Here is a 277,000-nt window from a genome sequence, read left to right on the forward strand (position 1 = left end):
CTAGAGCTGGGAGGGATGATGGGAGAGAGAGAGGACCTAGTTCCCCACTCTGAACTTACAGATGGGGGTCAGGAGACCAGGACAGCTGGGTGGGGCTCTGGCTGCAGGCAGCTTGGGAACTCAAAACTGGAGTCAAATGGATATACTGATGGCGTGGAGTGCAGAGCTGGGAGGCTGCCCAGGATCTAGCCCCAGCGCCGTCACCAGGGCTGAGCCCCACCTGGTTGGTGCATAGTCTTTTCCAGAGTGCAGAGAACTTTCACTGTTGGAATGCTAACAGTACGTGACAGGCACACTTAACTGTGCCCAGCTATATAGAGCAGCTCATTAATTTTTGTGGCCTGACTCAAGGTAGGCATTATTATCATTACCTCCATTTTACAGATGAGGAAACTGAAGTTCAGGGAAGGGAATGCTTGGCCAAGGCCAGATGGCTGGTCAGCGATTGAGCCAGCTAGGGTCCATCTTAGGTGTGTCAAGCCCACTTCCTCTGCTCTCCTCCTTCAGCCTCTCAAGAGGAAACACTCAGTGATTACACAGAGGCTTCCAGCACATCTCACATTCAGCTGCGGACAGAGCATTCCCCGTTCTATGGCGCAGTACCTTGGCAGCACACACTGCCACATCACCTCCTCTGCCCACGCCCGCTGTCCCCCAGACAGCCCCATCCCTCCCTCCCTGCCTTGGAAGCCCTATTCTGTCTTTTTTAAACTGCCTGCTATGTCTTTGCTGGGAAATGTCTTGAGCAAGACAATCACTCTGTGGGCCCATTTCCTCTATCATGGGAGCGAATATGTGCCTGGGAAGAAGTTGGCAAGATTTAGCTAGAGGCCGAGAGTGAGGAGCCTGTCTGCTTTGGTCATAAAGGTGTCCATAAATGCAAACGGGTCCGTAGTAAGTGATTCTACCAAGTGGGTGCACAGTGGGCCTGGTGCATGGTAAATGCTCAACGGATGGAACTTCTAAAAAATGTCTAGGGTTTGAGGTTTTACGTGCTCCAGTCCATTTTTCTTAATGCTGTAGGTGGGCCAGGAGCAAAAGACCTCTTGTAACAACCTCCTTGAGTTTCAGAAGGGACAGCCTACACGGAAGAAGCAATTTTCAAGAGTGTGTTTTCTTACCAGTTCCTTGTATGTGACTATCCTCTTTTGTCCCTCCCAGGGACCCAACAACCCCTGGAAGGGAAGAGGGGTTCCTGGTGGTCTTGGCCTGGGCTTTTTAGTCTGAGTATTTGAATCATGGAAATGGAGTCCCTTGTTGGGTGTTAGTGAAGGTGACATTGTGAGTTATCTTCTAGAATTTCCTCTTGGAATGACTCCGAAGATAAGAGACAGGGAATGTGTTTTTGAGTCTTTGTCCTCCACTTCCTTGCTGTGTGATGCTGGGCAGGTCTCCGTTCCTCTCTGGGCCTCTGCACAGTTGCAAAGTTGAGGTAGGAGTGGATGATTCTGAGGACTTTGCCATTTTGAATGAGAACTGAGGTATTTCCCTCATGCTCCTTAATCTCAGAAGCAGACATCTCTTGGTAAAAGCCACTGGGCATTTGTCCAGAGAAAAGCATGACTGGTGGGCTGATGCTTGTGATTGTCACTGTCCCACTTGGCGGGTGAGGGAGGCAGGTGTGTTGTGAGTGAAGCTTGCCTCACACCTGACCTTTGGTCCACTCCAGGTCCCATCTTGGTATCAAGACCCAAACTTCTGTTTTCTCAAATAAAGCGAGCACCCTTCTCAGTATCCACACCTCTGCCTGCTTCTTTTGTTCACCTTCTGTGGTCCCATCGGGAGGGGACCCCAGTCTGGGGGGGTGGCAGACCTGCCTGCTCACAGTAGGGGAAGCCCCAGCTCAGGACCTGCCTCAGGAAGATGCAGCAATGTTCTTAAGACCAGTTCTAAAGGGACAGACAGCTGCCACCACACCCTAGAACCTGTGCCAGGCCCCCTGGGCCTCCCTACTCTGCAGCCTCCACGTGCCTCCTCCTCTTCCCTGCTCCCCACCTAGTCCCCCCCCCCACTCCCAGCCCACATGCCTCTGAGGCTCCCACTCGCTCCCTCTTCCCTTCCCTAGCTCCATCTTCCCCATCTCCCTTCTCTCCCCCTGCTCCTCAGTGACCCTTCCTTTGGCCATAGAGTCACCCACACATTTGAGGGAATTAGAGCCCCCCTTTCCAAGAGACCTTCTGCACCCCCTTGGTGTTCTTGGATACTCGCTGACACTCATGGTTGGAAGGTAACTCTCTGGGAGGGAATCACTGCCTGACCCAGATAGGCCTCCCTAGGAGCCCACCAGGGCCTGCAGCCCCTCCTACCATCTAGGGCAGCTTCTTGCAGAGACCCAGCCTTAAGGGAGGCCTGCCAGGGGCTGCCCACATGGGCCTGCCTGCCTCAAGGTGATGGGCACCACGCCTCAGGGCAGACTGTGGCAGGGGTGCTGCAGGGCCCCCAGGCTGTCCAGGGTGGGCGGGGTGCTGTGTTTGGTCTCAGCCCAATTACAGAGGGCCTCAGATCAAGAGGATGTCCTGGAGGCCTGGCAGCTCCTCCCAAAGCAGCTCCCGCTGAGGCTGGGAAGGATGAATGTGCATGCGTGTGTTTGCTCAGCATGTGTGAGAAGGTCCGGTGTTCCTGCAAGTGTGTGTGTGTAGAGTGGAATATTTTTTTTCAATTCACCTTGGTGTGTTCCCTGAGGCAAATCAAATCTGTATGACCACTCTGGGCCTCACTTTACCCTTCTGTAAAATAATATTAAATAATTTTTATAACCAGGGCCCTTTTGAGACAACTGCTGTGCATGGTAACTAGGGTGCAGTATTATTAATGGGGAAACACATTCTGCCTTTAACCTTCAGGAGCTCCCACTTGCCTGGAAAATCCAGATGACCTCTCAGGCTCCTTCCCAGTGGGAGATTCTAGGAAGCTAACTTCAAACTTACCTGCTGGAAACCTCAAGCTCCCTGAAGGGATGAGGGGACCCAGGATAGGAAGAGGACTGTCAAAACCCAGCTCAAGAGGGCAATTCTCAGAGAAGTGGAGCGGGAAGGGCAGACTCCTGCCCTGTGCCAACTTGATCACCCTTCAAGGTCAGCTGCCTCCAGGAAGACTTCTCTGATTGCTCCAGCTGCACCCTTGGATATCTGCTTGAATCTTCCACTATTGCTGTCAGGAATCCGACCCTCGCCCCCTGACCAAGACCTGCTCTTTCTCAAGGTGCTGCTGAGAGCACTTTGGAACCCTGCAGCTGCCAAGGGGGAAAGGGAAAGGGAAAGATCAGTGGAAAGGAAAATTAGGGTTTTTTATTTCTTCAATAACATTTTTGGGGTTTCTTGGTCCCATATTAAATTAATATGTATTCATTATAGAAACTAAGAAACCTGATAAGCATGGCGGGGTGGGGGGGGGGAAGAAAAATTCACCTATATTTCCTATTTTGTTAACATTTGGGGGTATTTCTTTACCCCAGAGTCCCATAGATGATTCTAGAGCCCTCTGATATAGGGCATACACTGTGCATCTTTCTGCAGGATCATGAAACTTCATTGGCTGCTCCAGGGGTCCAGGACCCCAAAATTCAAGTGACTCTACACAAGGGGGTTCCATATGAACCATGTAGTCACAGGCAAACAGACCCACACCTACCATAGGTCACACCCCCACACACCTGAGTCTGTGCGCACAAACATTCCCACACACTCCACACCTTGGGTACATTCTGCCCTCCCGCACAGACTGGCTATTGGCCCCTAAATGGATACAGCTCACATACGCATACACATGTGTGTTCATACTATGGGCACACACGTGCACTTTATAAACACTACTCACGCTGGGCACGTGTTCGTTTATACTCCTATGCTGGTACACGGAACATGGGCAGACAGCTTGGCCTAAAGAAATTCAGGATAGGCTTACGGGGACAGCTACTTCCACGGACGTTGCTGCCACCTATTGGCCACATCTTGTACGAGTGCCCTTGTTTCATTCCTATTCTCTCCGTTCCACCCTTTAGAGTTCATCTACGTACCACGCTCCCGCCTCACTGAAGCTGGTCACTAAAACCGGTTCTTGAAAGAGGGACATGAATGAGTGAGGCAAGGTGTCAAGGAGATAACCACTCACTGATAACCACCTACTATGTGTCAGGCACGTGAAAAATCCTAATAAACATTTCAACTGAATGAATTAAAAACTCTTTAAAGTGAGTCTTTTGTTACTTAAGAGGCTGAATCTCACTATGTTGCTCAGGTTGACCGGAATTTCTAGGCTCAAGGGATCCTCCTGCCTCAGCCTCTGGAGTCACTGGGACTACCAGTGTACCTGGTAATCTAAATTGAGCTCTTTTAAAACATTTATTATTTTTTAAATTGTTTGCTGTGTTGGTGATTGAACCTATTCTGTGTCAGAGCTACATCCTCTGCCTTCTTAAAAAACTTGAGAGAGCACAAGGTGAGGTGGCACATGCTTGTAATCCCAGCAGTTCAGAGGCTGATGCAGGATTCTGAGTTCAAAGTCAACCTCAGCAACTTAGCAAGGCCCTAAGCAACTCAATGAGATCCTGTCTCTAAATAAAATATAAAAAAGAGCTGGGGGGCTGGGGATGTAGTTTAGTGGTAGAGCGCTTGCCTTGCACATGTGAGGCATTGGATTTGATCCTTAGTACCAAATAAAAATAAATAAATAAAATAAAGGTATTGTGTCCATCTACAACTAAAAAGAATATTTTAAAAAAGCAGGGCTTGGGATGTAGTTCAGTGGCTGAGTGCCCCTGGGTTCAACTCCCAGTACCAAAAGAAAAAAAAAAAATTGAGACAGGTTCTCATTAAGTTGCCCAGCCTGTTCTTAAACTTGTGATTCTTCTATCTCAGCTTCCTGAGTTGCTGGGATTTCAAATGTGCACCATTGTGCCAGCTTAAAGTACATATTTTTAACAAATAAGGAGATGGAGTCTCAGAGAGGGGATGTGATGTCCAATGTTACACAACATCTTCTTCTGATAGGATAGTGCTCTGAAGAGAAAGAGAAGGAAGAAGCAGCCAAGCTAAGAATTTTTTTATTAAAAAAATTTTTTTTTCAGTATGGGGGATTGAAGCCAGGGGCACTTTACCACTGAGCTACATCTCCAGCCTGTTGTATTTTTAAGAATTTTTAGACAGGGTCTAACAAAGTTGCTTGGACCTCACTAAGTTGCTGAGGCTAGACTTTAACTTGGCCATCCTCCTGCCTCAGCCTCCTGAGTTGCTGGGATTACATACAGGCTTGTACCACTATATTCTGCTTCAAACTAAGAATTATTACAAAGACCTGCAGGAAGCCGAGCCTGATTCCCATTCCAGGAGATCAGGAGGCACACCCAGAGGTAGGTGAGGTCCGCCTAGAGGGACGACTTCCTGAGAAGGTCCCCCTATCCTGAGTTTCTGCCTCCGGTTCATTAATTCAACTACACTTATTGTTACAGCATGCCAGTGTGTGTGCTCAGACTGAAGATAAGCAGTGAACAAAACAGATGAAAGTCCAATTCCTGCGCTCATTTCAGTGTGGGGGCTCCAGATAAGCCCGTTTCTTGTCGTCCTACTCCCAAAGGCTTTGGGACACCTTCGAGCTTCTCTTTACCACTCGGCTTTGCTGACTGGATGGAGAAGTCAAGTGAGCAAGCAGGGAGGGTGGGTCAGGGGTGGGAAGGGATGTTTCAGCCCCGGTCATCCAGCATGAAGTCTGAGCTTGACCTGGAGTCAAGCAGACCTGCATCTGATGCAGCCTTAGCTTTGTGACCTTGGCCTTAGCTCTGGTCCTCGCCGGGCCTCAGTTTTCTCGGCCATTAAAGCAAAGAGCTGGCGATAGAGCGGTGGTTCCGATGTAGAGTTCCCTAGAAGGGCTGGGTGAAACCAAGCAGGGAGTAGGAAGGGGGAGGCCAAGCACAGACCACCCCCGCCCCCAAGGCCCAGGGCTTCTCTCAGAGCAGCCATGCTTTCCTGTTTCCCACACAGGTTTCTGTGGTTGAGTCTGACAAACACTTGGGCTAGATGAAACCTAAGTGCTTTTTTTTGTTGTTGTTGTTAGGGGTGGGACTGGGGATTGAACTCAGGAGTGCTTGACCACTGAGCCACATCCCCAACCTATTTTGTATTTTATTTAGAGACAGGGTCTTACAGTCTCACTATTGCTGAGGCTGGCTTTGAACTTGCCATCTTCCTGCCTCAGCCTCCTGACTGGGATTATCAGTGTGCACCCAGCAAAATCTAAGTTCTTTTTAGCTCTAAAACTATCAAGTCTCAGTCTGTGTCTTATGCGACCACCAGATGGTGAGTTGGCAAAAGACTGGGCCTGGGTCTGGGTCTAGCACGGGCCTGGCTGCCAGAGGAGGGCTGAGGATGTGTCCATCTGCCCTGACCACACTCTAGGGGTTCAGCAATGACTCTGCATTGACCAAAGGGTGGCTTGCACACCAGGGAGGCAAGGGGAGGTGGCCGATGTCTTTTGGGGGCTTAAGAAGTTGACTCTTCAAACCGAAAGCAAAGGAGGCTTTGGCGAGTTGGAACTGAGGATCCCTGCACAGTCCTAGTGGAGCGGGCTGGCTCTTAGGATGTGGCCACACAGAAGAGGGAGCCTGGATTCCTTTCCAGCTTGGAAACTGGGAGAAAGGCCTTTCTTGGCATGTGGTTGGGACACCTGACCCCAGATCCTGATCTTGCTTCAGAATCCCCACATCTCCTGTGGGGGCTTCACACCTGACTCCAGCATGCCTAGTAGGAAGGACTCTGGCCTTGTGTTTACAAGGTTATGTGTTTCTGCACAGTGTGGAAAAGTAAAATGTTTGTACCCAATTAACGAATTGTCCCAGCCGTGCAGGTTTTCATGGGGAAAAGACTATATATTTATCTAGAAATAGACTATACCTATCTATATATAAAAAATTATATCTAAGCCAGGTACCGTGGCTCATACCTGTAATTCCAGCAGCTCGGGAGGCTAAGGCAGGAGGATCTCAAGTTCAAAACCAGCCTCAGCAACTTAGCGAGGACCTAAGCAACTCAGTGAGACCCTGTCTCTAAATAAAATAAAATAAAATAAAAAAAAGACTGTGGATGTTGCTCAGTGGTTAAAAGTTCCTGGGTTCAAACCCTGGTACCAAAAAACCAAAAAGTTATATGTATTTATATATCTATCCACAGATAGATACATAAACATATTATATTATATATTATATAATTATGTAATTATAATATTTTATATATATATATCCTCCGCCGGACCAGGGCTTTGCACATGCTAGGCAAACACTCTGCCACTGAATGTTGCCAAACTACTCAGGCACTGAGACAAGGATGAGGGGCTTGCTGGGGCTCTCACAGTATGTTGTATGAGCTGGGGTGACAATCTAGGATGGGTCCACTTGAAAACCCACCTTTCACCACAATCCTTGCTGGAAGCTGACGCCTGGGTGCTCAAAGCCTCCCCTTTTCCTGGGCTGAGACCTGGTATGCGCCCTTCCGCTGCCACAAGGTGGCAGTAGACACCATCTTTCTCCTCCCCTTGAATTGGCGCTGGAATCTCAGCTGGCTCCAAGTCCTCATATTGGCTCCCTCTGCCCTCCCTGCAAATGGGCAGCGCCTCCTTCAAGTCCTAGTTTTGCTGTTTATTGGCTGTGACAGTGAGCGGGTCACTTTGCCGCACTCATTTGAATTTTCACGGTCTCATTTTACTCATCCATGAATACGTACATCGCATGGGAAGAGAACGGTGAGGCACCTATGTAACTTCATTGTCATTCACAGCCATTGCCGTTTCAACAGGGCTATCCGGAGATGGCACCTCCCCTGGGAAGAGGTTCTTCTGGCAGAGTTGGCCTCAGCCCTACACTGAGCAGAGCCCTTACATGCTCCACGGTGGGCACCCTCTGCATCTAAGCATGGGACCCCCATAGACTGGGGTACTGGGTTCAGCTTTTTCTCTCTCTTTACCTCTGCAAAAGACTCTGCAGCTTCCTTCCCTCTGTAATGCCATGTTGGAGAACAGGCTTCAAATGGCTCCTCCTGGGAAGGAGTCCCAGACCCTGCTCCATTGCCTGCCACCAATTCTTCCTCTCCTCCCCACCCTACCCATGACTGTCGTAACCCAATGCCAAAGTATGTCTGGCTCCGCCTTAAGGATTCCCTGACCACCCCCAAATCTGTCCCTCTGTGTCTTCACTTGGCATTGGAGGCCTTATACAATTTGGTCTCATGATTTACTCTGTGCTTCAAATATACCAGACCATTTTCTGTTCCCAGAGCACATCTTCACCACCCTACCTCTAAGCCTGGGCAAGCTCTTCTTCCTGGAATGCCCCTCCCATTTCCATGTAGGAAATTCATCCTTCAAGATCGGGCTGGAAGCTTACCTCCTCTAGTCAGGGCGTCAGGCTGCCCTCTCTGGGCTTTGGGTGCCCACCATGTGTCACAGCAGGAAGTGTCTGTTATCTATGGAGAGCAACTCGGTTTATGAATGGTTTCCCCTTGGTAACCTGGGGTTGGGAAAGGCAGGCAGGACTAGAGCCATTACCTCATTTGGCTGATGAGGAGATGGGCTAGGAGGAGCTGATCCACCCTGAAAATGACGGAGGCAAGAGCCAAGCCTGCAGCTGTTTCTAGCCACATCTGCCTGAGCTTCCTCTACCTCTCCATTATGCCTTGTGGCCTGGTTGAGACCCTCCTTCCGCCTTGGACTGAGCAGGGTATTGGTCAATCTTTATGCTTATTTATTCTTTTGAGGCAGGGTCTATCCTCCTGCCTCAGCCTGGGACTACAGGTATTTGTTTTGTCAGAGTTTAATAATGTGTTCAATAAAGTGCTGTTGAAGAAACAGATGCTCCCACATATACACACACCACACTCCCCCACCCACGCTGTCTGTCCCTTGGCCTCCTTATCACCCACTCAGGCCCAGTTGACTGTGATGGCAGTACCCAGGCTCTGCAGGATAAGAGTCGGCTGGGGCCCAGACTTTCTCAGAGGAGGAGGGGGAGACACAAACAGCTTCCTTCCCCCACCCCCAAGCTTATCAGTCCCCTGCAGGCCCCATCAAACTGGGTGGCTGGCCTCTGAAGGCAAGCTTCCTCTTGCCTGCCACCTCTACATTCTCTGTTACTTAGAACTGTGTGACCTTGTGCTCTTACTTCAGCTCTTGGAGCCTCAGGCCCTATTTAGAAGATTTTTTTTGACTGGAAGGATTCAATGAGAAAAAATGAGAGGATGCACTTAAAATAATAGCCATGACTCAATGTGAGCTGCCTCTTCAGGAGGTCACCTCTCCAAGGGAGCATCTGGGGAGCAGATCGCTCTGCAGGGTCTGGGAGGGAGGTGGAGGCTAAGAATTCCCTGGCAGAGGCAGGAGGGCAGGCGGCAAGTCTCCATTTGCCCACACTACTACATCAGTCACCTTGACAGGAAACACAGGTGCCTGGGCAGAGAGGCCCCAGGGGCTGGGCAGAGGGGGGGAAACCTGTTCATAGGACCCTCTGTACAGAGACTCACACATGAGCACACCCTTACACACATGAATACACAGAGACGGGAGACACAAGATCACACATTCCTTGCTGTCCTTAGGATGCACAAACTCAGAAACATCACACACACACACACACACACACACACACACACACACACACAGAGGCACACACACTTATCAGGCTGGGGCAGGCACTGGCACTGCTGAGTCACCCGCAGGCAGCCCAGCCCTGCGGAGCCACGTGCCTGCTCCCAACAGGCAAGGGGTGGGGCCTGCAGCAGCACTTTAGAATAACCCTGTCTACACTGTTGCTTGGTGTTCCCTGCTACTGGGCCCTTTGGTTGAGTCAGGCAGGTGGTTGTAGAGGAGCCCCTGTTTGCAGAGGCCAAATCAAAGCGTTCCCAACCTGCTCTCTCCTGGGAGCATGAATACATGTGGGAGTAATTAAAAAATAATACTGGATCCATTATTGAATATTTGCATATGTTTTTACATACTCATTTAATCATCACAACAGTTCCATAGAAAGTTGGTACCAATATTAATTCCATTTTACCCCAAAAGGGAAATGTCTTTCCCAAATGCACAAAGCTGGTGCAAAGCCCAGGCTCCACTGCCTCCAAATGCCTAGCTATTAAGGCAGCTGTGTACAAAGGCATGTGAAAGGTTTGTCAGTATGATTTGGAGCCCGGATGTGTATTTACTAGGGTTCACATGGTCAGGAATTGAAAGGGTTTCAAGTAGCTAGATTTCTGGTCAAAGGATACAAAGTTTCTCTGATGCATTAGAGTGGCCTCCTCTTTGAGAAAACATGTCCCAGCTCTAGGGACTCGATCTTGCCCTTCTCTGCTCCTGGAAAGCAGGGACCAGGGCCCTGAAGTCTAAAACAGGATCTGACTCAGATCAGGACTCAGCAAAGGGAGTGGGAGAATGAAAATCAATTTATGACTTTTAATTCATTTAAGTTATAACAATAACACCAGCAATCATAACAGTTAATCATAAAAGCTAACACTTCCTGGAGGCTAACCCTAGCACTGTTTCTAGCGCTTTGTACACAGATTTTTTCATTTAATTCTGGCAAAAGACCTTGGGGAAAATGCTTTTATTAACACCATTTTACAGAAGAGCAACTGGGTTCGAAGAGTTAGTAGCTTGACCAAATTAATGCAGCTAGTAGGTGGCAGTATCAGGGATTGGGATGCAAGAAACCACTTGCCTGCAGTGGGCCTCAGTTTTCCCCATTTACCCAAGAAGGAATTAACTCTCCATGACTCTTCAGCACAGAGTAGTCTATGATTTTGTGACTATGTGAATCCTCCACATGGAACGGGGAATATGTTCATTTTTTGTGGGCAGAAATCCTGAAGATTTGACCTTAACCTGACAAAGAGCTTTTGAAGTCTCAGAATGATTTTAAAATGAAAGTCCACCCTGTGAGGTGGTGAGCTTCCTGACATTGGCCTTATGGGAGCAAACAGATCTGAAATGAGGTGGAGGACAGGGTTGACCAGTCACCACATAAGCCCGTGATAGCACTGGTGGGATGGAGCATTAGGAGGCAGAAAGTCACCAAGGATAGTAGCAAGATGGGCCTAAGAGAAACCAGAACTTCCATTTACTGAACAACTCCCTGTGCCAAATCTGTGCTTGGCATATATTACTAATTCTAGGGAAAACACCGTAAGATTTATAGCTGAGGAAACTCAGATTCAGAGAAGTGACTTGCCCAAGGTCGAATAGGACAAAGTGGGATAGGTGATCCAGGTGAGTCTCGTCAAGGTCACTTTCCTAGATCTTCTATGACCAACCCCGGTTCCAACCTAGTACCCTTAGGGACAGCACCACGTGGCAAATTGCCTCATACTTTTGCCACATGACGTCAGAGACCACACCAGCCAATCCAGGAACTCCTTGCCCTCCCCTCCCCTGACCCTTTAGGTTTCTCAGAAGCTGCCCTGGAAGGGGCGGGGTTAGGCTCTCTGGCCAGGCCGCACCTGCAGCCCCCGCCCCTTCCCGGTTGCGACGCTCACCCTCCTCTGCCAGGTCCTGCCCGCCGCCCCACAGATTGGCAGTTGCCTGCACCAATTAGAGGACCTCCCGGGGCAGGGGCGGGGCCTCACGTCAGAGTTGCCCTGTCAGTGCAGGTGGAGGCCCCCGGCGGGGCAAAGTGGCAGAAACCTCTTAAAGGGCGAGAGCAGCGGGGAGTGAGAACGCGGCCCGGCCCGGCCCGGCCCGGTCCCCGCGCGGTCCAACACAGGTGAGCCTGGACACCTGGGGGGCAACCCCTGGACCCTGGGAGGGGCAGGGAGAGGGACAGATGAACCCACCCCCAAAGGGCCGAGCCGTCCCGGGAGGGGCAGAGACCAGGATCCAAGGGTCCGGGGAGGGGCTAGAGGTCCGGTGTTCCAGGGTCCGAACTTGGGGTCCAAGGGGCCTGGGAGTTGGGGTGCACAAGGGGCTCGGGTCCGGAACTACACTCCTGCTGCTGGCGGTCCGGGTCCCAGGTTCGGTCTCCGCAGCCGGTCCCTGCGGAGCCGCGCAGCCCACGGCCGCCCCGCCGCCCCGCGTGCTCCTGCCGGGCCGCCGCAGCTCGGGCCGGGGCGGGCGGGCGGCGCCGCGGGAGGGGGCGCCGCGCCCTGAGCCCCGCGCCCCGCGCCCCGCCGGCCTTACGTAACTGGCTGAGTTTCCGGACCCAGGGACCCGAGAGCTGCGGCGCCGGCTCTGTCGCCGGGATGGCCCTGCGGTCGTCGCCTCGCCGCTCGCACTCCCTGCCCGGCGAGGTCTAGAGCACTTCCCCTGCCTCGGGTCTCCCGGGTCCTGCTCGCTCCCATCCCTCGGTTCCCCGCGTCTCGTCGCTCACCTCTCTGTGGCCCAGTCTCTCCCGGTGTCCTCTGTCTTTCCCCAAGAGCTGTCTCGCCCTCACCTACACTTTCCCGCAGGCCCCACCTCTTTGGGGTAGGAAGGGACCCCTTCAGTCCAGCAAGTTGGAGGCGGGGACTTGTCCAGACAGACCCCAAGCCGAACTTGTCCGGAAGCGGGAGGGGGACTGTCCCGGTGGGGTCGGGTAAGGTTATTCCAGGGCCCATAGCTTCCCCTGGGAGGGAGTGGCTACGTGTGACCCCCTCAAGTTCCTGCTCTGGGGCGGACGGCAGCCTCTGGGGTCCTTTTCTTCAGGAGGAGGCTTGGAAAGAGTCTGGCTGGGGTTTAGGGCATTTGGGAGTCCCTACAGCTCCTGAAGTTGGGGAGAGACCAAGGAGGGGCCAGATCACTGGCACAGAGCCCCCGCCCCCTGCCTTCAGTAAGCTCCCCACCTCCACCCCAGTCACAGACCTGGAGGTCAGTGCTGGAAGGAGCCTGGGGTGGGGAGGGGACTGATGGTAGGAGGCCAGAGAGACTTTTGCATTGGTGGTGGGGCGAGGGAGGTGCAGATAGAAGTGATAGACCATCAGGTTGGGGGCGGGGAGTCACTCCCTGCCTTTAAAGCCCTCCGGAGAGTCAGAGACAGACACCTCCGAAATAACTCCTGTACCCTGCAGCCTGTGGTACCTGCTGCTACCAGATGCATATAAATAAGGTGTTATAAAGCAGTTGTGAAGTGGGAATTATTAACTCCGACTAGGCATGGGGGAGGGGAGAATGCAGTAGGGGGTGGAAGGTCTGGAAAGAAAGGGAACTAGAAACTAAAGAGCCATGAGGGAGGGAGGAAGACATCAGTGTCCTGTAGGCTTTGCATGCTGCAGAACTGGGTTTGAATCCTGGCCCTGCTACATCCTTGCTGTGTGACCTTGCATGAGTCACTGCACCTCTCTGAGCCCCAGGTTCCTCCGTAGTCAGTAATCTGGACCTTATGGCCATTAGCAGGATCAAATGAGGAACTAAATATGCAGCTGGTCTGAGAGCAGGCCAGTCGGGCTGCTTTCAGAAGAGAATGGAGTGGGGAAGCCCTGAGATTTCCCCCATGTATACAGGGAAATCAGGCGGGGCCTGACAGGTCCCAGCAACATGGAGTGTCTGGGTGTGTGGGTAGCACTGGTGAAGCAAGGAGATTCCACACCCTGTTTTTTCCTGAGTGTCCCATCCCTTCACCACCTAGACCAGGCTGGCCTCTCTCTGTGCGCCCCAGGTGCCAATAGAAACTCTCAGGGATCCCAGGCTGCCCCACCCCCTAGGCCAGTGGGGGTGGAGCCCTGGCAGCAGAGGGCCAGCACCCTCTCTGCAGAGTGGATCCTGGCCAGGAGTCTGGCTGGCTGTGCTGGGCAGGAACATCCCAGCCTGACTGGGAAGATGCTGACACTGTGCAGGCCCTGTGGAGGCCCAGAACTTTATGGCCAGGAGCCAGGCCCAGGAGATGGGACCTGGGCTACAGGGTGAGGCAGAGGCTGGGGTGATGCAAGGAGAACATCCTGGAAGGGACCTTGCACAGAGGTTCGGAACTAGAGCACTTCACTTTGTCTTAAGCCTCTCCAGAGGCTTCAGAGACTAGTGTGTGCCATATTCAGGGCTGCCAGCCACTGAGCTGAAGAGGACGCTCACGGAGGGCTCACCGTGGAGGTCATGGTAGCCTGAGATGTGTCGGGTGATCTGTAGATTAGGTCTATATGACGGTCCCCTCCCCGGGTTGGAGGGTTGGGGGTGGGTGTTCAGAATTTTCCCAGGGCCAAAGATTCTGATATTTAGTAAAGGGAGCAGAATTCTATTCCTTTATAGTCTGCAGGTCTTCCTGGGTCTCAGTTTCCCTTCCTGTAACATGGGGAGAGAATGGCCTGGAGTCTATGTATGGGTCTTCTGACACAGATTACTGTAGCCTCAGGACCTGGTTTGGATCTTAGTCTACCACCTGCCCCTATCCCACGTGAGGGGGTAGGATGGAGCAAGATTGGAGTTGAGTGTGATAAGCCCACAAATCCTATTCTTGACCTGTGATCATAATCAAAACCACTGCCTCTTAAGCACTTACTGTGCGCGGCATTCTGTTCTGAGCCTTTACTGTACAGCATCAACTCATTTAACCCTTACAACCTCATAAGGGAAGAGCCATCAAGCCCGATGCACAGGAGTTTCACAGGAGTTCATGAGGTGAGTTGATTTGATCTGTCACACAGCTGGGATATGAACGTAGGTCCAACTCCCAGGCCCAGAGTTGGCTAGGCCGGGGAGCCCCCACCTCACAGGTACTGAGGCCCTCACACTGCTTAGCCTTTCCTAAGCTAACTGCCTCCCCGATGCTGGAGTAAGCTCTGAGCTCTAGGGCGTTCAGGCTGGGGAGTGGGAACAGGATGTGCCACTTGCTTTGGGTGCCCACTGGACCCAGCCCAGGGGAAGTAGGATAGAGGGCACAACCTGCAGGTCAAGGTCCCCTGGAATTTTCCCCAGAGGGCCAACCCCACCCAACTACTGTTCAGGTGCACAAGCTGAGCTGTGAAGGGCATCCTTGGTATGTGGCTGACTTGGGCCTCAGTTTCCCCATCTGTAAAGCTTGGATTTAAGTGATAGTCCTTGATCCCCAGGTTAGTGGCTGAGGTAATGAGGTAGAGGAAGGGTCAGGGTGGCAATGACTGAGCCTGTGGGGGACGAGTTTGGGTCAGGAACGACTTGGATCCTGGGCTGGCTGCTTGACAACTATTTCAGATGAAGGGACTGAAGTCAGAGGGAGTCAAACCTCTGTGGGGCTAGTTCTGCAGAGACCCAAGGGAAACATCGCGGGAGAATACCAAGAACAAATTCCAGGCAGATGTGAGCTGGAATCCTGGCTTGACCACTTACGTGAACTTGGAAATGATACCCACAAGGGCACACAGAGAGGAGTCCCTTGGCCTCACTGTCCTCATCTCTAAAATGGGAATAGCAATAATTGAAACTCTGTCACACCTTGGTTACTGTAAAGGTCAAAAAATGAGGCATTAGTAGAATCAGGGGAGAGAGTGGTTTCCAGTTTCTTAGTACAAAATGGTAATTCTGGGTGTGTGTGAGGGGGAGGGGACATTTCCAAAAGACCCTCTGCTGAGACGCTTACGAGGGGATGTGCTGGAGAACATCCTAGGAGCAGCACGTCTGCACTGAGCAGTTACCTTGTGCTCAGGCTTCGACTCTCATTGTCTCATTTGGTCCTTGGAGCAACCTTGTCGGGTAGGTGGTGGCCTCACCCGTGCCTGCAGCCCCCTGCGGTAATGACACTTAGGAACAGCTTACTGTGTGCCAAGCGTTGTTCACACTGTTTTTTATATGTGAATTCATGAGGTCTTCACACCAACGCTTTGAGGCGAATACTAATCCGTCCCCATTTTACAGATGAGACAATGAGGTGTGGTGAAGTTAAAAAGTAGGCCCAATGTCACAAATGGTAGAGTCACAAATGACAGCTCAGACTTGATCCTGGGTTCTTAAGTCTCCTTGAGGTGCTCATCACAGTTGTAATTTGGTAATTATTTATGGGATTGCCCTCTCCTTGCACTGTAGGCCCACAAGGGCAGGGATGGTGTCTGTCTCCTCCAAAATGAAACCCTGACTTGGCATACAGCAGGTGCTCAGTGAATGTCTGTCCACAGGGATTCTGCTGCCCCTGGTGGGTGGGCCGGGCTCTGGGAGGCCTGGTGAGCTCAGGGTGGATTATCAGATTATTGCTGACTGGAGGGTGTCTACCCCGGCAGAGCCCAGAGGCAGGGGGCGGGCAGGGGTCCCTCCCTGCTCAGGCCCTAGCTGAAGAGGGGCCCCACAGAGCTTGTCTGTTGCTCAGGCTGTGTTTCTCACTGCTGTCTTTTGCCTCCATGTGCCGCTGTGGCGATGGCCCCACGTCCTGTCTCCGACTGGCTGCGTGACCCCAATGGCTGCTTCTGGGTGAGTACTGGTTCCATTCTGATGTGTGTCCTGTGGCTCTGAGACCACTGGGAGGTGGAATTGCAGCTCAGGGCTAGGGTGGAATGCTCAGAGAAGGCGCGCTGTGAAGTTAGGATCCTACCACGAGCAGGGCTGGGATTTCTCCAGCTGCTTGACATACTGGGCAGTGATTTGGGGGTCATGTGATCCACTTAAAGGTCTTTAGGGTACGGTGGCCTGAAAAAGAATCTTTATACTGCCACTTACCAGTGGTAGCTCTTTGCTTCTCAGTTTTATGTCTGTAAAATGAGAACACTAATATCTACCAGCCCTGCAAGGACATAGGGTTTTTGCTCATCTGTTTCACTGCTGTGTCGTGGCATCAATTCTTTTGAATGAATGAAGATGTTTGTTGAGCATCTACTATGCATTGGTCAATGTGCTTTGTGTTGGATTAGATGGTTGAACTGAGCGTGGGACCAAGTACCACACAGGTATCAACCAGAAGGGTGAGGGACCTAGGCAACTGGACCTGCTGGGGAAGGAGTGGCAGAGCCTTCAGCTTTCGTGAGAAGAGCTGGGCAGCTGGGAGAGTCTGGGGGAAGGAGGCAGGGGGCGGAGGGATTCTGCCTCCTGGTACGACACTTTCCTAGCTGTGTGATCTTGAGTGAGCCACAGACTTCTCTGTGCCTTAGAGAGCACATCCGTGACATATATATCACAGCATTTTTACTGCATGGGTGTAGGAAGGAGCCAATGAGAAGTGCCCAGCACAGGGCCCCACTGCCCCTTAGGCTGGGGATCAAACTCAGGGTCTTTTGTATGCTAGGCAAGAGCTCTACCACTGACACATCCCCAGCCCTCCCACATATAACTGATGGTTTCCTCTAGTCTTGGGTTTATTTTGGGAGGGACTAAACTAGTAAAGTATCCAATTTTTTTTGTCTCTTTTCTCCCACTTTAACTTCCCACCTAGCTGGTACTGGAGTCCAGGAGTCAGGTCCTGAACGTCCCGCAGGCTGACCAGGGCCTAGGACACAGGCTGGGCTGTGTCTGGTAGGGATGTGGCTGAGTGGAGGTTCCAGCTGTGACTTAGTGCAGTCATCTACCTGCTCTGCCTAGGTTGCCTCACTGTATTAGTAAAGGCCACTTCCCTGGGAGAGTTGTTTACTTAGAACCAATGCAGATTGGCATAATTATCCATATTAGTATTTGGCTTCAGCTGAGGAGGGTGCGGGGACCTGCTGGAGAATTACATCTGCCTGGGCATTTAAAAAAAAATTTTTTTTTCTTTTTTTTGTGATGCTGGGGATTGAACTCATGGCCTTGCACATGCAAGGCAAGCATTCTACCAACTGAGCTATCTCCCCAGCCCTAACTCTTTTTTCTTTTTTCTTTTTTTTTTTTTTTTTAATTTTTTTTTTTAGTTGTGGATGGACCTTTATTTTGTTTATTTATATGTGGTGCTGAGAATCGAACCCACTGCTCACAATGCCAGTGGCTCACACATGCCAGGCAAGTGCTCTACCACTGAGCCACATCCCTAGCCCTTTCTTTATTTTTTATTTTGAGGCAGGGTCTCACTAAGTTGCTGAGGCTGGCCTGTAACTTGTGATCCTCCTACCTCAGCCTCCCAAGTATAATCGTCTGCTTTTACGTGTGCCCACTTTGTGCCAAGCACTGTGCTGGCATGGGGTCTGGAGATGATTCTGTGTAGTCCTTATTGCTCCTTCCCACTGGGGAGTTGAGAGTCTAGTTGGAAAGAAAGACAGGAACCACCAACTCTACCTTTGATTGATGCACTAAAGTGAGAACGGGTGTTCTCAGGCCGGGACCAGGAGAAAGGCCATTCCTATTGGCAGGAACCGTGTATGCCAAGGTCCAGAGCTGGGGCCTGCTCTTGGGGGAATGCAGCGGGAGAGACAGGCTCAGGAGGGTTAAGGGAACTTGACCCATGGGCCATGAGGGGCCATTAGATATTAAGCAGGGGAGGGCAGGGGCAGAGCTGCTATCCAGGTGAGGAATCGTGTGACTGTGCCGTGGAGCCCTGGGCAGGTGTGAGACCTGGTTAGGAGGCAGAGCCAGGGTGAGTGGAAGTGGACCACAGCGGGGCAGGCGGGACAGCACCACGATGAGGATGGGGTCCTGGGCCCAGGGTAACTGACCCCTGGAGCTGGGGGAGAAGGAGCCAGAGCTGGGCTAAAGGGGAAGAGCCACTCCTTCGCTCCTCGTCACCTTCCTCTTCAATGGCCCCCGGCAGCATCTATGTCTGAGCTGGACACTGGGGCCCAGGGCTCCCATTCCTATCTTGGGGGATCCCTGTGGTGACCCGGTGGGTCTGGCAGGGATGGGAACTCTGTGGGATGCCTGTGTGGTGCAGAGAAGCCCTGGGTTCCAAGCCTATCACCTGGGCCACTGAATGTCCGTGCCCCTCAGACGTCCCTCCCGCCCTCTCCCGCTCCTTTCCTTGTCTTGAGAGTGAGGATAAGAAAACCTGTTTTGCCTGACTCAAAGATTCAGTGATAATACACAGTTAGACAATAAACATTGGTTGTGCACTGACCTGGGCTGGGTTCCGGGGACACAAAGGTGACTCAGACAGGACTCCTGCTCCCCGGGTGTGGGCAGTGAGCCCAGGGGAGCAGGCCTTGACTCCCTGTGGTCATTAGGGTGGTGGGGGGAGCTAAGCTGGCACTTACTTGAAGGATACACAGGAGCTCTCAAGGCGAGAATGGAAAGAATAACCTTTCAGGGATGAGCAGCATGGCCAGGGGGAGAAGCTGAGGCCGGAGTAGACAGGGAGAGGCAGGCAGTGATGGGAGGTGAGACTGACCCAGGAAGCTGGGGATGGCCACTGGCTCCCCTCTCCTTCCTGCACCTCCATAGCTGCCTGCTCTGCTCCTGGAGGCTGCCAGGGCCCCTCACCCTGCTCCCCCATCTCCTTGCCCTTGCCCTTCTCAGCCCCACTGCAGCAGACCCAATGGCTCCCTCTCTCAGGAGTCAGCAACCTGGCTTCCCTGCCAGCCCTGCCACTGGCAAGTCATGCAGCCTCCAGTCCCTTGCTCACTCTCTCTGCACCTCAGTTTCCCCCTCAGTAAAATGGGAACAGCAGGCCTTGCTCACAGGGAAGGGCAGAGGCTCCCGTGTGGGAATCCTTGTAAATCCCTTGGCCTAGTGTCTACGTGTAGTGTGCACCCGTAAACAGGAGTCAGATTAAATCATGGGTCTCCTTGGCCCCTCCCACTGCTTCCCCTGCCTCTCCTGGCAGCCGACTGTGGTCAACAAAGGAAGGAAAAGATTAAGAAACAAGCCCAAGTCTCCAGAGGGGTCCTGGTCCACTGCCCATCTGGCTCCCCTTCTGCCCCTTGGCCTCCTTGGCCTCCATCCTGAGGCTGGGAACCCTCCCACCGCCTAACCTACAGGACCCTCCCCAGCTGGAGGCCAAAGCCAACAGCAGCCCGGAAACAGGGACAAATATTTGTAAAATATGTAGCTTTATATTTTTCTTTCCCTGGAAGTTCATAACTTGACTTTTTCTTTTCTTTCTTTCTTTCTTTTTTTTTTTTTTCCTGGTGCTGGGGAGAAGACTAGGTGTGATATCCCAGGATTCTAGAGGTTCCGTGGTCAGGGCCACACAGGGTCCCTGAGCTTCCTGGAGCCTATGACAGATACTGGCTACCAAGTCCCTTTCACACAGATGCAGGAAACTCAAATCAGAGCGGGTGGCTGATGGTTCAGGTCATTCAGTTGGAACCCAGTTCTTTGGACCCCTTTTGCTCTGTCCCATGAATGGGGTGGTGCGGGGACGTTGGCTTTCACTGAACCTGTCTGAGCCTCAGTTTCTTTGCTGTGGAATGGGGCTGACTTTGCTGTGAGGGTCAGCAGTCACGTAGGAAAAGCAGCTAGTGAGTCCTCAAGGGTAGGTAGCTACTGTCATTGCTTCTTTAACTGCTGCTTCTTAAGAAATTTCTGCCCTACTCTTTTCCAGTCTAGGAACACGAAGTGTTTTTTTCTTTCTTTTTTTTTTTAATTGAACAAAAGACACCCGATAAACCAGTTTTAAAACCAGAGGCTCAGCATTTTTACCTTTATCAGTTGGCTGGGACACTGTCCTTACCCAGGGCAGTTTCCCTTCTGAAAAGTCTCCTCTGATGCCACTGTAAGCCCTTTGAAAAGAAGAGTAGGAGAGGCCCTCACTCTCCAGGCCTGGCCTGAGGGGCAGCAGGGACAGGGAGCTCCTGGGAACTGCCCTCCAGGACTAGCACAACTCGAAGACTTCTGCGGCGGCCAGGACCCCAGCATGCAGGAGAGTGGAAGGGAACGCTGGCCCTCCCAGCTCTTCCCCCAGGAGACTCAGACAGGTCACCTGCCCCCCAGAGCCTCTGTCTTCTGACTTATAAAAGGAGGCGGAGGATGGATGTCAGAGGTTTCTACTGATACTTTAGGATTAAAAATAGGGACCTGGGAACTGAGAGGTCTCTGATTTCCCAGCTTCACCAGCTGTGGGACCCCCAGCAGCTCTCTACTCTAGGGGCTAAATTAGATAATTTGTAAAGAGTGCTCAGCCCTCAGCTGACACACTGGAATTTCAGAGACAGTTCGCTGAGAAGGCAGGGCACATCCACTAGGTTGCATTTGTTCACTCATTCACCCAATTAATATTTAGAATTTCTATAGACAGGGCAAAGACAAAAGGAGCCGGGAGGGGGTCGGAAGCTGGCGTCAGACAGACCTGCCCATTCCAGTTGTGTGATGTGGTCATTTACTTCTCTGTGTCTCACTCCCTCATGTGCAAATGTGAGAACAGCGAGCAAAACCAAACCTCCAGAATTGTCCTAAGCTTTAGGGAGTCTCAGTACACAGTGGGTGATTCGTCTGTGGCTGATTCTCCCCCAGCTCTGGAGTGGGGGAGATGATCTCAGGCAAGTCATTAAACACAGCAAATGTACACCCCAGGGCCTTTGCACTTGCTGGGGTTTTGTTCTGGAACACTCTATTTTCTACAAAGACTTTCTTGGCTTGTCTCATCCCCTTAATTTTGTTGTTTAAATGTCACCTTCTTAGTAAGGCCCTTTTCTGACCATCCTATTTAAAATTGTTAACACCCTTCCTTCCCCACACCCTGGCACTCCCTAACTGCCCTTCGGGCTTCTTTCTCTCCATAGCACTTATCAGTCTTTGATATACTGTATTTTATCAATTATTTATCAACCGTCTGCCCCTCCCATGGGAATGTAAGGTCTGTGGTGATGGTGGTGATTTTCATCTGTCTTATTCAGTGTTATGTCCATTGTGCCTAGAACAGTGTGTGTGGTAAGTAGCAGGTGTTTAATAAATGTTTGTGAAGCGAATTAGCGAATAAATGAAGCCTCTTCCCCTCTCTGGGTTTAGCATTGTGCTGAGCACCTAGTAGATTCTCAATAAATAATTGTATGAGAGTGTATGAATTGTAAGGAGAAAGTGAGTGGTCATCATCTCTTCCGTTTGCCAGATAATGCTTTGGCTGGGTCAACTCTGAGGCCCTTTTGCTTCTGCTGTTTTCTGCCAGGGCATCAGTTTCAGTTGGAGTGCCCAAATCTTTTGTTCCTGAGCCTGAGCTATGCAGAATTTCTAGTTGGGGCTGTTTGGCTGTTGGGCCCACAATGGTGATTATGTCATTATTGGTAATTAGCAGTTAGACCCAGATTATTGAGCTTTTTGTTTTTCAGCAGAAATCACAGCAGAGAGCTGTGCTAGTGGGTGGGTGGGTTGGGGGACGGTGGCCTGGAGCAGCTTCCCCTGGCTCTCCCGCCTTCCCAGTTCTGAGCTTGTAACTTGGAGACCAAGACTGTGATGCTCAGAGCTCGGGGCACTGCTGTCCCTACCTGCTATCTTTCTAGGACAATATCCTGCAAAGTTCCTTCCTCCACTTTCTGCCCTCTTTGCCTGGCCTGGTGTAGGGGGGATTCCACATGCCCTCAGGGGAGCTAGGTGTAGGGCTTCCAAATGTTTGTGGGACAGGGATGTTTTCTGATGCTTAGGAGTTAGTTATTATAAATGGAGGGAAAAACACTGGGTTTAAGACTAGGAACCTGGATTTTAGTCCTTGCTTTGGTGCTGACTTATGAGGTAACTTACTTATGCATATCAGTCCCTCTTGCTGGGCCTCAGCTCTATCATCTGTCAAACAGAGACAAGGATGCCTCACTGGGAGACAGGATGGCAGAGTAGGTAAGGACTTGAGTTCTGGAGTCAGATGTACCTGACTTCCCAACTATACTCCTTCCTAACTGTGTGACATTGGATAGATTACTATACTTCTCTGATTTCAGTTCTCAAAGCTAGAAAACGGGCTTAAAATACTAGCACCTACTCTATAGTGTCATGAGATTTAAGAAGAGAATAGGGTGAGGTATCTAGGCACGTAGCCAGTGCCTTGCACATCTTTGCTGGTATTACTATAGTGAACATCATGCGAACGAAGACAATCTGTAAACTGTACAAAGATCAGTAGCAGCAGGGCCTGGCAGATGTGGGTTTGAGTCCTAATTTGGATACTTATTAGCTGGGTGATCTTGGGCATGATTTCATTCTTCTGAGGTTCCACTTCCTCATCTGGAAGATGGGAATCACAGCCATCCCTTCCTCAGGGGGTTGTTGTGGAGGCTAGTGACATATCACATACAGCACTTGGGGAAAAACCTGGCACATATTATCCCCATTTACGGATAAGGAAGGGAGGGGAAGTGAGTCCCGTAGTATCTGAGTGGTGGAGCTTTGGTTTTAACTGATGTCCTCTCACTTCAAAAACCCAGAATCTTTTGGCCTCTTCCTGCCATCACTGTACAAGGGGTGGTAATGTTGACTGTTACTCCAGCACCGGACGACTCATTCATACTGGGATCCCCAGGACCTGCACAAAGGAGGTGCTCAGGAAATGTCTGTCGGGTGAAGAAAGCAGTGAAACCATTGTGTCCTCGCTCCCGGGAGGCCTGTGCGCCGAGTCGTGGGTTCTCCCCAGGGGCCGATAACAGATCTAGAGAACTCATACTCGATTCAGGTGAGGGGCCTTAGAATCTGCAGAACCCTTTCATACCTCTGACGTCCTTCGAGCCTCTGGCTACCCTGTGGGATTTGCTCTTGTAGCAAATCAAACCTGGCTGTTTCTGTATACCTACCCCCTACTTCTCTGTCTCCTCTGTCCTCTCTATCAGGTGAGGACGGGGCCAGGCTGACTTTGTCAGTTTTAGAAGAGCCTCACTGAGCAGGTGGCACCAGGCCTCTGTCTTGTTTCTTGGGAAACATTCTAGGACTCGAGAGCTCCTTGCCCCAGGTAGAGAGATTTAGTGGGTTAAGCCTGAATGAGCAGGAGGCTTTACTGGATCAGCTTCCCTGGGCTCTCTCCAGCTGGTGAAAGAAGGGCTTTGGGGTGCGTCACAGGAGGCCAGGTCCTTGGGTCCCTCCTTGGATGTCCCAGGGCTACGATCAGAAGCAGCCACAACAGCCTTTCCTTGGGATATTTGGACAGATGTTGGTATTTCCCATTCGTATCATTTCTAATTTGCCTTCCTGAGTGTGATTGAAAGCAGTCTGGAATGGAGGATGGCAGCATCAGACAGACCTAGTTTACACCATGATGTTGGGGAACTCAGCTCACATTCTAAGTTGTATAGCTTCTTCAAGAGTAATTGAGGCTAGGCCAGGCATGGTGGCACACACCTGTACTCCCAGTGGCTCAGGAGGCTGAGGAAAGAGGATTGCAAGTTCAAGGCCAGCCTCAACAACTTGGCGAGGCCCTCAACAACTTGGTGAGACACTGTCTCAAAATAAAAAATAAAACAGTGCTGGGGACATGGCTCAGTGGTTGAGTGCCCCCTGGGTTCAATCCCTGGTACCAAGGAAAAAAAGAGTAGAGTTGAGGTGGTTGCTGTGAGGCTAAATGCAAATAAAGCACTTAATATGTGCCTAGTGCACAGGAAATATCTCATAAATGTATTGTCAACTACTTTTAGATTTTCTTTATTTCGTAGTGCCGGGGATCAAGCCCAGAACCTTACGCATGCTAGGAAAGCACTTTCCAGCACTGAGTTACATCTCAGCCCAGTTGTTAACCATTTTTATTAGTAAATTATTTCTGAGGTCTCTTCTAGCTCAGATAGTTCTAGTTTTATGGTTGTAGAATTTAGTGTGGATTCCAGCTTTGGAAAGTAAATGTAGTTGGACTTGGAAAAAGGCTATGAACAGAATATGTAGTAAAGTTTGAAAAACTTGGGTTCAAGTTTGGGTTCTGCTATATGTGCTGTGTGGCCTTGGGCAAGTGTCTTTCAGTTTCTCGATCTAATTCACAATCCATTTAAAGTTAGCAGCTTGGGCTTGATGATCGCTAAGGGTCTCACAAGTTTTAACATTAGGTGAATCTTAAGGCCTAAAGGGTTGTTAGCAACTGTCCACCAGGTCCTCTTTTACAATGTCAACTTCCCTCACCTCTGCCTCTTATTTCTTGGTGTGTTTCCTTGGCAACCCTAATGTATAGATTTTAATCACATTTAGTTTTTCTCTTTTATTGTACACAGAAAACAGAAAATATTTGTGAGAAAAGTGCCTTCTGGCTTCTCACTCTTGAGATAGCCCACATTCTCCCTTGAATATGTATCTACTTCCTAAATAAACCTTTGTCTATGTCTTAAAAAAAAAGGGGGGGGCATTCTATCAAAGAGGTCAAAACATGCTCTGTGTTTTCAAATATGTTAAAAAAAAGTATTGTACAAAATGTACTGCATTTGATAGTTTCTTCTGCCTTTTTATCTCAAAAATGACTGAAACAGGCAGCATTGTTCACTTAAAAAAAAAAAAAAAAAAAAAAGCCTGGTGTGGGGGTGCACGCCTGTAATCCCAGAGGCTCCGGAGGCTGAGTTCAGAGCAGCTCGGGAGGATCCAGAGTTCAGAGCCGGCCTCTGCAAAGCGACTCAGTGAGACCTCTCTAAATAGAATACAAAAAGGCTGGGGATGTGGCTCAGACGTTGAGTGCCCCTGGGTTCAGTCGCTGGTACTAACTAACTAACTAACTAAATAAATAAAACAAAACAAAACATGGTGTATTCAGTGCATCCTAAAAAAATCATGGGTAAGATTTAGGTAAAAGATGTTTGTTGAGTATCATTTATGTGAGAGAAAAATGGGAAACAAGCTAACTGTCCAACAATAAGGATTAACTAAATTATGGAACACACTCCATAGCATTGTTAAAATGATGATGCAAATGTTCACAATATATCGAGTCAAAGAAGTCAGTTCCAAAACAATGTGGTCTGAATTCTTAAAGGAAACATTAGGTTACATGAAATTGCTGGTATTAGACTATTATTAACCTAGAAAATCAGCAATTTGATTTGATTTAATTTATGTAAGTAAAAAAAGTATATGTGTAAGAAAAGGTATTAGAAAGGAAAGTCTCTCCCCAAAATACTGATTATAGTTATTTCTGATTGATGGCTTTATGGTGATTTGCATTTTTCCTTAACTATATTCTTTGTTTTGGTACAGGGGCACTTTACTACTGAGCTATGTAATTATATTCCCAGCCCATTTAATTTTTTAATTTTGAGACAGGGTCTCACTCAGTTGCTTAGGGCCTTGCTAGATTGCTGAGGTTGGCCTTGAACTTGTGATCCTCCTGCTTCAGCCTCCAGAGTTGCTGGGGTTATAGGTGTGCACCACTGCACCCACTTCTCCTTAGCTATATTCTTACTTAACTATATTTTCTACAATTTCTGTGAATACTTCAAGTACTCCTAATAAAACTATCCCCAGAAAGGCATTCCACTGTATGAACAGTAATTTCCATCCTGCTAGGGGGGTGTTTATCATTTGTGTTTAAAAGGTTTAAAATGACCGCGACTTTATGATCACAGGGGGAAGGAAAGCCCTACTCTTCATGTACTTTCAGTACCAGGACTGCTTTTTATTTAGGAGTGACTGTTCAGAACACTTTGCTGATGGACCTGGTTTTACAAAGGCCTTTTCATCTCTTGCTGTCCTCCACGACAGACACACGTTTTCCACGGGCCCCATCACTGGGGCTTCAGGCCAGCTGCGTCCCTAATCCGCCCATGTCCCAGATTTGGGTATGGTTCAAACTCCAACTGTTCCCCCACCTTATGCCCTCTTCCAATCTCATCTTGTCCAGGCCATCAGAAGCCTCGTCTACCCTTCCTGTCCTTCCCCACTTAATTTCATCAGCTAATTTCACCCTCTTCTCTGCAGCTGGTGTTTGCTTTTGCTGGAGCTCAGTTTGCAAGGGGAAAGGATTAAGACCCTTTCATGCTGTCTTCTTCTTTTTTTTTTTTTTTTTGCTTAGTGCCCTTGACTGCTCCAGGGGCTAACAGGCAGCTATCAGGGCCTGTATTCCCTAGGAAGGAACAGGAGGGGTGATGGGGGAAAGAGTGGTGGGCTCAGCTGGCAGGCGGAATGGAGCTGGCCCACAGGGACCCCATCCTGGGCCCTGGAGCATGGCACAGTCGTCACCCAGATGTAAGCAGGGAGCCAAGTGTTTCTTCCTAGAAAATTAGCCTCAGAGATGTGCTTAGGATCTTTACCTTTGATACCTAGTGGCAGTCTTTGCAGGGTGAGTGAGCTGGGACTGGATGTCTGGTTTGGTAGATGGGCACAGGAATAAGTTAGTTTCTCTGCTTTTAGATTGGATGCTACTTATATCCCCACTTCCTACTATGGGATGGGCCTAGCTATACTTGGAGATTTTTTGTTTTTTGGTCCTGGGGCTATCACCCAGGGCCTCATGCATACTAGGTAAGTGGTCTACCATCGAGCTACATGCTCAAGTCCTATACTCAGAGTCCTATACACTTAGCCTAACAGGTGCTGATATGTATTAAATAACAAAAGTCCCTCATGTGTAGATAGTACTTTACAGTTACAAAGCCATTTCATCTCCAGGTTAAGAATTAAAAGGCAGGGCTGGAGTTGTGGCTCGGTGGTAGAGCACTTGCCTAGCATGTGTGAGGCACTGGGTTTGACTTTTAGCACCATATATAAATAAACGAATAAAATAAGGTCTATCAACATCTAAAAAAAAAAAAAAAAAAAGAAAAGAAAAGAATTAAAAGGCAACACTGAAGTGAGGACTTTGGGATTCTAAAACTTGGGTCAATGGATTTTGGTGTGATGTTGTAGCACTCTGGATCTAAGAGTGATTTATACCTGCCTTGTGTCTAGCCTTTTTCTGTTAGCCTGAGACCTCTGCTTATTTTCAGAGTGATGATTATTAAATGCTACAAATTCCATGAATCCAAACAAGAATCTTTAAATATGATATGCCATTGGCTAGCACTTCAAAGTACAAAGAATACTTTCATGATTCTGAATTTGCTGGATAATGTGGTGGTGGAAACGATGAACTGTCTGGTGACTGATCTTCAGTATTTGTTCTTATGGTACCAGATTTCCCCGATAGGTAAAGGAAGCCTCTGCTGCCTGGAAGTGGTAGGACTGGATTTCCCAAATCAAAAGCATAGTTGAAGCTGAGAACTTGAAGCAGGGGATCAGAATGTTTAAGAACAGGTGCTTCACCCAAAGTACACAGACTGACCCTGGCCAAAGTCACCTGAACTAAGTCTCAGTTTTCTTATTTATAAGATGGGGACAATTCACTCACCCATCCAACAAATATTTATTATGTGTGCACTGTTCTGGGAGATGAACAAGAGGAACAAAGTCCTCTTCCTCTTCTCTTGTAGTCTCATGGGTGTAGATTGCAACAATTTATTTGAGAGGGACAATAAAGGGTGGAAAATCAGGTAGGGGTAAGTGGTATGATTAAAACAGGGAAAGGGGGAAAGGGTGTGTGAATGGAGGCTATTTTAGGTAGAGTGGACAGGTGATCTTCAGGGTGTTTTATGATGTTTCAAATAGATACTATGCAATATGTTTACTTCAGAGCTGACAATTGTGCTTAACCAATATACTGTCCCCCTACTGGAGATTGAAACCTGGGGCGTTCTCACTTAGCTACATTTCCAGCCCTTTGTATTTTGAAACAAGTTCTCACTAAGTTGCCCAGGCTGCCCTTCAATTTGTGATCCACCTGCCTCAGCCTCCTAAATTGCTGGGATTACAGGTGTGTGCCTGACACAAATATACTATTACATCATCCAGTTTCACACTTCTCAGTCCATATTTTATTTCCAGATAATAAATAACATTTGAGATCTTACTATATGCTTATGTTATAAACCCTTTACATATTTTAATGATTCTTTCAATAATTATGAGGCAGGCACTATGAATTCTTTAAATAATTATGAGGCAAGCACTAGAAACTAAGGCACAGAGAAGGTCAAACAGTTAGGGAGGGCTGGAGACTGCACTGAATCCAGGCAGTCTGATTCCAGAGACTGAGCAGAGATTGTGAAGGGTTGTGATTAGACACCCAGAGACAGTGTATCTGGCACATGCAGCTCTGATGTCACTTTGCCTGGTTTCTTATCCTGGCAGGTCTAAGCCTCTCTGATTGAATTTCCTCATTTCTAAAATGAAATACCAGAACCTGTCTTACCTTCTGAGGATCACGCCTAAAACAGAGCCTTCTTTCTGCTGTGGGGCCTGGCAAGGAGTATGAAGGGTCAAGGGGCCTCCAAAACTTCGGGAGGGAAATAAATGTACACCGCAGGCAATTGTCAGAGAAACCCTAAACTCATCTGGAAACCAGACCTTGGAAGCTAGTTTTTTTTTTTTTTTTTTTTTTAATTTATTATTATTATTTTTTAATGATTTTGAGGGTGCCAGGGTGAAATTAGGTGAATCTCGAATGCCTCAGAAGTGCAATCTTGGCTTGGTCTCAACACTTAGCTTCCATTTCAGTCTTAGTTGCCAAGAGAAGTAGAGTGTTATCGAATGTCTGGGTTGGAAAGGCGCCTGGAGAGGTCAAGCTAGTAGACGGGGAAACTGAGGCTCATAGCAGCTGAGTGACTCACCCTGGGTTGCGAGGTATATTAGCGGGCAGTCCCTTGGGGTAGCCTGGCAGCGGTCTCTAGGTGAGTTCCGCTTTTCCTGGGACCTCCAAATCTCGACCTCCTACCCGGCCCTCTAGGGGGAAAAGGCCTCACCTTGGTCCAGGACATTAACCGCCGCATTCCCACGTGGGTGCTGCTGGAAGCCCGGAACACCAGACCGGGGTCGACTCGCGCGTGCGCACAGCGGCCAGCCCCTCGCCTTTCCCCCCTTTTTCTTTCCCCTCCCGACTCCTCACCGGCCTAGGGGAGGGGGAGGCCCCGAGGCCGAACTCGGCCTCAGCCAATGGGCTGGCGGGCCGCGGGCCCGGCCCCCTCCTTCGCTCCCTCGTGGTCCAATAGAAGTTTACTACAATGTTGTGGCGAAGCCAGGGGGCGGGGCGCGCGCGGGCGGGCTGCGGGACAGGCCGCCTCGCCTGGCGGAGGAAAGGCGGGAGGGCGCGCGCCGGGGCTGCTCGCTCGCTCGCTCGCTCCCTCCCTCCGCCGGCGGGTTTAGTCAGCCAGCCAGCCAGCCAGCCAGCCAGCCAGCAGCCGGCGGGCCCGCGGGCCGCAGAGGACCCGAGCCGCCGACGCCGGCGCCGCCTCCTGCCATTGTTCATCGGGCCGGAGCAGCTGCAGGCGCGGGATCCCGGGCCCAGGAGCTACCGGTGAGGCGAGGCCAGGCGAGGCGGCTGCGGCGGCGCGCGAGCCCGGGGGCGCGGCGCTGTCCCCGAGGGGACGGTCCTGGCGGCCGCGGCGGCACCGCAGCCTCTTTGTCTCCAGCCCCCAGCAGGCCCCGGGCGGGGGGCGCGGGCTCTACGGCCGGGGGGCCTCGTCCGCACGCCCCAGAGCAGCGGGCTGGAGCCAGGACGCCGCCCGAGGGGCACCGGCGGGCGGGCAGCTGCCGAGGAAGGGGCCGGGGTGCGCCGGGCGGCGTCGCAAAGTTAGGCTGGCGCTGCGTTTCTGCCCGGGGGAGCCCGGTCCCCTGGGCCTGTCCGTCATTGCACGGTGGGCCCGAGCCTGGGAAGGCAACCAGGTGCGGAGAACCGCGTGTCCGACGGCCAAGGCGTTGGGTGCAGCTGCGGAGCGAGGGGCTGTCCGGAGAAGTCGGGCGGAATCGGAGGGCTGGAGGAGCCCTCGCAGCGCTCGCTTCGAAGCCTTCCCGCCACGGACACCTGCATCATTGAAAACAAACAAACAAACAAACAACCCAACTCCAGACCCCCGGGATCCAGTGCGTTCCCCCTCCGTCTTCAGGTTCCCCGTGAGCAAAGGGTTAAATCTATTCTCTGAGCATCGTGACCTCCTTTTTCAGTTCGCGCATCTGTCGGCTTGGAAATATTTCCCCATGCTTGCTGGGCCGCTGTACCTGTGGAGAGGCTGGATCTAGGCTCGCCCTCTGAGATTTATCACCAGGCCATTATTCCTGGGCAGGTTCTGCCAAAACAGGGTCGTTTTCCCCAGGAACAGGAATTCTCTTGAGAGAGAAAGTGGTCTCACGTGAAACAAATTGCTGACGGATTGGTTTCTGGCCACATGATAGCGACTGTCATCCTGTTGTTTCTCTAACTGTACCCTACCATAAATGACTAGTCTATGGAGATGTCGTCTTTTGGCATGTGTTGCTGATTAGGAGATTTTTTTTTTTCTTTTTATTTTTTTAGATGCTGAGCTTTTTTTAGTAGTCTGGGTGATTTCACAGCTGCTATTTTGTTCCTTCTGTTTTTAGGGAAAATTGCAAGAAATGGTTATGTCTTGTGTCTTGGATATTATTATAGTGGATTTATACTCTCTTGAGGATATACTGCACTTAGTACTGTTGCTCATTACTGTTTGTTGTACTCTCAGTCCTGGAAAAATTTTTTAGTTGGTTTGATCCTTTTCATCAATCAGGATATGCATTTCCTTTATGTAATTTTCATCCAGTTTTGTTAATGTAGTATTAACCCTTTTTAAGGAAGTATGTATTCTTTGCTTTCCTCTTTTGTAAATTGAAGACAGTATCTTCTTTGCCAGCTGTAAAATTTTTGGTTTTACTAGTAATCCATATACAGGACTTGACAGAATATCTGGTACACACTCAATAAATGGTAAGCACTCAAAAAATGTCAGGTTAAAAAAATGATTATGATAGCTGAACATCAGGTTGCCTTAGAATCTAAGTGCTAATTCAGAATGCTTTCTACCAGAAGCTTAGAATCAAGGAAAAGATAGGCATAATTCATATCCCCAGGGAAACAAGTACAGTATATGTTTGCCACTATTCAAAATAAATTCATTGTTGGATTCAAGTACAGCACACTAATTTTTTGATTCTTCAGATTCTAACAAAACTGTATTTTCCCCCACCCCCTGTATAATTGAATTCAGGTTTGTAAATAAGTGTTTTTAATATTCAGAACTCACCAAAAATTCATTCAACATTATGCTAGTGTTTTATACCAGGTGTCTTATAGGTAAGTTCTTGCACAGTATGGCCCAATCTACCTTTCCACCTTCTCTTTTTTGTACCAGGAATTGAACTCAGGGGTGCTTACGCATTGAGCAACATCCCCAGTTCATTTTTACTTTTTATTTTGAGACAGGGTCTTGCTAAGTTGCTTAGGACCCTGGTAAGTTGCTGAGGCTGGCCCTGAACTTGTGTTCCTTCTGGCCTCTGGGATTACACACATCTACCACCATACCCAATTCTTTTTCTTTCTTATTTTAAAAACCTTTCCACCTTTATTTTCCTTATTTCTTTTATTCTCTAATCAAATTCTTTCTGTACATTTGTTCATACAGTTCCATCTATGCTTCTCATATATATTCCTCTTGAATGTTTTCAGTTTTCTTAAAAGTGTTTCAATTATTGGTAACTTGGAATGTGGGTAAAAGTGCTGTATGTGGAAGGAACTTGATGGATTTTTTTGTTTTTGTTTTTGTTTTGTTTTGCTTTGTGTTTTTCTTTGAGCTTCATTGGCGTGGCCAACCAGTTGAGTTTTCTTTCACTGGTATTTGTTAAAAGGAATTAAATCCTAAATGCCCCATCAATATATACAGCCCTCAATAGCTGATGATAGAGTAAGAAAACCTTTTAGGCTTCTATTCTACACAGAGCTAAAAACTCCAATGACTGACAAGTTTAATACTTGGAAACTCTAGCTATCTGCAAATAGACCAAGCTGATGAAAGGCGGTTTTATTTTTTAGGTAGCTCTCTGTTTGCTTTCGGCATCTGTTCTTTTTCTGCCTGTTTTGAGGGCCAATATCTTTTTAAAGTTTGCTAAGTACCCAAGTTGTATTTATTGTGCTCAAGAAGTAGATATTAGGAACGAACATGTTTTTATTATTATCTGTGTTTTTTCTGTGATGTTTGGCATTGAACCCAGGACCTTGTGGATGCTAGGCAAGTACTCCACCAATGAGCTGCATCCCCAGCTCTCAAACATAAGTTTTATGGTATGTTTACCCTTGCTTGGGTGGGACACTGGTGTGTGCTGATGTTCCCAGCTACTTGGGAGGCTGAGGCAGGAGGATCACTTGAGTCCAGGAATTTGAGACCAGCCTGGGCAATATATCTGAATGCTGTTTCAAAGAGTGGGGGCGGGGAAAGAAGAAATATGTGATACACTATTTTACATAAGAACAACAAAATGTAAAAATATTTTCATATTTATTTAAAGGTACTTTCATCTTTTATCCTTAAAAATATTTCTTGGCAATATCTAACAAGTGATTTGAAATTATTATTATTCCTCTGAAAGAAGTGGTTTTGGCATTTTGTTGAGATATGACCTATATTTTTTTCTTTCTTTTTTTTTTTTTTTGTCAGGTTTGTGCCCCACATTTGAAGTTCACCAGTGTGATATTTTCTTGTATATAGCTTGAGATAACATTTTTGAAAATTACATAGCTAGCCTTCAGAATTAAGCTCATCAGAAGCATTGCCTAAAAGCCACAGGATTCTTGAATTCTCTGTAGGTACTTTGATATGCTTACCATCAGATTGTGTTCTAAAATATGTGGTCTACAATTTTTTGATGTGACTGATAGTTTGCTCATTGTTTTTTGAATATTCAAATCTAATTTAATATTGGTAATCAGATTTCATAACTGAAATATCAGTGGCCACCAGGGCCTGAGTTTGTTTTTTGAAATCAAGGCTAGCATACATTTAAATCACAGTCTGTTTCCTTGTTATCTGCGAAGCAGGCCAGCATTGACAGAGCTGCCAGGGTAATTTTCCAAGAGTCTCATCAGGTTTGTGATTGGTCAAATGCATATCAGATGTGCATTCACCACTACCTATAAAGGACTTATTTTTTTCCTTGATTGCTTGAGCAGAGACTCACTTTATTTTGCTTGTGAACTAAACAATAATTCTAACCTTTTTTCTTTGGAACAACTTTGCTTTTTTTCTCTGAATAAAGCCCCCAGAGATAAAAATTTTAGAATAGGCCTCTGATTTGATATGTTATAGTTCTTATTTATACAGGATCCAGAATTTTGGGAAGGTGTAGCTTCTTGGCACTTAGCTTTTAGCTAGAGAGGCAAATGCCAAATATATGTGTTACTTTCTGTTCGTTTGTTTCTTGGTTTGTTACTGGTGGCTTACTATGTGTCTTTTTTATGTGAGGCGCTTCATGGTGTGTTCAGTAAAGTGCATTGTAACAAATACACTGGTTAGATTAGTATTTTGGTTTCCTCTGCTGCTATTTAATGAATACACAGTGAAAAGGATAAAGGAAAAACTAGCAATGAACAGTATTGAGAAATTGGAGGCATTAGAAAGGAGAAATTGAGTATTTTATTTTATGTACTGATTTCATTTAGAACTCTCACTGGTACTTCAAATATTGGTTTTAGGAAAGTTTAGTAGGAAAATCTGATCGTGATGAAAATCTGTGACACTTATTTTTGCTAATTATTTGTATTTAAGTGAATTGTTCCCATCTTGGAAGTGTTTGATGCTCCTTGACCCTTGGAGGAAAGCAGCATGCCATGGGGCCAACATAATTCTAGGAATGTCTTGAAGGGACTTTAATATTCCTACCCCCAATTTCATCAGCCTCCCCCAGTCACCCAAAGTAAACATGCAATCTGAGTAGAGATACTGAGAGCTTGTTGTGCAGATATTTTCTTTCTTTACAATTAGATTATAATCCCTTAAAATCCATTCTACATAGAACTTCTGGCATCATGTTCATTTATCATTTTATTATTGCATTTATGAAGACAAGTTCTCTTTTTTCAATTATCTCTTGGTTATCTCCAATATAAACCCATATGGATTAAACTGTGATTACTTATTGAATTACTACTCTTCCCCTTCCATAGCTGAGGACTCTTTGGGTCACTTCCATCCAATTAATCTAAGCCCTCTCCTATTATTCTTAATTCCCAGCATAAGCTCTATTTGTAGAGATTAAGGTGGTTTCTGAGCTATGTGAAGTGGAACTCGGGTAAGGTTTAAGTAATGTCAGCAGAGTGGGGAGGAAGGGGCAAGATTGATAGACTGGAATGGAAATATGACTATGAGTTTATATTGATAATTTAGCTAGGAAGAAGCAGTAGATGCTTTTAATATTACCTAATTCTGTATTTAATATGCATCTATAATTCTGTTATCTAAAATATCTATTAATAGGGACAGGAACACCTGAATTTCTTTTGGAAAATAGGTGAAAATAAAATAAGATAAATATGCGTTAGTAGTTAATTGTGATTTTTATTTTTTGTTTTTTGCAGCGCTGGTATTAAACCCAGGGCCTTGTGCATACTAGGCAAGTGCTTTGCCACTGAGCTGCATTCCTAGCCCTAATGGTGATTTATAAAAGCAACTCCACTTCCTCCTTGTGCCTTCTATCCTTCACAAAAATCCTAACGCAAATTAAAATTTACTAGGTCCTCAATATGCCTGAATTGTAGTATACAACCTAAACTGAGATTTAGATACTTATAGTAATATTGATTCAGAAAGCTTTTATCTATGCATTTTATTTTGAAAATGTCTTCCTTATGCCATACAAAATATGATATAAAAGTTTCAAAGTGAAAAACTCTTAGTGATGTAACTACATTAAAGCATAGGGTTAATTTTTTTTTTTTTTTTTTTTTTTTTTTTTTTGGGCAGTGCTGGGATCCATAGGGTTATTTTGGATTGGTTAAATTTAAAAGTATGACCTACAAGTATAATAGAAATGTGTATTTTTGGTAATTTATGAATATGCAGTGCAATGTCAAGGTTCAGTTATTGATGTACAGCTTCTAGTGCTTGCACAAATTCTTGAGTAATCCTCTTAGAATCATTTTAATTCAATGAGATCTTAATGATTTATCTTTCAGTATATCATTTTGTAAAGAAATGCTATTTTAATCTATGTGCCAAACGTGTATTTTAATTTGCTAGTTTGAAGTTCTACATATATTCAAGTGAAGAGTGTTTCACCTTGATAATATACTTGGTGCAGATTGTTGAAATTCACTCCTCTCCAACCCCCTAGTTTTTGGCCATATGGACACAGGTAGAACTGTCAAGAGCGCCAACGATTTAAGCCCTCAAATTTTACCTGCCAACCATTTCAGCATGCAAGAGGGACACATGGAAGATAGCTGAAAGTGAAGGCTTTTTTCTCTTTTTTTTTTTTTTTTTTTGCTACCACCCACGTGCTGTTTCTTGCCCTTTTCTCTCTCTCTTTTTTAATGATTCAGAGAATTGACATGGTTGCTGGCTTACTACCTGCAGAGTCCTGCCAATCTTGATAGTATTATGTAATTATATAAATCTTTTGCATGATGTCATATCATATTGTATATATGTCCTCCTACACATGTGTCTTTAGAGTAATTTCTTTCCATCTGGTGTTGGACTGAACGCTTTGTTAGGTTATTTTTAAATCTTCAGGCTTTCTGGCACCCTTAACACTTGAAATAACACAATTGCTTTGGGAGGCAAGAAAATCCACATAGTATATTAGTGACTTTTCCAGTGGAAATGTAAATAGTATTTTACTTAAAAAATCATATCCTGTGTTCCAAGTAGGCAAAACATGCGCTTTATGTTTAGATAGTCTACAGGTAATTTTGTTAGGTAGAAAATTGTCAGTTGTTGCCAAGTAGAAAAGTAAAGGAGAGGTATGTGACAGAAAGGGGGCCAAGAATAAAAAGCCTACTAAAGAAAAGAGATTTCAAAGATGTTTTATTCTCTTAAGGTTTATTGATGTCTTCTTGTGAACGCCTTCTTTTATTTTTATTTATTTATTTATTTTGGTACTGGGGCTTGAACTCAGGGGCACTTAACCACTGAGCCATATTCCCAGTTCTTTTAATATTTTATTTAGAGACAGGGTCTCGCTGAGTTGCTTAGGGCATCTAAGTTGTGTCTGTCTTTGAACTTGTGATCCTCCTGCCTCAGCCTCCTGAGTTGCTGGGATTACAGGTGTGCGCCACCGTGCCTTGTTTCTTAAGAATTCTTGCAATACTTATTTTTTATATAACAGATTTGTCATGTAAAGTGGTACTCCCCAATGCGATTGTATCAACTTCTAGAAGGCAGAGGGTAAATATCATGTCTTTCATTACCCTTCTTATTTCCCCAAATGCAGACATTGTTTAGTACATTCACTACACCCACATCTTAGGGCACACTATAGTCTTAATGAGAATGTGAACTCCAGAAGAGTTAAGATTTAAGACCTGGGTTCTGAATCTGATTCTGCTTCAGATTATCTCTTTGTTTCTCCCTGTGTGTATGTGTGATATTTTCTTAGAAACTAAGTTAAAGGGTCATGCACTTTGGTATGCATCTCCTAAGAATAAAGCTATTATACTATATAACCACAACACTGTTATCATACCTGAGAAAATTAATGTTTCCATAATATCAACCAGTATTCAACCAATATACTACTCATATGTAGATTTCCAAGTTAGTTCTGCATAAATATTTGTACTTTTTTTGTGTGTGTGCTGGGAGTTGAATTCAGGGCCACTCTACCACTGAGCCACATCCCCAAACCCTTTTTGTTTGTGGAGACAGTGTCTCATTAAATTGTGCAGGCTGGCCTCAAACTTTTGATTTTTCCTGGCTCAGCTGGGATTATAGGCATGCCCACTGGGCCAGGCTGATTATATCTCTTTGGTTTCCTTTAGTATAGAAAAGTACTTGTGATCTCTAATTGTCATTAGCTTTGATGAGTCCTGGTGCCAGTTGACTTGTAGGGTGGCCTGTTTTGGATTTGTCTGATTGTTCCCTTAGGTTTTAATTTGTTCCCCTATCTGCTTTCCTGGAAACTGGAAAGTTATCTCTATAGGTTTGCTTAACTTAGGTTAAGCATTTTTGGCAGGAGTTTTTCATAGATGATGCTGTGTTTTTTGTTCTGCATCACATCAGGCAGTTCACGTCAGGCTGTCCCACAATTAGTGATGCTAATTTTGGTCACCTAATTAAAGGGATAACCACCATATTTCTTTATAGTAAAGGTAGATTTTAAGTATTTGTGGGGCTACTTTGGGCATAGGAAATATCCTGTTCCCCAGCTATCATTTCCCATTGGTTTTAGCATTCATTGATCTTTGGGGTTTACAAATAAAGTCAGCTCTTGAAAATAAACCTGAAGATTTAAATTAGGAAGAAAAGGAAGATAGTAGGTATCTTTTGCTACTATAGTTCATAGGTTTTCCCTAGTTCTTGGTAAATCTGATGTCTTGAAATTTTTTCCCTGTTTTGTTCCTAAAATTAGATTTACATAGTTACATTTTACTTGGCAGTGGAACATAATCACAATAAGGATTCTGTTGGCATTTGGTGTATGCTTGGTTCAGGTAATTTTGGTTTTATTTTTTGGTAGTGTACTTTTTTATTCTTGTCATTAGGCATGTAATAAGCCTTAATTTTTTATTTCTTAACTATAATAGCTTAATATTTCCTTTAACTTAATCAAGTAACCTATGAATTTTTATTAATTTATTAATAAAAAGCTGATATTTTATTAAGCGCCATCCCATCCCCTAAAGGCAATGCCTATATAATTAAATAGAAAGGTTGGTGTCAATCTACATAGCAAGATTTACCCAATAATGCTTTTTTTCTTCTAGGTACTTCTTTTGACTTATCCTTGCTAGTTGTAGGATCTCTAAAGTGACCATTTATAATAAACACTGGTTAATGAGAAATGTTCAATAGTTCATGTATTTTTGCTGGCATTTCATAAGGTTGAAAAGACTAGCATTGGGGTGAATGATTGCATAACTAAAGAATGTATCAGGTAGCCAAAGGAAGGCTTTAAAAAATTTTTATTGTGCCTACTGTGTTGGGAGGCTTCAAGATGGTGTGAATCGTCCCTGCTTCCTGGTATTCATGCCCTTGTGTGATCCCCTCCCCTAGAGTTGGGTTAGACCTAGTGACTCCTCATGAATGGAATACAGAAAAAGTGGTGGGATGTCACTTCCAAGATTCGGTTACCAAGATGAGTGTGTTGGCACTCTCTGGCTCTCTTCCCTCTTTGTTGAACCACTCGTTGTCATAACCTGAGAACATTTAGGCAGTCTATGGAGAGGCCCCCATGGTGAGAAATCAGGATCTGTCAGTGAACTTGGAAGTGGATCTCCTGAGGCCTGATGACACCCATTTGAGTGAGCTTGGAAGTAGACTCTGTGGGCAGAGATGAGTCTTAAAATGAATATAAACCTGGTTGACAGCTCAACTGCAGTTTCACAGGAGACTCTGAGCCAAAGCCACTTAGCTAAGCCATTTGTGGGTTAGTGACCCATGGAAACTGTGAGATGATAAATGCTTGTGTTTTTTTTTTTTTTTTTTTTTTTTTTCAGTGCTGGGGATTTGAACCCAGGGCCTTGTGCTTGTGAGGCAAGCACTCTACCAACTGAGCCCAAATGCTTGTTGTTTTAACCCATCAAGTTTTGGGTTTGTAGTAGATGACTACTACACATCATTTATTAATTTAATAAATATTGTCTCCTGTTAACCATGTACTATTCTAAGTACTTAGGGACACAGCACTGAATAAAATAGAAGTTTCTGTTATCTCAGAGTTTATATTTTAGTGGGACAAATAATACACAAGTCAAGGATAAAATATAAGGCATCTGATTTTGGTGAGGGTCAGGGAAACAGAATAAGAAAGGTGGAATGAATATAGAAAATAGTGGTCAGAGATGATTTTTCTTGACCAGGTAAAATTTGAGCAGAGTCCTGAATGGAATAAGACAGTGAGCCATGCAAGTATCTGGGGGTCAAACTTTAGGTAGAAGGAGCCACAAGCACAAAAATTACACATTTGGTGTGTTTGAGAAACATTAAATAAGCCAGCATCATGGGTCAAAATGTTCTAGAGGAGCCAGACACTGGTGGCATGTGCCTGAAATCTCAGCTACCAGGAGGCCAAAGCAAAAGGACCACAAGTTTGAGGCCAGCCTCAGCAATTTAGCAAGAACCTGTATCAAACTAAAAAATATAAAGGGCTGATGATGTAGCTTAATCGTAAAGCACCCTGGGGTTCATTGCCCAGTACTGAGGAAAGAAAGAAGAAAAAAAATATATATATAGGAAAAGTGGTAGGAATTGAGTTCAGGGATACTGAATGGAGCAGAGTTCTGAATGGAATAAGACATAAGGTAGAAGGAGCAAGTCATGTAGTGCCTTGTTGGTTACATTAATGACTGCATTTTATTCAGATACAGGAGTTCTTGGGAGCAGAGGAATGGCAAGATCATTCATTTAGTACATATTGATTATGTACAATGAGGAGGACACTGTGGGTATATGTGATCACAGAAGACATGAAAACATGATCCCTCTCCTGAGGGAGTTTCATGTTCTAGTATTAGAAGTGACTGAGTTGGGGATGGTGCTACAAGCCTATAATATGAGCTATTCAGGAGGCTGAGGCAAGAGGATTGCAGCCTGAATAACTGGGCAGGAGTTATCTGCCTCAAAATAAAACTTAAAAAATGGACTGGGCACATAGCCTAATGGTAGCCTAATGGTGGAACCCTTTCCTTTGCATCATGAGGCCCTGTGTTTATTTAATCCTCAGTCCTGAAAATAAAAAAAAATTTTTTTGATGGGTTATAGCTCAGTGTTAGAGCATTACATAAGGCCCTGGGTTCTATCCATAGTACTAGAAAAAAAGAAAAAAAAAAAAATTGGTCATGTACTCAAAAACTTAGGAATAGAGGCTGTGTGTCATGGAAAGATATGCAGTTAGGAAAAATCACAGAGTAAAACCTGGGTTAAGATTCTGGTTCTTGGTGCAACACATTTCAACCACCAGTGGGTGCTTATTATGTGCCAGGTGAAATAATGATGCTAGTGTTTTTTGATGATTTATTATGAGCCAGGCTCTATGCTTGTGCTTTATAGGTATGATATAGGTGCTGAAGAGTTGTGCTCTGGAGCTAGAGTGTCTAGTTTTAAATTCTGGTTGTATCACACTTTAATAACTTTGGGCAATTCAGTTTACTCATTCTATATATAGGAATATTTCTACATCTTTTAACATTTTTGATGATTAAAGGGTTAAATATATGAGCTGCACATGGTGGTGCAGGCCTGACATCACAGCTACTACAGAGGGTGAGGCAGGAGGACCGAAAGTTTGAGGCCAGCCTGGGCAACTTAGTGAGGATGTAGTCAGAGATAGAGGAGAGATGGCCCGAGGCCCTGGATTCAATCCCTTGCAACACACACACACAAGTATGTGAAGTGTTTAGAATAGTTCCTGGCACCAGATAAGTGTTAGTCATCGTGATTTTTACTTTTAACCTTACCACAGCTCTTTGAACTAATTGTTATTAATGCCATTTCCTATTTTATGTAGCAAGTTAAAAATTAAGTAACTTGTCTAAAGTTACACAACTAGCAAGTGAAAATTGGCTTTGAAGCTGACATTCATTACCTTTGCTTACTCAATAGGTCCATGAGCAAGTGGGGAATGAGAGATTTGGATCTAGGTCTTCTATCAGAACCAATAATTTCTTAATTGTGATCTTGTGAAAATACTTTTTTCTGTGCTTCCATTTCCTTTTCTGTAAAATGAGGATAATACCCATAGTATTACATAGGAATAACACAAAAACAAACCTTGCAATGTGCCTGTCACATAGAGATCCTTATGTTCTTTTTTTTCCCCTTTGATAAAATCTTATCTTAGAGATGGGGGAGGGGGTAGAATAATCTTTGGTTAAGAAGAATGATTTTTACATCTTAAACCATACCTTTTTCCCCTTTAATTGGGTATTTATGTGTTTATATGATTATTATATATAAATACATGGTACAGTTCTATAGAAAGCATATGGTTGGGATTTGATTTGAACTTACACTAATGTTCTTGAGACTTTTTGTGAGTATTCTAAAGACCCATCTCACAGCCAGCTTGCCTTCATAGCTTCATATCCGGTTTGGTAGAACAGTCATGTGGTTGATGACCCCGTTGTTGGTTTTCTCATTTGCAGCAGATGTGAAAGTGTACATACATGGTTGAAAACAGGAAGGGGTTTGAGTTGGGAGAGTGCTTTTGCAAGGAACTTCTTTCTTGTGCACAACTCAACTGAGATCTGAAGTGCCATTAATTATGACTTTTAGCAGTTACAAAAAGATATTATACCTTGTTGTAAGTGAAAAAGCAAATAATTTTCTAGTTTAATGAATTCATGAATGTATATGTAGTTTTGTACATTTTGGAGAAGTGACTATTGTGTTCCTGTTTTTTATTAAAACGCAGAACTGATGAATAATGCTTTTCTTTGTGGTGCTGGGGCTCAAATCCAGGGTCTTGCACATGATAGGCAAGTGTTCTACCACTGAGCTACACCCCCCAGGAATTTTTTTTTTTTTTTTGCGGTGCTGGGGATTGAACCCAGGACTTGTGCTTGGGAGGCAAGTACTCTACCAACTGAGCTATATCCCCAGCCCCCCGCCCCCAGTAATTTTATAGTCACCCTAACTGTGAGTTATGCTAGAATAATTTTTCAACAAGGAAATGTAGAGTTTGTTGTTGGATATCTATTATAATAACATCGTACTTAAAATTCTTTAAAAGTCAAAATTTAAGACAGCATTTTTTTTTTGGTACAGGGGATTGAACTCAAGGGTACTCAACCATTGAGCCACAACCCCAGCCCATTTTTGTATTTTATTTAGAAATAGGGTCTCAAGGGAGTAGCTTAGAGCCTTGCTAAGTAGCTGAGGCTGGTTTTGAACTTGTGTCCTTTTGCCTCTGCCTCCCGAACTGCTGGAATGCACCACAGTGCCGGCTAACATATATCTTCTTGGCTCTAACATATATCAAATGCTAGCTACGTACTAGCTTTTCATTTATGAAAATATGTCAGGTACTGCTTTTCATATATGCTAACAAATTTAAATACTTCCATCATTGACACCCCATCCACAAAGAACATTTATTACTTTGGTGAAACCCCTGACCCTACTTTCTTCCTCTTTAATGACTCTCTCCCATGCTTTTTTTTTTTTTTTTAAGTAGTAAATGGGCACAATGCCTTTATTTTATTTACTTTCAGGTGGTACTGAGGATCGAACCCAGTGCATCACACATGTAAGGCAAGTGCTGTATCACTGAGCTACAGCCCCAGCCCTCTCCCATGCAGTTTTCTATTAATAGTATTTGGGAGGTGGTGTGGTATAGCAGCCAGTAAGGACATGGGTTTTGAGAGTCAGACCTGGGTTTACAGTATAGTTATATATTTGTTAGGGGAAAAAAAATGCTTTCTGTCTCAATAAAATAAATGCCAGGGTCCTCCAGAGTTGGCTTTAGAGGAGATTCTGCACATGGGGTGGAGTAATTGGAGCTCACAGCAAAGACACTTGTTCCTCGATCTTCACCTTCCCCTGGAGAATCTCTTGGAGACCTCAGGGAGTGCTGTTTTCTCTACTTTTCTGTCCCAGAGGAGAGTCTTCTCTTGATACTCGTATTGTGTACAGCTGAGGCCAAGTTGGAGTGTTTCATACTTTACTAAAGACATAAGTACTAGTATGCTCATATATAACATGGTTCCCCAAATCAAATTCACTTCTCTGCAGTTTGTTTTCTATTTGGATATTTCCCTTCCTTGACCTGCCATATACGTTTCTGACTTCCAGCAGCAGAAGCCATCTTTAACTCTTCTACCTGAGAGTAACTCTGGCATATCTAAACCCAGAGAAAAAAGGATTCTCATTCCTGCCAGCTTGTGGTTGTATCTGACAGAGGACCCATTTCTTGCAGGTTTTGAACACCAGGTCTCAACAACACTTCAGGAAGAATGCTAGTTGCCCACAGAATATCTAACTGTCATTTATAGAAGAGAAACAAAAAACATAGGGTGAAATGAGGTAGACTAAAGGAGGCCTTCCTTTTAGCTATTTATCCCAGATATATAATTTTGATTATAGCTCAGTAATTTGACAAAAAATAGTTCTTAATAGGGTCTGGGGTGGCAGCTCAGTGGTAGAGTGCTTGCCTAGCACATGTGAAGCACTGGGTTCGATCCTCAGCATCACATTAAAAAATAAATCAAAGGTATTGTGTCAATCTACAACTAAAAATAAAAAAAAAAATCTTAATAAATACCCCCTTTGATTCTTTGACTCTTAACACCATTTGATACCTAATGGGCTACTATTTAGTTTGTTACAACTTTCTCTCTGAAGAATTTTGTTTGAGGAACTCCTAGAACTTAATCAGGACCAAAGTTAAGCAGAGGCTGTTGGTGATAAATGCAGCCTAGTGTGATCAGATGAAACGCTTGGTGCCCTGAGCTGGCCGTTTATTCAGAGTTAAAGGGAGTGGTGTCTGTATCACAGAGTATTAGTTATGGAAGGGAAATCAGAACTACATCCCTGGGCTTATTTCTAAGATAGCAAATGTTTAATACCATCAAAGACCTTTGGAGTCACAGATGTAGTTTAGAATCCTCTGATACTGACTGGCTGTTTCTCAGTTTTTTAAAATCTGTGAGAATCATATAATGTTTAACATGGTATACCTACCTTCCTTGTATAACTGCTGGAAAAAACTGCTGAAAAGATCAGAAATAATATATAATGTGCTTAACATAGTGTCTGTCACAGTGCACACTTAACGAATGGGAAAGAACTATGATTTTAAATGACATTCCTTTAAAATCTACCTTATGTATGTTCTGACCTTGGCTTTTTTTTTTTAAATAGCTTTATTGATATATTAATTAACATGCCATAGGATGTTCAGTTTCAGTAAATACAGTTCAGTTTCTTTCAGCATGTTCACAGGGTTGTGCAGCTATCACTTCAGTCTAATTTTTGACATTTTCCTCTATTCAAAAAGCAAGTTCACACCCAATAGAATCGGTTCCCTGTGCCCCACCCTGCAAACCCAGACCTAGGTGACCATTGTGTCTCTATAGATTTGTCTATTGTGGGTATTTCATATAAATGGAACCATACATATTTTTAGTTTCCTCTTCCTCCTCCACCTTTCCTTATTTATTTATTTGTTTGTTTTTGTGCTGGGGACCAAACCCAGGGCTTCATGCATGCTGGGCAGGTGCTCTACCACTGAGCTACGTACACCCCAGCCCTATTTTCAGTTTTCTTGAGTATATACTGAGGAGTGGGATTGTTGGGTCATATGATAATTCTTCGTTTAACTTTTTTGAGGAATTGCCACACTGTTCCACAGTGACTGCACCATTTTACATTCAACTAACAATAAATAAGGGTGCTAGTATCTCTATATCTTCACCAACACTTATTATTTTCCTTTGTAAAAAACAAAAATTATAGCTATCTGAAAGAATGTGAAGTGATATAGGGGTTTTGATTTGCATTTCCCTAATAACTAATGATATTGAATATCTTTTTATTACAAAAAGATATAATGTCTTTTTATTGGCCTTTTGCATGTCTTTGGTGAAGTGTCTGTTCAAGTCCTTTGCCCACTTTTAAATACAGTTGTCTTTTTATTGTTGAGTTGTAAGTGTTCTTCATGTGTTCTGTTGACAAGACCTTTATCAGATATATGATTTGCAAATGTTCTTTCCCATTCTGTGGGTTTTCACTTTCGTGATGAACTTTTTATTTCTTTGGTGTTGCAGGGGATTGAACTCAGGGCCCCAGTATGCTAGGCAAGTGCTCCTCTACTGAGCTATACCCTCAACCCTCCTGATGGACTTTAAAGCACAAAAGTTTTTAATTTTGATGAAGTCAAATTTATAAAAATATTTCTGGTTGCTTTTGATGTTATATCTAAGAAATCATTACCTAATTCAAGATCATGACGATTTATAGCTGTTTTCTTCTAAGAGTTTTATAACTTTAGCTCTTCCATTAATTGATTCATTTTGAATTAAAAATTTTATATGGTATCACCTGAAGTAAGGATCCAAATTCATTCTTTTACATATGGTTATCCCAGAATTTCTTGTTGAAAGGCTTTCCTTTCTCCCCTTGTCTTGGGATTCTTTTAGAAACCAATTAGGTGTGAATATATGGGTTTATTTCTGCACTCTTTAATTAGATACCCATGATCTATATGTCTGCCCTTTTACTAGTATCACACTGTCTTGATTATTTTTATTTGTAGTAATTTTTAAAATCACGAGGGTATGAGTGCCAAAATTGTAGTAGTTTTGTTTTTCAAGGTTATGTTAGCTGCTCTAGTTATCCCTTGCATTGCTATATGAATTCTAGGATCTGTGTGGCCATTTCTGCAAAACAAAAAACAAAAAACAAAAAAAAAAACACTTGAGATAAAAAAAAGATTAAAAAAATTTTAATTAATACATAATATTTGCATATATTTATGAGAACAGTATGATAATTCAATACAAGCAAAAATGTGTAATGAGCAAATCAGGGTATTTAGCATTTTTCCTCAAACATCTTTATTTATTTATTTATTTATTTATTTATTTATTTATTTATTTATTTATTTATTTATTTATTTATTGTGGTGCTAGGGATTGAACCCAGGGATACTTAACCACTGAGCAACATCCCTAGCCCCTTTTATTTTTTATTTTGGGACAGGGTCTTGCTAAGTTGCTGAGGCTGGCCTCGAACTTGTGATCCATCTGCCTCAGCCTCCCAAATCACTGGGATTACAGGCATTTACCACCATGCCCAACTCAAACACTTCTTTTAGTTATTTTGATAATTTGCGCTGGAGATGTAACTCAGTGGTAGGGCACTTAGCAATGCATGAGGCCCTGAGCTCAGTCCTTGGAACCACCAATCAATCAATCAATAAATGTATATAATGTTTACATACATACGTATGTATGTCTATATAATATATATGTATATGTTATATATGTATATATGTTATATACACACATACACACAAAATAGAATTTTTGTAGACTATAGCTACCCTATTAGATTATACCACACTGGCACTAATTTCTTCTATTTCAAAAAGACTAGTAGTTCTACCTGGAACATGATAACTTAAGGATATACCTATATTAAGTGATCTCAGGTTGTCTTTTTTTTTTTTTTTCTTTTCTTTTTTTTGTGGAACTGGAGATTTAATGGGCATTCTGCCACTGAGCTATACCTCTAGCCCTTTTCATTTCTTGTTTTGAGAAAGGATCTCACTAAGTTGTTGAGGCTGGACTCAAACTCGTGATCCTCCTGCTTCAGCTTCCTGAGTCACTGGGATTATAGGCATGGGCCACCATGCATGGCTCAGATTGTCTTCCAGGATGATAAAAACCATAGATTGAGTTTAAAATATGGGACAGCAGCAGCAAAACCAAAATATTTCCTATAAAACTGGTAGCAAGGGACCAGAATGTCCAGTATTCTAGTGTGATCAATTTATTTCTGTAGATATGACTTATTTTGAGACTCACAGTTATATTAATTTCCTTTAAAAATGTAATAGATTAGCATTTTTTCCTATATGAAGAAACTTCTAAATGTCAGGACTGTCAGTTTGGGTTGTGTTGACATTAGCTGTATGGTTTTCTTAGATTCTGTTTATCAGGTTGAGGAAATAACTTTCTGTCTCTAGCTTCTTGAGTGTTTTTATCATGAAAAATATTGGATTTTTTCCAAATGCTTTCTTTGTCCATTGAGATAATCATGTAGATTTTGTCCTTTATTCTGAAGTGTGGTGTAGTGATTGGTTTTCATATATTAACAATTTAAATGTTGAACCAACTTTGCATTCCTAGGATAAATTCTACTTGGTCATGGTGTATAATCCTTATATGCTTATGGGTTTGGTTTGCAGCATTTTATTGAGGATTTCTGCATCTAAATTTACAAGGAATGTCATTTTGTATTCTTTTCTTGGGGGGCCGGTGCTGGGGATTGAACACAGGGCCTTGCATCTTTACCACTGAGTTATATCTCCATCTTTTTCCTTTTTTTAAAAAGATGTCTTTGGTTTTGGTATCAGAGTAATATTGGCCTGATAGACTGACTAAGGAAGTGTTCTCTCCTCCTCCTCTTCCTTTTATTTTTCTTCTAAGTTTGTAAATGGTATAAGTTCTTTCTTATACATTTCGTACTTTGTTACTTAAAGTCTATCTTGTCTGATATTTAGTTAATTTTTGCATGGGGTATGTCTTTCTGTCTTTTTTACTTTCAATCTATTTTAATAGATTCCTTAACTCTAAAGTGAGTTTCTTATAGATAGCAGATAGTTGGTTTTTATTTTTAATCCATTCTGGCAATCTCTACTGTTTATTTGAGGACTTTAATTTGTTTACACTTGTTTTTCTTTTGCATTGCTGGGAATTGAACTGGGCCTTCTGCATGTTAGATGATTGTTCTACTGCTAAGCTACATCCCCCGCCCAAAATAGCTACATTTAATTTACATCTGCCATTTTGCTATTTGTTTTCTTTGTCTTATGTCTTTCCTCTTCCTCAGTTCCTCTAGTACTGCCTTCACTTGTGTCCAAGTGCTTTTTAAAAACCTTAAGATTTCTGGTATAAATATGGGGGGAAAAGATTCCTTGTATAATTTTGAATCAAAAGGCCCTACTCTGTTATCTATTGCTAAACTCAAAACTTAGTGACTTAAAATTATGACTCTTTTATTTTTTATGATTCTGTGCATCAGGATTTTGGAAAAGGATCTGTGAAAATGGCTCATTTCTATTCCATGTGGTATGGGCAGCTTGTTTGGTGTGGGGTTAAATTACAGTGAGGAGCAATCCAAGATGGCTTGACTTTCATGTTAAGTGGCTCAGCTGGGATGCTTCAATCATGTGGGGGCTGTCTGGGAGGCCTGGCCTCATCTTGTGACTCTGAATACTGGATAGGAAGAGTAGGTGGTGGTTATCTTTGTAGTCAAACTACCACAGCTCTAAAACAAATCTTACATTGGGTGAACAGTTTAAATCTTGAATTTAAATAACTCTTTCCTGTTTTGGACATTACTTTCAGAATAATTATTGTCAGTGCCATGATGAAACTTAGGCAACATTAAAATATATCATGCAAAATAAGATAGTAAAGTATTTCTTGAAAACGGTGAAGTAACCAGTTTTGAGAGCCAGAACTGGTGGCACTTGCTTGTGATCCCAGCAATTTGAGAGGTTGAGGCAGGAGGATTGCAAGTTTGAGGCCAGCCTCAGTCACCTTGGGAGACTTTGTCTCAAAATAAAAAAAAAAAAGAAGGAATTGTGATGTAGCTCAGTGATAGTATACCCCTAGGTTCAATTCTCCGTACCAAAACCAAACAAACAAACAAACAGAAAAACAAAAAACCCAATTTTGATGTTAGGTTTAGTTGGTTCAAAATTTACTATTTCTTGGGAATCAAGTCTGGAGAAACTGTTATAATCTGGTTGCAATTATGTTCAGTTTTGAGGTGAGTTATTTTAGTCTTAAGTAGAGAAACATAAATATCTAGAGATTGCCTGTGTGTTGTGTAATCAAAATAAAATGTTTGCAACTGTACGATGTACCAGGAAATATGTGTTAGTATATTCCATGTGTTGCTTGATAAGAAAGTGAAAAGCATGACATTGACTTTTTTGACTTGGTACTTTTCATGTCTGAAGGTCTTAATCACCTCTTACCCTGAGGTAATGGAAAGCACACAGAAAATCACTAGATAGTGATTTTGGCTTTCAAAACATATTTCACAGTGTTTGATAGAATAATAAATTAGCATTTAGTGTGGAGTCAAAAAATGAAGAACAAGGTTTTAGTCCACTGAAGTATAATGGGTATAGGCAGGTTTTATTTGATGAGTGTCTGTTGGAAGAACTGTTTATAGTGAATTCATGCTGAATTGTAGGAAATACCTATCAAAAAATACCTAAGCTGTGGTGCTAATTATTAGCAGAAATAGTTTTTCTGTGAGAAAATCCATAGAAACAAATGACTTAAAATGCCATTTCCTCTGGTTTTACAAGTAATGTGGAATTTAGAAAATTTTCAGGCAATAAAGTATAAAGACAAAACCAAAAATTACCTACAATTCTATCAATGATGATAATATTAAGAGCATTTTTGTTATTGCTTTCTGATCTTTTATAAATCCCTCATTTGATGAAGTATAGATATAGCAAAAAAACCAGTGTTTTTCCTATGCTTACACAGTCAACACAGCACTTCTGACACCAGATGTGTGGGACCATTAAACTCGTCCCCCCATCCCCCATCTAAGCAATTCTCTAGCAGATACCAGCTGGGCGTCCTATAATTTAATTCTGACACTGTCTACCTGGAGATGACAGATCCCACAGGTTCTGGCCCTACATGATTGCCACTTACTTCAGGTGCCAGTCCCAGGCCTGGGGTCGTGACTTATCCTTCTGACCAAATGGCTCCAACTTGGAATTCCTACAAACCCTCTCTTCAGTTTCCGTTAATTTGCTGGTATGGCTCACAGAACTCAGGGAAACACTCTACTCAGGATCACCCAGTTATTATAAGGATATGACAGAGAATACAGATGAACCTCAGACAGAGAGATGTGCAGGACAAGTTGTGGGGGGAAGGACATGAAGCTTCCTTGTGCTCCCTGGGCATACCACCCTCCAGTCAAGGAACCTCTGCGTTCAGTGATCTGGAAGCTTTCCGAACGCTGTCCCTTTGTCTTTTATGGAGACTTCTTTATATAGGCATGATTGATTACATCATTGGCTATTGGTGATCAGCTCAACCTTCAACCCTTCTCCCCTCTGGAGTGGGCCTGAAAGTTCCAAGCCTCCAATCACTTTTGGTCCCCCTGACAGCCAGGGTTTTCCAGGAGCCCCAGCCATCAGTTATCTCATTAGCACACAAGGCACTTATCACTTTGGAGATTCAAGGGCTTTAGGAGCTGGGGCAGAGACCAAATGTATATTTCTTTTTATATCTCAGTGCCATGGGTAATGCGGAGCTTTATGGATTTCATTCCCCCAACACCTTCCACTTCGATTCCCTTGGGAAATCTTATCTTGTTCTTTCAGTTGTAACAGGAATATCAACTTCGTTTACTAGAAGTATAGGGTTCAACTCCTGTCAGTGGAATAAACAGACATAAGAGATGATGTTAATCCGATAAGAGCTTTTGATAATAGTAGTTCCTTTTATTCTCAGGAGGAAAATCAGTATTTTAAAACTAATTTTATAAACCGGGTTGGGGGATGTAGCTCTGTAGTAGAGGGCTTGCCTAGCACGTGTAAGGTCTGGATTCAGTCCCCAGTATTGCTTAAAAAAATAAAAATAAATAAAGTTAAAAGCCAGACTATAATTCAATTTATAAATCTTTAGGTTTCTTTGTAATACTTTATCATCTAAAATAGTTCTTACTAGTCATCTCTGAACTGAGCTATGAGCAGAATTGGCTCTAATTATGCTATAACTGAACTTATGACCATGAAATTCTTCTTGGTAATTGGTCGGTTGTGCAAATCACATGCAGATACTTCTTTACCAGATATAGATGGACAATTTTTGGAAAATATATGTTCCTGAGGAGAATTGCATCTGGCATATAATTACTCGTGTGTGTGTGTGTGTGTGTGTGTGTGTGTGTGTGTGTGGTCATATTTATAAAGATTGTGTGTATATTTCTTTAAGGTTGTCTTTGTCACAAGTTAATTTATGATAATTTCTAGTTGGTATTTTCAGCTTAGAATTTTTCAGTTGGTGATTTTTAGGAGCTGTATCATCAACCCAGAATATTGTAAATGACAGTGGATGTAAGATGGTATCTTTAACACTGAATATCATTCTGAAGGAGAAAAGGAGTTTCTTAACTTGAAAAGAAGAAAGGTATAATGGGCCAGTCGAATAAATGCATTAGGGATAGATATTTAATACTCTGATTTCCCCTTTTTAAAATTTTTTAGAAATGGAGATTGAATGCAGGAGCACTTTACTACTAAGCTACATTCCCAGCCCTTTTTATTTTTTATTTTGGGACAGGGTCTAAGTTGCCCAGGCTGACCTTGAACTTGAGCCTTAGCCTCCCAAGTAGTTAGAATTGCAGGTGTGAACCACCATGCCCACTTTTATTTTAAAATAAAATTAAGTTAGAAAACAGACTAGTGGGGCTAGGGATATACCTCAGTTGGTAGAGTGCTCGCCTCGCAAGCACAAGGCCCTGGGTTCGATCCCCAGTACCCAAAAAAAAAAAAAAAAAAAAAAAAACCAGACTAGTTGTTGGATTGATGTGCACTGTGAGGCTAATGCCAGGATATAGTCTATGTTAACAGCTGGATATATTCCAGTTAAATTATTGTCTATTTGGCTGAGTTTCCTTTAATAGATTTGGCAAAAAAAACCTAGAAAATGAATTTCTTTTCAATGATACAAATCCTTTTGGGTTTGCTGAATTAGACTGACATTTAAAATAGTCAAGATTTGCCAGAATCACGTCTCTCCTGCTCAGCCTATTCCACTCTACCTTATGGAGTGATACTTCCACCTTCACCTTCAGTAAATCTGTACTTTGCCTGTTTAAAAAAAAAAAAAAAAAGATTTGCCAGAATCAATGTAGTAGTGCTGATTGATATAGCCACAACCTGCTGTTATATTTGTGAATCAGTCAGAATGTCCCAACTGTGATAGGAGAATGGATATTGTATGATGTATAGAAAATTCATCTTTGAAGAAGACGAGTATATGCTTTTCAGGTAGATATGGTGAATGAATGTAAGAATAAAAATGGGGCCAACAGATTTGAGTTTTTGATGTGTAAAATTTTTTCCTTTATTCTTATATAATTGAAAACCACTGTGAAGTTTGTTTATTTCAACTTCTTCAAAACAGGAATCTTTTGCTGCGATATCTGTTCATAGCCAGTTGTACTGGAACTGGACAAAATGTGAAAATAAACAATTTAGGGTAACTAGGCAAGATGTGAAAATTGTGGGTGTTTGATATTTTAGACCCCACTTTTTAGTTTGGACTATTGATTTCCACTGATGACCATTTTGTAATATGTAAATAAGTGCAACTTGAATAATACTTGATGACTTGAAGGACTGACTCTGTTTTTCCTTTTGGTGGCAACTGCATTTTGTTTCCTACTTAAACTTCTCCCTCCCCCAATACTTAGCCTGAAATTTTGACCAATCAAAATGAAATTGTGAAAATAGCTAACTGGCTTATGTCTCAAGTGGATGACTTGGGTAAACTGTCCTAGTTCATGCAACATGTTTGCTATACTAAAGACACTTATGAGGGCAAATAGAGTGTTAGCAAGTACTTCAGGTATTTGGTATTTTTAATGTGAAGTGAATCAGATGAGGTGCAGAAGTCTCCATCAGTGGCTGAAAGAAAAGCCTGTGGGTAGAGAGTATGGTGGTCAACAAAAAGGGACAAGTGAGAGTGCATAATTATTCAGGAATGGGAATGGAGCAGCTGCGGACACGCAAAAAGGCAGCCAAATTAATGGGTCAGTGTAACTTTAAATTCTTTGCTTAATTATGAATCTTAAGTAGGCCTCCTTAATCCCTTAAGGATGAGCGGGTTTCTTTTTGTTAGGTGCGACTAGGGAATTCTTCCAGTGTTTGAATGCCATTAAAAATACAGTTATTGTAGACAGACCACAAAATAGATTGGTCACCTTAAGGTTTAATTTTAGGATATTTCATATTCTTGTTAATTAGCTAAATTGTTTCAGTTATGGTAGTCCACAGAATAGAATATGTTTAGGTTTGCTACATATTGAAGCATTTAGGTTTGCTCCAAATGGAAATGTGTTTTCCCTGTTCTCTTTAAACATTCCGGGTGCCGTATAAACATACTTGTGTAAATTTTCATAAGTACTATTCATACTGTAGAAATTATACTTAATATGTCTCAAATCATGTGGGAATTTTGTTCTTTCAAAAAAAATTTAACACATACTCAGAAAACAAATCAAACACATACTCAGAAAACAAAGCAATAGTTTTTGGAAAGCTGCTGAGTATTGTACTGTATTTACTGCGGTTCAGTGTTGAGAATGGGTTATGGAAGCACTAAAGCCACAACTATGTGAGGGTAGCAAGAATTGCTTGCTGTGTGTGTGTGTGTGTGTGTGTGTGTGTGTGTGGGGATTGAATCCAGAATCCAGGGGTGCTGTACCACTGATCTACATCTGCAGCCCTTTTTATTTTTTATTTTTTTAGGAAGGGTCTATGTTGCTGAGGCTGGCCTCAAACTTGTGATCCTCTTGCTTCAACCTCCCCAGTCTCAGCGATTACAAGCTTGTGGGTTTGGAATATTCTTTTTTAGTGTTGTTAATCATTAGTGTTCTATAACTAGGATAATAACACTTTGTATCTTTTCCACTACTTTTATATCCTTATGTGACATTTGATACATTAAAAAATAATATATGGAAAATGAAATGTAATTTAGGAAGTATAATAATAAAAGAGGGCTGGGGGTTGTAGCTCAGTGGTACAGCCCTTGCCTTGCATGGGTGAGTCACTGAGTTTGATCCTCAGCAACACATAAAAACAAATAAAAGCTAAATCATTTTAAAAAATAGTTAAAAGAAAAAGAATCTAAAAACAAAATAATAAAAGAAACTGGAAAATTACCAGTGCTTTTGAAGCTACCAAATGTTTCCTCCTATTCTAGTATCTCCCTTTAGAGATAGCTGTTGCAAAGCTTTTTGCATTTTACATTTATTTAAAAAATAATTTTCTGAGTCAGGAGGATCACTAGGGCCCAGGAATTCAAGGCTAGCCAGAGAAACAAAGTAAGACCCCATCTTTAAAAAAACACAGAAAATTGAAAAGCCAGGTGCAGAGACCACACCTGTAATTCCAGCAATACAAAGGCAGGAGGATCACAAATACAAGGCCAACCTCAGCAATTTAGACAGACCCTGTCTTAAAAATAAAAAGGACCAGGAATGTAGCTCAGTGGTAAAACACCCCTGGGTTCAATCCCCAGTATCCCAAACAAATTATTATCTCACTGTCTATGTGCGTATGTACATATGTAACATGTATATTTAGACATATATATAATAGACTTTATAAATTTATTACCTAGTTTGGATTGTTTTTGAGCTTTATAACAAAGGTATATTTAAAATTCTTTGTTTGCTCTTTTCACTCTACATTGTTTCTAAGAAATTCACTTATGCACGTAACTGTAGTGATTTACTTACTGTGGATTAATATTCCCCTGTGTTTCTGTTCTGTTATTAATTCATTTTCTTGGTGATAGACACTGCAGTGGTGCAAGGATATTCCTGTGCATGTCTTCTTGCATGTGTGTATGTATTGGGTGTGTAGGTGCGTAAGCATCTCAAAGTTTAAGGTTGATGCTTAGAAGTGGAATTGCTGAGTTTTAGAGTACGTGTTCAGCCTTACAAGGTACTGTCAGCCATGATACTAAACATTAGTATTTAATAATCTGAACAACCCATAACTATGAACAGTTTACTGAAGAAAATATAGCTTTAGAGAGCTTATGTATCCAAGAAGCCCCATAGATAGCAAGTGGCTGAAAAAGTTCAGTTGCATGTTTGTTTAACTTGAGGACCAGACTCTTGATTAGTAAGTTGTTTTGCCTTTCTTTTTGTGTCCCTAACTAAGCTTTAGATAAGAGTATAATTGGGATGCTTTTTTTGTGTGAATGTTTAAATTACGGATCTATTTTAGAGAGTAAAAGCTACGTGTATATTAATAAACAAAACACTTTCTTGGTATCATGAAGTTAAGGTTCAGTCTTCTAAATTTATGTTCTGTGAACCTTAACATATGGCTTCTATTCTGAAGGTCACAAGATGGTTGCTCACATCCAGTCAGCCATCTGTGTCCTCAGGCAAGAAGACAGGAGGGGGAAGGGCAGAGGCCAAAGGGCAATGAGTTCCATTTACATCCTACTGGCTGCCTCTGTCAGAAAGAAGAGCTTTTTAGTTGGGAACATTCTGCCCTTAATCATATGGGGATTTTGTTAGGAAGAAAAAAAGAGACATCTTTGGATAGGCATCTAAAAGTTTCTGCACAATTATAATCCAGAAGAGATATAATGTTCTTCAATTTGCCAAGGATGGAATTATAATTGTTGTTTTTTAATTATTGAGAAAATGTGTTTATAAACACCTATGTCTGGGCTGGGGTTGTGGCTCAGTGGTAGAGCGCTTGCCTAGCATGTGTGAGGCCCTGGGTTCAGCACCACATAAAAATAAAATAAATGTATTGTGTCCACCTACAACTAAAACAAAACAAAACAAAAAAGTGTTTATAAACACCTGTGTCTAACACAGTGCCCTGGGTTCTATCCCCAGTACTGCAAAACAAAGACAAAAATACCTATTGCTACATGTAATTAATAATCAGGTTGAACCTCAGTATATCAGGTTATTAGGTTTGAATCATGAAATTATTTACATTATCCCTATGCGCAGGTGCTGAGAGGCAGGGATTGAGCAGAAAAGATCCCCCAAATGAAGTGGTTTGAAGTGTATTGGAGGGATTGCAGCAGGAGATGAAATACAACACAGCAATAGAGCAGATGCAGATGAGAAAAGACTTGAAATGAGAGGAAGGCTACCCGAGAATTTGATCTGGGCAGACGTAAGTTGTCAGGAAAAAGACAGCAAATATTACTTGAAAACAGGAGATTTGGAGGTCCTGTGCTTAAAACATCAGGAAGCAGCTTGAGGTTTAGTGTTGCCTATTCCTTGAAGAAACAAACAGGTGACCTTGCCTCCTTACTCCAGCGGGGAGCTGAGGAAAAGATGTCTAGCTGGTCCATATTGGGGATGCAACGCAGGATAGGTTAGAAGTAAAGTAAAACTGAAGCCTGACTTAGACTGGGTCAAACGGAATTGCGTGATGAGTCCTCAGCTTATAACTCACTACCTAATGGGTAAAATAAGTGCTTTTTCCTCACTTTTTTTTTTTTCTTTCTGTTCTCACGGTGTTCATGATCATTGCTGTAAGTCTGGAAAATATAGAAAAGGGGAAAAAGGAAAACATTCCACAGGAAGATAACCATTGTTAAATCTTGGCATACTTTTTAGCAGTCTGTGTTTTGGGGGGAGGCTGGGTGCTAGGGACCCAGCCCTCTCTACAACCACACTACACAGCCCCCCACCACGTAGCATGTTTTAAAACAAATATATCCATGATGATGGTGTCAGGTTATCAATTTGTGTATTATGCACATTTTGGAAGACAGGTATTTCTAGATAAGGGTTGCTAATCTAGTTTTTAATCTTCTTTTTCCCATTTATTTTTTTGTAAATTTCTTAGGTAAATTGAGATGGAGATAAAAATGTAACTTATCTTTTCCTGGAAACAGTGTGAGAGATTTCACCCAGGACCCCAGCTGTGGTTTCTCCATCACCTCATTTAGGAAGAAGTTGACAGAGTGGCTTAAGGGACAAGTGACCATGTATACACTCCATAACCATTTAATGGCACTTGAGGCAAACGAGGTCATTGATATAATTGTCTGTATGGGCCTAGACACTAGGATGGCAAAATACCAATTATATATTAGTTTTCTCAGAGAATTAAAAACCATATGGCTACATGAAAATGTACTTTAGCCATCTCTTTTCTTAAATTTCTAATTCAGCACTAATTTTTTTTATAGTAGTACTGGGGATTGAACCCAGAGGCACTCTACCACTGAACTACACTCCTAGCTCTTTTAAAAATTTTTTAATATATTTTTTTAATTTTGAGACAGGAGTTCACTAAGTTGTAGAGTCTGGCCTCAAACTTGTGGTCCTCTTGCCTCAGCCTCCCAAGTAGCTGGGATTACAGGCATGTGTCACTGTGCCTGGTACAAAGTACCTTATTTAGACATTTTTTTTAAGTCCCAAAGTCTTAAATAGACTAATTTTGAAAATTTTCCTGACTCTGTTTTTCAGGTAATACCTGAGACCCATGTTATTGTCATGGCTTTGCCAGCCTTTTAACTTTAAAACTTTTAAGTGAATTTGTGATACTTTTAAACATAAATAGTTGACTGTGCACTCTAATGAACCCCACATGCCTGTAATCCAGCTTGGAAATTATCAACTCATGGCTGATCTTGTTTGGTTTTTACATCTTCCTGATTTTCTCCCTCCTGAGTTATTATTAAGTTTTTAAAGACCCAATGTCGCGAGCAGTGAGTGAGAAAGGAATCAAGTTTGGTTCCAACAAGTGGATTTTATTCATGCAATGCACACTCAATTTTACATTCCTAATAATAGTAAGTCACAATACATTGAAGATTCACTCCCTTGTTCACCTAGAGTCCAATCTCCATGAACTGACTCAGTGCAACGTCTCTTAGCCAAGAAGTCAGTCAGCAAGACCGAGGGGATTCTTCTCAGCTGTAGCCTCTCTCAGCTCAAGTACAATTTTTTTTGGTAATTTGAATTAGAATTCAAATAAGGCCTATACATTGTAGGTGATTGATATATCTCTTAAGCTTCTTTTAATCTTCAGGTATCTCCTTATCTCTTTCTTATGTGTTTGTTGAAGAAACAGGAAATTTATTCTGTAGAATTTCTTCTCAGTCAGGATGTTGCAGATTTCAATTCCATGACAGAGCTGAACAGGTTTCTTGTTTTTTTTTTTTTTTTTTTAATATTTCCTTAAACTGATAACTGAGACATAATTTTGACTCTTAAAACCAAGGAAAATCACGTGGTGTTTTTTGCCATCTTAAGGGTTGCAGTTAATCAGCGGACTTTAGAAACTCCTGCTGCCTAGGGATGAAGAATAGACAAAATAGCCTAATTTGGGATCTCTTGCCTAGACAAATTTTGTTTCAAAAGGAAGCCTGATCCAGGAACCTGCTGAATTAAACTATTTCCCAATGAAGATCACATTAGTGTTAATGATTAAAGGCAAAATTAAAAAGATTTTTCAATGTGAAAAACATCAGGTTTACTTGCATTAGTTAAATCTCATTTTTCAGCTAGTAGAACTAGTGAAGAATGGGTAGACAGTATAAAGCCAGCGTTCTCAAAACTTACTGTGTATTTAAGTCACTTGGAGGCCTTGTGGAAAACAAATTGCTGGGCATCATCCCCAGACTTTGTGATTCAGTGTCTGTATGTATAATCTGAAATTTGCATTTCAGCTGATGTTGCTGCTATGGCTCAGGGGACTTTTGAGAGTGATTAGGCTCAAGTTTAAGGTTGGCGTTAGAATCATGTTTGGAGCTTTTTAAAAAGCATTCTTGAAGATGCCAGGCTGGGGCCTTAGCATCTGTATTTTTAACATTTCCACAGTGGTTCTGATATGTACCACTGGGTTCCCAACTGCTACTGTTGTTTATAGTTTTTTTCCTCTATAGTTTCCAAGACATGCATCTTCATTTTTCACTTTAAAAATTACAGACTTTTGATATTGTTATAAATGAGGCAGATGATTAGGAAGAATTCATTTTTTTAAATATATTTTTTAGTTATTCGTGGACCTTTATTTTATTCATTTATTTATATGCAGTGCCGAGAATCGAACCCAGTGCCTCACACATGGTAGGCAAGTGATCTACCACTGAGCCACAACCCCAGCCCTTCATTGTTTTTTATACTGTGTGATTTTTCATTGTTGTAGGAGGAAAAGTTAAAAAAAAAAAAAAAGGTGCTAAATGACAAAGAGCTATTGGCATCTGTCCTGGATATCAATATTCATGTTCTTGTTTGCTGCAAAGCATAATTGCTATTTTAAGATTATTATTTTTTTCCCAAAGGGAAATTGAAAATAGTTTGTTTTGAGTTTGTTCCTCAATGCAGGAAACCCCTTTGTTTAATGTTAGAACATGCACTTTCCTTTGACCAATGGGTGTGTGAGCCATGTTGAGTGATGACATTTCAGTTATATTTAGAGTAGAATTTTACAGATTAGATATGCTAATTAATATGCTAAGAAATATTAAGTTCTTGAGTCACAGTTTCCAAGGAAAGGCTTGAACTTCTTATATTAGTACTTCTACTTTGCACTTCACATGTCTCCCAATTTTAGAGCTTAAAAAACTTTTACCAATGTGAAAAATGTGCACAAGGGTAATTCAGCATCTCTGTGTTTAAGGCCATGTTCAGTTTAGTTCAAAAGCACAGTTTTAAGTCACACCTGTCACTGAGAACAAAAAGATGAATTAGGCACAGTTCCAATTCAAGAAACCATCTCATGAAGTGGTTTTCAACCTTACTTTCCAACCATAATTGATAACGATTAATTATGTAGAGTACTTTGTAAGATAAAGCATTTTAGTGGATCTTCATGTGATAGTAGTTACAATTTCAGTAACTGTTGGTTAATAAAATGCATGTTAAAACTATTATACACCAATGAGCAGTAAAAATTTGTATTAATCATAATATCTAAATATATTTGAAAAAATAGTGCAGATTGAGCATCCCTAATCCAAAAGTTCAGAATCTGAAATGCTTCAAAATCTGAAACTTTTTGAGTGCTGACATAACACCACAGATGATATGTCACAGTCAAAATGCGGGCGCACTAAAAATATTATAGAAAATTACCTTAAGGGTATGTATATAAAATATATATGACATGTAAATGAATTTCCTGTTTAGACTTGGGTTCCAGCCCCAAGATATCTCATTATGTGTGTACAGAAATTCCAAATCTGGGGGAAAAGTCCAAAATCTGAAGCACTTCTGAGCCCAAGCATTTTGGATAAAGAACACTCAACATATATATATATAGGCTGTTATTCAGTCTACAGGTGGTATTGATGCAAACGACTTTTGGAATCCCTTCTTATAAACTCCTCTACTTGCAGTGAAGTAGGTCGATTGCTGTTACTAGTGCTACTCTTGCTAATGTAACACATAGTTTGGTCATAATGGGTGTTTGTACAACTGATGGCATTTTCAAAGAGCCCTAGTGGGAACCGACAAGTCTTATCTTCCTGTTTGTATTATACTTGTAAGTTAGTAGGTTGTTGGTTTTTTGCTTTACAATCTGATGACTTCATTTCTATTTGTCCTCCATTTACTCAGGGGGTGTAGGTAGGAACTTGATAAGGTCGATGACAAGTTGCGAAGAAGATGAGTGAGAAGTGAGGCTGCATGAGAATCAGGAGACTGGACAGCGAAGGGAATGGAGGGCGGAGAGGCAGGAGAGGGATTGAGAGAGAGAGAGAGAGAGAGAGAGAGAGAGTGTGTGTGTGTGTGTGTGTGTGTGTGTTTCCCAGGGTTATTTATTTATTTTTGTGTTGCTGGAGGTGGAACCCAGGGTCTCACACATGCTAGGCAAGAATTCTATCACTAAGCCCTGTCCCCAGCCTCGTTGTCTGTTTCAGTTGCCTTCAGCAGCACTATGAATCTGACTAAAAACTATGGCTGTACAGAAAAAGCACAGTCAATTGTTATGTAACAAACATCATAATTTTTGGAATAATTTGAGAAAAGAATTTCCTTGACAAAAGTGAGTTACTTAAAGGTTTGCTTTAGGACCATGTTCTTAATTTGACTCAGTCTCAAATGAGTTGTTTCCTGTCTTGCAATTAGATCCGTATGCAGAATGAGAACGGGAGGCATCAATCTGCAGTCAGTGTTGTGAGCCAGTTGCAGCTGCCACAGTAAAATGCTCCCATTTAGCTATTAAAATCTTTGGAAGGCTTGCATGTGTAAAATATTCCTAATTTGTTAGGAACACACATGGCTGTGTGTGTATACATGTCATTGTGCAGTAGGCTGTTCTTTATTAGCAAAGTATAGATCCCTGTGGGGTACTAATTACAGCTTTGGCTAGCAAACTGCAGAAAGGCAAATAACAAAGGCAAGGGAAAATAGAAAGAGGAGAGAGGGAGAGATCTGGGCTTTGCTGTTTTACACCTCTAGCATAAATGAGACATGCTGTGAGTAAACACAGCTGTATGGAAAAATTAGTTTTGAGGAATTGAAAATAAATAACTACCCGTTCATTCAGCAGATCTGTACTACACGTCTCCAAGAAAAAGAACTTTTCTTGAAACTAGATAACTGTCGCAAATTGACTTGTTTCTTGGAAACTTGCTTGACAAATTAGCTTTCATTTTTGTGTTGTGTATTTCTAATATGCTTGTATGCAATACAAAATCACAAATAGATTTTAGGAATTTCACTATTAGAGAATTATGTGTAAAGTTTGTTTGTTTGGGTGGTACTAGGATTGAACTCAGCGGCACTCTACCACTTACCTACATCCCCAGCCCTGTTTATTTTTTATTTTGAGACAGGGTCTTGCTAAGTTACCCAGGCTGACCTCAGACTTGTAATCCTCTTGCTTCAACCTCCTGAGTAGTTGGCATTACAGGTATATAGATGTGTGCCATTGTGCCCGTGTAAAATTTTTATGTTTACATTAGTCAAGATCATTCACAGTAAGACTCTTCTAAAATATTATTTATTGAGCACCTTCTATGTGATTCCTCTGATAAGATACTATGGAATATACAGACATTTACATGTAGATAATCCCTGCCTTCAAGGACCTTGCAGTTTAGTAATATACATGAAATAATAGAGAACAATGTAGGATTTAATGAAATGCTAGATGATATTGTAAAAAGAAGCTCTTTAAATTCCAAGGACAGAAAGAAATCATCGAGTGTTAGATTTCTTGGATGAACTGCAATTTGAGTTTAGTTTTCAAATAGCAATAAGAATTCTGTAGCAATTAAGACAAGATGAAAATGTTTCTTAAGAAGGACTAGACTCAAAAGTTTTAACTTTTGACATTTTTAACCAAATTGGATAACTGATTTTCATTCCTGTTGTGGTATCACATTCTGGAAAGGCAGTAAGCACTAATATATGTTGTGTGAGCTTTATGGGATGAGAGTAGGGGATACAAGCATTTTTCTTTTTATTGTAACTGTGGTGACAAATTTTCACATACCATCCTTTATTTTGGTTCAGGATGGGAGAACTTGGAGTAAATATCAGATGATTCCTGTTACGTTAAAAAAAAAAAAAGAACTAGACTAGTGTGAAGAATGGGTCGGAATGTGGTTGGGTCTAGCATATGTCTTTGGGGACTTTTGCAATAAAGCTTGCATTGGTGTGGACAGTGTATCATAGGTAAAAGCTAACATCTGTCAAATCTGATTTTGGCAAGATAGTACCACACTATGTAGTAAAAGCCTTTCCCATTAATGACACTATGCAGGGGAAGTTAGAGAACATTAGAAATAGTTTTTTAGGGTTTTTTTTTTTTTTTTTTTTCATGCTGTGGATTTAGCCCAGGAGTGCTTAACCACTGAGTCACATCCCAACTCCTTTTTAGTTTTTCTTTTTCTTTTGAGACAGCTTAATAAGTTGGTTAAGGCCTTGCTAAAGTGCTGAGACTGGCCTCAAACTTGGGATCCTCCTGCCTCAGCCTCCCAAGTCTCTGGGATTACAGGTGTGTGCCTCTGCACCCAGCTAGAAATAGTTTTTAAATAGCTTCATGAGGATGCCCATTGATTTTTGCCAATGATAGATTGCTTCTGGAGAATTCATTTTCCCTTCCCTATATGTAGAAACTGTCAAAATAGGGGAAAAAAAAAAAAGACTGCTTAATCTGCCTGAGAAAAACAGGCCATTTTTATACTGGGCCATTATTTTTAAAAACTGGTTTTTAAAAGGGGCCCATTTTGCTATGGGGGGAAAAAGTAATTTCAGTGAATGTTTAGTTTTGTGAACTTGGACTTCCCCCCAGTTCCTTGTATTGTTTTCAGATTCCTCTAGTTTGAACCTCTACCCTTTTCTTCATTGAAGTTACTTTTCTAATTCTAGCAAATACCTTTCTGCACTGTTTGGATTTTCTTATCATGGATGTATATTACTTTTACGTTATGCAAATGTCAATGAGTATTATCTGGTCAGTGGGATTGTAGGATTATTTTTATATTCTCTATATTGAAAAAAAATCGATGCTATTAAAAAATTGTGTGTGGCCTTTAAGTAAAACCTGTGGCATTTAGATAGTGGAATATAGCACAACCATTAAAAACGAGTGGGATGTTTATGAAAAGGTGTTCGACACATCTTAAGTCAAGATGCTTAGGTGGGGGATTCATTCTGACTGGAAGGATTAGGGGAGGTTTCGTGGAAGACATGGCATTTTGGCTAGGCCTCGGAGGACAGCAGGGATCTCTGCACAGTCGATGCAGGCATAGGGTGGGCCCCGCACAGGGACCGGAAGGTGCAGACTTCGGAGGAAACAACAAGTAGTTCCAGGTAGAGCTGGTGGAGAAGAGGCTGGACCAATAAATTGAAGACAAATAATAGCCACACAAGTGCAATGTGAAAAGGAGTCGGGATTCTATACTGTCTACTACAGGGCCTTTAAAATTTGATCTTTTAATAAATATAAATACTTATTTGAATAAAAAAGTGATATAATTAAATAATTAAATATTTTTCAATTTATTTTTTTTTTTTTTTTTTTTTTTTTTTTGCCACGTTGGAGATCAAACCCAGGGACTTGTGCATGCTAGGCAACCACTACCACTGAGCCACACCCAGCCCTAAAAACTTTCAAATTGACTTAATAATTGTATAGTAATTGTCCATATTTTTGGGGCACAGTATGATAATTCAGTACCTGCATACAATGAATGATGATGAAATCAAGATAATGAACATTTCTGTCTCTTTAAACATTTATCATTTGTCTGTGCTGGGAATTTTTGAACTGCTTTCTTCTAGTTTTTCTTTTTTAAAAAGTATTTTTAAAATTTATTTTTATGTGGTGCTGAGGATTGAACCCAGTGCCTCACACATGCTAGGCAAGTGCTGTACCACTGAGCCACAGCCCTAGCCCCTATTCTAGTTGTTTATAAAATCTATCATACATTTTTGTGAGCTGTAGTCACACTAATGGTTAAATCTTTCCTTTAGGAAGACAGCTTTTGTAGCAGGAGAGAGTAGAAACATTGGCAGGTTATTTGTAGTTGTCTTGAATGGATTAGAACAGAAAAAGTAAAAATGAAAATAAGTAGTTAGATGCAGAGGTGAAGTCAATGGGATTTGCCAACGGATTTTAATTGGGACAAAAAGGGAAACAGAAGAATTTAGGGTTTTGAGTTTGGGAAATGGAAGCTGCACTCTTCTCAGTCTTCTTGAATGAAGTATATGGAATTGAGTCATCCTTTTATTGGGCATAGTGGATTATTATTATTATTATTTGCTGTGCTGGGGATTGAACCCAGGGCCTCATGCTTGCAAGGCAAGCACTCTACCAACTGAGCTATCTCCCCAGCCCTATTATTTTTTTTAATTGTTAAGAGTTTTATTTTTTCAAAAATCATACCTCACAGAAATAGAGCAAGCAATCATGAAATTCATCTGGAAGAATAACAAACCCAGAATAGCTAAAGCAATCCTTAGCAGGAAGAATGAAGCAGGGGGCATTGCAATACCAGAACGTCAACTATACTACAAAGCAATAGTAACAAAAACAGCATACTATTGGCACCAAAATAGACAGGTAGATCAATGATACAGAATAGAGGACACAGACGCAAACCCAAATAAATTCAGTTTTCTCATATTAGACAAAGGTGTCAAAAACATGCAATGGAGAAAAGATAGCCTCTTCAACAAATGGTGCTGGGAAAACTGGAAATCCATATGCAGCAGAATGAAACTAAACCCCTATCTTTCACCCTGCACAAAACTCAACTCACAATGGATCAAGGACCTCGGAATCAGACCAGAGACCCTGCATCTTGTAGAAGAAAAAGTAGGTCCAAATCTTCACCTTATTAGCTTAGGATCAGACTTCCTTAACAGGACTCCCATAGCACAAGAAATAAAAGCAAGAATCAACTGGGATAGATTCAAACTTAAAAAGCTTTCAGCAAAGGAAACTATCCGCAATGTGAAGAGAGAACCTACAGAGTGGGAGAAAATTTTTGCCACTCATATACTTCAGATAGAGCACTAATTTCCAGAAAATATAAAGAACTCAAAAAACTCTACACCAAGAATACAAATAACCCAATCAACAAATGGGCTAAGGAAATGAACACTTCACAGAAGAAGATGTATAAGCAATCAACAGATATATGAAAAAGTGTTCAACATCTCTAGTAATAAGAGAAATGCAAATCAAAACTACCCTAAGATTCCATCTTACCCCAATTTAGAATGGCGATTATCAAGAATACAAGCAACAATAGGTGTTGTGAGGATGTGGGGAAAAAGGTACACTCATATATTGCTGGTGGGGTTGCAAATTAGTGCGGCCACTCTGGAAAGCAGTGTGGAGATTCCTTAGAAAACCTGGAATGGAACCACCATTTGACCCAGCTATCCCACTCCTTGGCCTATACCCTAAGGACTTAAAATCAGCATACTACAGTGATGCAGCCACATCAATGTTCATAGCTGCTCAATTCACAATACCCAGATTGTGGAACCAACCTAGATGTCCCTCAACTGATGAATGGATAAAGAAACCGTGATATATATATATATATAATATATATATATATATATATATATATATATATATATATGATGGAGTATTACTCAGCCATAAAGAATAATAAAATTATGGCATTTGCAGGCAAATGGATGAAATTGGAGAATATCATGCTAAGTGAGCTAAGCCAATCTCAAAAAACCAAAGGACAAATTATCTCGCTGATAAGCGGATGATGACACATAATGGGGCGTGGGAGGTAGGCAAAAATGGAGGAAGGAGGGACTGTATAAAGGGAACAGAGGGGTGGGAGGGGTGGGGGGGGAAGGAAAAAATAACAGAATGACTCAAACACCATTACCCTATGTAAATGTATGATTACACAAATGGTATGCCTCTACTTCATGTATAAACAGAGAAACAAGTTGTACCCCATTTGTTTACAATAAAAAAAAAAGTTTTATTTTTTCAAAAATCTTTTTTTTTAATTATTTTTTTGATTCATTTTACACAAATGGGGTACATTCAACCTTTGTTTTTTTGGGATTGACTTATTTCACTTAGCATGATATTCTCCAATTCCATCCATTTACCTGCAAATGCCATAATATTATTATTCTTTATGGCTGAATAATATTCCATTGTGTATATATACCACATTTTCTTTATCTATTCATCTGTTGAAGGTCATCTAGGTTGGTTCCACAATCTAGCTATTGTGAATTGAGCTGCTATAAACTCTGATGTGGCTGTGTTACTGTAGTATGCTGATTTTAAGTCCTTTGTGTATAAACTGAGTAGTGGGATAACTTGGTCAAATGAACCATAATAAAGACCTTGAGCTACTTGAGCTATGTAGGTTTTATTACCTCTACAATAAATGGTCAAGATTGCTGTAACTTTGAATTTCTCTGTCTCTTCCTTACGTTTTTTTTTTTTTTTTTTTTTTTTTTTACTGGTTATATGTATTTTGTAGAATAATAACCTGTTCTATTTTAAATTTATCTTAGACAAAAAAACTTGCTAGAATAAGACATAAAATAAAGGTAAATGGACTGACTGAGGATCAAAAAGGGCTTTCCTATATAATGTGTTTATATTGCTGTTTATTTGAACCCCTGTGACAGTTGAGTTTTTAAGATAGATGACCTTAAATGAATTAGATGTTAAGTGTGCTTGAAGTAGTCTCCATATTTAGAGAGTGTCCTGGTTGTAAGCTATACTTAATAAGAATTAATAAAACCATAATTTGTAGATTTACTGTTTTTCCATAAACAATATATTCGTAAAGTGATTGAGTGACAGACATATTGAATAAAGGAGAAAATGACACACCAAAGCTAGAGGACAAATAGCCTGGTAACTTGGTTTGCAGCCCCCAGTCTGCCAATGTAGGACCAGACTAGGTTATTACTTCTCTGCAATTGTATCCTTACTGACAAAAGGGGATAACAGTTACTGTGTCTCCTTCAAGAGTGAGGTAGCACTGTTGAGGAAATCATGTCCTTACATGTGTGTGGTAATATGCAATACATGTCTCTAGGAATACACGTCAGCTCCTGTGACCCATGCTTTCACCAAAAAACAAAACAGAGCAAAAATAAAAACAAAAAACAAGAAAAAGAAAAATTCAACTTTATACCAGGGCAAATTACTATCATCACTTAAGTTTGATTCTGCTATTCCCGATCCAGGAATGCAATAAATCTTCTGGGTGCATTTTAAAGCTTGAGAGGAAACTCCCATCAATTTTTATTTTTTCTTTGAGGAGAGCTGACTGGTTCTTCCTCTATATGAAAATACCCATTATGGGTTTATAGCTTTTTGGTAAGAAGGACTTCAGTATCCATGCTGTTAATTTTTAAGTTGATTTTTACTCTTATTCCTAAGTAGATTTCTTTAGTTGATATTTAGATTTGTTTTTTAAATCGAGATATAATTACAAATAGTAAATTACATACGGAATGTACACTAAAGTGTCTAATTTGATTTTTAGTATATTCAAAAGTTGTACAACTACCACGGCTGTCTAAGCCCAGCACGTTTTCATCACCTCAACAGGAAACCCTCACCCTGTTATCTGTCACTCCCCGTTCTCCCCTTCCCTAGCCCCTGGAAATCACGTCTTCTGTTCCTATAGATTTGCCTATTCTGGACATTTCATAGAAATGGAAACACACAGTGTGTGGCCTTTTGTGTCTGGCTTCTTTCTTATAGCATAATGTTTTCAAGATTCATTGACAGAGCATCGTCAGTACTTTTTTTTCTTTTTATTACTGAAGAACATCACATTGTATAACTATGCCACATTTGATGTATCCATTTACCAGTTGACGGGCACTTGGATTGCTTCTGCATTTTGTCTATCATGAATAATGCTGCTATTAATAGTCATATGCAAGTTTTTGTGTGACATACATATTTGGAGTTGCTGGGTGATATAGCTATAGTTGAGTCTTGAAAATTGCCACATACTCTTTTCCACAGTGGCTGTACCTTTACATTTCCACCGGCCGTGTGGGTTCCAATCACATCCTCATCAACACTTATATTTTGTTTATTTAAATTTTAGTCGTCCATTGTGGTTTTGAGTTGCTTTTTTCTGAGAACTTACGATATTGTTTGCTTCCCTCCCCACCCCATGTTCTGGGAATCAAATCCTGGACCTTGTACATGCTAGGTCAGTACTGTAAGTACTGTTACATCCCCAACCCAAGCACCTTTTTGTGTATTTATTGGCCATTTTGTATCTTCCTTGGTGAACCATCAGCCAGATTATTTTCCCATCTTAAAACAAGGTCATTTGTCTTTTTGTTGTTGAATTTTAAGAATTCTTTATATTCTATAGTCTAGACCTTTATCAGATAAATGATTTGAAATATTTTCTCCCATTTTGTAGGTAGTCTTTTCACTTTCTTGATGGTATCCTTAAAAACTCAAAAAGTAAAATTTTGAGGAAGTCTACTATGTCTGTTTTACTTTTACTAGTGTTTTAGCTGTCAGAGCTAAGAAACTATTGCCTAATGCAAAACAATGAAGATTTACACCTATACTTCTCAGAGTTTATAGTTTTAGCTTCTGTACTTAGGATTCATTGTGCTTGAGTTAATTTTCATGCATGATATGAAGTAGGGGCTGAAATTAATTTCTTCTGCATGTGGACGTCCTGATATTGTTTTTGTGGCAGCAGTTCTATCACTGAACATTTCGAACTCCTATTATTTTAAAATTCTAAGATGCTACCAGAAACATGTTCAAGAGAAATGGCTATACCTTTTAGCATGCTATTAGCTTCTCTTCATCTTTTCTCTTTACTAATGCAAAGATTTCTAAAAATCCAGGGTTTTATTTAACATAAACAATCAAAGGCAAATGATTAATCTTTTTTTTTTTTTTGTATTCTCATTAAAAGGGAAGAATGACATGGTGCTGATATATAATAAATTACATTGACTAGTCCCTGGGAATTAAGCCCATATTCTTCCAAGGACCTGTTATCGTTAAAATTCAAATACAGGGTTTGGAGTCATGGCTCAGTGATAGAGCGCTTGCCTAGCGTGTGTGAGGCACTGGGTTCAATTCTCAGCGCCTCATACAAGTAAATAAAATAAAGTCCATTGACAACTAAAAAAAATTTTTTTAAAAAATTCAAATACAAATATTGTATTATGTAACTAAAATTGATAACACCTTCTGATACTTTATATCTTTTTATCTGGCAATCTGGTATTAAATCTTTTTATATTACTTTATTTAATCTAGCCACCCTATGCTACACAGCTACTCAATTGTGAAGCAGAATATTTTTAAGATGAAAGCACTTTTGTTGATAGTATAAAACTTGCTAAGAATAGAGGATAAATATAGACACAAATTCCTCTTTAATGAAGCAGAATGAATTTACAAGCTGAAACAGTGCACTTGTCATTTACAAATGTAATCTGTAAAAGAATCTAATTTTTCTGTCCGAATGATAGCTGACACTTACTTGTGTTTTCTCAGTTCCAACAACGATCCTCTAAAGTACGTTACTGTTTTTCAAGTGAAAAGAGAGTGAGAGAAGGTGAGAAATTTACCCCAATTCCCAGTTGAGGAGAGGTAGTGTCAGGATTAGGGTTCAGATTTGTCAGAATTCAAAGCTCGCTGACCCTCAGTTGAGGCCCTGGTAACTTTGTTTCTGCATCTGCTGGAGCATCTTTGCTCACAGCCCATGTTGAATCATCAGTGATTGGGTATGGGTCTCTTTCACCACAGGTTCGTATATATATATTTTTAAATACGGCATGATTAAATGAGTTAGCACAAATAAAGGTTTTTTTTTTTTTTTTTTTTTTTTTTTAAAGTTTGAGGCATTTTATTTTTAATGGAAGACCTTGGGATTTTTAGATATCTTTGCATTCTTAGTGCCGTGTACTTGTAGTATCAGTTGAAATAAACTGGAATAGCTTTCTTTACATTTAAAACCAATTCCCATTAGGAAGAAAAGATATTAGATGTATGCCAACTTTTTATTTAAAAAAAAAAAAAAGAAAATAATAAAAAAGAAAAAGAACTCACAACCAATACTTCTACTTATCTTGAGTGCCAATTCTTTTTTTTTTTTTTTTTTTTTAAATGGCAAATGTTACTCGTTAGAATTTATGAAGAAGTGGTCTTGGCAAGAAGCCCTTGAGTGCCAATTTTGTTAGCATGAATGGGAAACAAATGGCTTTGAAGAAATGCTGTTGGGTCTAGAAAACTTGATGAGAGCCACAAGATGCAGTCTGTAAAATCTGAATTGTGTGTGTGTATGTGCGTGTGTATATGATGTTGTAATCTTTTATTTATTTATTTATACATACATACATACATACATACATACTGGGGATTGAACCCAGGGGTCCTCTATCACTGAGCTGCATCTCCAGTGCTTTTTATTTTTTATTTTGAGACAGGGTTTTTGCTTAATTGCTCATGTTGGCTCAGACTTAAAACATTCCTACCTCAGCCTCTTGAGTAGCTAGGATGATAGGTGTGTGCTGTTGTGCCATCTTTGTGATTTTGTAGTCTTGCATGATTAACTAAATAAAACGTGAATGTACAAGAATCCCTTCAAGTTACTAGTAATAAGAATATGGAATTCATAGCTAAGAGGCCTGAGTTTTGGCTCAGCCACTAATTAGCAGTAACTTAACCTGATTGTATCTCAATGTCTTTGAGAGGAATGAATGAGGGTGTTCTCAATCCATTGTTACAACATTTTAATCTATTTTATTTTGGGGGGTGCTGGGGATCACATTTGCCAGGCAAGCTTTCTATCACTGATCTTGTACTCCCTAGCTCTCAAAATTTTATTTTTGAAAATTTCTGGGGAGAGGGTCTATAGCTTTAGTCAGATTCTTAGATGGTTCATGACAACAAAAAGACCACTTGACTAGATCATTTCTGAACCTGATTGAAGTTTAACTTTCTGTGGTACTTCATTATGACCTTGGTTAGATCAGTTTCTATATCCAGGGTTATGTTTTATGTTTAACATTGTTTTTGAAGACTTAGAATGACTTTTAGCACACATAAGCTACTTTGGATATCCTCTAGACTCCTTAACAAAAAATCAGAACACTTATCCTCCACTTTAAACTTGTCATGGGGCTGGAAGTGCATAGCTCAGTGGTAGAGTACCTGCTTAGCACAGACGGGGTCTTGGGTTCAATCCCAGCACCATCAAATGCTGCCTATCTTTTATCCATTAACGATTTTAGTAAAAACCGGCCAGTCAACCCTGATTTCCTTTCTCTTGGGACTTACATCCAATCACTAAGGCCTGTTACCTTATCTTATGAATAGTAATTTTTAATATAAAGTAATTGTGTGCCAATTAATATACTAAATGATTTACATTTTCTCATTTAATTCTTGCAAAACACCATGAAGTAGGGATGATTTTACATATAGAGAAACTGAGGCGTAAAAACGTTAAGGAATCTGCCAGAGGTCCTGTATATTTTCTAGTAAGTGTTCTTTCCTGACTCTGAAGCTGGTATTATAATACACTCTGGTACTATGATCCGTATTGTCTTTTTTCGGTAACTTTTTTTTGTTTTTGTTTTGTTTTGTTTTGGTACCAGGGATTGAACCCAGGGACGCTTGACCCCTCAACCACATCTCCAGCCTTTTTTAAGGTTTTTTTTTTTTTGAGACAAGGTTTTGCTGAGTTGCTTAGGGCCTTGCTAAGTTGCTGAGGCTGACTTTGAACTCAGGGTCCTCCTGCCTTAGTCTCCCAAACTGCTGGGATTGCCGCAGTGCCCATCGTGCCCATCGTGCCCATCTTCAGCAGTTTTAAAAATCTTTCTTCTGTCTCATCAACTTTAAGTAGTAATGATATTTCATCAAACTTGTTATGAGAACTTTCTATTGTTTCCATTTCTTCCTATCTTCTACACCTACTCACTAAAACGATTTTCACCAAAAAAAAGTATCTTAATGCAAGTTTTAATGTGGTATCACCATGTTTAAAATCTTTTAATGGCTCCCTATTTTACAAAGGCTAAGTTATACATTCTTTGAACATTGCAAAAAAGGCAGCTTTCCATAATCTACCCCAATTTGGGTTTTTTTTTTTGTTTTTTGTTTTTTTTTTTGGTGCTGGAAATTGAACCCAGGGCCTGTGCATGCTAGGTACCCCAGCCTGTTCTTTAGCCTGTCTTACCTTTCATTATTTTATGTCATACTGTGTTTCATCCCTGCGGCTGTAGCTAACTGCTTTCATTTCATACTCAGGTGCTCATGTTCTTTCTAGGTACTTGTCTGGGTCACCTCTCTTTCCTGCCATCTACCTTCCTGCCTCATTCCCTCCTATGCATCCTTGAAGTACAGGTTGTCCCTTGCAGAACTTTCCTGACAGTAGGTTCAAATGCCTTTTCTTTTGTTCTATGCTTACTTTCTGAATATATTACTACACAATTGTTTGCTCTTGCCTGTCTTTTTTAATAGATTGTGTACTCTTTGAGGGCGGAAGCTACATCTTATTTTTTTTTTTTGCAATCTTGACTCTCAGCATGATGCCTAGAATATTAGAATATGTTCAGTAAATGTTTATTCATTTAGTGAATGGAATTTCAAATATTGTTTGCATTATGGCAAAACTTTAATTTTCTTTTTCCCTAGAGGAGGAAAGAGAAAAATATTTAGTTGCTTAGTTAGGGAAAAAGCCTTTATTGATATTATAATTCTCACTGGGCTTGAGTTGAGAATATTTTACTGTTTTAACATTTTCATAGAAAACATTTCATAATTTTTTGGGAAATCTTTGAAGTGTATTTTTTGCTGGTTGAGAATAAGGTGTTAGTCTGGAGTCTATATCAAAAAGAAAGAAGGGGAATAAATTAGACGTAGATGTAGAATGAGGTAATAAGGTTTCTGGGAATCTAGTTTGGTTCACGATCCTCTTGTCAGCATTGAAATACAATCTCATTTTTTTCAGAGCACATATAAATGAAGAATGACCTAGAGGTTAGGTGGGAATGGCTGGCCTGCCTCTTTCTGGACTGAGATTCCAAGCAGCAGACCCAGAACTGTGCCCTTAGGGAATTCAGAGTCATTGCCATTTGAGGTGATGCTCATTACTCTGATCCCCTTCGAGTGCTACCCATGGCTATCTAGACCACATAAGAAAATAGTTCTACATGGGATGGCATATTAATTTCCTTTTGCTGGTACACAATGATTTTCAAATTATTTTGTAATTAAATTACAAAAGTATTCTATGAGTTCATGTTTTTCTTTAAAACAACCAATTTTATAAATAAGAAAAAAGTTTTTAGATGAGGAGTACAAATTTTTTTTTTTTTTTTGTGTGCTGGGGATTGAACTCAGGGCCTTGTGCTTGTGAGGCAAGCACTCTACCAACTGAGCTATCTCCCAGCCCCAAAATTTTGTTATTGGTTATTGGCCATCATCAGTTTTTTTCTAAAAGAAAGAATTAGCATATCTTGATAAGAAGTGTCTCAATATCTTGCATCTGTAAACAGGCATTTTGTATTCTTCTTGTGTATATCTGGATTCTGTCAGTTTCTTTACCCTTCATCACATGACCCATCTGTACAGCTTTTATCCTGAGGAAAGTAGTTTGGGGCCTTTGGGCATATTAAAATCAGTTTCTTTCTTTCATTTGTTCAGTTGATATTTTGGGGGGCAGCACTGTAGGCACCAGGGATGAACAAGACAGGCACATTTCTTTGCTCCAATGGAGGAGGAAGTTAGACTAGACGGCTTATTAAAGCCCTTTCCATCCTAAGGGTCTAGGATCTTCATATGGTATAAAAACAAAGCTGAAAAGCATGAAAAGGATTGAGCTATTTTCAACTCAAAGATTTTGTTTTGTTTGCCTCATAAAAGAAATCATGTTTTTAGAGAGTTGTTTTAATCCTTCCTAACCCATAAGCTCCCCCCCCCCGCCGAATTGCTGTAAATTGAAGATGTAATGGACATTTGCTATCAAAATTGTTTACCTAGTTTTACCTAATTATTGTAGGAAAATTGTTTTTGGCTTCTTCTTCTTCTTCCTCTTCTTCTTTTTTTTTTTTTCAGTGCTGGGGATGGAATCCAGTTCCTGATTGTGCTAGGCAAGCATTCCACCACTGAGCTGCATCCCCAGCCCAAATTGTTATTTTAAAGACAAATGGCTTAGTTTCTATTTATAAATAATTTAAAAATTTGAACCTGAGTTCTGTGTAATAAGCGCCTTTTTTTTTTCTTTTCAGGTGGTTGAGTTCTAGTCTGTTGTTTTCAAGTATTTCTCATACCACATTATCCCTTGTTTCCCAGTGCTGTTATTTCTATACTTGTAAACTCTGTTTTCTAATATTTTTAATATAAATATCATTTTAACTTACAGTTCTACCTAATGATGGCTGCTGGGACATTGTGTTGGTGTGAGATTTCATGATGCTGTGCTAGAAGATAGACTCTGTGGGAAGAATGATATCTAAAAGCCACAGAGAAAGCGTCATCCCACACTGAAACTGTACCCATCAAACAATAACTTCCATTCTCCTCTCCTCTCAGTTCCTGGTAGCCATACTATGCTCTGTATATGTACCTGTAAACATGTGGTTCTTACTCATTTTTGCTACCGTAGGCTTCTATCCGGTGAATTTATTGTAATTTATTCACCCATTCTTTGATTGGTGGGCATTTATTACTATTCTTTTTTCTTCATAATTGTTTTTCAATTTCAGCGTGGAAACCTACATTTCTTTTTAATTCTAGCTTGTTGATTTTGGTCCATCTTTTCAGCTTGAGATGATTTTGAACTATGATTCAATCACAATTAGCTGCGAATTTGGTAAGAGCCCATGGGTATAGTAGGGAATCTGAAATCAAATTTACAAGTTACTTCTGAACTTCAAAATATAATTTTTCTGAAACTTAAAATGTATTTTAACTCACAGGCTTACTTCTACTAGTTTGAACTATCTTTGGTTGGTAAAACCCTCTTTATATCATGTGGTTTGAAAGAACACAGGTTTTTCTCTCAAGGCGCAGTCTGAATTTAACCTTTCCTTTCCCCTCCCTCCTTCCTCCCTTCCTCTTCTTTCCCTTTATCCTCCTCTGCTTTCCTCTACTCTGCCATTTTTATCAGTTTAGTTTTTTATTTAAAGCTCCTTTTTTTTTTTTTTTTTTTACTTAGACTTAGTCTTTTGGTCATTACTTTTGCAGGTATTTCTTTGCAACGCTACTTTTAACACTTCAATTTTATATTTATTTCTTCATAATCTCCCTGTTTTTCATGACTTTTTTTTTTAAAGTTGTAGATGGACCTTTTATTTTTTTTCATTTATTTATATGTGGTGCTGAGAATCTAACCCAGTGCCTCACACATGCTAGGCAAGCGCTCTACCACTGAGCCACAATCACAGCCCTTCATGACTATTTTTAATAATTTGCTCACACTTTGCTTTTTTTTTTTTTTTTTTTTTTTTTGGGTGAACTCTGGATTTAACCAGGGGTACTCTATCACTGATTTATGTCCCCAACCATTTTTAATTTTGAGACAGGATCTTGCTAAGTTGCCCAGGCTGGTCTTGAACTTGTGATCCTCTTGCCTCAGCCTTCTGAGTCACTGAGATTACAGTTGTGGGCCACTGTGCCCAACTTCCCTCTGGCTTTTCTAAAACTTTCTAATTGTGGGGCTGAGGCCATAGCTCAGTGGCAGAGTGCTTGCCTAACACGTGTGAGGCCCTGGATTCGATCCTCAGCACCACATAAAAATAAATAAATAAATAAAAGGTATTGTGTACATCTACAACTAAAAAAAATATATTTTAAAATAAAAATAAGTTCTGTTTGTACAGAGAAAATTTCACTTCCTTATTCTCAAGTCTTAGCAAAGAACCGGACACATGATATGTATATGTAAAGTGAAGTAAAATGTAGAACTTCTCTTTCTAGAATTGACTCTTCCTAACAAGTTCTATATTCTTGTAGAACCCTGGGTTATCCAATCATACCTTACTTCTCTGTAAATGTTTTTAAAATCTATGTATAATAAGCTCATGTATTTGGCCGTCATCTCTTTTTTCTGCATAGAAACTTTGTGAAATTGTTGTTTTCTGCCTTGGTTCCTGATGAGTTCCTGTCATCAACATGTTGTTCTCATCACTTAGAATCAAGTCCATAATAGTTAGAGTCCTTCCTCTTTGAGAGAAAATCATCATCAAGTCTAGTCCATGATTTTATTGGACATTTTTAGCGAATTAAGTTATTTGATATACTCCATTACTAAGTTTTATCTCTTCCAATATTACATTTTCTGGTAGTCCTATTTAATTATGGCAGGAGATAACCACCACATCTGTTCCAATCACTAGTAGTAGTAGTTATCTACTAAAACAAGCCAAAGGAAGTTTCTGATTCATACATGTCCTCTAATCAGATGATATCTGATACGTTAATTTATAGTAGCTTTCTGTTTAAAGTAAAATTTTTCGATATAAAAAATCTTAGGAATTTCTTGAGTTTAAAAATCGTTTATTTATTGTGAGGCTGGGGATTGACCCCAGGGCCTTGCACACACAAGGCAAGTGCTCTACTACTGAGCTACATCCCAACCTGAGTTGAGAAATTTTTAAATATTGGTAGACTGATTGGCTCTAAGATAATAAAAATAAAGAAGTAAGACGAGTTTCATAGTCCTAGCCAAAACGTCTTTGTAGTTAGGAATCTTCAGGCTTTGTTTATGCGTACCTTGAGATTTTTAATGCTATTAAACATTTTCTATATGGTTCTTTTCCCTTTCTGTTCCTTTTTTTTTAGGCTAAATTATTACTGTGCTTTGCATTACATTTTCTAGAAGGGTTTATATATGAATGTAACACCTTAATATAAATAACATCTAAAAATTCTGGTCTCTACTTGGAAAGAAAGAGAATGGTCATTACAATGATGTGATTTATCTGAGGGTCATTTATCTAATAGACTTGGCTAGTTAAAATGGGAAACTCAAAGTAGTCATATGTGGTATTTGCAGAACTAAAACATAGTTAATAAAATCCATGTATTGGTATTGTTCCAGTAATGTGAAGCAATAGTCTTAGTATTTATTTTTGACACACCTGGCCATTTGGTTTCCTAGTTATTGACAGATTAGCCAATAGAATATCAGAATAGGAGATGTGAGAAGCCATTTGTTGGCAGGCCACGTTGACATCAGCAAGAAATGTGAGTTAGCACTGCAAATGAACAAACAGGAAAACTATAAAAAAAATAATAAATTAAAAAAAAATAGAAAAACTTAGTACTCAGGTATCCTGGCAAAGCCAACCATCCCTACCGACTTCAGCAGCCCTTAGGACGTTAGCACTGCGTGGTCATTGAAGTGCAGAATGATGACTAAATCAATAAGGGTTTAATTATGTTCTATGTATTTTGAAAATACAACAAGCATATAAATCTATTTCATAAGAATTTCCATCCAGAATAGCTAAAATTACACACTTTGACATTTAAACAGAGTAAAAATAAAGGTATGAGAGTGAGTTTGTCTCAGTGCTTCCTTAGTTATGCCAGGAACCATCATGTAGTATGTTCTGGGAGGGCCAGAATATATCTATATATTTTCTAACTGTAAGCTTGAATTCTACAGAGAAGTTAAAAACAAAACAAAACCATGTTTGATCTTTTTAAAAGGAGATGAGTAAGTTTGTTTATTTAAAAATATCTTTGAATGAGTTGATTCAACCATATTAGTCACCATAGAAATGACTTAAATTAAAACCGAGTTGTTGAAAACAGCCTGTTCATGCTGGGTGACATTCCTGATTCACTAAGTATGGCAAATAGGTTTTCATAAGTAGTTTAAGGTCCAAATAATTTCAAGAGAGTAGAGGAAAAATTACCATTTTTATTCTGAAAACCACATTGGTGGTATCCTATTTTTCTAGAAGTGCTAATTAGTGCATGTAAATTATGTTATAAAGAAAAGACACTTTCCTGTGTTTTGGGAGGAATTGTTTTTATTGGGAAACAAGCTATTTTCTAGCATGATCTTCGATTCTTAAACACTTTTTCTTCTCTGTAAGAATGTCATTGGATTCTGTCTGATTAGAAAAGTAAAAGGCCGGGTGGGCTGGGAATATAGCTCAGTTGGTAGAGTGTTTGCCTTGCAAGCACAAGGCCCTGGGTTCAATCCCCAGTACCACAAAAAAAAAAAAAAAAAAAAAAAAAAAAAAAGAAAAGTAAAAGGCCTATTATCCTTTATTTTCCCCCTCCTTATTCTTCTCATTCAAATAGCAACTCTGACTTTGTAATATAGACTTTAAGAAAATAACCCATTTGGCCAGATAGTGTGGTACACACCTGTAATTCCAGCTACTTGGAAGACAGAGGCAGGAGGAATACAGATTTGAGGCCAGCCTGGGCAACTTAGGGAGATCCTGTCTCAAAATTTTTTAGAAAATATTTTTATTAGTTATTGAGGAATCTTTTTTTTTTTTTTTTTTTTTTTTTTTTAATGTGGTGCTGAGAATCAAACCCAGTGCCTTCACACATGCTAGGCAAATGCTCTACCACTGAGCCACAGCCCAACCCCTCAAAATAAAAATTTTAAGAGAATGCTGTGGAAGTAAAAGGGGGCATGGATATCACTCAGTGGTAGAGCACTCACCATGTGCAATTCCTGGATCATATCCAAGCGTTATTTTTATCATAACACGTACACAAACACACACAACGTAATAAAAAGCAATTTAGAAAATAGCCTGTTTGTGTCACTATTCTTATGTCCCCTTTTTTTTTTTTCCTTCCTTCCTATTCATAAATCAGCATTGGATAGGATCTTAGAGTTCAGTTAATGTAAGGACCCACTTAATAGAAGAAATCTGTCTTTGGCATCCTTGACAGATGGGCCTTCAGCTGAGTGAATTCTTTTGCTATGGCAGTATGTGCTTTATGTGCTGGTTTCACATACATGGATTCCACCAGCAGCACATCAGAAATATTAGAGAAATATGCATCTGACTGAGCAAGCACAAACTTTTCTCCTTTGTCATTATTCCCTAAACAGCACAGCGTAATAGCTGTTCACAACACTTACACTGTGTTTGGTATTATAAGTTAACTAGAGGTGGTTTAAACCACAGAGGAGGACACGTGTAGGTTTTATGCAAGCACATGCCATTTTACACACGGGATTTGAATGTCTGTGGCTTTTGTTATGGCCGGGCTCCTCCATCTAGTCTCCCATGGCTACTAAGGGATAAGCTCAATTCCCAGGTACACCATTTATTTAATAATTGGTTAACTCTAATTATTAGGAATTTTTTCTTTTTACTTTATTCAAATGCAAACTGTAATTTTCATGAACTGGCAAATTTTGCCCTTAGGAAACACATGCGGCTCTTGAAATTTGTGAGAGCACCAATCACATTCCTTCTTTGGATTCTTTTTTTCTGGGCTAAGCATCCCCATATCTTTACCTTATGACATGGTCTCAAATTCCATCATTATCTTCTGTCTTTTCTTTGACCGATTCTGTTCTCTTTAGGGTAAACTGCCCAGAACTGAATGTAAGATTTAAGATACAATATAAACACTATGAACTGAGGGATTGTTACTTTCCACCATAGTCCAGATGGAAAGTGAAGTCCAGGATGTCAGGGACTGTGTTTTTCTCACTAGGGTAGCCTGCTGCATACTGTAACACCTAGGACACTGTGACATTCTTTTGAAATATATGTTTTAGAGTCAAATGTGATCATTATAATTCTAGAAATGCAGCTTAAATCGTTAGCTATTTTAGAATTTTATTTCTGTTGGGACATGTTCAATCAAGACCTTAAAATCTTTTTCTTGTGAACTGTTTTCACATTGGGTAGACTCAAATGATGGAGGTAGAGGAGGCTGGTGAGGTAGGATAAAGTCTAGTCATCTAGTTAAGAACCTGTCGTTCAGGTGAGAAGTGGATAGAGACCAGCACACCTGAGAGTGGCAGAGGAGGTGATAAGTGAACTGACTCTAGATGTAAATTGGAGGTAAACTCTGTAGGACCAACAGATTCGACTGGGCAGGGAAACCAAGAGGGCTAAAACATAAAACAGATAGTGTTCAGGGCTATGGTTTGAGGTACTAGATGGTGTGATTGAGCCATTTACTAGGATAAGAAAAATGGAAAGTCCAGAGTAATTTTGGAGACGTTTTGAGATGCCTGTGAGATGCCCATCTCTCTTCTACTTTGGTTCCATTGCTGCACGTCTTTCATTAAGCCATGTATCAGAGAGGGCCAGTGCCTCTACGTTCAGACCTCAAACTGCCAGGTTAATGAGAAGCATTCTAATGAGAATAAGCTAGAGAGGAGAAGGGCAGCAGTAATTCTGGAGCCGTGGTTGCAAGGCTTTTCAAGTTTCTGTGCCCAGTCAGTATCGGTTTCAGCTTCCCCAGGGATTCCCATTGTGAGTATTCACTGATAACCTGAATTTACCCAACCCCTGGTGCCCTACTCGCCTCTTCCACTTTATTTATTCACTTCCCTATTTAAAAACTCCCGTGGCTCTCTGCTGCCTTCAGGATAAAGACCAAACTCTTTAGCATAATATCCACGTCCTTTCCTAAGCTGTCATTTTTGCCTGTGTCTGTTTCTCCACTCATTTTCACATGTACTCTCCCGAAAGAGAAACCCGTACGTGGTCCAAGGAATTGAAACTGATGGGAACAGAGTGATCTTGGCTGGATTGAAGAGGCTGTCCATAATTTCTCAACAATATGGGTTTCTTTAACAGAGAAGCATCTCTGGGGCAGAAGCATCTGAGATAGATACAGCCTGAGAATTTACAGCGAAATTGCCTCTAAAATATATGAATATTTTAATTAAAGCATGTCTTAGCTATGTGAACTGAGGCAAATGTTTTAACTTCTCGTAGCCTGTTTATCTGGGAAATGAGAATGTCCACTTTGTAGAATGGTTGTAAGATAACATAGTAAAACATTTAGAATAATGTGTGGCATTTAGTAGGTTCTCCATGTAAATGGTAGCTCCACTTTTTTCTTCTTTTTGGTACTGAGGGTTGAACACAAGGCACTTAACCACTGAGCCACTTCCCCAACCATTTTTTTATGTTTTATTTAGAGACAGGATCTTGCTAAGTTGCTGAGGCTGGCTTTGAACTTGTGATCCTCCTGCCTCAGCCTCCTGCACCACTGGGATTACAGGCATGCACCACTGCTCCGGGCTTCCTATTTCAATTAGTTTAATTAGTGTCAACTGTTCTAACCTTACTCACCCACTATTCCCTATTGTGACCCTATTTCAACCCTATTCCAGTGAGAAATTCTTGCTAATTCCTGAGGAGGTATAATGGTCTTACTAGTGCCAGTTTCCCTGCATGGAATTCCATTTGCCTACTGAACCTCATGGCTCTTTCTGTTGACATCTATACTCATCTTTCAAAGTTTAATTTTAAAGCAACCTTTTCAATGTGGCCTTTCCTAATCACTCTGATTGAAAGTTCTTAATTTATAGTTTTGCGTTACTTTGTTGATTTCTCTCACAAATTTTTATCTGATTAAGGTACTGCCTTGTGTTTTAGTTCTTCGTTTATATTTCTCATCTCCTTAAGAACTGTGTATTTTATGGTCCCTCTCAGAGAGCCAAGGTAGATCCTTTTTTTTTTTTTTTAACTGATTAGCACCGATAACATCAGTAAATCTTCTGTGAGCTAATTTAAACGGTATTACCAATAATCAAGTCATTAAACTTCATCCCTAACTGTTGATGGTAAGGGAAATTTTCTTAATGCTGCCAAACTAGTGTTTTTGTGAAGTTTTCCACTGAAGAAATTTTAATGGAGCACTGACTGTACTAATGTTAGAGATAAAAACAAAACAAGATGGAATGTCTCATTTGACCTTCACAACCTGTTGGGTGTTGGGGTTCTAACATACCTGACTTGCTTGAAGTTAACTGATGCATATTAGTAAAACAAGTGTGTCTTTGATACCAAAGGGGTGTGATTCCTAGCGTTTGGAGAATTAGGATTGAGATGAAATGGGACTTTATCACTTTGTCTTCAGTGCTGTGCTGATTCTTTCTTATTCTTTCTTTTTTTTAAATCAAGAGGTCTCTTTCTGACATCAAGTAAATTGATACCTTCTTTTGAATTTTTTATCCAGAATAAAAAGAGTATCGTTTATACAAGGAGGGCCTGTTTGTAGAACCTTTCTCCAGTTTTTGCTGCTTGACTGTTTTGGGTCTTCCTCTGGTTACCCATCCTATCATTTGCAGTATGAAGAGTTTGATAGCATGTGTCACTGATTTGTCAGGACAAGTTCATTTGAGCTTTTAGTAAATGATCCATAGATTTTTTAAATTTTTGCAATATATTTTTATTTTTTGTTGTACTGGGAGTTGAACCCAGGGTTGCACTACCTCTGAGAAACACCCCCAGCCCTTTTTTATTTGAGACAGGGTCTCACAGAGACTGGCTTTGAACTTGAGATCCTCCTGCCTCAGCTTACCAAGTATCTGGGATTATAGGTGTTTGCCACCACAACCAAATTTTTGGTAAATATATATCAATCTCAGAGCTAAACAAAGATAGTTTCATTTATATGGTTTATCAGTTTAATTTTATATTTTTATATTTATTCTCTCTATCCTTCCCTTTTCATTCCGAGAGCCAAAGTAGATCCTTTTTTTTCCTCACCTGATTAGCACCCAGTAAACATTGATAGATCCTCTGTGAGCTAATTTAAAGAGTGTTACCAATAATCAAGTCATTTCTAACTCTTGATGGTAAGGGAAATTTTTTTGTAGTTGTAATTTGTCCTTCAGCATTCATTTTTATTTTTTCTCTCATACACTGAGTTGTACCATTTCTGTTGATGACTGAATTATTTGAATTCTCGGTGATTATTTTCTATCATTTCACACATGATACTACCTGAAGTTGTTTCAGTATGTTCCCAAAGAATAATTTGGCCCTTCTGTTTGTCCATTCCTTATATTGTATTCTTATCTGTTCCTTACTTAGATTCTGCTTGTTTTTCTCCATATGGCCAATTATGTGGCAAAATGTATTGTTCTGCACTTTTAGATATTATTCTTTGATTGATTCTTCATACGTCTTAATCATTCCTCCTTAAATGCCATAGTGATCATATCAGTGGAGATACCCAGAACCCAGAATCTGGGCAAATGCCATGGCTGCATGGGAAACTTGGAATTACCTTAGCTCTGTGGTTACAAGTTCCAAGGGCTGATTAAAAAGAGTTCTAAAAAATGTGAATGGCTCAGCTTCCATCTTTAATTATGTGTTGTGTTCTTCGCTTCATTCATTAATCCAGGATGCATTCGTTGAGCATCTATTATGTCAAGCATCTCCCACTGTTCATGTTCCACTCTCTTACAGCAGTTTTTTGCCATTTTGTTTCTTTGGCATTTTGAGTACATTTCCAAAGTGATTGTAATGGTGTTTTTTTTTTTTTTTTTTTTTTTTTTTTTTTTTTTTTTAATGCTTTGCTAGTTAGAATATTGTTAGAGGGCCAGCAGCATTGGCAACATCTTGATAGAAGTGCAGACTCAGGACGCATTACAAACTGGTTGATTTGGAACCTGTATTTTAAGATTGCTAGGTGATGGTGCATGCCTGTAATCCCAGCTGTTTGGAGGGACTGGGGGACTGGAGCATGAAGATTGCAAGTTGAAGGCCAACTTGGGCAATTTAGGGAAACCCTGTTTCAAAGTAAAAAGAAAAAAGGTCTGGGGATATAGCTCAATCTTCAGTATCACAAAAGCGGGAAAAAGATTGCTAGGTGATTTGGTGCACATTAAAGTCTAACAAGCACACATATATAACATGTGGATTGTTAGGATCTATGTTTTTGTGTGTAACAACCAAAGAGTACTTACATTCATTCAGCTATTTTCTTACAAATATGACAACTTTTCATGTGAAAGCAATTTTAGGACTATCTTTTGAAGGTATTTTTAGAACTAAAATAAAAAATATTCAAGAATAAATACTGTTTATTCATTGAAAGATATAAGTAAAAGACTTAGAAGTGGAGTTTGGGGCCTGGTACAGTGGCACATGCCTGTAATCCCTAGTGACTTGGGAGGCAGAGGCAGACAGATCACAAGTGCAAAGCCACATTCACAACTTAGTGAGGCCCTAAACAATTTAGCAAGACCCTGACTCAAAATTAAAAAAATAAAAATAAAAAGGACTGGGAATGTAGCTCAGTGGTTAAGCACCCCTGGGTTTAATCTCGTGTAAACCCCATCACCACCACCAAAATAAAAAAAATAAAAAGAAAGTGGAGTTTGGGGCTTGGGCATGATGGTACACACCTATAATCCCAGCAACTTGGGTGGCCGAGGAAGGAAGATTGTTTGCCTAGCATACATGGGACTCTGGCTTTAATCCCCAGTAACACACACACACACACACACACACACACACACACACACACACACACACATGAGCGCAAACAAAATGGAGTTGATTTAGCTCATATTTAAAATAAGCGTTCTTCTTGCATTCTTGTTTCATTGTACTGGTTAAAGTTGAATCAAGAATGTAAGCCCCTTGGCAACATAGACCTCATTTGTTTTGTTACTCTTTAATGGCCTCTAGTACTTATCAAGGATCTGTATTAGGTGCTTGATAAGTATTTATTGAACGAATGAATGAATATCATGCATTTGAAGTAAATTTATTTGAATAAATTCAGAGAATACCTTTGTAGTTTATATTGGCCAGATATATTCCATTGAAATTCATTCAAAAAATTTTGTTACATATTATATGCCAGGTACTATTCTAGGCATTGGCTATACTGTGATAAAAAAAGAGAGTAGTGGTTCCTGTTTTGAGGGAATAAATATAGTTCATTAATTCAGATTATCGATGTCTTAGTACAATTACTTGGTCTAAATCATATGGAAATGTTGCCTTGGCAGTATAACATGCCGCTTTTTGAGTGATGGACAGGGAGTACTTTTAGATGTAGCAGTGAATCACATAAGGTCATTGATGGTCAAGTTCAAGCTTAGTGTTTTTAAAGTCTCCTTGTGTGTTGGTTATTAATAGTGAACTAGGTGTGGCAATACTCTTTGATTCTCTTATCATAAAACTTGACTAATAACACAGGGATTTTGAATTCAAAAGGCTAGACATCAGGTTTGAAATATGTGAGTTCTACAGTCTGTCTTCTTCTCTTCCCCTACAAGTGAATCAATACTTGCTTTCTAAAAATTTCTTCTCTATCTTGTTTCTCTGTTTTAACAGTTTCATTTCCTACTCTCAAAAATGCTGAACTTTCAAAATCACATTTATGAGAAAAATAGCTTTCAGGATACTCCTGAAAGAGGAAATTTCTTATGAATGTGTATTTCTCATCACTGTTGTCTACTCTAATAACAATCAGAGTTCTATTTGGTGCTTTTTGTTATTGCTTTTTTTGGTACTGGAAACTGAACCCATGGGTGCTTTACCTAGTCATTTTTTATTTTGAGACAGGGACTCACTAAATTACTGAGGCTGGCTTCAAACTTGCAGTCCTCCTTCCTCAGCCTTCCAGGTCAATGGGATTATAGGTGTGTGCCACCACACCTGGCATGTTTGTTGTTCTCAATAGAGACGTCTGTTCATTCTAAGAACTATTAAGAAGAACAATAAAGACCTGGGAAACTTTCTAACTGAATCATCTCTTGGGGTATGGAGAATTTTGCAGAGAATAATTTCTGCAAATCCTGCACCTTCATACTGATACCCTCAAAGGACAATATGCAAACAAGATCCTTTTTTTTTTTTTTTTTTAAGGAAGGATAAAATGATATTTGCTATGTGTAGTTCTGAGCGTTTAACTTAATATATGAGGTATTTCATTACATAGATGCAGTGGGTATTATTTTAAGCTAATCTCTCTATGTGCATATCTTTAGAGACTTGAGGCATTAATCATTTATTCAGAATGTATAGGTAAAATAGTATTGTACTTTAATGAAAAGTCTCATGTTTAATGGATTGGAGTTCCATTTGTTGGTGATTAAATACCTAAATATATGAATTTTTTAGGATTTAGGGTTTTCCTACATTTGCATGTTTTGCTTACAAGAGCTCTTCTTTTCCATCTTCTTTCTAATAGCAACATCATGACAACAGAGAAGAGTTTAGTGGTTGAGGCTGAAAATTCTCAGCACCAACAACAGAAGGAAGAGGGTGAGGGACCCACCAACTCAGGACAGCAGGAAGCTCAGCTGGAAGAGGCTTCTCAAGCAGCAGCTGAAGGGGACAATCAGTGCGAGCTGAAGCTGAAAACATCCAATGGAGACACTCCAACTCACGAAGACCTGACTAAGAACAAGGATCGGACATCAGAAAGCAGAGGCCTCTCACGACTGCTCTCCTCATTTCTCAAAAGGCCCAAGTCCCAGGTCTCTGAGGAAGAAGTCAAAGAGGTAGAGTTAGATAAAGAAAAAGGTGAAGGTCAGAAAGAGACAGAATTTGGAACCAGTATTGATGAAGAAATTATTTTAAAGGCCCCAATTGCAGCTCCTGAACCTGAGCTCAAAACAGATCCTTCCTTGGATCTTCATTCATTAAGCAGTGCAGAAACACAGGTAAGGATGTGTGAATACGGGGAAAGTTGGAAAGTAAAGATAGGTTAGACTTTGTTTAATTGAAAAACATTTTGTTTCATTTCTCAAGAGCCAGTTAACTTAGGCATTGGTAATAATTAAACAAGATGAAACTTCAGAGTTACCAGCCTAAAGAAATTAATGTGGTCAGTGGACACTTGATTTTTAAAAAGATATACTCTATAAATCAAAGAGAAGGAAATGAAAGAAAAGTTATCAAGTGAGTTTGTTCAGCCCATATATCATCTTGCTGTAATAATTGAATAAGTTCAGGATTTTAATGAGAAAGTAAAGAAATTCTTAGAAATGGAATAGTTGACACCCAATTTTGTCCTTTTATGGAACTTTTTGGGAAAACCGTAGGATAGATTCAAGCCATCCAAGGGTATGTGATAGAGTTGAGCCATGTCTGCCTTATTTTGGTCTTCTTCAACTAGATCCTATTACTACAGAGTGTAAGATGTAGATGGGGAATTCCAGCTCTTCTATCACTTGTGTAATGTTTATTAGTATAGGGCCTTAATTTTGTTACAGTGTAATTAAACTATGCATGAGTTATTCATTTGTCTAAAAAACATAGGAAGATATCATCACTGTATGTAACTCAATTTATTTCTGGGTCTAAAGTTTGAGCTATACATATAGTTTTATTAGAATTTTCTAAAAAGATTATATATTTTTCTAGACATAGTACTTGTATATTCAGAATATTAAAGGTAAAATTAGGATAAGATGGTAATTGTGCATTTGCTATTAGTGAAACAAAGTTGAAAACAGGATTCACTGTATAGTGTAATTGTTTTGAATACACATGAAGGAATCAGACCAGGGAGTTCAAATCACAGAGAAGTGACCCTCTTCATTTTATCACTTTCTTCCTTCACACAGTGGGGACAGTGATACCTACCTCACTTGACTATCGTGAGGATAAAAGAAATAAACATGTAAAACCTGAAATATAATAAGCACTCAATAAATGTTAGCTAGTATAACTCTGTAAGTAAACATGAACAGTTAAAAGCAAAGAAACCCTAAATATAGTCTCCCTAATTACAGGCATGTGCCTGGAAGAAACAATGAAGTTTTGGCAAACTTTAATAATATCATATAATGTCATAACCAGAAAAAAGTATAACATTGAAAGCAATAGACCGATGTCTTATAATTTACCTGAAACCATCATTTATTAATTTGATGGAATTCTATCTGAGAAATTTTGAGAATAGTGAAGTCTAGTAGATCTTTTGGGGGATCATAATATATTTTATAAAAATAATTATTTAATGTTAATGTCCACCTATATTTGCTTTAATAGCTTTTCTTCTTCACTTAGTATTTTTATTGGTAGGATTATTACAGGTAAAAGTATATTCTACACACTTTGTAAAATGTCTTTATTACTTACCTGGACATGCAGCCAGCTCAGGAAGAACACAGAGAAGATCTAGATTTTGAAACTAAGGAAGGAGAAGAAATTGAAGAGTGCTCCAAAACAGAAGTAAAAGAAGATCCTGAATCAAAAGCAGAAAGAGATTTAAAATCTTCCCAGAAATCAGTCAGAAGACACAGAAACATGCATTGCAAGGTTTCTTTGTTGGATGACACAGTTTATGAGTGTGTCGTGGAGGTGAGTGCTTTTTAATTTCTCGTAGCCAGAACTCTTACGAATTTTTTCCGTGTGATTTGGGTAAATGGTGCCTTTGCCCAAGACAAGGCCCACTCTAATGTCTATTTCTTATTTATTTATTTATTTTTAAAATTTGTTCTTTTTAGATATATATGACAGTAGAATGTATTTTAACATGTTACGCATACATGAAATAACTTCCAATTCTTGTGGTTGTACATGATGTGGAGTTACACTGGTTGTGTATCCATATGTGAACATAGGAAAGTTATGTCCCATTCATTCTATTGTCTTTCTTATTCCCATTCCCCCCCCTTCCCTTCATTCCCCTTTATCTAATCCAATGAATTTCTATTCTTTGCCGCCCCCCCACCTTATTGTGTGTTAGCATCTGCATATCAGAGAGAATATTTTGCCTTTGGTTTTTTGAGATTGACTTATTTCACTTAGAATGATAATTTCCATTTCCAGCTATTGAAAACGGAACTGCTGTAAACATTGATGTGGCCGAGTCTAATGACTATCTGTGGATTAAAATGTTAATAGTGATTTTCTGGGGATGAGAGTGTGAGAAGATTATGAATTAATCTTATTTCTCCATTTTTTTTCTCTATCTGCCAAAATCTTGTGACTTAGCATGTGTTACTTTTGCAATAATTTTTTTTTTTAAAAAGATGTATTTGCTATTTATAGAGTTCTTTTTGATGACTGGATTTCCCAAGATAGCCTCAATTTCTGATATTAGGTCCAGCTTTCCCTGTAATTATGTTTGTTAAAGAAATTCTGTCTGTAACATTTCTGTTTCCCCAGACTTAAATCTCAATGTTTATCTAATGTATGTCTTTAGTGCCATGAGATAGCATATAAAAGTGTAAATCAAATAAACCATTTCTTAAAATTCCCTAATATTTTATGAAAGAATAATTAATTGAATCAGTATTGAATTAAAATGTCAGAGTTATTCAGTTTCTCTTTTGCTCCTGCAGGACAAGTTAAAATAAAGCATCTATTAACTGTTTTTTAAAACTAGAGCAGTAATTGCCAATTATTGTTACTAATAGCTTTTATGAATAAAACATGCCATTTACATTTTCTTATATCTTATCTATACAACAAATTATTTCTAAGTTGAATTTTGTACAAAAGCAGATATATCCAAACACAAACCCTAAAATATTGTTATATTTACTATTAGGTATTCACTCTCCAAGTTGTGAAAAGGAAATCAAGAAAAATGTACTTTTGCACTTTGAAAAATTGCTACTGCACCTGGAAACCTAGGGGAGACCTAGGGTTTACTTTCTCTGCTTCTTGCAACTAGCTAGTGTAGAGATAGGAAAGCTATTTCACATTCTTTCATTCACATTCAGGTCAAGATTTAGATATGGGTCCTCATATCTGTAACCCTTGGGAACAGATGTGTTTCAGAATTCAGAATAGATTGAAATTTAGAAAGGTGATCAATATGTATTCTGCTTATTTCACAATATACCCAGTAGGGTCTGTAGGGTCTGTAGCAGTGTCTGCAGGGCTCAAATGTATTTCTATAGGGAAATATATGAAGATTCACCCTAAGATGGATAAATGAAGATGACAAGTAGCTTCTTTATAGGCTCAGGTCAGAATTTCCTTCACATGAGCTTTAGTGCCTCCCTTCTCCCCAAAAAGTCTTTGAATTTTTAGAACTGGACTTTAAAATTGAGAATATGGGAATTAGGGACCTGTGCATGAAGAATGTTCAACTCATCTTCTATCATTGTAGTGAAAGCAGGAGGAAAAAGAAAAAAGAGAAGAAAATAATGAAGTAGAATGGGTTAAGACCCAGGTGAATGAACATTTGTATGAATTACTAATAGTCATTTGAAATAACTCGTGAAGAGGAGCATGCGTCATCTGTGTATACTAAAAAGATTTCTAGGGCTAGGTGTATAGCTCAGTGATAGAGCAGTTACCCAACATTTACAAAGCCCTGGGTTCCATCCCTAGCACTGGTTTCTAACTTTTAGCAATATTTTGGATATATTTCTCAGAAGGCATTAGCATGTTCAATTTTTTTTTGATAATTTCTGTAAATGGACAGGAATAAATATTCTTATAATTTTATAGTCAAGAAAGCTAGTATTAGTTGAACCTGCTCAGGTTAGTTGAAGCTACTTAGGTTTTTAGACTAGTGAATGAAGGAGTTAGGATTTTTAAATTCTAAGCCACAGTCTCTAGGGCCTTTCTTTCCTATAAATGGAAGTGAAAGTACCCAAATTTGGGAGTGGTTTGTAACACTACCAAAAGAGCTGCTTCAACAGGTAGTGTCTGTAGGCTATCTAGAATTTTACTTTACACCTTTTTCTGAAGGAGATTGTAGGGGGTTGAATCATAGCTCATTCTCTTAGGACATTTGTCCTGAAAATACTCGTCTAATGATTTCTACAGCCATAGGTAACTGTGGGTGTTGACAGTTGATTCAGCTGGTTGCAGGCCCATGGCATGTTCCAGGAAATATTGCCCCCAAAATAAAGAATATGATGTTTATGATGGAGGTAGGGGATGGGAGATAGAGGAAAGGTAGAATTTTGCTTTGCATTGAAACTGTGTCCAAGGTACTATTCTTGTGTTGCATATGTAAGCTGACAAATTGAAAAACAGTAATTTAGATCATATTGTTCTATGAGACTGTGTAGTCATCTGAAATTTAATAACCAAAGGTAAAAGAGGAAATTGAAAAGTAACATTTTTTTAAAATTTGGTGATGAATACAAGGTTAAGAAGAAACCTCAATAACTCTGTTTATTGTTGCAGAAACATGCTAAGGGGCAAGATTTGCTTAAACGAGTATGTGAACACCTCAATCTTTTGGAAAAAGACTACTTTGGTCTAGCCATTTGGGATAGCGTAACCTCTAAGGTAAGGAGACAGCAAGCAGTGTGGGAAACTGACAGAAAAATTCATTTGAATTCTTTTGTTGTTACTGTTAAGAATGTATTTATGCCCACCTAAGTACACTTACAGTCTGTTCTAGTTTCTCAGATTCCCCTGCTATTTTCCTTCTATAATTGTCTTTAAAGAAAATACTATTACTAGTGTATTCTTTTATCATTGAGAGAAAGTATTTATTATGTATTTTTAAAAGGTAGGGAAAGTAAAGAGGTATATGCCCTAATTGGCAAGCAGATGCCAGTAACTTCATATTATTATGCAATAAATATAGTATCTAATATGTAGGAAGTTTATAATAAATATTTGTTGAATGGATGTAATTATGATACATAATTTGCAAGTAATATTATTGAAGAGAATAAACTCCTAATATTATTAAAAGAATCATGTAACGAATCTGACATTTTCTCTAAACTAAGAGGAAACCAGTTGTTAACTTGTGGTGAAAGGACAAGAATGGGTAACAACACGGAGGAGGGAAGAAAGGTTAAAAACCAGGCATTTACCTCAGAATGCTTGAATTATTTCCTGGGCCAATTAATTGAAGTTGCAAATCTTTAGCTTAAAATCTGATGAAAACTTAAGTCCAGTTTTTAACAAGTGTTTGCATGTGCTGTACTTGCTACCATGGACAGAGCTGTGAATAAGGAAGACATGGTCCCTGCCCGCTGGAGCTTCCAGTTTAGTGTGAAGAGACCATTAATTACTGGTGTGATGACCATTATTCAAAAGGAAGTACAGAATATCATGGGAAGTTAGGACTGGAAAGTTTTCTCTGAGGAAGGGATACCCAAGCCAAAACCTGAAGGATAAAGTGGGCAAGGGAAATGACAGAATGGCTTGTGTAAAGACCTACAGTTGAGAGTGACATTCAAAGAACTGAGAGCCAGGGAGGCTGGCTGAACATTGGAGGGGAGGAATAGGGTAAATGGAAGAATCTAGAGAGCAACACAGGGGTTGGAGGAGTCCTGGAAAGAGTCTTTCATGCAGTGTTGGTTCTTTTTCCAAAATGATTTCAAATTATTAAGAAAAATTGAAGCTGGGTGTGGTGGTGCATGCCTGTAATTCCAGTGGCTCAGGAGGATCTCAGATTCAAAGCCAGCCTCAGCAACTTAGCAAGGGTGTAAGTAACCTAGTGAGACCCTGTCTCAGAAGAAAAAAAAAAAAGAAGAAAAGGCTGGGGATGTGGCTCAATGGTTAAGTGCCCTTGGGTTCAATCCCTAGTGCCAAAAAAAAAAAAAAAAAAAAAATATATTTATATATATATATATATATATATATATTTATATATTGAGGATGGTAGCGCTGAACAACTGCAAACCCTATGGATCAGGTTATTTGAGTTGGTTTTTGCAAACTAGAAGGAGTGGAATGACAATTCACCTGACATTATTTACTCCTACTAGCTACCTCTAAATTCGCAAAAGTTTGTTCCTTCTCTGAACAACTACTGATTCTAACAGAAGAATTGTGTCTGCGGCACTAGGTTAATATTGTTCTTTAAGGACTTAACCTTTACTTTGTCTCCCTAAAGGCTCAAACATGCTTTTACTAGAACTTCTATTTCTCACTAGCAAAGGAACATTGAAATCAATTTAAAAAAAAAAGATATCCCAAAATTGTAGTGAAAAACTTTCTGCAGCTGTGAGCCAGAAAATTCTACCAAGAATCTAAAAAGAAAATACTCTGAAAATTATTTGTTATATAAGCTCAATGAGATAATTTTGATTTCTAGAAATTGAGTAGTTATATTGTAGAAAAAGAAAAACCAAGGTTGATTTGAGGGTAATTAAGAATTCTTTAACTTGGCAGGTACATAAATTCACTGAGTACCTACTTACTTCACATAACTGGAAATAAATTTTCTGTGAACCAAGTTTGTAGAAGCTAGCTCATTTAGCAGGGGTTCAGCAGAAGAAATCCTACTGTTGGACTGGGGAGATAGCTCAGTATGTAGAGTGCTTGCCTGGCAAGCACAAGGCCCTGGGTTCGATCCCCAGCACTGCAAAAAAAAAAAAAAAAAAAAAGAAAAAGAAAAAAGAAATCCTGCTGTTGAGATTCTAGGGCCCATATTGGGATAAAATTTTTCGGTTTCATTAAAAACTTTTTATTAGCGTTGTCCATACTCTGTCCTATAGCAAGTTTTATTTCCTTTATAGGAATTTCTACTATCTTAGTTTTTAATAAGCAAATTTTAAATTATTTTATTTCATTTTATGTTTATGTGTAAAGTGTTGAAAGTATGGAATATAAAAGCTGAATAGCAAAGTGCAAACCTGCCTATGTAAGGAAAAGGCATACAGTCCCTCATAAAGTATTTCTGGAAAAGGAAATGTGATGTTTCTGAATCATAATCTAGCTTAAACTTACCTGATAGTTTAGTAAGAGCTCTTTTTGGGGAGGTTGGTGGGCAAGTGGCCCTAGAAAATGTAGGTCTTATTACAGTCAGAACATTGGCAGTCTGTAGTGCCAATCAGGTTCTTAAAGGATATCCAGGAGGACCACGGCCAGAATCATGCTGTTTCTTATTCTTCTGCTAACTTTGGGTTCCTTGCCTCACCCCTACTTTATAGAATCAAGGTAGTGGGATCTCCTGCTCCAGGGTTCTGAGATTTCACATTTATATATCTTGGTGTGGGTTGATTTTCATCCATTGTTCTGGACTGGTGTTTATATTCTTCACTAGATATTGATTACCTCAAGAATGTCCTTGGCTAGCACATTGCCTGCCCTGAATATGGCAGACATTCAGTAAATTAATCGAAAAATTGAAACATTGTTATACTTTAGAGAATAACTTTGTCACTTACTAATTAGGAGTTAGGTAAATTATTCATATTCTCATTGATAAAATAGGAATGATGATGAGATAATCTTTTTAAAAGCATGCAGAGGGGCCAAAGCTGGGACTCAGTGGTAGAGCATTTGCCTAGCATGTGTGAGGCACTGAGTTTAATCCTCAGCACTGCATTAAACAAAAACAAAAAAAAAAAAAAAAAAAAAAGTTATTGTGTCCAACTACAATTAAAAATTTTAAAAACGCATGCAGAATGGCCTGATATGTAGTAAGCGCTCAATAAAAATTAGGTGTTACCGAAACTGGAGTTGCTGCTCTTCTGCAGGCAGGTGGGGTCTTCGTGCTGAGAAAGGTATTGCAGCTCTTAGTGACGGGCCTTGCCCTCCAGTGTTGCAGCAGACCCTGGGAGCTCACTGCCAATTTCTTCTTTCTGGGTTCTTGTCTGGAATTTGAAGAATGAAATCCTCAGACCAGGAAAAGTGAGAGTAAGACTAGGATTTATCCAGTGTGACTAGAACAAAATTCTTTTGGGTGGGAGGGGACACTGAACAAGGGTTGCTGCCTGAGTGTGCTAGCCTAGGGGTTTATACAGAGTGAACGCTATTGGTCCAAATCTATGATAATTAGGGTTTGGAAAGGTACTGACACTGTTGCCAGTTGCCCTACTCACTCTGACCAGAGAAGAAGAAAAGAGGTCAAGAAGCAAACTTCTGCTCTGAGAGATTTTTGTGACTGTGAATCAAGTTATATGAGTTAAATATATTCCCCATATTTTATTTCTGCCTAAAATTATTTATGAATGAATTGAGGATTTTTCTCTTGGGGGAAAAGTCACTCACATTAATTACCCCTCCCTCCTAATTACTTCTGTAAGCAAAAAACAAAAGTTGTTTCAGCCAAAGAACTGGGGGTGTAACAGTAGTATAATGTCCCAGGGTTCAATCCCCAGTAACAAGAATGATGACAACAACAATAAACAAACCAAAAAAACTTAACCCCTTCTTGTAAATAAGAAAAATTTTAAATTAGGACTGCATTCAATCCAATAGTATTTGGTCTTCTTTTGCCTCCCATTTTCTGTGTGGATGCATATTCAAATAGAAACCAGATTATCCAGAATTGTTATTTTAGAAGAGAGTTTGAGATACCTAGTAAAATCTATAGCTGTCTTCTCAATATTTTGTCATTTTCTAAATTAAGTCCTATCTCTTTCCTCTAACATTCTCTTCTGTCTTTCTTTTATTTTCTCTCCTCCTTTATTTTTTTTGCACTAGGGTTTGCGCTCAGGGTCTCTTTGTTCTCTGTCCCAGAGACATGATCTCATCATGCCCTTTTGCTAAGCAATATTGGTCTCATTTATGCAGTTTTATATATATATATATATGTATATATATATATGTCTCAAATAATTTATTCTATAATAACTCTATGCAGAGGGTAGTTTGTGCCAAATTTACATATAAAAAAAGTGAGGCTCAGATTATCTTATGTAAGGTTTATACAGCTAATAAATGGAGAGGTCGAGGCAAGATTACAATTCCAGCCTGACTTCAAAGCACGCACGCTGAACCATTACACTCTGCTGGACCACAGTTACCATTCTCAACAGTCGCTTATTTGGTCTCCCTGCCTTTAACTCTTCCTCTAATTCATGCCACTCCTTTATTTTAGCTCCTCTAATGGCTCCTGCTCACTCAGAACTTGACAGAGTCGGTATTTCTTAGCATGGAGCACCGTGCCTTCCCTGCCTGGTCTGGCCCACCCTTCCCTTTCCTTTTCAGTTTCAAATGTCTCCTTACCTCTGGGCTCAAGCTGTGGGAAGCTACATGTGGCAGTTCAGACATAATCATGTTCTTTTTTTTTATACTTGAGTGGCTTTCTAATTACCTTCTTTTCTTTTTTGCCTGGATACCTCCTGTCTGTCTGTCAAGACTCAGTGTCGATCCCTGGACACTCTATTGGAGAAACATTTCCTGACTGCCTTCCAACCCTTGCTGGGGCACGTCCTGTGATCTCACGGGGCCCCAGGCTCTGTCACAGCACTATCAGTGATGGCCACACCTAGAACAAATTGATTCATTATTCATCCCTCACATTAAAATGACAGCTCCTAAGGGACAAGGGCTCTTTTTTAGTCCTTTTTTTGAATCCACACTGCCTTCCACATTGACACATTCTTCAAATATTTGTTTGCTAAATAAAATTCTGGGCGTTAAATAATTTGAGCATAAAATTAACTTACTGTCCACATTGATTCTTCTTGTCTCCAGGAGGTTTTGTTTTGCTTTTTTCCTGGTGCTAGGGATTGAACTCGGGGCCTTCATGGATGCTAGGCAAGCGCTCTGTTATGAACTACTTTCCCAGACCTTTTTAATTTTATTTTGGGACAGGGTTTCTCTCAGTTGCCCAGGCTGGCCTCAAACTTGCCATCCTTCTCAGGTTCCTGAGTAGCTGAGATTACAGGTGTGGCATGATACCCAGCTCTTTATTGTTTTAATGTTGATATGGAGGTATAGATACTGAAAAATAAGGCAGCTTAGGCCTTGGAGTCTCCATGTGACAAATCTGAATTTGCCATCTCAGTATCAAATTGGTGGGAATTTTAGCTCCAGAGTCATAGAATGACTCATGGAGTCCCTGGAAGGGACTTGGAAACTTCAGGTCACCTTGAGGGATTCTCTTAAATATGGAGTTCTTTACTATTGTAGGTGATATCCACTCCAAAGTAGTAAAAAATTGTCTTCCTTAAGTGTCTCAGATTGCATAGTATAAACCAAGGCTCTCAGAGATTCAATAGAACTTGTCAGTTAGCGTTTCTGAAATTTTGCTTTGGGTCTGGGAATATAGCTCAGTTGGTAGAGTGCTTGCCTAGCATGCACAAGGCCCTGGGTTCAAGCCCCAGCACCACCACCAAAAATAAATTTTTTTTTTTTTTTTTTTTGCTTTTGCATCTCTTGCAACTTAAAGTTCTTTAATCTAAATGAGAGACTAAGGTCCCCCTTGCTGACAGGGCTTAAACCAGTGTGTGCCTAATTTTTATACTATAGAACAATTTTATATTAAGTGGTATTAATTAATAAACATTTCTGTGTTAATTGTGAGGGAGTATTAAAGGAAGCTAGTCCTTAATCTTTGTGCTTATTGTCTTTTGTGGTGACTATCTTTCTATATAATCAAATATAAAACTGGTGTTCAAGCTCATTGCTTTAGTCATGCAGATAAGTTGGTCACCCTTGTTGATAGAGGGCACAAAGGGGACATCTTCTTTTTTCTGAATATCACTAAAATTCATTTTTAGACTTTTTGAATGAGGCAAAGGAAGGATTAGGTAGAAGTAAAAGTGGGGCTCCTGGGGTTTTGATAGTACTATCATTCTTATAGTTCACTTTGTTATTTTACTGACCTATGTACTTAGTTTTAGGTTATTTCTTGTGTGTGTACATATGTATGTATGTATTGGAGATCAAGCCCAGGGCCTTCAGCATAAGAACACACATGCTCTACCACTGGGCTATACCCTCAGCCAATGTACTTTTCCATATGTATCTTCACTCAGTAAAAATGTTTGAAATAATTCTAGATATTGGTCTGGGACTGTAGCTCAATGGTAAGGTGCTTGCCTCCCATGTGCGAGGCACTGAGTTCAATCCTCAGCACCACATAAAAATAAATACATAAATACATTGTGTCCATCTACAACTAAAAAAAAATTTTTTTTTTTTTTTTTTGGGTACTGGGGATTGAACTCAGGGGCACTCAACTGCCACATCCCCAACCCTATTTTGTATTTTATTTAGAGACAGTGTCTCACTGAGTTGCTTAGTGCCTCACTGTTGCTGAAGCTGACTTTGAACTCTTGATCCTCCTGATTCAGCCTCCCAAGCTGCTGGGATTACAGGCATGCACCACCACACCCAGCTACAACTAAAAAATATTTTTTAAAAATAATCCTAGAAATTTAGTGATTTTTGTCTTCAAGCATTTCTCAAAAGTTCCTATGAAAGATGTTAATGGTGAGGCTCTTTTCAAGTGCTATTATTTTACATGGTCCACCATGGGCTATGGAGCTCTGTCCTGGTGATGTGTGGACCCTTGAGGGGAAAGATTATTGTGGGCAAGAGTAGTCAGCGGAAACAAATCCGTTTATCCTGTAAACATTAACTGGGTGTGAACCATGTACCAGATGCTGTGCCAATGTAGAAAACTTGAATGAGACAAAGGTCAGGGTTGGAAGGGAAAGTAAGATTTGGATAATGTGAATTGATTCTGGTTGTAGACTCTTTTTTAGACTTTACTGAATAATATAAACAATAAGGGTTTATTTCACACTTAATGTTTACCAAGAGATTTCCATATATTAACTCATTTAATCTTCCTAACTCTGTGAGGTGGGTTCTACTAGTAATATCTCATTTTACAAATGAGAGGACTGAGACCTAGAGATGTAAAGTTACTCAGTTAGGACGCAGTGGAGCTTGGCTTCAAGCCCAGCTTCTGACTCTTACTTTGGTGAACATCATTATGTTTTGTAAAATCAATGCAAAGACTGTTGAGGGAAGTGCAGGCTGATGTGGAGGCACTCTTCCAAGATGGTCAGTGATCCTGCTTCCAGGACACTGTTGTTGGTATGTTTTGGAGCTCTGTGTGAATGCCCTTTCTCTTTTTACAGACATGGCTGGATTCTGCCAAAGAAATCAAAAAGCAGGTTCGAGGTAAGTAGATAGAGCCCTTTTTACAGTTTTCCCTTTCTTTTAGTAGGTCAGGGGATTTCCATCCACTTCTGGCTGTGAGTCAGTCACTTGAATCCTGACCATTGCAGATTGCTTTGAAATGGATATAAAGCATTCCCCTGGAAGGAGGAGATTCCGTAATAGAAAAATGTGGCAGAGGAGGACACTATTGAGATGTAGGTCAGATCTTGACCTTTTTTTTTTTTTAAACAAGTAGGCAAAGCTAGGGAAGATAGGAACAGGTGAGAGCGACAAGTGGAAAAGAACAAAGATGAGAAGAGAAAAAGGGTATGGGAGTCAGCTCTCAAAATGGTAGTGCTTGCAACTGCTGTAACCGCTCGTAGGAGTTTGCTGCTAGATCCTGCCCCGTTTAAATTGTTCTGGACTATTGTACTGTATTATAACTTTCTTCTTTCTTTCTTTCTTTCCTTCTTTTTTTTCTTTTTGGTTCCCGGGATTGAACTCAGGGCCTCACACACTCTACCTCTGACCTCTGAGCCACGCGTGAGCCCTGTGTTCTAACTTTCTCCCTGTTTTCCTCCCTGTCCAGTTGTCCCTCCTTATCTGTGGTTTCACTTTCCACCCTCTCGGTTACCCACAATCGACTGTGGTCTATAAATATCGAACAGAAAATTCCAGAAATAAATAACTTACAGGTTTTGAATTGCGTGCCATTCTTAGGCAGTCCTGCTCTGGTCTGGCCTGGAACAGGAATCATCCTTTTGTCCAGTGTAACCGCGCTGTGTTGGCTGCCCACCTGTTAGTTGCTTAGTGGCCATCAGGCCATCACGGTATCGCAGTGACTGTGTTCAAGTAAGCCTTATTTTACTTAATAATGGCCATAGAGTGCAGGAGTAGTGAGGCTGGCGATTTGGCTAGACCAAAGAGAAGCTGTAAAGGGTGTTCTTTATTTGAAATGGTGAGTTTTCAACCTTCTGATAGGTATGTATATATAGGAAAAAATGTATGCACAGGGATTGGCACTCTCCAAGATTTCAGGCTTCTACTGGGGGTTTTGGGATGGAACACGTTCCCTGAAGATAAGGGATGATCGCTATAGTTCTTTTCATCTCTTCTGGCAGTCTTTTCCAACTTGAAGTGTAAGGGATCATGGAAGATAGAAAGAATGAAGGATAAAAGTGGCTTGCCACTGGCCCTTCTGCCATTGTGGCTTCTCTGCTAGCTTTAAGCCCTCTAACTTAGCTCATGCGGTATGCCCTACTCAGGCTGGTGTCTGGGATGAAGAAAGGTAAACATTAGTATTTTGTAGCCTCTGGCCCAACAGGTTAGCTAAGAGGTAGATGCTTTTTTTGTCTTGTTTTGTTTTGTTCTGATTAAGGATCAATAGCTATCCTTTTAGTTTAGTTTATTTTTGAAGAAACTTTCAGGAAATGCAGGAGTTATTCGTTAAAGTTTTAACTATCACCCGAATGTAAACTTTATTGCCAGACAACAGGCAGGAATCAAGAAAGGCTTAATTAAGACCCCGTATTGTCGAGTGTCTTTGTTTCTGTAACCTCAGCGTCCTGAGTCACTGGGATTATAGACCTGCGTCACCAACACGCAGCTCATTCATTTCTTTTCTTTTTTTTTTTTTTTTTGGTGCTGTGGATTGAACCCAGGGCCTTGTGCTTGCAAGGCAAGCACTCTACCGACTGAGCTATCTCCCAGCCCCCCATTCATTTCTTAAAACACTTCTGTTAGGGTGAAATGTTTTCCTTTAGACTCTGTTTATAATTGTTTTAACTTTATTAAAAGAAAGAAGATAATCCTTTGGATTGCCAGCTTTTCATATTTGCTCTTTACCTGTAAAAACTTGTTTTAAAATGCAAGTCAGAGCAAAAAGTATTCAGAATATTTGAGACACGACAAGAAAAAAAAATTTCTAGTTTCTTTTCAGTGAAGATGCTTTTAATATTCAGTATTACTCAGAAACAATATTACCCATATAAGAGGATTCTTTAGGAGGAAAAGTTAACATTGTTTATGCTAAGTAAAGACTATTTAGTAGATTCCTAGGTATTAAAAAAATCTCTTGGTAAGAAAAAGAACTTAAATGTATAGCATTTCAAAAAATTATAAAATAGCAAAAATCCCTCCTTCAACATGAAAAGAATTTTTCTAGTAAAAACTTTAATAATCAAGATGTAAATATCGGGGTAGGGGGAAGGGAAAAATAATAACAGAATGAATCAAACAACATTACCCTATGTAAATTTATGATTACACAAATGGTATGCCTTGACTCCATGTACAAATAGAGAAACAACATGTATCCCATTTGTTTACAATAAAAAAAAAGAAAGAAAAGAAAAAAAAAGATGTAAGTATCTCATTTAGCCTGAGTAACATTTATCTATCACAAAGGTATTTTCTTTTTTAAATTTTCATCATACAAGTAGTGTATACTGGTGATAAATTTTAATATTATTGGATATAGTCACAAATTGATAAAACCTTTATGTTTTTTGTTAGGCATGAACAAATTTTGCTTTTCAAAAATACAAGTGTCGGGCTGGAGTTGTGGCTCAGTAGAGCACTTTCCTTGCATGTGTGAGGCACTGGGTTCAATTCTCAGCACTGTGTATAAATAAATTAATTAAATAAAGATCCATCGATGACCAGAAAAAATATTTTAAAAAAAAGATAGATGTTATTAGTGTGTGTAAAACTGACAGATGAGCACAGCACAAGGTGAAGCTCCCTTCTCCCCTGTCTTAGTCATGCAAGTTTCCTTTCCTGGAGGCAACCATGGTAACTAATTTCTTCTTGAGATGTTCTGAGTGTATATAGACACACACCCATGGGTTTTTGAAATTCATCTCTGTTAAAAAAGATTTCACTAAGTAGTTCTTGATCTGCATTATGAGTGAGATTCTGATTTTTTTCTTTTGTATTCCCCTTAATGTTTTTAAGTGCTGATTTTCCCCCTCACTAAATTGGTTGTACATGAGTCATAATTTCATAGTTTAAAAAAAGTACCTACTTATATACCTGGAAGTGGAATTACTAGTTTATAGGTTATGTTTATTTTCCTCTTTACATGACATTGCCAAATTATTCTTTAAATTGATTCCAATAGTTTACACCCCCACCAGTATTATACAACAGTTCTTGGTTTCCTGTGTTTTCAGAAGGCAGACATTTTTTCTCCTATTATTAATTTTTTAAAAATTTGGACATAATTTCAGACTTACAGATAAATTGAAAGAATGGTATCAAAAATTCCTGGATACCCTTATAATTCACCCAGATTCCTCAGATGTTATTATTTACCTACATTTACTTTATCTTCTTTTCAGTTTATTTGTGCACACACAGACACAGGCATACACAGCTTTTTTCCTGAACCATTTAAAAGTAAGTTACATCTTAGCAGCACCATCCACAATGGCCAAAACATGGAAACAGCCCAAACATTCATTAACAGATAAACAAAATACAATGGAATATTATTAAGCCATAAAAAGGAATGAAGATGAGTCAACCTGTAGATGAGCCTTGAAAATGTTACACCAGAGATGAAAGGGCACACCGTGGACCCAGTTAAACCCTTGTGTAACACCGGTGGGGGAGAATAGGAACTGACTGCTTAGTGGACACAGGTCTCCTTTGGGAGTGATCAAAATGTCCTGGGACTAGGTAGAGGTGGTGGTTGCACAATTCTGTGAATGCACTAAGTGCCACCCAATGTTGCAGTGGTTAACATTGTGTGAATTCCACCTCAATTAAAAAAAGCGTAAGTTGCAGTCATGATGTCCTGCCCTTCTGCCGCTAATTACTTCAGTTGTAGGTCCTAAAAGCTAGCACTTTTATTCTCCTGCAGCCCCATGCTAGGGATTGAACCTCACCCATGTGAGGCGGGTGCCGAGCCTCATGTTAGGAATTTTCTTACATAACCACAATACATTATTAAAAGCAGAAAATTAACATTGAAACACTATTATAACCTATAAACATTATTTGTTACTCATCCCAATGCTATCCTTCAGAGCAAGAGAAAGCCTAAGGTAAAACAGCATTGTCACATCTCTTTAGTTTTCTGTAATCTGGTACAATTCCTGAGTTATTTCATAGCATTGGTAGTTTTGAAGTATTGACCAGCTGTTTCATAAGTGGTCAGTTGGAGTTTGTCTGATGTTTTTCTGCATGGTTAGATTCAGTTTATGCACTTTTGGTAAGAATGTCATTGAAGTGTTGCTGGGTTAGAAGGCAGAACTTTTTATTGGTGGCAATTTTTAGAGCTTTTTCTAGACACTATTTTTATCCTTCACTAAATATTTTCCACTAAATATTACTAATTATGTTTATCATGTTCTAGAAATGGTCACTAACTAAAGCTTAACTTTACTTTTTTTTTAAATCGCAGGTGATCAACCTTTTTAACATCCATGTTGTATTTAATTCTAAACTTGCTTACAGGGAAACTGGACAGTTTCTTTAGTAGTATCCAACAGTTGTAACTGTTTCATAGAAAAGAATAAAAACTGAAAGTTTTTATCTATTTAAGGCAGGAGTCTGCTGTGTTCCCCAGACTGGTCTTCCTCTGGTAAGGATCCTTTGGCCTCAGTATCCCCCGTGGCTAGGTCTACAGGCATGTGCTACCATGGCTGGCTGGAACCAAAAGTTTGAGTTCCTCATCTAATAAGTGCTGTTAACAAAAGTGAAAAGGTTAAATCTGGGCCATTTCCATTTAGTTATTATGCAGTTAAACTTCCATATTTTGGAGAGAAAATCCTAAATGGACCTATCATGGTGGTTCATGCCTGTGATTTCTGTTGCAGGGCAAATTAGTAAGACCCTGTCTGAAAATTAAAATAAGAAGGGCTCAGGATGTAGCTCAGTGTGCAAAGCCCTGGGCTCAATTCCCAGTACCATTGCATGCCCTCCCAACAGTACAGACAATTACAGGTTTTTAGTCAGTTTTTTTAAAAACTACTTTTTAGTCATTAGTGGACCCTTATTATTATTTTTTTAAAATTTATTTGTAAGCAGTGCTGAGAATGGAACCCAGTGCTTTGCACTTGCTAGGCAATCACTCTATCACTGAGCTACAACTCCCACCCCAGTTTTCTGTCAGTTTAAAAAACAAAAATTTTTATTTCACTATGTTCCAGTAACTTGAGGTCATTGGGATAACTAGAATAATGGATAGGTAAATAATTTCAATAAACTAGTATTCATTATCCTTCTTAGTCAATCCTTAAAAAAAAAAAAATCCCGATCTTTAGCATTCTCGTATGGCTTTCACAACAATGCTACGAGACCAGTTATTTTATTTCAGTCATTCGATAAATATTTTTTGAGCACTCATGATATGCCAAGCACTGTCAGAGGAACTAGGGATGCATACCAAATAAAACGGAAAAAGTTCTTGCCCTTAGGAATTTGTTTAATAGGAGAAGACAAAAGATTATCCCTTAAAAATTTTTCAGGCATCAAAACAAGTAGTGAATATACACAGAACAAAATTAAAATGGGATAAAATAGTATGTGGTGAAAGCAGGTGTCCCTGCTATTATTTTCCCCTTTCCTCCTGGGTTTCCTGCCTAGGAGATCCCCTTCCAAGTTTCCCAACTACTATAACTAGTTTATGGTATATCCTTATAGAGATGGTCTAGGAATATATAATCATACTTTTAATAATATTCTTTTTCTACCCCCACAACTCACATAGTAGCTTTCAATATGTACTGTTCTTTGATTTTTTTTTTCCTCGCTTAACACTATATGTTGGAGATTATTCTGTAAAAAGCTACTTATTTCTTTTTAATGTCTACCTAGTTTTCCAACATACAGCTAACTCATAATTTAACTTATCTTCTCTTGCTAAATATATACATTTAGGTTGTTTCTAGAATTTTGTAAATTATCTTATAAATGTAGCATTTTGACTACATTCAAGTATGTTGAGATACACTTATGAATATGAAATTGCAAAGTGAAAGGGCATATATGTGTCACTTTTTGATATTCTCAAATTGTTCTTCATAGTATTGAGAGTATTGTACCAATTTATATGCCTATCAGCAATAGATAAAAGTATTTCTTTTCTTTCAACAAATGGTAGGTATTTTCAAGTTTTTTTATATCAGTTACTTAACACAAAACTCAAAGAGATGAAAAAATCACTTTGTAAGCTGTTGCTTATTTGATTTTCTTAATGTTATTATGCAGCTAAAATAATATCATTTTTCTGTGTTAAGAAATAAGTTCAAAGTTCTCAAATGTTGAATTCACATATGTGAAACATTCTTTTGACTACCTTTGTTTTCCATATTGATTTTCTCTAATTAATGCATTTTTATAGGTGGTAAAGAGGACTTATAACATCTAGGGCTGGGCTTGTGGCTCAGTGGTAGAATGCTTGCTTATGTTTTGGGCACTGGGTTCGAGCCTCAGCACCACATAAAAATAAATAAAATAAAGGAATTGTGACCATCTACAACTAAAAATATACTTTTAAAAAGTCTATTTGAGGAATTATAAATAAACAATGGCTACGTTGACATGGTTTTATCATATTGGAAAGTGAAACAACAGACGGTATTAGTTTGTTATACACTGTAAATACTGCCCCTCCCTTTTTTTGAGAGACAGTTATGGGTTTGTTTTTCTGACCTGAGTGCCACTGAAGGTTTTTGAGATATGAAGCATTAGAAATGGGTTAATGTAAGTGTTAGGAGCTGAGTAGGCTTTGTTTATACTGGTCAAATGTTGAAGGAAAACATTGACCATTTCTAAGGAAATCCTATATTAAGTGTTTTCGTATGCTTAAAAGTACACATTCATTAAGACATTCACACTATTTCAGATATTTGGAGGTAAAACACAGAAGCATATTTGACACATAGATGTTTGTAGTAGGATAGTAGAACCCAGTGGTTAAAAGCATGGGATTTGGAGTAAGAAAATTCTGGTTCATTAACTGTGTACTTTCCTAAGTATCTGTTTCTTCATATATCAAGCAAATTAATATACTAGTACCTACGTCCTTGGGTTTCTGAGGAATAAAAAAGTTAATGTATGTAAGAGGGCTGACTTAGTGCCCGGCATACAGTAAGTACCCAGCCAAATGGTGAGTCCAAGCATCCTGATTATTGGCTGAGATCAGGCCTTACTCTTTGGAAGCTAACAGTCATGCTAGGAAAACCCTGAAGGGTGGCACTTAGCCGGAAAAACTGAAATGCATCTTCCATTTAACCTTTACTTAATCTCTGGTTTTCATTGTAGATTAAAAATATATATATAGGACTTTTTTTGTTTGTTCATTTCAGGATTTAATTCTTAGAGTTTCTATGCTTATTTTAAATGGAGCTATGGTTTTTTGTTTGTTTTGTTTGTTTTCTGTTTTAATAGTACTGGGATTGAACTCAGGGTAGCTATCCCCAGCTTTTTTAAAAATTTGAGTCAGGGTCTCAGTTTAGTGACCCCCTCTCAAAATAAAAAATGAGAAATAAGGACCCTTCGTAGGGTCCCTTCTTCCTTTAAAATAATTTCCCAATATCACTCATACTAATGAGACTAATGCTCTTGTTTATTTGAGATACTATTGACAGATACCACAAATAAATAATGCCAAAAGTGAGAAAGAATATCTGCTGGGAACCTGTGATCTCTCAGGACACAGAACAGTATAGAGTTTACATTTTGAAAACCTTTGCTACTGGGGTCTGGGGCTCTGGCTCAGTATTAGAGCACTTTCCTGGCTTGCATGAGGCCCTAGATTTGAATTCCCAGCCCCACAAACAAACTAACTAACTAAATACATAAATAGGAAATAAATAAAATTGCTCTAAACATGTTTACCTATAGGATCTATACTATGGTTTTCTTCATATTATTTTGCTTATGTACTTCTAGTTCTTTGTAAACAAAGTTAATAAGTTAAAGAAATGAAATCCTCTAGTACTAAATAGTGTATAAACAACTTTCTTCCTAAAAAAATTTTTTTTACCACAAAGCATGAAAATGTTAAAAGATTTTAAAAAAATTTTTCTTTCATTATTTTGAGATACTTAAAGCAATCAGAAAATTAGGCATAAACAGAAAATTGTTTTGTTCATTTTTGCAGGTGTCCCATGGAATTTCACATTTAATGTAAAGTTTTACCCACCTGACCCAGCACAGCTAACAGAAGACATAACAAGGTAAATAATTAATCTGTAGTTAAATTTGTAATAGTAATTCTCATTATCATAAACTCAAAATTGAAGAAAAATGATGTGCTGTTAAATGAGTAGCCTAAGATAGAAAGTTTCTGACCACTTTAAGATAGTTTTGCAAATAAGTGATCCAAAAAACCTCCAGTATCTGACCTGCCTAGAAGAAACCTGCAGAGCAACTTGTAGCCTTGCTTCTCAGCATATTATGCCAAGCAGTGGGCAGGGTTCCTCTACACACATGAAGTGGGAAGTGACTCTGCTGGGTTTGTTTGTTTGTTTTTTCCCTTGTCCTTCATACTTCTTTCTCACTATATTCCTTATAGGGATAAAAAAAAAAAAAAAAAGAAAAGAAAAAAACTAAAAGCTCAAGGTTATTATAATTTCTATCTCTCTTTTAGACTATATGATTAGGTATATGATCTCATGAACTGAATTTTCCTTTGAGCCTACTTAATTTATAAAATAATCTTACATTCTTTGAAAACAACCTAATGATTTGTTTTAAGAAAATGACTTTTGTCAGGCACAGTGGTGTATGCCTATAATCATAGCCTCTTGGGAGGCTGAGTCAGGAGGATCACAAGTTCAAGGCCAGCCTCAGCAATTTAGCAAGGCCTTAAACAAATAAAAAGGGCTGGGGATATGGCTCAATGGTTAATCCACTCTGGGTTCAATCCCCAGTACCAAAACAAAAAACAAAAACAGCCTAAAAACAAACAAACAAACCAAAAAAAAAAAAAAAAAAAAAAAAAACCAGAAATGCAATATATTGCAAAAGAATACTATTGTACTTATTTATGTCCATAACATCTTATAAGGAGCCTTGTACATAGTAGGTGCTTAGCAATTGTTTGTTAAATTGAGTTGTTGGTTGCTGAAAAATTGCTTTCTAATTCTGATTTTGTTGTCAACAGTCTGATTTTAGGCAACTTTACAGTCTGTAGGCCTCCATTTTCATATCATTCAAATAAAATAAAAGTAACTTTAAAACTCTAATTATTAAATTCTATGAAGAGTTTGCACCTTTTTTTTAAGTATTGAACCCAGAGCCTCACACATGCCAGCCAAGCATTCTACCACTGAGCAACATCCCAGCCCTTTTTATTTTTATTTTGAATCAGGATCTCACTAAGTTGCTTAGGGCCTCATTATATTTGCTGAGGCCGGTCTGAAACTTGTGATCTTCCTACCTCAGCCTCCTGAGTTGCTGCAATTACAGGCATGTGTAACCACAGCCAGCAAATTTATATCATTTTTTAAGATTACTTTGTTGTCCATTCATCTTTAGTACATTCTTAAAGCTAGGATGCCATCTCTCTCCCTGATAAAACTGTTTCTTTCTTTTACACAGATAACATACACTTAATCTTCTTTCTTCATCCAGGCTTACTCGGTGAAACAAAATATATTCCTAAAAGCCTTTGCTAGTTTCCTACATTTTAAGGGAGTTTAAGATTCTTGTGACTTATTCAGTCTCACTGAGACTTAAAAAAAATAAAAAGGGCAGGCATGTTTGTGCACGTCTGTAATTCCAACTGTATAATAAATAGGCTGAGGCAGGAGGATTGCAAATTCAAGGCCAACCTGGACAATGTGGGGAGACCCCATTTCAAAAAAATAAACAATCCCCCCATAAAAGTAGCAATTAATTGTAGATAGCAAAAATTATTGTTGATACATATATTATTCAACAAATTATGGTTAAAAAAACCCTTATTATGGTTAAAATACCTTCTTGTTCAGTAGAACTGTCTGAATTAGTTAACTCAATTAGAACATGTGGTAAGGAGGTCAGGGCCACAGGTATGAATATCACACTATTAGAAACAAGCGTCTATATGTGATAGGGCGCTCAGATGTTTAGTTGGACTGTTTAGCTGCAGTTTGAATTACCAACAGTTTAGCACATGGGTGAAACTGGTCTTATGAGGTGGCCAATAGTGTGTGGAAGGCTACATGCCACTTAGTTGATCTGGGAGGAAAACACACCGAAATGTTCACATCCTGGTGAAAATGTGTTGATAAAGCGATCTTTGTTTTTGAAGGACAGTATCTACTCATTTGGTAAAGCGAAGTGATAGAAAAGAAAGGACCTGGTTTTTTACCAAACAGATTTTATAATTAACATTGATCCAGCTAAGCCTCTGAGGCTGCCTCCATGTCTATAATCTAGCAGTCATACCCACCCACAAGTTTTTTGGCGAAGGTTAGGTAGTTGATGTGTATATGCTGCTTCATATTTGTGTTACCTAGGTTGCCCACTACTTAGATGGAACAATTATTACTGTGACCTCACATTTACTTGATCTTATTTTTCTTCTCTCTCTCCCTTCCCCTCCCTTTTATTCCTTTTTGTCCCTCTATATTTTGTTATTACTGACATATAACATTTTCTCTTTTGGCTATAGGTATTATTTATGTCTTCAGCTTCGACAGGACATTGTTGCAGGACGTCTGCCCTGTTCCTTTGCAACCTTAGCGTTATTGGGTTCTTACACCATCCAGTCTGAGCTGGGAGACTACGATCCAGAACTCCATGGTGTGGATTATGTTAGTGATTTTCAACTGGCTCCAAATCAGACCAAGGAACTTGAAGAGAAGGTCATGGAACTGCATAAATCATATAGGTGACTATGTCTCCAGGATTTGTTCTGTTTGTTTTGGTAATAAGTTTAAACCCTTGCCCTGGTACTGAATCAGCGTTTGCCTAAGTGGGAGCATGCTGCCTTAGAATTGAGTTGGCAATGAGCTAATTTCCCTTTGCTGTTTGACTTTGAGCAAGTCACTTTAAGTCCTCTGAACCTAAGTTTTCTCACTATAGTAATGGACATCATATTACAGAATAAAAATTAAATAAAGTAATATATGTAAAGCACTTAGCACAGAGCTGGACACATAGTAGGTGCTCAATAAATGGTAGCTATTACTGCCTTATAGGTTTTTTTTTTCCCCCTTCAGATTTTAACTTACTATGCTGTAGTAGCTCCTTAGAGCAAGAGTTTTAAACTTGGAATCTATGTATGTGAATAGATTGTGGAGGGCCCTTAGTCTTCATTGAATTCACTGACTATACTGCTATTTTTTTCCATGAAAATAATTTTTTTATATATATTTTTTTAGTTGTAGGTGGACACAATACCTTTATTTTATTTTTATGTGGTGCTGAGGATCAAACCTAGGGCCTCATGCATTCTAGGTGAGCGCTCTACCACTGAAACACAACCCCAGCCCCCATAAAAATAATTTTTTTAACATTGGAAGGTATCATAGCATAGTGATCACGAGCAAGGACATATAGTTCATCTGAGCTAGGTTGAAGCCATGCTTTATCCCAGCTTTGTGACCTTAGGTAATTCACTTAATGCCTCTCTGAACTTCAGGTTCCTTAAATGTCTGATGGAAATGATCACCTCAGAGGAAGCAGGGTGATTGCAATGTTTAGAAAAGGAAGTGTACATATAACACTTAATACAATGTTGTTCTGTCTTTCACATATCTGATATTAAAGTGCCTGAAAGATTTGTGTTTCTTTGTAGTAAACATCCATTGTTCTTTGAGTAACACAAAATAGCTAAACTTTATAAGCTATACTTTTAATGTAAAAAGCTTATCTTGACCTTGAGTTAGTATCTGAGTTATGTGAGCATGACTTAGGTTACCACGTTTTAAAGGGTCACACGGCTCAAATAGAAATCCAAAGTGTGGTCTTGGCAGGCTGGCCACAATTGTAACAAGTATTCTGTCCAGCATTGAGCATCTCCTTCTCCTTGGGTTGATTCCAGTAGGGTTGCATGGATGGGGGTGCTTCAAACAGGAAAGCTCTAACTCCGCGCAGTTCTGGGTGCCTTATTGCCCCTGTAGGTTCAGACACCTCAGTCAATTTAAGGAATTTAAGGTCTATAACCTACAAAGCAGTCATCTTATGAGAGTCACCCAACAGTCATGTGGTTACATTATTTCTAAAGAGAACTGTCAGAGTTTGCTTTTCAAGTTCAGTTTTATACATCCCAAAGTGGTGGTGTCTGAGATCACTAAATATACCACTTTCAATTTGTTTATGATTATAACTTAAGGATCTTGCATTGTCTTTGAGTATATTTTTAATACTTTTATTTATGATTCTAAAATATATACATATACATACATACAAAAGCAAGTACTGAAAAGAAAAAGATTAAAATATTTTGATAGAATGTTGCAATTGTAGGAAATACTGTTTTTGTTTTCTAATAATTTAAAAATGATATTTATTAGTAGTATAATTTTTGAGCCATCAGTAAAATAGTAAAAGAAAATAGCTTACTGCTGCCATAAAGCTGAATAGCAGAAAATGGCAGTATCAGATTATGATTGATACTTTAAATCTATCTCTAATGATTTTTTAATTTATTTGTTATTTTTATTTTTTGTGGTTCTGGGAACCAGGGCCTCATGCATGGTAGGCAAGCATTCTTCTACCACTGATCCCCTCTGAGTATTCTTTTAGTGATTTTTTTGATAATAACAGATTTTCAGGTTTGAAAGGACTTATATAGTCTCACTTTCATCCAATGCTTGACTCTTCTTTATAGCATTGCTACATAATCATAATTACAAGTAGCTCATTATTGTACATATGTTATTATGTATAAGATACTATACTATGTTAAACATTTTATGCACAATGTCACATTTAATCTTTCCAGCCATCATTTAAATGAAGCCAACAGTTCTTAAGATTCTGTAAGGGGGTCTAGAAGGTCAAAAAAAATTTTTTTAAACAATAAACTCCCTTTTCGTAGATGGATATAATATCTTTATTTTAATGTTGTGCTGATTGAACACAGTGCCTTGGTGCTAGGCAAGCTCACCCACTGAGCCGCAACCAAATTGTTTTCATAATACTAAAATACCTGTCTTTTTCACTGTGTTGAAAGGGGTAGAGCACAAATCAAGACAACTGCACCAACCTGCACTAGTAGTCATTATATTCTTCACCAATATGCATTATAGTTAAAAAATAAAAATAAAAATGGCCTGTTCACTTAAGAATACTCCTAATGAAATGGTAAAAAGTGTTAACTTTATTAACTTTTGAGTATATTTCAATTTAATATTTTATGATTAAAGGGAGAATATGCAGAGCATTTCTGCTGCATACTGAAGCAGGACATTTTTGAGGAAATGTGCTTGTGTGATTGACTTGTGAGCTGAATGAGCCACCTTTTTTATGTAACGCTATTTTTTCTTAAAAAAAATGACCAACAAACTGATTATTTAGACATTTTTATTTGGCATATATTTTCTCAAAAATGAAATAAATCGGTACTTCTAGGAAAAAAACTAACAGCATTTGTTGTTAATGACAACATTCAAGTTTTTAAGTAAAAATTACAATGTTAGCCTAGCAAGGTGGCACGTGCCTGTGGTCCCAGCTACTCAGGAGTTGGAGGCAGGAGCATTACTTGAGCCCAGGACTTCGAGAACAGCCTGTGTAAACACAGGTCCCCATATCTTAAAAATATTAATAATTTTGGAAAACTTGAATATACTGCCATATCTTGACAGCTTTCAAATTCTTAGACTTTTCTGCTTAGGTCAGTGGTATTTTTAATGAATATGACTTTTAAAAATATATATTGTATAATGAAATGTGTTGACATTTGGAAGATTTAATTTGATGAACGAATATTTTTGAGCTATGCAATATGTTTTGAACTCATTCATGGGTAAAATGATTCATTCAGAATGCAATGTAGGCCAGGCATGCTGGTACATGCCTGTAATCCCAGAGGCCCAGGAGGCTGAGGCAGGAAGATGAGAAATTTAAAACTAGCCTCAGTAACTTAGCAAGCCCTAAGCAACCTAGTGAGACTCTGTCTCAAAATAAAGAATAAAAAGGGCTGAGGATGTGGCTCATTGATTGAGCATCTCTGGGTTCAATCCCTGGTACCCAAAAACAAAAAGAAAAGAAAAAAAAAAAAGCAAGATGGACCTATAAATTTTAATGTAATAGTACAAAAAGTTTATGGATTTCACATTGCAGCCAACCTTACTGCTATTGTTGGTCTGGGGATGTGGCTCAGTGGTAGGGAACTTGCTTAGTGTGTGTCAGGCCCTAGGTTTAATCCCTGCTAACACACACACACACATTTAAAAACTGCTATTGTTGAGTTTTGATGTACTATAAAAGAAGAATTTTAAATTCTCAATCCTTCATTGTTATTTTTCACAAAGATTAATAGTAAAAATAATGAACTTGTTATTCTTTAGACATTTAATAAAAATTTTAAAGTTTTTAAAAATTTTAATATAGTTAATACTGATAGATATAAGCACATAAAGAAAAGTATTTCAGGGTCCTTAATAATTAAGAGAGTAAAGAGTTACTAATGCCAAAAAAGTTTGAGAACTACTGAGTTGAACTGTATGGCACATAGTTAAAACCACTAGCTCTGGAGTTGGCCTGTTCTACTTTGGATTCAGATTCCATTCCTTATCAGTTCTGTGACTCTTGGCAAGTTACTTAAGCCTTCTAAGCTTCAGTTTTCTCATCTGAAGTGAGTTTGATAATGAAAATTTTATAATTGTTAAATCAGAAAAGTCCTGTGAAGTACTCAGCACAGTGACTAGTATATAATGAGAGGTTATATATTTGCTAGGATAAGAAAAACAATAATCCTTATTGCCATTTTACAAGCAAGGTGCATCTGGATTTGGAGAACCACTCATAGAACTTAGAATTTTCCGCTCAAATAGGTGGAGCGATCTCAATGGACAGGTGGATGTGATTATTTGATGTTCTGATAGGTCTATGGCATTAAAGTCATGGAATTTGCTTGCTCCCTTTTGGAAAGATTGGTAGCCCTCACAAGCAGAAACCCAAATGGAAAATTTAATTATGTCCGAGAATATGGCACTTTAACCACTCTAGAGAAATTTCTGCTGAGGCATAAGCACTTCAATATATGTATTGACGCAATTATCACCCTGCTCCTCAAACAAGTAGAAGACAGCCTATGTAAGTGGAACCTGTAGTAGTGGCCCTTTGCCCAGACAGGGATTTTAAAGCTATAATTAACTCTTTAAATTAACACTAGCAAATCAAGCTTTAAAATTAATTGCCCTCCATTTGCGGGTATTAGGAAGGTATGTAAACTTGTCATTGTCCCCACTTAATTATTTGAAATCACAATACTTAATTAGGAGATGAAACTAACATTATCAAAAGACTGACACTTAACACTGAAACTCACTGCATGGCTTGACCCTCCTTGCTTGAAATAAATAAATACAGGGAGACTGTGCTATACATTCTCTTTGTAATGAGCAAGAGCTAATCTTTCTGAAGTGCCAGAGTGCCCTGGTTAGGTACTTTAAGCTGAAATACTTATAAGTAGTAACTTGTTGGATGGTACTGAATAAATTCTGGACAATACTTTTTTGGGGAGAGGAGGGCAGGGGTAGTGGTACTGGGATTAAACCTAGATGCTTGTGCACTCTACCACTGAGCTACACCTGCTGTCCTTTTTATTTTTAATTTTTAGAAAGGGTCTTGCTAAGTTGCCTAGGCTAGCCTGGAATTTGTGATCCTCCTGTCTCCGCCTCCTGAGTAGCTGGGATAAGCATGTACCCCTGAACCCAGCTGGACAATACTCAGTCTCTTCCCAGCTTATTATGATTTTCAAAGATCTAGGGGAATCCATGTGTGTGAAGCAGGCCATGTGTGTGAATCCATGGAGAATTGGGTCCAGACAGGATAAGGGGGGCATCCATATGGGGAAGGGGTTACTGGCAATAATTAGAGTTGTTGGGATACTAAGAGTTGGTGAAAGCAAATACAAATTGTGAAAAGGGAGAAATTAAACTGAACCCTGTGGTATTGTGAATGTAGGGAAGATTTTTGTCATGATTGCTTCATTTAATGTTTTAGAATTTGACTTTATCTTTAACTGATCCAAATTATTTCTCTCAATTTGATTTTATAATCTATGTAGGGATGTACCACTGTACTATTAGAAAACAAAGGTTGAATAAACAAAGTTTACAAAGCAGTTTCACAACCATTATCTCATTTAATCCTCATTTATTTAGCAACAACAAAATACCACTGCCTATTCTAATATCTGGAAATAGACACTAATGTGATTCTTACTTTATAGAGGAGATTGAGGGAGACACTGGCTCACCACCCACAAATGCAGGAACCAAGTAATTCTAACCCAAGTAATGTGACTTGAGTCCCGACTTAAGGACTTCAGCTCGCTGCTTCAAACCAGTGTTTCAGCCTATTCAGATCATGTGATCCCTCAGGCCCTGTTTTCTTTATCAGCAAAATGAAAATGTTGAACTCCATTACCTTCAGATTTCTTTCCAGCTTCAAACTCCTAAAATTCATCCCATTGGTCTGAATAACAACAGCAAAATATGAAATAACTGGGAGTAACCTTAACTAGAAGTGTATCTTTTATATGGAAAAGAAATCTACAACTATAAAACTTTCCTGAGATGTTTTGAATGACTTGAATATATAGACATATATGGTTTATTTTCCTTTTTTTTTTTTTTTTTTCAATTTTCAACTTCAGGTCCATTAGTAAACAGATCATGTGAGATGCTTTAGAGTTTGTAAAATGAAGTTTATTTAGGGAGGCTGAGTTATAACAGATCTGCAGCCTTCTCTCCTGAGTGTTTTCTTTTTTTGGTTGTTGTTGTTCTGAGGAATCCTTTGTTCTTTTTAATGAGGGTAAAGACAGATGGGTTTGGAAGAGACTTTTCCTTGTTACATGAAGAGACCCCTGCTGCTTTCTATAGCATGAAGCAGTCTTATGGGAAACTGGCGTTTTTTTTTTTTTTTGAGATGAGACTGCGTTATTGTTACTAGGAAGTTATATTTGATTGGTCTGATGTGTGCAATATTAGAAGTGATAACTTTGTCTTCAAATCTCAGCACTTTCAAAAGAGATAAAACTTCTAGAGAAGGAAAGACCAGCACAGTGAATGTTGAGACAGTGAGACTGTTTTCAAACACATCTAATTCATTTTTTGCCTGGTAATGAAGACATAACAGAAAGCAGTCCCATTATCTGTGTGCTTCTATTAACCAATTTATTTTGTTTAGATCAGTGGGCAGGACACCATCTGTTACCAGAAATTTTCTTTTCATCAAACCTGGCCCCATTAAGAGTTCCAGTTAAGTAACATCAGCTGCCCTCTTGTTTAATTTCCATAGTAACTCAATTCAGGGGGATAGAGGGGAAAAAAGGCAGCTAAGAGGATCTTGTAAATTGTCCCACGCCCCTTGAAGATTTAATTTGGTCATCTCCTTGGCAAGAAAATTAGTAGAAGGAATTTATGTATGGGGTAGAAAAAGGTTGAAGAGAGGGAGGACAGAGCTAATGATGGATGAGGTCACTTGAAGGAAATTATTAGGGCGGTTTAAACTTTTTTTTTCCCCAGTAGCTCTTTGGTGCCTTTTTGCTTTCTCAAGATATTGTTTTCTTTGTGATAACATTTCCATTCCATAGTAATTAGCTTATGGACTATAAAATATATTTTATATACATATTGGTTGGCACGTGTATGATTGTGTGTTTATATAAAGTGTCATGAAGATACAACTGTTATTACTGTAAATGTGGATAAAATGACACTGACTTTTAATTTTTATTCTGTCAAAGGTCCATGACTCCAGCTCAGGCTGACTTGGAATTTCTTGAGAATGCCAAAAAGTTGTCTATGTATGGAGTTGATCTTCATAAAGCAAAGGTAATATAATTCTGGCCTGTATTAATATGCATTAGTTGATGCAGGTTGGCTGTGCATATATTGCACTTGTATCATGTGCTACTTTTTCACCTACATTTATCTGGGGTATTTTAAAACATTCAAAATAAGTAGTAATTCTTGTTAAAATTTTAAGTATATCAGTTGAATTACCATTTGGTAATTCCACTGTCAGAATAAAGTTTCACAAGCCACTGGAAAAAATAAAAAAATACAACCTAGAGAAAAAGAAGTCGTAGTTTCCTAAAGTGCGTTTACATTTGAAAATCACAGCGGCAGCAAGGCTTCTTTCACAGCCAACATCATCTCAATCACTTGCGGTGTCTGCTAAAGATACAGATTCCTGAGCTTCTCCCAGATTTACTGACTTATTTCAGAGGACAAGCTCTAGAATCTCCAGATTTGGTATTCCAAATGATTCTAATGCATGCTTGACCCTGAGAACCACTGGCGTAGGTTAATGGTTCTCAAAGTGTAATCTCTGAGTCAGCAGCATTTTGCATCATTGAAGAAATTAGAAACGCACTTTTCAGGTTCCATTTCAGATTTATTGAACCAGAAGCTGGGATGGAGCTTCTAATGCACACTGAATGCACCACTGTGACTCATGGAGAACCCCTGGGTTAGGGCATTGAACTTTAATCCTACTTCTGCCTAATACAGCCTTCCAGAGGGAATACTAAGGCAATTGCTTGACTTCCCTCATCTTTAGAGACTGAAGGGTATAGGGAGGTTGAGGATATTGTGAGGGAGAGGGCTCAAAGGGAAGCTGAGACGCTCATTTGAAGGAACTGAACTAGTGTGCATGATGAAGAGACTCATAACTGCATCCAGTGAGGAACAAAGGAACAGTGATATTTATCCTACCTTCATGTTAATTTAAAGGACTGCTGTGTGAAATAGAGATTTACTATGGCTTCGAGATACAAACTCAGATAGTAAAAAGTAAACTATAAGGAAATATGTTGTTCAGCTCAGTTTGACAAATTATCTAGCAAAGCTTTTAAAAGATGGAATGGGCTACCTCAAAGGGTGATGAGCTCCCTGTCACTGGAAGTATTCCAGGATAGGCACAATAATCACTTGTTAGGAATTTAGAAAAGAGACATTCAAACATCTGGTCTGTGATTGAACTAGACTGAACTTTCAGGATTTTCTCAACCTGAATATCTGATGGTTTCTTAAGGTCAAGTAATTCTGATTTCAAATGTCCTGGATTATTTGGGGCTGGGTGCTATAACTTCTGTGAATTTCTAAAATAGACAATAGAAATATCAGTATTTCAGAAAAGGTGTATTTCCAGAACTTCCCATTTCCTGCTAGAGGTTGGTGTCAATTGGGAATGGGAAGAAATCAGGCAGTTTGTAAACCAGTTTCTGTAAAGCACATCATGAAAAGAGAGAGATAGTTGTACCCCCAGGCTTTAAAAACTTAAGAGAGCATCTTGAGGTAAATTTTCAGTCACATAGTCATTGAATTAAAGTTATATTCAATTTCTACATCTCTTTTATGCTTGCACATAACACATGTAGGCACTAATGTTTTTCTCTATCCTCATTGTAGGAAAAAGAGTAATCAAAAAGCATTTAACTCTCGGTTCTGATTATTTAGCTAAACATAGTCATCTGTACAAATTAACTCAGAAGAAATTATTTTTCCTTGAATTACATAGAGGATTAATATTTTAAAAAATTTCTTTAATAAAGAGTCATGTAAACATGACTTCATTTTGCCTCAATGTTCCTTCTAGGCTTAGGGATAATATTTATAATTTAATATACTTAACATAAGTTATTTTAAGAATCTGAGATTTTTTTTGTGTTGAGTTTATACAGGAATAGAGTCAAATCTTAACATGATTATCTGGAGGGATTACCACTGTATCATTTAAAAAAAAGAATTAGAATTGTGCAAACATGTCATTAAAAGAGAGAAAGAGTTGTATCCCCAGGTGATAAACATAGCCCTAAGCCCTAACCTCTGGGAAGTCTTGTCTGCTGATATGGATTGTGATTGTCAGGTTATACTTTACTTTTCATGATATACTTTATAACTGTTTCTAGTTGCTGATATCTTCAGATTATCTAATAATAGTTAATGATGTGTTGAGCACTTTGCTCAAGACTGAAATGCTGACGCTTTTCTTTTTCAGGACTTGGAGGGAGTGGATATCATCCTAGGTGTCTGCTCTAGTGGCCTTTTGGTTTACAAAGATAAGTTGAGAATTAACCGTTTTCCTTGGCCCAAAGTATTGAAGATTTCTTATAAACGCAGCAGCTTTTTCATCAAGATCCGGCCTGGCGAGGTACAGAATTCGTGTTTCTTTTCTCCTAAACCAAACATCTCACTGCCATTTCCCTTGTTATATCATCTGAGAAGTCTCTAGCTAACTATTCAGGGACCAGTATTTCTGTTTTCTAAATTGTTAAGTCCTGTAATACTTCTTTTCTTATTACTGGTTTTCCGGACATTCCTCTTCCTGTAAGTAAATATTCCAAGGCCAAAAGTAAAACCTGGATTGGTAAACTTGTTTCTTGTTTACTCCAGGTAAGAACTTGATGGGAAAATATATAAATTCTGTGGCATGAGATTCTGAAATTATTTGTGGAGTTGAATGTTTTTATACCCTACCTTCTATAATTAAAATTTATTCATATGCATATGTTACTATGTGTTCCAGGGTCAAGTATAGATTATTTTTTTCTTTTCACTGGGGATTGAATCCAGAGCCTCATGCATAAGTTCTAGATTTTTAATAAAGTCGTGTGTTCAACTGAATACTGGATCAACTCAGTTACTAATAGGTGACCAAATTTAGGATATACTAATGCTGGCTAATTTTAGCTGGTAAAAGAGCTATCATGGTACAACAGAAAATTGTTTAAGTAGGAATTAAAATTTTTTAAAAAGCTCTAGTTCCTTCTCTTCTACTTACTAAACAAAAGACCCTGGATAAGTCTATGATTCTTTCCTTATCATTTAAGAAGGATAATACCTCCTTAGTTGCAGTTTATTTGAACGTCAAATGATATAACAACTGTGGAAGGTCAACACAAAAAAGGACCAGCCTGACATAAGGTGGCTTTTTGTATGTTTATATATCACCATCTGCTGGTGAAAGTGGCTCACTCTTTGAGCTTTGAAATTCTAGATGTGCAGCCTTAAATATCTTGGGTAGGGATTATCATTAAAGTATTTATTTTTTTATTAAAAAAAAAAAAAAACAGTGGTTGTAGATGGACACAATACCTTTATTTATTTTGTGTGGTGCTGAGAATTGAATCTAGTACCTCACACGTGCCTGGCAAGCGCTCTACCACTGAGCCCCAGCCCCAGTCCAAAGCATTTGTTTTCTATTATAATTATTTATCTGTGCCTAGCACAAAGCAGTCGGTGTCTTCCCTCAAAGTTTCAAATCTTAGAGTCATTCGACCAACAAATATGCATTAGGACTTTCTTTGCAATTTAAGGGTAAAAAAGGGTATCCCATCCCTCAACACTCTTGTATCTTAATGTGGGAAAACAAAAATAAGTACATACTCAAATTGATAAATATGATAATAGGAAGGCCTCAGTCTCTGTAAATGTCAACTGTGTGCTAAAAATGCAGAATTCTTATTTAAGAAAGCAATCAGGAACCATAGGATTCTAGAAGTGGAATATGACTACTATTGTTGATTTAGAAGTAGCACGGTAGTTAGAGAAGGTGACATTCTGGCTCTGCCATTTCATGGCTATGAGATTGAGCAAATAACTTCTCTGAACTCATTTTCTTCAGTGTGAAAATTTATCCTGTCTAATCATAGTGTTACCGGCCTTAATAGGCACTGAAAACAAATATCACTTTCCTTTTCTATCTCATGCCGTATGCTTACGAGAGAAACAGAAGTAAGAGGCGCCGGCATGTTTCTCAGGGCCTTGGTGGAATTTGGTGTGCTTCAGTCAGAGATGTCCAGATAAATTAACGGGCAATCAAAAGGAAAAAGAATAAACATTTAATAGAGAATCTGGGGAAAAAGCTTAAGAGACCAGTTATAATCATTATAGTTCAGTGTATTATCTTCTTAAAAATTGCTAAGTGATACCTAGAGTGCATGAGGCCCTGGATTCAATACCCTGCACAAATCAAAGATAAAATATTAAGAGATTAAATTTAAGGGTTTTCACCACCAAAAAATTATGTGTGAGCTAATACATATGTTAATTAGCCTGATGTGGTATATTCTACAATATATGCATACTGAGCACAATAAATATATACAATTTTTATTTGCCAATTCTAAATTAAAAAAGAATCTGGTCTGAGCTAAATCTTTGTTCCTATTACTAATTACTGTTGTGTAATAGTATTGATTGATGGAGAAATTATCATATCTAATTCCCTGATGATCAAATAATCTCATATCCCAAATACAGATAATGACTAAGGAAAAGCAATGTCTAGACAATCAAAGTGTGACTTAATTATGTCTCAGAAAAAAATGCCTGTGTTTGTTTGTGTGTGCATGCATGTGTGTTTTCTGAACAAAAATAAAATGCATGAATAATATGCATTTCTTGGCTTCCTTGCTTTGGAAAAGGACATCCTCAGGAGTGACTTTCTTTTGGTGAGTAGGAAAACATTTCAAATGATATTTTCTGTCCTTAAATTGATAACATTATTTGTATTTACAATGATCTCTTTGGTGGCACCATATTCTCTGGTGCTGTATCATTGTGGTCAAGTGATACTCCACGTTCCATGTTTGTGTTTCTATAGCAAGAACAATACGAAAGTACCATTGGATTCAAACTTCCCAGTTACCGAGCAGCTAAGAAACTATGGAAAGTCTGTGTAGAGCATCACACATTTTTCAGGTATTGTTCTCACTTAAGTGTTTTTCAAGGATAAATTATTTATACATGTTTCTATTTTAAGTCTGCTTTTGAAATTCCCTTCTTTGTGTGACTGGCACTTTTGTTTAGTTCCAGCAGAATCATCTTAGGAAGACAAAATGAATCCAGTTTTCGCCCTCTGGGTTGAAAGCATACCTCAACATTCCCAAAGCACCTTTCTTTGTGTGGTAGAAGGAGGAGAGAAATGGAGAATAGGAACCTGTGTTCACGAGGTGCTCTATGATTAACCTAACTGTAGCTAACAGTTCTGGGCTTGGCCTTCATTACTGCCCAGTCCCTTCACAGATATGTGTCCTTTACACATGTAACTTCCTTTTGGCAGTTCAGTTTCCTGTATCCATAAAATGATGAAAATATTACAGAAATATAGTGAAAACATTGCAGTGAAAACCATCAGGCCCTATCTATAGAAATACAAAACGATATTAATGTAAGCAACAACTAAATTACACTGATTGCTTTGAGACATGACATGGAACTGAAATAATGATTGCTTGATTGGAAATCTCCTCATAACTACAATTACACCTTGAAATTTTGAGAAAAAAATTTTATTGATTTTATTTTTCATTTTACAGTTTCAGAATGAGATAATTTCTATAATATGTGATTATTATGATTTTTCTCTCAGACTGACATCTACAGACACCATTCCCAAGAGCAAATTTCTTGCCCTGGGATCCAAATTTCGATATAGCGGCCGGACTCAAGCTCAGACCAGGCAAGCTAGTGCTCTAATAGACAGGCCTGCCCCACACTTTGAGCGCACAGCAAGCAAACGGGCATCCCGGAGTCTTGATGGAGGTTTGTATTGAATATTAATGATATCTCATGATCCTAGTTCTTTAGAGAGAGATACAGTTACCTATAAGAGAATCAAATTATCTCAGATGCACAAAAATTCTTAGGGGTAAAATGGAAGATAGCATACTAATTGTCTAATTCAGTGGATAAATTAAGAGAAGGAGAACTGAGATTCAGAGAGAATAGTGACTAGATCAAGATTCCACTGCTAGGTAGTGATGTATGAGGTAGCATTAGAATTAGAATTAGAAATCAATCTCTCTCTCTCTCTCTCTGGTTTTTTTTTTTTTTGTTTTTTGTTTTTTACTTTGTCCACCTATGTATTTTCTGCTTCCTGTGTGCCAGGTACTGTTGTAGTCACAGGGGATACAGCTATGGACACCACAATCATGGTCTCTGCCTTCATGGAACTTTCATTGTATGGATAGAAACAGAAAGGAAGAAAACAAAATAATCTCAGGTAGCAATGAGTGCTATAAAGAAAATAAAGCAGGGGAATAGAGCAGAGTGTGTGAGGACAGGGAAGATTGAGGACCTGTTTCAGATTGGACAGTCCAATCTAAATGTAGAAGGTTCCCCTAAAGAATGTCATTTGAGTTGAAACCTGAATTATGAGAAGTAGTCAGCCAACCCAAAATCTGGGGAAAGAGCATTCCAGAAAAAGGAGAGGCTAGTACAAAGTCCTTGAAAGTAGGAATGAGGTTGGTGTGCGTCTAGATCAGTGCTATCCTGCAGAACTTTCTTTACTGATGAAAATTCTGTTCAACTTTCTGTTGCTGTGACAAAATACCCGACAAAGGAGGTAGGATTTATTTTGGCTCAGGTTTCAGTTCAAGGTTTGCTGGCTCCGTTGCTTTGGGCCTGAGGTAAGGCAGGCTGTCATGGTGAGAGTGTGTGGCCCCGCTCACCTCATGGCAGCTAGGAGCAGAGAGAAGGGGCCCTGGGATAAAATATAACCTTCAAAGGCATGCCCCCAGGGACTGGCCTCTTCCAACCTAGGCCCTGTATCCCATGAGTGCCAACCAGCTGGAAACCAGACCTTCAAATCCTGGGCCTATAGGGGAGATCTTCTATTTTGTGATGTCCAATTCAGAGCCAATAACTATATGTGACTATTAAGAACTTGAACTGTGGCTATGCAACGGAAGAATCGAATTTTACTTAGGTATAAATTTAAGTTGCCACATGTGGTTGGTAGCTGTCGTTTTGGAAGCACAGGTGTAGATCCCAGTAAAGGAAGGGGAGAGGAATAGAAGGTAAGAAGAGTCAGGAAAGTCACCATGGGCCAGTGTATGGCTTTGGAGGCCACCGTAAGGACTTTAGATTTTATTTTACTTGAAGCAGGAAGCTATCGGAGGGAGTGTTAGAATCTGACTTCCATTTTAACAAGATTACTCTAACTGCGGGGTGAGAACTCCACAGAAGTTAGGGTAGAACCAGAAGCAGGGGGAATGCTGATGTAGGATGGTAGGTGTGTGAAGATGACAGCTTGGACCTGGAACTGGGAACAGAAACAGAGAAAAGTGGTCAGGGATACTGGAGATGGTAAGGAAAAGAAAATCAGGTTTTATTCCTGGGCTTGATCATTTTATGGAATGGGGCATGCTGGGAGAGCAGCAGAGTTGGGGATGTAGAAAATCAGGATTTCTGGTTTGGATAGTCATTTCATCTTCGTGTCTTTGCCACATTCAGCTGACACCCCCAGGCATCTCTTTCCTTGTCCAGTAAGTCACCTTGTCCAATATTTTCTATTTTCATATTTTCATAAACAAAAATCTACCTGGAATCTGGTTTTATTTGATCACTTTGTTGCTAGCTAGGATATCCAATGTAATGCTGAATAAAAGTGATAATGATCAGCATCCTTGTCTCGTTCTCAATCTCGGGGACGAAGCTTCGGTATTTCATCACTGAGTGTGATGTTTGCTCTAGGTTTTGAGTAGCTACACTTTATCAGATAAGGAAGTTTTCTTTTATTCCTAGTTTTCTAGGAATTAGTATTGACTTTTACCAAATACTTTTTACTTACTTGATTGATATAATAAAGTGATTTTTTTCCCTTTTTATGTTCTGTGTGGATTGCCTTGTTGACTTCCACTTCTTAAACCCACCAGGCACTCTTGGATTAAACTCAATGTGAGCATGATATGGGTTTTTTTGTTTTGTTTTGTTTGCAGTACTGGGGATTGAACCCTGGGCCCTGTGGCCTCACAAGCACTCTACCAACTGAGCTATATCCCCAACCCATATGATATGGTTTTTATATAATTTTAGAATTTTTGCAACTGCCATCAGCTTTCCATAACTTCAGGTTCTGCATCTATGAAAATATTTTGAAAAAAAAAAAAAACAAAAAACACAACCTTCTGTCTATGCTGATTGTGTACAGATTTTTTCCTTATTAGTCCATAAACAATACTGTATATATTACATAGTACTTACATTGTATTGTGTATTTTTAAAAAGTAGACATAATAACTTTATTTTTTTTAAATGTGGTGCTGAGGATTGAACCCAGTGCCTCACATGTGCTAGGCTAGCACTCTACCACTGAGCCACAACCCCAGCCCTGTATTATGTATTTTAAGTAATGTAGAGATGATTTAAAGAATATGGGGGGAGGTGAGGGCTGGTATCGTGACTCACTGGTAGAGCATTTGCCTAGCATGTGTGAGGCACTGAGTTCAATTCTTAGCACCACTATTAATAAATAAAATAAACCCCATTGATAATAAAAAATATTTAAAAAAAAGAACATGGGGGAAATGTGTGTAGGTTACATGCAAATAACTAGGCCATTTTAAGGGACTTGAGCTCCTTAAATTTTTGTGTCTAAGGAAAGTCCTGGAACCAATTTCACATGGATATTAAGGGCCAACTGTAGTTTCATAAGAGAAATGGACCTATAATTTTCCTTTCTTGTAATGCTATGATCAGGTTTTAATATCACTTTTATGCTGGCCTCATAAATAAGCTGAGAAGGATTCCCACTTTTCCTCTTCTCTGGAAGAGTTTGTGTAAGATTGGTGTTATTTCTTCCTTAATATTTGGAAGAATTCACCAATGAAGCCATCTAGTCTTAGAGATCTCTGTGTGGGAAGGTTCTTTACTTATAGACTTAGTGTGTCTTTGTTAGATAAGGTATTTTTATGATGTTCTGGTTCTTATTTCAGTTTTGGTAAATTGTGTTTTTCTAGGAATTGTCCATTCTATCTAATTTATTGTCATGAAGTTGGGTATCTTTAATATCTGTATGACCTACAGCTGTGCTCCCTTTTGCATTCCTCATATTAGTAAATTGTATTCCTTTTTTATTTTTCTTGCAGAGTCTTGATAGAGATCTTTTAATTTTGTTATTTTGTTAATATTGTCAAAGAACCAACTTTGGGTTTTACTTCAGATGTGTATTTTTTAGTCTAATATATGCCAGTTCTTATCCTTATTATTTGCTTTCCATTTTCATTGAGCGGTTCTTTCTCTAATCTATTGAAATACTTGTCCATTGACATTCGTTGTTCTTACAGTCTAACCTTAGAATCTAAAGTGACTTGTCTAAGGTCACAAAGATAGATGGAACTGAAAGCAGAAGCTAGGACTGTTCTCCCAGATGTGTGCTTTTACTCTTTTCACCGTGGTGGCTTCTTCTTTTTTTTTTTTTTTTTTAAAGAAAGGAGAAAGTTAGTAGTTGTTAACAGTCAGTATTCATTAAACATTCAGTATGTTATGGGCATTATTTTAAGCACTTTACATATCTTTTAAGTATCTGAATTGCATATAAACAGAGTAGAGAAAAATTCTATAGTTCTATTTTCATCTGTATTCTTTTCCACTGTGCTATCTTTATATAAGAACTGGAAACTGGAAACTATTTTGGAACTACTTTCCCCACCTTTTCCTAGGTCCTTCTCCATCTTCCTTAAAAGAGAAACTTTTTCCAATTGGGCCTACCCTCCTTTAAAAAAAAAAAAAATGTAATCCTCTGTACTAGAAACAATGTATTAGGGAAGCTTTCAGAAGAACTGCTTTATGAGGAGCCTCACTTTGGTGATACAAATGAGCATTCTTTCTCTTAGGTTTTGTCTGGTGCTCAGAGCATCTGCTTCACCAGCTGGAGAACAAGACTGGTTCAGATCCCTGTTTTAAGATAGTGTATTAAGTCACAAGGATAGCTAATAATGTAGCAAGGATTTTTGTTGCACTTTTTGCTTTTCCAATCATTTCCATGTATTCCTATTTAATATTAGCAACACAGTGAACACGAAGTATTTAGGAATTCTTGTATTAATCATGAGAAAACTGGAGCACCGAAACATGGTGTAACTTACTAGGGTCACACCACCGGGTAGTTCATCCATTCTTGCCAGGTGGTACTTGCCAGGGAAGTACATCCTTGTCATCTTTGGAGCTTTACTATAAAATATGTGTCCAGGCCCCTCTGTTGGATGACCAGTCTATTTGCAGTCGACCTGCGTATCAGCTGGTTTTTTCTTTGTTGTTCAGGATCCACAGATGATTCATGTGGGGCTCTCTGATAATGGAACCATTGATCCCCTGTACACCTGCTGAACCTGTACCACACTGGCAGAAATTGTGCCAGCAGGTAGCAGCTAGAATCTTCCATTTATTCAATGTGATGATTTTGAGTTTTACTCTTTACTGCTCTGTTATATGACCGAGTTTCTATTGTTCTCAGCCAAGAGCAATATAATAAATGAAGTTAGTGGGTCTGTAAGAGCATCGCCACTGTACTTTTGTCTAGACCTTTAGAAATGGGAGCTACTGAATATTTAATGTTAAGGGTTTTCTATTTGTGCACCAAAATCTTGTAATAGCTGACAAATTAATAAAATGGAAGAACCAGAACATCTTTTTTCCCTCCAGTGCTGGGGATGGAACCTAGGACCTTACACATGCTGGGCAAGAACTTTACCACTAAACTGTATCCCCAGTCACACTCCAAGACGTCTTAAAAATAAATCACTACTCCAACACTGTGAATATACTAAAAAACATTGAATTATATTGAGTGAATTCTATAATATGTGAATTATATCTCAATAAAGCTGTTTAAAAAAAATCACCACTATGATATTTCATCACGATCTATAGTTGGCAGTCTCCTTCTTGAGAAAATGAAAGAAGTTTGCCTCTCTTCAGGACTCTCAGGTGGTATCTTTCCTTTGAATTTCACGTCAGTATGTGTATAGTTTTTGCCCAACTTACTCTTGAAACATTAACCTATAACAAAAGAATATAAGGACTTAAGTATAATGTTGGAAGTTATTAATATTTAGAGTTCATAAAATGTTTGTAGCCATTCAGTATCCCTTCCCCAACTATCCCATAGAATTAATATTTTCCACATTTTATAAATGTTAATACTGAGGTTTGGAAAATCAAGCTCCTTGCCCTAGGCCACACCACAGGGTGTGACCGTCGTGAGTTTGGGCTGAAGACTTGTGAGTTAGCCCCTGCTCTGCCCCACTGCCTTTCACCATCAGTGCTGTTCGTTGTATCCTGCTATTTTTCCAGTCTCTGAACTGTTTCCACCTCTTTCTCACCATCAGGTTTTACGTTTGTACCTATCCTTCCACGTACAATGCAGACTTCCAAAGCTAGGAATGCTGAAAGACAAATCATTTGGCTCTGCAATATTAGTATTGGATTAAAACCAAATTCAAGTGGCAAAATAACACATGGTGAAAGCATGGGCTATGTTTCTGTGATGCCAAGCAGAGTTGAATTAATTCTTTGAGAGGAGGTGTGAATACACATGTATAATGATACTTCAACACAACTGTGAGCAAAATATTTTGTCACATTCTTCTGTTTTGTTACGCTTGGTCTGCCATCTGCCATTCTTGCATTAACTGGCTTAGAGCACCCATGAGTATCAGAGACTTGCAAGAGGCCACAGGTTTTTCATTGAGTAATAAGCATCTCTTTCTTGGTGTATTTAGGAAGTAGTTGTAAATTTCAATTTATTAATTCATTCTGGTTTAAGGAATTCCTTTGTTTTACTTAATTTTTGCATCTTATAAATCTAAATGTATCAAAATAGATTATGTTCAGTCTAATCAGTCTAAAAAGGAAAGAAAATGTGTAATAAATATTTTTAAGATTTCCATGAAAAATAAAATTAAAAAGTCTTAGTATAAGAAAGGATAATGATGTTATTTGAATATTAAATCATAGCTGGGCTCAGTAGTGCATGCCTGTAATCCCAGCTACTTAGGCTGAAACAAGAGAATCTCAAAATAAAATTTAATAAAGGACTAGGGATGCAGCTCAGTGGTAGAGCACTTGCCCAGCATGTGAGAGGCCCTGGGTTCAATCCCCAGTACTGCAAAAGAAAAAAAAAAAAAAGATTAAATCATGTGGACAAATACCTTCATTCCTAGACAATGTCCGATTAGTAGGCTTACTGTAACACTTGCAGATATTTTGTTTTAATCCCTGAAAGAATGAAGATAAAAACCACAAATAGTGTATGAGTGATTGTTTATTTCTTTTCTCTCTTCTCTCTCTTTCTTTTTTTTGGTGGTACTGGGGATCAAACCAGGGCCTCCTGCATGCAGGCTGGCAAGTGCTGTACCATAAATCTACATCCGCAGCCCAAGTGACTGTTCTGAAGTATGTTATCTAAAACTTAGCCAGAGTCCAAACCAAAACAACAGAAAGATCAAGCTTTTGTCATTAGCCTATAGTGTTTATTCTCTCTAGAATAATCCATACAGCCTTTTCCCTAAATCAAGGTTTCTCAACCTCAGCAACCTTGGCCTCTCTACACTAGATGTCAGTACCTCCTTTCTTTGCTCTCCCCAGTTGTAACAACCTAAAATGTCTTCAGACATTGCCAGATGTTCACTGGGCACAAAATCGCCCCTAGTTGAGAGCCGCTGCTCTGAATATTTTAGAGAATAGGATTTATAATACATTTTGATAGGACTCTGGGATGGGATAGGAAAGAACTCAGAAGGGGTTTGTTTTGTTTTTATGACTGAAGGCCAAATATTTTGAATTAATATTATTTTAGTCAAACTTTTATTATTAAAAGGGAAAGCATCTAGTTCAAAGAGTTGCCCTTACAACCATCAAAAATTAGTACATGTCTTATCAGAAGAGCCATTTCTCAAGTGGTTTTGTGATCATTGCAAGGAGGCTTCACAGAAAAAACTAGATACAATATTTTTTTCTTAGAATACAGTTTTAGGTTCCTGAAACTACCTAAAAATAAACAGTCTTGGGGCTGGGATTATAGCTCAGTTGGTAGAGTGCTTTCCTTGCAAGCACAAGGCCCTGGGTTCAATCCCCAGCACCACAATAAATAAATAAATAAATAAAATAAACAGTCTTTATTTTTAAAAGACTTCATAGAAGAAGCTAGACTTAATTATCCTTTTCCCCCCCTCCATAGACAACATTGAAGATTAATCGGTTTTCCATTTCTTTTCTTCATCTTTTTCCCTCCTGAATTTAGCTTTTATGAAACATGACTATTAACACATTTGAGCATTTTTGTCAAGGGTACCTTTAGCTACCTTGTTGCCATCAGAACACTAATAATGTTTTGCCTTCTGTGTGATAGGCCACTGGACTGTAACCTTCACGTGTGACATGAATGCAGAGTTACTTTGTCTGGTGTCTTTAAAGTGGTACAGTGACTCTTGCCTTCACTTATTCTCCCTTTCTCCCCTTCTCACATAGCAGCAGCTGCTGATTCAGCAGACCGAAGTCCTCGGCCCACCTCTGCACCAGCCATTGCTCAGAGTCAGGTCACGGAGGGCGACGTCCCAGGGGCATCTGCCAAAAAAACACAGAAGGAAACAGTGAAGGTTGAAGTGAAAAGAGAAGAGGAGCCAGCTGAGCAAGCTGAGCCTGAGCCCACAGAATCATGGAAGGTACGTCAAATCCATATATCCAGCTAATTCACTTTCTGGTTTAGATGTCTTAACTCCTTAACCAGGAAAGATTTCAAAGAAACCAAGTCTCATACTATCCCAAGAAAGTTATTTCTTCCTCGTTCTTTCTGAAAGACGTCATCTTTCGTGAACCTATGACATATTTTCCTAGAATTATGGTATTAAGACTGTAAACTATCCCAGAAGTTTTCAGGTGACCCATACCTTGACCCAACCTAATATTAGAAAATTGGGATTATAAAACATACCAGCATAGTTGATTGCTTTTAAAAATAATTTTTGCTCAATCAGAGGGAATCTCCACCTTGCTTAAGAGTGAGCTCTGCTATTGTAATTAAAATGTAATTTGATTTCCTAAGATGGATGTATGTACAACATTTCAAAAGACTGGGTATTACAGAAAGCACATTTATGTGGTTGTTTAAATTGTAAGTAGCTTTACAAGAAGGGGAACACCCATTATGTGGGAGAGTTTAGGCTGCTAGTTGCTTCAATTCTGAGTTGATTGTACCCACAGTCACTGCACCAAGTTGAAAAATCACCCCATTAGAAGTAATAGTTACTGGGCTTTTTAAAAATATGCATGTTTATAAGCTTTTTAAACATATTTAAGCAGTGATAAAGTTGAGGTGCTAGTTCAGGTTTATAAAATTAAATATAGATCTCACTGTTGCTAACAAGAATTATAAGAAGCAGTCTCATAAGAAAAATGTCATTCATAAGAAGACATTTATATAAAAAATTACATGTATATAAAAATTACATTTTTATATATTGTTAAGAAATTTAAAATGTAAGATTTGAGTAACTGCCCTCACCTTAGCAAATGGATTAATCCTGTTCTTGTGGAGCCAGATCAATATCTAGTTTATCTATAGAATAGTGGGGAATCTGGTTCTGTTTTAACTATATTTAAAAAAAAAAAAAAACTTAAATATGACATACAGTTTTACTGTTCTTTTGAGACTTTCTTGAGTTCAAAGAGAATAAAAGCTTGAGTGAAGGGTGAGTGTTGGCATTTTCATAACTATCCAAATGTCCATGACATTGGCCATCAGGTTCCATGTAAACAGTGTTTTTATAATGTTAGCCTACCTGTTCAAGTTTTAATGTTAGGGCATATCACCTGGCACTGTTCTCTCTGCCTCTGTTCTTATTCTAACTAGAACATGTTGGGTTGGGTCTGGTCAGGGGAGTCTTCCATCTGGCTAACAGTCCTCTGGCTCTCTGCTGACTTGCTTGTTCTTCTTTTGTCTATAAGACAGACACAGTTATCTTTAAAAATAGGTTTCCTTTGTAAAGGATCTGATATCATAAAGATATATGGAAGATCAGTGGAGAAGAAGGGACAGTGAAGGGGAGGAAATGTGGAAGAAATTTAACAAAATCACGCTATGTACCCAGGTACCACAGGGAAATTCACCCTTGTGTATATGTAGAAAGCACCAATCAAAAATAAATAAACAGGGCTGGGGTTGTGGCTCAGTGGTAGGGCACTTACCTGGCATGTGTGAGGCACTGGGTTTGATTCTCAGCACCACATGAAAAAGTTAATAAAGATATTGTGTCCATCTACAGCTAAAAATATTTTAAAATAAATAAACAAATGAGTGAAAGGAAGATAGTGGAGGAAGCAAAAAAAAAAAAAAAAAAGGGAAGGGAAGTGGGGGGGAACAGGAACTGAAATGTAGTAAATGAAATTCCATGCGTATATGACTTTGTCAAAATGAAGCCAACTACTATGCATAACTATAATGCTTTAATTTTTAAAAAAGAATATTAAAAAAATTGGTTCCTGTTGCTCTTGGGACCTCAGCAAAATGACAAAACACTCCATGGTATATTCATTTAAGTGCTAAAGTTTGGGGGAGCAGAGAGGGGATATTCTTTCAACTTAATTGTGTGTAAATTTGTGTTTCAAAATACTTGTGTTGAATGTTGAAATGAAACTAAAATCACCTCTGATCACCTCTGTAGTACTCCTGGCAGAATCAAGGGTGAATCTGAGCTGATTTTATTTGTAGCAGTTAGAAAATAATTATGACAGTTACTTGAAGCTATACATATTATATAAAGCAACAGTAGTAATAAAGTAACTTGATATTTGTGAAATTGTCATTATCTAACACTAGTTTGTTGCCAGACAGGAATAGCTTTTTGTTGCTACTTGGTCTTGATGTTTTTTTTTTTTTTTTTTAGTTTATTCATTTAATTTTTTTTTTTATTAGTTGTCAATGGACCTTTATTTTATTTATTTATGTGCTGAGAACTGAACCCAGTACCTCACACATACTAGGCAAGCACTCCACCAGCCCCTCGATTCTTTTTTGTTGTTGCCCAGGCTAGCCTAAAACTCCTGGGCTCAAGTTGATCCTTCTGCTTCAGCCTCCTGAGTAGCTGGGACTGCAGGTTGCACCACTGCGCCCAGCTTTTTTACTTCAATGCTTAAACTAAAGTAGGAACTCTCAATTTCCTGCTATTGGATTGCTGAGGACACAAAAAGATATTTAACCAAGGAATTTATGCTTTATAAAACAATTAATACTGCTGCTTGCCAAGTGTACATAACTCTAATGATATTGTCTTCATTTTATAGTAAGAAAATTTCCAGTTCAGACAGGTGAAATAACTTTTAATAGCCACAGAGCAAGTATGCTGGAATTCAGAGTAGAAAGGATCCAATTGTTAATTACCTCTGGTAATTCAAAGTGCTATAGCTGGTTACTTAGGATTTGATAGTGTTTCAAAACTTGGTATTCTTATGATTTTTACATCCAGTCCTAGAGAAAGTAGCAGAGTGACATTGTACTCCAGGGTAATGCTGCCTAGCATGATTTAAGAGAGTATATAAAAACCACAGGTTGATATGGTTCTGTAAAGAACTTAATGATACACTGCTGGGCTCTGTGGTACACACCCATAGTCCCAGCTAGTCAAGGAGGCAGGAAGATAGAAAATTTGAGGCCACCCTGGACACTTTGCAAGGTCCTTTCTAAAAAATAATAATAAAGGGCATACTGTGTAGCTCAGGTGGAGCATCCCTGGGTTCAACCCCCAGAATTGGAAAAAAAAAAAAAAAAAAGAATTTAATGATACAAAGTGATTAAAAACAATCCACTTTCTAATTTTGAAATATCCAATGTTTTAGGCATTGCTTACTCTATTGTGTTTCCTCTTAACAGCATGTCTGTTTTTTTAATAAGTACTTCATTTTCTGTGTATAAAATAATTGTTACTAAAGGTATTTCCAAGCTACACTGGAGACCTTCACTATTCTTTTCACTATTGAGGATGAATCTTGCCCTTCCCCAAACGCATGGGCTGTAACCCCTAGAGAGGAGACGGGGAGTGTTGAGTGCTGCTGGGCCTGCACGTGTTATTTATAAAATGACCCTGGAGTAATTGCATGTGTCAGTTACAGTTTGGACAGTTTATCTTGATGTTTCGTGGTGTAATAAACTGAAGAGTGAAATTGACTCCTGAAACACATTGATCAACTAACAAAATCCCTCCTATTTACCTGTTTGATATTGTTATTACATGTGTTTTAACTATAAAAAATTTATTTCTATCATGTATCAAATGATATCTTCATTTGTAAATTTATTTAAAAATGTTATTTAAAGTACTTCCAGATCATAAAAAAAAGGCAAGACAATAACATGACTGTAGTGTTAAATGAACTGAAGTTATTTTTAGTGAGTAGGTTTTTTTTAAAATAGTACAAAAAAATGTGTTCTTCATTGATAGGGGGCGTCCCTGAATTTTCTGCTTGGGTAATATGGTTGTCCACCTGGCCTGGGCAGCCTTGCATCTGTGGTGGTGAGTTGACACGTCACCACCGCAGGAAGGCTTGCCCTCCGACACCCACCCTGAGACTGCATGGTCCTGTTTCTAACCAGCTTAACGATGTGGTTTATTTGGAAACAACGCTATTCATAGAAAGCTACTAACCTATGATGTTTTTTACCACTTTATTTCTTAAATGTAGGTGGAAAAAACCCACATCGAGGTCACAGTACCCACCTCAAATGGTGACCAAACACAGGTTTGTGCCAACAGGCCACTCGTTCCTTTGTCCCTCCACTCCCTCAGTGTTTTCTTCTCCCTCACTCCCTTCTCCTTAAACGTAAAATAGATCGACAGTTCAAACTTCAGAGCCAATATTTTCTCATTTTTTTTTTCTTTTTTGAATTATGGCAAAACAGAAGCTTGCAGAAAAAACTGAAGATCTGATAAGAATGAGGAAGGTTAGCCATTTTTCACTTTCACAAAGCTACATTGCCCTTTCACCCATGCTGGTGTACAATGCGTTAAAAAGACAGTGATCCGTTCTTTTCATTGATTTCTCTTAATCAGAAGTTACTTTAAAAGAAAAAAAAAAAAAAAAAGACAGATATAGCCTGGTGTGGTGGGCACGCCTGTAATCCCAGTGGTTTAGGATGCTGAGACAGGAGGGTCACAAGTTCGAGGTCAGCCTCAGCAACTTAGTGAGGCCCTAAACAACTTAGTGATATCTTTTCTCAAAATGCAAAATTAAAAGGGCACACACCCATCAAAGAAATTATAATCTTATACTGTTTAGTTAAAGATTTTGTTGGTCCAGTGGGGTGGTACACACCTGTAGTCCCAGCTACTTATAAAGCTGAGGCAGGAATATGGTAAATTCAAGGCCAGCCTGAGCAATTTAGAAAGACCTGTCTGAAAGTAAAAAGGGGTATGGATGTGGCTCAGTGGTAGAATGCTACTGGGTTCAATCCCCAGTGTCAGGGGAAAATTTTTTTGTTCAACTTAAAATATCTTTTTTCTTAACAAAATGAGATAATCGGTGAGGGTCAGACCTATCTTTTATATTCAAACATTGTAAGAACTGTTGCACAGTGGCATCACCTTCTTGGAATCATTTATGATGTTTTATACACATTTATCATGATAACCATCATAGCAGTGGCTCCCAGTGTTGTTAGTAGCTATGTTTATTGTGTGCCTCATTCCTCCCAGCTGCAGAGTGGGATGAATCAGTTCTTAATGTATTTATTGGCTGATTAGGTATAAAATGCCCTTAGATCTTATTTACAAAAGGTATTAGAGATCTAGATGCTATAGTATAACTAAGGATGAAATGCCTCCAAAAAGCTATATAATGTTTTTAAATTATTTCTCCACTCTATAGTACCTGGAATTCGAAAGCTTTTCAAAGTCATATATTGTTTTAGGGTAACATTCAAACTGTTCAGTTTCAAAAATGAACATGTAACAGCTTATTACATAAGAAGCCAATGAAGCCAGGAGCACTGTCTATTTAAATAACATCTTCACGGTCTTTCATCATTCATCAATGAGGTCATCTGTTTTCCAGCGGTAATCATGTTCTCTGTGTGTCCTTGTGGTTCTGTGACCATTTCATGTTGGCATATGCTGCACTGCGGACATTTAATTTACGTATTTTTTGGTTTGCCAATTTGCAGTTTTTTCCTGCAAGAACAACTTTTTAATTTTTTATGCTTTTCTGTTTTCCCCCCTTTCATTTTCACAGAAAAAGAGAGAGAGACTAGATGGTGAAAACATTTATATCAGACATAGCAATTTAATGTTGGAGGTTTGTATGAACTTGAAGCTTATTTCAGTTGGTTGCCTGGAACCTTCTGCATTCTTTACTCATCCCCTTTTCTTCATTCTGTGCTGCATTTGGTTTTGCATGCCATTGCATGAAGTGATTTTAGGTTTAAAATGCTTTTGCATGTTGGTAAACATGAAGATACGCAACCATCTCTCCTGATTATTTTTAGTTTCCATCTCTCATACTATCTGAAAAAAAAATATATGATTGGAACTACCTCGAGTAGTCATGGTTCCGTTGTTTTACCCATTTCAGAAAGTTCCACCTCACTGCTTAAAGTTCCCTGAATTTTCCAAGAGTATAAACTTCAACATGTGACAAGAAACAAATTGCAGTTTTCATTTTCTGAACCGAGAAAGTATGAAAAAATAGGAAAAATTATCACAATTCAGAATGGACTTGAAATATTGGGAATGTAGCTCAGTGGCAGTAAAATATAAGAAAGCCAGAAGGGAGCCTAACATTTTATGAGTAGTTATTATAAGATGAAAACAAGGCGAGGATCGTGGGATTTTTATTTTAAAGATGTGAAAACCGAAGCTTAGAGAAGTGAAGTCTCAGAGCTGATAAATTGGAAAAGATAGGATTCGAATTTGGAGTTATATAACTACTAAACTGCACTGTTTAATTCCTGTCTGCTACAGGAATTGTAAGGTCATTTTCCCATATATTCAACATTGGCCAGATATTTACCAGACCTGTATTATTATACTTTATCTAGTTTTGGGCTCCACATTGGATAGGAAAATGTAAAACCAATTAGGTTAAGGGAAGTTTATGAGAAAAATTAGAAAACTGGAATTGTTCCATGTGGAAAAGGCTGAAATCAAGTTAGTTTGTACTTCAGAAAAACTCCTGTATAGAAACTCATGACCAGATTATTTTACAGCTCCACTCAGGGCAGAACCATAAGAAATGGGTATGGGCTGGGGAGATAGCTCCGTTGGTAGAGTGCTTGGGTTTAATCCACAGCACAGCAAAAAAACAAAAAAACATGATTCCTGTCTTCAGCTTATAATGTATAAACTGAGGAGGAGTGAAACAAAAAGTTAGTAAACAAATAGCAATAAAATGATTATAAGTTACTGTAGCATCTGTATAGGAAATAAACAGTATGCTATGCTAATAGGAGATCTACTCTAGGTATAGTGGACAGGGAAGATCTCTCTGAGGAGATCATATTTTAATTGGGACCCAAAAGATGAACAAACATTAAAGGTAAATATTATTAAACTGGAAGTTTGAAGTAACTTTAGAAGATGGATCTCTGGTTCAATATATGGCCTCTAATAATTACTTAACCTCATCTCATTTTTTGTCAATAACTATCTTTTGAGCACCTGCTTTTTATAAGGTACTTTGATAAAAGTAATAAAATTATGGTCAACCTTCATTCAACATAGACTGTGTGGTGGGCACAGTACTAAGTGCTTTACACACATTTGTCTCTTACAACGTGAGTTTTTCCAAGGCTGGACTCTTGGATATTTCAGATTTGGAAACCAGATCACTTTGTTTTAGCCCATATCTGAGACGAGACCTGAAACATTGCTTCTGAGATTGGGAAGGATAATAGATGTTATTTGCTGTCCTTTGCTTGACAATGGGACAGCTCCAGACTCTCAACATATTTCTTGACTAGTCCATCATCAGTGCTGCTTCTTACCTGGAACCTACAGTACCAATCATATATTTGTCATCTGTCTCATCAGGTGTGTTGTGGCTTCTGAGACTCATGAAGGCCCTGTGTGTGGTGTGCTTTTTCTCCTGACATTTCACTGACAGCCACAAGAGGGGATTTCTAAACAAGTGTGTGTTTGAGAATTAAAACTACTAACTGACTTTGGAGAACATTTTATATTTAATGAAATGTTTGGTTTGATTGCTACTAAAATTATACGATGATAGGCATCAAAAATTGTCTAACCTCAACACAGCCAAAATAGTTTGACTGACCATCATTCTTTAGTTATTGTAAAAAGTGCCTCCCCCACAAGGAAGTTCTCTCAAGTTATCTGTCGCCCTAGCAGTTTTTTTTTTTTTTTTTTTTTAAAGCATCCCTCTTCCCCCTCCCTTCTCCCACCCTACCCCCACTAATGCTTTGTTCTGGCACAAATAAGGTCGAGTTCATTTTTAGATCTACCGCCTCCTCCTCCATCTCCCAGAGAGAACCTGTAGCAAATATCTATGACAGGTTCTATTTGGAACAGGTCCCTTTGAGATCTTAATTTTATACTCTGTGCCCCCACAGGTATTCAGCAAAGCCAGCTAAGAAGGATGGAGAAAGCTTCCTCAGAAGTTACTGGTCTTATCAAAAAATTTATTGTCTCAGGTTCCAAGGCAGTAACAAATCACCAGTCTTTCATATTAAGAGGCTAACTCAGAGAGCTGCGATTTTACCATAGCACCTCTTGCTCATTTTTATTTTGCGCCATTCACACTTTTAACCCCTCAAATGTGTTAAGTTGGTTTTGGCCTGAACAGATTTAATTTCTTGAGGGCCCGCTTTGGGCCCTCAAGAGCAGGGCCCAACGCGGAGCTTTGAGTAAACTTGTTTATGCTTTTCTTTAGCTAGTAAACACGATTTCCTTCCTTTCAGCTAGAACAAAAGTGCAAACTGTTGTTTCCCTCAGGGAAACCTGTATCCACATGATAGATTCCCATTTCATCCTGGTAAGCCAGAGATCACTCCATGGGGGAAGCTACAGGGTTGCCCTTTTTTTGTTTAGTTTTTTTGTTGTTGTTGTTGTTGTTTTTTTTTTTTTTGTTTTTTTTTGTTTTTGTTTTTTTTTTTACTCAAAGCAGATATACATGGGTCATTCTTATAAAAATAAGGGACTGGAGAATGAATTTTTTGAATGAACACTTCCAGAACCACAATTGTCGTCATGTGGACTGGGGATGTAGCTTGGTGGAGTGTCTGCCTGGCATGTTCGAGGCCCTGTGTATGATCCCCAGCACCCCAAAAGAAAACGTTTCCTTAGGACTGGGGATCTAGCACAGGGGTCCAGAGCACCCCTGCGTTCCAACCCCTGTACTATAAATAAACAAAAATTGTTTTCATGTGTCTCACTGATTCTTATTCCTATGCTATTTTGTCCTTTAATATTGCTTTTGAGAAAAGTTTTATTTAGTTGAAGCACATATTGCCCTCAGAAAAGCTTTTTAAAAACCAATTTTGATTTAATTTTTTTTTTTTTTTTTTTTTTTTTAGAATGAAGCTGTTTCCCACAGAGCCAAAAAAGAAGGACTAATCCAAAAATTCATAGAGCATATTAGGAGATATATTTAGCATTATACTTTTCTTGGATACAGAACTCCCCTGATACATAATAAACACAGGATTTTTTGTAGTCATCAAGTGATGGGCTCCAAATCTTGTGATCTCAAGCTCAAACTATTGAGTTTTTTTGGACAAAGAACATTGGAGTCTTCGTCTTCGATTTATATTTACCAGACTATTTTTGGTGAACTGTCCTTTTTGAAAGTTATTATATACTTATTTTTAAAATACATCTGAATATTCCTAGCCATGCTTTATTAACCTTAGTTTTGATCATTTCTTCCTGGAATATTCTCTTAAGAAAGAGCTTGCCTCTACCTCTAGTTGCCCAGTATCCAAATCTGCTGGAACAGTTGAATTATTTTAAATTGTCAAGGAGATATATAAGGTATTTGATAAACTCTTATTGTCCCCCTTCCAATCCATTGAAAGTTATTGGAAGAATGTTCCTTTTTGTGCGTGGGTGTGGTATTGGGGATTAACCCGGGACCTTGTGCGTGCCTGGCGGGTGCTCTTCCGCTGAGCTTACATCCTCAGCCCTGGAATGTCTCTATTTCACATCACACTAAGGATTGACGTGAAACTGTTAGAAACTGGAAACATGATATTCTTTGTAATATTCACAAAGAAGAAAAACTATTATGCTAAATACCCCTGGGTGATTTTTTAGCAGTAGTAACAATCAACTCTGGAGGCTTTAACTAGGAATTTTAGTAATAAATTCTTATATACAAAAAAGGCTATTCCTGTTTACCAAAAAGAATAAACAGGTTCTTAGTAGTAGAGCAGCAAAACTATCTCCATTAGAAATAGAAGGATATTATACCCTGGTAACTCACCAGGGCACAATTGTTAGTGTGAAGCGGAATCTTTCACCATGTCCTTCATTTTAACAATTTGTCCATTGCTATCTCCATCCTGCCTGAGCTGAGCCTAAATCATTTCTTATCAAGCTGAGGCTAGCTGAATTGTGGGATTATCTTCTTGGGATGAGGAGTTGGAGATCTGGTTTTACATCATGTTAGGAAGAAGAGTCATAAAATGAAGGAATGAACTCTTGGGGTTATATAATAGCTAAGAGCTGTCAGGTTGTGATGCTTCACTCCTTCTAAGAAAAGTACCTTGTTTAAAAAAAAAACAAGCAAATATACCATGTTGTATATTTACAATTTGAAAGTAATTTGTGGGTTAGTAACATCTATCCTGGATGTGGTGTGTTTTCTACCAGTGCCCGATCTCTCATGGGTTGCCTTAGGTGTATTTTTTGTCCCAATTATTTATTATTTTGCATCTTTATCCTCCCAACTGTAGGATTTAGACAAAAGTCAAGAAGAGATCAAAAAACATCATGCCAGCATTAGCGAGCTGAAAAAGAACTTCATGGAGTCTGTGCCAGAACCCCGGCCCAGTGAATGGGACAAACGTTTGTCTACTCATTCCCCCTTCCGAACTCTTAACATCAATGGGCAAATCCCCACAGGAGAAGGAGTGAGTACTTTGTCCAGATGACTGACTGTGAGAATGAATGGAGTGAAGGTTTTCATGTGTCAGTGGTCTGTATCTGAAAGTCTAGAGCTGAAATTTAGCTTCGGTTCCTCAACAATTCATTTTAGTTTTAAAGCATTCACAATCAGACGTGTCTTTTTTTTTTAAGTCATGAAGCCAACCCAGTTCAATTGTGGAAGTCATTTAGATTTACTAGTAGATGATTAGGCTCTGAGAACAGTCTCTACAGCTGCCTGCTTCTGGCTAGTGTGTGTTTATAAATTGACCATAAGCCAATAAAGCCTTGTTTATATTCAGAATGTGCCTTCCAAGACCAGAAAGTTTACTAAATTTAGTGAAGTCGAAATTGGAAAGGGATTTGCATTTTTTAAACTTTATTTGACCATTTGTACAACTTAAAAATGTCTGGTATGATTGCCCACAATTATATAATAAGCCAAAGAGAATGCAAAACACCATGTATCAATAATTGTGTTTCAATTTTAGAAGAACAACTGATGATTTATTTTATCTTTCTGAGTAACATCTAACTTTTAATATGCTTTATGAGAGTTTTAAACTGGGTGCTGTGGCACATGCTTGTAATCCCAGCAGCTCGGGAGGCTGAGGCAGGACGATCATGAGTTCAAAGCAGCCACAGCAAAAGCAAGGTGCTAAGCAACTGAGTGAGACCCTGTTTCTAAATAAAATACAAAATTTGGCTGGGGATGTGACTCAGTGGTTGAGTGCCCCTGAGTTCAATCCTTGGTACCAAACAAATAAACAAACAAAAACAAGCCAAGATAATCTTAATTGGAAGAGCCCAGAGATACAGTTCAGGGGATTTTCTTTCTCTGTTGTTATTGTTGTTACTTACTTTAGAACTCCTACACCTGAAAAAAAAAATGTATTTGTTTAATGAAAATATCTTGCAAATTACCTTCAGTATATCTCCAAGAACTCTTTATCTCCCGCCAGTACACATTAGGTATTTATATAAATAGACATAATGACTCAACGAGTGTCAAACTATTCTTAAATTATGTGCTTTCTCCCCCCACCAACAATGAGCAATTCTAATTAAGAACTGTAAATTTGTCCCAGTTAAAAACCTGGCATTCAGCAGGCTGGAGAATACTTGAATAATGAACAGTTAAGTAGAATCAGCAGAGATGATAGCACACTGGTGTTCCTACTTATTGTCCCCTCAGCCTCCGTTCCCTAATCTAAATGGACATTAGTTTCACATTCTACATCTAGAGCATGTTTCCTGAACTGGGACAATAACCCTGCTTTCTGGGTGAGACCACCACTATCAGTGTTTGATATTTCATTTGGATATGTCCCTAATAAGAATCATAAATGTCCAGCAGGAGTTGTGGCTTGATTTGATTGAAAGAGTCTGGCTAACTGAAGCCTAACTGATTTTGAACAAGAACACTTATCTTGTTGTGCCCCTTTTTATGGAGTAGATGATCTTTAATGTCCTTGTAACTCTAAAATTTTACAAATGAGAAAATATCTTGTTGTTACCTGACCTGCTAACCCTAGCTGCAAACCCAAACTGCATATTTTCTAGAAATTTTGTTTTTTACTCTGTATAAGTAGTAAAAGATGTTCAACTACTTTGAGAAAATAACTTGGTGCTATCTTCCATAAGGTTGGGTAAATCTGTATCAGTCTCCATTTCCAGAAAATATCTTAAATCTTTTAATAGAAACCCTTCAGAAATTATATTAGGACTGATTTTGGGAATGGCAATGTCATTCTGTGAACTTTAAAGAGGTGACATTTTGGGCGGGGGAGATAGCTTAGTCGGTAGAGTACTTGCCTTGCTGTAAGTACAAAGCCCTCGGTTCAATCCCCAGCACCCAAAAAAAAAAAAGGTGACTTTTTATAAACTAAATGAGATTCTTGAGGAATGCTTGAACAATTTTGGCTCTGTGCTTACATATATTTACCCCTCTAAATGAATAAGAATGGTATCGTGATGACTTTTATATTAGGATAATTCCACTTTCTGGAATATCTTTTTCTTTAATAATGAGGGTAGTATTTCTGTTCTCTGGGGTTCCCTCTTCCACCTTTGACAGCATGGTTGTTGCATTGCAAGGCAACTGAATTCTGTGTAATTTGTGTATGACCAGGTGAAGAAAACCTCTGTACTCCCCTCGGAAAGAAAGGTTGGTGGGCCAGAGGTAAAGCTGTTACAACTTATGCTTCTCAATCAGAACTTGCTCTTGTCATGGCACTAAGCAGAAAATCCCCCCACAAACTGAACAACAGCTGCTGGATTTTTTTTTTTTTTTTCTTTTGGCTCTTCCAGTAAATTCACACCCACAACCTTTGGCCTAACACATTACACTTCCACTGCTGCCCCATTCGCAGCTTTCAATTTGCTTATTTCGGCGCATGGCTGGTTGAAAAGCTGCATGAAGATGTAAATATGTATTCAGAGAGAAAATGAATTTAATTATACCCTGTTCTTTTTATGTTGTCTTTCTTCTCCCACTTTATTTTCTTTTAAAAATCATTATGATTTTGCATCCTTTCTTTTCCTTTTTTCTTTTTGCTGACCAGTCCCCTAGCTACTTTCTCCCTGATACATATCACTTAGGGGTGTGCAAAGAACCAGTGCTGAACTTCCAAACTGATCAGAGAAGGCTAGCCCAGCTGAAAGAACTTAGAGCCAAGTTTTTCCTTTCGTAGATAAGAACCATCTTGACTATGGACTGCAGAGTACAGAAATTGTTGGGGAGGAAATTTCTCAATTGGACAATTGGGGCAAAGAACTTTCCTTAAAATTGTCAAAAGTATTTGCTTCAACCTTCATGATATTCATTATTATTTTTAGTCATGATTCTTAGAGTGTGCAATTGTTGAGATCTTCTGGGTTTAAAATTTTTCTTTTTTTTGATTTTTTTTTGGTAGACTGCAGAAGTACGTTGTAAACTTTTATACTTTGCTTTTCTTTTGAAAATCTTTAAAATGTTTAAGACTTTTATTCCCTTGAGCAAAAGCTAATTATCATATTGAACAACTGCAGTTTTCTAAGACTATGTGAAGAGATATGAGGATCACTTCTTATATTCCACCATTTTATGTGTAATAAGAATAACTTTTCTCCTGTTAAGAAGAATACTTTCTTATTGGCATTGCTCAGTTCATTGGTGATTGGCAGTACCAAAGCAATGGAAAAATGGCCAAAATTTTTATGTGACTATCCTCAAAGGAGGACTAAATAATATAAGTAAGGAAAACTAGTGATTCCTTGAATTTGCAGGCATTCTAATATACATTTATTTAAACAATTATCTCTTAAACACCCTACTGTGTTATAGAAACTTTGCTAGGATAAATTGCCATAGTAAATCTCAAAGAGTGTCCAAAAGATCTTTCCAAATCCTTTGCACATCCCCAAGTATCATTTTTGAGCATTTTCCATCTGTCATTTTGTTCATCTTTCTCTGTCTTTCTTGATCTTCTACCGTGAAAGCAGACACAGGAACGTGCTCTGTTAGTACAGGATGAAGAGAAAATTAAAAAGCAAGAGAGATCTACAGAAAGAGCCTTACCCCAGCAAGAAAATGAAGATATTCTTCCCAAGGTTTCTATTCCAATCCCTGAGGATCACAAGTCTCTCAAAAAGTGCCACCTCTACTCTATTGCTTTTCCGTCTCCTCGTATTCCCTTCGTGATGTCTTTTCTCGTGGTCCTTGCATTAGCTGTTTGGTGGTTGGTCTTTCTGTGATCGGAAAACAGGGTGCTCATCTGAAATGTCAAGACTAAAACCATTGAACTTTTGTCTTTGACTTCAAATGTTTTATTGCCTATATGATGCCTCTGATAGTTCACTGTCCTAGGGAAGCTCTTGTGATCATTTTTTTGTCAATTAAATGTTACTTTGTAGAGTATATATCGTGGGATAAAAGGAGTAGCAATGGATTGCCCAAGCCAGCTTTTCTGCGCTGAAGTTAACAAATTTAAACAAATCAGATTTAAGCACATGGCAGGTTGGTACTTTTCCCCAAAGCTTTAACTCTTTTATCCTGCATGTTCTCACTGTCGGCTGTTGCTGTGTCCTCCTCACTGACGTCTCACGTGAACCAGGATACTCTCTAGAAACATTTGATGAGAACTTTCCCAGGCTCCTGTAGTCATTTGTGTGGCATGGGCTCTGTAATTTAAGAAAAAAAGAAAAAAAATTGACCTGCTAACCTTCCAAAAGCCTTAAAATGATCGAGTTTTAATCTATAAATCCATAACCACTCCTTTTCTTAGAGTATCAAGCCGGTATATACAAAGGCCTTTTCTGGAAAAGGGCTTTTGACATCCGTGGCCTTTTTATGAGTATTTCTGAGCTGTACAGGGACAGATGACTTTCTCCTGCTGGTGTATAGAAAAGATCTGCAGAGGCTACATGCTATCTTTTCATAAGCAGAGTGTTGACTTAGTTTAAAGAAAATGGTGCTGGTGCCCCTGGCCTCCAGCCAGGGCTGAATATCTCAGACTACTCTACCTATCTTTAAAAGTCCTGGAATACAGATTTATTTCAGATCTGTACATAAACAAACTTTTCTCTGAATTAAAATACTGTGTTACTTCTTTGTAGCTTAAGTAATTACATTGCTATAGAAGCAATATTTAGCCATTATGATAAGCTTAACATATATATGTATAGATATACTTTGTTCTCCTAATTCACTTCAGACCTATTTGTTCCTGTACTTGTGTTGAAATCAATTGTTTTTAATCACTGGCCTTGTGAGCTAAAGTTCTATTGTGACAAGGTATGTGTCTCCTGTTTGCATGTGGATTTATAAGGCTTCCCTGAAGTAAATACGAGCACTCTCTCCTCAGAACACAATGTGGATGCCTAACTTGTTTTTTTACCTCAATATTAATGAAACTTTGCATGTAGCTTGCTTTTTATGACACTGGAATGTACCAATATGGATGATTTGGTTAAAGTCTCAAATATTGTTTTGAACTTTGTGTTTATAGCATTATCAAACTGAGATTATTGCACTTGGTGTAACTTCTCAGTGCTTTTCAATTGATGAGACTTCTAAACAAGACTTTGATTTTGAAAAGTTGCACTCTTAGACCAAAAAAAGAGAGGAGTAAAGCCAAGAATCTTGTCCTTCAACATCCACAAGTATTATCTTATTGTCTCTAGGTACATGTGGACATAATTCCCTGCTATTTCTTGAAAACTGTTACTGTCATAATAGATATTTCCAAAAAGTGGGAAAAGAAGCAAGGACCAGGCAAGGTTAAAAAAAAAATCTGGTGTGCTTGTATATCTTTCATGTCACAAGCTATGTCTATTTATAACAAATATTTTATAAATAAGCATATTTATTGATTCATAATAAGAAAAGAGAGCTCTCAAATTAACCTGAAATACTGCAAAGCTATTTTCTAACACAAAGTTATAATCATGAGTACTCCCCTTTATTTGTGAAATAAGATATAAGGTCTTTGCTTAGGGAAATAACAAATGAAACTATAGCATTGGTTATATTATTAAGTCTTTTTTTTTTTTAAAAGAGAAATAATCTTAGAATTTTATTGATACTTTTATAACTGTTTCAGATTATATTTCCTGAAGTTCTAGTTTCATCCTTGTATGCAGCTTTTTATTAATTATTATTATAAACTTTACCCTGAATTTTGTTTCTTTTTGTATTGGAGTTATTTCAAGTTCATTAAAAGTCTAGTGTGAGCCAATAGTACTTTTCAGTTTTCTGAAGTACAGGAGTCCTCAGAGATTCTTATGGACAAAGAAAAAGCCATTTCTTCTGTAAATAGGTTAAGAATGGTTGAGAGGAGACTGGCCAAGCCCTTCTACTGGACAAAGCTGACTAATTCAGGCTCAAAAGATATGCCCATTGTAGTTATCACAGGAAAAGTATCAGACATTCCAGTTTTGTATCACCTAAAGTTAACGCTGCCAATATTTGTAACATGAAGCTATAAATAGTGTTGGCTGATTTCGCCCCGACATCATTCCATTCTCAGTACCAGAGGCGTTTCAATATAACTGGGTTGGCTTTTCCTTGATTCAGCTTCTTAATGGCAGGTCGAGATGTAAGGAACAACGTTGGGGCTGAGGTTATAGCTCGGTGGTAGAGCATTTGTCTGGGCTACCTGAGACCTGCCAATCCCTGACACTGCAAGCAGACAAACACAAAATTTGGATTAAATGCATCCATACAGACCAGTGTAAAGTGTTGGAATTTTGCCTTGGTTTTGCCATTAATCATTTCGGGGGGACTCCTAGAAGTTCATTTAACTAGTTGGTACCCAGATTTCCACCTAGTAATGTGGAGACAAACCTACCTCATAAGAATGAATTTATAACATGTTCCCGGAACCAGAGGCGCTGATTGTTTAATTCTTGATTTTTGAAGGACTAGAAAGATGGAAATTAAGAAACAAACAGGCATGTGTTAACTTCTTGGGACTTCCTAATTTGGTGGTAAGCAGTTAAATAGCTGTGGTTTTTTTTTTTTTTTTTTTTTTTGGTTTTGTTTTGTTTAATCTATTCCATTTGGACATTTGACTAAGTATCTAAAACTACTAAAGTTAAAAATCTCTTTCCAAAACCTGTAGTTCTGGCTGCTCATGTGGCTAGACGGGAAAGGACCCCATAAGCTCCCAAATTCAGGACCAACCTAAGCAATCCCAAATAGTGCAACATAGTGCAATCCCAAATGTCTTTCCAAATGTATCCTACTCTTAATAAATTCATCTTGATCCAAGCGATATTCTTAGAGTAAATCATACTTGAAAACAAACCCAGAATCTATATTTTGACCTTTTATTCATTTTCTTATGTGCAAACATTTGGAATATGCAGGAGATTCCACTTGCAGGGGTCAATTCTACTACTTACTTACATCTTCAGTAAAAAGTTTAAAAGAGAGGAGATATTGACTTTATTAACTGAAACTAGACAATATTATCTGAGGAGTAAGTAGATTTCTAGTTGTTATCTGAGAACCTAGAAAATTTCTTTCTATTAAATATCGTTTATAAATATTACCTTGAAATTTCTTTACATATAGGCCAATTCACTTTCTCTTACTTTTCAAAGTCACTTCTGTAATAATTCTACAAGTAAACCTGTAGGACACACAAAGGCATTAGAAAGAAGTTCGATGATTTTTTTTCCCAAAGGTATTATCAATTAAAATTTATACTTGTGCTTCAACACAGTGGTCACATATTCACAAAAGGAAAATAGAAAAACTAAAAACAAAATGAAGCACTTTCTCATTGTACCCCCTCCAAGGGTTTTGAGCTTGATAAAGAGATACAGAACTTCTCTACAGAGTCGCTTTTCCTTGTGCTCCTCTTCATAGAAGTCATAAAATCCCTGACTTCTTTACAGCATTCTCTACAGCTTTGAGAAGGACTGTTTTCTGATACACATAGAAATTTCACTTTTTTAAATTACACTCAAACTACCCTGTTACTTGTAATTTTGGTACCAGAAACTAGACAACTTCTTATTCTCTATTTTGCACGGCATGGGAAATTACCACATCTGCCTCCTCTGCACCACAGTCTGTGGTATCAGAAAACCTGTTTTTCTTTCTGATGCTGTAATCCCTCTTGCCTGAGGATCTCCTATTTACTGCAGCAGAATATGACACAAACACTTTAATAATATCCTAACTAAATGTATAAAGGACAGACTGTTGAGGAAACACATTTTAGAATGCATTTCTCATCTTCTATGACTGATATCCTAGAAGATCACAGTGCCCTGCCCTTAATCTTGTCAGAATCTGCTTTTAGGTGAATAACAGAATAAATTAGGCATTCCAAAGATTAAAAGAAAGGAAAGGTATAGAATCTGAACTCTCTCTTCTGGTCCCAAATCAGTGAAAGCATTTGAGCCTCTCATTTTCTTCTCTATTGTCTCCTGTCATTTTTTTAAAGCAGAGTCTTCAGGCTGGGGATATAGCTGAGTGGTAGAGTGCATGCTTAGCATTCTCAATGCCCTGGGTTCGATCCCAAGCACTACCATTTAAAAAGAAAGAAAGAAAAGAAAAAAGAAAAAAGTCTTCGTGTATATAGGATTCTATCTCAGCAAAACAGAAAAAGAATTAAAGAATGACATGGCTACTGCCATCCATTCATTTATTCTTTGCCTAATGGCAAGGTACTCTGCTACGTACTCAGGGACGCAGGGGCACAGATCCCCTCCCTCTCTCCCCTGCAATGTTTGGCTCTTCTCTACAATATCATTTAGAGATTTAGAGACCATTTAGAGGCTAGTCTTGCAGCCTATGCTTACATAATCTCCCAGGATAACACATTACATCTTTGGACACTTCTGAGTCTGTGTATAAATTACTCTTAGTCAAATCGGTTTCCCTCCAGCTTTTACTTATTGATCTAAGTGCAGGGATTTTAAGGAGTTTTCTGTCTTCCACATTATAGTTCTTCACATAGATAAACATGATTCTCATATTGGAATTAATCACACTTCTTGCCCTTAGATAACTTATTGTTATCTAGATCTCTCCCAGCCTTCCTCCTTCTAGCGTGGTGTTCCTCTGCTTTCTTCCTTTTTCCTAGTTTTCCGTGTTTTATCAGCCCTTTCCTTCTGGCTGTGTTGCCCACAGACTGTTTCCCTGCAGTCTGTTAAGGTTGCTTGCCCCTCCTTCTCTACCTTCCTTTCCTTTCCCCTCTTCTTCTCTCCCTTTCTTTCAAAAGATTTTGAAATTCCTAGTATTCCCAGCTTTTCATAGAGAAGAGGTGGGATAGTTTAATATTCTTGGAAGCTTCTTATGGCCCAGAACCTGTTGACAGTATCACTGTTAGGTTTTGAGGAAGCATGCTTCCAGAGCCTGCATGCTAAGTCCACTTTCCCTCTTTGACAGTCTGACTACCTTGAGTGCCCCAGGTGATTTTGGTTTATACTGTGTATTATGATAAAATTATGGAAACATACTTTCTGTTTAATATTCTGATTACAATTTAGATCCCCACCAGAAAATGTGCTATTAAATATTTGAAAAGTTAACCCATCTCTTAGTTGTGCCTCTCCTCAAAACTGTAAGATTCTCACAAGTGAGAGGTCTGGGTTTGTTCCCTTTGTATCCCAGCAACCATATTTGTTAAACTAAATTAAATGATTAATCCCAGATGGCCATGGATGAACTCTTCACTTGTCACATAGAATCTCTTATATTGAGATATAAATTTGTGCCAAATTAATTACCATATACCATATGGCTGGTAGCCAAGAATCCTGTATGGTCCCTGGTTTACTTAAGGATTCTCTGTGTGCCTCTATGATAAATGTCAGCCTCTCTTGTAATTTGGTTCAATAAAAACCCTTATCCTTTACTAAAGCTACTAATCAACTGTTTTCACTCTAGAATGTGCTAACAAGACAGGGCCAGGCAGGATGAGGGTGCAGGCCTGGAATCCCAGCAACTTGGGAGACTGAGGCAGAATTGCAAGTTTGATTCCAACCTGGTAACTTAGGGAGACCCTGTCTCAAAAAACATAAAATTTTAAAAAGGCCCAAGGATGTGGCTGAGTGGTAGAGCACTCCTGGGTTCAGACCGCATACTGCACACACATATCTCACACACAAAGATGGATACATGTCTGTCGTCACAAAATATGTTACAGAGAGCTATTTAGGATGTTTTCTTATGTTTTACATGATATAAAAACACCAAATATATCAAACTACCCTAGGTTTTGTCCCCTATGTAGACCAGAGGTTGCAAACCTCTGTAAAGGGCCAGGTAGTAAATATTTTCAGGTTTGCAGGCTGAGTTTCACAGCTAATCAGCTTTGCATTGTAGAGTGAAAGCAGCAGAAACTACCCAAAATGAATGATCGTGACTACGTCCCAAAGTTTGTAAACACTGAAATTTGAATTTTACATGATTTTTATGTATCACTAAATAGTGCTTTACCCTATCATTTAACATTGCAAGACCATTCTTAGCTCAGAGCCATCAAAAACAAAGAGAAGGTGGAATTTGACCTGCTGGACAGAGTTTTCTGACCTCTGATGCAGATCACAAAACTGACTAATTACATTTTTGGCCTTTGTACCATTTTTGAAGAGCTGTAGTTGTTATCCTCTTTATTCACTATCGAAGTATTTTTTGTCTTATCTGATTAGAAATGGAAAACAAAAGACACGACTTTCATTTCTGTTTATGTGGCATCAGGGTACACCTCAAATGGAATCTAAAATACTATAACCACAACAGTACCCCCTCCCTCTCCATTTTCCAGATTTTAAAGGGTCTATTTCCATTTTCCCCTAAGGAATAAAGATGTAATTCCTAAATTTACCCTCTCTTTAGCTATGTTTTGGAGATGTATATAATAATTATGGTAAAGACAGTGAATTGTTATTACTATTTTTTTTTAACTCTGAGCATGTGACACACTTAATGTTCCAGGCAGGTGCATAAATTCAAGTCTATGTATCTAAGAGAAACATTTTAGAAAGATTCTTCTTTCCCAAGAATCTTCAGTAACTTTTTTAAAGGTTCCCCTATTTCTTACTACCAAAAAAAAATGATATTTCTGTGAGGGGAATTCCCCACTTCAGAGAGCCTGTTTGGGTAATAATTATCAGTAAATCAGGAGAAAATAAAACAACATTCTTTTGGAAGTGGCTTTGTTCCCTTTTGACATGGTTGTAATCTGAAGGGTTTCCAGAACATTTTAGCTCTGATACTCCATTGAATAAAGTGTTTATCCACTAACAGTACAACAAGACTTTTAAACCTACAGAAATCTGCTAAAGAACTTCTCTTTTACAACATTTTCTTCGATATTTTTCTCACATTAATTGTTCTGTTAATATGCAAACATCATGAATAAATCCTATTACAAATCAGATTCTGGTTGCTACTAATCATCAGGGAAGTAGGAGCCAGTAATGCATAGAGACCCACTTCTGAAAAAGGAGTGGGGAGGGAACTGAACGCTGCTTCCGCTAATAAGCAAGAGATGCCTGTCAGCCAAACTTTCTAGGAACGGTCTCTTACTTTTTGCATATTTTTGCTGTCCTTGTGGTCCATTTATTTCCTTTTGCTTAGACAGAGACAACCTCTTTGGTTTTTTGTTTTTTTTTTTTTTTTTGGTGGTGGTGGTGCTGGGGATTGAACCCAGAGCCTTATGCATGCAAGGCAAGCACTCTACCAACTGTGGCTATATCCCCAGCCCACTGAATATTGCTTTAAATCAACTTGGAACTCATTTGACTTATTTATGCCAGCTTTTAAAAACAGTTTTTTCCTAACCGGTTTAACCAGTCACTACAACACGTGTATTGTCTCATCCGTTGAAAGCATTTTAATGTGCTGAATTTGCCTTTTATGGTTTTTTAAGGCATTGTACAAATTAATAGTTATTAACCATCCACTACTGCCTCTGTGATGGGATCGGAGAGTGGAGTGGGTGTGGGTGTGGGTGTGGGTTCGAGGAGAGCTGGTTCCTGTGGTGTGGAACTGACAGAAGGTAGATGGCTTTCCCTCTGACTTCACCTCGGCTGAACCTTCTCTGGCTTTCACAGCTCTAGATGTTGGTGTATTATTCAGGCCATTACTTAAAACCAACACTCTACATTTTGAAGTGGTCTATTTACTGCTTCAAGTATGTACCTTGTGGCCGTGTCTGAGTAATATGAAAATGCTGTAGTGTTTCTTCAAAGCCTCGTTCCCACAAGGAATTTGTTGAAAATGTTAGCACAGAAAGCCATTTTCGTGGGGCTGGGGAGATAGCTCAGTTGGTAGAGTTCCTGCCTCCCATGCACAAGGCCCTGAGTTCAATCCCCGGCACCATGGGAAAAAAAAAAAGAAAGCCATTTTCATGATTGTAGGTTTTTTCAGGAAGAGAAGCCACAGTTGGTGTCTAATAATAGTTTTCTGTTGCATTTAGTACTATGGAATCAAGATGCTGTTTTCCAGATATCAAACTGGGGGTATAATGTTTTTCTTAAGGGCTTATTAAGACTTTAATCATTTTTAGAACTGGGACTCCTGAGAAATCTTACCGACAACTTTAATTTTGTTCCACCTGAAATGACTGGAATTTTTGTGCTGGTTATAGCTCGTTCCTCTCCATCTTCATCGCTGCACCCAGCCCTTCACCGTAATGTGAAATAAAACTGACTGCCAAAGATTTCTGGCCTCCTAGACATGTTCAGTATAACCTTTAATATTTGCTCAAGCACTTTGACTTCTACAGATCTGTTCAGGGGTGAGAATGTTCCTTTGATCTGTGGAGTCCTTGCTGGTGAGTGCAGCGTAAAGGCAAAATTTTCTATTACCTAATAGTTAAAATTTTGCACCCAGGCATGAATTTCAAAGCTGTTTGCCTTTATATCCAGCTATTCTGGGGATAACCTAATAACAGCACTTTTTAGGAAATTGTAAAAACTACAGGAGCTGGGGGTGTGGCTCTGTGTATATCACTTGCCTAGCATGCTCAAGGCCTTGGGGTTCCATCCCCAGCACCACAGAAGCAAACAAATAAAAAACTAAGTTTGAAGGATAATCATAATTAGCAAATGACATTGGCAGGCATTCATTAAAGAAAGGCTGCATTGTAGAGTTATTTTTCTGTAATAAACAATTTTACCACCCTAGTGAAAGCCAGTGTCTTCCCGAATAAGCTCCTTCCATCCAGATTTTATCCAGATGTAAGCTTTATATACTGGAGAGTAGCAGTGTACCGTGAACATGACTCTGAGCTTCCTGGAGAAAACAGTAAGCACCTATAAGGATGTAGTTCCATTTAGGGATCAGAGGCATACCCACTTTAAAAAAAAAAAAAGATGGGGAGGGTGTATCCAAGAGCAGGAAATCGGAAGAGTAGAACCGTATTGTGCGGTTCAGGTAGCACAGTAGAGGGGAAAGGCAGAACTTTTAAATGGCCTTTGGCTAGCCCACGTAACTCTGTTGTTAGTTTATCCCCATCTTGACTGTTTGTGATTCTATTGTTCTTTTTGAAACTGCTAGCGGCCTGAGTTCTCCACTGAGAAGTGTACCAGAACTATGATTTATCAAGTTTTGGGGGGTGGGGGTGGGGCAGGGAATGTTTTTCTTTTCAGTAATTTTTGTTCTTTCCTCATTTGTTTCCTTTTTTGGCTGAAGAATGGGCTACTGCTGTTTGACTTGTCATCTTTATGTGCTGTTTACACATGGCTTTTACAAAAGAAGCCATTACCATATCTGATTTATCTTTTATTGCAAGTGCCCATTTAAAAACATGTGTTTTAAATTAAATGTTTCTTTTTTAATCACCAGGTTGGTGTTCCTACTGATTATTATACAACCAAGGGAAATACTGATTTTTTTCAAAATAGGAAAGAGATGATAAACATTTATAAAATATCAATGTATAGAGACATATGTTTTGCTTTTTAGACCTTTTCCATAGGCATTTAAAGCCCTTCTTTCCAAACTTTCCTTGTTTCGTTAAAAGAGAAGAATGTAGGAACAGAGCACTCGCAATTAACTGATCTTATCAGGATTGGATTCTATATTTTATAGCTTGCATGTTGCAGACCATCTGGGGATATTATTTTAAAGACATTGTTGATAATTTAAGTGACTGTAATATTTATTGTTTACTTTAGTTAAGAACCAGGAGCTGGACTCTTCTGCTGGGTTTCTCCCTTCTGTGCTTAGCAAGATAACCTCGGTTCCTGCTGGTTCTGTGGGCATTTGCAGTGCAAAGCATTTCTTACTGGGTTTGCAAAGCAAGGGTAATGTGCTCTGTGGGTGTATGTTGTCTGTGCACTCCCCCAACCCCAATTCCACTGCCACCTTGGTTCACTCCCTCCTTCTTATTTATACTTATTTTTAGCTGGGCGGGTTGGGGCACATCTGTAGTAGCAGCTACTCAGGAGGCCGAGGCAGGAGGATCTCAAGTTTGAGGTCAGCTGAGGCAACTTAATGAGACCCAGTTCCAATATTTAAAAAATGTAAAGGGCTGGGGAGATAGCTCAGTGGTAGAGTTTCCTTGGGTTCAATCCCCAGGACTACAAAAACAAAAACAAAACTTACTTTTAGAAAATCTTATTTAAAAGTCTAACAGATCCCTTCTTCCTCAAGTACAGAAACACTTATCAAACTTTAATGTGCTAACTTCCCCTGAGATGTTTGTATTTCAGCAAACCACAAAGTCATGGCAAAGATGATGGTAACACTTCAGAGTTGATCCTACCATTATACAGTACTTGCAAGGCCAGCTTTAAGTTTCTTTTTACTTGACAAAAATGTAAAATAAAATGAAGAGACTGTGAAAACCAATGGTATTTTTAATAGATGTGGTGGATTTGTTTATATTGTGTAAAGTAACTAGAGAGGTAAAATTCTAAATCTCAGGCTCTCTCCGTGAGGAAAATGTATTGATTTCAGGAAGCAAATATGTGGGTAATAACGAAATAGAAAGATGCACTTCCAGGCTTAGAGCAATGAGACTATTATGTGTTACAGTGGTTGTAGATTTTGTGACTAACTCGAAGTATTCTCCCCATTTTCTTTATTAACAAACAGTATATTTCTCATGACTGGTCTTTAAAAATAGCCTGTCTAGTGTCTTTTCTGAAGAACTTGGCCGAGGAATCTTTATTAAATATCCTTGTAATATAACTATTTTAGTTCTTCTGTCACAGTTTTTTTCTTCAAGGCTCTAGCTCCCAGTGTAGATATACTGAGGACAGTGGTAGGGCACCTCCCTATGTGCCCAAGGCCCTCAGTCCCGTCCCCAGCACCACCACACGCACACGCTGAGGACCTGGTTAAGAACCTGCTCGCAGAAGCCAGAAGGAAGACTGTAGGCTTGGTCTACTTCAGGCGCTCAAGAGACACTCACTTCCATGCAGGGACTAGATGTCTTTAATACCCTGGTTCATGCATCTTTGCCAAAAGCAATATTTTAAGAAATATAAATAGGGACTGGGAGAGTCTCTCAGAGGCTCTGGGTTCAATCCTAAGTGCACACACACACACACACACACCCCTACATGTAAATGTGTGTGTATGTATGTACATATATATGATGGATGTGAAGTTAGCTGGTGTTGACCTATGGTATATATCACTAATCTAACATTATTTAGATCAGTGTTGGGATGTTTGATCATTACTATTCATACTCCCAGTTACTGTCATGACTTTGGCAGGAGAATGACCATTCCCTGTACTTGTCCTCACTGTTCCCGAGAAAGACATCTAATGAGAAGGATACTAAAGAATTAAATCACAGAGATAACCACATTTTTAATTCATAGTCCTAAGAATACCCCTGTCATCTCTAAATCAGAAAACATTAGACAAAATATAATGAGGATGCAACTTAAACTTGAGCTATTTCTTTTCCACGTAGATGTATTAAGTCCATCATCATTGACTTTGACTTTCAAAAACCAACTCATGGGCTTGGGGTGTAGCTCAGTGATAGAGCACTTGGCTAGCATGTGTGAGGCTCTGAGTTCAACCACAGCACCAAAAATAGAGAGAGAGAAAGAGAAAATTTTAAAAAACAAAACCAAAACAACTTCAGTAAGTTACCAAGATTTGATACTCATAAGAGAATTTTTATTCTCTGTAGCAGTTGTGGACATTTATCATTCTTCTAAAATCTTTTTAGGAACCGATTAAGATTTATTTTTAATTTTATTTAAAGACATGCAGGACATTAAGAATTTTTCTGCATTTCCTTCATAAATTATTGACTCTTGCGGGGCAGAATGGCTCACACCTATAATCCCAGCAGCTCCGGAGGCTGAGGCAGGAGGATTGCAAGTTCAAAGCCAGCCTCCTCAACTTAGGGAGGTGCTAAGCAATTCAGTGAAACCGTGTCTCTAAATAAAATACAAAAAAGAGTTGGAGATATGCCCCTGGAATGCCCCTGAGTTCAATCCCCAGTACCATAAAATAAAATAATAAAATAGCATAAAATATTAAAAATTAAATTAAAAAGTAAAATAGTTGACTCCTCAGGTTTTAAAGATCAATGCACTACTCAGACCAAAATACGAGAAGTTGTATATGAAGATACTAAGAAAATACATGTTATTTTAGTATACCTTAAGGTCTTTTACATGTGTACAGTGGCACATGTAGGAAAATATAATTTTTAATTAAGCAATTTTTAATACCTTTATTTCATATGGTGCTGAGGATCATACCCAGTACCTCACCCATGCCAGGCAAGTACCCAGGAAAACACAATTTTTAAATGATGAGAAGTGAAACATGGTACGTTATCGAGAGGAGGCCAAGTCTTTAAAGTTGGCGCTGTTGCCTCCTTCCTTCTTTGCAACATCTAATCGTGGCCCTGAGGGGAAGCGCTTCCCTTAAGATCCCTGGCAAGCTTGGTGGTGCTGCTGCTGTTCTTCGTTTGGTCCTTAACTCTCTACCCAGGATTTTACTATATAGAAAGAGAAAATCAGACAGACCTTTTTCTTCTTTCTTGTAGAGAAAGGAGTTATTTTTTCTGTCACCACCCAAGAGTAAAATTGTAAAGGAACAAGTGACCAAATGGATGTGGGAAAATTACCATAGAGGTTCCCCTGGACAAGCCTACATGGCTCTTACTTAAGTAGCAAAATTCTGGAAAGGTTTTCAGAATGTATTCTCTTTGCGATTCTTATAGGAGAAGGTAATCCTGCAAGCATAACTGCGGTTCTTTTGAGTGTCTCTTCAAATATCTAAATCTCTTAATTCAAAAATAACTTAAAAAGTAAAAGACTAGATTGCATTTAATAGAAGGGTAGTAAAATACCTATTGTTAATGGTATCTGGGACCTGTAAATCAAGGAAGGAATAATTTATAACTCATCAAGGCACATGTATACGCTGGGTTTGAGGAGTATGAGACATAATCAATCCCTTTGAATAAATAGTTTTTAAGAGAAAGCCTTTGACAAAACAGAAAATACTGAATTATTATGCTTAGCAGGAGCTGACTTTTTAAATGAAATTGAGAATCTTTAGTGTCCATATTCAGTTAAACATTCATCCTGGTGTATTGGCACGCCCTTGTAATCCCAGCAACTCAGGAGGCTGAGGCAGAAGGATCACAAGTTGAGGCCAGCCTCAGCAATTTAGTGAGACCCTGTCTCAAAAAGTAAAAAAGGCTGGGGGTGTAGCTCAGTTGTAAAGCACCTCTGGGTTCAATCCCCAGTACCAAAACAACTTCCTTTGTCTAATGGGCCTTCTTTTCATATTCTTGAAACCAACTGGGTATCAGTACAGTACCTCCTGCAGGTAGCTGATCTATTCTTGTAGCATCTTCCTTGCTATAGATTCCCCATCAGTTCAGATAAGCAGTGCCTAGATTAACACCTATGAATCACTTTAAGTCTCAATTTTGCCTTTCTGTCACTGTGGCTAGTTCACACACAGCTATATATTAATTGATATTGCTGGTAAGATCCCTTTAGGGTTTCCAGACTAATTGAGTTTATGCATTTGTGCGGTCTTATGCAATCCAGTGGCCCTTGCTGATGGTCATAGCCAGCAGCAAAAATACTGTCAGTGAAAATTTTTCACTGATATCATATGCCAAATTCTGGATGCCTCATGTCATGGCGACTGTATATCTTCTTTTGGCCAGAGTCATCTCTGAATTCTCAGCTTTCTCCTTATATTTAAAAATATATCAGCCACTAAGAACTGACTCTGTTAAGTGGACTTCATACTACTTGAAATTACAGTCAGATTTGATTTCTATTCTTTTTTTTTTTTTTTAAGATGACCTGTCACCTTTATAATGTTTATTTTTAAGATAACAAGAAATGATTTGTATTCTTTTGAACATAATAGGACATGTTCTTTGGTCCCACATGAAGTCTCTTCTGCTGCCTTGGTTGGAAGATGGACTTTAGAAGTAGAAGCAGACCAGAACCCAAGCCCTAGTCCCATCACTTCCTAGCTCGAATGCTTAGGTTCTGCATTTCTCTGTCTTTATATAATTGGGGAAATTTACTCCTTCACAGTGAGATTGTAAAGAATTAAATGAGAAAACATATTGAAGTGATTGGCGCACAGTCTCTGGTGTGTAGTAAGGATGCCGTTATATTAGTTTTTGTCTTATTTCACTGATAGGAGACAAAATATGCTGGACTAGACAATGGGTCTGGTCAAGTGAGCCACTGTTTATGTTCTTTCTAAACATGCCTTTCTAAATGCTTCAGTTATTAAATGGCTTGAGACAAAGCAGAACCTGGATTTATTTAATATACCTTTAGCAAGTTTTTACTGAATATCTGTTATGTGCCCAAAGCTATATAAGATATGAAGCCAAGTAAGATGTAGTAAGGATAAGAAAGTCCTTATTCCCCAAGGTGCTCTTAGTCCTGTGGAAAAGACAGATGATAGCAGTAATGAGGGTATTGGAAAACGCCCAGAGGATTGATACTTGAGCTAGGGGTAGACTTCCAACCAGAAGGGACAATATTTACAATACCGGAGGCAGGAGAAAGCTTGCTGTGTTCTAGAAACTGCAAATAGTTTTGAGTTAAGGGAGCGATGGGTATATATGGATGTGTAGCAGTAAGAAGCTAGAGAGAGAGGTAGGGGTCAGATTTTGGAGGATTTTCAATCTTACTGAAGGGTTTGGACTTTAACCAAAAAGCACTGAAGAACGACTGAAGGATTTTAAGCTGGAAAAATGGTGTTTCAAGTTAGAAATAGACACTTTAGCAACAGAATGGAGGACATAATTGAAGAACGGTTTGAGATAAGAAAGAAAAACTGTTGAGAGCTTCAGTAATAATCTGGCTGAGGCTTCATAAGCTTGAATGAAGGTAGCGAATGTGGGAACAGAGACAAGCAGACAGAGAGGGGGATAGTAACATAGAATAAGATGACGTGGTCACGTAATCTCTGGGAACGAGTGTAAGGCAGGCATTGAAGATGACTCTCAGGGGTCTGGCGTGGAACACTGGATAGATGTTGGTGCCATTTACCGATGTAATAGAAATAATGAAGGAAGCTGGGGTGAGAGGCCCAGACCGAGGCAAGGGTGAGTTTAGTGTGGGGCATGCCTGTGAGGATGGCTGGTAAACAGTTGTCTCTGTTGTCCAAAAGATCCAGACAGTAGAGCCAACTGCAGGGGTGGATTTGACCATAGGTGAGAGTGCTGTGTAGGGTAATCCAAACCAGCTGTTAACAGTTTTCCTCTTATTTCTAATAAGTAGCATATATTTGGTGCTCAGTAAATATTTGTTGAGTTGAAATAATTATGGCTACAGCCTTAACCCTGATCTCTTATATATATATGCTTTGGTGGACTAAAGAGATTAATCTCATTGTAGACAACTTTGTAGCAGTAGACAACTTTGGGTCAAGTGGTGCTGGCCTCAGCAATGTTTAATTCACAAATAGCTCCTTGATGACAGACTGTTACTTATCGTTTGAGCAGACTGGCACAAAATTGACTCTTATTTGATTTTCCTAGGTATTTTTCTTATTAGTAGCCTTCTCAGTTGTGACAATTTGTTTGGAGAAGCCTTGAAGTTCCTTTCCATGTGATTGGGTTTGGATATCCGATTCCGCAGAGCTAGGGCTAGCCTGTTTGTTTATTATTAGCTAATCTGTTTTTGAACCATCTATAGCAACTTGTCTGTCAAAAGAAATGGTGAGATAAGTGCCCTAGAAAGTAGCACAGCATGCTGTATGTCACAACAAATTAATTTTTGCATGCTCCAGGCCTTCTTATATTAGAGGTGCCCTGCTAATTGTTGGGTTAAATTAAATGAATTGGTCTGATGCTTTAGAATTTACAAAAAGCATTTTCATATGTTATTGTATTTGATCCTCAGACCTCTACAAGTCCAAGTATCATTCTCATTTTAGGTATGAGGAAATTAATATACTGTGGGCAAGAATATTCTGTGTGTCTCTGATCTGCAGATAGAAACAGCCTGGCTGTCAGTCTCTCAGTTCTGTTGCTCATGTTCTAAGTCATGTGTGGAATCACTGATTATGAAAGCTCAGCTTGATCTGGATTCAGCTGGTGCCTGTTGAGATGCTCTTGTGTCCCATGTTTCAAGAGGGTTGAGGAGTGAAGTTGGCCAGAAGTTCTTGATGCAGGGCATCTTTTCTTGCCTTAATAGAGCTCTTGCTTTTGACCTCCTTCAGAGCCGAGATTCTCGGTTTACATTAGTATTAACATTTTTGAGCCTTCTTAAAAATCATTGTTGGTTCTCAAAGTTCACAAGTAGGCTGGCTCACAGGGGTAAGGAGTAGCAGTAATTTTTAAGAATATAATGTAACATGGTTTGAGCATTAAAATATGTATGCTGGTTCAGCTTTGTCATTTATACCAGGAATACTTTATTTTTTGAGTCCCTTTCTGTTATTTGGTTCCTATGTGGTATATAATATGGTAAAATGCTCTTACCGAAAATTAAGGCCTAAGTGCTTCTTCACACACACACACACACACACACACACACACACACTCACACACACACACACACTCACACACACACTCACACACACACTCACACACACACACACACTCACACACACACTCACACACACACTCTCACACACACACACTCACACTCACACACACACTCACACACACTCACACACACACTCACACACACACTCACACACACACACACACACACTCACACACATTTCAAGCAAGCATGTGCAGACATTTCTTGCCCTGGCCTTTGGCTTCACTTAGATGGTTCATTTTCCAAAAGGTTCATGTTCCTTTCCTGCAGATGGGAATTCCTCCTCCTCATCTTCCACTTAGAGCACTTAGGATTTCTTTAAACTTTAGGAACAGGTCCATCTACCATAATGTTACCTTCTTAGCTACCTTCTTTCGTGCATACTTTTTTAAACTCTTTTTTTCTGTGATGAGAGGTATTTAGCCCAGGAGGAAACTCTCTGTGTTTTCAGAATTTCTCTCTCTCGGAAATTGAAGTGTTTTGTCATTCATCTGTGAAGAAATGCATCTCAGCTGCTGGTCGTTTTTATTGTTTTCAGAGAAACATTTCACCATTTTGGATAGCATGCCTGATGTCCTGACGGTGATTAAAGTGTCTGTGCTACCTGTATCTCTCTCCCTGCCAATCTAATCTAGATTTTAGCTTCTAAAATCTTAACATGATGCTGCCTGAGGCTCAGAGACATTGTTTAGCCTGATCAGCTTCTCAAGAACATGTTTTGATTGGCTCCTAAATTGTACTGTGTTCTGTGCATAGTAATGAGGTAGGTATTCAGGAATGACAAAATGACTCCTGTAAGTATTCTCCTAAAGAGAATACGTTATACAGCCAAGATCACAAAAATACCAAGTGCTAGGTACTGTGTGAGGCACACTGGAATTAATTCTCAGATTAACAATGTTACAGAAATATGACCAAAATGAAGCTGGGCTTGTTTAAGCTGCCAGTAAGCGTAGCGAATAGCAGCAGTTCTTGCTTTTGACCACCTTCAGAGCCGAGATTCTCGGTTTATGTTAGTATTAACATTTTTGAGGCTTCTTAAAAATCATTGTTGGTTCTCAAAGTTCACTATATTCCACCACTTATTCCTAATCTTCTTGCTTTTGTATGTGTTCATTCATTTGTAGAGTATAAATGGCATTCGCACAGAGGAGGTGGCTGTCGTGACAGAAGGGTCATCTACTAACTCTGACTCTGAATGGGAGGGCCCCAAGCAGTCGGTAGTGCCTAGTGAGAGCCAGATGACCACCCCGTCGAAGTCTCCACAGAGCTTTAACTGTGGCTCCCTCTCCATAAGCAGCAAGGAGACAGAAGAGCAGGAGCAGGGGGCAGCCGGCTCTCCTGATAGTAAGGAGACGCCGAGCGGCCCAAGTGGGGAACCTGTGGGAGTGGAGGAGCAGGCCAGTGCCTTAACGCCCTCAGGAACACCAGCTTCCTGGCAGCTGCAATTTGGTGAAATAAAGGCAGACAGTAGTGAAGAGCATGACACACCAGGAGAGCCACCTGGAAAACAAAGTGGATCATTTCCTGGCTTACGTGTGGGTAACCAGTTCCCCACCCTCATTCGAAGTTTCCAGGTAGTGGCTGATTGGATGCTGCAGATGTGATGCCTCTCTGGGAGAGGGCCAGACTCTGTCCTGTGGAGAAGGTGGTGGTGGTGGTGGTGAGGGTAGTGGCCTCTCTGCTTTTTTACCCCAAAATCACAAAGTAAAATTAAAGCCTTTGATTGTAATAAAGAAATTAATTCAGAGGAATCAACTCTCTGACTAGAAGTACCTTCTCCCCTGATAACAACACTCTTGGGAGTAAACTCCAGCTCTTTTATCTTCATGAAGCCGATATAAGTATGCTCATCTATTAGTTGTCCAAGTAAGTATAGGTGATGGAAGAGGCGAATTTTGGAGACTTTCATGGTGAGGAACCTTCAGTGTTCTGAGACCATGTTCAAAAATTTCCAGGACTCCTAATAGGGACAGCTGATCTTTTGATAAGATTTTAGGCCCCAAATAATAACTGATGTACTGGAGCCCCATTGTGCAGTCCACCACACCCACTGACCCTACTCCCAGGAGTTTCCATGCTCATAGGCACTAACTCCCTGTGCTGAGGTGGACGGCCACTTAACCTAATCACAGTCAAATGGTAGTTTTAAGGTGATTTAGAGTCTTGGGGAAGGTGAGCAGATGAACAAGAAGGTCTTTGATATTCCACTAATGTTCATTCTTCTGAAATTCTGAGATTAATCACCAGGTGGTGGTAGAACTGATTTTTTTTCTTTCTGGTTTTCCAAATACTGCTTTTCAGTGACCCCAAAGTGAATGTCTGACATTGATTTGAGAGAAGTTAATGAATCCCAGAGTAATGCATTCCAGTGCCTCTGCTGGTTCTTGTACTGTTTGTATTTAGTGGAGGAAATGTGGCCGATTTTCTTAATTATAATTGTGCAGCCACAAGGACAAATGAAAGTGATGGCTGTTTGGCAAATAATTTTATATTCAAATTCTGAAGGTCAATCTGAAGTGTTTTATAATACAAGTCATAACTGTCTGATCTTAAAGTTTTCCATTAAGCTTATGAAAGTGATTACAGTAATGCTGCTTTTTAATATCCCTCATGATGTGACGCCCTGTCAGGATGACTCTGGAATAGAGTCCAAGTCTTAGGCAGGGGAAACACCTTTGGAGATTCAGCTCACCCTTTGCTTGATTCTAGCTAAAGCTTTGATCAGATCAATGTCAGAAGGGTTAGTTCTCCCAGCCCTTCAGCAAGGCCCTGATAACTCTGTTTCTTCACTGCTTCGCAGCCCCCGCTGGTGAAGACTCAGACGGTCACCATCTCAGATACTGCAAATGCTGTGAAAAGTGAGATCCCCACCAAAGATGTCCCCATCGTCCACACCGAGACCAAGACCATCACTTACGAGGCTGCCCAGGTAGGACACGCTGTGGTGTTTCAGAACAGACTGGAGTAAATACGCTAAGTGACCTTCCTTCTTCACAGGATTTCTAATCATTTTCTGCAAATAATAGCAGGTTTTCTTGGGCATTTCTTTTTAGAAGGGATTACTGATCTAAGAATACTTTATTAAAAGCAACATTGTTGTGGCTAGAGGTGTAGCTCAGTGGTAGATCGTGTGCTTAGCATGAGTGAGGCCCTGGGTGCAATCCCTAGCACACACTGACCGACAGACAAAACTCTCTTGACTCGGACTGCTTATGTCCACCCACTTCACGTGGAAAAGTCAGTCTGGTGTGATGGTTAAGAACATGGGTCAGATAAACCAAATTCAGGTCTTAGCTCCTCCATTTATTAACTCAAACAAACCAGTGCATGGTTCTGATCCTGGATCTCCCCTACCCATGATGTTAGTAACTACTGCAGCATGGTATTATGAGGATTTAAGTATTATCATTATTTTTTTACTTCCTACTTACAGTAAAAATTCCCCTTTGTTTTTGAATATTTCAATACCTAGTACTCCCCCCAAGATTGATTTATGCTGAATTATTGTTTTTTTTACTCACAGAAGGCAAAGAAAAATCATTTCCTCTATAAATAAGTATTAATTCACTTCTGCAATAAATATCTATTAAACATTTTTTTGTATTAAACTAAGGCAGTCACAGTTCCTGCCCCTTCTCTAGCTTTTAATAAAGGGAGACAGGCAATAAACACATAAGCAAATGTAGAAATAAATTTCAGAGAATGGTAAGTGCTGTAATGAAACTAAAATGGGGTAAACAGTTAGACGATGCAAGGATCTGGGGATGTAGCTTGGTGGTAGAGTGCTTGCCTAGCATGGGAGAGAAAATAGGGGATTATGTGAAGGATTGCTGCTTTGGGGAGAGGATAACCCAGGAAGAAAGTCCCTCCTCTGGCAGTGACATTCTGGCTGCGGCCTGAGTGATGGGAAGGAGGTGGCCATGTGAGGCTCTGGCTGGGTGCTGTCACATAGATCCTTTCAGTTAATCCTCACGTCACCATGCAGTATGATTAAAAGCTTGCAGTTAGACAAATAGAATTCACATCCTAGCTCAGCCAGGCGGGCACTAACTAGATGACTTGAGTAAATTGCCAATCTCAGCTGGATGTGGTGGTACAGCCTGTAATACCACTTCACTCAGGAGGTTGAGGTGGAGTGATCTCAAGTTTGAGGCCGGCCTGGGCAATGTAGCAAGAACCTGTCTCAACATAAAATTTTTAAAAAGGGCTGGGGAGGGGCTGCGGTGGTGGCTCAGTGGTAGAGCCCTTGCCTAGCACTTGTGAGGCACTGGGTTTGATCCTCAGTACCACATACAAATCAATAAAATAAAGATATAAAAAATATAATAACAAAAAAATGGTGGGGGTGCTGGGGATGTAGGTCAGTGCTTGCCTATCATGAACAAGGCCCCAAGTTCAATCCCCAGTAAAAACAAAACAAGTCTTTCCAAACTTCTGGGTTTTTGGCTATAAATTGGGGATAATATACTGCAAGATTTGGAGGAGGATTAGGTGAAATTAAGTCCAGAGTGTAGGATTTGAGTTTGATAAATGAGAAGTTGCTTAAAGTTTTCTGGTGGGGGTAGTAAAGAAGCATAATTAAAGCAATGATCTTATAAGATGATTCCTAAAGCTGTGTGCTGAATATATTAAAGTTGGGTGCAGGGGTGAGGGGAACTGGAGGCAAAATTATGACTAGAGTCAATCTGGGAAGATGCTTATACAGAACTGAAGTGTAGCCTTAGAGAGGAGAGAGATGTCAACTAAGATAGAGATCCTGGCATGGTGTGCATGACTGTAATCCCAGCTACTTGGGAGGCTGAGGCAGAAGGATCACAAGTTTGAGCGGCCAGTCTGGGCAATTTTATTTCTTTCTTCTTCCTTCTTACACTCATTCATTCATTCATTCATTCATTCATACATACATACATACAAACTGGGGGTCAAACCTAGGGCCTCATGCATGCTATAGCCTGGACAATTTAGTGAGACCCTGTTTAAAAAAAAAAAAAAATTTAAAGGGGGTATAATTCAATGGTAGAACACTTGCCTAGGATGCAGGAGACCCTGGGTTCAATCCCCAATATCGCCCCCCCAACCACCCCCCCCCCCCCCCCCCCGCCTGCGAAAGAAAAGAGAGCGAAAGAAAAATGAATGAGAGTAGGACTTGGCAGTGAAGGGGACTGAGAAAAGGAAGAAATAGAAAATCAATTTAAGATTGTGTATGTTATTACCCAGAAGACGTAGAAAATAAATTACTCGCATATGGGAAGGAATCCCTTTAAACTTTCACTACCATGGAAACAATCTAAGTGTCCATCAGTAGGGAGCTGGTTAAATTCATTATGGAACATCTAATTAAGGGAATTCTATGGCTTCTGGATGGAAATGAGCTACATGATAAATCTGTGAATGGTGCAGTATGGTGTGAATAACATGCTACTGTTTGTGGAAAGGAAAAGGGAGGTATATATAGCTATGTATGTAAGAGCTGTGTGTGTGGGCTTGGATAGCAGTATACTCTCTCTGAATGGATACTACAAAACACTAAAATAAAATAACAAGAAGTATGCTGGCGTCCAACGAATGAAAATGGTACTGTAGGACTTTGGTCAGGAGGAGGAGGGAGACTGGCTTTTCACTTCACACCATTTTGAAGTTTTTGAAGTTTGCAGCCTATACATAACCCCCTTCCCCCCAAAATAGAGTAATGGTTCAAAAGAAATTATTTTAAAAGATAGGGCCACACTGCCCACAGAAGCCTATGAGGTTTGAGTGGTGTAGCCCACATTAAAACAAAACAAAACAGAAACAGAAAAGGAAGCAGTCACTTCAAAATGACCTAAGAGGCAAATGGATGAAATTGGAGAATATCATGTTAAGTGAGATAAGCCAATCTCAAAAATCCAAAAGAGGAATGATGTCACTGATAAGCGGATGATGACACTTAATGGGGGGGGTGGGAGGGGAACAAGAATGGAGGAAGGAGGGACTGTATAGAGGGAAAAGAGAGGTGGGAGAGGTGGGGGGGATGGAAAAAAATAATGGAATGAATCAAACATCATTACTCTATGTAAATATATGAATATGCAAATGGTATGCTGTTACTCCATGTACAAACAGAAACAACATGTATCCCATTTGTTTACAATAAAAATAAATTTAAAAAAAAAATGACCTAAGAGAGATGGGTTTGGGTGAGGGGCCCATGGCCTCCCATGGGCTGGGCCCTGCTCCAGAGGTCGGACTGCTGCAGCTCCCAGGGAGTGGGACCGTGCAGGCCCCATGCCTGGACTGCATGCTAGCACTGTAGTGGCCATCTCCATAGACATGCTGTGTGGCCTGGCCTGCTCAGCAAGCAGCTCAGCGACACTGGACACTGTACCACCTCAAGAGCTGCCGCAAAGCCACACTGCTTGCAGTATGCCTGGGCTGCGTGATCGAGGTCCACAGCTTGTAGGTGTCTGGGTTCCTAACTGTACCTTCATGAAGGACTTGGCCCGAATGTCTGGGGGACCTCTTGCTCATACCAGTGCCTCCTCAGCTCTCATGTGGTTGACTTATCTGTACCTGGAAAGTTTGGCATCATTCATCCAGGCTGTGCCCTGGAGAGCCCTGCAGCCATCCTCCAACAGGGGTCCTGCCCATGAAACTTGGAAACCCAAGGACAGTGCTGGTACTGTGTCTGTCTACTGGTTGTTGGCAAGACCTCATTTGCAGAGGCCACTGGAACCACATCACTAGCCCTACCCTTCAGGCAATGTGTCTTTCTGAACACTAGACCAGAAGCTACTGGTTTCGTACTTTAGGGGAAGGTTATATTTATTCTGTAGTTGCATATGTCAGCCAAAAGCTGAAAAAAAGAGATTAAGAACATTCCTAGGGTGGTCTTAATTCTGATAAGTTTCTTCTTTCCCTCCCTCTTTCTTTGAAACTGAAAAGTAAGCTGGGCACAGTGGGGCAAGCCTATAATTCCAACAACTTGGCAGGCTAAGGCAGGAGGATCACAAATTCAAGGACAGCAACTTAGTGAGGCCCTAGGCAACTTTGTGAGACCATGTCTCAAATTTTTCAAAAAGGCTAGGGGAAAAAAAAAAAAAAAAGGCTGGGGAGGTAACCCAATAGTAAAGCATCTCTGGGTACAATCCCCAGTATCTCAAAAAGATTTTTTTAAATTGAAAAATGATTTAACAGATTTAGAATCTAATGAGAGCAATATCTCTGGGTGGTAAAATTTTAAGGTTCAAACCAACTGGAAATGCTGGTACAGTTTTAAAGTCAGGTGACCAAAGTCAAGGGGTTGCTCCTCAAGCTGGAACCAGGTTAGGATAAAGGTTGTAGAACACGCCAAACACATTCATTGGAGAAAAGACAGTTTTTTAAACAAATGGTACTGGAAAGACTGGTTATCCATATATAGAAGAGTGAAGCTAGACCCTTAGGCTTCACCTTGCATGAAAATCAACTCAAAATGGATCAAAGACCCAGGAATTAGACCAGAAATTATGCAACTCCCAGAAAAAAAAACATAGAACCAACATTCTAGTATGTAGGCACAGGCCACTTTCTCAATAGGACCCATAAAACTTGGGAAATAAAGCCAAGAATTAATAAGTAGGATGACATCAAATTAAAAAGTTTTGCACAGCAAAGGAAACAATTAGGAATGTGAAGAGAAATTCTTCTGACAGAGGATTAATATATAGAATATATAAAGAACTCAAAAAACTTAATATAAAAACCAAATAACCCAATTAATAAATGGGCAAATGAATTAAACAGATATTTCTCAAAAGAAGAAATACAAATGGCCAACAAATAAATGAAAAAACACTCAACATCATTAGCAATTAGGGAAATGCAAATCAAAACTACACTGAGATTTTATCTCACACCAGTCAGAATGGCAGTCACCAAGAAAACAAAGAATAATGAATGCTGGAGAGGATGTGGAGAAAAGGAACCCTTTAACACTGTTGGAACTGTGAATCAGTACAACCACTATGAAAATTTGGAGACTCCTCAGAAGACTAAGCAGTGACCACCAAATGACCGAGCTATACTACTCCTCAGTATTTACCCTGAAGATTCAAGTCATCTTACTGCAGTGACACATGTATACCCACGTTTATAGAAGCACAATTCACTAAGGAACCAGCCGAGGTGTCCATCAGCAGATGAATGGATAAAGAAAATGTGGTATATATGCACAATGGAGTTTTGTTTAGTTATAAAAAAATGAAATTATGTCACTTGCAGGAAAATGGATGGAACTAGAGAACACTGTGCTGAGTGGTATAAGTCAAACTCAGAAGGTCAAGGGATGCGTCTTTTCTCTCATATTCCACAGAAGCTAGAGAGGAAAAAGGAAAAGAAAGGTGGGGGCAGATCTCATGAAAATCAAAGGGAGATCAGTAGAGAAAGGGACCAAGGGGTGAGCGGTGGGGGAAGTGACCAGGAGTGACACTGCCTAACTCTGTTATATCGTGTGCACGCACAGATGTGCAACAACAAATCATCCTTAGAAACAACTATGATGCACAGATTTTAAAAATGTCAGGAGTGGGGGGAAGGTTGTAAAACCACAGACCGGACCTTTTCCTCCAACCTGTGGGGCCCATGGGGTGGTTTGTCGTGACTGCCTGGTGGGGAGAGCCGGGTCTAAGCAGGGAGATTAGCTGTGGGGGGGAGTGTCCAAATTAAACAATATTGGAAACCAAATCCTTTTCAGCCAGTGACTTTTTCTTATTCATAAAATAAATCATAGCTAATCGTATGCATAATGCCTTCATTTCCCTGCAGCGTTTGCTCAGCACCTTTTGTCTTCATTCATATGCATTGCAAATGTTAACTGTTGTTGGACATTTGAACTTTTGTTTTTCTTTACTATAAGAAAATTCTATTAAATGTATTTGTAAATGGTCTTTAAAAAATAAGAGAAGAGGCTGGGGATATAGCTCAGCAGGTAGGGTGCTTGCCTGGCAAGCACAAGACCTTGGGTTCAATCCCCAGTGCCCCAAAAAACAAAAACAAAATTAAAAAAAAAAAAGCAAGAGAAATATAAAGTGAGCACAGTGGCTGGACAGGTGGCATGGACTTTGGAGTTAGGGAGACTCAGATCTTAATTCCAACACTTACTAGTTTTTGACCATGGGCAAGTCATTTAACTTCTTTGAACCTTGGTTTTCTCTTTTGGAAGGTACTTTTTATAGAATTATTGATATAAAGATCATGATTGCCTGACAGTGTAGTGACTGTTCAAAAATGGTAGCTGCTGTCATTGCATTTTATGCATATGGCCTCATTTTGTTTTAGCCAGGCACAACAATCAGCCAAGATACAAACTGCTTTCTGTGATTCATGTTAAGACATTGATGCGCAGTGGGAAAGAGTGTTGACTGTGAAGTCAGATTCCTGGGTCCAAACCTGCTTCATCACTTCCTGTCTAGTGTGTAGTCAAGTTACTAAATTGCTGTGTGCCTCAGTTTCCTCATTTGTAAAATATGACTAATAGTTCTATCTCACAGCACCATTACAAGGAATTGGTTAATATATATAACATGCTTCCCAAGTGTGTGGCACGTCATAAGCACCAGATATTTATTTGCCATTGTTATCATTTACTGTAGCCATTTCTGCTGCTTTTTTTATTATCTTGCTTTTAAATGACAAGTAAGCACAAGTGTCATTTTGTTTATTTGTTCACAATCTCCACACTTTGGAACATGTGGTAAGATAAGATAGGGAGCTGAGGTAGGTTTTTTATTTATGCAAAGAAGTGTGTGTTTGTGGTAAAATTTACATACAGTGAAGTGCACAGATTTTAAATGTTCAGTTTGACCTGTTTTGGCAAATGTCTACACCCAGTTTTAGATTTCATATAAATGAAAATATACAGTAGTATGCTTTCATGTCTGCTTTTTTCTCTGAGTGTAATGTTTTTTAGATTCATCCATATTATATGGATCAGTAGTTCATGCTTATCTATGACTGAATGATTCCATTGTATGAATATACCCCAATTAAAAAAAAAATTCCTTTAGTTGTAGATGGACACAATACCTTTATTTTTTTATTTTTATGTGGTACTGAGGATCAACCCCATTGCCTCACACATGCTAGGCAAGTGCTCTGCCACTGAGCCAGAACCCCAGCTCTGAATATTCCCCAATTTTTTATCCTTTCATTTGGTAGTGGACAACTGGGTTAATTCCAGCTTGGGGCAAATATGAATAAAACTGCTGTGAACCTTCATGTACAAGTCTTTGTGTGGACATTTCACTTACCATGGGTAAATACCTAAGAGTGGACTTCCTGGGTTGGGATAAGTGGATGTCTGTAAGCAGTTGTCAAAGCCACAGTCTCATTTTGAGGAGCACTGGTTAGAGGATCAAGAAGAAAGAGGCCCCATGTGGGAAGACTGGAAGTAGACAACTGTAACAGTGTCTCCTCCGTTTTCCACCTTCTTCAGAGACAGGAGAGAAGAAAGGTGGGTGGGAGGTGGAGACAGTGACAGATTTACAGAGAAGCTCTGCAAAAATCTTCAGCATTCCTTGCATGCAGACTTACATTCTTACAGTTATGTATGAAGAACTTCTGTTTCTTTTTATAAAATATTTTTTCAGTTGTTGATGGACCTTTTTTCATTTATTTATATGTGGTGCCGAGAATGGAAGCATACTACTGTATATTTTCATTTATATGAAATCTAAAACTGGGTGTAGACATTTGCCAAAACAGGTCAAACTGAACATTTAAAATCTGTGCACTTCACTGTATGTAAATTTTACCACAATCACACACTTCTTTGCATAAATAAAAAACCTACCTCAGCTCCCTATCTTATCTTACCACATGTTCCAAAGCGTGGAGATTGTGAACAAATAAAAAAAATGACACCGAGCTTACTTGTCAAGCAAGATAATAAAAAAAAAATGCCAGGCAAGTGCTCTGCCACTGAGCCACAACCCCAGCTCCTAAAGAATTTCTATTTCTATCATTTCTTTTGATCTTCACAATCGGTATGGTATCAGCAGAGCACATGTTACAGCATAATGTGTGAAAACTATAAATGAGAAAACTAAGGCTCAGGGAAGTCAGGATGACTTGCCCCTTGTCCCACAGCTAATTACAGTCTGAGGTGGGACTCAAACTCCAGTCTTGAAATAAGAAGTCTCTTACCTGGTCTACATCATAGTTTAAATTACTAGGTTCTACTGTAGAACCTTGAACAAACTATTTGACTTCTCTGGATCCCACTTTTCATTTTTTCTTTTTTGTGTGTGTGGGGTGGGTGTGCCAGGGTTTGAACTCAGAGGTATTTGCCCACTGAGCCACATCCCCATCCCTCTTTTGTATTTTATTTACAGACAGCGTCTCACTAAGCACCTCACTTTTTCTGAGGCTGACTTTGAACTAGGGATCCTTCTGCCTCAGCCTCCTGAGCCACTGGGATTACGGGGCGTGCGCCACCACACCCAGCTCCACTTTTCTTAACTGCATAGTGAATATAATAATAGTGTCTTCCTCATGATATTGAGAAACATCATTGAGATAATAGTTGCATAATGTGCTTGATACGTAGTAGGAACACAAGTAAATGTTAGTCGAATCTGAATCTAAGGTAGACAGTGGTCTTGGCTAAAGAAAATTCTATACCTCGTGTTGCTCCCTGTTGAGCAACAAGGTCCGATGTATCTCCTTAGGGTCCGCCCAAAGGAGAATACGGGGCGAGCAGGATGAGTGTTGTTGGCTAAGGAACCACACCAGAGCTGGGAGCTTGGCAGCCTTTAAATAAATTAATTTTTTAAAAAGCTGCTTACAGGGCTGGGATGTAGCATGCTTGCCTGTAGGTATGAGGTCCCAGCAACACCAAAAAAAAACAAAAAAAAAAGTAAAAGTCATTTGTGAACTATAAAAGGTACTGTGACCTGTGTACAATGTCACTCTTGTAGAACCTGTGACTGCACTCCGACCTTTTCTTTCTGATCCACTCATTCAACGGTGTTAGAAGGTGTCTTCTTCCCCGGGCATTTGTTCTATTTGTTAATTAAGAGGCTACTGTAGACCTGAGGACATAGCTTAGTGGTAGAGTGCTCTAGTGAGGCTCTGGGTACAAACCCCACAAAAACACACACACACATGCAAAAGGTCGCTGTAAGGGAATTTGACTTTTGCATTAGAACATACAGTTGAAGAGCAGAGTTGCAGCCTGCAGTATGTGCCAAGCTTCCTGAGCGGCATGATGATGAGTTGTACTTTCTCCTGCAGACCGATGACAGCAATGGGGACTTGGACCCAGGAGTCTTGCTGACAGCTCAGACCATCACATCTGAGACCACGAGCAGCACCACCACAACTCAGATTACCAAGGTAACAGGCCAGCTAGAGCTTCCATCTGGAATCCAGTGGCATGTCGAGCGTGCTGTTGGCCCTTGGGAAGGAGGACCCTGTTCCTGCGGAGCCAGAGTATTCTAAGTGTCCCAGAGGGAAAGACCTTGCTGCTTTCCCCAGCAGTAAACCAAGGGAGGCTCTGAGCATCCCTGCCTACTGGGTACTCTTACAAAGTCACATGTAGTCATTCTCTTTACACATCTGCCTGTCTTTCCAGCTGTGGAGGTAAATTTAAAACTCAGCTTGGGCCGAGGGTATAGCCCCATGGCAGAGTGTTTGCCTACCATGCTTAAGGCCCTGGGTTCCATCCTCAGCACGCGCGCTCACACACACACAGTCAGTTTAAAGGCAGGTGTTGTTGGTATTATAATGCAACTGTATTTTCTTTCTAAGCCAAAAATCAGGACTCTAGGTCTGGCAAAGAATTTTTATATTATGTTCAGGGTCAGGGCCAGGGGAGCTGTAGTTTGGGTGCTGAAATATTAGACTTATTAGAACATGGTCTATAGGAAACAGCAGAGACAAAAGATCCAAGGGTAGAACTACCCTCAAAGTCAGAGGCACTCCGCGCTGTAGCACCAGAGGGAAATGCATTCTCCTGGTAACAAATGCAGATTCGTGACCAAGCTCTGTCATCAATGCAGATGACTGGGAGTCAGTTATTTGATGTCTAGATTGCAGTTTTCCTCATCTGCCATGGAAACCTACTCACCTTCAGGAGATTATCTGAGAAATCTTTTGACATCAATAACATGAAAGTGCTTTGAAATAAAAGATCCCGATTTCAAACTGAGTGACATTTTTGTTGATGGTCTTCTGATGTTTTTCCTCCTAATCAAATGGAAATACATAGAAGAACAAAGAGAAACACTTGTTTTGTTTACTTGCTGAATTTCTCTGGTGTTTGGGAGGAAGAGAAAAGGAGACAGTAAATAGAGAATTGTGTTCTGGCGTTGAGCTTATTAAAGATGGCAGTGTGCTCCAGAGTGAGACATGCTCATCTTAATAGGTTCTGCCAAGACTGGGGACAAGTGGGTAAGAGGCTGCCCTACGCAGGGCCAGCAGCAGGTTAAAATTTGGAGTGCAGCTTTCAGAATAATCTTTGCTATTTTGTTTTTTCCTTCTTGTTACATTGCTGATCTGTGACCACCTGCCTTTGGTTATAGACTGTGAAAGGTGGAATTTCAGAGACCCGGATCGAGAAGAGAATTGTAATCACAGGAGATGCCGATATTGACCATGACCAGGTAGGAATGCTGGGAGATTCTGAGCACGTGAGGGCGGGAAGATCCATGGACACCAGAGCGCTGTCCCTGCCAACTTCATTTCCATAAAGCTTCACTGCCCTAGCTCCTGAGGACCCGAGTGAGAAGGCCGAGGCCTGTGGGCGGGGCTGCAGAAGGGGAGGCGGGAGGTGCGGTGGAAGCGCTGGGGGTGTGTGCCTGAGACTTGAGCTGCACTCCAGCGCTCAACCCCCGGGCCTCCCTTTTCTCATCTGTAAGCTGGGGGTGATGGTGCCTCCTCTCAAGGCTGCCTGTAGATCTGGTGAGGTGCTGGATGTGCACCCGAGACGCCTGGTGGGCTCCGTGAGATGAAGGAGGAATAATGTCCTAAATCTGTGCTAGATTATATGGAAAAAAAGAAAGTCCTGGTCCCTGCCCCAGGGCACTATAACAGCTGAGGAGACAGCCAGGGTGGTGGGCAAGACACCAGGAGGCTTGGAACTTGGTTTCTGTCCTAGTTCTAACACTAACTTACCCTGTGACATTGAGCAATTCACTTTACCCCTGTTTTACTTCTCCTGAAAGAGATTAAGTTGATCTAAATAATTTCTGGGCCCCTTCCTGGTGCTAAAATTCTATGTTTTTATGTTAATTAGGTGCTAATTGTGTGCTGCAAGCAATTAGCAAATAATAAGGTCAGGATTAATGTTCCCAATTCTTTTCTGGGGGAGGTTAGAACAGTAAAGCTGCAGAGGAGAGGGGGTGGAAGAGACTGCATACAAATGCTTCTGAAATCATTGACAGGATTGCTAGAGCAGTAACTCTGTGGCCTTTATGCTGATATGCTGAGTGCCTGGAGAAGGAAAGAAAAAAACCCGAGCTGCAGTGCTGGCTGTTCTCTTGGTAGCAGGGTTGAGACTTAGAGCTGGGAAACTGGGCTGAAGGTCCCAGAAATAAGACTGTGAAGCCCAGTGGAACGTGCATGTGTGTGTGTATGGCATAAGGAGCCCACTGCCGTGTACCTCTACAGTGCACCAATTAAAAAAATAAAAAAGCTCAGTGACAGACCTGCAGGCTGTTTGCCCAGCTCTGGGCACTGCCTTCCCCAGCCTGCAGCTGGGTGAGTCCAGCCTCTGCTGTGCAGCAAGACAGACCTGTGCTGCACCCTAGCTCTGCAACTTAACCAGTGCTCTGGAGGAACTTAGCAAACTACTTCCGTGAGCTGTAGCTTGACCACCCATAACATAAGGATCAGCACAGGTTTCCGTAGGGTCACTGAAAAAAGGGACAGGCACACCTGAGAGCTCCGAGAAATGCCCCAAGGGCCAGCATCAGAGCAGTGTTGCTTTTCCTAGGCACTGAGGGCTGCGTGGAGGGAACTCGGTGTGGTCTCTGACTAGGGACAGGGGCTTTAGGCAGGGAAAGCAGGTGGCACAGCCACCAGAGAAGGGGAGCAGCGTCACAGGAGAGGGCTTGGGCTGGGCCTGAAGTGTGAGCAGATGGGTGAGACAAGCAGGGAGGGTGAACAGGGGCCCGTGAGGCGGCGGGTCTAAGAATGCCTTTGGTGGAGCCAAGAGATCAGGAGAGAATTTTGCTCTTCTTTTGTCCTAAGATGATCCTTAAGATCTAGAGTGAGCAGTCAGCTGGCAGTTCCAGCCAGATCTTTTTTTTTTTTTAATAGCTGTAGATGGGCAGCATGCCTTTATTTTATTTTTGTGTGGTACTGAGGCTCGAACCCAGTGCCCCACACATGTGAGGCAGGTGCACTGCCACTGAGCCACAGCCCCGGCCCCGAGTCCTTTTAGATAAGGGGATCTGCTCAGAGGCTGGTGGCTGGGAGGGGGCGTCACTGTCCCGCTCTGACTCTCTCTCTTTTTAGCTTTTCTATGGTAATCCAAACTCTTCCAGGTGCTTCAGTAGGGACCCTCAGAAACTAAAAGACAACGTGGTAAAGTTAAACTCCCCGTTGCATTACTTATTACCTGTGAAACAATAAGCACTTTATTTAACCTTCAGTTTTCCAATCTATAAGGCAGAATTAATGATAGTATCCTAATTTTCTCACTTGTGAGAAGATCAAGTAAGTAATAGCAGGGGGTGATGGCACACACCTGTAATCTGAATGACTCAGGAGGCTGAGGCAATAGGAACAAAGGTTTGAGGTCAGTCTCAGCAACTTGATGAGGCCCTAAACAACTTAGCAAAACCTTGCCTCAAAATAAAAAATAAAAAGGGCTAGGATGGCTGGGCGTGGTGGTGCACGCCTGTAACTCCAGCAGCTAGGAAGATCGTGAATTCAAAGACAGCCTCAGCAACTTAGCAAGGTGCTAAGCAACTTAGTGAGACCCTGTGTTAAAGCATAAAAAGTGCTGGGGATGTGGCTCAGTGGTAAAGCACCCCAAGGTTTAGTTCCCAGTACAAACAAAAAGATTAAATAGTAAGTAATGTGTTCAGGCCAGAGCTTGGCAGGCCACAGGCCATCCAGTTGGTCCTTCCTTCTTCTACTTCAGCCCTGATAGCTCTTCCTTTTTGTCACATGCTTCTTTACTTTCCTCTCCTGTCCTGAACTTCCTGGTTACCCTCTTAGATGGGAGAAGGGCGAGAATTTGGGGACAGGACATTTCCTAGAGAGAAGAAGGAAGGATGTTGTTAAATCCTGCAAAGGAGAAAGCTGTGTCCAGCAGATTTTGTCCTGCAGGTTCACTGCTTGAGTGACTCCTCTGAGACGCACCCAGGTAGGTGCAGTCGCCCCTGAAGTCCCTCTCTGATGCTCTGAAGACAGCTCTCGCCTTCCCTTCCTCTGTGCTGTTGGTCCAGGAGCCTCCATATGCAGGAGAGAGTGGGGAAGGTGGTCATCCGCTTAGCCTAGCCAAGTGCTGCCGCGGTGCAGCCTGGAGCTGTGCGGGCTCTGGCCTTGCCTGCCTTCACCAGCCAGCCTGTTTTTCCTGATGAGCATTATTTCTTCTATAGGTTCTTGTACAAGCCATCAAAGAGGCAAAGGAACAGCACCCAGACATGTCAGTGACCAAGGTGGTTGTCCATCAGGAGACCGAGATTGCTGAGGACTGAGCTCAGGTAAGGGGGTATTCCTGTTGGAATTGAAGATCCCAGCCTGAGAGATCTGGCAGGACCCTTGGACAATCTGGGAACCCATCACCCAGAGAGTGTCCATACTGGGACTTGATAAAGGAAGGGCAGAGGAGATAGTGAAGTATTTTGCTTTAACCAAAGCAGACTGTTGGGGCTGGGGCTGTAGCTCAGTGGTGGAGCTCTTGCCTAGCACGTGTGAGGCCCTGGGTTTAAGTCTCAGCACCACATAAAAACAAACAAACAAACAAACAAATAAATAAATGTATTGTGTCCATCTATAACTAAAAAAAAAAAAAAATTCACAATGCCAAAGCAGGCTGTTGTGTCCTGGCCTGCATAGTACTGGCTGTTTTGGGTAGGAGGAGGGACACCAAATTCGGAAATAACACCCCACCTCCTGACTCCTCCTGCCCCCCACCCCTGCTTCTCCACTTCAACCCACCCCCTTTTGCTCTGCTTTCTTGGCATCTCTGGAATCTCCAAGCCCAGAACCTGGAAGGGCCAGAGAAGAACTGTCACAGTCAGATCCGGGTGTCTGGAAGTATGTGGGTTAGGGATGGGTGGGAGAAGGCGATAGAACTCTGAGGCCAGACAAGAAAACTGGAAGCAGGAAGCTACTTTTGGGGAGCCAGGCAACCAGGTCCAGACAAACTAATGTCTAATGTAGTTTACAAAGGATTTGAGAAAGCCATCAGTCATGAGGAAGGATATGCCCAGTGCTCAGGTCCTGATTGTCACTTAGGGCCACAAGAACGTGGCAGTGGGACTGGGGAGCTCTCTCCTTCACAGGATTTAACACTGTGCTTCTTCCCTTCCTCTAGGAACTGTCCTGTCCCCAACTCCCTGCCCTTCTCCCATCCAAGAAAAACCAGCGATGATAAAGAGCCAACCTGCAATAGTCAGACTTCCAAGATCACTTTAAACCACCAGGAAGTTTTCATTTTCTATTTGGAGTTTATGCCAAGAGATTCTTCTAGATACCACTGATCCTTTTGAAGACCTTTTTCTATATTGTGATACCAGAAATTGTTCAGCTTTTCACTCTATGGACTATTTCTAAAGAGTTCTTGGGTTTTCTACAGAGTGGTTTGTAACCCCTCCAAGCTAGCCTCTCCCCATTTATTTCCAACCCAGATACTGACAGGGTCCACAGAATTCTTCAGGAAATCCTCCAGAGAACCTGTCGGCTGTGTTGGAAGCCAAAGTCAGCTCAGTGGGACTCCTTGCTCCTGTCCTAATTTCACACCCTCTGGATGACAGCAGAAATTTTGAACGAGTGCTTTCTCAGAGCTAAGATGCAACTTTATCAGAATGTCAGGCAGGGTAACTGCCTTGATCCACAGACCCCAGAAAAATGTCCTGTCCCTCTGTCAGGGTGTTTTTGGTGAGGCGGAGACGTCCGAGAATGTAATGAATGCTGTTCCCCCGCCTCCATCCTGCTGTTTTGGAGCTTCTTTAGGTCAGAGACATAAGAAGTTGCTTCAGATAGATCTGATACTGTGAATGTTTGAACATATCCGTGGCCTTCACCTCCCCAGTTGCCCTTGTACCTCAGCAGCTGCCATGGCTCTGCCAAGCACTCCCCCAGGCTCCTGTCTCAGAAACCCAAACTCCGGAAAAGTAGGAACCTTCAGCCGAAAATGCTAATGGAACATTTTCATTGGCGTTTGGGGAAGGACGTTAATGAGGTTTTTAAATTAAGGTGTTCCAGTTCTGGGAATGCGAACTTCACACTGAGGGACGGAGCTTACCTCAGGCAGATGCTACTGGGGAGCGTTTCCAGGTGACCACTGCTGGGCCATTCTCTCAGAGAGGAGGCGTGTTTTCTGACCTTCCTCCTGAGAGGCACCTGCCTGAGGACATCCTTCTGGAGCAAGGGGATTATCAGCTTCCAGGGACCATCCCTCCCACGGGATAGCACATGACGGGTACAAGCCCTCGGCTGCTCATCCCCCTCACTACCTGAGGTCTGTGGGGCTTTGTAGGCTTGATTTTGTGGTGGGTTTTGGATTTAGTTTTTCTTTTTTTCTTTTTTTTTGCCTTGGCTTTGAAAGTGAGGACTGATGTCCCCAATTCCTGGTAAGGATTTGGGGCATTTTTATTCAATAGGGCTTCTCTAATCCTCCAGCTTGCTTCCCACAAACAGATCTGCCTGGAAGCTTCTTAGAATCCTAATTCTAGGCTAGAAGCGAACTTCATGAGATTAGTCAGCGAGTCTCTGACAGCGATCACTGGGCTCAAGGGCACCGAGCAGGAGCCCAGTCTGAAGCCAGCAGCACGTGTCCACCGTCTCCACTGGCTGAGTTTTACTCTGACACACTTGTCTGGTTTGAACTGATTTCGAGTGTGTGCATTTTTCTTTCAGTTCTCACCTCAGGCTGCTACTGCCAATGGCAGCTCTCTCAGGAGGGAGGGGAGAGCTCGGCGGGATGTGATAGGCTGGGGGCAGCAGGTGGTCCTGTCTCAGGAGATGCACAGCTGTGGCACAGGGTCCGAAATGACGAGGCTTCCTGGAGACCCAAGTCAGGACTGTGTTGCTAATAGTGGTGGCAGGTTAGAACCCCTGTCCCATCAAACGGGAAACGAGCTTACTTCCCAGTGGCCAGCGGTCCTGCGAAGGAGCTACTGGTGCTCACAAAGCTGAAACCTAGAGCTGGGCGCACACCTGCAATCCCAGCTGCTTGGGAGGCTGAGGCAGGAGGATTGTGAGTTTAAGGCCAACCTCAGCAACACAGCAAGACCCCATCCCCAAACAAACAGAAACCAGAGACCTGTGGGACAAAGAGGCTGGGCGAAGGGAGAGGGTCACGCATGTCTATTCAGCATCCTGGATATTCCGTGCTATCCAGAGCAGTGTGGCAGCCTTCGCAGCACAGGACGTCGCATCTGGGGCCTAAGCTTTCCCCAGCCCTGCGGCCAGCTCACTCCTCTCTCACCTCCTTTGTCAACCGGACCAGAGTTACACTAACTTCCTTCCAGGCCTCTTCCCCTTCCTCCCACTCTGGCAACAGATCTTTGAGTTTGGCAACTGTTTGGATTTGTTTTTCTTTCTGCAGTTGTGTGTATGTGTGTGTGAGAGAAGAAAAAACAGACTGTCCAGGTAGAAATGGCCAAGAGTGGGGAGGAGAGTCACATTTCCAGGGTCAGAGACTCAGCAGCAATTCCTAAAGTGACTCAGACACACCACAGTAAAAACTCTCACTGCAATTTTATTTTTACTTCAGAACTAAAGATTTCCTTCAAACCACAGGAGAGCTCTGCCACCTACCCACAAGCAAGGCCTGCACTCACAGGCCAAGGGCCCCTAGGCCTAAATGCAGGGGGCCGTCACTATATTCTGGGGGAAGCTCAAGCTGCTGGGGGTGAGGAGACCACGTCTACCCTGGGAAGTGGAGCCAGAGGCTTGAGCAACACCCCTTGATGCTCATGGGAAGCCTCTGCCCAGGAGCTCAGCCCCAGGCTGGTTGTTTTTACAAATCCCTCTCAAATGTATTATTTTGGTGACAAAAATGAAGGACCTTTGTAAATTTTTTAAAAATTATGAATCATATCAAGTAGCTGTTTACATTTCTTGACAAAATAGGAACCATGGCAGCAGAATCAAATTGGCAAAATTCCTAGATTAAATAGGCAATAATTAGGTCTGCTGTTTTGGCCTTTTGTAGTAAGAGAAGTGGCTGTAGTGTTTAGATATGTATTTGGTCTTGCTTCTTGTATTGCATTTTTCAATAAACTTCCAAAAAAACAAAAAACAAAAAAAACAAAAACGATTCTACGGATTGATCCACTTTTGTATTTCTCTTCTGCCAGTAACTTGGGGAAAATTAAACCTGGGTGGGGAGACCTAAACTGAAAACATTTTCTAGAATGAGCTCCCCATACTGGACAAAGTGCAGCTTCAGTGTTGTACAAAGAGGTTTCTGAGGACTGGCAAGCGCTCTCTGCAGCTGAAGGGAGACGGCAGCATAGGCCACAATGAGATAAAGAGAAGAGGGCTTCCCAGACCTCTGGGGAGGGGACCTCAGCACGAAGACGCTGGCAGTAGTTAGCCCTAGTGGGATATATCCTGCATGGCAGAGGGAAGAAAGGGTTTGAGTGATGGGAGTTAAATGTTCAGTCCCCATCCCCAATGGCAGTGGAGGGTCTCAGCCACCTCCCTTGCCCTTCTTCCCAGAAGCCCAAATTCCAGCACCTGCCACTCTGGAGAGGGCCTGTCCCAGCCTGCAACATCCCAACCTACCTTCCAAGTCTTAGAGGTCCTTGCCCACCACTTTGGGTTTGCTAAGACACCAGGTGCATCTCCCAATAACCTTTGGCCTGGACCTCCAGTCCCCTCAGGTACCTGTCCAGAGCTAAGGCCACATATGGAGGCTGAAGAAATTCCTGAGGCCGAGGCATGCTGGTCTCCGCTCTTGCTGGCTCACGGAGCCTTCCTGCTGCTGCGTTTCTCTACTACACACAGGCAGGATGCCTGAACAGCTGCTGTGGGCAGAGGTCCATCCCAACCCGGGATGTGACTGAAGCAGCTCTTAGGCTGGTCCTGTGATCGTGGTCCATGCTGCAGCCTCAGACCCGGGCCCCCAAATCCCCTCCTCCCAACTTGGCATACCCCCCGAGACTGAGCCGGTCCAGCCGTGGCCAGCTTCTGTGAGCACAGTCACGAGCAGCTGGGGTCCCAAGGAGGAGCTCCCCAAGGCCCAGATCCAGAGACTTGGAATGTTCAATGCCGGAGCCAGAGGGCTGCACTGTGATGATCACGTGGCCAGTCTGGGTTCGTGGAGCCCAGGGTGGGGCCAGCCCAGGGCCCTTCAGCGGGTAACTGTTGAGTAGGGCAGGTAAACCGAGGCGAGGATTAGCAGGCTCTGAACGCAGGCTCCGCACTGACGGGACGGGTGAGGTGCCCCGACGCGGGGACAGGTCCCAACTTTCTGGCTCCGCGCAGCCTATGGCTAGAGGAGTCCTTGGGCCAGGGCTGGGAAGGAGAGCGCAGTCCCAGCTGGGGCCGTCGGGGGGCCGGAGGGCCTGGTCCCGTAGCACCCCCTGGCGGAGTCGCCGCGTCTCCAAGTCTCGGTTCTCATAGAGAAGCGTGTTGGCACAGATGAATACAAACAGGCCGACGCCCATGATCACCGGCCCGAGCAGCCGCAGCCGCTCGTGCGGGCCATGACCCCGGCCCGCGCCGCGACGCAGCTCACTGACAGGGGGTGAGCTGGCATTGGCGGCCCGGGGTCCCGGGGCCCCGGCACGGTGCGGCCAGTAGCCGGCCACAGCGATGCCCATGCCCACCAGCACCACGAGCGCCCCCAGGGCCGCGAACGCCCCCGACGGCGAGCGCAGCCGCAGCCGCGCCCGCACCCGCAGAGGCTCCGGCGGAGAGCGCGGGCGCCGGCGGCGGCCCAGGCGGCGGCCGAGGCGCGAGACGCGGCCCTCGGGGCTCCTCCGCATCTCCCCGCAGTCTCCGGGGCTCCCGGCTGTCATCTCGCTGTCGTCCGGGCGCTCTGCGGAGAGAAGATGGGAGGCGGGGACTGAACCGACGGGCCTAGGTTCGGGGCTCCGGGCTCGGGGTCCAAATCCGGGGTGGGGGAGCTCGGGCCGCTTCGCCCTGGCCGCTTGGAGATCCCTGGCGGCCACCCCCGGATTTTCCCGGGCTGCGAGGCAGGGAGCCGCCCCCGCTCGGGTTTTCCGCAGCGGAGCTCAGAGCCAGGGACGCGCGGCAGAAGCCGGAGTTGGCCGGGCCCGCGGGCGGAGAGGAGGGCGGGGGCTGCGGGCTGCTCCCTGGCGCAGGCCGGGTCGCCGGGCTCCGGCAGCCCGCGCCCTCTCTGCCTGCCCGCGGGTCCGGGGCCTCGGAAAGCATGAGGCCCCCAGCAGCCGCGTCTCGCGGGTAAGTACCCGGGATCGACCCCACCCCCGCACGTGGCTGCACCGTAGTAACGGAGGGAGGGGGCGCTCAGACCGCTGGGTCCGCAGGGGTCGCTCGCGCGCCCCACCCCCCCGCCCACTGCGCTTTACATACCGCAGCGTGGGAAGGAGGGGGTGTCACCGACTCCAGCCTCTCCTTGCCCGCCCCCTCCTTCCAGACTTCCTCAGTCAGCACCCGAGCTGCAGCAGGAGAGACTCGAGCTAGACTCCGGGAAGACCGCTCGGACCAAGACCAGCCAGTCAGAGGAGGCGGCGGCGGCGGACTTTGTCCAGGATCTCTTTCAACTCCTCCAGAAGAGGCCTCCCCCTCCCCCAGCGGCCGGGCTGGGACCAGGGCAGGAGGCAGGGGGCCGCCAGTGCTGGGCGCAGGGCCTCACCGGACAGACTCTGCTCCTGGCTCTCCCGTCGGCCCAGGCAAGGCTATTCCTAGGTTGCGGCGTTTCCGATTCGGGCTGCTTGGGATGAATCATCCCCCTTTCCCGCCGCCTGGCCTCCTTTTCAGCCTCCTCCGCCCGAGGCCTCAGTGGACCGCGTCCCAGCCAGAGCAGCAACGCCTAGAGCCCCAGGGTCCGGGCTGCACGGCTTAAACCCTCCCGGCTGCTGGTTGTGTCGGGCCTGCGACCTGAGAACTGGATCCCAGTCGGGACAGGAGCAGCCGGGCTGTACGTGATGTGGGCCCCACCGAAGGGAGGGCGCGGGACGACACTCGGCCCCCACCCAGGCCCCAATAGAGGAGGGTTAGGACTCGCTGTCCTGGAGTGCGTCCTTACTCCCCCAGTCTGATTTCTAAGCAGCTGCAGCCCTGAAAGGCACTGCCAAGCCTCAGGGAGGAGGATTTGCCACCCTGCCCACGCCCCAGCCGCACCCCGAAGCTCAAAGCAGGACACCATCCCTGCCTCGGACAGCAGCGCCCCAGGTCCGAGGCCTAGCATGGAGTCGTAGCGTCTGCCGCGTCCAAAGACTGGTTTTCATAAATGGAAACTGCGGCCTGCCGGGGGTCACACGGCCGCACGAGGCGGGGGCTCCACCAGGGCCGACCTGAAGGTCCCGGACCCTACCCCTGGGCATGGCGCACCTCTGGGCATAGCCACAGGCGCGTCGGGGGAGCAGGCGAGACCCATCACCCCCGTGTCCCTGGGTATGGAACCCTTTTCCCAGTCCGAAACAAGAGCAGTGACCACAGCTCCTCAAGCGAAAGCTGGCGCCCCAGCCCCAACTCCTGAAAGGTCACTCCCGAGCCCCGGCCTGTCCCCTGCCCAGAGGCGAAAGCATGCAAAGCACAGGCTTATGGACATGTTGAAAGCCCCCCAAGACTGGTGGGTGTGGGTCGACGCTGAGGACCCCATGGAGGCGAAAACTTGGAGTCACAGCCGGATGATCCTAGGGCGCGGGAAGTTGTTCAGACCCCGTACTCCGGGGTCCCGCCGCCCGCGTGCAAACTCCGACCCCGGGAAAAGGAAGGACCAGGATCCCGCCCCCGTACCTTTCCCGAGGGAGGAGCCAAACAAAGTTAGGGAAAGTCGGGGGCGAGCCCGTGGCCCCTAGTCCTGCTCACCTGGAGCGACCGCGCGGGAGTGGGTCCGGGTCCAGTCCGCGCGCCGCGATTCCCCGCGCCTCCTAGATCTCCACGGAGCCCCGCCCCGGCCCCGCCCCGCGCCGCTCGGCCCCGCCCCCGCCGTCCTGGGAGCCCCCGAACCGTCCGACCAGCACCGCGCTGCAGGAAGGCGCAGCTTGGTCTGAGGGCGGCAGGTAAGCGCGGTGTGCGCGCCTGGCGACTCCGACGACCCGGGCCTGACTCCCCCAACCTGACCCCGGTTCACGCCGCACGCAGGGGCCTGGAGGGCGCCCCTTCCCCACCGGGAAACAGACTGGCCCCGGAGCCTCTGCCCAGCCCCTCAGCCCGGGAAGTCCGCGCCCGCCCCTCCTGCCCCCTGAGCCCTCCTGCCTGCGCCCCGAGGCGGCCCGAACCCGACCCGCGACCCTCCCGCCGTCCGAACCTCACTGCCTCCATCTGCCAAACAGGCACCACGTCGTCTGCCTCTCAGGGCGTCGAGAGGCGACAATCAGGCGTTGGGGGCAGAGCCTACCACTCAGGGCACAGCCTGGGCCGCCCGAGCCCTCGAACAGCAGCCACCGTGGCCGCAGCGGGGACAACCGGGCTGGGAAGGAAAAAATCAAGCGGGGTGTCGAGGGTCGGGCCTCAGACGGGCCCACCTTCCGGGGAGCTGAGGAGGCGGTGCTGAGGGCCGCGGCCATCCGCCGACGGCGCGACTGGGCCCGGCTCGGTGCCCGCCCGCCGGAGGAAGAACGCGGAGCGCAGCGGCCGGGGCCGGGCGAGCGGCCAGTTTCCATGATGCGCGGGGCGGGCTCGAGGAGGGGCGCTGCGGGCCGGCTTCCAGGCCCAGCGGCCCGGCCGGGCCCCTCGGGAAGAATTTCCGGCCTGGGATTGATTATAACCCGCCCCTCCCCCGGCCGCGGGACCCCCCGGCTCGCGGGGCCGAGGCGAGGGGGATGGGCGGTAATGAGACCCGGCTGTGCGCCCCCGCCGGGGACACCACTCGAGGAAGTGCCGGGAAGGGGCCGGCTGCGGAGCCGCTCGGCCCAGCCAGCCTCGAACTCGGCCTCCGGCCTCCGACTTTGCGCAGCGGACCGAACACATCAGCGCCCCCGGAGGCCTCGCCTAACCCCCGGGAACCAGGCATCCTCGGGAGGGACCCAGGCCAACCCCGGGCGAACCCCGGGCGGGGCCTCCTCCCGAGGACCGAGGGAGCACCGACAGCCCCCAGGAGGCCACAGAGCGTGAGGCCGCATCCCGCCCCTCCCCCGGCTTCGCCCTGCGGGTCCGGGAGCCAGGTTAGGGACCCTTCCTGCCTCCTGAAGACCGAGTTGTGAACAGAGCTCTCGGCCCTGCACTTCCCAGGGGCGCGGCCTCCCTGCTGCCTCTCGCCTCCTCCCTCCTCCCAGCCCTCCGTTTCCTTTCTCTGGACCACCCCCATCGACCCCCTCCCCACGCCTCCACCGCGCCCGCCTCCTGCCCTCTCAGCTTTCCCTCTGTACACGTGGCCCTGTCAGGGCTCACTGCTCTTCTTGGGGGCCAAAGCCTGAGCAGTCCCCCGCCCTTACCGTCCCCTCCCTGTTGATGGCTGTACCACTTGCTCCTCTGCCCGCTTCCGGGCCCCCACACCTTGGCTGGTTTCCTCTCTCCCTGGTGGTGGTAATCCTCCACCTGGGCCACAAGCCCAGCTTCACTTTCAGCAGCTAGACACCTGCCAGGCCTCTTGACCATCCTCTGTTCCTGCTCCTTCACTGTCTCCCCTTCACAAGGCCCCACTGTCACCAGAGTACACTGTCACACTAGGTCACCTTAGGCGATTTTTTTTTTTTAATATTGTTCTTTTTAGGTATGCATGACAGTAGAGTATATTCTGACATATTGTACACACGTGGAGCATAATTTATTCTAATTAGTATTAGGCTGCTTCTCCCCCTTTCATCCAGTAGTCCCTCAAGTCTTGCAATCCACCAAGGCTCCCTTCCCCACGGCCACACCCTTGTTCCAGGCCACCCATCTGGTCCAGGCCATCAACCTCTCCTGCCTGGGGAAGGCACTGTCTCACCACCTCCAGACCCTTCTAAGGTTCTGCAGACAGGTACCAAGCATCTGAATCTGACCCTGTAACTTAAAACTGTTATGCCCAGTTTATGGATGAGAAAGTGGCTCCCTGTATCGTCCAGTTTAAATTTACAGTTTAAAATTCTTTTTTGTCTCACAAATTGGCCCCTGGACCTCTCACACTGCTCCCTCTTGGGCGGCTGAGCTTGTGTCCATCCCCAGACCCTCTGTACTCTGGCCTCCAGGCTTGGCAGGTCCCTGGCTCTTTGTCAGGAACACCTATTTCCCTGGTTGTCCCCTTGCCACCTCCTCCTCCCTCAGATCTCTGGGCCTTCTTCTAGCCCCCAGGCCAGGCCAGTCCCTCCTTCACCCTTCATGACTTGTCCTCATGCACCAGGAACTTCCCTGTACACAGCACAGATGAATTGAAATCATTGCTTTCAGTTGAGTCCATTTCCTGTCTGTGTCCCAAGTGGCCATGAGTTCTGAGAGGCAGGATGGGGTTGGTCGAGCTCATTTCTGAAGCCCTGTGCCCAGCATGGTATCTGCCCACAGCTGGCCCTTTCCTCCTTGTTAGAGGAATGTGTGCAAGCCTGTCTCACATACACAGGGACCCTTTCTTATTCTCCACCCCTGGGCCCGGCCCAGACAGCAGAAGGAAAAGATTCTGCTGAGGCTCAGTTTTCTCATCTATAACAAAACAAAACAAAACAAAAAAACATGGAATATTTCCCTCCTAGTGGTTTGAAGCTAAATAGGAGTACACATGCTCCCTGCCTGACAGAGGATTACCAGTCAACAGCCCCTTCTCCCTGTGACCATGGGGTTTCAGACAGGCCAGTGCTTGGGGTGGCTCAGGGTGGCAGAGAGAGAAGAGGTTCCTTCTCTCAGATATAACCCGGTTTAATTCTGTCAAGAACTCTGGGAGGTCAATGTTATGCCCAGTTTATGGATGAGAAACTGGCAGACAGGCTTGCTCATAGACCCAGCTGAACTTAAGTCTCTCCCTGGCCTCCCTGGGCCTGCCTGGCTTACCCCTGTGGAGATGCAGATGTTTGAGTAGCCCAGAGCCTCAGTACTGGGACACTGATTGTCCTCAGGAGACCTGGATCACTCTCAGATCTTCCTTGGTCTCCAAGTGACCTGGACTCCATTCACTTCTGAACCAGGAGGAGCCTGGATGGACGTCCCCTGGAGATCAGGGTAATGAATATTTCTCCCCCAAGCTTCTCTGTGGGAGCAAGGAAACTGACATAGTGACTGAAGGCTCCACATCCTCTCCAGAAGCCACCCGGGGAGAGAGCAGAACACCTGTCACCTCCTGCATGCACAGCCCCACCCTGAGCCACAGAAATTCAGCAGGGCCTCAAAATTGATCTTTTCTAAGAATGACAGGCTGGCCTCATCTGGTCAGTGTCAGATTTCCTCCTGCAGCCCCAGTCTCCAGGTGGCCTCAGAGAGCAAAGGACCCAGCCCAATGCCAGTGTGGTCTATGCACAATGTCCCCTTGTGGCTCCTGCCCAGAGAGACCTTGCCTTCTCTGGCTCAGAGGAGAGCCCATGGCCTAGGTCCCTGCTTTGCTGCTTCTGCTCAGTAATTCCCAGAGTGACAGCACTCCGCCCTGCTCCTGCCTCTGTACTGTGTCCTCCACAGGCAGGACTGGTGTATGGGTGTGTTTAACAAATAGAATCCAGGATCCAATCCCTGTGCTCCAACACCCAGAGGGGGCAGTGACTGGTCCAGAGTGACCCAGCTAATGCATGGCAGAGCTGGGTATCAGAACCTACAATCACAAGTCCCATTCAGGGCTCAGGACCTTAAAGGGCAGTGATCTGGGATATGAACCCCAAATCCATCTCTTCCATCGTGTGGGAATTCTGTGTGGCGCAACTCTGGGCTTCTTACCAGATGTCTCTGCGCTGCTGGCAAAGCCATAGGGAGAGTAAGCTCCCCATCTCCATTGCTCTCTGAAGCCCAGAAAAAAGGAGGCAGAACCTGGGTAAAGCTGGGACACTGAAGGGAATGAGACCCTCATGGGGAACAGGGCAAGACCAGCTCCCTTCGAGTCCTTAGAGGGACAGCAGTTGGCATGTTACCACCTTCCAGAGCTGTGCCCAGCTACCAGCCCCTTTATACCCTGACTTAAAGCCTGTGCGTGAGGTCAGCTCTCTGCTGAACCGCTCGGCTTCTCTGAGTTCCAGACCTGAGCTGGACAATGGCAGAGCCAGGGTCAGAACCAGGCTCTAACCAGGGTGCTATCCTCCCTCCCACAGCTCTGTGACTGTGAGCAAGTCAGGTCACCTCTTTAGGCCTGTTCTCTGCTCTGCAAAATGGAGACAATGGTAATAACAAAGTCACAGGCTACAGTGAGGATCCAGCCCCTCAGGCTGGAGCACCATGAACCTGGAGCACAGGCAGGGCTGTGGTTCTCTGGCCTTCAGCTGGTGCTTGCCATCAATCAGTTCCCTCACCTATAAAATATGGAATTGAGGCTGATAATTGTAGCTTTTTAGCCATCTTCTCTGAGCTAGCTATTGGGGACCAGAGAGGAGCCAACCCCGGGCCCAATCCAGAGGCTTCGCGGGTTGGCAGGAACAGACAGACATGTCTGCCAAAAGCTAAGACAGTTGGTGGCAGCAGACATGGGGAGTCATGCCCAAATAACCCCAGGGCAGTCGGTTCACCCCTGAATCTGTTTTTTCATTGGACAACGTGCCTTGGAGCGTCATGAAAAAAAAGCCTTGCCTGAAAGGGCCCAGTGAACCTCAGGGGCCGCTATTATGATTTCTATTGCAGTTAACCGACTCTGATACTCTACCTCCTTTCTGTGTCCTATTTCATATTTTTGAATGTTCCAATTTGCCCATCTTGGATCAAGTGTTTTTCCCTGGTCCAATCAACTGGGGACTAGGGGAGGGGACAGGGTTAGGAAGTCCAAAGGAATAAAGTCTGGACATGTAGATTCTCTCAGCGCCTGGGAGGGACCACAGGTCTCAGCAAGTAGCTGTCAGCCTTGGGAGGAGGGCAGGTTGGACCTCAGGAACTAAGTGATCTAACAAGGGCTTGAAGCAGGACTGCTGTCTGGAAAAGTAACCATGGGCACATGCCTTGCCACTGTGGTCTCAGACACAACATGTGTGTCCCTGGAGGGACTGAGGCTGGAGGTTGCTGTGAAGATTTGCCCCCACCCCTCACCTATGAGTGCGCAAGAACCAGGATCAGAAGAACCTCAATAGAGAAGATTACATATTTTCGATCCGGGCTTGTTGGCACACACCTGTAATCCCAGTAACTCAGGAGGCCAAGGCAGGAGTATTGTGAGTTCAAAGCCAGCGTCAGCAATTTAGTGAGACCCTAAGCAATTTAGCAAAACTGTCTCAAAATAAGATATGAAAAGGGCTGAGGATGTGGCCCAATGGTTAAGCACTCAGTGGTTAAGTGGCACCAATAAAGAAATAAGTAAAATAAAAAGGGCTGGGGGTGTAACTCAGTGGTAAAGTGCTCTGGGTCCAGTCCCTAGTACCAAAAAATAAAATATAAAGAGTGAGGGGAGAAAATTATATATTTTTGAGAATATCTACAGATTTCTCTTTCCTCTGCACTACTGTGCAGAAAGGCGTGCCTTAGAAAGGAGCAAGACTACAGTCAACCCGCGGTGACAACCCTTAACACCAAGAAGTCTGTGTTTGCTTAGGCCAGGAGATGGAAATTTGTTACTGCAGCACAACCCAGTGAAAGCTGATCCCTGGCAGTGATAAACACTTGCTAAATTACAGTTAATCACGATTGTTTTATTTCAGGTTCAGAACAATGGGCCTGGTTGATGTTCCCACCACAGAATTCAAGAACAGTGACCTGCTGAAGAGACAACACAGAAGGTATTTCTCTTTCCTTTAGAGCTGGACATTAACTCTCCAGGGGGACAGGGAGCCTCCCCCCCCTCCCCTTCACTGTGGTTTCCGCACCATCCCTCAGGCGGCACTCCCCTTGTCTTTACATTAAAAATGCCACGTGGTGCCCTCCCCAGGATACAGCCGGTTCCTAAGAATGGGAAGGGGAACCCAAACCACACTGGGTGCACACATCCAGAATGTTCATGTCCCACTTTGTCAGACTGGATCACGTGCCCTTCACCAGCTCTGCGGGAGGCCGGGGGTGGCTCCTGGGAGACAGCTTAAGAGTCTGCACTGATACCTCCGGATGTGGCACCTCCATTTGGTGACAGATCACGCTGCCAGTGAAGCGATGTCACAATGATGGTATGTCACTGGGGAGGGAAAGGAGAGCCCGACCCCCTCCCCACACATCCACCACCACCAAGGGATTCAAGGTGGGGAGCTCCAGGGCAGGCCCCAGTGCTGGCCGGCAGCCCTCTGCCTCCCTGCGGATCACAGGGCTCTGCACCCAGCGGGGGCGCGCGGGGCTAGGCCGGCCCGGGGATGGAGGTGCGGGGCCGCCCCCTAGCGTCGAGGCCGCGCCCCTGTCCCGGGGCGCCGCTATCACTGGGCCAGTCGCTCTCCCCGCAGGCTCCCCACGCAGTGACCCTGGCGCCCACCCGGAACCCAGGCCGCAGGCCTTGGGCCCCTGTGCGAACTCCCTTACAAATCGCCAGGTGCCTACGACGGAAGAATTCCCCTTAGGGAGGTCGGAGTCGGGGAAGAGGAAGACGCAAAACTTTGTGTCTAAACCGAATGGGACCCGGGTCGTCGGGGCCGGGCCGGGGCTCCAGCCCGTTATCTGGCCGGAGTCCCTGCTACGTGCGGTTTAACAGGATCCCGTGCAATTCTCCCAACGGCCAGTGGGGGCAGTGCTGCCCTCGTCCCTGCGCCACCGATGGGAAAATCGAGACCCCGATACAAAATCCCTGGGTAGGGAAGTGACAGAGCCAGGTCCAAACCCAGGACTGTCTGAGGCCAAGCCCAACTTCTGGCCTTGGATTAGTTGTCCCTGCCCTCCAGACGGCCTGGTGCTGGCGTGATTTGCTTCTCTATCAGACAGAACACGCGTTCTTTAAATTTTGTGGTGACTGTTTCCCGTTGAAAGGGGACAGGCAGCCAGGGAGCTCCTCTTCTCATTCCTTCACCCATGCGGGGAGGTGCAGAGGGCATCGCTGCCCGCCCCCGACGCTGGCATCTGCTTGGATGCATTTTTGCTGGTCATTTTACAGAGGAAGAGACCCAAGACATGGCAGATTGCAGTGGGGTTACTCACAGGGTGCCTTCTCCCCAAAGGGACGGACCCAGAGGACGGAGATGGAAGGGGAGGAGGCAGCCCCCAGGGAGGAGCTGGTGTGGGATGGCTTTGAGGGGCCAGGAGCAGGCAGAGCTGCCCCTCAGGAACCCCAGGCCAGCACTGCAGGAGGACTGACTTTATCTCCTGTAAGTGAAGCCGGTACTGAGCTTATTTCCTGCTTCCAGGCTCAGGGGTGAAGTGACCTCACTCAAATTGACAGAGGATGGGACAGTGTCAGGACTTCCAGCCAAGTCTGCCTGATTCCAAAGCCTTCTCCACACAGGGCTGGGAGATGAAGTTATGAATAATTACCCCCCTTTTACAGGTGAGGAAACTATGGCCCAGAGAGTTTAAGTAACTTGTTCATGGTCACACAGAAGGTCGAGACTGTCACACCACTCCCAGAATCTTTCGTCTTCATCTGTCCAATGCAGTCAACACACCGTTCTTACTGAGGCACTGTGAGAACTGAGCAACTGGCCTTACAGAACTTCCTCCCCAGCTCCTGGCACCTAGTGGGTGCACAGGTGGGATTAGATCATTCACTTGGTCTCTGACAGATACTTTTCTGGACCTTCACATCCCTAATCATTTCATAGCAAGAAGAGCTAGTCAAGCCAAGGAGGAGACAATGTTCTCAGAGGGCAGGGGCCCTGGAAGGTGGTCTTCAGAGGGACACCAGCGCCTCTGACCACTAAGTGAACATGCTCCTGTCTGGAGCAGCAGGCCATGCTGCTGTGGCATCGTTGGGTCCCGCCCAAATTTCTGGTTTGGAGGAATCACCAGTAATGCCCAAGAGGCTTTTCAAACTGCTTGGCTGCTTCTTCTGGCCAGGAGATGCTTGAGGGGAAAAGCGATGGATGAAAGATCATTGAAAGTCAATTTTACATTTAGAGTCCGTTTAATGGTAGCTAAGGGACACTCGTGGATTTCCCCCTTTTTTTCTCCTTGATTCACATTGTAGTCACTGAAGCTTGTGGCCAGGGATGCGTTCAGGAATGGGGAGGGATCCATCACCCCCGGTGGCTGCGACAGTGCCCGCGGGGTTTACAAGCCCGGATTTGTACGCCCCTGTGGGGGGCTCGGCCAGTCGCTGTTGTGAAGAGCCCCGTGTGAGCCCCTTTGTACTGGCGCTTTTTCGCGCTGACACCTCGGGATAAACAGCCCGGAGTGGAGTCTAGCGGCTCCTGCCGACCTCCTGGGCCGGAGGCGACCGCCCGCCGCAGCAGCAGAGCTGGAGCTCAGTCCACGGTCGGGCCAGCTGCACGGGCTTCCTAGTAGGTCCCAGGTGCTGGGCGAGCCGCGGGCTTGTTCCAACTCGCATTTCTTCAGGAATATCCCGGGGTTCTATAATGCACTCTGAAAAACACCAAGGTTGCCTGGGGAGTGTGAATGAAGGATAAATATTTTACACAGAAAAGGGATTTTGATTCTTTGGGATCGGTCTCTTTGGAAGGCTTTTGCTGTGAATTCCACACCTCCAGGAAACTGCATAAAACCTGAATGCCCAGCTCGTATAACTCATGGAACAAATGCGGGTAGGCTCTCCACCAGGCGGGGACCAGAAGGCTTCCCCGGGAGCCCCTCCCCGCACCCAAGTGCGCACTGTCCTGGGTCTAGTGCTGCAGTGTTTAAAAACAGCAGCGGTTCCGTTTTGCCGGTCGTGAAGATCCTGTGCGTGGACGTGGAGCGTGGACTCATTTGTCTGGCTGCTTCCTACTGTGAGAAATAGAAAGTCTGATGGTTCATTTTCAAAATAGAGTATTCAGCCTTAATTGGACCCAATCGTAGGCATTTTAATTGCAGCCCTTCCCTTTTGCCCACCCTAATTCTGAAATGAGCCAATCGCGTGGGGCGTACGCCTGAGTCCTCCAATCAGGGCGTAGGGCAGCCTTGGGTGGATAAGGCGGACTGCCCGCCCAGGTGCGCTGGCTAGCCAGGTCGCGGAAGCACGTCCTTCTGGCAGAAGTGAAGGCTTGCCTCGCATGTTTGATTTCCTGCGGCGCCCGGCATTTCTAACAGTATTTGTGAAACGCACCCGCATTGCTTCATGTAGCCGTAGGGAGATCGTTTCCTCTGCGCATGGTACTTGTTGCAGAAACACGCCGCAGCTCAGCCATTCTGCTGTTGGAAAGACTGCTTTGTGTCTGGTGTGAGCATCCGGAGTGTGCGGTCCGGACTACCTGCTGCTCCCGGGTGCCCGCCGCCCCCTCCCCCGCCATGCTCCTGGAAGGGCTATATCAAGAGGTGCAAGTGTCAGGGTAACACTTCTTTCTTCCCCTCTCCTTCCATCTCCCCTCCTCTCTCCCTTTCTTTTCTTTTCCTTAAAAAAGAATATATATATATATACATACTAGGGATTGAACTCAGGACTCAGGGGCGCTTAACCACGGAGCCACATCCCAGCCATATTTTGTATTTTATTTAAAGACAAGGTCTCACTGAGTTGCTTAGCGCCTCGCTGTTACTGAGACTGGCTTTGAACTCATGATCCTCCTGCCTCAGCCTCCAAAGCCTCTGGGATTACAGGAGTGCGCCACGACCTCCAGCGCCCATTTTAAAGGTTGTCCTGCCCTTCCTTCCTCCTTCCTCCCTCCTCAGTGCTGGGGATCAAATGCAAGTCTTCACATGTGCCAGGCACTTTACCTGAGCCATATCCCTAGCCCTTTTGATTTTATTTTGAGACGGGGTCTTACTGAGGCTACTGAGGTTGCTGAGGCTGACCTCAAACTTGCTATGCGTCCTCCTGCCTCAGCTTCTAGAATCAGTGGGATTAGAGGTGTGTGCCACAGTGTTGGGTTTGAGGTGGCTTTTCTTTGACTCACCTTGCATTTTAGTAGTGAAATAAGACCTATTGCGTGTCTGATCCTGGGATTTGACCTTGTATAGCTGGTGTTCCTGCACCAGTTTATTTGGATTTTAGTCTTAAAAATGAGATTCTCTGAAAATAGCTGCAGCTTGTGAAGAAAAATTGTTTCCATGTTGGTTCATCTTTGAGTCACCCTCAGAATGTGACCCCAACTTCTGCAGACATGTAGCAGACAGACCTTTGTTGATGTTGGATGATTCTTCTCCCAGTCTCTTGTGGGGAGCTCCCCAGGTGGGCTTCTTGGGGGAGGCCATGACCCTTTTACTAGGCTGAGGGAACTGGAGCCTCCCTCTCCAGCAGGGTGCACCCTCCCACCCAAGGCCTGACTGGCTGCCTCCTTCCTGGCCCTCTTCAACTGCCTGGATTTTGCCTTCCCAGGGGCTCTTCTAGCTTCCAGGGAGAACAAAAAGAAGCCCCCTCCCCAGGAACACAGATTATTCTGCAGCATTGGGCAGCATCTCCTCTTTCAAAAATCAGTGTCACTGAGGTATTATCTACGTATGTCATTAGAATTCACTCCTGGGGCTGGGGATGTGGCTCTGTGGCTCAGTGATAGAGTGCTTGCTCAGCATGCAGTGGACCTGTGCTCAATCCCCAGCACCACAAAAAAAAAAAAAAAAAAAAAAAAAAAAAAAAAGAAAAGAAAAGAAAGAAAGAAAAAAAATTCTCTTCTGGGAGGGAAGAAATAAATCAGCCAAGGGCTCTGCTGATTGTAATAAAACAGAACCATAGACTCTGCTGTACTTTTGTTTTGGATGTGTTATGTTTATTTTACTTTTTGGGGTACTGGGGATGGAATCCAGGGTGCTCTACCACTGAGCTACATCCCCAGCCCTTTTTATTTTTAATTTTGGGGTCTCACTAAGTTGCTGAGACTGGCCTCTAACTTGTGATCCTCCTGCCTCAGCCTCCTGAGTCACTGGGATTATAGGCATGTGCTATTGTGCCCAGCTTAATTAATGTTTTAAAATAATTCTCTTTCTTTTACTTTGCCCTCATTAGTGTGTATAAGCTGTGCCTAACTTTATTGTTTGATACAGGGGTTGGCAATCTTTTTGTGTAAAGATTTGGTTTTTTTTTAGATTCAACATATTTTATTGTCTACTACAAACAGTAAGCTACTACAAACATTAAGATAGCTCAATTAGATTACCAAGTACAAAATCAACATATAAAAATCAGTAGTTTACATATATTCAAACAATCTTTTAGAAGATTTGATGGAAGAAAATATTTTATAAATAACAGTGACAAAATATATTAATATGTTTGTCAATAAAAATGTGAGACCTATTAAAAATAAAAATTGAAATACCACTGAAACAAAAAAAAGTCTTTCTACAAATAGAAGGATCATATTATTGTGTGAATTGATTTGTAAATTTAACAAAATCTCAATGAAAACAGTTTTAAGCTATAACACCTGATGCTAAATTTAGTGGAAAAAAATAAATATGGAAGTGGAATCAGCACTGAAACACATTAAGGCATTTTTAAAAGCCCAAATAATTTAAGAGTATCATACTGGTCTGTTAGCAAAACAGAATGCCCAGATGTAAGTACACTCAAATACATATAGAAATTGATTGTATAAAGAGGACATCTTCTCAAATCACTGGGAAAAAGAAGTGGTCAATGAATGTTATAGGGATAAGTACAGTAATATCCCTGCTTTACCTCATATACCATGATAAATTCCATATGTACCAAAGATATTTTTAAATAACACAATCATTAAATAATAAGAAGAAAGTTTGAAAATTTTTTCTTTACAAATCTGGAGTTAGCAAGAACTATTTAACCTTTCATGACTCAAAATCCCCTAGTCATAAATTATTAAACTGGTACTTTTTGTTACATAAAAATCAATTTTTTTACAGAAAGAAGTATCATAAACTTTTTTTTTTTTTTTTTTTTTTTAAAGGTCATCTAGTCGTGTATTAGCCACAGACTCTGAACTCAAACCCAGGGCTTCTCCGTTACCCTACAGCAGTTCCCCTTTAACACCAACTTTTTGAATCAAATTTCTTACAGAAAATAGTCTTTATGTCTTTAATTCTAAGTCTGGATCTATTATTTGAACAGTGTTAGCATACTGTAACAAGTCTGTTGACAATTAAGATCGTTCCAGAATTCTCCTTGACCTGTGGTCTCAGAATCTGGAGGTTATGACAAGCTCTGGCTTTGGAGTCAGGAAAAGTTAGTTTCCTATGGTAGTTCTTCCACTGCCAGCTGTGTGACCTTGGTCAAGTGACTTAATATCTCTGAATCTCAGTTTCTTCATATTTCCTCTGTGGACTTAGTTTCTTGGTTGTGAAGATTAAATAAGATCAGGCCACCAAGGTCTTACCATACAATTTGTGCCTTTTAGAGGACCAGTACCTTATCTATTAAGCTTGCTGGGGGCAATTTGTGTATTTTAAATGGTAGTAAGAGTTCTTCCTCCTTATCTTCTTCTTTTCTGTATGTTTGATTTCTAGCTATGCAGTTCTCAACCAGGGATGATTTTTTAAAAATTTATTTTTATTGTAAACAAATGGGATACATGCTGTTTCTGTTTGTACATGGAGTAACAGCATACCATTTGCATATTCATACATTTACATAGGGTAATGATGTTTGATTCATTCATTTTTTTCCTCCTCCCACCCCTCCTACCTCTCTTTTCCCTCTATACAGTCCCTCCTTCCTCCATTCTTGCCCCCTTCCTATCCCCCCATTACGTTTCATCATCCGCTTATCAGTGAGATCATTTGTCTTTTGGATTTTTGAGATTGGCTTATCTCACTTAACATGATATTCTCCAATTTCATCCATTTGTCTGCAAATGCCATAATTTTATCATTCTTCATGGTAGAGTAATATTCCGTTGTATATATATGCCACAGTTTCTTTATCCATTCATCAATTGAAGGACAACTAGGTTGGTTCCACAGTCTGGCTATTGTGAATTGAGCAGCTATGAACATTGATGTGGCTGTATCTCTGTAGTATTCTGATTTTAAGTCCTTTGGATATAGGCCGAGGAGTGGGATAGCTGGGTCAAATGGTGGTTCCATTCCAAGTTTTCTAAGGAATCTCCACACTGCTTTCCAGAGTGGCTGCACTAATTTGCAGTCCCACCAGCAATGTATGAATGTACCTTTTTCCCCACATCCTCTCCAACACCTATTGTTGCTTGTATTCTTGATAATTGCCATTCTAATTGGGGTGAGATGGGATCATAAACTTTTAAAAAGACAACTAAGGGAGATATTTACAGCTCATATCACAAAGAGCTATCCTTCCTAACATGTAAATTTGACAAAATCATAACCCTTTCAAAACATAGAAAAAGGAAATAAAATTTGCTATTAATAAACAAGATAGTTAACTTTGCTCATTAAAAAAGAAATGTAAATTAAAGTTGTGGATGAAAGACCATTTTCTCCTCCCTCCATTGGCAGAAATCCAAAGTTAGATAACATACTCAATTGATATGACTCTGAAGGGGAAAGCATTTTCTCATGCATTCTGACACAGTGTGTTAAAGTTACCCAGAATTATTGTGTTGTGGTCTATTTGATTCCTGGAATCAAGAAGGATTTGTTTGATGTACATGGATGTGCCATTGTTTGGGGCATAAATATTTACAATCCTTCTGTCTTCCTGGTTTATGCTTCCCTTAAGCAGTATGAAATGTCCTTCTTTATCGCTTCTGACTAACTTTGGCTTGAAATCCACTTTTTCTGAAATAAGGATGGAAACCCCCACTTTTTTACTGCGTCGGTGTGCATGGTATTTTTTCCCATACTTTTGCCTTTAGTCTATGGATGTCTTTTTCTATGAGATGTCTCTTAAAGGCAGCATATTGATGGGTTTGCTTTTTAATGCAATCTGCCAGTCTATGTCTTTTGATTGATGAGTTTAGGCCATTAACATTCAGGATTATTATTGAGATATGATTTGCATTCCCATTTTGCTTATTTTTGGTTTTTAATTTGACTTGGTTTCTCCTTTGATTGACTTTTCCTTTAGGGTAGTTCTTCCCTGTGCTGACCTACATTGTTGTTTTTTATTTCCTCTTCATGGAATATTTTGCTGAGAATGTTCTGTAGCACAGACTTTCTATTTGTAAGTTCTTTTAACTTTTATCATGGAAGGATTTTATTCCATCTTCAAATCTGAAGGTTAGTTTTGCTGGGTATAAGATTCTTGGTTGGTAACCATGTTCTTTCAGAACTTGAAATATGTTGTTCCAGGCCCTTCTAGCTTTTAGGGTCTTGGCTTAGAAATCTGCTGATATCTGTATTGGTTTCCCCCTATGTGTAATCTGATGCTTTTTTCTTGCAGCCTTTAAAATCCCATCTTTATTTTGGATGTTAGGCATTTTCATTAAAATGTGCCTTGGTATGGATCTGTTGTAATTTTGTGCATTTGGTGTTCTGTAAGCCTCTTGTATTTGATTTTCCATTTCATTCTTCAGGTTTGGGAACTTTTCTGATATTATTTCATTGAATAGGTTCATTCCTTTGGTTTGTATCTCTGTGCCTTCCTCAATCCTGATAATTCTTAAATTTGGTCTTTTCATGATATCCCATAGTTCTTCGAGGTTCTGCTCATGATTTCTTACCATCTTCTCTGTTTGGTCAACTTCATTTTCAAGAATTAAATATTTTGTCTTCATTGTCTGAGGTCCTGTCTTCCAAGTGATCTAGTTTATTGGTGATGCTTTCCACTGAGTTTTTTATTTGGTTTATTGTTTCCTTCATTGCAAGGATTTCTGTTTTTTTTTTTTTTTTTTTTTTTTTTTTGTTTGTTTGTTTGTTTGTTTTTTTAGAATTTCTCTTTGTTGAAATGATCTTTTGCTTTCTGCAGTTGCTCTTTTAACTGTTTATTGAAGTGATCATTCATTGCCTGCATTTGCTCTCTTATCTCATTCTTTGCTTTGCGAATCATTCTAATTATGTTCTGAACTCCTTTTCAGACATTTCTTCTATAATGCTGTACTGGATCTATTAATATACAATCTAGGTTTGTTTGGAACAATTTCTTTCTGTGTTTTTTTCATGTTGTTCGTGCATCTTCCCCTCTAGCAATGCAGATCTGGGGTTTCCCCACTATAGGCTTATAGTAACTCTGCAGGTTTCCAAATCCTCTTCTTCAAGGGGGAGATCAATATTAGCAGCACCCAGTACAGACAATATGCAGCCCTAAACCAAATAGTCCCTATGAAGGCGTTAACAGTTATTGTCATAATAAACACAGGATGAATTTGATTATTTAACTGCAGTATAACCAATAGATTTGCAATGAGGTCTACAGTTTCTAATGGTGGACAAAGAGGACAGGGAGGGGGTGTAGAATCTAACTGTTAATTGGATAAGAAAAGAGTATATAGAAGTACTAGATTGTAGGAAAAGTGAAAGCGGACTCAAAAGAGGTTGATTGCTAGCATGAGAAAAGGGAGAAAGAGACTCTGAGGAAACAGGTAAACAAAAGGAAAATACAGTGAGAAAAATAAAGAAATAAAAACTTAACATTTTTCAAAAAGGAGGGGAAAAATCCACGTTATAACAGTCATATAGTATTCAAACCTCCCAGTCTTCAGGAGTCTGATGCATGAAAGGTACCTGACAATGAGCTGCCACTCTCCAGCAGGCATCTCAGGATAGGATTTGCCCCACCTAAAGATGGCAGCTTCTGCTTCCAGGATAATCCAAGATGGCTTCACTGGCTTCCAAACGTGTTGGCAAATGGGAAGCTGCAGCTCAGGGCAGGGGTGCTGAGTCCATGTGGGGTGTGGTCAGTCGTGCTGGGGGTCCTGCAGGTCCTGGCTGTTGTCTCAAAATGGCGGCAGCCATGTGTAACCAAACCTGCAGATACTGTGACAATGGACTTCCAGGCAACAGCAGGCAGCTGGCAATCCACTGGTAGTCTGTGTGTGGTCTGCAGGCTACTGGCAGATGATTGGCAGGTGGACCTCAGGAGGTGGGTGATGGTAGGTGAAAGGCAGGTGATGAGCAGGCAAGAGGCAGGCAAACAGGCAAATGTTGGATGATAGGCAGCAGTCAGTGAGTGATCTGCACTCAAAAAGTAGTTGATATGCTGGCAGCCTGCAGGTGATGGAGGTGGAAAAATGGGGTAAACAGCAGGGGATCGATGAGCAGCAAAGACTGCCTCACAGAGAAATAGATGTTCCTCTGCTTGAAACCTGAGTTAAGGAGTGACAAGGAACACAGCCTCCCTCTAATCTGCAATCTTGGATCTCCTGATTCACCTGTGTAAAGACTTTAAGCTTTGAGGGATTTCCAGTCTGTTTGGTGACTCTGCTGCAATAGAGGGTCCCTAACAAATGAGCATGGGCGGGCACCTGTGGTGCACACTGAACTGGGAACTTGATATAACGTTGACGTATGAAATATTGTTTTGATTTTTTCCCCACTCATTTAAAAATGTTAAGATTATTCTGAGCTCAAGGGCCATATGAAAATTGGTAGCAGGCTGGATCTGGCCCATGGCCGTGGTGTACCAGCCCTAATGTAGTACACAGGTTGCAGGATATCAAAGTAGATCACCAAAGGGACAGGCAGAGTGGGGATTTTGTAAAATCCGAGGAGTCATTAGATTGACTCCTGGCACCTTTTAAAATATAGCAATTAATAGACTTTACACATTTGCAGAAAAATTGGGTGTGAAGTTCAGAGTCCCCACTTCCCCCACGCCTGCCCTGCTGGGTCTCTTCCTCCACCGAGTGTTGCCATCGGTGTCTCTGCAGGTTCAGTCTGGGGCTTTGGCACATGTGACCTGACATGTACCACCGTTGACAGTTTCACTGCTCTCGTTTGAGATCCATGATCCCCATGATCCACATGATCCCTGTTGCCCCTCCTCTCTCCCCTGGGCCTCTGGTAATGGCTGATCTTTTTACTGTCTCTGCATGTCCAGAATGTCATAGTTGGAATCCTGCAGTCACCTGCCCTCAGCCTGTGCTGCTCCAGAGCAGGGCCTGTTGTGCCTTCTCCAACATGGCTTGTGATGCAGAGGACTGAACCCTGGACCTTGCACATGCTAGGCAGGTGCTGTGTCACCAAGCTGCATTCCCAATCCCACGCTCAGGTTCTAAAGCAAGAGAGGGTCATGGCCAGGTTTGCACTTTAAAAAGGTGGACTGAGTGAGTGGAGATGACCCTGGCCACACCTTCCCTGCAAGCTCAGCATCAGAAAGTTGCCAGCCAGCTGGAATTGTTCAAAGAAACCCCCAGCACGAGGACCTGACACCTCTCCTTAGTCCCTGCTCTCTCCCTCCCTCCCTACCAAGGGGTTTCTCAGAGTTCCTCTTCAGTTCTCCTGGGGGACCCAACACAGACACAGCTGGCAACAGGGCAACAGGCAAGGATGGGCTTTGCTTTGGCTGTGGGGATGGGGACGGGGGCTGCCCGTTCTCCCTGGTGCCCTCCACTGGTCTTTTGTCAGAGTGGCATATTCTCAAAGATCCAGGAGTCTATCCTGTGTGAAGTGGGAAACTGGTCTCCCCGCTCCAAGGCAAGCTGGTGGTGGGCAGCTGGGCAGTGTTGGAGCAGGTTGGGGAATAGCCCTGACCTTGGCAGAATCTTCAGCACCCCTCATCCTGCTCAAGAACATTCCACGGCTCCCATTTCCTATGACACTTACAAATCAAACCCAGTGCTGGAGAGGTCCTTCCCACAGCTGAGCCAGACCCGGAATTCACTTGTTTTTCTGGCTCCTTCGTTGCAGGTGAAGAGAGCCATGCCACTCAACATGCTGAGCACGACCCATCCAAGAGCTGCTGGGACCCAGGTGAGGGGGTGAGAGACACACCTGGGTCAAGGATGGATGGGGCCATGGTGGGGGCCCTCGAGACGAGAAAGGTGGGCTCTCAGGCTGGCACTGGTGCTGTGGTTGATTTATTCATTCATCCGTTCATCTAAGGACATCGTGGTCGCTTCCAACTTTTGAAAATTGTGAATAAAGCTGCTGTTAATATTCAAATGCAGGTTTTTGTGTGGAGATGTTTTCAACTCATTCAGATAGGGGAGAGGCGCTGTGGGATGGGAAGAGGATGTCTAACTTCATAAGAAACTGCCAAACCCTCTTCCAAGGTGGCCGCACCCTTTTGCATTCCCACCAGCAGCGCGAGTTCCTCTTTTTCTACATCCTCACCAGCACTGGGGGTGTCAGAGTTTGGGATTTTAGCCAAAATCTAAATCCATGTACGGTGTCATCTCCTTGTTATTTTAATTTGCAATTAACTAATAACTCATAAAACGTTGAGCTTCTTTTCGTATGCTTATTTGTCATCCATGTATCTTCTTTAGTGTCCATTCAGACTTCTGCCCATTTTTAAATTGGGTTGGTCAGTTTCTTGTTGAGTATTAAGAGTTCTGCCAGGCACTGTGGCACGCGCCTGTCATTCCAGCAGCTCGGGAGGCTGAGGCAGGAGGATGCCAGGTTTGAAGCCAGCCTCAGGAACTTAGTGAGGCGCTAACCAAGTCAGTGAGACCCTGTCTGTAAATAAAATACAAAAAAGGGCTGGGGATGTGGTTCAGTTGTTAAGAGCCCCTGGGTTCATTCCCTGGTATTAAAAAAAAAAAAAAAAGTTCTTTGTATATTTTGGATACAAATTCTTTTCAGACATGTGATTTACAAATATTTTCTCCAAGTTTGTGGCTTGCTTTTTCACTCTCATCAATGTCTTTTACAGAGCAGAAATTCATGTTTTAATAAAGCCCAACATGAATTTTTCTTTCCTGGATTGTGTTATTGGTGTTGTAGCTGAGAGATTATTGCAAAACTCAAAGATCACCTAGATTTTTCTTCTGCTTTCTGCTTTTCGTTTCGTTTTGTTTTGTTTTCTCTACCAGGGATTGAATCCAGGGGCACTCTACCAATGAGTTACATCCCTGAACCCTCCAAATTTTTATTTTGTGGCAGAATCTCACTAAGTTGCTGAGACTGGTCTAGAACTTGCCATCTCCTGCCACAGCCTCCAAAGTTGCTGGGTGATTCCAGGCATGTACTATTACACCTGGCTCCTTTTCTTCTAATAATTTTATGGTTTTGTGTTTTTATCTAGGTCTATGAATTTTGAGTTAAGTTTGTGGAAGGTGTAAGTTCTGTGTCTAGGTTTGTTTTTGTGCATGTGAATGTCCTGTTTTCCCATATTTGTTGAAGACTTTTCTTGCTCCATTGAATTGCTTTCACTCCTCTGCTAAAGATCAGTTGATCGTATCTCTGTGGGTTCATTTCTGAGTTTTCTGTCTGTTGCACTGATCTGTTCTCTAGCAATAGGACTCTCCTGATCATTGCAGATTCTAGGTAAGTCTTGAGTTTGGACAGTGCCAGTCCTCTGTTCTTCTCCTTCAATATCGTGTTGGCAACTCCAGGTTTCTGTCTTTCCATGAATTTTATGTTCTGTTTGCTCATAGCCATGATATAACTTGCTGAAATTTGGACGAAGAACACATTGATTCCATAGTTCAAGTTGGAAAGAATCTTTAAACAATAAAGAGTTTTCCTGTTCATGAACATGAAATGTCACCCTGTTTATTTAGATCTTTGCTTTCTCTCATCAAAGTTTCATAGTTTTTCTCATTTGGTCCTGTACATATTTCATTGGATTTATACCTAAATTTTGGGGTACTAATGTGTTTGTGTGTGTGTGTGTGTGTGTGTGTGTGTGTGTGTGTTTTGCAGTGCTGGGGATTGAAGCCAGGGCCTTGTGCTTGGCAACGCTAGCTATCTCCCCATTTTTGTGTTTTGAAATTTCAATTTCTAATTGTTGGTGTCTGGCCATTAGGAAAGCAATTGACTTTTGTATGTTAACCTTGTGTCCTGCAAACTTGCTATATTGCCTTACTAGTTCTAGGGGTTTTCTATTCTTCAGAATTTTCTCTAAAGACAATTCTATCTCGTGAACAAAGAGTTTTATTCCTTCCTTTCCAATCTGTATACTCTCGCCTCCCCCAGTTTTTTTTTTTTTTTTGGGGGGGTCTTATTGCATTAGGTAGGACTACCAGTATGAATAGGAGTGGGAAGACAGGATAGCCTTACCTGATAACTGATAACCTAGTTTCTGATCTTGAGAGAAAAGCATCTAGTTTCTCAATATCAAGTATAATGTTAGCTGTAGTGGAGAGGTGTTTTTTTCTTTTCCTTTTTTTTATCATGAATAGCTGCTGGATTTGTTCTTCATCAGTTGATATGATCATGTAATTTCTTCTGCTCTAGCCTATTCATGAGATGGATTACATTTTTTTTTTTTTTTTTTTCTTTTGGTAACAGTGCTGGGGAGTGAATCCAGGGCGTCCTGCTTTGCAAGTGCATTACCACTGAGCTACAGCCCCGGCCCACATTAATTGAGTTCCGAATGTTCAGCCAGTTTTACATGCCTGGACTAAATCTCACTTGTTCATGATGTATCATTCTTTTATATCATTGGATTGTATTTGCTAACATTTTATTGAAGATTCCTGTCTGGATGTACATTAGAGATCTCCATCTGTAGTTTTCCTTTCTTGTGATGTCTTCGCTAGTTTTGGTATGGGGTCATGCCAGTCTCATAGAGATTACTGGAAGAGATGGCAGAGAATCGGTGTATTTCTTTCTTAAGTGTTTAGAAGAATCCAGTGACCCCACTAGGTCTGGTAGTTTCAGGTTAATTATTGCTTCATTTTATTTAACAGATATGGGCCTATTCAGATGACCTATTTCTCCATCCTAGTTTTGGTAAGTTGCCTTTCAAAGAATTGGTGCATTTCATTTAGGATATTAAGCTTGTGGGATAGAGTTGCTCCTACTATTCCTTTATTATCCTTTCAATGTCCCTGGGATCTATAGTGACAGCTCTAATTCATTTCTGATACTAGTAATTTGCTCTTCCCGCTCCCCTTCTGCCCTCCTCCTTTTCCTTACCCCATATCAATTTTATTGATCTTTTCAAAGAACTAGCTTTTGGTTTTATTTTATCAATTGATTTCCTGTTTTCAATTTCATTTATTTCTGCTCTTAATTTTATTCTTTTCTGCTTCTCACTTTGAATTTGTCCTTTTTGTAGTTTCCTCGGGAGGAAGCTTAAGCCATTCATTTGAGTTTTGAGTGTGTGCATTCAATACTACAAATTTTCCTCTAAGCCCTGCTTTTGCTGCATTCCACAATTTTGATAAATTTTTAGTTCAAAATAGTTTATCTCTTAAGAATTCCCCTTTGAAAGTATGTTGTTGAATTTCCAAGTTTTTTGGGACTTTTCAGTATCTTTGTTACTGATTTGTGGTTTGATTCCATTGCAATCTGAGGCTGTTCTTTGTGTGAATTCTATTCCTTTAAGTTTGTCAGGGTGTGTGGCCTAGAATGGTCTTCGTGATGAATGTTCCCTGTAAGTTAGAGAATGTGTTCTGCTGCTCCTATATCAATTAGAATTTGCTGGTTGACAGCATTATCCAGTTCAAATATATCCTTACTGGTTTTCTGCCTGCTGATCTGTTGGTTTCTAATATTGGGTGACTGAAGTTACCACTTAATAAAGTATTTGTCCTTTATCCTTCTCCTTTGAGGCGCTGCTGTAGGTGCATACACACTACCTACACACTAAGCCTTTTTTTTTCTTTTTTTTTTTTTGGTCCTGGGGGCTGAACCCAGGGCCATTTAACCACTGAACCACATCCCCAGCCCTTTTTATTTTGAGACGGAGTCTCACAAAGTTGCTTAAGGGCTTGCTGAATTGCTAAGGCTGACCTCGAACTTCCATCCTCCTGCTTCGGCCTCCCGAGTGACTGCTGGGAGTACAGGTGTGTGCCACTGCCCAAGCTGCCCCTTTTTTGTATTTAAAGTGGGTTTCTTGTAAACAGGATGAAGCTGGGTCTTGCTGTTTTGAACACTGACAGTCTGCTTCTTTACACCATCAATATTTAAGGTGGCGTCAGACACGCGCATGACCGTTCTCTCTCCCTGGCTACTTCTCCCCCATTTGTGAAAGGAGGTTGTGTGTGGAAGAGGCCTGTGTGGCTCCGAGCATCCAGAAGGGTCATCTCTGTGCATTCCTTTGGCTGCTTCCTGTTTGGGGGAAATTCCTACTGTATTTTTGTAGGTATTCATTCTTATTGTTTTCCACTGTAGAAACGAAATGAGCCAGTCCTTCATTCTTTAGCATCCAGTACATGGGATGACCTGGCCTTGGCCAAATGGGCATTCCTGGGCAGGCCCGTGAGTCTTGATCAGATGACTGTGATTAAAATAGAGATACCGCAGTGGGCTAGTGGCATTGCCCTGCAGCAACTTTGTTAAAGAAAAGCATATAGTCTTTGAGAAATCCTGCTTGACTTTGATCTGGATTCATTCCTAGCTGTTCAGCTCACTTTGTGAATTCAAATGTCTTCCTGTAACTATCACAAATAATGTTTTACAAGGGAGAACAGAGAAATCTAGAAATGAATCCTAGTTTCGTCACTAGCTGTGCTACATTAAGACACTGACCCTCTCTGAGCTTTTGTCTTTTTCATTTAAAATGGGCTATGTAATAATAAAATAATAAAAGCACCTAACTCATAGTAGGTGCTGGTGGCAGTTGAATCAACCTTTAGTTTCCCAAGGTCTTTGCTTGACTGGACTGTGGGTGAAGAGGTGCAGATGTTACTTAACTTGGGCCTCAAATGTTACTGTTATCCTTGGCTTGATTTGTTGTCTAGGGGGCACGGTGCACTCCAGATAAGCTCTGCGTTTCAACCTCAAAGGGGGCTGAGGATGTACCTCAGTGATAGAGCACAACCACTATCATGCGAGCAAGGCGCTGGGCTCAAGCCCCAGTGCTGCAAAATGAAACAGAACGCTAAGGGGTGTCAGGAGTCCCTTGTAATGATTTACTAGACACGAAAACGTCTTGTAGTCACCAGTCGGCTCCTGGCCCACAAGAACCCAGTGTCTATACCACCCAAGTCCAAGCCCTAGGACTTGTCACACAAAGAACACGCAGGTTCCACCTGTCCAGTGCCTGGAATGGTACCCAGCATTCCAAATGCCGACCTTACGGCGGCTGGTCTGACAGTGCCAACCCCAGGGTACTGTTGCAACAAGATCAAAAACGTACTTGGTAGTATCTAATGTTATTTCTGGAACACACTTGGAACTCAATGGATGAGTTTCCATCTCATGTTGATTTCTTCTTCTTATTATTTTTTATTTATTTATTTTTTTTGCGGTGCTGGGGATTGAACCCAGGGCCTTGTGCTTGCGAGGCAGGCACTCTACCAACTGAGCTATCTCCCCAGTCATGTTGATTTCTTTATTCAGAATCTAATATAGATTTAAAAACTGATGGAAAAACTACCAGTGGGGATCCTTTATATCTACATAGGGAATTTCTACACTATTAAAGCATCCTACTAAATTCATTTGATTAAAATCAATGTGTCTTACACTCTTTTTGAGTACCAGGGATTGAACCCAAGGGTGCTTAACCACTGAGCCACCTCCCAACTGTTTATTTCGAGATGGGCTCTCACTAGATTGCTCACAGCCTACGTCGCCGAGGCTGGCTTCAGACCCGCAGTCCTGAGCTGCTGGCATCACAGGTGTGTACCACCGCACCCGGCTTTGTGTCTTATAAAGTGGATACTTTCTGATGCTGTTCTGGAAATTCCACGTTCCTGAACTGAACCAAGTAATGCACCTTCACTTGTAGCTGAGCTGCTTCATTATCTTGGGTTCACCTGAGAGTTCCTTTTCCCAGGCCACCAGCCACCAAGTCTTGTTGGTTTTCCTGCTTCTCCCTCCTGTCACTTTTGCCCAAGCCCCGTGCCATCTGGTAACTGTGCGCCATGAAGTGCTGGTTTTCCTGCATCTAGACCCTCACTCCCTCCTGAGCAAAGGCTCTGTGCTCGCCAGTGCTTACAGGACAAAGACCACATTCGTCCTGGGGATGTTTTTTGGTGTGTACAGCACTGGGGACTGAACCCACCAAGGGCACTCTACCACTGAGCGAGGTCCCCAGCCTGTGTTTTCATTTTTTGAGAAATGAAAAATGACTAAGTTACTAAGTTGCTGAGGCTGGCCTTGAATTTGTGATCCTCCTTTCTAGCCCCTCAAGTAGCTGGGATTGTAGGCATGTACCCGATGCCTCTTGGTATCGAAGGGCCCCTACGCTCCTCAGACATAAGTTCCCCAAGCCCGTTTCCGGGCACACTGCCATATCTTTCCCCAGTCTGCGTGTGCTCACCGACATCATCCCATGCCACTCCCCAGAGGTAAGCTCCGGCTCCTCTCTGACCCCGGATGAAGGCCTACCTCCCTTCCCTGGATGCCTGGTGCCAGCGCACACGACAGGAGGAAACAAGACAGTTGCTTAACGTGGAGGGACAGTCCCCTGGTATAAATTCCTAGGCAGCAGCCCTCTCCTCAGGCTTGCTGCAGCACCGCAGGAAGGCGCCTGGCTCCCTTCTGCTTTGCCGTCTCTCACAGTCCTCAGGGCTGAGGCCAGACAGGGATCACTCTCAGGTGCCTCCCAGTGCCAGGATAACTAAGTAGTCCAAGAATAACTGGGACAAGGTAATCCGGGCAGTTTAGGTTCAGACACTAAGGTGATCAGAGGGTTACGACAGGGCAGATTCACAGCAAGTTCAACCAAAAGCACCGAAGAGACAACTCTACGTGAAAACTCACTGGTGATGCTGACTTTCCAAATGGCTTCGTTTCTCGTCCCAATAAAGAACCCTAAATTCTGGGAAATTTGTTTTTATTCTGAGAAGTGAGAAAAATCCTTTGGGAAGTGTTGACTACCTACCATGAGTTGGCCCAAGGAACAAAACAGCCACGACAAACTTTTTATGTCAAGGAAGAACTCAAGTTACCTCAGGAGATGCAACTGTGATTCAAGCACCATGAAATTTTGTCAAGCAAAAATAGTCTTTATTCAAATTTAATGGAAACAGGGGTCACTATACTTTGCAAGACGGGGAAAAATAAAATTAAAAAAAATTCTTTTCTTTTCTTTTTAATATAAAACAATATAATCACAATACCAGAATATGGAACTCTACAGTTTATTTCCTATGGGTTACTGCAGGTATCAATTTTCCTCGACTGTGCTATTCACAACTTTGTTAGGTCCAAAAATATGAAACCAAAATGGTGGGAAACTGAAGACTTAGCACTTTCACTAAATGGCATACATCAAAGGGAGTCGATCCAAGGGCAAAAATGGCTGAACTCACCATGCCCACCTATGCCACCATTCCAGCCTGAAAGCCGCCCAGGTGCCAAGCTCCTGTGGGAAAGGCCAGGCCTGAAAGCCAAGGCATTTTGGATAATCTACTGTGGGCCATGAGGAAAGGGGTTTCAAAGAGACTTGTTTTCAGTCGAGCAGGAAGGCCTGGCGCCAGGAGGCTTTACTGAGAGGAAGCACTTAGATTTAACAATTATAGACACACCATTAGGGGAGTTAAAAATGTACAGCAGTGACGTAGGTTCTACTTCAATCACTTGTGCTACGGCTACCAAACATGTACAAAAGACTTCTCGGGTAGTTCCAGCCATGGTCGTAGCCAGTTAGGACCTCGAGTGGGACCTAGATCGAGACCGGGAGCGCGACCTGGAAGCAGACCTGGATCGAGACTTGGACCGAGACCGGGTTTTTGAAGCTGACTTTGATCTGGAGCGTGATTCTGATGGAGGGTTTGGTTTCGATTTGGAATTGGATCTCGACCTGGAGCGGGTCTCGGGATTGGGGGCGGCGCCCTCACTCTCGCCTCTGCCTTCCTTCGGGGCAGACTCGGCCTTGGCATGTTCCCGCTCCTTGGACACAGAGCGGGACGGCGACCTGGACTGTGAACGGTCATCCTCCTTCTTCTTCTTCTTGCTGCTGCTGCCCGCCTTGCTGTCTCGCTTGCTGCTGCGCTTCCTGCTCCGCTCGCTCTTGCTGCGGCTGCGGCTGCGGCTGCGGCTCTCCTCCCTGCTTCTTTTCCGGCCCTTCCTCTTGTCTTTGCTTTTGCTGCGGCTGCGGCTGCGGCTGCCCCCTTTGCTCCTGCTCCTGCTGTGGCTCCTGCTCTTGAGGAGGCTCTTCTCCTGACTCCGGCTCTTCTCCTTGCTCCGGCTCCTGCTCCCGCGCTTCCCCTCCTCTACTCTGTGCTCCTGGCTTCTGCTCCGACTTTTACTCTTACTTTTATGCCGGCTGGGGCTGCGGCTCTTGGGCTTCCCAGCGCTGTCGTTGTTCTGGACTTTGTCCTCCGCGTGGTCTTTACTCTTGCTGCGGCTCTTGTCGGCGCTGCGGCTGCGGCTGCGGCTCTTGTCATCTTTGCTGGGGCTCCTGCTTTTCTCCTTCTTGCTGCGGCTGCGGCTCTGGCTGCGGCTGCGGCTCTTGCTCCGAGAATGGGAGCCGGACCTGAGGAGACACAGGGCGACGTCACACTTCATGCTAACCAGGGGATGAGGAGACGGAGGTGGCAGCCGCCCATGTAAGTCTGAGGCTGCACCGGCCGAGGACTGCCACCCCGACCCTCACGATTCTCATGCGGGGTGAGGGAAGAAGGGCCACCCGGCTGAGGCCCAAGTGAGACACAGTGCCGCGCTCCCTGCTGGCACCCAGGCAGACCCACCTGGACCGGGATCGACTCTTAGAATGACTGCTTTTGCTACTGCCACTTCGGCTTCTGCTCTTCCGGGAATGTCTGCTTCGAGAGCGAGACCTGTGGGGAGAAATAATTGTTTTTAAAACTGCTGATGACGGGCTGGCTGGTGTAGATCAAGCAGGACGTTCACTCAGTCAGAGACTGTGTACGGGCTGGGCTTGGGGCTCTGTGGTAGAGCACCGTGTGAGGCACTGGGTTTGATCCTCAGCACTGCATAAAAATAAATAAAATAAAGATTTCTTGACAACTAAAAAAAATGTTTAAAATGGTGTACACTTCTGACTGTGTCTGCGCAGTTACCCCCGTGGCCAAGGCCCACGGATCCAGCTTCTTGTGAACACTGAAACTTGTCCCACCTCCAATCCTAACCCTTTGCTGGGCTCCTTGTTTCCACCAACGCCACCAGTTCCTCCTGTCAGAAACCACAGCTATCCACCCTCAAACCCTGATGTCCTGCCTCCTCCATCTTCTGCCTGTGACCTCCTTGGGCATCACCCTTCCCTGCTGCCATAAGGGTCTCGCCACATGCCTTTCTGCAAATGCTTCTGCCCTTCACCTGCCTCTCTTTCCTTTAGCGTGACTAGAGTACTCCAATTTATTTATTTATTTTTGGTTATAGGGATTGAATCAGGGGTGCTTAACCACTGAGCTGCATCCCCAGCCCTTATTTTTATTTTGAGACAGGGACTTGCTAAGTTGCTGAGGCTGTCTTTTTTTTTTTTTTTAATATATTTTTAATTGTAGATGCACATGGTATCTTTATTTTTTATGTGGTGCTGAGAATTGAGCCCAGTGCCTCACTTGTGCTAGGCAAGCACTCTACCACTGTGCCACACCCCAGCTCCTGAGTCTGTCTTTGAACTAGCAATCCTCCTGCCTCAGCCTCCTGCTGAGCCACTGGGATTGCAGACTTGTGCCACTGCGCTCAGCCACAGAGCACTTTTAAAAAGACAGCCTCTCCAAGCTTTAGAAAACAAGTCAACCGTGGACTTTTACCACTTCTACTGAAGGTAACCAGTGCTCCTTGGGGAGGTGACTGATCCCAGGTACAGGGCAGAAAATGCACAAGATGGGCATCTCCATCAAACTTCTACAGAGATCCCTCTCAGCTCACAGGAAGGAAGTCCAGGGAATACGCTCTCAGTGCAATGACACCAAGAGGACACAGATAAATACAGGATGTGGGATAGTACTAAAGCTTAAAAAAATCATTAGGGGAACAGCGGATGGACTGACCCAGGGTGAAGAGATTTAACCCTCTGTAATACATGACTGGATTGGATTCTGGTCAGGAAAACAAGACATCCAAGGAGCAATATGGAGCAACTAGGGAGACATGAATTTGACTCGGCTACTAGGTGACTGATAAAATTACACTGTTAATGATTTTAGGTGAGAACCTAGAACCGTGGTTCACCATTATCCTTAGAGCCAAGTGCTAAAGTATTTAGGGGTGAAGTGCTATAATTTCTACATCTTTCAAAAGTAAAGTAAATGTATAATGTGCATAAAAATACACATACATGTATGTGGGGGGAGGGAAGAGAAAGGAAACAAAGCAAACATACTGTTAAAGCTAGGAGGGGCACACAGGTATTCGTGAACTAGTCTTTCCACTTTTGTCATGATAGAAGGTATGGGGAAGTAATAAAGTGCATTCACATAAAAAGCAAAAACAAGACAAGCCACGGGTGACTGAAGACACAGGAATCAACTGGAAGGGCTCCACTGGCCCCAGACAGAACAATCTGAGGATTAAGATATTATGACACAAAAAAATGAAACATTGAAACCACATACATCTAAGAACTCATTCCAAATGATTCTAAACGATCACCTTCCTCAATTTTGGAAGCTCTCAGGCCACGCTAACATTCTCCAAGTTGGTGAAGTTAGATGGCTCAGGATGACAACTCCTGAGCACACTGAGCCAATAAAAATAGATCCCATCAGTTGTATGACAGGGAGTCCAAAAAGTGTTACCAAAAAGCAGTCCTGCTAAAATATATCTTCTCTAATGTCTTGATATTATTATAGCTGGCACAGAGGTACATGACAGATTCCAGCCTACTCAGGAGGCTGGGGCAGGAGACTTTCAAGTTTGAGGCCAGTCCCAGAAACTTAGCAAGACTCTGTCTCAAAATTAAAAAGGACCATGGATGTAGCTCAGTGGTACACCATCAATGGATTCAATCCCCTGTACCACAAAACAAAGCAAAAAAAGGATCTAACTATGAGTTCATAGGAAATTGGGACGGGGAGGAGCGATTAGGATAAAGGATTCTGTTAAACTCTATGACAGTAATGCAATTAGTAAAATCTAACAGTGGGAAAATCTTCACAAGAGATGACCCTGCTTCTGCAATACTCATGCACATAAAAAAAGAGGGCAAAAAAAAGGGGAAAATGTAGTGGCTAGGAGAGTGAAGAGACATGCCACCTGACTGCAAACAGAGTCCCATGGGGGATCCTGGCACAGTGAACTGACTGCAAAAATATGTATTTGAACAACTGGGAAAACAGGAACACAAACAGGGTATATTAATTGATGGTGTGGGGTTACTGCTAATTTTGCTAGCTATTACTATCGGCTTATTTAAAAATTTAGACACACATACTGAAGCACTCACAGGTGGAAAGACAGGATGTCTAGACTTGCCTTAAAACAACATGGCAGGCGGGGGTGATGAGGCAAGATTGGCAAAGCAACAATTATTAAAGCTGAAGAGTGGGAGGAGCAGTGGGAGTCAGGGTTCATTAAGCAATTTTCTCTGATGCTTTATATATTTGAAAATTTTTGTATAAAAAAGTTGAAAAACAACAAAACCCAAATAGCATGCAAGTCTCCAGTGATATCTGACTTCTTACATCCTGAACTTGGTTGTTCAGCATGACATGTCCCTGTCCCCCTGTCCTAAGCCAGACCCACCTGTTCACCACCCATATTAATCGCTCTACTCTAGGAAACGCTGTCCCACCCCAGGCTTTCAAGAACACCCTTCCCTCTGCTAGAACAGCCCCTCCTGCCCACCTTGTCTACCCACTGTTTCCAATCCACCTTTTCTGCTCAGCTTTGATGCCACGTCCTTAGGGAAGCCCCAGCCAACTCTCTGCATTGGCGTGCTGTATTTCCCTCAACAAGCCTGTCTCAATGGCAATTATTTGCCTAATTCCTGTTTTCTCCAACGAGGGCAGAGATCAGATTTGTTTGGCTCACCACTGTCTCCCAGATGCTTAGCTCAGTGCCTGGCCTGTTGGCAGAGAACTGCCCAAAGATGACAGTCTCTATTCTTGAGTAGATGTTGTAACCAAGGAACCAGGGGCCGTGTGCCCCTCATGGGGGTCCCCAGAGGAAGGTAAAAAAGGTCACTGATTTCCTGTCTCAGAAAAGGGACTTTACTTCTATTTGTACTCATGACATAAGAGTTCAGGAGCTTTACAAATAAATAATCAGTTCAAAGTACTTAGTTATTGAACGAGATGTAATCATCCTGCTGAGAACCAAAGGGGAACATTGGTGGATCATCTGCTCACGAATGAGCCGATGTGCGTGCCAACACATAAAACACATTCTCGACTCTACCTGGAGTGGCTCCGGCTCCTGGAGTAGGATCGGCGCCGTCTAGAACCTGGCTTGTCTTCAACTAATCTGATTTTCCTGCCGTTGACTTCAGTTCCATCCAACTTTTCCAAAGCTCTTTTCATATCAGAATAAGATACAAATTCAATCACCCCTTCATTTTTACGACCCTTATGAGCATCTGCATAGGTCACTTCTCCTGCTTGACGCATATAATCCTAAAGAAAAAATAAAATTCTTCAATGTTAAGATACATTTTGCCAAAATATTTAATGCAATTATAACAGTGAAATTTTAAGAAATATCAGCTTCCTTCAGAATGAAGTTTATGCTTAAATATTTCCATCTAACCTCATTGAGATTCTTTAAAGCACCAGGCATTAAGCAGGTGGTAGAGACAAATATATATGAAAAATAGCAGCTGGGCACGGTGGCACATGCCTATAATTCCAGTGATTCAGAAGGCTGATCCTGAAGGATCACAAGTTTGAGGCCAGCCTCAGCAACTTACGCAAGTTATCAAGATCCTGTCTCACTAAAGTAAAAACAAAGAGATGGGGGATGTAGCCCCGTGGCAAAGCAACCCCTCGGTTTAATCTGCGGCACTAAAATAAATAAATAAATAAATTCAAAGAAAAAAATTTTAAATGAAATTATGTGTGAATATATAAACCTTTAGTTAACTACCATTTTATAAATTTTATAATAGCAAATTCTTTGTTTATAGAGAAGCTCATGTCACCATATTTGTTAGGTCTTTTACATTGTCATATATCTACGTTTGAAAATGTATAGATATTGACAAAATATAAACAAATCCATAGGAATTATAAAATACTATTTAATTTTTATTTAAAACTGCTACCCTGTCTTTTAAGTGAAAGTCTAAAAGGCAACAGAACCCTCCAGCTCTGGCTGAAAGTGGCATGACCATTCATGTCCCCTCATGACCACAAGTTTCTTTCAGGACTCCATATGGCCCAGTGAGAGACTATAACTCAGTGCTAGAAAAAGGTTAAAGGCTACATATAAAATGAAAATAAAATTTGGATGAAATTGTAAACTTGAGGCTTACTGCTAGTTTCCCCACATTTCTTTCTTCTTAACAGCTTTTAAAAAAAATTTTTTTTTTGGTGGTGGGGATTGGATTCAGAGGTGCTTTACTACTGAGCTACATCCCCCAGTACTTTGAAAATTTTGAGACAGGGTCTTGCTAAATTGTTGAGGCTGATCTCAAACTTGTGATCCTCCTGCCTCAGCCTCCTGAGTCTGTAGGATTACAGGTGTGCACGACCATGCCTGGTGTCCCACATTTCTTTATATGTAATACACACTCGATAGGTATTTGTGGAATGAATACATTCAATGCTTTCATTTTTGTATGTTTATTTCCTGCTATAGTTACAAACACTGAATACACTTTTATACATTCTTTGCTCACTGTCATAAACATGCTTACATGTCTTAACATACAATTTCATTACTGCCTAATACATTTTCTGAGGATTTCCCAACTTTTGATACTTTTAGGTTTTACCTAGTTCTTTGCTATTATTCATAATCCTGTCAAGAACATCTCTGTACAAAAATTTCTTTATTCGACAGAATCATCTGCAGGAGTGGGGGTTCTGGGCAAAAGGCAGGGAGTCATCCAAACTGGGAAACACCTGACAGCAAATAAGGATGCTGGTTAGAGTTAGGCCAAGATTGGGACTGCCCGGGCAAAGTGAGATACGGGGTCACTCTGGTGAAAGACCTGAATAAAATCACCGCTTCTGGTTTATCCTGCCATACTTCCAAATAAGTAAGAGCTAACACTGAATGCTTACTGTACAGTATAGCAGGTATTTCTTAAATAACTCAGTCCTAACTAAGCCACATGAGGCATATATAATCATCATCGCCATTTTATAGATGTAGAAAGTGAAATACAGAGAAGTTGAGTAAACTGCTCAAGGACAAGAAGGTGATGATCAATGATCTGGGGCCTGAACACACGCAGGAGAACTCCTGAGAAAGGAGTAGCTGGGATACAGCTGCATGCCACAGCTCTTGGTTAGACCAGAATTCTTTCAGGATAAATATTCCCTAAAAATTGAAAAAAACCTTATGAAAGAACATATAGTTAGTCAATTTCACTATGCAGATCCATACGGGAAGCTGACATAAATTTCCATGTTCTCCTATATGTCTCCAGAAACATTAGTGGTTCCACCCTTTCCTTTTATGGTGAGAAACCACTCTAGAATCTATGACACTGTATCCAGAGGAGAATTTCACATAACAGGTTGATTTTTAGAGCAATGGTCCAATAATAGGTAGTCTGAGTGAAATCCTGATGTTATCCTATGGAAGCTTTAATTGGAGAATCCCCAAATATCTGCTGAAGCTCTCAAACTTGTAACACCCCTATGTCTGAGTATGCTCGGGCCCTCATAAAGTTACCTGTTTCCTAATCTTAACGTCTGCCTAACCTTACCCCAGAAGGTTAGTGAGGCCCAAACCTTTAGGTCTTGCCAGCTGCACCGACTTGACAGATTCTCCACAATTAGTCTGTACTCTGTGCGGGTAGGAGGGCCATATTTATCTCGGCCACTTCTTCTATACCCATATCCACCTTTGGAAGGTTCAAATAAATAGGATTACTTCAGTGGAAGAAAAGGAAAAGATAACATAGCACACACTTCTCTTAAAATATATTACTTACCCCCCACCCCCAACAATAGCACATATATCTTAACTCTAGTCCCACCCTTAATTCTAAAAACAACTATCAGTTAAATTTGAAAACTTATTTTAATTTACAAAGTTGTAAGCATATAGTAATATTTATATTTAAAATTAACATGCATAAATTAAAAACTATTAACAATTTAACAATTTAGAAATAAGTAACCAAACTACTAAAACAGTTACTGTTGTTACTCACAGTGATTAAAGTTTTTGAGAATATTTTATATGAAAAAAAGATTTTCAGGCACCTATTTCAGTTTAATCTCATCTGTGTCTAACCCTTGGGATCCTCACCACCCAGGTCTAATGGGGAAAAGTTGCGGTCGTCACATGGCTTCCTGTTTTTGGTCAGCCAAGGGCCACAAGGGTTCAAAGAGCCACGCATGGAAAGGTAACCCAAGGTCAGCAAATGGAACAGGCAGTCATCTTAGCCTCAAAGGATTCTTTTAATTAAAACATTGAGGTCTTAGTTAAATCTATGTTAAACAATTGCATTACAGAGAAGAAAAACAACACAAACACATCATTAAACATATTTATAAAGTAGTAAAACAAGAAATGTCATTAATTTAATTAAAATCAAACATTATCAAAGGTTTATTTGCAGTTCTATATTTAAAGAAACACATCTTATAAAACGAATGGTTTAAACATTGATACAATTAAATGTAATATTAATTAATTACTTTAACAAATTAACACGTAATAACAAAGGCATGTCATTGATACAAATGTGCCCTTTCAATGCTTACTGCGTCCAGAACCGTAACTGCCGTCTCGCCGGGGGCCGCGGGCATGCTCAACAATTACTCGCTCACCACAAAGGTCTTTGCCATTCAGTTCATAAACAGCATCATCTGCATCACGCAGATCATCAAACTCCACAAAACCGTATCTATAAGAGAGCAAACAAAATTCTGGTTGGCATCAATTTGACAGCCAGCTTCACATTCAAGAGAAAGCAATGAGGTTCATGCTTAGCAAAGGTTAGGTGGGTTTTGCAAACTAAGGGTCAGATTTCTCTCCTCTTTAGATGAAACCACGTTGCTTTGTGCCAACAGGCACTGCAAGAGGTAGGGACACTTCTCAAAGCAGACCCCTATCTTTCTGGCAGGAGGCTGGCTAGATCCACTGAGAACACTTTTCTTGTTCCCCAAGTAGTAGAGACAAGAGCAAAGACTTTCGAGGAACGCTTGGTAGAAGGCGTCAAAATATGTAACTCCACAAAACTGAATGTTTGCTCTTCAAAACATCACATCAAAGCTCATCTTTTCTTAGTTTTAAAAGCAGTATCTAGAGAACAATGAGACCTACATGCAAGGCACTGTTGTATTAACTGTTAAATCACATCTAAAGTAACTAACATTGCAGGTAAAAAATCAGTATCTTAAATCTCAGTGAAAGGAAAAAAAAAGTTCCTGTTCCTCTATCTAAACAAGTAAGTCATAATTAACAGTTCTGTGAATTAACTGTTTTACAAATTATTTGTGGGGAAAAAATCTGGAGCTATTTACTTCCTGTGAGATTTCAAATTCATTTCCATGAAGTTTTAGACAGACTGGAGTTCTCTAAAATCTACATACAACTGTGCAAACTTCTTTACGTTGTAGCTAGGAATTTCCCAGCAAAGAGATATGGTGATTTAGCACATATCCAAAAGAAAACAAACCCCCAAATCCTATTAAGGCCTACTAAAGAGTACAATTTGTAAAGCAAAGCACATAATTTGCAAGACACTTAAAGCAAAGTTAAACACACACTATGTTACCAATAAACATTTAGTTTGGCCTAACACAGCTCTGAAGTCTTGCTTTGTGATTGCTGCCTGTTACTTAAAAACCAAAATGATCTTACTGATCTTACCTAATCACAAAGGAAAGTTCCCAGACTATGTTTGCAGGCAAACACGTCTAGTGTTCCTCTGCATTTAAACATGCTGATACTAGAAACAGGCTATGAGACTTGCCTGAGAGTTATCCAGAGTGCTACCAAGAAAAAATAATTCCAGTTTCTTGCACATGTAATGTTGTATTGGTAACAGATTAACTGAGAGAACTCAGATTGCTGAAATCTTTTACTTAAAGAGTTCTTTTCATATAGGAGTCTCTCAAGGTGATAATGCTAGGTTACAAGGTGTAGGTCACAGCTTTGGGGGGTTCTTTATATTGAAATGTCTGAGTGGCAAACTTCAGGAGTCAGTGAATCTCCACTCCATTAAAAATCAAAACAGACACACCCATTTATCTAGTAAGTGTTTTAGCATTCCTGCATAAAGACAATTCAGAAGCCACCTGGCCCAATTTATGGGATGTGAAATCTTTAAACATGGTTTCACATAGGCTAGAATTGCTGAGCAGCTTAATAAAAATGATTTGAACATGCTGTTGTGTCTGACAAGTAAAGCCTCTCCAAATCACTGACTTACTGGGCTCAAAAGTGTTTTACAGTCACTAAAAATTTATAATAGATAATGTTAAGGTTGCTTTCTCTTTTCCTAGGTAGAATGGGTCACCAGGAAAGTTATACTATTATTTTCAGAGATAAATATTATTTTCAGAGCAAATAAAAAACCAAATTTAACTATGCTGGTTTATTAAAAGATATTTTATAATCTAAATTATATCTAAGTAGATCATAAAAATGCCACCCCCCTCAAAAAAAAGCCCTCAAGGGGTCTGGGGTCTGCTCTGCCTGCAGTATCCATTGCTCAGTGCCTTGTGGGAGTCTGACACCACGTAGCAAGGGATGAGAGAACGTTCCCCACAGGCACGATGGAATGGGCTTCCTTCCCTCAGAAGCATCCGCTGGCTCAGTACCACTCAATGACCAGAACAGATCTGGCCTGAGGTCAGAAGAGCACTGACACCTGAGGATTCAACAAATACATCGCAGGAAAATCCAAATTGTTTTATTCTGAAGAGTTAAGTTTTATAACTACTCGGGGGTCCCGGAATGCAAGACCCTAATCTCTGCAGGGTAATCCAAGGTGCAAACCCAGCTACTGTGGAGGCCAAGTGATCCTTCCGCCAGACCCACATGGGAATGTACACTCCCAGACCTGAAGACCATCCTGCTCCAAGGCTTCTTGCAGAACTCACTACAACCTTTCAGGAAAAGTAAGGACAATCTATTCAGTGGAGGCACAATTATTTAAAAATAAAAATTAACACTTTGACAGACCCATCTCTCTACAAGCTGAGGCTGAAGCTGAAGAAAGGCATAGTTTGCCAACAAAACTCTCCTGAGTTGCAGGAGCAATTTGTGATGTTAGAGGAAAATAGCCCCTACAACCTTTCCATGATATGTTTCTAAAAAGTTCCAATAAGTGGGTCACTTAGTAGCTGTATTTTGTAATAAGTATTCAAATCACTTATTAAAATAGCTAATTATAAGATCCAACTTATTTCACAGAAAAATCTGTGAAAAGCCACAAAATCTACAAAGTCCAGTCCAAGGATCAAATCAGGCACTTGAATGCCACCTCTCTCTGCCCACTGGCCACATTGAGCGGGTTTAGAAGAGTAAAACAAAAATCCTCCCATACTACAAATGAGACCCAAGAGGGACTTCTGTTCTCAGACTAAAGTGAACACCAGATCAGTGTGTGGTTGTTCCTATGGGATTACTGTTTGTTTAGATCTGCTTTCCTTGAATGTACAATGAGTGTCCCCGAAAAAGGCAGGAAGACTACATAGTAACAAGAAAATGTTACCTATCACTTATTAAGTAATCTCTTATACTAGAAAATGTTACCTTATTTAACATTAATAGCACCCAAGAGCCAGGTACTATTATCCCTGTTTCACAGAAGAGGAAACTAAAGCACAAAGTTAAACAACTTGCATAAAAATCCCAGCAGAGCTGACATTTAAAGTCTGTGGTCTGATACCAGAGCTTACACTCACCACCATGAGGACTGGAGCAGCAAGCACTGGTGTGGGCTTTAGTCCTGGTTCTTTTAGAAAGAACTCTGAACAGCATATTTAAATCATTTCACTTTTGGGCCTTAGTTTATTTGTGAAATGAGAGTGCTATACTATGTATCTCTAAGGTCTGTCCTAACAGTATGATAGATGGAATGTTAAAATGTGTACTCCTTTGGTCTAAGGATATACAATTTAAGCTTTAAAATTTGGCCGGTCTGGAACAAGATGGTAGCACCAGAGGTTTACAAAAGCAACAGATGGTCAGGGATAAATTTAGTCATTATCTAAAATGCCTTTAAAAATTAGAGGCCTCGAATTTAGTTTTACTTAAACATTTTAACTGTCTCTGAGTTAAATTTTAGTGCCTTCAAAAAGTAATGCACTTCCTGATAACTAACATCAGAGAATCTTAAAAACAAGACAAGTGAACAAACAAACAATCCCCTAAATACTCCCTTTGTGCCTTATAGCAAGTAACATGAAAGTAACTTTTTCTCTCAAAAATACTCTCTTTTTGAATCTTTTTTCTAAGCAGGGAGGGATATATAATGTGTATGTGGATTGCACACACTTCATTATATGTATGCATGTGTATCTATATTGCACATATACAAATCTCTGGCAGGATCTGTGAACAAGTCTCACAAAATAACCTGACAGGTAAGTTTCTCTAACTGCAGACATCTTTCCTCTTCTGTGCTATTAAAATGAACAGCTTGCAATAATTCTAGCAGGAGAATGAAGAGGATGAAGAAATGGAGAATGAATCTTAGACAAAATTCAAAACCCTTGCAGAGCAGGGATTGACAGAAGCATCAACAAGCCCTGCGACCTGCCTCACCTTACTTGGACGCCACGCCTTTTGATCATTCTCCCTAGGTTATGGGAAAGAACAGAAAGCAGGGCCTTGCCACTACATGCACAATACTCTTCAATTAAATGAAACAAAAACAAACAACGAAAACCTCCTTTCTTCCACATTTTCTATTGACCACCCCAACTTTTCCTCTGGGCATGTTCCATCCTGCCAAATTTAGTCAAAAGAAGGAGGGGAAGAGTTACTTTCTCCCCTAACTCGCACCAAGTCTAAAACAGGTGCCTGACACCACAAAGCAAAGCCACACTGACTTAGGTGGGCTGTTCTGAACTCGAGTCCATTCTTATCCCTGCACAACGCTCTTGTCTTCCTCATGCCACAGCTGATGTTCTGCTCAGGTCAGACCTCTGAAGGCACAACTGGAACAACATATTTTCAAATAAAGAACTCCAAGACTTCCATTTTAGAAATGTTACCATCACCCCAGCCTGTACTGTTGCCCAGCAGGCTCTCTCTGATCCTAATATGTGGCTGCAATGGTCTCAACACCACTAGGCCTGTCCTTTTCTCTGTTATGTTCTACCAAAGAGGATGTGGAGTTTATCTCACCCTCTCCAGAATGGCTTAGGGCCATCTCTGCCTTCTAACCATCATCACTGAAAAGGGACCCTGGAGAACAGTCCCATCTGAGAAATGATGAACAGGGCTTGCTCTGGATATGGGTCATCAATGGCTGACTGGGCAGGGTGTGACTGAGGGGATGCTTGACACCAAAACCTGCAGGGCTGTGGATATGAGGAGCGGGGAAAGCAAGCCTCCATGCGTGACCATGGTCACCCACCAACACTGCTTACCGAGGGGCATGCCTTGGATGTTCTCTCTATAAGGAAAATGTGCCCCTTTCCACGGTGGATCTCCGCTCACCTTTGTCCTAAAACTGTGCCACATGCTTTTCTTTGTATGTGGACATGACAGTCCTCAGCCAACCATCAGCAGGATGTGAGTTTTGTTTTCCCAATGTGGTGAGCCATTCCCACATTCACTCATTTTCCTGGTAAGAACCGAACCTCTCCATGGCTGGTCAGGATTAGGGATGTTGCTGTAGCCAAGGAAAAATTTTCATCTGTTGAAGTTAACCCACGGGGTGGCTTGGACCCTCAATCTAGAGCCAGTAGCACTGTATTTTAAGGGCAGAGCCCTTAATCTACCCTGAAAGAAATGGCATTCAGTGAACAGGAATTGAACAGCTTTCTTTCAAAGCACTCAGTGTTGGTCCTATGATTCAGCCAACTTGGTCTCATGAGGTGAAAAACGTTAGGACACATTGACAGGACAGTAATAAAAACAGTAATTCTCACTGCATAAAGTGCTTGGACACCTGTAGAACAAAGGCAGTTCTGCAACCAACTAGTGCTCAGGTGAGGCCAACTCAGAGAAAAGCTTGTGAGTAAGAACAGTGTGACTCCCCCGATCCCAAAGGTCTGCAACATTCCAGGGAACCAGCGGTAAGGCCCTCAAAGTAGAATTAACCAGTGTCACATATACATCTCGGGAGCAATGATCATGGTTGCAATCTGACTTGCCTGGTAACAGAGGGGTGTTAACCCACAACTGGAAGCTGCTACCACATAAATAGGTTCCTGAGATCCTTTCCTATCCTGAGACAGGAAGGAGGCTGCTCTGGGCTTTCTGGCCTCCCTTTCTTTAGTCTCAGAGGAGGGAGGGCCATCAAGGCCACCCGGAGAAGGTGGATGACTTACCCGTGCTCACTGAGTGGCAGAGCTGGGGTGCGACTTCAGGGCTCACCATTACCCAGTCTGGGGCTCTTTTCACGTCGGCAAACTGGCAGTTCCCGCACACCAAGAGCTCTCTGATTAGAGCTAGTGTGGATTCCTGGTCTGCAAACGGTTGGCCACAGCTCAGTCTGCACTTGATCTTTCCCCACCTTCAAAGAAGAAAACCTACCTCATGATTCCTCTCTTCCAGATCCCCTGATCATCTAATTTACTCCCAACAACATTGCAATCACTTTTGACTACTACTCCCTGGTCCCCACTGGGTTTATTGCCAAGTTCTATAGTTTTCTCATTTTACTGGACCCTCAGAACTGTCTCCACCTGGCTGATCAATTTACATAAATCTAGGCTATAGCTTTTACTTGTCAACTTGTCTCTTTACTGTAGTAGTAAGGAAAACTACTTGCTAAAGCATTCTTTTGCTTAGGTCTATAAAGACTCCTAAGTATCTTTATGTCATTTTTTAAACTTGGAACAACTTCACTACACAAATTAAATCATTTCGAATCTTCCTTATGCTTGAGAATTATGTCTTTCATGAAGCCTCAGAAACTTGTGTGATTATTTTAGCACTTCTCTTCACTTTTATGTTTTACACGGCAATATTTTGTGGCTTTTTAAGCCTTGTTCTTTTTTCTTTGTGCTTATCTTCTCATTTGATTATATGCTCTTCAGTAATAACAAAGATGATTATCTGGAGAGTGTGCCAGTATCTGGTACACAGTAAATTTATTTCATTCATATTTCACAACTAATGTGAAGAATGTATTATTACTATTTGCATTTTACAATGAGAAAACTGAGGCTTGGAAAGGCTGAGCAACTTGTTTACTGTCAAGGAGCTCATCAGTGGTAGGGCTGAATCTGAACCCAGACTGATGACTAATACCCCAGCTCTAAAACCACAGGGTCTTAGGGCCCTTTAAAGGTGAATAGCCTCTCCTTTTCTCCCATAGTCCTGAGTACAATCTTTTTCATTTAACAAACGCTGCTGTTTGACTTAATGACAATCTAACTTCAGATAAGCCAGGTTGAAGTACAGTCTTCTATTACAGTGGAGTGAAGTCTCCAGAGGGGGGAAAAAATGGGGGGCAGGATAAAGCACCTCTAAGCTGGGGATATGTGACAACCAGGTTACTTTCACTCGTCTTTTGGTTCCCATTAGCCAGTGTCAGCCATCTGGTCCTTCCGAAAACATGTGTGGGTTCAGAACATAATAGACTAGAAGAATAGAGGAAAAATAAGATTATTCTGTGCAATCCCCATCCTGGAGGTCCCACATCAACCCCTGGAGTCTGGTTTTGGTTCTACGGCTCAGCAAAAATTAGACCAGCATAGAGAAGGTAAGAGTTGAACTTAGCTGTGGTGGATGTGAATGGACATCAACAATATTATGTATTTTAGGATGCATTTAGTTTTGCAAGAAATGGTGACTGGGACCAAATGGTTAAATATGAATGATGGGAGAAAAAAATGGGTCAGAAATCAAAGAATACTAGAAGGCTTACAAACTTCCAACCATGAAGATCACAGCAGCGACCAGATGATACACACCTAAGATCTGATTTAATTTTGACTAATCCCAACTACTACTAACATGACTACTCTAGCCCAGTACCACTTTCCTTCTTCAAATTCCTTTGTAATAACTCCTATTTTTTTAAACATTTTATAATGTATCATCTCTAAATGCTTTACACACACTGTATCATTTAATTTTCACAATTCTGGTATTTACTGTTATCTCACAGATGAAGAAACTGACCTGAAGCAGTAGAGTAACTTGCCAAGGCAACTTCAAACACTTCAGGATTCTTCTAACCCAGATCCTAACCTAAAACCTATATGCTAATATCACGTCCTGCCATCCCCCTATATACAATCAATGTGGCCCGTAAGACCAGAGTTTGAGAAAGGTGAGCTCTGGCAGCACAGAAAGTTCATCTCATCAAGTTATGTGCAGGTGGAAGACAGACACCTACATGCCTGATCACAGCTTATGAGAACTATCAAATGCCAAGGAAACACCACTGCTGTATCTGATATAAGTGAATACTAATGAGTTATGAACATTAATTCTCTACTAAATCGCTAGTGGAACAAAACCTATAATTTAACTATCACAATTTTAACACCAGTCCAGGGAAACAGAGAAAGGCACCATCATTAAGAAACCTGTGTCCCAGCAATGAGAACACAAATATATTAGCTGGAAAAATAAACTCGCTTCTTTCCTTTCTCACAAAGTAAACTATTTGTTGAAAAAGTCCCTAATGATGAAGAAGTAATCAAACTTAAGCCCGTGCTGCTGAGTCCACATTGCAGATACCAGCCCATCTCTAAAGGAATATCCATCCACATATTGGATGAGAAAACAGAAACATTCAGTATCCTAAAAAGTAAATAATAAAAATTCCTCCAGAATAGGAGGTAGAGGGGAATGCATATAAAATGTGAATTGAGTATTACTTTGTAACAATCCTAAGAGTCTATTTGCCAACATGTTTCGATTACCTGAAACAGTTTCAAAAGTGAGTTGAGCTGGAGGGATGGCTCAGTGTGAAAGCGCTTGCCTAACCCTGCTTCCACTCCAACTCCCACCACACACTCACAAAAGCAAAACTAAGTGTGCTAAGCTATTTCACTTTTATAGGCTGTCACCATATTCCTATCCTATACAATGGGACTACCCAGAAAGCAACGTACTTGCAAATAGTTTGTATATCAAACTATCATAATCATAACCCCTGTCATAACTGTATTATTTTGATTTTTAAAAGACAACATGGCTGCTTTCTTTAAAGAGGGGCACACAATTACATCTGTGTCCGTTTCAATTTTATGACACTTATCAACATGAAGTGTAAGTGAAGTTAAAAGATCTCAGAGAAAAAGGGGCTCAACTATTCTCTAATGTCACACTAAAGTTCATACTCGATCACAAATTAAAAACAAGTCTGAAGAACTCAAGAGTGGGGTGTGTTGTTATGGGCCTATAATCCCACCGACTTTGGAGGCTGAAGTTGAGGACTGTGAAGTTTTAGGCCTATCTCAGCTATTTAATAGCAAGACCCTGTCTCAAACAAACAAACAAACAAACAAACAGATTTGGGCTCAGTGATAAAGCACCCCTGGGTTCAATTTCTAGTACTAAAGAACTCAAGAAACAGAAATCCTATACCAACCTACAATACAACCCTTGGGATGTAAAATAAAATCAACACAACTGTTACTCCTGCTTACTGAAATAAAGGCTTGTGCTCAGCTATAGCACTTCCCAATTCCAAAGAAAAGTTACAAATGAAGGCAGGTCACACTTACCTCTAAAACAACACAAAGAGCAGGCTGCCAGGTGTTAAAGCCTCATAAGGTTATGCCTCTGGGACCATCTTGGTTGTTCACATGTCCCTCTTAACTGCCCCTGGACCGCAGTCTGTTTCTTCTTTTTCATTTTTAGTTTTGGTTAGAGATGCCATTCCCATGCTATTTCTTGGGGAATGTCCTTTCCTTGAAATTGGCCATTTCACCATTTTAATGAAATTTTCAAATTCTTTTATTAACATTAATGGATCAAGTCTCATTTCACCCACATGAAACCTATTCTCAACTCCCTGGCCTGGGCCTCCTGCTGCCCCTCTTCACTCCTCGAGGCTGACTTCAAAACTCCCTCCTTCAGTCTTCCTCCTCCCTCCAGTCTTGAAGTTCTCTGCTCACGAAGGTCCTTCCCCTCTGCGGCATACAGGCCATGACACTGTTATTCCTCCAGCAATGCTTTCTCAGGTATTATCACCTGCAGTTCCAAGACCTCTGACCTGGGAGACTTTCATCTAAGTACACAGGAAAGTCATGCAGGGCATCTCCTCAAAATATGAAAATTCAGAGCACAATCTGAATCCTCACCTTCAAGATAAAGACCAGAAGCCCTAGGATGAGAACACAGGGAACACTTGATAGTCCACATCCTGCCCCAGTCAGCCCTGACAAGCTAATACCACCTTATGGTTCTTCAAAGAGAAGCTCAGGAGAAGGATCGCTAGCGGTCTCCATCCAGGGCCAACATTATAAAAGTACCCCCCAATCTCACTGTGGCAATAACCTGTCAGCCTCTACAGAGACTACAGGCTGAACAGGCTAGGAAACCTGACCTACCCTCTCATCCATGGAGGCAAGTCCTGAAAGGACAGGGCTGCATCATTTCAAGGGATACAGCAGAGCAAAGCTCTGACCGCCACTGCCCACATATATTCAGGATGTGAATAAAAATGATCTTCAGTTCTCAGGGCTATCAACAGTTTACCCTGTAACCCTGGACCAATCACTTAATCACCTTATGCCTGTTTCCCTATTAGCACCAACTAGGGATAACACTAGTTTGTAAAGTGCTTTGATAAAGTCAGTTGAAAAATCGTGTAAGTGGACTGTTAATATTTTCTATAATTTCTAAAATTTTGTTAAAATTTCAGTGTTAGTGTACAAAATTTATAAATACCACCAAGAGTATTCTCTCAGATTCAGGGAACATCTTTCTTCTGAAGAGCTCAAAGTACAATTGTCTGTTTGGGTTACCTGAAAGCATTCAAAATATTGAGAGCCTAAACCACATATTATTTTCCAGTTTTACATTCTGTGCCTATCTTTTAAGAAGAAATAAATACTTCACATGGCCCTTTTATTCATACAGTAACTTGATGAGGAAGGAATAAAATATTAAACTGCGGAATGGGGGTTTAAAATGAATTGACCAAATAATCACAAATAATGTTTATTCATACCACAAGTTGACCGAGGTTTCCAGGTCCAAGGAGGAGGGGTCTGGAGACTGGGAAATTTATGCTAAGAATATGTGGTCATAGTATCAGTATGGCATGTCTCTTGGTATCAATTTTTCAATATGACAAAAAATTCTAAAATTACTCATGTCTTAGGACAAAAAATAGTAACATACTTAATAAACTTGATCACATTTTCTAATAGTTATACTACTAATAAAGCAATGATAGAATGCTTCCTAATCTAGGATCCTATTTCTCATTATTTATTACTTAAGAAAAAGTTCCTAATTAAAACATCCGAGATCATTTTCACCTGTTAAAGTAGCAAAGATCTCCCCCCACCCCCCTTTTTGGAGACAGGGTCTCCATATGTTGTGCAGGCTGGCCTCCAACTCCTAGGTTCAAGCAAGCCTCCAGAGCATCTGGGAGCAGAGGCCCACAATACCACACCTGGCTTAAAGTAGGGAAAATGTTAAGGAAGACTGATGTGCAGTGCTGGTGAGGCTGCTGTGATGTGTGCATGCTTAGACGCTGCTGGTGTAAGTGTAACTGAAGCAGCTTTTCTGAAATTTATTTGGTTATATAACTGAGAGCCTTGAATATGCTCATTCCTGCTGTTCACACATGAATTTTACTTCATGGAACGTATCCTAATACATAATAAGGATGCAAAGACTTATACACATGATATCCATCATAACATTATTTGTAATAGCAAGAATTAAAAGACAACGTAGGGAGATGGGGTTGTGGCTCAGTAGTAGAGCATTTGCCTGGCACGTGTGAGGCCCTGGGTTTGATTCTCAGTACCTCATATAAATGAATTAATAAAATAAAGGTCCATTGACAACTAAAATATACATGGGGAAAAAAAAAAAAAAAAAAAAAGACAACCTAGGAGAACAGTTAAGTGAATCATGATTCAATCATACAATAGATTTTAGGCAGCTGACAAGAGGTTAATATAATTTAAAAAATACATAAAATAGTAAAAAAAGTGGGATATAAAATTGCACATATGTGAAAGAATTCTTAATAATATATTTTTCCACTTCATGCTTTTCACACTAAATTATCTACAAAACTACATTTTCTAATCATTCAGTTATTTTTAAAAATAGTTCTTGAATCAGTTCTATTTGGTAGATTAAATGGATGAGTCTTAAAAGTTGCAAGGTGATGTCCTCATATAATTTTAAATATTCTACCAAAATGTTTAAAAAATTATAACAGGGTAATGGAGAATTCAGAAAAATAGAATTCTTAAACATGGCAGGTGAAAATATAAATACTATTTGTCTAGAGGGTGATGGAAACCAATGGCCAGCCAAAGACCATGAAAACACAGTTATGCTCTGACTCCAAAAGTCTACTTTCAGGAATCTGCCTTAAGTAATCACAAATGTCACAAAGAGTTACATAAAGAACAATTATCAGTTTATACATGCACAGAATAATGAAAAACCAAAGAGAATCAAAGACTTCCAATATGCACCTGCCTCCTATTCCAATACTGGGGACTGAATAAATCCAAGGGCCATCTACCACTGAGCTATATTTTTAGCCCTTTAAATTTTTTAATTTTTTTATTTTGAGACACGGGTTCACTACATTGCTGAGGCTTACCTCTAACTTGCAATCCTCCTGCCTCAGCCACCTGAGTCACTGGGCTGGGGATAACAGGCATGCATCACTCTGCCCAGCAACATGGTTTTAATTGTATACATTAAATAGCATTTACATGGAAATTCTACATAACCTTTAAGAAACAGGTTGCAGGGACCGGATATGAAGCTCAATCACAGAGCACTTGCCTAACATGCAAGAGATCCTGGGACCAAGCCCCAGCACCTCAAAAATAAAAAGGTTGTTAGAGAATGCTTATGAACAACAACGAAAAGAGTTGGGGCTGAGGGGGAGAGGCATAAGAAGTGTGTGTGTTTGTGTGTGTGAGATGTGTTGGAAAAAGGTCAAACCAAATCCCCAAAATGCAGAGAGGATCAACTTTGAGTGACTTTTTTTTTTTGTCTTCTGTATTAAAAATAGTTAAAATGAACATGTAAAATTTTTATAATCGGAAGTAAATATGTGCTGTTTTGAAATGGTGAATGGGTTTAATTTTAACTATGTATAAACAGAGTTGTTCAAACACTCCTTGAAACAAACCATGTTTAAAGTTTTCTAGATAGTCATAAAATTTATGCATAATCAAATGCTTTACTTTTCTTAACACAGACTCAAGATGCCAATTATGTGTGGGTTCAAATGGAACATTATTTCTGAGGTTTGCAGAATGGCCTATGAATGGAAAGGTGGTGGGTTCACTAAAAGATTAGTGTTTGCTTTGCATCATTATCATAAAAATGATAAAGCATTTATTTGCCACTAGCCCAACTAACCAGAAACCCATATCATGGACCATTAAACTATACTTTCTTTACTCCATAAAGGAAAAACTGGAAAACAAAAACAAAAACAAAAACAAGCTCATGTTGAGAATTCAGTCAAAAGAGACAGAAGTGTAGGTTCTATGCAGGTTCTGTGATCAGGGATATACAGTACAACGACCTGACTCACTAAAAAGATTCTATATATTAAAACAAACAAACAAAACAAAACAAAACAAAACAAAACAAAACCTCAAGGTGCATTCTACTTGAAGGAATTTTAAAGTTGAAAATAAAAATTTCTGGTAATACTCAGATATCAAAATCGCACAGAGATCACCACATGAACTGAGAAGTCTAGCTATGTATCATTTCACTGTAATATGAAACAGGCTAAAATTTATAGCTGAGTTTCTCTTGAGTTTTAATTAATTAAAAACCTAAAAAAAGAAAACTTCGCCAATTTGTGAATTTACTCTTCCAGCTACTAGGCAGGTAAATAATCTTAAAATGTAATAAGCTGTACTAATTAATTAAAATGTGGAAAAATTAAGAAAGATCTGACTGAAACCATGAAATTCTGTGGCAAAAGAGAAACTACTAAAAATTCTTCCACATTTTACAAGAAAATGATTAATAAAAAAGTAAGTCCACCAAATCCACACATAGTCAAATAGGTAAAAGTTAGCATAAAGCTGAAAGGTATCAACAGGTACTAACAGTGCTGCTTCCTTGACCCAGTCCTAGGATTGCTCTGGGCCTTTCCCTTGTCTGTCACTCCCTACAGTGGCTCTTGCTGGAATAAGTGCTGGAGGTAGAAATGTAGGAGACCTCAGTGGGATGTGGAATGGTCCACGCGGCCCTGGGAGATCATGTTTGTGGTCCTCCAGTGAAACCACCTGTCTAGAAGGTCTCTAAAACAGGCAAATTGGACTAGAGTCGCCTGGTTTCTATATAATGGCAAACAAGAACTATTACATGTACACTCTTTCTCCATATCCCAAGAGACCTACAGAATCCTTTCCTGGGCACCAAATCTCCTTTGGAGCTCACACACTTCCTCGTTTGGTCAACCTTCTATCATACAAGTATTTTACATTGTATTTAATTAATTCTAAACTTTACGTCTAACATCTTTTGATGTGTCTCACACAAATTTGAACTCTTTTGCAATTCTTTAAAGCCCTATTCATCCCAATTCTGCTTCTGAATTTCACTTACTAATATAATAATGTTCCAAGATGCTTCTCTGTAGGGAGACCTATCATCTTTCTTAGGTTCTGGATTATTAGCTTATACACATAGTTAAATTGTGCCATCTTTTCATTTTGTACCTATTCCTTCTCTTTAGACTCCCCTGCATTTGTGCCATCAAGTTCGGGCGATTCTTGCATCCAATACATTTTTATCATTGGTTCTCTTCCCAGAAATCATTTTTCTCTGCAATGATTCCTGAATGATGCTAGTGGGTGCCATTTGGGGATTGTCAAACCTGTCTTTGAATCCTTGAAATGACTTCCCATTCTTTATTCCAACACTGACTTATAATGGATTTCATGCTCATTGTGGTTTAGTAGAGAAACTGTAAGCATGAATAGGTACTTTAAAAAAGGCTCAGGTAATTAGGGCCCTGGAAGCATCTCTCCTGCTCTTATCACATCATTTCTGGGCTGAGCAACCACTCCCTCTTTGAATTCTTACCCATGATTTTGAACTTTTTGTGTTAAAGTCTTAATAATCATTTCTGGTTTATCGTTATGATTTCCAGAGCCTTCAAGCTAGATTATTAATTCTCCCAATTGCTCCTTATTGGAGTACTTCCTTATCACCAATTACAACATATACTTTTTCCACTTATTTTTCTTCATTTTAAGTTAAGTCAATCCGTTCTTCAAAGCCCATTTCAAAAAAATCTTTTCAAGCAAACCATCCCAAGTGTTACTTGCTTGAGTTTAAAATGAGAGCAAGCATTCCTTAATTCAAAGTGCACATGTCAATACCTGATTTACTCAAGGGCAGAACTCTTCTGCTTCTTCCTCAGTTCATTTAGCACAGTACTGGGTATCTTGGTGGGTTATCAATACATTTGGCTGATTAATCAGTTTCCCCATTAACATCATTTCCAGCTCACTATCACCTTAGTCCAAATATGTTTTGTGATTAAACACTAACAAGCTAGAATGTCTCCTAATAATTATGAACAAATCTCTTTCATTATAGCTACCACTTACTACTATAAGTCAAAGGCTTCACATTTATTATATCTGATCTTCCTTTTCCATGTGAATGAGAAAACAGTTCAGAGAAACCAAATAACTTGCCCAAGAGCCAAGATTTGACTAAAACCTGTCTGGCTTCAAAAACCATGATTTCCCCACCAAAGTTATGTGTACACTTAGTTGGGCTCTGAAAAACAATTGGGAGTTTTAATTCACATATATGTATCACAGTAGCGAATGCCCCCACTTTATCTAGCACATTTCTTCAGAACTGAAAATTCTATTGTACCAAATGAGTAATATTCTAAGCCTTTTATGTTAAATCAGTAATCCTCAGCACGGTGATTCTTGCTTGCAATCATTTTGACGGGGCTCTTTAAAGCCAGACAACAATTTGAGAATATGCTGGCTATCAATTTTTCTCCGACGTGCAATTTATACTGTTATCTTTTTTAACTCTCAAGTGTCAGTTATTACTGGGGAGTAAAGTGTAGTCATGGTAAACCTGTTGCAAAGTTGTGGGGGTTTTGTTTTTGTTTTAAAGCCAAGCCAAGGGTTTCTCTTAACACTGAACACTTACTGCCCCAATACATTCCCCCAGTCCTTTTTCATATCCAAGTCTTCCAATTCTACCATTTTCTAGTTTCCAGTTATCCCTTTCAGAACAGGCCTGACGACCCATCTGTTTCCCCTGACACTGGTACCCCTGCTGGCCCTGTTTTGCCAAAGCACGTTAAGAATACAAGTACAGACCATCCTGGGGAGGCAGTAAATTGGCAATTTCAAGGTGTGTGTCTCCACTTGCATTAACTAGTAGACGCAGACACTAGCCAGGGTGGCCACTAGTCTTAACAAATTCTACAACAGCAAGGCAATTTTTTGGCAAGTTTGGAGAAGGGAAACCACAGTATGGAAACTGCACGAGTCTTCAAGATAACGAGTTAAGGCTTTAATGTGCCCTCCTACAGGGAGCGGTCAGGGCTTTCAGCGCGGCAAGACGATACTTTGGAAACTGTCACTAGACTACTCAAACTGGAATCTCCCGCCCAAAAAAAGTGTGGCACATGGCAAGTCTAAAAAGAGCCTCTCTCCAGAGATCCTGTCCCCGGGAAAGACGCGCTGTGACCGCCTGGTCCATTCGGCTGGAAAGAGGTGGAAAGGGGGCAGGAAATCCTGTTTGTTTATTTCCAGCAGCTCTCTGAGCGGGAAAGGCCGGTCTCTACCCGGAGCCGAACCAAGTCCCAGTCCCAGGGCCTGGGCAGGGAAAAGCAGGGCCTCCCGGGCGCCCGGAGCCCCAGCCCCACCGGGTTTCCTTCCCCCGGTCCCACTCCGGTCCTCGCCAGCGCTCCCATTATCCCTCCACCACCCCCGCCCGCGCAGGCGCAGTGGGAGCGGGCCTACCCGCGCCCCCGAGGCGCCGCGACCATGGCGGAGCCGGAGCAGGCCGGCAGCGGCTCCCGGAGGCGGGCGCCCCTCTGCGGTCCCCGCGGCCTCCCCGCCACCACCGGGGCCCCGGCCCCCGCAGCCGGCCCCTCTTCCGCCCTCCTCACCCGTTCTTCAGATCCACCTCCAGGATCTTCCCGTAGCCCTTAAAGAAGCGCTCCACATCGCGCTCCCGGGCCTGGTAGCTCAGGCGGCCGATGTACACCCGCGGCATCCCGGCAACAGCGGTGGCGGCTGGCCCCAGCCCCGGCCCCCCTTAGGCGGCGGCCGGCGAAGCGAGAGCGCGGCGACGGCGGCAACGGGCGGGCGGCGGGACGGACGCAGCCGAACCCCGGCGACGTACGCGAGCACGCAGCTCGAGAGCGCGCGCCTCCGCTTCCCCCACCCTCCCCCCAGGCGGAGGGTAACGGGAGGGAGCGCGCGTTCGCTTCCCGCCCGGCCAGCACTGGGGGCGTGGCCTGTCCGGGGGCGAGCCGGCGCGGGGCGGGGCCAGATGATCGACAGCCGGCGCCGGCCGCCCGGGCCCCGGCACGTTCTCTCGCGAGCTTGCTGTGGCGCCTGCGCCACTTTCCGCAGCCCACCGGTTGGTGCCGCCCCCCGGAAGTGTGCGCACCTCCGCGCGGAGCCAAAATCTGCTTTTGTCCTTTGAACCGGGAGTGGTTTCGGCTTGAGCGCAGTGTGTCGGAATTAAACCTGGCTTCCAAACTTGCTTACCTATGATCTTGTTCTCGTAACGCGTGATGTTTCCGATCCTTTCTTCGTCTCTGTCAGAGGGGATCATACTTCCTTTCAGAGTTGTCCTGAGAATTGTTTGAGACTGGGTACCAAAATGCTCCATGAACAATACCAACATTATTTTTAAATCATTTGTTTGCGGCGCCGGGATCAAACCCAGGTCCTCTGGCATGCTAGTCAAGAGCTGTACCACTGAGTTACAGCCCCAGCCCCGATAGTATTTTAAGATCAGGAAACTGCTCCAGTGGAAGCGGCGGGAGAAGTGGAGGGTAGAGCGTTGGCGTTTGCGAGGCCTGGCCCTGAGCAAACTGACCAGTCGAACTATTTCCTACGGGGTTAGTCACCTTTATGGAAAGGCTTGTTCTGGAGCGCGGTGGGAGCCCAATAAATCCTGTTCCCTTCGCACCAGCTCACTTTACTGAGAACCACAAAGGGCTTTTGTTTCTCTGCATTTACTTATTTATTTACTTTTTGGTACCGGGGATCGAACCCAGGCGAGGGGTGCTTCACTGAACCACATCCCCAGCCTTTTTATTTATTTATTTATTTTTTTTTTTTTTGAGGCAATCTCACTACATTGCTGAGGCTGGCCTTGAGCCTGCAATCCTCCTGTCTCAGCTTCCGAGTTACTGGGATTAACAGGCATGGGCCACCACGTCTGGCTTGTATTTTTAAATGATAATTCAAAATTGAAATTTTGAATTTTGTAACGACAAGTTTTCCCTTTTCTGCCCCCCAGCCGCTGTTTCCCTCCTCAGTAGTTTCTTAAATATCCTTCCAGAGGTTCATTTACCCACATAAAGCAGTAGGGCAGTACACACAGTTCTTGACCGAATATAATTTGAAAATCATTCCCTAAGAGTACAAAAGGAGCTCCCTCAGAACTATTATTACGGCTTAGAATGTTTGGTACATAGTAATTTAACCAGTCCTCTAGCGAAGGGCATTGAGATGGGTTCCCATCTTTCCTCTTGAATTGCCACAGGAGGAGCCTTGTATATTCATTCATATTTGTAGGATCTACTCCTGGAAGTAGGAATATTTGGGTCAAAGAGTGTGGGCACACTCTGACAGATGTTGCTCAACATTCCATTAAATGCCTGATTCCCATATTCTCGTCAATACCAAGTCATCAAATGTTTTGATCTTTTGTCAGTCTTGATAAGTGAAAATGGTATCTCCAGATGGTTCAGATGACAATTATTTTTAATGAAATGAGCCTTTCTTCATGTTTAGGATGCACTTACATTTTCCTTTTCGTGTCTGTTTTTTTTTTTTTTTTTTGCGGTGCTGCGGATTGAACCCAGGGCCTTGTGCATGCAAAGCAGGCACTCTACCAACTGAGCTATCTCCCCAGCCCTGTTTTCCTTGATTTATAGGAGCTCACTATAAAGTAGGAAAATCAGCTCTTTATCAAATGAATTGTAAATATTTTTTCCCAGTTTGTTGTTTGACTTGTGACTTTGCCTAGGGGTGGGTTTTTTTTTTTTTTTTTTTTCATTCAAAAACATTAGGTATTTATGGGATCAAATTTATCAATCCTTTGTTTTTCTTTGGTTCTGGGTTTTGTGTTGTAGTTCAAAAGGCCTTCCTCACTCTGAAGTTTTAAAAACAAAACAACTCTCATAGTTTAATCTGCTACTTTTTAAAAAACATTTTTTTAGTTGTCAATGAATCTTTTATTTTATTTATATGTGGTGCTGACTATGGAACCAGGGCCTCACACATGCCAGGCAAGTGCTCTACCATTGAGTCACAACTCCAGCCCCTAATCTGTTACTTTTAAGCTCATTTTCATATTGCAACCTTTTTTTTTTTTTTCCTTTCTCAGTTCTGGGGATTGAACCTGGGGGCACTCAACCACTGAGCTATGCTCCCAGCCCTTTATATGTTTTAAAATTTTGAGATAGGGTCTTGTTAAGTTGCTGAGGCTGACCTCAAATTTGAGGTCCTCCTGCCTCATCCTCCTGAATGGCTGGGATCATGGCGTTCGTACACCAGCATATGCCACTGTGCCTGACCTCACATTGCAATCTTTAAACCATTTGGAATTTAGAAAATGTTAGGATCGTAAATTTTTTTTTGTACTGGGGATTGAACCCAGGGGTGCTTTACCACTGAGTTACATCCTAGCCCTTTTTATTTTGAGACCAGGTCTCACTAAATTGCTGAGGCTGGCCTCAAACATGCAAGCGAATCATAAGGTTTTACAGAACAAGCACCAACGCTGGTTGACATATAGTCTGATCAATCTGTTGTACAGATGGGAAAGAACCCACCGAGACAAAATGCCTGTCTCCAAAACCCGCTTTTTCTGGAGTTCCCTAACTCAGGAAGTGGCATCTCTAGCCAGCAAGGAACTAAAGTTAGTCACCACACCACTCTGTCTTTGGTTCTTACCTCTAAATGTTCACACGCCTGTCTTCTCACCATTCCCTCTTCCCAATCCACTCATCTTACTGTCCACGAATCAGGGCTTCTACCTGCGCTCCTCCCTCTGCCTGTCTGTGGCTGGCTCCCTATCCAGGCCTCAGATTCCCTAGCCTGCTTTATGTCAAGTTCCCTCTGCCTTATGGTAGTCCTGTGTTTCCTTTCACAGCGCTTACCATAGTCTGGAATCAGCTTATTTATTCACTCGTTCGTGCCTCTCCACTAGAACGTAAGCTTGCTGGTATCAGGGACCGTGTCCTTTTTTGTTTCTTTCTGTGTCCCCAGCACACTTAACAGCACTTTTCGTGCAGTATGTTCAAGACATCTGGTGTGCTGTCAGGTGCCTCGGGTCCCAGCCTTGGACAGCTGAGGTAGGAGGATGGCTTCATCCCAGGAGTTTAGAGCAGCCTGGGTAACACAGTGAAACCCCTTCTCAAAACAAATAGATCACTTTTTAATGTGATGCTGAGGATTGAACCCAGAGCCGCAGGTAAGCTAAATGCAAAGGGTTATGGGCACATGGGAGGATTTTGTCTTCCCTTTCAGGAGATGCCTGTGTCATGTCTCCTCCCCATCTACCTTCAGGGCAGCCTGCTGTCTTCCCAGGAATCCTCCTGCCTGCACATGCAGGCAGATGCCGTGCCGGGACCCAGCATCTCCTCCCGAACGGCCATGGCTGGGCCCAGCACCCTACCAGGGCATGGCCCCTGCCAATAAGCACCGTGGGCGTTGCCAAGCGCTTCTAGGCACAGGACAGTGAAGCCTAGAGCACGGGTTCCTGCAGGAAACTTCTTTCTGGGCCTCAGTCTACTGAGGAAGGTGGGCTTATTATCTCACCTCCAACAAGACGCTCATCAGCACTGTGGCACTGGCTGCGGGTGTGGCAGGGTGGGTGCCCCCAGGAGAGGACAGGGAGAGGCAGACAGGAGCCCCAGCGCTTCAGGTGTGCTGCAGCTTTGTGCCCGTTTGTCTTCCAGTTCTGGCACCACAGTTTCCTCGGCTCTTCCAACGCGGCAGAGACTATTGTCTGAAGGTTAGAAATGCCCTCCCACACTTGTATAGAAAGGATGATCCATTTGAAGTCACATTCCTTCTGACACTGTTTTGTCCATTTCTTTTCCTCTGCTAGCACCTTAAATGTCTTTAAATTTTGGCTGTGGAGGGCGGGGCTGGGTGTGTCTGGATTTCTGAAGCCTGAGAATTTTCTTTCTGATTTTCTGTAGTTCCTCCCTCCTCCAAATTGTCCCCTGACCTGTTGCTGAAGGGATTTTGCTGTAGCATGGCTCCACTGGGAGATCTTTTGTCCCCTACTGCCAAGAGGGTCAACTCCCAGTCCTAGCTGGGAGTCATGACCTGCCCCTTTCAGGGTTAGATTGGCTGACTTGATTTCAGTGTAAGGTAAGCCACAATGGTACCACTTAGGATTAGACTCAGTGAACCGCCAAATCCTAGAGGCTTAAAGAAGATAGAAACTTGTTGCTCACGTAAAACAGGCCCTGAGGTAGGCAGCTGAGACTTCTGGAAGTCAGGGCCTCAGACTCCTTTGACCTTGTCGCTGTCCTATTCTTAACAGGGTCAAAGATGGCTTCGTACACTCCAAGAATCATGTTTGTATCCCAGCTGGGAAGAAGGTAGGAGAAGAAAAAGGTACAAGATGCACCTGGTTACTACCTCCTAAAAAGGTTCCTAAGAAACTGACGCCTAACCCCTTGTACATGGCAGACCTTGTTGGCTGCAAGGGAGGCAGAGAAATCCTTTACTCCAGCCTACCACGTGCCCACCTCGAGGTTCTAGGTTTTAATTCTAACAACGGGAATGGGTGGGGAATGAAAGGTCCTGGCACAAATGCTCCGCCTTTGGAACTCTGCTAACCGGCTCTCTGAGTCTGTAATACTTGTCTCCCTTTCCTGAGTAAATCATACTCGTCCTTTGAAGACCAGCCCAAACGTCACGCCTCCAGACCCCCAAAAGTACAATGCATAATTCCTTCACTGTTCTGAGGACTTTTCAAATGTTCCTCCAGCTGTCCAGCCTGCCATTACCACGCCCCTTCTTCCCGTCAGCCTCCTCCTGGAGGTCGGGGCCTCCCTCATCAGGCCCGCAGTCTCCTTGCTTCCTCTAAGCCTCAACGGCCTGGGTTCCCCTGCAAAACCTCATCTTACCTTTCACTCCTGGGCCACCTTCTCTCACCTTCAAGCGTTCCCCCTTGTCCACATTGGTCCTTTGCACAAATCTCCTGTCCCACTAACCTAGAGGACTGAGAATGGGGAGCCGGGTCCTTTCCCCCAGAGGACGCAGGAACTGCTCCCACAAGTGAGCTGATTATGCTGGCGATGTGTGTGCACTCACATGCCCCTGAACCCCCTGGCCAGTTTTCCCAGTGCCCCCTTGGGAAAGTTCTGGCTTCATGACCCTTTCTGATCTGACCCCCCCCCCCCCCCCCCCCCCCCCCCCAGGCAGCAGGGGCTCTGAGCTGTTCCCCAGGGCAGGACCTCTCTGGCCGCCAAACTCTCACGTGCTGTTGGCTTTGCTTGGTACGCATTTTCCTGTTTGGCCTTCAGGATTTCTGTGCACAGGATTTCCACTGGGAATCCTTCCTCGACACTCTCAGTCAGGGCTGGCCCCTTCTGTGTCCCCCCACGACCTCATCCATACTCTGTAATGGTCTGTCTCTTGCACTAGGCTAAGCAGCTTGAGGGCTGGCATCCCTATCTCTGGGTACACACAAAGCTCTCAACAAACGCTCCCTGATGAGGCGCTTGAGTTAAGGGTACAGATGGACAGGTGACAAGGGAGACATTCTAAAGTTTGTTCTTTTCTTTGGGCAAGTGGATCATGAAACAAACACCAAAAAGTCACATAAAGTTCCACTTTCCTGCCTGAATGAAGCTTACCCATGTTTCAGGTTCCTCTTGCCAATGTCACCTCAAGGAAGCCTGTCCCTGGTCCCAGGCCTTAGGTGTGTGCTCACAGTCCTGTACATGTGCCTTCTCTAAAGCACCAGTCACTGCAGTGATGACTATGAGGTTGTTTAATGTGGTTTCTCAAAAGCAGCACTGTGGACATTTTGAGCTGGATGGCTGTGTGGGAGCTGTTCTGTGCACTGTAGGAGTGTGAGTGTGTGTGTGTGTGTGTGTGTGTGTGCGCGCGCGAGCACCTTGCTGAGGACGGAACCCCCAGGGCCTTATGCATACCAGGGGTGTGCTCTACCAGTGAGCTACATACACCCCTGCCCTCCTTGTAGGATATTTAACATATCACTGACCTCTGCCCACTAGGTGCCAGTGACAATCTTCTCAAGTTGTGACAGTCAAAATGTTCCCAGAAATTACCAAATGTCCCCTGGGGTAAAACTGCCTCTGGCTGTGAACCACAGGTTAGAATGGAAGCTTCCTGTGGGTTGTCCAGCCACCCAAAACCATGTCCTCAGTTCTTCAGGGCTTTGATGACCTAGTCTGGCATCTGCTCTTCCATGCAGCTGATCCTCCTGCCCTGGACTGAGCTGCACACTGCCCGAGAAGGGAGGAAGGGAGTCAAACTCTCCTTTTTGGAAGACTCTCCCCTGCGGGTGTGCACTGCTTATGGGCAGAGACGGTGGCTTACTGACTCTGGCTCTTGCACTTGCCCACCCAAGTTTGCTTTCAGGGTGGTCAGGAAATGATCCGGGCGACAGGCGAAGGGAAAGCAGGGAGGGGCTGCAGGATGGCGGAGTGCAGTGTTGCTGCTCTTGCAGAGATGATGTCTATTCTCTTTTTTCTTTCTTTCTTTTCTTTTTTTTTTTTAGGAGGCTCAGATTTTATTAGATGCCCAAGGCTGACCTCCCTATCTCCTGGGGGAAGAGGCAGCGAGCGGATAGCAGTCTGGGAGGGGAAGCTGGGCCCGACTGAGGGGCCTGCAGCAGCCTGGTCAGCTCCCCTTCCGCCCCACGGCTCCCCTGGGACGGGAGCTCACATGGTGAGAATCTGCTTGGCGGACACGAAGGGCTCCATGGAGGCCCCCAAAGCCCGCTGGTAGTCCTGCAGCGGGACCTCGGAGCAGGCGGGGGCTGCCAGCTGGCCTTGGCGGATGAGGTCACACAGCGTGAGGATCAGCCCCTTGAACTCGTCTGTGGGAAGAAGTCAGATGGGGGACAACGGCCGGGGCTGGCGTTGAGCTCCAAGAAAGCCTCGAGGGCCATGCCTTTGCTAAGCATGGGGTACCACTGGAGGCAGCCTGGTCCCACCTGGGCTCAGGACAGTGAGGGCCAAGAAGGGGACAGAGGAAGGTGGGGCACAAGTGGAGGAGCTGCTGGGTAGGCAGAGACGCTGCGGAGCGGTGGCTGAGGTGGCTCACACCCACACGGTGCTCCTGGGGTGGAGCAGGGCACTGAATGGCGGGGTCGGGGTGATTACTTGCAGGCAGGAAAGGCAGAGGGAGGCCCCGGGAGGGAGGTGGGAGAGCCTGCTACGCCAGCTCATGCGGAACAGATGAGCTTTGCTCTGCCCGGCAGCCCAGGACTCCCTGAGAACCCCTGGCGCTGAGGCCACGCCATTGCCCTCCCTGAACCTGCCTCCGGCTAAGGGCCCAACCTGGGGCAGGAGGAGGAGAAGCCTGGGCTGAGAAGCGCTCTTCACAGACAGTCACTCAGCCTCCAAATCCAACCCTCTGTCCTGCTTAAAGACACTTCGGTGACTCCCCGGCTGCTTTCAAGACAGAGCCTGAACTCCTTCAAAGACTATAAGGCCTTTCGTAATCTGGTCGGGACCTGCCTGTCAAGCTCCCCAGCCCCAGCCCAGGCTTGAGGCTCCGCTCCCGCAGGACCACTGTAGTGCCCCCGGGTCACGCTGTCTCTGTGGGCTTTTGCTGTTTCTGCCTGAACACCCTAGGCGCACCATTGCGTCCCTCCCTTCTCTTGGACAACTCCATGTCAGTCTTCCTTCTCAGCCTGAGGTTTTTGTTTTTTCATACCAGGAATTAAACCGAGGGGTGCTTAACTACTGGGCTATATCCTCAGCCTTTTTTTTTTTTGAGAGTCTCGCTAAACTGCTAAGGCTGGCTTTGAATTTGTAATCCTCCTGCGTTAGCCTCCCGAGTCTCTGGGATTCCAGGTGCATACCTTCCTTAGCCACTCTGAACCTTAGTTTCCTCCTTTGTTAAACAGGGCTCGCAAGAGTTTAATTATGATGTTTAAACTCAGGTGGCGATCCAGCAACTTGTGCCCGGTCCCACAGCTGGGCTGGGCAGAGCCTAGATCCTGTGGTGGTGGACACAGGACTTGGAGGCGGGCCTGCTGGCTCCATCTGCTCTCCTGACTTAGTAGTCTTCCCTGCTGTTGCTCTCAGGACGAGAGCACTGTCTGATGCCACACTGTGGCCCTACACTGGCCTGGTTTAGTCCAACAGCAGTTTGCTTGCTGCAGCTGTGGCTAGAAGGGAATTTCCTTGATCCTGCCGCGGGGCTGGGGACTCAGTTGCCTCTGCAGGGCTCAGTGTAGCGAGTCTCTTCGGTAGCCATGCTAGGCACTTCACTCTCCAGGGACCCTTGGTTACAGGGCTGTCACCCACTCACCTGGACTGTGGTCTTTCTTCCACTGGGACAACCAAAAGCCCCGAAGTCTGAGGTCCTTAAAAATGAGTAGGCTCTGTGGACAAGAAGGGACTTGTTGGGCTCTGAGGGCAAGACCTCCAGGCACCGGTTAAGGGTACAGAACCCCCAGGGACAGGAGAACGGCTGGAGCGTGGTGCAGGGGAAGAGCCCCAGAGGCGGCTCTCAGCCCGCCTGCAGGAGCCTCCTCGCCGCTTACCGCAGACGCTATGACGGGCTGCTTGGCCATGCCCCCGTAGGTCACCATGGTTCCTCCAGGCCTGAAGAGTCCAAGGAGAACAAAGTGGGTGCGGGCGGAGACAGAGCCCTTCCCAAACCTGCCCCAGCACTTCTGTCCCAGTCCTCACTCCTAACCCTTGTCCTGGGAAGACCAGAAGAGATTCCCAGGCCCAGCCCTGACAGCAGTCCAGAGGCACGGATCCGTGTCACAACGATGGACACGCACCCTCCAGATGACTGGGACGCTTAGCCGGGGCTGGGAACCCACTGGTCCAACCCACCCGTAGATACAGAGTGAGGTGGGTGATGAGTGAGACAATGACGAATGTCCTCTCCCTGCAGGAGGTGCCTCCTCGGTAGCTGCTGAGGGGCACATGCACTTGGCTGTCACACAGGAGTGAGGTGAATATGATTTTTAAAAGCTGCTAAGCTAGGACGCCACATGCTCGACTTGATCTTTGTTTCCTTCCCAACTCCCTGGTTCTTTTAGGAGTTTGTGGGTCAAGGACGACCTGAAGCATGTTTTAGGACAACACAAGGTGGACTTATAAACCACAGAATGATAGCGCTCTGTGTGGGGTGGGTGACTATGGACCTGAGGCTGCGGGGAGTTTAATCTTTTGCTTGTGTGTGTGGCACTGGGACTGAACCCAGGGCCTCCTGCATGTTAGGCCTGAGCTACAGCCAAAGCCCCTAATTTGGTCTAAAGTTCCCCTCAACTGGTGCTTGCTGTAGAAAGCAGCTCCGGAAGCACTGAGCGCTTTTTCCTGCCTCCCCGCTGCACTTGGCTGGTCAGAGCAGCTGACTTTCCTGGGTGTCTACATGCCAGGCCCAGTTCTGAGCACGTTGTGTGCACCATCTCAGGGCACCCTCACAGTGACCCCAAGGGAGCACTCTGACATGTGCATTTTGCAGATGAGAAAGCTGAAATCCACTCCTCACTTGAAGAGTTACCTGTGTATCACTTCAGTGTTCCTTAGACTCATCTTTGGAAGCAGAATGGGATTCTACAGCTTCCACTGTAGAGATGAAGGGATGGAAGCTCGGGTCACTTTTCAGGCATGGCCTATCTTTCCACAGGTCCACAGCTGGCGAGAGTCGAGCTGGGGCTGAAATCTAGCCACTCTGTCTCCAGTGCCTGCACTTGTAACCACCGCTCAATGCTTTCTCTGGCAATAACATGGGGGTCACAGTTTGCCTGACAGGCTGCTGAGTTTAGGAATCAAGAGAGGTTCTCCAGAGTCACGAAAATGTGGACAACCTGACTTTCCCGCTGACGACGCGTTTGGCAAGGTAATTACCTCCTCTGGGACTCACTGCTTTAGGTGTAAATGAAGGTGGGGGGCTGGGGTGTAACTCAGCCATAGGGCACGTGCCAGCATGCCCAAGGCCTTGGTTCAACCTCTGGCATCAAAAGAAGAAAAGGTCCTCCACCCAGCTCTGGTGGTGTGGCTCACCTGCCCACCGTCTGTGAGTTCCCCTGCAGCATCTCTGTACTTCAGAGGTAGAGAGCACTCAGCACGTTGTTGACTAAATCAGGGTGGAGGGGACTCCTACTCTAGTTGCCAAGTGTCTTTTCAGAGGCCCTCCAGCTGATTTTATGTCAAAGGAAGGGACAGAATGTGCACAGATAATGCTGCCACGGTGCTTGGCTGAGGGATGACAGAGAACCTTTTGGTTTCCCTTTGTACTTTTACATGCTTTGAAATAGGTATAATGTTACCTGTAAATTAGAACCTAGTTTTAAAAGCCAATAAAAATTTTAAAAGCTAGTAAGTTCAGACTAAGTGACTTTTTAAAAGGCCCTAAGGTTACAAATCCTTGACCATACCCTGTGGCGGACAGCTTAGCCGTCTACTTCTGGAGTCCCTGGGACAAAAGAAGCTGGACAGGCCTCTTGGTCACATGCGTAGGAGGAGGCGGAGGGCGGAGAAAGACGTGCCCAGGGAGCCAGATGTCGTTGATCCTTGTCTCCTACTCAACGTTGTGCTAATCTGGCTTTGCTCACATGGACCATTAGGACATGGTCACTGGATGTCCTCCCAGCCAGAGACCCAGAAGCTTGAGCAAACTGACCCTGCAGGGTCGAGGGACTTACGCCAAGTGCCGCAGCAGCTCTGTGGAACTTTTCCCGCCAACACAGTTGAGAGCAAGCCGTGGCTGGGGCATGTTCTGGAAAATAAGGAGTCTGCAGTGAGGGAGCTACCCCTTTACGTGTGGGCTTGAAGCTTCTACAGACAACCCTTCCCTGACCCGTGCTGTGTCAAAGGAGGGAGCGAAGCGAATGGGGTGGTCATGGCTTTGAACTTGCTTTTTCTGTCTGGGAAGAGCCTTTAGCAACTTCGGAACTGTACGCACAGAGGCAGGTGCGCAGTGCTCAGTGACCCTCCTCCCAGCTCTCTGGCCACGTGACACATTTGCCCACCTAGTCTATGAGTTCTCCCACAGTATCTCAGCCATCTCCGTCCCTGGTAGCTAGTGAGTGCTCAGCACGTGTGCGACCTAAATCAGTACTCATTTCAGGACTTGGTTCAAAACTCGCCTCCTCTGGGAAAGAAGAGACAAGAAGCTTCTGTGGTCAGTTGTGAGCGACTTCAGCTCCCCGCGCGCTCCTCTGCTGGGTAATTTAGACTGTTTACACGTGATGTGCTGGCCTGCTGCTCAGAGTGTCCTTGAGGGGCACACGTGCCTGAGGGGTCCAGCTGGTCCACTGAACAGGGTGGTGACAGGGTTTGCTCACTTACTGGGAGTTGTTGGGAGCAGGTGTTGTGGAAGGGCCAGGGCTCTGCGCTCACAGTCCCCTGGGATTAGCCCTGATGCACCACTTTTATCTACATGATCCTGGCCAAGTCATCTGTCTTTCCTGAGTCTGGGTTTCCTCATCAAGAAACCTCCAAAACAACTCCTTTTTAGAGCTTTCTGGGAACTCTCAGGTAAAATGGAGGCAGAAGCTTAGGATTGGTTGACTCGTTCTTTCTTCTTGCCTTTCTGTGCCTCAGTTTCCAGGTCCTCTCCCAACTGTGAGATTTATATCTGCAATGTGGGTTGATGTAACTCGCCACAGACGTTTAAAACTGCAAATCATACAGGGTTTACTACACTTGGTTGGCTTCTCCTGCACATTGTCTCCTGGCTGAGGGGAACAGGCTTTCTCCTTCCCAGAGGCAAAAAGGACGTTTGCAGACTGGAGTAGGGGGCTGGCCACCTTTCTTCAGGGAGATGGGCGTGGGATGGAGAAGCAATGCCCTCTTCCCAGGTACCTTGAACAAGTTTTTTGCTTCTGGCTTTCTTAGTTCCTCCTCTGTGAGGACATGCTCAGCCCCCAGATCCTTCAGTCTGTCCATCAGTTTCTGGATGTCAGGTCTGGAAACCAAACACAATCCAAAGTTCCTGGTCATACTTGCTGGCTTTCTCTCCCCTAAGCTCCCAGCACCCCTCTGCCACAGCTGTAAGAACCCACGTTTCTTTCTGGGAAGCTGGAATTGGGGCTAAGCCAGGCCTCACGCAGGGGCCAGCCACACAATTTAATCAGGTGCCAACAGCTCCTGGCCTTGTTTCCTTGTTGGCCATCCTCCCTGGTCAGAGCCAGGGCTGGGAGGTTTCTGTAACCTCTGCCAGCTTAGGGATGCTAGAAACCATCTGTGCCCAGAAAGAAGCAATTTCACTTCCTGAATTTTTCTACTGAAATAACAAACTCCACTTCCCAGGATGGTGGAAGAGGTGAAGTGTGCCCACTTTTCAAGGGGCAACTCAGGGTGTTGTACAGATACACTCTGGCCAAGGAGTGGCCCTGGTCTCTTGGGCAGAATCCTTTTTGTTAGCACGAATGAGGAGATGGGGAACTGAATCAAGTATTGATTCTCCTTCCAGGACTGGCCCCCCCATGGCCACATTGTGGACAGCAAAACTTAGAGCAGCTGGATGATATGATATGGTGGAAGGAAAACAAGCCTGTTACTGACTTGCCGAGTCTCCTGAACAAACTGTTTCCTCATCTGTAAAAGAGAGGGGGCAAACCTGCCACGTCTCCTTCACAGTTGTATTGAGTGCAAAAACACCAGGGGAAGAGGGGCCTTGGGCTAGGTAGTTCACAGGAAGAACAAGACAGCTCAAAACATTCCCACATGTTAACTGTGATTTTAAAAACAAGGGAATGTCAGAAGGTGGTCAGTAACAACAGACTCCACCTCCTTCCTGCCATCTCTACATTTCAGATTCACTCATCCTATAGCCAAGTGCCACCTGGACTTCATTTCTTGGGGCTGACTCATGGGCTTCGGCTGCCAACTGTTCCATGGTAAAGGAGGCCCTTTATGCTTATGCAAGGGCGCCCTCTGGTGGAGATGTGGGCACCCGCAGGGATGCGAGGGGGAAAGGTCCAAGTCGTGGTCTGGAATCAGACCCCTCACCCACCTGTCTCGGACGACATTGATGGTCCGTAGGCCCAGGGCTGCTGCGATCTGAATGACTGCTTGCCCCACTCCACTGTTGGATGCATTCTGGATGACAGAGTCCCCTGTGAAGCCAGGAAGAGCCAAGTCAAGCCTTGCAGACCTGAAACAGGCCAAGGGTTCCCAGCCAAGATCCCAGGACAGTGGAAGAGGTGAAGTGTGCAGGCCCCAGAAGGACCCAGGATCTGGCAAGGAAGCCTTTTCAGATTTTGTACCATCACTCACTGTTCCCTCAATCCTTCCCAAACCTCTGTAGCATCCATGATGCCTTCCATGACTTGGTCACTCAGTGTCCACAAAGGACGTAATTACGGCCCAGCTGGTTTTGGTCCTTCATCATCCTCCCGACTCCTGTGTCCTCAGTCTCTGCTTAGATCATTTCCTTGGCTTACAATCACTCCCTTTTGACATCCTATGTCACCTTCCAAGCACAGCTCCAGTGCGGCTTCCTTCACGGACCCTCCTGGGCTCTCCCTGTTGTGCTCCCACAACACTGTGGGTGTCTCTGCTGATCACGTGCCATGGCTGCATCCCACAGTCAGCCGCGCCTATCAAGCCTGCAGCCTCCTGGGGGAAGGGCCACGTCCTGTTTAATAAAGGTGAGCTGGAGAAGCTGGCAACCCTTGAAACAGGGTCCTGCAGGTCAAAGCCCAGGACTGGCTTTGGACTTCGCCAGTGGGGCAGGCAGCGTGGCATACTGGGGAAAACATGGCTCTGGAACAAGATGGAACTGGGCGAGTCCCGGCTTCACCAGTGACTGACTAGACAAGATGGGGCAAGTCATGTCCTTTTCGAATCTCAGTTTTCTCCTCAAAAACAGGAATCCTAGGGGCACCAGTAAAGGTGTTCCAGATTAGAACCAAATGCAATGTGTCCAGGCAGGTGCTTTGTTAACTATGAAATGCCGCCTGGTGTTTGAGAGGCTTCTGGGATCTGTGCACGGTGGGTGGAGCAGAGACAGAGGGCTCCTGGGAGGAGGATGTCCATCCTCTGCCAGAGTCAGCGTACAGGTTCGCACCCACTAGTGCATCATGAATCAATCTAGTGGGTCCCAGGCAGCACCGTTTTGTTTTAGTTAGACTTGAAGAAAAGACAATAAATACCAGAGTGCATCCCACATGGTAAGAGCAAATAATGTGTCATGAAACTTTGAACTTTGGTCCCATATGTAACTATACACACACACACATATGCACGCATACACATATATAATCCACATGTTTTTCATATATGTGTCTGTACTAGATGGCAGTGTGAACTGTGATTCTTACTATGGGCCAGGATCCTAAGTTTGTTGGCTGCGGATCTGGCCTGGGCTGTAAGAGCCTTGAAGCAGAAAAGCGGAGCAGTGTCCAGTGGGCACAGTGGGTGCCATCAGAATGCCCAGATCTGTCTCCCGCAGCTGCAGCCAAATCAGGAGTAGCCTGAGGGGATGAAGTGCAGGTGGCCACAGTGTCTGCTACACTAGGATCCATCAGAGGTCCCTGGTCACACCTCCTGGCTTTCCCCACAGAAAGCTCCCAAGGCCCCTCTGCATAGCCCTGAGAAGGCGCGTTTCTCTGCGAGCTGGGACTGGCTTCCCCCAGGCCTTGGGCAGTGGCTGGCTGCCTAACTCCATCACACTCCATCAGCACTTGGCTTCAGTTTCCTCACTGGCATGAGAGAGGCGGCCTGGGGGATTTCTGTAGTTCCTGCCGGCTCATGGCTAGGCGGGGTGCAGCTCGGTGGCAAAGTGCTTGCCAAGCGAGCAAGCATGAGGCCCCGAGTTTGATCCCCACTACTGCAAACACACCAAACAGCAGGGGATGTGAGTTGGTGGAAAACTGGCCCAGCCTCCTGTCCCTTTGGGGTTAATTCTAGTGAGCCTGATGAGGGTCTCTGCAGGGTCCCAGCAGGACTGGTCTTAATGACTTGGCCTCTGTCCTCACCCTGCTCCCTCCACTCCCTTTCTCCTGCTTCCTGGGACCACATCCCAAAAGAACTGCCTGCTCCCACTCCTGCTGCCAGGCTGCGCTTTCAGGAGAGCCCAGATAAGACACGTGGCTTTGCTGTTTACGTGCAGAGTGATTTCATGCAAGGAGTTCACCTCTCCAAGGAAGATGCACGAAAGCAGCCGGCACTCCTTGCCCAGCAGGCCAGGAGCTGTGCTAAGCGTTGGGCGCTGTGGTTCCTCAACCCTCCTTATTCTCCATCCCAGGGATGAACACTGGGCTGAGGCAGCGGTGAGTGCAGCTAGTGAAGGTGAAGCTGGGTCAGACCTAGGTTGTGTGCCTGGGCCTCGAGCTCTTAGCCAACGACATTCACCTCCCTGTGCAGCTTTGAAGGCGAAACACTCAGAGGGGACATGGCCTGCAAGGGCACCTACGGACGCACAGTGCTGTGTGGATGCCGAGCAGGATGAGTAACACCAAGTTCAGCATTTTACTGAAAATACAGAGACTGTGTCTGTCTTGTCTGGCTTTGTGTCCCCACAGCTTAGCATAGCTCAACACATTTTTGCTGAGTGACAGAATTCCATCCCAAGCTCTAGGGAATGTGACCCTGTGGCAGTTTCCAAGGCTGGACTCCTTGTGTGTTTCAGGGTGTTTTCTAGGAACCAGGTCGACATCTTCCTGAGTCAAAAGCACAGCAGCACACTCACCAGGCGGGGCCCTCATCCTCCAGGCCCCTCACCCCCCGCTTCTCAGGGCCAGGATCTGGGTCCGCCCTGGTGGGGCGGCCCTCGCCTGCTCCCCCGCTTGCAGGTGCCTACCTGGTTGGAGCTGCTCAAAGTCCGCCAACATCCTGTAGGCGGTGCAGGGATTGACACCCAGGGTGGCGGCACTCTGAAGGGGGATGTCACGGGGAACGTGGATCAGAGCTGTCTCGCTGAACACGGCCTCGGTCCGCCAGGTGCCTGAGGCAGGGGATGAGGCCAGGGTAGTAAGGGGGATCCCTGTGCCCACCCAACCTCAGATCGTTCTCTGTGGTCCAAGGGCAGCTAGGACAGAGGATTTAAAGAAATGTTTAAAGGAAAAAGAAAATCTTGAAGTTCCCTTTGAAGTCTTTGAGTCCTCGTGACGATTACACAAGGCAGGTTTTGTTATTCCTATTTTAAAAATGGGGTAAAGGAGGTTCGAAGAGTGGCCCCATTGAGTTATTGGATTTAGCTAATGTCACAGCACTGGTGCCTGAGGACCTCAAACTACTGGACTCTGAAGGCAAGACAGTAATGCAACAGTCGGGCAAGAGAATGAAGCCAAGAAAGCCCCCTTTCCCTCCACAGTCCTCGCTCTCCAGGCAGGCTGACTCGCCCAGTGGCAGGGAAAACAGTGTCCAGGCAGACATCAAGGGCTCAGGTCTGGCACGTGGGTTTTCTCTTCTTGCTTTTTTGCTTTTCTGCTGCTGGGAATTGAACCCAGGGGTGCTTTACTACTGAGCCACATCCCCAGTCTTTTAAATATTTTGTTTTGAGACAAGGCCTCACTGAGTTGCTGAGGGCCTTGCTGAATAGCTCAGGCTGGCCTTAAACTTGTGAGCCTCTGGTCTCAGCCTCCCAAGTCCCTGGGATTCCTGGCATGCACCACGGTATCTGGTGGTATTAGGTTTTTCTAGTCAGTTATTTGATCAAATTCCCAAGCCACTGAGTTCTGTGCTTCTAATGTGTAACTGACGCTGGCAAGAACAGCCTTACTGGCCTTCCCAAGAGGTATTGTGAAAATCAAGTAAGATACAGGAAAAAAGTTTTCTTCTGTAAACTGGAAGAAATGATCATTAACCCCAGCCCACATTCTATATCCAGACAAAAGAATCATAGAGTGTCAGTACTGAGAGGGCCTTTATCTAGTATCAGCACCCACTCAGCGGCAAACCCTTCACACAACAGGGGAGGAAACTGAGGGAGGGACCTGCCCAAAGACATTGGGCCAATCCGGGTGGAGTATGAGCTAGATCCTGGGTCTGTGGGCTACCTCCAAAAGCCAAGCACTTAAGCGCGCGCGTGCGCGCGCGCACACACACACACACACACACACACAAAACCTATGTTTATTTGTTCATTCAACTGTTCTTTTCTTCCTTTTTATTTTTTAATCGATGGGGTCTTGCTATGTTGCCCAGGCTGGTCCTGAACTTCTGGGCTCAAGCGACCCTCCTGCCCTAGTCCTCAAGAGTAATGGTGACTATAGGCACAAACCACCATGCTCAGCTACATCCTTTACGTTTGTTCTAGAGGAGCAGAACAGGTGAAAACAAATAAGCAAATACGAGATCTATACCTTATTATTACTATTATTTTTGGAAATGGGGATTAAACCCAGGGGTACTCAACCTCTGAGCCACATCCCCAGCCCTTTCTATTTTTATTTTTTTGAGATAGGGCCTTGCTAAGTTGCTGAGGCTGGCTTTGAACTTGCAATCCTCATACCTCAGCCTCCTGAGTTGCTAGATTACAGGCATGTGCCACCACACCTGGCTAAGAATTAGAATTAAGACACAGTAGCAGCAGAGAGATAGAGGTGGATGGGTAGGACAGAGATGTTAACTACTCCAAATACACAAAGAGCATTCTAGGCAGAAGAAAAAGCATGCGAAAAGCCTCTGAGGCAAGGCAGATAAAAGGACGGGACTGGAAGAATCCACACTGGAGGGCAGGGAGTACTGGGAGGAGTGGCTTGAGACCCAGACACACAGACTTTCGGGATCTCGACTCATGGTACCCTAAGTTCCACTGTGAACTAGTTAGTACACATACATATCTGAATATATCTGACAGAAGCCAAAGCCTTCTAGAACAATACATACCCTCACTCTGTGCTACAGTTTGGACCTGACATGTCCTCCAAAGGCCCTTGTGTTGAAGGCTTGATCCGCAGCCTGTGGCACTATTGGGAGGTGGTGGGCCCTTTAAGAAGTGGGCCCCAGTGGAAGTAAGTTAGGTGAATGGGGGTTTGACCTTGTGGGTCTGTTGGGACTGTGACCCCTCCTCTTACTCTTTGCTTCTTGGCCACCATGAGGTAGACAGGCTTCCTCTGCCATGTGCTCTTGCCACGATGTTCTGTCACTGCAGGCCCAAGGCGATAAGAATAATGAACTGATCATGGACTAGAAGCTGTGAAACCAAAGTATACCTTTCCTTTTTTACCTCAGATATTTTGTCACAGATGAGGAAAGTTAACATACTATGTGTGATATGCTTTGCTATTATTTTTTGATACTGCTTAATTTTAGTAAAAAAAAAAAAAAATCCATTTGTAACCCTCTAGACCGATCTCACTAATGGGTCACAACCTACAGTTTAAACTCATGGGGTCGGGGCCGTGGCACGGACAGCAGATTTTAGTGAGTGAATGGCAGGCCTCTAATGAGCTTTGAGAGACTGAGGAGGCCTGATGTCTGTTCTAAGATCCTTTTGCTGCTGGTGGAAGAGGCTGGATGGGGACAGGCAATGTGGAAGCGAGAAGGGTGCAGTTGGGAGGTCTCTGTAGGGGACGAGGTCTCTGCTGATGGCCACTGAGACTAAGACTCTGGCAGTGGGATGAAGAAGAGAGGGTGGCCTTGAGTGCTCCTTTGGGGACAGAATCAAGAGGATCTGGTGAGGACCGGGTGCAGGGACAGGCAGGATGGTGCATGAAGACGACGTGAGGAGAACAGGTCTTGGGGTCAGACTCCAGCGTTGCCTCCACCACATCCTCACTGTAGCACTTGGGAGAAAATGTATGGAGCCTTGTTGGCTCAGTGCCTGGTGGCCCCGATGTGGCAGTGGCCCTTGGTCTGACTTCCCAAGCTCTCAGCGAGGCCCACTATCTAGTTCCTGGGATTCTCTCAGTGTCCTGGAACCGTGTGGCCCAGCTGTGGGAAGTAAGGGGTGGCCCAGTGTTTTGGTCAGCTTTTGTGTCACTGTGACCAAAAGACCCAACCAGAGGAACACAGAGGAGGAAGTTTATTTTGGCTCACGGTTTCAGAGGTTCAGTCCGTGGTCAGCTAGCCCCGTAGCTCTGGGCACAGCATCATGGTGGAAGGGTGTGGCGGAGGAAAGCAGCTCAGGAAATGGCAGTCAGGAAGTAGACAGTGAGCTCTGTTCACCAGGCACAAACTGTAAACCCTGCAGGCACACCCTCAGTGACCTGCTTCCTCCAGTCACACCCTGCTAACCTGTGGTTACCGCCCAGTTAATCCCTTCGGTGGACTAATCCGAGGATTAGGTCACACCTCTCATAATCCAGCCAGGTCACCTCCGAACATTCCTGCATCCTCTCACATGTGAGCTTCTGAGGACACCTCAGATCTATACCATGACACCCAGACAACTGCCCCCTGTGCCACAAGAGGGGCAAACGATGTGGGTTAGGGACCAGGCCGAGGGGGGAGAGGCAGGAACATCCTGTTAAAGGTCACACCGGCTCTAGAGTCAGTCTGAGAAGGTAAGAGATGAAGAAGTCAGAGGGTCCCTGAGGACTCCAGAAGGTGCCTGGGCCTCTTGTAGGCCTCACCTAGTCTGGTTCATCATCATGGCGCCCATTCCCCAGCCGACAATGACTGTACTCAGGGCCAAACGCTGAGTGTGGGCTTTCCAGGCGTGAGATTAAGGGTGTTTTCTGATTCCTCTACGGCATGACAGTGGAATCCAGCCGGTGACATGGATTTCTAGGACTGAGCAGACTCTGCCTTTCTTCTCAACAGACCCTGGGTGAGATGGAGGCAGTGCTCAAGGTCAGCAAGAAGGGCTTTCAGGTTCACAGTAGAAGCCCTCAGATTCTAGAGTTGGAGATACCTGGTTAAAAACTGGCTCTGTCACTCAACTAGTTGTGTGACTTCAAATTATCATTACACCTTTTATTTTTTTGGTACTGGGGCTTGAACTAGAGCACTTTACATTGATTTAAGCCCCCAGCCCTTTCTATTTTCTATTTTGGGTCTTGCTAAGTTGCTTAAGGCCTCCCTAAATTGCTGAAGTTGGTCTTGAACTTTTGATTCTCCTGCCTCAGCCTCCCGTGCCGCTGGGATTATAGGCGTGTGCCACCATGCCTGGCTCACTCAAACTTTCTTGAGTTTCAGAGCATGACACTTACAGTGCCGAGGCTAAGTGCGAGGGCGTTTATATACAGATTATCACTGTGCCCGGAACACAGGAGTGTCACACATGTTGGTTTCCTTTGCTGATCCTGGTTCCCAGGCACCAGCTCTGAGGTACACCATTCCCCACTCCTGTGCAGCTGACCCTTAACGATCTCCAGCATCTAATGCAGGGTTGAAAACTATGGCCTATGGTCCAAATGTGGCTTATAAATACTGCTTTTATTTTTTTTGCAATGCTGGGGATCAAACTCAGGGCCTTGTGCTTGTGAGGCAAGCACTCTACCAACTGAGCTACATCCCCAGCCCTAAATATTGCTTTTAGAATAAAGCTTGACTTGTTTGTCTATTATCTACGCCTGTTACAATGGCAGAGTTGGGTAGTCACCATAGAGAGGAATGGCCTGCAAAGACTAAATGCTTATTATTTGGACCTTAAGAAAAAAAATTGCCAGCTCCTAATCAGATGTACAGAGAAGTCTAACATTTGCAAAGACCACTGCATACATCCCCTCCACTGAGCTGTGAGTCTGTTGAGGGATGTGAGGCAGCAACTGTTAGCTCCATTTAATTAATTAATTAATTTATTTTGGTACAGGGGTTGAACCCAGAAGTGCTTAACCATGAAGCCACATCACCAGTCCTTTTTATGTTTTATTTTGAGACAGGGTCTCGCTAAATTGCTTAGGAACCTACCAAGTTGCTGAGGCTGGCTTTGAACTTGCAATCTTTCTGCCTCAGTCTCCCGAGCTGCTGGGATTACAGGAGTGTGCCATGGTGCCCGGCTGCTAGCTCCATTTTAGGGATGAGGAAACTGAGGCTCAAAGTCATTGTGACTTAAACAAGGTCATAAAGCAGAGCTGGAAGAAGAACTTGTATCTGAATGCCAGGCCAGCACTCCTTCTACTGCCCTGTGCTGCCTCAGGAAGATTCTGAGTGTTTCCCAGTGAGAAAGCCAATTGGCAAACATCCACCTGTGCTCCCTACCCATTGTCTGCTGCATTTGGGAAAAAGCTGGCTACGGGCACAGCCACAGCTCAGTGCCACGAAAACATGACCATGATCTGGTTGGACATAAGGGCTTAATAAAGGCTTTTTTTTGTTTTTTTTTGGTGGTACTGGGGATTGAACCCAGGGTTGCCCCAACACTGAGCTACATCCTCAGCCCATTCATTTTTTATTTTGAGACACAGTCTAAGTTGTCCAGGCAAGCTTCCGGCTCAGCCTCCCGAGTGGCTGGGATCACAGGCGTGCACCACCATGCCCACTGATTGCTACTCTTACTAATCTGCAGTCTTCACAAGAGGAAAGACTGTGTTTACCACTGCGTTCTGGAGTCCAGCACTCTGTAGAGGCTCACAAAGTGTTTACTGAAAAACTGAGCTAACTATATTCCTCATAATTATAGAATCCTCACCCTCTCCAACTGGCTCCTTGTCTAAAAGACTTATCTGATTGGGAGGGAGGAATCCCCGTTGTGGCTAACACCACCACCATGTTTGGGGTGGAGGTACCCACACACCTGGCAGATAGCCTTTATCCTTCTCTTCTCCAAATCTGAAGTCCTACTGAGTCCTATTACTTTACCTCTCGAGTCCTCTCCTCCAGTCCTGTGACAGTCTTGCTCAGACCCTCCTCACCTGAGGCCTGAACTGTTCACCCCTCCTCCCTGGCTTCCGGTCTCCACACTCTGCCTTTCCAGACCTTTACCTGCTCTGCACACATCTGATCCTGTCATCCCTCTACTTGACTCCCTGGTGGGCCCTGAGCTGGATGCAAGACCTCCAAGATGCAGCCTCGTTGACCTCCCCACTTCATCTGGCTATTCTCCTGCTCCCAAGGGACCCGGGCTGGCCACATTGCCAGTGGCTCTGTCACAGCCTTGCCTCTTCCCTCGCCTCTGTGCGGCTGTGCTCCCCGCCTGGGAGGCCCCTTCTCACCTGGCACGGCTGCACCTCTAGGGGCACTTCTAGTCAGGCTTTCAGATGAGGCTGGTGCACTGCTTCTCTGGGAGTCCTTTCCAGTGTCCCACTAGGGAACTCCAGCCTCTGTCCACCGAGTGTGTCCTTGCAGCTATCCGTGTGCTCGGGGCGAGGGGCTCTCTCACGGCCAGGTGGGTGAAGGAGAGGGAAGAGCCATTCTTGGCAGCTTCCCAGAGCTCTAGGGGACGTCTGTTCCTGCTGGCTTCCTGCCTGCTACCTTTCTCTCTCTAGAAGGGCTCCTTTCTAACCTCTGGGTTGTCCACCACCAGATCTCACCCTCTGTACCACAGAGGCGGGCAAGATTAAAGGGAGAATCTAGTGGCTCCCTCCGTGCCCCAAGTGACTGGCTTACGGACAGGCAAGGACCCAAGAAGGGCCAGCCAGGGCCGTTTAGGGATGGAGATGGGAGTGCTGGATGTGATTGTGCAGGATGTGCTCATCTGTTCTCGGGACAATGCACACTCTCAGGCTGCTGGTGGCCATCTGTGAGCAGCATGTACCAGCGTGGATCTGAATCTTAGCTCTGCCTCTCACTGGGTGACCTCAGACAAATTGCTTAATTCTTTACATTTGTCTCATCTGCAAAATGAGGTAGGAATAATTGATTTAATACACATAAAGTGCTAAAATAATGCCTGGCTCAAAGATAGTGGTCAATAAATATTTCTTGCTATAATTATGTCACTATGTGAGGATAGCTTACCTGAGAACCAGTGACAAGAGAGAGCTCTGACAGCATTAGGCTTCCTGGATCCAGCTATGCCTGAAGCTTTCAATCTCTTACACTTTTCAGTTCCACAGATCAATTAAATTCTTTTTTTTTTTTTTTAAGGCAAGTTTGAGTTGGCTCTCTGTAAGTTGTAACCTAAAGGGTCTTTTTGGGGGGATGGTTCTGGGAATCGCCCAGGGCCATACACATGCGAGGCAAGGCCTCTATCACAGAGCTACACCTCCAGCCCCTGATGTGTCTTCTTAATATTCCTTTTAATTGCTTTTTCCCTTGTCCCAACCTAGAGGTCGAGGAGTGGGAAAAGCACAGGAGACAGAAGTCGACTGTGCTCGCCCTCATTCTGCTGTTTGATTTAGCAAGTTTCACTTCTCAAGCTTCAGCCTCATGTCCAGTGGCGACAGAGCCATTGCCACACTCTCCAGGTGCTGTGAGAACCTGTTTTATAATGGGGGGCCTCGAAACCGTCAAATGCTAAAAACCAAAACACACCAATGACTCATTTTTATACATAAAGAAAATCCTGCCCCGTAGCTTGGCTTGTGCAGGGCCTTATCCCAGGTGGCCATGCCCTACCTTTTATTTATTTATTTTTTTGGTGCTGAAGGTTGAACCTAGGGGTGCTCTGCCGCGAGTCACATCCCCAGTCCTTATTGTTTTTTTTGAGACAGGGGTCTTGCTAAGTTGCCTACAGTCTTGCTAAGTTGTGCAGGTTGACCTGGAACTTGTGATCCTGCCTCAGCCTCCAGAGTCGCGGGGACTGCAGGCGTGCACCACCATGCGCGATCCTTTTTGACCTTCTTTCTCATGCCTGCCTCTCTCTCCCATGCGAATCCCCTGCTGAGGCTACACTGATTTCCCACCATTTCCCAAACTTACCTTTGTACCTTTGCTCATTTTGCTTAATTCAAATGAAATGTTAAGCTCATCTCCACCTAACAACGCATTCATCCAGGGCCCGTTCTAAGGAAGCCTCCTCCACAAAGCCTTTCCTGATCCTTCCCAGCATCCTCTCTCACACGCACATGCACACAGAAGGGCCAGGTACCCTCTGCTTCCTGCGAACTTGTAGCACTCCTTTTATTGAGGTTATTGGTTTACAGACTTCTTCAATTAGATTTGTGTCTCCTGGAGGGCAGGGATCACCTTATCTGCGTGCTCCACTGCACCTTACAGCAGGGATTTAGGGATGCAGGATTCAGAGAATTACAGCTTCCATCAACATGGGTCCAAGATGAGAATGCAGGAACGTCCCCTCCAGGGCAAAAGAAATGGATTCTGCTGTCATTGCTTAGCTCCCACCCCTCCTGAGGCAGCCAGGGGAACCTAGTAAGTTCCACTGAGCCAATGAGATGGTTCTCTCTCAAGTGGGTGAGCCAGGATCTGGAAGCACAAAACAGCTGCTGACTCCTGGGAAAACTCACCCAAACCGGCGTTTGCTGGAATCACCCAGTCTCCTGGCTTCAGCCCAGTCACACTGCTGCCCACGGCTACCACCTGTCCCACACCTTCATTCCCTCCAACAGCAGGCAGCTTGGGGAGGAGACCGTAGTTCCCTGAGGGAGAAGAGGGCAAAGGGTCAGCCAGCCACATCTGGGCAGGGAGAGAGCATGGACTCGGGGCCCGTCAGACCAAGCCTGATGGGCCCTGCCTCCGACCAGCCTCAGCCTCCACCTGAGCCTCAGACTCGTTAGCATTCGTGGTACCCTGGGGGTGAGGCAGCTGGGGAAGGAGTCCAGCATGTCGCAGGGGTCCTTTCCTCCCCATTGCCATCTTCCCGCTGCAGAGGAGAGAGGTCAGAGGGTGGCACAGTCTGCAGAAGGCGCCACTGGAGAACAGCTGCTGCAATCACGGGCATTTCACACCCGCACCTGAGGAGGACTGGCAATGAGATGGCAGCTGAGCAAAAAAGCCAATTAACATAAGCCCCAGAAACCAAGGTTACCTTGGATCATATTTATGTCAGATGGATTGATAGGAGCCGCCAGCATCCTCACGTGGACGTCGGATCCTCCCCTGGCTGCTAGCTCCAGGTTCTTCAGTCTAAGCACAAAGCCAAAGAGAGACGTTAATGTCAGCCAGGCTAGACTGGGCGTCTTCCGCTCAAATCATCTCCCCAAAGTAGGTCAGGCAACATGTCTGAGCTGCCATGTGTGCCCAGGAATTAGGTTGTGCTGGAAAGACAGTGTCCCAAGGAACAACACAGGGTGCAGGTGCACTCCCAACCCCACTGTCCACACCAGATGAGAACAGTGAAAGATTCCGTTGACCTGGATTGGCCCGTGTGTCCCCAAACTTGCTTTGTCCTAAGAATTCCGTGGTGTGCTCACTAATAATATAGATTCTCAGGCCTGACTCTGGCCCGCTGAAGCAACCTTCAGATGAAGGCGCCCCAAAGGCACCTCTGGGAAACCCTGGGCTTGCCCACTTGTCCTCCCACCTGTTTGTGGTTTTGTTGGCCCTAATGCAGATAGGCAGAGGAGACATTTTCCTTGGTGGCAGAGGGTGGGAAATGGAGAGATGGACTTTCTATTTGGAGAGAATTCCCTGGTGACAGTGATTGAGCCCCTGGAGTCATGTCTCTTCTAGGCAAGGATCTCAGTTTGTCAGAAAGGACCCTGGATGGATGAGGGTGGGGGCAGGTCTTAGGTATATATCCCCACGACAGGACAGCAGGGGCACCATGGGTAAATTTCTTCTCTGCTCTGTGCAATGGGGTAGGGAGGCGGTTCGGGCTGGATTGCTTCCTAGAGCTTCTCCCATTTAAGTCTGCGATAGGTCCTTTGGCTCACGGGGACTTGACACCACAGTACCAACACCTTGAAACTTCGCTTAATGGGTAAAACCTGCCCACAGGCTTTTTGAGGGAGGCCAAGTGACGGTATCCATGTGTGACTTATTAACAAAGTTCTTTAAAAACAACGAGCCAGCAATAGTAAGCGTACGAAACTTATGAGTCCCCATGCTGTTTTAATGACCAGAGACCCTCCTTCTCTACACTGTAAGATTTCAGATTTGCAATACTTCTCTGCCTAAATGTATTTATTAAGTAGAAATCTTACTCATTTTCACCTATGGACCTGCCAACCAGAGGCCACAGTATCAGCTCAATAAACTGAAGTAATACCATCCACTTCCTGTAGACACCTACCTTTTCATTAACCTAGGTCTTGTCCTGGGAGTAAAAGTGATTTTCAAGAAATGTTTTAACTAATAGTAATAATGGAGCCAGGCACTTAGGAGGTATTTCTTACACACCAAGTCCTATGCTAGGGCTTTAAACACATGGTTTATTTTAAGCTGTAATGCTTCTGTGAGGGAAGTATTAATAGTCCCGTGCTATCTAGTAGGGAATGAGGCTCCTCAAGATTATGGAACTTACACAGGCTTAGGTGACTGGTAAGGGGCAGGTTTATCGAATTCCAAAGCAGGTGCTCTTATTTACACTGTTGGACATCAGCATCCTGGTACGAGTTCAGGAATGTCTCTGACTACCTACAAGGACCCCTGAGAATCTAGGGAGCCCACACTGGGAATACCGTACCGTTAAAGTAAGGAAGGCCATGTCACACCGTAGTGAGACAAGTGGCATGAAACCAAAATAGTCACATTCTATGGAAAATGGCTAACGAGGAAGGAGTGGATGGCTGGGGGCAGAAAGAATAAAATTTTTTTAAGGTAAGTATTAAGGACTCATGTACTTATCTAGTAAGCTGAAGAGGGAGTCCTTGTCACAGTAATGACTAGTGCGTACCCAATGCTTACCCCTCAGGCGCCCTGCTAAGTGCTTTGGACCAGCTTCCACACTTTCATGCCATTGTTCTGCTTTTGTGGCAGAGGAACAAAGGCACCAGAAGAGGTAAATAACTTGCTCAAGGTCACTAACAGTAGTAAGGAGCTGAACTGCTCTGAACTTGGCAGTCTGATGTTTGCGTTGCCACCCAGAAAGGACTGACCCTAGACCAGGCAGAAGGCAGTGAAGAGCCCCCTCCTGGGCCGGTGTGGGGACTTGCTGCACCTGCCTGACGGGGAGGGGCTGTGAGCCACCGCCAGGGCTGTCCCATCAGACCACGGCTGAGTGGATGGGCATCAGTCACGTTCTCTGTGAGCATGTTAAGTTGGCATCCCAGAGAAAAACCCTGCCCAGAGCAAATGGATTCTGGACTAGCTGCCCCTTTGTATTATCCCTACTGCTTCTCTCCTGCATTTTGACAGATAATTAAGACTTTTTTCCTGTAAGCTGACAAAGTCCATGTGCTCAAGCCGCTTAAAGACATTTTTTTCTGTGCATTTTCTACATCTTCCTCCCTCAGTCCAGAATTTTGTTTCCACAGCTTCTCCATGAAGTGAGAAGCTCAACTCACCTTTCAAGACCCAGCTCAAATTTTACTTCCCCTAACAGAGCTTTTGACCCTCTTCCTGGCCCTGAAAAAAGTCACCTGCTCCGTTCCACAGAAGGGGGGACTATTCCATTTAAAACCATCTCACCTGAGTTTACTTTTTATTTTGGTACTGGGGATTGAACCCAGGGGCACTTTGCCACTGAGCTACATCCCCAGTCCTTGAAGAAATTTTTTTGTTTGTTTTGAGAGGGGACTTGCTAAATTGCTGAGCTTGGCCTGGAACTTGCTATCCTCTTGCCTCAGTCTCTAGAGTTGCTGGGATTACAAGGCATGTGCTATCACACTGGCCATTATTTTTTAATTTATAAAGTCTTTCCACACATTTCCCCCCAATTGAACAGGACAAGCTTGGGGCTGGATGTACTGCAGACTTGAAAACCATACATTATCTATATTCCCACAGCGGGTTGGGGTGCACCCTGTTATCAACATTTCTTCAGCAAAATGTATAAATATTCACACTGAGACAAATAAAAACCATGTAAAAAATTTATGTTAAATCAGGTTTCACTTCCAAATGAGTTATTAAGCAAACCTGTCAGTTTGCAGAGCTTTCTGGATTTTGGAACTGCAGACAGAAATTTGGATCTGGCTCTAGATCCTTCAGACTCTGAGTCCAGAATTCTTCTACTTGCCCCTGGTCTTGTGGTTGGAATCTGCGCGTACTGGCTCCCATTTAGGACTGTGAGCTCACCAGGGTGGAGAACGAGTCTTACCTCAGTGTTTAGCAAGTATCTGGGATCAAACTTTTCCCTCCAGTGAGAAAATATGGCGTAAGAGTGTCAGTCATTTAGGTAGTCAGAGGAGGGCTGCAATAAGGGCCTGGGCTCTTGCCCTTGCTCTGTCTGATTCTAAGCTCTTTAGAAACACACACCAAGGACCAGCTCAAATAAAAATGGAGATGAGTGTTAGGAGGGTTTAGTCAAGGCACACACATCAAATGTGCCTTGAAAACTAGATGACCAGGCTGGGCTCAGTGGCACATGCCTGTAATCTCTGCTATTTGGGAGGCTAAGGGAGGAGGACTGCAAGTTCAAGCCCAGCTTGAGCAACTTATTGAAATCCTGTCTCAAAGTAGCACATGAAGAGGACTGGGGATGCAGCGCAGTGGTAGAGCACCCCTGGTTCAGTCCCCAGTGCCATCACAATAACAACAACAGAGATGACCATCTCTCTAGATGAGAACGCAGGTGGACCTCAGTCCATGGAGGTGTAAGGCATGGGTTTGCACCCTCCCCGTCACTGACCAGTTGGAAAAGCCTCAGCGGTGGGGTGACACTGGAACCCAGCTCAGCGCATATGACGCATTCGCCGCAGTGCCCGACCCAGGAGTGCTGAGGAACAGCAGCAGTCAGCAGCAGGAGGAGGAGCCGGGAAGCCTTCGAAACAGTGACTGTGAGCTGGCTTTTCCTCTAACACCATCACTGAGTCATGGGATGGAGGGCTGCGACCTCGTGGGAAACCCAAGTAAATTTAAGTCAACAAATATTTACTGACAGTCCCAGGGCCAGGTACTGGCCAAGCGGTCTGAAGATGAACATTTAAAAATCCCTGCCAGCTCTGGACCCTACCTGTGGGGACGCTGGGGACCCTGACCGCACAGGCTCCCGAAGCGAAGGCCACTGAGGGTGTAACCCTGTGGGAGCAGGGGACAGCTAGAGAGAGTCTTTGGAAGACATGAAGCCTTAGCTCGGGCACGAGGGATATAGAGTTGACTGCGGAGACCGAGGATGAGGAACAAAACCCCGCCTGGACCGCAGGCCAGCAAGGGTGTGGTCTGGATTCAAGCCATGGGGATAGGAGGACTCGATAACCTGGAGCCTCTGCACATACGTGAGGTTGATGTCACCTGGGGACCAACCCCAGGAAGGGGACGAGAGAGGGAGGGCTTTGATGGCTCCCGGGCTTCTGTGTTCCTGGATGTGAAGACAGGCAGGAAGGAAGGGTGGGTCTGCAGTGAAGGTATATTTAAAGTCTGAAGCAGGAAACCTGCAGTGTGGATGGCAGAGGGGGCTCTGGGCGTGACAGAGCTACAAGTCAGCTCCGTGGAGGGGGAGGCCAGGGACAGTAGGAAAACTCAGGATGGCCGCCTGGCTGGATGATGAAGTTACCACTGATGCTGACAGCTGGCGAGCTCCAGGCATCATGCTTCCCATTCCCATGGGATGCTGTTTAGTCCTCCAAAGACCACGTGGAGGTCATGGTCACACCAATTAGAAAAGAGGACATCGAGGCTCAGAGGAATGAAGTGCTTTGCTCAAGCGTAAGTGGCAAGTCTTGCTTATCTTAAGCTAGACTCCAAAGCTCAGACTGCTGAGCAGTGTCGGCATCCGCTGCAGCGTATGAGGAACTCTCCTGGGAGATGTTATTGGGTATTCCCTGGGATCCGATATGTTCGGAAATGCTGCCCACCAAGCCCTGTTCTCAGAGTCAGACGGCATGTTAGCACTGTAAAAGCTCTGAGAAGTCCTCAAGTAAGAAGCCCACGTGGCTTGGTGTAATCCAGGGCTTCCAGACTAATGTCGGGCTGTGAACACTGTTTTCACAGCCCAACCTGCCTCCCAAAGCAGTTAGAGAAACCAAGCACAGGGCTGCAAATTGCTCCTGCTTCTCCTGTTTGCCTTCTGGGGAGCCTAGCTGCTCTGTGCCAACTGAGATCCACATAAGCGGGAGGGAAAAGGGGCCCTGGAAGGAACGAGGGTCTAGGCGATGCAAGCTGAAGCTGCAAACACAGGTGGCTGGTACAGGGGGCAGGCCTGACACATGCTGCACGCCTGGGGGGAGGTGTGTTGGTCCAGCTGCATCTCACCGGGGAGACCAGCCCCAGCCTGCCCTGCCGAATGCCATCAATACCAAGACGCTGCCGTCCCTGCAGTGCAGACAGTCCAACGGCGTAGTCAAGGATACCGTTCTGCCGAGACGGGAAGGGAATCAGGCCTAGTCTGGATTCTAGGAGCTGGACCTCTGCTACAGTGACAGCAATTTCTCTTCCCTGTTCTTTTTTGAATTTACCAAAGGAAAGCATGGCTGAGTTGTGGAGTGCAAAGGCGGCACCCACACAGCCTGGCTAGCCTGTGAGCCACCTTCCCGTACCGGTCACTCCCTTCCCTGTGAGTGTAATGGCGCCACGCAGCTTGTAGGGATGCCACTGTCTTCCATCGACAGATCCCAGACTGGATAAAGTCACAATGGCTCCTTTGAGGCTGAGACTGCACACCTGTGACGCCATATGAAGTACAAGGGAGACAAAAGCGGGCAGAAGAAAGGGCCTTTTGAGAGAGGGAAAAAAGAGGCCGGTCCCCTGGGGACGGGCTCAGACGTTTGCTGTGTAAGGTGGGCACTGGCCAGTTCTGCTGAGCTCTCTTCGCCCGCCTTCCACATTTAATTAGCAACCACTTGTACTTATCTCTCATCTTCTACTCCGTCACCCCGAAATGGTCAATATCATTTTAAGCAAGAACAGGCAGGGAGTGTCCCTCACCAGAGACTTTCTCATCTGCTCAGTTCAGAGCCAAGAACATGGGACTCACCACAGGGCACTGGGTAAAGGAAACTGACACCTCATGTGGCTCTCCCGGTCTGTCCCCAAGGTCAACAAGCTGCCTCTGTGACTTGGTGAGATGCCTGGTGTGTTGGGTCCCTTGTTCTGGGATTTTACTAGTAATGAATAAGTAGGGCACCGCTGGGCAGGTGTGCGGACTAGAGTTCCTCACTGCAGCTTGTGATTTCTTGACCCCAGGAGGGAATAGTGGTGGTCATCTCGGCTGGTGGGGAGCTCAGGGAGAGTGCGTTCCCTGGGCAGAGCTCTTTTCCTGTCACAAGCTGTGCCAAGCATGCCTATCTGCCTCTCCGGCCTCTTCTGGCTTCCCAGCCTCCTTCCATTCAGGACTCATCTTTTGGCTCACTTTTCTTTTTTCTTGCCACACTGGGGATGGAACCCAGACTATGGGAGGTAAGCACTCTACTACTGAACTACATCCCCGGCCCTTTTTTTCTATTTTGGTACCAGGGATTGACTCAGAGGGCTTAACCACTGAGCCACATCCCAACCCTTTTAATTTTTTTGAGACAGGGTGTAAGTTGCTGAGGCTGGCTTTGAGGTTTTGAACTTGGGATCCTCCTGCCTCAGCCTCCTGAGTCACTGGAAGTACAGGTATGTGCCCAGCCTTTTTTTTTTTTTTTTTCCTTTTGACACGAGGTCATACTCTGTTGCCCAGGTGGGCCTCAAATCCCTGGGCTTGAGCTATCCTTCCACCTCAGCCTTCCGAGTGACTGGAGCAACCCCTGGCAGGCAGTCCAGTGCCTGCTTTGCTTTCACTGTTGGGCGGTGGTGGCGAGGCCTAGGGGGAGGTCTCTAAGTCATTGAGGGTGTGCCCCCCAAATGGACTGTCTTTCCCTTTCTCTCTTTTGCTCCCTGGCTTGAGATTAGGAGAATGGTTTTGTGATGTGCTCTGACCTATGATGGGCTGCCTTGCCACAAACCAAAAAGCAATGGTGCCTCTTGGTCACGGACTGAATCTCCAAAACTGTGAGCCAAAATAAATCTTTTCTCTTTATAACTTAATTAGCTCAGGTATTTTATTACGGTGATGAAAAGCTGATTAACACCACGGTGAGTGTTCTGGCAGGAAAGAGTGTTGTTAGGGGAGCGTGGGCTAAGGAGGGGTGTACGTTTTGAGGTACACAGAAAAGGGAGTTCTGAAGGTCTGTTCCTGGCACAGTAGATTGGCGGTGGGGGCGGGCAGCATGCATCCTGGTCATTACCTGCTGACCTTGGCCAAACCCTTCCTTTTACTGAAGAGTAACTGAAGAGAATGGAGACTGGGATGTTTTCCTTGCTCTAATCACTGGTGGTAGAGGTGGGAGTAGAACCCAGACTAGCTTTTGCAGGTGGTCCCCAATGGAATAGCCTGAATCAGTCTGACCTTGTGTCCTCTTTGTTTGTGGACCCCTCCCCCAGGCCAGGCAGCACACTAGAGTGGCAGGAGCTACTAGCAAAGGGCAGACAGCAGTAATAACCTGCAGCTGTGCTGAGTGACGGCACTTCTCCCAGATGCTGAGGAGGGATGGGGAAGACTTGAGCCCATTGTGCCATTTCCTGGAGGTGTGCCAACTTTCACCTCCAGAGGCGAGAATGAGGAACCTGGGGCAGGAGGACTTGGCCCTGAACTCCACATCTGAAGCACAGATGGAAGGTAACACATGAAGGTTACAGGATGTGGAATCCACTGGCGTGCGAATCCTGTGACCTCTGGCTAGTCCTGAGCTGATTCAGCAGGTAGATCCTCAAAGGGACTCCACGCTGAGTGCGTAGTAGGCTCTCAGTCAGTGATCAGACACGCCACGTTTCCTCTTCCCTCTGGGATTCTGCACGTGCAGATTCTTCTGCTGGAACATTTCTACATTTTCTCCCCTCATTAACAGCTCCCCTACCCTCCTACAGGGCTCGGATCTCCTGTATCCAGAGGAAGCATTCTCTGACCTCCCTGAGGGGGTCAGGGACCCCTCTTCTGGGTGTCCCCTACACTCGGAACATGACCCACCACAGCTTACTGCTCTGGCGCTGGTGGCCTGTCTCCTGGGCTAGACTAGGGATTCCTAAGGACAAAGCCCATAAATTATTTGTCTCTGCATCCTCAGTGCCCAGTTCTTAGTATGCCTTCAAAGAATAAATGCTAACTTACTAATGAATGGACGGTTTCCATTCCCCTCATTCACAACAATGAAAAGGGGCCCCACAGAGCACCAACTAAAAGGCTAAGTTTTTTTCAAAGTAGTAATAATACTGGTTTAAAAATCAAGTTACCCGCATGAAGTTTTGGTATTAAACACTGATATCAATCAAATGTAAACAGAAGCCCCCTAAGAACACAGTGCCCTATAGTGATAGCCTGGGTTGCCGCTCGGCTCCCCAAATTCCATTTGTCTGAAGGTAGAATGGGTATGTGTCCCAGGTTTTTCCAGCTCAATTTCATCTTGTACCAGCCGCGGGCAGGTGAGGGCGCATGGCCAGGATACTGTTTTACCACAGCTTCGGGGTCTGAAAGAGGAGGGGACAGAGGGTAGTGCGTCTATCTTCTCCAGGGTGGGGCTGCCCTTCCTATAAAGAGCAGAAACTCAGGCCACCTGGGTGACCTGTAATTTCACTTTCTTTTCTGACTGATTTTATTCCCAATTTATCTCATTCTCAAAAGTTCTTTGGGATAATTGTCGTTTCTTAAGGTTTTTTTTTTTTTTTTTTGGTACCAGGGATTGAAGCCAGTTGGCACTTTACCACTGGGCCACATCCCCAACCCTTTTATATTTTATTAGAGACAGGATCTCGCTGCATTGTTCTGGGCCTCGCTATGTTGCTGAGGCTGGCTTTGAACTCGCAATCCTCCTGCCTCAGCCTCTCAAGCTGCTGGGATTATAGGCGTATGCCATGATGCTTGGCCTTGTCAGGATTTTTAATGAGGGTCTAGTTCTATGATCTTGGACAAGTGCCTTTCAATCTTCTCAAGTCTCAGTCTCCTTGTATGTAAAATGGGGATAACAATGACCAAACTAGATTACTGTGATTTTTTTTCCCCCAGTGTTGGAGACTGAATCCAAGGTAGGTAAGGGCTCTATGACTGAGCTCCGCTCCCAGCCCTATCGTGATTTTAAAATTCTTTGCTATGCGAGAACTTAGCCCAATGTACATAGTAGGTGTAAACAAATGAGAACTCTTTCCACCATAACACCCAGAGAATAGAAAAGTTCTAAGAGGTCTTTCAGGAAAAGGAAAAGAGAAAAAAAAAAAAAAAAAAAAAAAAAAAAAAAGCAAAGAAGGTCATTGGGCCTCTGGGAACAATTTGACAGAGAATTAAGATCACGAAAGGGACAAATGCGGTGGGGAACCTCTGAAATTTCTACCATGTTTGTATCTCCCATGCAGGCTGACTTCGTTCAGGTCAGCAGTTCAACCCTTTAAATAAAAAAGGCACAAGTACTTATTTAAGGGCCCATATGGGGAGGAAGGGTAAGAAACTAAGAGACAAGGGAAAATAGCTTCATAGAGAGAAGAGCTGGAGTGTCTGAGGGTCAACAGAAGTGAAAGTAGGGCCATTTGGAAGTTTGACATGAGAAAAGGCCTCATTTTGAGGAGTTCTGCAACCCCTCGGATCTGAGCTCACTCCCCACCTCCTGTTCCAGAGCACTGGCCTTCAGTGCGCATCACAAACCACACCAGTTTGGGGAATGCTGTTAGTACTCTGGATAGTTCCATGACATTGCTGGTGTAACCTGATCCAGACATCCAGTTACTGTGATGTGTAAAGGACACCTGATTCTTTCTGTGACAGTGTGGTTACCCTAAACCTCATAAGACATATCTACAAAGAGAATCCCAGTCTCTGGCCTCAGTCCATACACGGAAAGAATAAAGTGCCTGAATCTGGGTCAGAAGGGAAAGGTGCCTTTTGGGGACAGAGGGAGAAGTACTGCTTGCCTGGTCATTTATCCACATGGCAGTGGCTCTTAACCCTGGCTGGGCAGCAGTTACCTGGAGACCTGCAGAGCTTTAAACGACACAGAGGCTCCAGGCCAAACAACCCAGACCTGCTGCATTTCACCACAGGTGACTGCACTGTGAAACCAAAGCTGATTACAATGCTTTGTGGAAATATGTTTTGAACTTCAGGGAAATCACTAGGGTTTTACACAAGGAGACAAGAGAAGTTGTCTTTTTCTTCCTAAGCAGTTGCAGAAGACTCTTTCAGTTTTGGCTCTCCAAGGAGGGACTCAGGAAGCAAGGGCACTTAGCTGTTGAACCTTCCCAGGCCTTCCTCATCACCACAACAGAACTCAATCAAAGGTGTATTTCTTAATGAAGTTTGACTCAGCTTTAACTAACATTACTAGAGCACTGTTTTGTGGCTGGTCCTGCACCAGACATGTAAATCCCAAGCCTGTGGAGAGGCATTACATCCTCCTCGCCTGGGGTGCACTCCTGGAAATGACAGTTTCCAGCCCACGCAGCACAGACCTCAGGAAGAGGTTTTCTCTGGTGCAATGATTTATTACCTACAATCAAAATACAACTTGGGGTTTATTGTCTTTTTTTTCCTGTGGTGCTAGGGATCAAACAGGATTTCCTGCATGCTAGGCAAGTGCTCTCCCACTGAGAAACACCTCCAGCCCCGATGTGTCTTCTTGATATTCCTTTTAATTGCTCTAAAGGTGGATGTAAGTAGGTTGTGTGTATGACCTTGAATTTATCTGCAGCTGATCCTCTCTGCCTGTCAAAATATCTAGCCTATATTTTAACCATTACAACAATTCCATGTTTGCCCATCCTTTGTTAAATTATCAAACTCTTGTTGGGAATCTAAGATTTGTGCACAGTACACGGCAGGGGAATATGCAGGTGGCTTTTTGGTGGAGAACATTACATTATACTTAGCTGATTAGTCCCATGAGCTATTTCTGTATTGTCACCATTTAAAAAAATATGTTTTTAGTAGTCAATGGACTTTTAGTTTTTATTTATTTATATGTGGTGCTAAGAATTGAACCCCAGTGCCTCATACATGCTAAGCAACCCCAGTCCTGTCTCCATTTTAAAATATGATGAAACTGAGACTACGAGAAGTTCAGCAACTTGTCAAACACACACACAAGTCAGAGCAAAGATTTAACCCTAAGTACTAAGTCCTAGATATGTGCTTTCGCTTTAGCATCACACCAGCAGCCTGAACAGCCCTTTTGAATACATACATGCAGATTTATTAATAGTTGACAATTCACATACTGTTTTTTTATCAGTCACATGCAAAAATCACTAATTAAGATCCAATAGCATTTTATGAGGACATGATCATAAAGTTGTAGGAGGCTCAGAGAGGTTGAGTGACTTGCCCAAGATCAAACAGCTACTAAAGGGCCGAGCTTGTATTTGATGTTAGGTTTTGGGGCTTTGAAACAGCTCTCTTTAAAGGAAGCCAAGATGTATGGTGCAAGAGAGAAGAACTTATGAGATAAAAGTCAGAAGCCATGGATTCTAGTCTCTTTCCAATCACTTATTAGCTGTCTCACTTTGGACAAGTTCCTTGCCCTCTGTAAAATGGAAAGAACAATCTAAAACCGATTTAACTGAGAAGTGAAGATTCAATGGATGTAGGAGTATTCTGACAACTCCTTCTAAAAAACAGGAGGGTTTAGAACCACGGTGTGCCAGTCAGCGATTCTGTCACTTATTGGATGTACGACCTTGGGCAAAAGATTTCACCTAATGCCTCAGTTTTCTCGTCCGCAAAATGGGAATAAATCCAGTAACTACCTCAACGTGGTTGTGACAACTGAATGATGAATCAACATTCATCTAAACACAGGATGTCGCCTGACACAATATTTGATGAACAAACGTTACCGTTTATCATTATGACTCTCCGGTCTTCGGCTTCCTCGAAGCACCGACTTTCTGAGCTATCAAAGGCGCCCTGGACTCCAGTTTCTGTTTTACCACTCTCTGCCCGTTTCCTCGGACCCTATCCCTCTCTTCCCGATTCAAAGCCCACCTCAAACCCCTTCAGAAAACCCCGTTCCCTTCCAGGATTCGGCGCCTTCTCTTACTCCACGACCTTGGCTGGATCTCCGTGGCTCCTATAGATCAGCGCCCGGACCCGGGAGGGTTGGGCGGATGCAGAGTAGGAGGCAGCACCACTGTGGCGGCGCCAAGTTGCTAGCAGTCCCGGCTGCAGCTGCGACCCGGCTTGCGACCCGGCTTGCGCCCCCGACAGCGCGCAGCGGACCCACATGCTCCTTTCAGCCAACGCAGAACTCGGCGCATGCGGACACGTCATCGTCCTGCGACCGCGCGCCTGCGCCCCGCCCCTCGCCCCGCCCCTCGCCCCGCCCCGCCGCGCGGCCACGCCCCAAAGCCTCCTTAAAGGACCTTCTCCTTCCTCTACCCGCCGCGCGGGGGCGCTTGGTGAGACCTTGTGGGAACCAGGGTTGGAAAGGGCAGGGACCTGCTGGAGTTGCAGTTTTTCTGAGCCCTCCAGTTTAGCTTTTCCAGCAAGGAGAGTCTGGGACTGGCCTACTGCTGTGTCTTCAGCCTGCGCTTTGTTGTTTGATTTGGGGAAGTCATTTACTCTCCTTCCGCCTCACTTTCCTTTTATTGAGAGCCCACCGTGCCAGACTTGTGGGTGACCAGACTTTTTAAGGTGTTATTTTATGTAATCACGAGTAATCTGGAAAGGCATAGAAAGGCAAAACTTTCCTATATTGAATGGCGACGATAAGGAAGCAGTAGTTAGAAGACAGGTTCAAATCCTAGCTTTGTTGCTTCCTAGCTTGGTAAAATGGTAGTAATATGCTTCATCTCAGATTGTTGTGAGTATTGGTTGCAAGAATGGAAGAGTGTTATCGTGGACACAGGAGACTTCGTAAAAACGTTAAGTGTGTTCCGATAGATAAGGGAGGAATCACAAGGAGGGTGCCTTTTCAAAATGCTCACTGCGGAGATTGAGTGGGAAACTGGAAATACTTTGTAAAAAGATCTAGCCCTTAAAGATGCTAGGTCTTATTTTTGGAGGAGAGAAGACATGAACATAACTATAACCCGAGTTGAACATTAGCACATGCCAGAGTGCACTGCTGTAGTCTGAAGAAGAGATGTGCTGGGTGAAGCATACTGGGGGCCCTTGGAGGAGGTGCTATTGAAGCTGGCCTGTGACTCGGAATCCTCTGTGCATAACATCATGCGGTGTCCCATCTCAGACCTACTGAATTAGAATCTTGGGGAGAGGCCTGGGAATATACACCCTTACAAGTTCCTAAGAGTATTATGATGCAGGTGGACTAGGGAATAGTAGCTTTTTTATTGGGGGGGGGGGTGCTGGGGATTGAACCCAGGGCCTTGAGTATGCAAGGCAAGCACGCTACCAACTGAGCTATATCCCCAGCCCGAGTAGTAGCTTTGAGAGAGCCAGGGAGTTCCTTTATATGGATTTTGGTGACCTGAAATTCGCTCTCTAGACCCTTTCCCTTGACTATGCTAGCACAGCAGAATACAGTGATTAAGGATGTGGAAACTGGACTCTGGTAAATCTGACTGTGAGTCCTGGCTTTTAAATTCTGAGCTATTTGATTTTGGACAAGTCATTTGGTTTCTTGATTTCCATTTTTTTGTAGTTAAAAATCAAGGAAATAGAGCTAGGGATGTAGCTTAGTGGTAGAGCACTTGCCTAGCATTTGAGCAGCTTCAATCTCTAGCGCTGCAAAAACAACCAAACAAACAAAACCCCAAACTCCTAAAAATTGTGGGATTAATAGTTATGTCTCATTGCAGATGTTTCATTCATCAAATGAAATATTCACTTGAAGCATTTAGCACAATGCTTAGTACATGGAAGCATTTGATAATCATTATTAGAGGGTTATTGTAGAGAATCGAGAAATATCATATGTAAATCAGACTAGGGTCTAGCTTATAGTACATGCTCAATAAATGTCTGCACTTGTTTTTATTCTTAGAGAAAAAAAATTCATGTCCAATGGGGGGGAATGTCTTGATCCCATAGTTGTATGAGAGTATACACACACACACACACACACACACACGCACAGTGCACACAAAACCCAGTCCTACTGACCTATTTTTACAGTGACACACAGGCCAACCAGGAGGTTCAAAATAACCCTCTGTTGTAAGACTCTTTAGGTGACATTGAGCTGTTATTTTTTTCCACCACATTGGTGCCTCTGAATCTCTGGGCAGCCCAACCAGGAGGCCTGGAGAATCATCCAATAAGTCGTCTTCCTTGGCTGGACTTTATCTCTCTGCACCTTCCTATAACCCTTGCTTTTAGTCTAGGCCATCTGGGTTCCCCCGGGCACAGCTTGAGAACCAGTAATTGAAGGGTTCAAGTCCGGTGGTCCTGACCTTGCATTCAAGACCCTTTGCACCTCGCCTCCCACCCTGTCTTTCCAGCTTTCTTTTCTCTTTGGAGGGTGCACAGCCTGTGATCCAACCCACCTCCTACCCACCTGGGCCAGCACTTCCTTGTCTTATGCCTCTCTTCAGGCTGTTCCTTCTGCCTGAAATCCTCTTTCCTGCCTTCCCTACCCGGGCAACTCCAGGTTTGGATATCATTTTATTGAGTCAACCCCTGCCGCCTTTGTGTTGTCTCTGGACCAGTGTTATGGCCTTTAGGGCAGTGTCTCACAGTTACTGATGTGCCCACTTCCCCCTCCAGCTAAATGTAGGGCCATGTTTGGTTCATCTCCATGACACTGTACTCAGTATGGGGCCTGGCACAGGGTAGGCGTCATAAATATTCCATGAGTTGCAAGTAATTGAATTTCCTCTTGGCCTGGCACTGACTATAGTGTCGTCTCCTTTTCCCTAGATTTGGGCCGGGTACTCTGGGCTAGGGCATTCTTTCTTCCTTTCTTCTCTTAAGGATCGTAGAAATCTGTGGTCTATTTAAAGTAAAGCAGACTTTCTCTTTTCATCTGACCACCTGTTGCTCATACTTCTTTTCTTCTCCCATCATAGTCTCCGCTGCCTTTCCCTGTATAGGAGCAAAGGGATGTGGAATCAGACCTGGATTGAAGTCCTGGGTCCACCATTTACTAGTTATGTGACCCTGGATCAGTGCCTCATGCTCTCTGAAGCCTCACTTTCCATACCTGTAAAATGAGATCACCAATAAGCTCCCGTCCCAGGCTCCTTTCAGAGTCCTCTGCAAACAGTATCCTTGGCTCTTTCTTCTGTTCCCCAGTTTCCCCTCATTTTCTGCCCTGTCTCTTCTCTGCTCCAGCATCTCTCCCTGTTTTTTATTCCAATCTTTTTTTCCTTGCTCTGCCTCCCTTTCCCCATGACTGACTCTCTCGCTTAGGACCTCGCTCAGTTACTGAGGATGGCCTCGAACTTCCGATCCTCCTGTCTCAGCCTCCTGAGTGGCTGGGATTACAGGCCTGTGCCACCATCCCTGGTTCCCTGTTGTTTCTTGTTTGACCCGTGGGCCTCTCCAGCTGTACCTGAGTCCCTTTTCCTCCCCATTACTCCATTCCAGCTGCCCAACCTCCTTGTCACTCTTCAAACCCACCAGCTTTTGTCTTTGCACAGGTTGTCCCCGCTGGCTGCACTACTCCTCTCCACTGATTTGCATGAGGCTGA

At 42.5% G+C, this 277,000-nt stretch overlaps 5 protein-coding genes and 1 long non-coding RNA gene across 33 annotated transcripts; 2 read left to right on the top strand and 4 right to left on the bottom strand.

The window, feature by feature from the left end:
• Window positions 1-14,571: 14,571 nt before the first annotated feature.
• Window positions 14,572-179,327, top strand: EPB41 (erythrocyte membrane protein band 4.1). Of its 24 annotated transcripts, none has more exons than XM_079114308.1 (23): window positions 14,572-16,314; window positions 86,659-87,133; window positions 88,569-88,778; window positions 91,572-91,676; window positions 99,176-99,218; window positions 107,311-107,386; window positions 109,810-110,028; window positions 117,061-117,148; window positions 119,319-119,471; window positions 121,926-122,023; window positions 122,694-122,866; window positions 130,574-130,767; window positions 134,780-134,836; window positions 134,997-135,038; window positions 136,325-136,387; window positions 141,003-141,179; window positions 143,324-143,374; window positions 162,789-163,238; window positions 164,465-164,593; window positions 173,914-174,015; window positions 175,203-175,283; window positions 178,230-178,334; window positions 179,171-179,327. In XM_079114308.1, the coding sequence occupies exons 1-22, from the start codon at window positions 16,301-16,303 to the stop codon at window positions 178,326-178,328; spliced, it is 3,099 nt and encodes a 1,032-aa protein (XP_078970434.1). In that variant the 5' UTR covers window positions 14,572-16,300; the 3' UTR covers window positions 178,329-178,334; window positions 179,171-179,327. The 24 variants fall into 24 exon arrangements, with proteins under 24 accessions (XP_078970434.1, XP_078970440.1, XP_078970439.1 ...); XM_079114318.1 differs by lacking the exon at window positions 14,572-16,314 and adding an exon at window positions 29,735-29,944 and having other exon boundaries at window positions 130,577-130,767; XM_079114307.1 differs by lacking the exon at window positions 14,572-16,314 and adding an exon at window positions 29,736-29,944.
• Window positions 179,328-182,915: 3,588 nt separating this feature from the next.
• Window positions 182,916-187,340, bottom strand: TMEM200B (transmembrane protein 200B; the record flags this gene model as incomplete). 5 transcript variants are annotated; one of them, XM_079115140.1, is made up of 3 exons in its annotated part: window positions 186,266-187,339; window positions 184,363-184,448; window positions 182,916-183,847 (listed from the first exon to the last, which is right to left on the bottom strand). In XM_079115140.1, exon 3 carries the CDS (start codon window positions 183,825-183,827, stop codon window positions 182,916-182,918), a length of 912 nt encoding a protein of 303 aa, XP_078971266.1. In that variant the 5' UTR covers window positions 183,828-183,847; window positions 184,363-184,448; window positions 186,266-187,339. The 5 variants fall into 5 exon arrangements, with proteins under 5 accessions (XP_078971266.1, XP_078971265.1, XP_078971264.1 ...); XM_079115139.1 differs by lacking the exon at window positions 186,266-187,339 and adding an exon at window positions 185,824-185,906; XM_079115138.1 differs by lacking the exon at window positions 186,266-187,339 and adding an exon at window positions 184,646-184,776.
• On the top strand, window positions 183,893-184,733 carry LOC306646709 (uncharacterized protein; the record flags this gene model as incomplete). The annotated part of the gene is made up of 2 exons (XM_079115356.1): window positions 183,893-184,230; window positions 184,427-184,733. The coding sequence occupies exons 1-2, from the start codon at window positions 184,202-184,204 to the stop codon at window positions 184,731-184,733; spliced, it is 336 nt and encodes a 111-aa protein (XP_078971482.1). The 5' UTR covers window positions 183,893-184,201.
• Window positions 187,341-210,841: 23,501 nt separating the features above from the next.
• On the bottom strand, window positions 210,842-236,867 carry SRSF4 (serine and arginine rich splicing factor 4). Its single transcript, XM_079109572.1, has 6 exons — window positions 236,378-236,867; window positions 219,663-219,805; window positions 218,682-218,794; window positions 216,181-216,395; window positions 212,565-212,654; window positions 210,842-212,350 (listed from the first exon to the last, which is right to left on the bottom strand). Exons 1-6 carry the CDS (start codon window positions 236,482-236,484, stop codon window positions 211,519-211,521), a joined length of 1,500 nt encoding a protein of 499 aa, XP_078965698.1. The 5' UTR covers window positions 236,485-236,867; the 3' UTR covers window positions 210,842-211,518.
• On the bottom strand, window positions 225,538-236,362 carry LOC306643449. Its single transcript, XR_013758940.1, has 3 exons — window positions 228,771-236,362; window positions 226,555-226,670; window positions 225,538-225,551 (listed from the first exon to the last, which is right to left on the bottom strand). It is a non-coding gene; the product is annotated as an uncharacterized lncRNA (long non-coding RNA).
• A 6,366-nt stretch (window positions 236,868-243,233) lies between the features above and the next one.
• Window positions 243,234-273,670, bottom strand: MECR (mitochondrial trans-2-enoyl-CoA reductase). The gene is made up of 10 exons (XM_079134101.1): window positions 273,448-273,670; window positions 261,396-261,493; window positions 260,875-261,006; window positions 252,441-252,584; window positions 249,651-249,753; window positions 248,498-248,600; window positions 247,336-247,409; window positions 245,218-245,278; window positions 244,983-245,055; window positions 243,234-243,540 (listed from the first exon to the last, which is right to left on the bottom strand). The coding sequence occupies exons 1-10, from the start codon at window positions 273,630-273,632 to the stop codon at window positions 243,383-243,385; spliced, it is 1,131 nt and encodes a 376-aa protein (XP_078990227.1). The 5' UTR covers window positions 273,633-273,670; the 3' UTR covers window positions 243,234-243,382.
• Between the last annotated feature and the right edge of the window lie 3,330 nt (window positions 273,671-277,000).

Source organism: Sciurus vulgaris, assembly GCF_902686455.1.
Source record: "Sciurus vulgaris genome assembly, chromosome: 1".
In the NCBI taxonomy this organism is placed as follows: Eukaryota; Metazoa; Chordata; class Mammalia; order Rodentia; family Sciuridae; genus Sciurus; species Sciurus vulgaris.

Coding starts and splice junctions, on each gene's coding strand:
- EPB41 (XM_079114308.1), top strand. Junction 107,387..109,809: donor CTAACAGAAGACATAACAAG/GTAAATAATTAA, acceptor TTTTGGCTATAG/GTATTATTTATGTCTTCAGC. Junction 110,029..117,060: donor GAACTGCATAAATCATATAG/GTGACTATGTCT, acceptor ATTCTGTCAAAG/GTCCATGACTCCAGCTCAGG.
- MECR (XM_079134101.1), bottom strand. CDS start 273,632: ATGTGGGTCCGCTGCGCGCTGTCGGGGGCGCAAGCCGGGTCGCAAGCC. Junction 248,601..249,650: donor ATCAATGTCGTCCGAGACAG/GTGGGTGAGGGG, acceptor TTTGGTTTCCAG/ACCTGACATCCAGAAACTGA. Junction 245,279..247,335: donor GAGCTGCTGCGGCACTTGGC/GTAAGTCCCTCG, acceptor TGGACTCTTCAG/GCCTGGAGGAACCATGGTGA.
- SRSF4 (XM_079109572.1), bottom strand. CDS start 236,484: ATGCCGCGGGTGTACATCGGCCGCCTGAGCTACCAGGCCCGGGAGCGC. Junction 219,806..236,377: donor GAGGTGGATCTGAAGAACGG/GTGAGGAGGGCG, acceptor GCTCTCTTATAG/ATACGGTTTTGTGGAGTTTG. Junction 218,795..219,662: donor CAGTTACGGTTCTGGACGCA/GTAAGCATTGAA, acceptor AACCTTCCAAAG/GTGGATATGGGTATAGAAGA.